This window comes from Heterocephalus glaber, unplaced genomic scaffold, assembly GCF_053883595.1.
Source record: "Heterocephalus glaber isolate CG9 unplaced genomic scaffold, H.glaber_assembly_v1.0 deba00001608, whole genome shotgun sequence".
NCBI lineage: Eukaryota > Metazoa > Chordata > Mammalia > Rodentia > Bathyergidae > Heterocephalus > Heterocephalus glaber.
This window is the reverse complement of record NW_028258379.1, coordinates 9,784,278-10,000,000: the sequence shown is the minus strand read 5'-3', so window position 1 is coordinate 10,000,000 and position 215,723 is coordinate 9,784,278. Positions and strand designations below refer to the sequence as shown.

General features: G+C 41.2%; 2 protein-coding genes and 1 long non-coding RNA gene across 9 annotated transcripts in view; 1 reads left to right on the top strand and 2 right to left on the bottom strand.

Moving 5' to 3' along the window:
* The window catches only part of Exd2 (exonuclease 3'-5' domain containing 2), a 47,231-nt gene extending 40,550 nt beyond the window's left edge, over positions 1 to 6,681 (bottom strand). For 3 of the 4 annotated variants that reach the window (XM_004837333.3, XM_087195311.1, XM_004837334.3), the window contains exon 1: positions 6,528 to 6,681. The gene's annotated coding sequence lies outside the window, so the exon portion shown is untranslated. Of the gene's footprint in view, positions 1 to 1,206; positions 1,230 to 6,527 lie in introns of those variants that run through there. The other variant, XM_087195310.1, reaches the window with a different exon arrangement.
* A 30,693-nt stretch (positions 6,682 to 37,374) lies between these two features.
* Positions 37,375 to 50,946, bottom strand: LOC101711222 (uncharacterized). 2 transcript variants are annotated; one of them, XR_002390430.2, is made up of 6 exons: positions 50,594 to 50,946; positions 50,467 to 50,506; positions 44,972 to 45,023; positions 43,369 to 43,562; positions 38,680 to 38,740; positions 37,375 to 37,645 (listed from the first exon to the last, which is right to left on the bottom strand). It is a non-coding gene; the product is annotated as an uncharacterized LOC101711222 (long non-coding RNA). The 2 variants fall into 2 exon arrangements; XR_204861.3 differs by lacking the exon at positions 50,467 to 50,506.
* Positions 50,947 to 51,026: 80 nt separating this feature from the next.
* Positions 51,027 to 160,777, top strand: Dcaf5 (DDB1 and CUL4 associated factor 5). 3 transcript variants are annotated; one of them, XM_087195309.1, is made up of 10 exons: positions 51,324 to 51,451; positions 92,371 to 92,578; positions 93,169 to 93,312; positions 95,472 to 95,508; positions 96,604 to 96,743; positions 100,055 to 100,184; positions 124,056 to 124,269; positions 139,814 to 139,880; positions 153,693 to 153,820; positions 158,904 to 160,777. In XM_087195309.1, the coding sequence occupies exons 3-10, from the start codon at positions 93,201 to 93,203 to the stop codon at positions 160,668 to 160,670; spliced, it is 2,595 nt and encodes an 864-aa protein (XP_087051435.1). In that variant the 5' UTR covers positions 51,324 to 51,451; positions 92,371 to 92,578; positions 93,169 to 93,200; the 3' UTR covers positions 160,671 to 160,777. The 3 variants fall into 3 exon arrangements, with proteins under 3 accessions (XP_004837392.1, XP_021102975.1, XP_087051435.1); XM_004837335.3 differs by lacking the exon at positions 92,371 to 92,578 and having other exon boundaries at positions 51,027 to 51,451; XM_021247316.2 differs by lacking the exons at positions 51,324 to 51,451; positions 92,371 to 92,578 and adding an exon at positions 51,152 to 51,272.
* The last annotated feature ends 54,946 nt before the right edge of the window (positions 160,778 to 215,723 follow it).

Genomic DNA, 215,723 nt, shown 5'->3' with positions numbered 1-215,723 from the left:
AGAAAAAGAAAAGAATGGCACTTAGATCCAAGATGCCCAGAGGAAGGTTTCAACTGAAATGTCCACAGGGCCAGGCAGGTTAACATTAATAAATGAAGCAAGCCACGAAACAGTCCCTTTTCTATTACATTACATGTGGCTTTCACCATGTATCTTTTGTTTTACCCACTTTTTGAGAGATAAATGAGTATACAGTACTATTTCAGTGCTATTTTTTTTTTCGGTACCAGGGATCAAACTCGGGTCCTTGTGCTTGCACAGCAGGCAGAGAAACCACTGAGCTAAATCCCTGACCACTCAGTGCTATTTTAAAAACTCAGTAATAATGTGATACTAAATGTAAGTGGCCTTTGCCTCAGTGGAGGACATGAGCAGCAACCATTTGGCACAAGCCGTGTGAGGAGCTGGCCTGTAGTTAGACACTGAGCTTATTCAGAAGAACTCAGGGATCTGAATTTCCCAGGAAATGCCATCACTTTTCAATGTTAGCAAAAAATGTATAGTTTCCTAAAGTTATGTCAGTCCAACAAAAACACTCTGGAAGCTAGGCTATCCATCTGTGGGCTCTGGTCTGAAATCTAAACTGCCGGAACACAGAACAGTCTGTGGCACCTGCCCGATGCCACACCTCTGTGTGAGTATGCACTGTTTTAATCTTGTTCTTAATGTTTCACATTACAACAACCCTGAATTATGCGATGTCTGCAGAGATATTTGGCTATTAGAAATGAAAATGGAATCACAATAATGACTACAATAAGAATAAAATATGCTAATAGCCATACTGTTTTTTAAAATTTACTTTACACACTGTGGTATTTCATGTGTATTTTCTCCTGTACTTTTATTGAAGATAAAATAGGCTTAATGAAATAAAGTAATGGGCCAGGGATTTAGCCCAGTGGTTCCAGCGCTTGTCTTGCAAGCGCAAGGTCCCAAGTTCAATCCCCAGTACCAAAAATAAATAAATAAATAAATAAAGTAATTTTTGTAAGAAGAGGAAAAGGGGTGGAGAAGGAAGAGGTGGGGGAGGAAGAGGCCAAGAAGGAAGAAGAAAGGCACCAGAAATGGAAGAGGGGGACCCACAGTAGGTGGGAGATGAAACTGGGCAGAGGGCAGAACTCTCAGCAGCCCCAGCACTGGGCTCTTTCACAAGATCTGGGGACAGGAGTCTAGGGCATATGCTCAGGACACACCGGGACCCACCAAAGTGCTGCCTTGTCCATGGACAGGGACCAGAAAGTGTTCACCTGCTGTCGTCCATGTAAGCCAGCTTCCCAGGATGGAAGTAAAACAGAGTCCCTCAGGACAGGACAGACCTCAAGTCTGCAGGTGGTGCCGGTACAGAGCCCACGTCCACATTATCCTTTCAAAAGGAAACTTCCAGTCAAGAAACTAAATTAAAACTGGATCAAAATTGGGGGACTCTGCTGGAACTGATCAGAGCCAAATGTAGAAGTGCCGTACACAGTACACATATTTCTAGCACATAGGAAACATGCAGGACTTCCACAGAACGCAAGTCCCTGGATGAGAGCTCATAAATGAATAAAAACCCAACAAACTCCAAACCCAATAAAAAGTTTGTAGAGCCAAACAATACTTTCCATACCTGATTTTAAAAGATATTAGGAAATATCTCTTAAGGAAGATACTCAGACATATTAAGGGAAATAATCACTAAAAAAAGAGCAGGAGGGGCTGGGGATTTAGCTCAGTGGTTTCGCCGCCTGCTGCGCAAGCGCAAGGACCCGAGTTCGATCCCCAGTACCAAAAAAAAAAAAAAAAGAGCAGAAAGCGAAAAAGAAATTCTAGGTATAAAAAGGTTTTTAAAAATCCTTTAAAAACTAAGTACTCAACAGAGAGGTTAAATAGTCGATCAGCTACATGAACAGCGAGTTACTGAACTGAAGATAAATCTGTGGCTGTTGTCACTTTTGTGTGGACCATTGTTCTTAACCACCATCATTTTTGTTGCCACTCCTGTATCATAAGTCTTCAATTTTGAACACCTGATTTAATGGAAACTTTATGAAGGCCAGCCTGCAAGTGGTCGTGACTTGGGTGAAGAATTCATGAGATAGGGCCGGGGATTTAGCTCAGTGTTTCCAGCGCCTACCCCACAAGCACAAGGTCCCAAGTTCGATCTCCCATACCAAAAAAAAAGAATTCATGAGATAAAATTGCTGATAGCTGTGATGTCAATGCACTACAAGCGGGCTACTTGGACAAGAAATGCTCATTCAAGGAGAGGTCTGTTGTTGGACATGAGATATTGGGGTCAATAGTTCTACAAGAAATGGAGTTGAAAGACATTCAGGCCAGAACTCAGGGCTTGAAGACTTACAACAATTTTCCAGAAGAAGAGGACATGACTATATTTGAATGAATGTAAATTTTGGTACATGAATAAATGCAGATCGTTATACACAAAAAATAAGACATTCCTTGAAAATAAGCCCTATTGCGACTTTTGGAGCAAAAATTAATGTAAGACCTGGTCTTATTTTGGGGGAAATACAATATTAGGGAACTACAAATCTTTTTTTTTAGGGGGGGGGCAAGAATTGAACTCAGGGCCTCATATTTGCCAGGCAGGCGCTGTGCCACTGCATTACATCCCTGGCCCAGGGAACTATAAATTAAAGCTACAATGAGACACCACTTCACAACCACTAGGATGGCACTCACAAAAATTTTAAAAAACCAAGAAACCCACAATAATTAGTGTTGGCAGAAATTAGAACATTCATACATTGTCAGTAGGAATATCAAATAGTCCAGCTGCTCTGGAAAAGTCTGGCAGGTCCTCAAAAGGTTAAACATAGATTTGCCATACAACCCTTCAAGCCCACTCTCAGCTACAAATTCAGGGGAAATGAAAATATGCCCAAACAGAAGTTCATACCAAGCTAAGCACCCACCTCTACTCTCAGCTACTTCAGGAGGCTGAGCTAGGAGGACTACAAGTTTAAGGCCAGCTTGGGTAACTTTCTGAGATCTTGTCTCAAAATTTTAAAAAAATTTTAAAAAGACATGATACAACTCAGTGGTAGAGCACCCCTGAGTGCAGTCCCCAGTACCAAAAGAATAAGTAAATCAATAGTTCACAGAGGCGTTACTTCTACAGTTCTATCCCCAAAGTGGAAACAAGCCAAATGTCCATTAGCTGATGAAAGGATACCTAAAATGTAGCGTATCTCCATGTTACGGGTTGAACTGTGTCCCTCAAAAAGATTATGTTGAAGCTCTAACCCCCAGTGCCTGTTAGGTGTAAATATGACCTTACTCATATTTGGAAAAAGTCTTTACAGGCACAATGATGATGAGGTCACACTAAAGTGATTTGGGCCATTAATCCAGTCTGACTGGTGTCCTACAGGAAGAGGAGAGGAGACACAGATAGAATGGTACATAAAGACATACAGGCAAGCAGCCATGTGAACACAGAGGCACAGAATGGGTTTATGCAACTGCAAACCAAGGAATGTCAAGGACTGCCAACAACAGCAGATCTAGGAAGAGCCAAGAAAAGACTCTTCCCCTGGAGCCCAGAGATAGCATAGCCCTGCAGACACCCTTACTGCAAGCTCTAGCTCCCAGAACTGTGAGAAAATAAAATTCCATTGTTTTAAGCAATCGGGCTTGTGTTATTTTGTTACTGAGGCTCTAGAAAACAAATACACCATAGGATAGAATTTTATTCTGCAATAAAATGGAATGATACAGTAGATGCTACAGAATGCATGAACTTGAAAACACTGTTAAGTCAAGGAAGCCAGTCACAAAACACCACATACTGTGTGATTCCATTTATATAAACATCCAGATCTACGAAGACAAGAGGGTGAGAGGTTGCCCAGGGAGATGGTACTAGGGAGTGACCACTAGTTTTGTTTTGTTTTGTTTGTTTTGTTTTGTTTTGTACTGGGGATTGAACTCAGGACCTTTTGTTTGCAAGGCAGGCATGGCGCCACTGAGCTGAATCCCTGGCCCTGAATTGTACATTATGAATAATGAATTGTATGACGTATGAATTACATCTGAATAAAGCCACAAAAAATATTCTGACAAGTTGATAAAAATAATCTGAGCCAGGTGTGGTGGACCACACCTGTAATCCCAGCACTCAGGAGGCTGAGGCAAGAGGATCACTGCAAATTCTCAGCCAGCCTGGACAACACAGTCAGTTCAAGGCCGGCTTGAACTACATAGTGAGATCCTGTCTCAAAAAATAAATAAATAAAATAAAATAAAAATATTCTGGGGCTGGGGATGCAGCTTAGTGGTAGAGCACTTGCCTTATTTGTGCAAGGCCCTAGGTTCAATCCCCAGAACAACAACAGCAAAATTTCTGGAAAAGAAACCAAGATTAGCTAAAAATACTGTTTTTAAAACAAGGGAGCATGGCCTCTCCTTCCTGTTTCAGTGCTTCAATAATTACTCCCAAGAGCTCTTCATTCAGGCATACAACACAGTCCTCATGTTGCCTTCTGCTGAAGTTTGTTTTCTTCCAGTTCCCTCTGTCTACTGCTGTGTGCCAATGTTACTCGTTAAATAAAGGGAACAACTATGATTTAATTAATTAATTAATTTAATTAAATAAGGGAGCATGGGAGGGGGATATACCTCAGTGGTGCAGCACCTGCCTGGCAAGCGTGAGGCCCTGAGTTTGATTCCTGGTACCAAAAAATAATAAATAATAAATAATAAATAAAATAAGGGAGCATGTAAGCTGAAAAAGCATATGAATTCCAACAAAATAATTATGTAAGCATATTTGTCCTACTAAATTGAAAGTATAAAATACTGTCTATATAGGATGTTTGGTGCTAGGGTTCAGCAAAATAAATAAGCTACAGAACAGAAGAAAGTTCAGAAACACAGCCATGTGTGTGAGAAGTTAGTAATAATAAATGTAGCTTTTCAAATTAATGTCTCAAGAGCCAGGTGTGGAAAAATAACAAAGATTGATACTGACTAAATGTTTAAAAGAGCCTAGGGTAAAATAAGCATTATTATACACTATTGGTAGGCAGTTCCATATCATTAAAAGTCTACATTCTCCATCCAACAATTCCACCTACAGGAACAATTCCACCCACAGGCATCTATCCTTGAAGAATGCTCACGTGAGCACAAAGGCATAAGTAAGGGTGTTCTCCACACATTCTGAGCAGCAGAATGCTGGGAACAATTATGGAATTCCGCATAGTATGAAATGTTAATGGACTATGGATCTTACAGAGCAAGTAAAATAGGTTGGTCTCTATATATTGACCAAGAAAATAGTTCAAGATCCTTTTTTAAGCATAAAATATCAAATTGTAGAATATGTACAATATGCCATATTTGTAAAACCATGCATTGTAAAAGATTAACATGAAATCTTAAATATACACCATATGTATACATTTGTCAGTAGATGTAAAGAAATAGAAAAATACACCTCAGACTAATATCAGTTCTTCTAAGACAAACATGGAAAAAATATGTACCAAAGAGGATCTCTCTTGTTTAAATATTTTACATGATTTTTTACAAGACAATAAGCAAGGACTACAACTATAACAGATATTTCTAAATACTTATTTAAAACACGCTCAATTTGGCCAAATGTAACCATTTCTTTCTCCAATCTACTAAATCTCTTTTCTCCCACACTTTCTAATTTAGATAATTAACAAAGCCTTTTAGGGCTAGCGAGGTAGCTCAGCAGTAGAGCCTCCAGTGGTGTGGAACCTATGGAACGCATGCCACAGCAGGTTGTTTGTATCACTGAAAGAGCTAAAAGGCTCGCCATCCCTGAAAGGATATCCATAGGCCCTGGGTTCAGTTCCTGCACTGCAAAAACAAAAAACTGAACACCCACAACCTTTAGTTGTAATTCTTTCTATAAAGTATACAAGTGGTTTTGTGTTTTCAATGAACAGGTATATAAAGGAGTTTGAGTATCAAGGCTTGAGTTTGCATTTCAATGAGCAGGTGTCACTTCTGTAATAAATAAGGTTCACGACTCATGTCTTGATGTATCCCACGAGTGTGAAAACCAGAATTGGCACGGAGCAAGGCCCTGAGCAGCACGTGTACTGAGTCGGGGTTGGTCCCCACGCTAGCGGGGTGGGAACCGCCGCTACGGATACGAGGAGCCCCGGTTGGGCGGACGGGCCCTGCTTTTCAGCTCACGGGGTCCAAGACGGCCCGAGGGCTTGGCAGATGCTCCTAAAGAGAGGGCAAGGGGGGCGAACAGGGCGGCCCGGGGAGGGAGTAGGGACCGAAGGGCGGGATGAAGACACTCTGCACACCTGGTAACTGAATAGCTCCTGGTCTGGCGTGAGGGGCACAAGGAGGCCGCGCTCGAGGGCGGGGACAAGGGTAGGACCAATTCGCTGGCGGACGACCAGATCCCAGCAATGGTCGCCCACGCACATTGTGGTACCACCAGCATCGGGACCCTTCTCAAGAAATCCCGTCTGCCTCGCGCATAATCCCAATGAAGGCTCCGCCGACCCCTAAGCTTCTCTTACCTGCAGCTTTGACCCGGGTCTGAACACCTGCGACACCTCACGCTGAAAAACTGGAACCTCCGCGACCGCCTCCGCGAACCCACCCGGATCTACTAGGGTAGTAACCACTTCCGGTCCGGCGGCATCTTAGGAGGACGTAGCCTCAACTGGGTGTGTGAATGGGAGAGGCCATCTTGTACGGAAGCTGCTTGGGCACCTGTTACCTCAGTTTCTCCACTGTTGAATAAAGGACCTGTTAAAATTGGAAGGTTTAACATCTTTTCAGAAAAATGGTGTTTTTGTTTCTGCGATGATATCTTTGTTTTTTCCCTTTGGTATTGGAGGGAGATGCCTATAGAACATTCCAAAATGCAATGTAGGACATCTAATTTTCATCCTTTATTACCTTGGGTAATGTTTCTCTACTACATTCATTTTCTTAACTATTAAATGATGACAGTGTGTTTAGATCATTTATTCTTCCTTAGCAGTGCACATTACCCTATAATCTTTAATATTTTATGCCATCTTTTGTTACAACAGCTATAATACCTTCTGTTTATACATTAAATCATTCAGTATTTATTAGCAGCTATTATTTGTGAGGCAGCTGTTGTGTGCTACATGCTGTTCCTTTGTCATGGATTGTGTACAACAAAAGGAGAAATGAGGTGTGCATAAACAATCAATATAAGGGCCAGGCTTGGTTGCACTTACCTGTAATCCTAGCACTTGGAAGGCTGAGGCAGAAGGATTGCCATGAGTTCCAGGCAAGCCTGAACTACATAGTGAGACCCTGTCTCAAAAGTAAAGCAATCAATATAAGGTATATGTGCTTGCTCTATTGCTAAGAACTTTTATTTATTTATTTTTAATTACCCACACTGGCCTCCAACTTGTGACCCTTCTGCCTCAGCCTCTCCAGTAACTAGGATTACAGGTATGTACACCTATCCCTGGCTTTCAGTGTCCTAGGAACTTTGTAAAGCATTTTAATTATTTAGTGGCAATTAATCCCCTAACAGCCCCATAAGGCTGTACTATTACTAGTACTACTGTATTTATCAAAAAAAGGAGGGGGAGTTAAATAACTTTCTCAAGATACCTCAGCAAGTAAACATTGCCACTAAGAATCAAATCTTAGTATAGCACACATTAGCTGCCTCATATATAATTGCAAAGCTTGTTGCCCTCATCCTCTATATTATATTGCCTCCAATACAGAGAAGAAGGTTCTAAGTCCCATTAGATAGGTAGCCATAATGGGAGAGGGGAATAGAAGATTAGCTTCCTGCATTTTTATCTGTTCCTGCTTGATATACAGTATCTGAAAAACAAACCATAGGCTGGGGAGTTAGCTCAGTGGTTCTGCCACCTGCCCCACAAGCACAAGGACCCAAGTTTGATCCCTGGTACCAAAACAAAAACAAAAACCATAAAAGGAAATACAAACTAAGGCCACAATAAGATAGCATTAGATAATCACCAGAGTGGCTAAAAAAGGAAAATATGGGAAAATCCCAAGTATTGGCAAGATTGAGAAGCAACCACAATGCTCACAAACTCCTGAAGGGAATGTGAATTTGACACACTCAAACTGTTCACACTGTCAACTAAAGCTGAATATATGAATAGCGTTTGTTCCAACAATTTCACTCCTAGTTATATACCCAACTGAAATGTCCACATATGTTCAAGAAGACATGTCCAAAAATCTCATGTCCACACTTTGTAACAGTCCCAAGCTAAAATTACCCAAATGTCCATGCTTTTAGAAGCCAAGGTGGTCAATCTGGAGGAGAAATAACTAGAGGGGAACATGAGGAAGCTTGTGAATTGCTGATTGTATCCTCTTTATTTCTTTCTTTCTGTGTGTGTGTGTGTGTGTGTGTGTGTGTGTGTGTGTGTGTGCGCGCGCGCGCGCGCCAGGGACCGAACTCAGGACCTTGTGTTTTCCAGGCAGGCTTGGAGCCACTGCGCTAAATCCCTGGCCCCTGTATCCTGTTTCTTAATCTATGCTGACTGACGTGTGTTCAGGTTACAAACTTATGGGCCCTCTTCTGGATGCATATTTGCCTCAATCAAAAGTTTGTGTTTTATTTATTTATTTTTGTGATACTGGGGATTGGACCAAGGACCTGTATATTGAACTAAATCTCCAGCCCTTTTCTGACTTTTTTTTGGAGACAGTCTCTCCCTAAATCACTAATTTCCCACAAGGTGCTCAAATTTATAATCCTCCTGCCTCAGCCTCCTACAGTACTGAGATTACAGTGAATGTCACCGTGCCTGGCCAAAAGTTTTAAAAATGGAAGCCAAGGGCCGGGGATTTAGCTCAGTGGTTCCACCGCCTGCCTCACAACCACAAGGACCCAAGTTCGATCCCTGGTACCAAAAAAAAAAAAAAGGGAAGCCAAGAGTAGTGGTACAACTAAGCTAGGGGCTGAGGTGTGAGGATCACTTGAGCCCAGGAGTTGGAGACCAGCCTGGGCAACATAACAAGACATTGTCTTAGAAAACAACAAACAAATGCTGGGCATGATGCCAAATCCCTGTAATGCCTGCACTATGGCAGGCTGCGGCAGGAGGATCACAAGTTTCAGCCCAGCCTGAGCAATTTAGCATCTGTAGTATCTTAAAATTAAAAAAAATTAAAAAGGGCTGAGAATTTAGCTCAGTGCAAAGGCCTCTGATTCAATCCCCAGTACAGAAAAAAAAAATTTTTTTTAATGAGAATAAAAGAGAAAAGTGGGGCCAGGGATTTAGCTGAGTGGTTTCGTCAGCTGCTGCGCAAGCGCAAGGACCCAAGTTCAATCCCTGGTGCCAAAAGAAAGAAACAGAGAAAAGTGACAAATTTTTTAACCCAAGGGAGGGGCAAGGAAAAGACATAATAACAGACCAAACTGTCAATAAAATAATAGAAGATAGAAATGAGATTAGAATCTCACTATGTACTAAACTAAAATCAAAATGGATTAAAGATCTAAATGTTAAAACAGACATAATCTGCTGGAAGATAAAATAGGTACAACTCTTTAGGACGTAGGCATAAACAAGGACCTTCTGAACAGAATCCCATTGGCACCAGAAAAAATACCAAGAATCACAAATGGGATCACATCAAATTAAACGACCTCTACATAGCAAAGAAAACAACCAACTCAGTGAAGAGATAATCTACAGAATGGGAAAAAATTTAGGCCACCTATTCCAGGGACAGAGAACTAACACCAAAAATATATAAAGAGGGCCGAGAATTTAGCTCAGTGGCTTTACCGCCTGCTGCGCAAGTGCAAGGACCTGAGTTCGATCCCCAATACCAAAAAAAAAGAAAAAAAGTATATCTATACACACACACACATATATATACACTTATATATATACTTTTATATATATATATATACACACATATATATATATATATATATACTTTTATATATATATATAAACTCAAAAAATTTAGGACCCCTGCCCAGTCAAAAAATGGGCAACTTGGGGCTGGAGATTTAGCTCAGTGGTTCCAGCACCTGCCTCGCAAGTGCAAGGTCCTGAGTTTGATCCCCAGTACCAAAAAAAAAAAAAAGAAAACAAAAAATGGGCAACTGAAGGCAGGTGTGGTGGCACATGCCTGTAATCTCAGTACTTGGGAGGTTGAGGCAGGAGGATTGTCATGAGTTCGAGGCCAGCCTGGGCTACATAGTGAGTTTAAGGCTAGTCTGAACTACATAGCAAGATCTTATCTCAACCTCCTCGCCAAAATGGGCAACTGAAGTGAATAGACACTTCTCAGAAGAAGAAATATAAATGGCCAATAAATACATGAAAAAATGCTCACCATCACTGGCCATCAGAGAAATGCAAATTAAAACTATACTGATACACAGTACCATTTGACCCTAGAAAGAATGGCTATCATCAAAAAATCTAAAAATAGCAAATGCTGACAAGAATATGGGGAAAAGGAAACTCTTCTACATTGTTGGTGGGGATGTAAACTAGTACGACCACTATGGAAATCAGTGTGGCGATTTCTCAAAAAATTAAAACTAGAAATTCCATTTGACCCAGCTATTTCCCTTCTAGATATCTTCCTAAGAGTTAAAAATCATCATATTGCAAGATAAATGTACACCCATGTTTATAGCAGCACAATTTATAAGAGTCACATCTTGGAAACAGCATGTATGTTCACTGATAGATGAATGGATAAGGAAAATGTGGTATTTATACATAATGGAGTACTACACTGCCATAAAGAAAGATAAATTTGAGGCATTCATAGGTAAATGGATGCAACTTGAGAACATAATGTTAAGTGAAATAACTGACACAAACTGAAATATCACATGGTTTCTCTTATATGAGAAACACAAAATGTATACACAAAGAGCAAAATAGATGAGAGGTAAAACAAAAAGTAAGGAGAAGTTCAAATACTTCCCCAAATTACATATTTTGTTCCTTCAAAAATATTTCAATATATATGTTGATTTGTTTCATCTATACTATGTGTTATTATCTGTTTGTTTTTTGTAAGAATCTCTTTGGTTTATATCTTGTACTCTGAGTAGCTAGTTTGAAGATAACAATACAGTGTATTAACTATTGCTATTCTCTTACTTTGCTATGAAATTTTGTTTTATTTTTCATAAAATAAAAAAGAAGATGCAAGTCAAAATTGAGAGGAACCACCTAATAGGTCTGTCTTAGTTACTTTTCTTGTTGATAGGACAAAATACCTGACACCCACAAGTTAAAGGAGGAAAGGTTTATTTCAGCTCACTGTAAAGGTTTCATAATTGGCTGACTCCAAGGCAGAGTGGCATGGCAGAGGCACATTACAGAGGAGAAACAGCACGTGACATGGCAGGCAAAAGACAGGGAGCTGCAAACAGTGAGCCTTTCTTTCCCTTTCAACCCATCCAGACTACAAGCCTTTTGGGTGGTGCCACCCACACCCAGGGTGGGCCTTCCCATCATCCACACCCAGAACTATGCTAAACCAATCAGTGGGCTAATTTCATACCACACACCCACAATCTCAGCATCACACATCCATAATCCAGCCCCACCCATGTGCTCCTGAGGCTTTGTGGGAACATCTAGATACAAGCCATAAGAAGACCATTTTTGAAAACCTTCCTTCCATGAAAATTCTATCCTTTTTAACCATCTTTCTTCTATAAACTTAATATTATTAGATCTATACAAATAGAGATAATTCATAGAATAGCTATTATCTATGTACTCAAGAGGCTTAGTAGGTAGTTGGAAACACAAGACTGTTACCCAGTGATAAAGCATGATCTTTTCTGATGGTTAAGAGAAATAGAGAACTTTTTTCTCCTAGAGAGCTGGAATGAGACCACCTCTTGGGAGAAAAATGCCTTCAGTAATTTAGAAGATCATGAAGTCCCCTTAGAATGAGGAACACACACAATGGGACAAGATCATTGAACAATGGGAGGAAGTATTGAAAGGCTAGTGAATCAGCATTCCTTTCATTCTGCTGAGAGGAGTGTATTTGGAGGCCAGCTGAATGGCTGATTGAGCTTTGTGGGGAAAGGAATAAGGAATCTCCAGTCTCAGGGGATCGGAGATAGAGTGAATGAGGCTCCATACTTCTGGGAGAAAGAAGATATCTACAGAAGTGAGATTTGGGGGGAGAAAGAAGGGTCGAAAGTGTTTGGGGGAGTTGAGTTTAAGTCCTTTGTTGTGGAGTGTGTGTTATATAACCTGATCTTCTGTCTGCCATAGGTAAGTTTCAAAAAAGTATCTGTCATCCTTTAACATTTTTGTTCCAATAGATTCTTTGGAGGAATCTGATTAGATACTGAATTCTGCATCCAACTTTGCAAAAAGGACAAGACAAAGGTTATTTGTGGGACTGCTGGAGCTGGAGGGTAAGAGTGGCCAGCTAACACCGCAGTCATAGAAGAAAGGGTACAAAGGAGACTTCCATTTGCACGTGGTGGACTGAACCACGGGCAACTGCACTTCCTCCTGAAATCCCCCTAAAACAATGGTAAAAGCACATTAAAATATAAAGCTTAAAAAAAAAAAAAAAGAAGAAGAAGAATTATGAGGGCTGGGGATTTAGCGCAGTGGTTTCGCCACCTGCTGCGCAAGTTCAAGGACCTGTGTTCGGCACCAAAAATATATATATATAACGCTTCAAGGTCAAAAAGATATAGAAAAACAATTGGAAAACAAAGGCCATTTATTCAGGTGTGGTATAGCAAGGGGTCAGCTACCATACTTCTATTAGGCAGGTTTGAAGGCAGGCAGGGGAGTGGGAACACTTTATAGTGAAAAAGGAAAGGGTCTAAATATACTCTGACTGGAGATCCTTTTCAAGGGAAAGCTGGAGCTGGGCTAACAAGACACTAGGCTTCTTATACAATTATTAGCTACTATAGTTGCTAATATTATAGTTGGTTTCCATTGATTGATTGCAAATTGGCACTGGGGCAAATATAGGGAAGCTGACTCACTGACCAAGTTCTTACCTGATGGCCGATTGCTACAGAGCTTGTGGGTCAGAGTTCTATTGTCATATATGGTCTGGGTATTTTCTGCTTAATACTTAGTCTCTCAGAGAACAGATCAAGTCACTAATATTTTGAAAGCTGGGAAGCAGAACAATACCGGAAACTGACTTAGAAAACTTGTTATCTATCAAAGGCACAGCCCAGAGCAAGGCCCTGGAGACCACCAAAGGCTCAAGAATTGGCAGCTCCGGGCCAGGGATTTAACTCAGTGGTTCTGCCACCTGCCTTGCAAGCGTAAGGTCCCAAGTTCGATCCCTGGTACCAAAAAAAAAACAAAAAAAAACAATTGGCAGCATCTGATACCTCAAGAAGCAGAGGGACTAAAGGTGGGACTAAAATCAGGATAACTGATTCTGTCAAAACAAAGTTATAACCAATTTCGGTATAGATTTTTTGACTTTTATTTGTGATTAATGAATTGGGGCAACCTCTGTTCTAGAGAACAGAGTAAGAACTCCCACTAGGCAATGGCAAAACAGTAGATTTTTGTAGGTGAGAACAAAGAAACAGAAAAATAGAAAAAACCTGACATCAAGTTACTTTGTTATGAGAGCTAAAGCAGAGGGAATTTTCTTATTATACTGTCTCAGATAGACTGAGAGCTCCTGTTTTCAGGAGAAACTGGTCTATTTTGGGAATCTATCTGCACCCTCAAAGTTTTAATGTGGTTATGTAGGATATAGCATAAGTGACTCTATTTTGATTTGGCATTGTCCTTGGGGGCCTTGTCAGAAGCTCAATCCAAAACAATGCCCACTAGTAATTTTTTTAATAGTTCAAAGTCTGTTCAGAAGCATTAGACCACCAGATTTTCTCTCCAACTTCCAAGTCACTATCTCTCCTGCCCCTGCAGGAGACTCGAGATCGCTGGGGATTTAGCTCAGTGGTTTTGCTGCCTGCTGGGCAAGCACAAGGATACAAGTTCAATCCCCGGTACAAAAACAAAAAAAGGAAGACTCAAGATTGATTACCTGGTTGTCGCCTGCCTCGCAAGTGTAAGGACCTGAGTTCGATCCCCGGTACCAAAAAAAAAATAAAAATAAAAAATAAAAAAAGATTGATTACCTGGAGAAGGCAGAGGATACCTTGTCTAGATGAGGATGGGGTGCCATATTGAAAATGAGGAGTCACTGAAAATCAGTTGGTTTTTTGTTGGTTTGTTTTGTGGGACTAAGGCAGGAGATTAGGCATGGGAGACCAGAGAAGTAGGTGTGACCTATAAATTACAAAATCCCAGGACACAGGAGCAGAGCAGTTCCCAAAGCCCTGGACATGGACTTCTCACAAGAATTTGAGCAGTTTTGGATAGGATGGCCTAGATCTGACTCACGCGGAGGAGTGGGAGATACAAAAAGGACAGTTGCTATTGAGCTCTGTGCTACTATGTTCTCTCAACAGTAGCCTGCTCTTGTCCTAAAGGTATAATTATTTTCTTACTTTTTTTTTGTACTGGGTATTGAACTCAGGACCTTGAACTTGCAAGGAAGGTGGTGGCACCACTGAGCTAAATCCCTGGCCCTCTTATTTTCTTACTTTTACTTGACCCAAATTCTCTTGCCAGAGCCTGCTTCTTTTCCTACCTTTAATAAATGTAAAATCTTGCTACTGTTTGCACTTATCTTGGCCAATTCTTTGCTCAGGATAGAAAGAATCTAAAAACTACCTCTAGAAAGAGATGCCTAAATGTTCTTTTTTAATTCTAACTTAACAATGACTTTTTAATTAATATAGTTTATTATAAAATATCCTTACCAGGGCCGGGGATGTAGCTCAGTGGCACAGCGCCCTGCCTGGCAAGCGCGAAGCCCTGAGTTTGATTCTTGGTACCAAAAAAAAAGAATATTCAGTAAAATTCACTCATTACACTTTTAATTGAAAGGTATTGGGTGACTGGTTTCTTAGAAGTCTTAATCTTATTATTAGTTTTTTTAGAAATTTGTGTATACAGATGTGGTGGCCCATGCCTGTAATGCCAGCATTCAGGAGACTTAGGTAGGAGGATCGCCATGAGTTCAAGGCTAGACTGGGCTACATAGTGAGACCCTGTCTCAACAACAACGATGAATACCACACAAACTATAGAAATTTGTACCTGTATTTTATCAGAAATTCTAATTTCTTCCCAGAAGAAAGCTCTTAATTACAGCATGCAAAAAGACTACTTCTCAATTTGGTTTTTTTGTTTCTTTTACAAGATGATTACTTCATAATCTCCAGTATAAAATTGTATTTCTAAATGCCTACTGTGCCAGTGCCACTCAAAATGCTAGGATGAAAAAGTTGTCCTATAAAAATATTGAGGGAACTAAACATAGTGCTTAGCGACATCATTGTTTTACATACAGTTAGGAGCGTTTACTACTTGAGGACTAATAAAAACAAATTTTACACAATGTGGTATAAACATAACAATTAAATATTATTCAGCCTTAAAAAGGAATACAATTCTGACATGCCACATGCTGTAATATGGATGAACTTTGAAGACATTACACTAAGTGAAATAAACCTGACACCATTATTATAGAATTATAATAGAAAACATTATATGAAAACATTAAATGATTAGAAAACATTATATGATTCTATTTATGTGAGGTATCCAGAATAGTAAAGTTCATAGACATTGAATGTAGAATAGTGGTTATGAGGGATGGAGTTGAGGGTAGAATGGGGAATTAGTGTTAAAGGTACAGAGTTTTAGGTTGATATAATGAAAAAATGCCCGAAATGGTGGTGATGAATGCTCAACATTGTGCATGTACTTAATGACCCTGAACAATATACTTAAAATTATTAAAATTAAAAATATTGTCTATTTTCTCACAATTTAAAACATGGTTAAAATAGAAATGTATATGTGTATTATATTGTGTATAGTTTGTACAGTTTGGAACTGAAATGTCCTCCAAAGACCCATGTACTAAAGGCTTGGCCAGCAGCTTAGTGCTGTTGGAAGGAAAGTAATGAAACCTTTAAGGGGTAGGGCCTATTGAAAGGAAGTTAGATCATAAAAGGTTGACCTCAAAGAGGAAATTGGAATCCTTCTCCCTTCCCTCTCCCACTGCCCATCCCCCCACCCCCGCCATGAGATGAATAAACTGCTTCTGCCCTGTGCTTCCTGCCATGATTTACTACCTCACCATAGGCAAGAGGATCAAATGATAAATGACCCTGAGTTGAAACCTCTAAAATCGTGAGCCAAAAATGAATCTTTCTACCTTTTATCTCAGGTATCAAAATACCTGAGATAACAGTGTCAGAAAGCTGACACACACACACAAACACACATACTTGTCTTTTTTTCCACATAAATATTTTTTACAATTTTTTTAAAATTTACAGTCTGGTCAGTCAGAATATTACACTCTGAACTGTATTGTGTTAGACTCCAGGCTTCTCAAACTAAATTTATCAACCCCAGCAGGTCTCTTCTCATGTTACAAACAAGTTCCTCCCTATTCTATATATATTGAACCTCTCTCAAATATTAATATAGTAACTAAAGCCAGAACCCAGTGAAATGTCCTAGATCATCTCTCCCTCATTTATTTATTTGTAATTTGAACGATTGTCTAACTATACTGGTTATGAAAAAAATGTTCCTAAGCCTCAAACGCACCCTTTTACAGTCTACTCTGTGGGGCTGAAACTGGATCCCTGCAATTCACATTTTTCCTCTGCTGGCCTGGCTCTCTGTTAGCTTCTGCCAACAGTGGGACATCAGAAGGCAAAATGAAAGGAGAAGGGACTTGCTTCTTCCTGTTTGCTTCCTGTTTCTTCTATTATCACCCAGGCAACAGCTCTTCATGCCAGCAGCAGCAGTTGGTTCCAGCTCTGGACTTCTCTGCATACTCTCAGAGCAAGCCTCATCGCATTCCTCAGAAGTATGAGCAACAGGAACTCTCCTCCAAGGTCTGGGTCACAACACTAAGAGATCTCTTCTGAGACACTGAGGTGCCAGTGAAAACCAGGTATCAGGTTCTCCTTAGGGCTAGGCTCCAAGGCTGCTCCTCAAGTGTTTGGTCCCAATAATCTCACTTTTAGCACTAATTTCCCCATCTACTTCTCTCAGTTACTACCTCTTTGTTCTACATTCCCTTTTTAGTTTTCTAGTACCTGTGACATCTCCAGCAACTCTTTATATTAATTTTTTCAGTTAAGATATCTGCTATGGTCTCAGTGATAGAACATTTGCCTAGTATGCACAAGGTCTTGGGTTCAATCCCCAGAACTTAAAGCAAACAAAAAAAGATCTCTTCTGTGGTATAACACTTTCTTAAACAGTTAAAAATAGAATTAGCATACTGATATATACCCAAAAGAATTAAAAGTATATGTTATATGCATTACAAAAATTTTTAAAAATAACTGAAAGCAGGGCTGGGGATTTAGCTCAGTGGTTTCGCCGCCTGCTGCGCAAGCACGAGGACCCAAGTTCGATCCCTGGTACCAAAAATAAAAAAATAAAAAACAAAAAAATAACTGAAAGCAGTGTCCCAAAGAGATATTTGTATGTCCCTAATTATAGGAGACTTCTTGACAATAGCAAAATCCTGGAAGTAGCCCAAGTATCTATAGACAGGTGAATCAATAACAAAAACATATATATATATATATATATATATATATATATATATATAAAATTATTCTGACATATGCTTATAACACAGATGAAACTTGAGGACATTATGCTAAGTGAAATAAGCCAATGACAAAAAGGCAAATACAGTAGCAATAAAAGTAGTCAAAATCATAGAGACAGAGAGTAGAATGGTGGTTTCCAGGGACTTGGGAGGGACAATAAGAAGTCATTGTTTAATGGGTATTGAATGTCTGTTTTACAAGATGAAAGTTATGAAGATGATAGCGATGATGGTTGCATATTATGAAAGTATTTAGTGTCACTGAATTATACACTTTAAAATGGGTAAAATGGTAAACAATGTTATGTGTACTTTACCACAATAAAATTTTCTTTATTTAAAAAGAAAACTACTGTGGCTTCTGTTTCTTTATTGAATCCTAATACAGAAAATGGTCCTAGGAGTGGTTCTAGGAAATAGAGACTTTCAGACTTCAAGTGGATTTAGTCATATCCTTAAATTCAAATACAGGGCTGGATATCTACTTTAGTGCTTCAGTGCTTGCCTACCATGTATAAAGCCCTAGGTTCAATTTTCAGCACTGTAAAAAGGAAAAAGAACTCAAATGCAGTTTTGAGCAATGTATCAGTGGGAAACAGGATGTAGTGGCATCAAAAAAATCAACTTATAATCATTAGGAAAAAAAACCTTCTAAACTTTACTCAATTATATTGAAGGATATACTAAAACAAATACTTTGGAGCCACACTTGACTATTTGAGAGTAGTAAGGTCTACAACACTTGTACGTTAGAGGTGTCTTCCTTTGAGAACACTAAAGAAACTTAAAGAAATGAAAAGTTTAGGTCATTAAACATTCAGTTCAAGTCACAGTCAGAGAGCAAAACCTTCCATGGCAACTCTAAAAGAATATGTCTTGTCCCTACAGGCTAATCTTTTTGAAAATCAAACATAAAGTTAAATTGTGCAGGCCCCAGAATTACAACATAAGTTGATTTTATAGCCTTGCTAATTCTCTCTAGTAAAAGATAGGGCATTGATTGAGAAAAGTATGACATTAAAACTTGGAATGGGGTTATTGAGTTAACTCAAAGAAAGTTAAGATTCTATAATGCCCAAATCTCTCTACACTTCCAGTGCCAGTGGAAGCAGCTCTCCTTCCATTGCTTAAAGGCACTGTAATGACATCATCTGAAAGATGTCAATTTTCCATAAAGTTTTGCTCTAACCAGCCACTGTTACCTGTTCATCAGGGTTTTTCAACATGTTGGTTTGAATAACTCTGTTGGGAGGGATATCCTGTGCATTGTAGGGTATTTAGCACTATTCTTGACCTGTACTCACAAGATCCAGCAGCACCTTCCCATTCAAGTTGCAACAACCAAAAATGTCTCCAGATATTCCAAAGAGACAAAATCACCCCATTTGAGATCCCACTCCTTTATACCCATAACCAGGGTTAGATCTCAACATGTTCCACAGTTGGACTGGAAAGAAATAATTTATTCTTGTAATATTTTGCTAATTTGCATTTGCAGAAATGTGGAGAATATATGAAAGAATGGATTTTTCAAGAAGGAAATAGAAGACAGAATGTAACATCAGACTCGGTTGAATGGTTGGCATAGGAGCTCTTACTACAAATTCTGAATTTAATGTGTTAGCTTGTGCCGCTGGAAGTGGCTCTAACAGTTACTTGGTTGGTTGACAAACTGTGTTTCAGTATTGGGCTTCTTTCGATGCCATTGAGATGCAAGAACTTTCTGACATACTTTCGAAGAGATCTAAAAGCTTAAGGAGATAGGAATATGGGAGCAGATCTATCATTTGTGAACTGCCACTGCCTCACTGTACCGCCTGAGAGATCCCAGAGTACACTTTCTTCTCTAAGGCATTGAGAAAGACATTAATGGGTGGGCACCAGTGTGCTTATAAACTCTGTGAGGTACGATGAAGATGGGATACGATGAAACTAGATGTTACAAGTGAGATGAGTTCCCTGATTTCAGTGGAGATGACTCTGCCAGAGTAGCAGAGGTCAACAACAGTATGGTTCAAGAACATATGTAGGGTGGGGGATTTAGTTCAGTGGTGCTACCGCCTGCCTCGCAAGCACAAGGTCCTGAGTTTTGTCCCTGGTACAAAAAAAAAAAAAATTCCTGGGTATGTAGCTCAATTCAAAGGCCCTGGGTTTAATTCCTAGGAACACACACACGTTGTCTGGGAAGCAATTACAAAATTACCTGATATACAAAGAAGACTATGTGTCTGGGCCGGGGATTTAGCTCAGTGGTTCTGGTGCCTGCCTCGCAAGCTCAATGTCCCGAGTTCAATCCCCGTACCAAAAAAAAAAAAAAAAGAAAAAAAGAAGACTATGTGTCACATTTTTTCAAAAAGAAAAGAGAAACAGAGACTGACACTAATATGACACAGACTTGGAATTAGCAAAATATAAAGCAGAAATTATAACTATTAAAAAATGTTCATAATGAGTAAAAAGGAAATCTCAGCAGGCACACTGAAATGATAGAAAAGCAGCAAATGGAAATTCCAGAAATTAAATATATGTATATAAACGTATTTTAAATATGCTAGATGATATTAACAGCAGAAGGTAGATGACAAAAGAATTAGAAATAATCCAACATGAAAAATAGAAATAATTGAAAAGAAAGCTTCAGAGATCAGAGACAATATCCGAAGATATAATGTATATCAAACTGAAGTCCCAGAAGGATAAGGGAGAGAGCAAGAGACAGAAAAATGTTTGAATACACGATGATAAAAACATTTTCCAATTTTAGCCTCATGTGGTAGCTCATGTCTATAATCCCAGCTATTTAGGAGGCTGAGGCAGGAAGATAAAAAGTTCAAGCCCAGCCTGAGCAATTTAGGGAGATGCCCTTTCAAAAAAGGGGAGGAGAGGTGGCTGGGATGTAGCTCAGTCCAAAGGCCCTTGGTTCAACCCCCAGCACTATTAAAAACAAAAATTAAATAGACATACATTTACATAAGAGATTTCAAAAATCCCAAACTGGATTAAAAAAAATGAAACCAAAACAAAACAAACAAAAAATATGGCTAACACAATATATTCAAACTGCTGGAAGCAGACAACACATATCTTGAAAACAGCAAGAGAAAAATGATTCCTTACACAAGAGAACAATGAACCAAAGTAACTAACAACTTTTCTTGTGAAACAAAGGAGGATAGAAGACTGGGCCATTATTTTTAAAGTGCTAAAAGAAGACACTGACAATCCAGAATTCTATAGGCAATGAAAACATCCTTAAGAATTAAGGCAAGCCTGGGGGTATAGCCCAGTGATAGAACACTTGCCTAACATGTGGGAGGCCCTGGGTCCTGAGCCCAAGTACCTTGAGGGGGAAAAAAAAGGAATTAAGTTAAAGAAGTTCCCACGAGCCCAGGAATTCAAGGCCAGCCTGGGCAATGTAGTCAACCTCTTTGTCTTATAAACAAACCAACAAACAATTGAGAAAACCAACCAATCTAATTCTTGTGTATCATGTCTGATTTACAGATGATTCTGTTCCAACTAGAAAACCCTGCTGCAGCAATATAATCCAAATCTGGAGTATAGTGTTTGAGAGTGTTTTCTTAAAGACAGGGTCTCACTTACATAGTGCAGCCAGGCCTTGAACTCACTATGTAGCCAGGGCTGGCCTCAAACTCGTGGTGATCCTCCTGCCTCAGTCTCTCAAATTCTGGGATTATAGGTGTGTGCCACCTGTCTGAACACTTGGAATGACCTTGAAAGACAGTGTAAAGCAAAATCCTTCCAATTGGCAGATCTCCAAGAAATGCATGTGTATGCCCACTTTCTCTGGACTGAGATATGATAAGAACAGATCTACATTCATCAATGAGCGGGTGCTAACAGTTTTATTGTAGGTATTCTTGGGAGTCAGAAAGAAAAACAGTATTAGAAGATCAGTTGAAAGGAGGTTGGGGGGAAAAGTATGAGAATGCACCTCTCAAATTGGCCAAATATAATGTTTGAGTCCCATAAAAATGCTTTCAAAGGGCAGCTTCTGCAAGAGCGGCTCTCAGTTCATCAGGTAGACGAGATGACATGCAGTATGAATCTCCAGCTTTCCTGGATATTTTTGATCTTTAGTACTTGGCTGAATGTGTGAATACAGACCCATGGAACCTCTGGATGCCAAGGGAAGCCTGTTCTACCAAGTGCCTAACTGCCAAGTGACTCCATAGAGCTCAGGCTGAAACCTCACTGGATCAATCCCTGAGGGAAGTAGCTGAGCAACTGCTAGCAAGAGGATTACACTGAACCTTTTACATCAAAAAGTGAACAACAGTTTGTCCTTACTGGGATACACGTATATTGTGGGTATGGGTTTGTCAGCCCCGCTCATATGGTGTTTCTGTCAGCACTACCATCTGTGGACTTCAACAGAACGCTTATTTATTGTAATGGTTTTTCCTATGGTGTTGTTTCTAATAGAAAAGTGTTGCGATAGACTCAGCTGTGGAATGCATTGATCTTTCTGTATATTTCATTACCCAGAGGCTGCTGGTCTGCTGAAATGATGCAAGGGCCTGCTAATGGTTTGGTACCAGCACCAGTGGGAAGATAGCATCTGGAAAGCCTGGGATTCTTTCTTACAACATTCAGACAGTTCTCCCATATATATGGCTATTTCTCCCACAACCAGAATACATGGGTTCAGGAATCTGGAGTTGAGAATGTAAATGGCTTTTCTCATTCTTACCCTAACAGCGCACTTCCAGGATCTCTACTTCTCATCTCTAAACACTGAGTTCTGCTGGTTTGGAGGTTTTGGTTTCAAGCAGAAAAATATTTCTGCCATGAAACACAATAGTAGTTCCATTGACTAGAAAGTTGAGATTCCACTCAGCCATTTTGGGCTTCTTATTTCACTGAAACAATACCCAAGAAGAAACTGTTTAACTGGCTAGGGTGGCTGATCCTAACTACTATGGAAACATCGGTTTTTGTTACACAGCGGGGAATGGCACCCAAGAATTTCACTGGAATTAAAGATTCTCTTGGATGCCTCTGAGCACACCTATGTTTGATAGCTGAGCTTAATAAAGAATTAAAGCAGCCTGAAAAGGCTAGAATGCTGGAGGGGATTGAGATCCTTCAGGAATGAAGATTTAGTTCACTCCACTAGGTAAACAACCTAAATCAGAAAAAGAGGTTTGAGTGGAGAGCAAAGGAAGTAACAAATGAGTAGTGGGAAGTAATAGTTATAAATACAACTATGACTTCATGACCTCTTATAAAAATGAGCACAGTAATAACAATGCATATTTTCTTCCAATATTTTCACTGTGTACAGAAAAAACAATTCCCCTTATTATTTCAGAGTAAAGATTATGATGATGGTTGACCTTATTATTCAAGTTTCAATATATTCAGATAAATCTTGATGGAACTTGAGAAGTAACTAGCACTGCTCATATATGAACACTGCATTATAGTTCAGTGGTAAGCATTCTCTTGCCTCAGGACACTTGCACTTGCTGTATCTTCTGCTTAGATTGCTCTTCCCCTAGGTATTTGCAAAGGCTCCTCCTTTATCTCCTTTAAATCTTTACTCAAATGTCCCACTTCTCAATGATACATTCCCTGCCCACCCTATTTAAGCTTCTTTTACTTGGTTACCTTACTTTCTGTTCCCCCAACTTTAGATAAGTTGTTATTTAATGGCAAGGAATATTATCCATCTTGTTCACTGTTATATTCTTAGGGCATGAAATGGTGTAGACACCCAAATATTTTCTTGGGGGAGTACTGGGGATCAAACTCGGGTCCTTGCACTTGTGAGGCAGATGGTGGACACTCAAATATTTATTGATTGTGTTATGGCTTGGATCTAAAATGTCCCCCCAAAGTCTCCTGTGTTCAGAGGTGAAGCTTTTGAAAGGTGATTGGATCATGAGGGCACTATGGGTAATTATCCTCTGATGAGTTTATAGCTGAATGTACTATTAGGAGATGGGGCCTGGTGTGAGGAAATGGGGCACAGAATGCCTGACCTGGAAGGGTGCATTCTTGTCCTGGGCTCCTCTCTCCCTTTCTGTCTCCCCCCTTCCTGGCTGCCATGATGTGGGCAACTTTCCTCCATGCCCTTCTGCCATGCCATTTCTGCTTGGAACCAACCAGCCATGGACTGAAGTCTCTGAAATATGAATCAAAATAAACCCCTCCTCCTTTTAGTTTCAGGTGTTGAGTATTTTGTCCCAGCGATGTGAAACTGACTTATACATTTTGGGACACTATGCTGTGCAGAAATTTAAAACAATGCAGTGGATCTATAAATATTAGCCCAAATTAACCAATTGTTTGTTAATCATGGTTTCTTCTTAGAGGGTAACTGGGATTAGGTGAAGGGGTAAATATGGTTTTGTTACAAAAGTTAAACATTTTTCAATGTTGGGAGAAATCTGAAGATCCTTATCATCTTAGGGAAAGAGGCAAGGAGCATTGGAGTGGATTAATACTTGGGAGACAGGGGATAACTGATGGAACAAGGCATAGGAAGAGATAAATGAGATGGTATTGGATAAGATGGTGTTTGGATGAGGAGAATGGGGGTGAAGAGGCTTCAACAGATGACCTCCATGATCCTTATGAACCTTTGGGGGAAGTCAGGGATAAAGGAAGGGTCTTGGGTAGCGTGCTCCATTTGGGAGGGTTTAGAACAGGTATACAAAAAGTGTTATGGTCAGATTAATAAAACTATTTTAACTGATACTCACTGTCCCATGAGGTGTTATCATCTCTACCGTATAACAATATTCCACTTTAAGATGTAGCCACACAGGCACAGTGGTTTTCTAATTTGCATAAGACCGCACAGCTGATGAATGCTGGAGCCATTTTTGGAAATTCTGGTCCTAGCCTCTTTTGAGCCCTCACGCTCCTCTGAAGTGAAGTGGAACAGTCCCGACCTACTCCATCCTCTATCACCTGGTCCCACTGGGGAAGGGGAACGGCACATCCAGGGTGTGTGTGATGATCCACTGGAAGCTAATGTTAGATTTCTATTCATATTTTTTCAACTCAAAAAAGAAAGAAATTCATCTTGGCTAATATTTAATATAAAAACAGATGCTAGCATCATCATTTTTGTCTGCATGCCAGCCGGTTATGAGTCATCTTGATGTTTCAAGAGAGGCAGGAGTTCCATGGCCCAGATGGAATTATGGCTGTGCTCCCCATAATTAATATACATAGTGTGTGTGTGTGTGTGTGTGTGTGTGTGTGTGTGTATGTGGCTAAGGAAGGATATCAAGGTGTTAATTTTTGTAGAAACAAGACTCTTCCATAGCAGAATCTTTATATTACAATTGTCTGTGATGAGATGGTGATTGATGATGAAGATATTTGGCTTCACTCAGAGGTTTGCTAGGTGTTTCTTTAAAGGATATTAAAATAGTTGTCAGAATCTATAAATAATTTGCACTTTTCTCACACAAAAAGACAAGGATCTGAACTTTGCTGATTTTTTCAATGATAATACAGTAGCTGTCAGCAGTATGCTACTTTACAGATACTAAGAAACAGTATTTTAAAATTCTGTTCTTTCAAGATAGGGCTGATATTTTGACAAGTGAGAAAACAACTGCTTTTTGAAAGCTATTCCAAAAGAATATTTTGAAAATGATATTTAGAAGTGTTTTCATTACAGTGTGATTTTTTTTGACAAAAGGTATATGTCACTTCTACAAATGTTGATACTTGGGCCTGGGGTTGAAGCTTAGTGATAGAACACCAGCTTAGGATGCTTAAGGCCCTAGTTTCAATTCCTAGTACACACACACACACACACACACACACACACACATGCATGCATAGGCATACTCTTATTTGCACTTATAAAACCCTGGAGTTTTCTACTGTATTTAAGAATCTCGCCCTCTGCCAGAAACAGAAGTGGTATAGTGTAGGGCTGGGGATTTAGCTCTGTGGTGCCACTGCCTGCCTCACAAGCACAAGGTCCTGAGCTCAAGTTTGATCCCCAGTACCAAAAAAAAAAAAAGAGTGGTATAGTGTAGATTTTTTTTTTTTTTTTTGGATAGTACTGGAGATTGGGTCTAGGCCCTCCACACTAAGCTACAGCTCCGTACCTTTTAAAATTTTTTATCTTGAGACAAGGTCTTGGGAGGTTTCCCAGGTGAAATTTGAACTTACAATCTTTCTGGCTCAGCCTCACAGAGTACAGAGATTATAGATGTGCACCACTGTGACCAGCTTACAATTTGGATTTGAAATTTCTTCCAAAATCTATGTATTAAAGGGTTGTTCCCCAGAGTAGCAATATTAGTTGGTTATGAAAACTTTAAGGGGCAGGGTCTAATAGGGCTTTTGGTCATTGGGGAGGTGCTCTTGAAGGGGTAGTGGGACCTCAAGTCCCTTCCTCTTCTTGTTTTCTCTTCCTATCCATAAGGGCTGCCATATGCTCCCTCTGAAACTGAGTCAAAATACGTATTTTCTCTTGTGTCTTAGTTACTTTTCTTGTTGCTGAGACAAAATACCCGACACCCAAAGTTAAAAGAGAAAAGGTGTATTTGGCTCCCAGTTTGTAGAGGTTTCAGTTCATAGTTGGGAAGCTCCATGCAAGAGGGGCATCAAAGAGGAGAAATGGTTCATAGTGGGCAGGAGGCAGGAAGGCAGCAAAGTGGCAAATAACAGCAACAACAAGCAATGACTATCTTTTTGTCCTTAAATTTCATCAAGGCTATTTGCCCTTAGGGCAGGTAACACTCACACCCAGGGTGGGGCATCCTTAATCCTACCCCAAACTATGCTAAACCAATAAGTGGGCTATTTTAATTATCACACACCCTTGGCCCCAGAATCACACACTCCAGATTCAGCCACCTCTGAAAAGCCTTACCTATTACCACATGAGGCTTTAGGGGGCCATTCAGACACAAACCGTAACACTTAGTAAGTTAATTATCTCAGATATGTTACAGCAATTGAAGCAATCACACACACACATACAAATACACAGAGTTGATGGAGTTTAACTATATTGTAAATAAATACAAAAATGTACTATACTGATTAATTGTAAATCCACCTGATTGATATCATGGAAGATAAAAAACCTAATTAGCTAAGTCTCAATAAAAACCTTCACAAAACTGGTGAATAGGACTGAAAAATTTTTCATTATTATGCCCAGCCAACTATTGTTACATTTAGGACAGTTATAGTTACATCAGGTTTACCTCCATTAAAGCCAAGTAACGAACAGATCATAGAAACAAACCTTTGAAATCATAAACTATTATTTTTAAAAATAAAGCATAAGAAAATTGCTCTTAAGAAAACATTAGAGACTTCCAGGAAGAAGGCAGAGTGGTGAACAGTAGAAAAACAGCCTAAGATTTGATGTCCAGATGCTGGAATACAGCAACACATGAGGAAGAGAAAAAGGAGGGAAGTGGTCCCTGGGACCCAGCAAGGATCTGAAGTGAGAATTCAAGGCGACAGAGAGAGCAAAGAGACTTCAGTGAAGAAGAAGGTGACAAGTGGTGCTTACTCCTTGAGCCCTGACTCACTGCATGGGAGGGGTGGATCAAACTTGCAGACACACAGTGACTACTGATGACCCTAGAGGCCACCATGGAGAAATGCACCCATGGAACAGAGCAGAGGAAACAGCAAACTGTAGTGGCTGGTGAGTTATTCAGGTTTAAATGTCCCCTGGAAAGGGTGATTGGCTGGTAGCCATCTTGGAGAGAGGCCAATTAAAGTCAGAACTCAGAGCAACTTTGAGCTGGCTCCATCTAGCAGCTTTCAGTGTTAGGGTAAGGCACAAATGAGTTCAAGTTGGGAGGAGGTCAACTTCAAGCCAGCAGGAGGAACATGCAGTATTGCAGGCTGAATAAATCAGGTTCCAGCCTCACAGCCAGAAACCAGCCTGAACTTTAGTAGAATTAAAGATGCAGGCTTGCTGGAATTCTTGACTACCATGCCAGAAATCTAGGGCTGACTTGCTGGGATTAATCAACACAGATCTGGGCTCTGTCTGTCCATTCTGTCTACCAGTGACAGCAGAGTCACACTTTGAAATGGACTTTTTTTCCTTATTTTTTCTTGTTTTTTTTTCTGTTGTTTTGTTTTTTGATCCTTTGTTCATGTTTTTATATGAGTGTGAATATTGTTTCTAGTTTTATTTTTGGTGTTCTGTGTTTCTTTTTATTTCCTCTATCTCTCTTTTCTTGTCTTCTTCACCAGTTTCCCAAAGTTCACATAATCATGCTTTGTTCTTCAGCCCTGCTTCTAATCTCTTCCTCTTCTTTTATTTCTCTACTTTTTCCCCTAACCCTTTTAAAATTTTCTCCCGAGGGTAAAATTGCCACACTGAGGGTGTAGAACTGTATATAATTTTCTGGTTTACTTTAGATTTCATTATATAACCACAAATCTAGTTCATATAGTTAAAGATAACAAATTAACACTAACTATAGTTTGTCATTTTGTAGGTTGTGCTTGATGTTACTGTTATCACTAATTGTACTACATTAGCCAAGGTGACACAATTGTTCTAATCAGTTGTTCTTCTTGGTATGCCAAGACTGAGATTGCCTAAGGATCATAAACAATACTATAGGCCAGTGCCAAAGAAACATGGGCTAGGCCAAATAGTCATCCCCAATAAAATTGGCATCCCCAACAAATTCTCAACCCCAATAAATTGAAAAGGTAGGATCTTGCAACAGACTCAAAATCCAGAAGCCAGCTACACCTGGAAGACTTCTTTGAAAAGTAGTCATTTCCTATGGGTTCTAAATACTACCAATAAAGGACATGCCATAAGTAATTTACCAGTATTAACCGGAATTAAACTAAAACAACAACAACAAAAAGAAAATGTGAAGACACTTTAGCAAGATGCAACCCCAGATTTCCAGCTCAACAAAGGAAAACCCAGGAGGAAATGAGGTGGAATAATTTGAAATCCACCCATCTGGACTCTCTGAAGTGCTAAAAGAGAAAGTAACAGAGCAGATAAATGATGCTCTAGAAAAAATCAAATTAGAAATAATCTCTCAGATAAATACAAAGATGGTGGCCATAAAGAAAGATATTGTTAATGACTCTAGAGCACATATAGATGAAAAAAAGAGAGAGAGAACCTTAGGAAAATGATGGAAACCATGAATGCCCAACATAAGAAAGGGAATCCATGAAACAGACTCAAACCAATATCCAGGAGATTAAAATTTTCACTGAAAGTAGAATGAGCCAATGTGAGGACACAATATCAGATATAGAAGATAGGATTTCAGTCAATGATTATGAAAAGAAGGACTTTTTTTTTGGTACCAGGGATCAAACTCAGGACCTTGTGCTTGCGAGGCAGGTGGCAGAACCACTGAGCTAAATGCCTGGCCCTAAAAAGACTTCTTAAAAATACCAAGGTACCATGAAAAATCAATCTAACAGCTGACAGATGATGCAAAGAAGAATAACATAAGATTGACTGGAGTCAATGAAAAAGCTGGAGGTAGCACAAAAGACATAAAAAGCCTGTTCAAAGAAGTAATAGCAGAAAACATCCCAAGGAGGGAAAAAGAATTTGATATACCAATAAATGAAGTGTAGAGAACTCCAATTAGCCATGATAAAAAAAAAAATCTACAAAAGCATATAAGAGTCAAGCTTTCAGAGATTAAACATGAGAACAGAATATTAGAAGCTGTTAGAGAAAACAAACAAATCACCTACAAAGGAAAACCCATCAGAATCACACAAGACTTCTCAACACAAAACCTCAAGTCAAGGAGAGCTTGAAGTACTTCAAGCCCTAAAAGAAAACAACTTCCAACCCAGACTGATGTAACCCACAAAAACTGTCTTTCAAAAGTGATGAAGAAATAAGATACTTCCATGACAAGAAATACCTGAAGAAATTCAGGACCACCAAACCACCACTCCAAAATTTTTTGAAGGACATTCTAGAAGGAGATAATGAGGACTACAACTCCACAAACCCCATCAGAATGAATCCACCAGGCAAGGCAAGCAATTAAACAGAAGGAGAAAAAAGGAAACCAACAACAGGAAAATAATATGACCAGGATAAGTCAATACATATCAGTTATAATCATTAGTGTAAATAGTCTCATTTCATCAATGAAAAGAAGCACACTGGCAAAATGGATCAAGAATCAAGATCCAAATTCATTCCTGGAAGCAAGTGTTACTTTGATTCCAAAACCAGGGAAAGACCCAACCAAAAAAGAGAACTACAGGCCAATCTCCCTAATGAACATCGATGCAAAAATCCTCAATAAGATACTGGGAAACAGAATACAGAGGATCATCAAGAAGATCAGACACCCTGACCAAGTCAGATTTATCCCAGGGATGCAAGGATGGTTCGACATACATGAATCACTTTTTTTTTTGGTACCGGGGATTGAACTCAGATCCTTGTGCTTGTGCAGCAGGCAGTGAAACCACTGAGCTAAATCCCCAGCCCTAACATACATAAATCAATAAATGTAATACACCATGTTAACAGAGTCAAGGACAAAAACCATATGATCATCTCAATAGACACAGAAAAAGCATTTGACAAAATTCAACACTCATTCATGATAAAAAAAAAACCCTGCAGAAACTAGAGACATTTATAGCTAAATGGATGCATACTGAGGCCATACTCTTAAGTGAAATAAATAGGACACACATGTGTAAATAATGAATAGTTTCTCTAGTGTGAGAAACTGAAAGTGTAAATAAGGATTAAAATGATTAAAATGAATAATTGATAATCTGAAATAGGAAAAGGTCCAAAGGTGTAGGGGTGGTGGGAAGGGAAGGGGAAAGGGAAGAAGGGAAAGGAAAAATTATGAGAAAAGAAAAAAAATGGAAATGAAATCTATGTAAATAGGGAAGGGTGGAGGGGGTGAAGGCACACAGGTAATGGGGGAAAAAAATAAGAACTAAGATACATCATTTACAGGTACAAGCACCCAATGACAAATGTAAACATATTATATACCTAAAATGTGCCAATAAAAGAATTTTTTTAAAAACCCTGCAGAAAACTGGAATAGATGATCTTTATCTCAACTTGAAAAAGGCTATCTATGAAAAACCAACAGGTAACATTATACTAAATGGTCAAAAACTGAAAACCTTCATGTTAAAATCAGGAACAAGACAAGGATGTCCACTATCACCACTCCTATTCACTATAGTTTTGGAAACATTAGCCACAGTAATTAGACAAGAGAAAGAAATAAAAGCAATAAAGATAGGAAAGGAAGAAGTTAAACTGTCATTATTTGCTGATATGATACTCTACACAGAAGACCCTAAATACTCCGCCAAAAGACTTCTAGACTTAATTGACAGATTCAGTAGAGTAGCTGGATACAAGGTCAACACTCAAAAAACAATAGCCTTCTCGTACACAAATAACAGACTCACTGAGAGAGAAATTGGGAAAACAATCCCTTTCACAATAGCACCCCAAAAACTGAAATATCTAGGAATCAATCTAATGAAGGAAGCAAAAGACCTCTACATTGAGAACTACAGCACTCTGAAAAAAGAGATCAAAGAGGATATAAGAAAATGGAGAGACATCTCCTGTTCCTGGGTAGTAAGAACTAATATAGTGAAAATGGCCATACTTCCAAAACTGCTATACAGATTGAAGGCAATCCCGATTGAAATCCCAACAGCATATTTCACAGAACTAAAGAAAACAATCCAAAAGTTCATCTGGAACCAGAAGAGACCTAGAATAACAAAAGCAATTCTAGGTCATGGCAGGGGGTATCACAATTCCCAACTTGAAACTGTACTACAAAGCCACTGTGATAAAAACAGCATACTACTGGCAAAGAAACTGACCTGAGGATCAGTGGAATAGATTAGAAGATGCAGAAACAACTCCAGACACACTCAGCTACCTCACCTTTGACAAAGGAGCCAACCAACATCACTGGAGGAAAGACAGTCTCTTTAATAAATGGTGTTGGAAAAACTGGATTTCAATTTGCCAAAGATTAAAACTAGACCCCTATCTTTCACCATGCACTAAACTAAAATCAAAGTGGATTAAAGATCTAAATATTAAAACAGAAACACTAAACTTGCTGGAAGATAAGGTAGGTAAAACCCTCGAAGACATTGACATAGGAAAGGACTTTATGAAGAAATCCTCAATAGCACGGGAACTAGCAGAAAGAATCAACAACTGGGATCTCATCTTATTAAAAAGCTTCTACACTGCAAGAAAAACTACCAACAGAGCTAAGAGACAACCTATAATGTGGGAAAAATTTTTTAGCAGTTGTACCTCGGACAAAGGTCTACTATCTAGAATATATAAAGAATTGAAAAAAATCAGACCCCCTCAAATTCAAAGACCCAATTCAAAAATGGTCATCTCAGATGAAAACAACACTGAGATTCTACCTCACCCCAGAAAGAACGGCTGCTAACAAGAAATCATCCAATAACAAATGGTGGTGGGGGTTGGGGAGAAAGGGACCCTTCTTTATTGTTGGTGGGAGTGCAGACTGGTGCAACCACTGTGGAAATCAATATGGAGATACCTCAAACAACTAGGATTGCAAGTCCTATTTGACTCAGCTATTCCTCTACTGGGTATTTCCCCCCCCCAAATTAAAAGAATCATACCACAGTGATACATGCCCACCCATGTTCATAGTGGCATAGTTTGTAATAGCCAAAATTTGGAAACAGCCCAATTGCCCATCAACTGGAGACTGGAAAAAGAAGATGTGGTTTTTTAATAAAATGGAGTACTACTCCACCATAAAGAATGAGAAACTGAAGACATTTGTAGCTAAGTGGATCCACATTGAGGCTATAATTTTTTTTTTTTTTTTTGGTACTGGGGATTGAACTCGGATCCTTCTGCTTGGGAGGCAGGGGGCGGAACTACTGAGCTAAACCCATGGCCCGAGGCCATACTCTTAAGTGAAATAAATAGGACACACAAGTGCAAATACCAAATAGTTTCTCTGGTGTGAAAAACTAAAAGTGTAAATAAGAATCAAAATGTATAATTGATATTGTGAAATAGGGAGAAAATGTCTAAAGGAGTAGGGGAAGTGGGAGGGGTAGAGAAAAGGAAAGAAAGGAAAAGAAAAAATATGAGAAAAGGAAAAAATGGAAATAAAGTCTTTGTAAATAGGGAAGGGTGGAGGGGGTGAAAGGAGGGTAGGAGGATGGTGAAAAAAATAATCAATATACATCATGTAAAGGTACAAGATTCCAATGATGAATGTAATTGTATTGTATACCTAAAATGTACCAATAAACTAAATGGAAAAAAAAAAAGAAGAAGCAAGATCCAACAATATGCTGCATACAAGAAACACATTTAATTCAAAAAAATTTATAGACAAAGTCAAAGGATGGAAAACAATATTCCATGTGACAGGAACCCAGGAAAAAAGCAAGGGTAGTTATTCTCTTTGCAGACAAAGTGGATTTCAAGCTAAGACTGATTAAGAGAAAAAAAGAAAGTCACTACATCCTTATAAAGGGAATGACCCAAGAAGAAGAGGTAACAATCACAAATATATATGCACCAAATTCCAATGCACCCAACTGTATAAAAAAAATTAATGGATGTGAAAAATTAAATAAGCACTAGTGCAATCATAGTGGGAGACCTCAAAACTCCACAGTCACAAATAGACAGGTCAACTTAGCCAAAAAATCACAAAGAAATAGCAGAACTGACCAAACTTTTGAACAAATGGACTTAGTAGTTGTCTACAGAGTGTTCCAACTCACAACATCAGAATACACATTCTTCTCAGCTTCACATGGGAATTCTCCAAAACAGACCACATACTAGCTCATAGAAAATGCTTAAGTAAATGCAAAGGAATTGAAGTTATTCCATGATATTACCAGACCACAGTGTAATGAAATTGGAAATCAATGAGACAAAACCCCACAAAAAATTCATAAACACATGGAAATTAAATAACACCTTCCTGAACAACCAATGGGTCACAGATGAAATTAAAGAAGAAATTAGACAGTTTCTGCAGTTAAAGGATAATGGCAATACAACATACTGAAACTTATGGGATGCAATGAAAGCAATTCTAAAAGGGAGATTTATAGCAGTGAATTCCCATATCAGAAAAACAGCAAGCTCAAGTAAACAACTTAATGTTGAAACTCAATGTTCTAGAAAAAGAAAAGCAAGTCAAGCACAAAGATTATACATGGGAGAAAATTATAGATTGGAGCAGAAATTAATTCAATGGAGACTAAGAAAATAATTCAAAGAAGCAATGAATCAAAGAGTTGGTTCTTTGAAATGTTACATAAAATTGACAAACCCTTAGCCAAATGTATCCAAAAAAAGGAAAGAAAAGACTCAAATCCATGTAATTAGGAATGAAAAGGATGAAATCACAACAGATCCTGCAGAAATCCAGAAGATCATCAATACCAACTTTGAGAACCTGTATTTTAATAAGATGAAAATCACAGAGAAAATAGGCAGATTCCTAGATACATATGAATTACCAAAGCTGAATCACAAAGATATAAAAATTCTAAATAAACCAACATTAGTCAATGAAATTGAAGGTGTAATTAAAAACCCACCAACAAAGAAAAGCCCAGGTCCTGATGGGTTCACTTCTGAATTCTACAAGAAATTTAGAGAAGATCTAATGCTGCTACTTCTCAAACTCTTTAATGAAATTGAAAGGGAAGCAATATTCTCAAAGTCATTCCTGGAAGAAAGCCTTACCCTGATAACAAAACCAGAGGATTCAACCAAAAAAAGAGAACTATAGGCCAAACTCCCTAATGAACATAGACACAAAAATCTTCAATAAGATACTGGCAAACAGAATGCAACAAATCATCAAGAAGGTTATATACCATGACCAAGTACAATTCATCCCAGGAATTCAGGGATGGTTCAACATAAGCAAATCAGTAAATGTAATACACCACATTAACAGAACCAAGGATAAAAACCATATGATCATCTCAATTGATGAAGAAAAAGTGTCTCACAAATTCCAACACCCATTCATGATAAAAATCCTACAGAAAATTAGAATAGATGGTCTTTTCTCAATCTGATAAAAGCCATCAATGACAAACCAATAGCCAACATCATACTAAATGGACAAAAACTGAAAGCTTTCACTCTAAAATCAGGAACAAGATAAGGATGTCCACTGTTACCACTCTTATTCAATATAGTTCTGGAAATATTAGCCAGAGCAATTAGGCAAGAGAGAGAAAAGGAATAAGCATAGGAAAGAAAGTTAAATTATCATTATTTGCAGATGAAATGATACTCTACATAGAAGACCCCCAAAACTCCACCAAAACACTTCTAGATTTAATTACCAAATTCAGTGGCGTAGCTTGATACAAAGTCAATACTCAAAAATCAATGGTATTCCTAAGGGCCAGGGATGTAGCTCAGTGGCACCCTGCCTCCCTGGCAAGCACAAGGTTCTGAGTTCAATTCCCTGTACCAGAAAAAAAAAAAGTATTCCTGAACTAAAATCACTAAGAGAAAAAATAGAGATACAATACCTTTCACAATAACATCCCCCCAAAAAATGAAATACCTAGGAATCAATTTAACAAAGGAAGTAAAAGACCTTTACGTGGAAAACTACAGTTGTTTGAAAAAGGAGATAGAAGAGGATATCAGAAAATGGAAAGATACCCCTTGTTCATGGGTAGGAAAAATCAATATAGTGAAAATGGTCATATTCCAAAATTGTTACATAGATTTAATACAATCCCAATCAAAATACCAATAGCATATCTCCATGATTTAGAAAAAACAATCCTAAAATTCATTTGGAACCAGAGGAGACCTAGAATAGCAAAAGCAATTCTGGGCAACAAACACAAGGCAGGGAGCATCACAATCCCTGACTTGATAATATACTACAAAGCTACTGTGATAAAACAGCATAGTACCTCGCAAGCGCAAGGACCCGAGTTTGATCCCCGGTACCCCCCAAAAAACAAAACAAAACAGCATAGTACTGGCAAAAAAAAAAAAGGACCTGAGGCTGAGGACAAATGGAACAGGTTAGAAGATGCACTCACCCACCTTATCTTTGACAAACGAGCCAAATACCTTCCCTGGAAGAAAGATAGCCTCTTTGATAAATGATGCTGGAAAAACTGGCTTTCCACATACCAAAGATTAAAACTAGACCCATATCTCTCACCATGCACCAAACTAAAATCAAAATGGATCAAAGATCTAAATATTAAAACAGAAATACTAAGCTGTTGGAAGATAGATTAGGTAGGAAGATAGATTGGTGTAGGCAAAGACTTATGAACAAAACCCTGATCACACAATAAATATCACAAAGAATCAACAACTGGGATCTCACATTATTAAAAAGCTTTTGCACAGCAAAAGAAACCAGCAACAGAGTAAAAAGACAACCCCCAGTGTGGGAATAAATTTTTGCCAGCTCTTCCTCAGACAAAGGACTAATATCTAGAATATATAAAGAACTCAAAAAAATGAGACTGCCCCCCAAATTTTAAAGACTCAATCCAAAAATGGGCACCTGAAATGAATAGACACTTCTCAGATGAAGAAGTAGAAATGGCAAATAAATATATAAAAATGCTCAACCTCACTGGTCATTTAAGACATGCAAATTAAAACAACACTGAGATTCTGTCTCACTCCACAAGAATTGCTATTATCAAGAAATCAACCGATAACAAATGCTGATGGAGCTGTGGGGGAAAAGGAACCCTTCTCCACTACTGGTGGGAGTGTAGACTGGTGCAATCACTGAGCAAATCAGTGTGGAGATTTCTTCAAAAACTAAAGCTAGAGGTTCTATTCAACCTAGCTATTTCCCTTCTTGCTATCTTCTCAAAATAATGAAAAGCATCATATCACAGCAATATCTGCACACCCACGTTTATAGGAGCACAGTTTGTAACAGCTAAATCTTGGTAACAGTCTGAATACACATCAACTGATGAATGGGTAAAGAAGATGTGGGGTTTTTTATATAATGGAGTAATACTCTGCCACAGAACAGGACAAGCTTGAGACATTTGTAGCTAAATGGATGTACCTTGAGACCATACTCTTAAATGAAATAAATTGGACACACATATTTAAATATCACATTGTTTTTCTGGTGTGAGAAACCAAAAGGGTAAATAAGGACCAAAGTTATAATAGATATTGCAAAATGGGAAAACATTTAAATGAGAAGGGGAACAAGGGAGGAGAGAGGGGGAAAGGAAGGGAAGGACAAAAAGAAAAGAGAGTAGAAGGAAAAAATGTAAACAAAGCTTTTGTAAATAAGGAGAGGAAGAAGCTTCAAGGGAGGGGAGTGGGAAAAAAAGAAGCTGCAAGGTATATCATGTACAGGTACAAATTCCCTATGATGAATGTTATCATTATTTGTATCTAAAATGTAACAATAAAAAAATAAATAAACATTTCCTCTTTTTTAAAAAAAGAAAAAATTAGTAGGGCCAGGCATAGTGGTCTATGACTATAATCCCTGCACTCAGGAGGGTGAGGGAAGAGGATTGCAGTGAGTTCAAGGCCAGCTTGGGCTACATAGTAAGACCTGTTTCAAAAAAAAAAAAACAAGTTAATGGGAGCAAAAAAAAGGGTATCTTTTTGTACAGATAATACAATTTGGAAATTTAACATATTGTATTTATTTCAACATCATATCATCCTTTAATTTTTAAACAGTTTGTGATTTATAAAATGAACATAAAATATTAGGACAACATTGCATTATATAACATATAAGTAACATGGGATGCATGTGGCTTGTGAAGATCATTGTTCAAGTGGAGTATTTCTCAGCCTGGGCACCATTTTCCCTGTACCCACCCAAGTGGTAGCTGGTTGTGCCATCAGGCTCCGCACACCTCAGGAATGAGAAGCTAAGGAAATCTGGAATAAGCAAAAAATATGACTGATATTTCCAGTGGAAAATCATAAATTCTTTAGAACATACCTTTCCACAGCATTCGATTCTAACCTTTTACTGCCTTTTACATATTTTACAACTCTATAAATGGTAGATAACTTATAGCAAAATAATTCTTGTCTACAGACATGCAAATAAATTCTGCCCAGTGGCCTCAACTGACTTGCCTCCCACTATGAGAAGAAACTAGTTTTACCAACATTTTCAAATTAATTTCAAATTTCTGATCTATAAAGTAGATTCACCGTTGGACTTCTTGCTGTTTTCCCACTAATAAGTTAACAAAAATCCCCATCACATTTCATTTTATATCTGAACAACAGATGTGATTTTATCCTAACAATTTTTTTTCCCTTTTGGAGCCAGGGGTGTGGCTCAGTGGTAGAACACTTGCCTAGCATGCACAAGGCCCAGGTTCCATGCCCCCTCCACCGCCACACACACAAAAGAAATCCTTTAACAGAGAGGGGTTGTTATTCTTTGGCTTCCCTCTGCCATTTCCAGATCATATTCTTTCCCCTATACTTAAGAGGAAAAAGAATAGCCAGGTTTTTGAGGTCCCTGCACCCAATTAATCTTTTCCTCATCCCATGGTCTTATCTACAGGCCTGCCTGTGGCTTCCTGCTCAGTCAGGCAAGATGTTGGCCCATTATTTCTCTCTACTACAAGCCCTGCCATTATTCTGGGTGACTTCAATGATCAAAAAGGTGATCTCTCACCTACGGCCCTGGCTGCCGCTCGTTGCTCTGATCCCAACATCCTCCTCTCTCCTCCCAGAGCAGCCCACTCCTCCCACTCTCCCTTGGGTGTGTCATCCTCTATAACAATTCCATTTCCAGAATCTAATTCAGGCATCTTTCAACACAAACTCCTCTCCTCCCAACGGGGCTGTGACTGGTTCAGGAACACTACCCCAAACTACAGTGCCTCAGCATACTGGACATTGTAAACTAAAGGAATCTGAAAAAATGGTAAAAACAGAAAGGTCACTCTCACCTTCCCCTGGTCCTTCTCCCCCAAGATGGATCATTAAAGTTCAAAAGGGACATCCTTATTTCTGAAGATGAAGAGATAGAGAGATCTGAATAAATAGGCCTTGCTAAATTCCCCCCTAGTTTATAACTATTGAATAATACCCCTATTTTTCCAATCATGTTTCTCCACTGCTGTCCACACTTCCTCAAGCTTAGTATAAAAAATACATAAATTTGAGCTGGGTGTGGTGGAGCACACCTATAATCTCAGCACTTGGGAGGTTGAAACAGGAGGATCACTGTGAGTGTGAGGCCAGCCTGGGCAACATAGTAAGTTCAAGGCCAGCCTAAACTATGTAGGGAGTAACTGTCTCAAAAAGCAAAACAACAAACAAAAACACAAAAACAAATTTAACTGTTTCTTCAATTAATCTGTCTCCAGTTTGAGAGCATCTATGATTTTTTCCTTCCTGTACCTATTAACCACCCCTACAACTTTTGTTGAACTCAACTTCACTGAACTTTCATTCATTGACCTCATCACCTTTTTTTCAATTCCTTTCCTATTTCTCCTATTGATCTAGTTTAGCTTCCCCCCCACCCCTTTTGGTACTGGGAATCAAACTCAGGTCCTTGCATTTGCCAGGCAGGCACTGTGCCACTGAGCTACATCCCTGGCCCTAGCTTAGATTTCATGGTCTATGACTGCACTATTTTGCCCAGTCCCCAAATTCCACTTTTTTCCATTTTTATTTCACTTTACCTACCAGAAAATCCCCAAACTCTAACAAACCTAGTCACCTACCTTCTACATAGCCCTGCTTATAGGTAGTTTGTGCCCTGCTCTAGAAAGTCACATAATAGGGCAGCTTGGTCCAGAGACGCTCAAAGGAACCCTGAACACCCCCAAGCTAGGTCATCATGCTCTCCCACTGTTTAATCAGACCTGTCCCTCTCACAAACTTTGGTTCCCCTCCTTGCCCCACACTCTCAGTGGATGGCCTTGCTTCAATTGACAAAAACCAGAAACCATCACCTGGTAGGCCCCACGACCTTACTACCAAACATAAAGCTTGTGTCACCTGTCTCCATCCTCTCCTCTTTCCCAGTTTAGCAGAGGAGCTGTCCTCCTTCTGACTAAAACTGTGCCACTGTGACCAAATCTAGCGTTTTAAAGTCATCTTATTACCTTCTGGCCACAATTGGCATAATGATCATTCTCATCTCAAAATACTCATTTGTCTCAGCCTCCATGACATAATGCTCCCCTTTTTTCCTCATACGGTATATCTGGCTATTCTTTCTGAGTCCTTGGTAAGTTAGATCCTTCTCTGCCCAAACAGCAACTCTAGGTATCCCCCAAAGCTTAGTCCTAAGCTTGCTTTTCTTTCTTCTCATTAGATACTTCCCCTGAATATTCTCATTTGTGCCCAGGACTTTACCAGTCACCACCCAAAATTCATGTGACCAAGGGAGCACTGAAATAAAAGGGTTTACCGATCCATTACAGATGCTGATTAAAAAAAAAAATAGGACTAGGTCCTAGGACAAATTCTGTGACTACCAGTAGTCACAGACTACAGATTAGACAGCAGGAGGAAATCTTTCCACTGGACTTAAAATCAATAATTTTTATCTTCCCCCTGACAGTACTAGTGATATAGAACACAGGGTGTGGCAAAGCTGGCTGGGGAAATAAGTGGGACCTGTTAATTACAAGATTCCAGGACAGGGCCAAATAATTCTCAGGATCTTGTATGTAGAACTTCTCGTGGGTTCCCATGAGATGTGGATGGCATAAAATAAGGGAGATGCCAGGAGGAGCCCACTATCCTGACTCCTCATAGTAGCATCTAGGAGCCACAGGGTGCACTTTTATTTTTGCTTTTATCCTTTCCTCTCTTTGTTTGCCCCAAGTTTTCTCTGCAGAGCTAGTTCTTTCCATACCCCTTCACCCTCACCTTTGAAATACACCTTTGGGATCGTTTTTGGGTTGTCTCATCCAATTCTTTGTTTGAGGCAAAAAGAATCTGGAATGCTTTCAATTGGTGAGTCATTTCTACAGGAACTACCGAGTAACACTAGAGATTGAAGTCAGGGGTGCTCTCTACCACTGAGCTACATCCCCAGTTCCTTTGAATTTTTGGATTTTTTTTAACTTTGAAACAGTCTTACTAAGTTGCCCATGCTGGCCTCACACTTGAGATCCTCCTGCCTTAGCCTTAGTCTCCTGAGTAACTGGGATTTTAGGCATGTGCCACTACAGCGGCCCAAAGAATATTTCTATAATGAAAATTTGGGGAAAGAAGGTATAACTTGTTACATCAAGCCTACATTGGCTATAGATCAGAGAGCTGGGATAATGTGAAGTGAGGAATGTTTTGGGATAAGACTGTAAGAAGTGTTTCTAGCCAAGCCCAAGCACGGTGGCGCATGCCTATAATCCCAACACTCAGGAGGCTGAGGCAGGAGGATGTATGTGAGTTCAAGTTCAGCCTGGTCTACAAGGTGAGACCCAGTCTCAAAAACACCAAAAGAAAAAAAATGTTTCTTATTTCTGGGTTGGTTAGAGTTAATAGCCTGGGAAGTTCATCTGCAAGTCAGATGCAGTGACAACTAGTGACCTACAGCCTGGAGTCATAAGTCAAGGTTGAAACATACATTCAGGAATGTGGAACAGTCTTTTTTTTTTTTTTTTGGTACTGGGGATGAACTCAGGCCCTTGTGCTTGCAAGGCAGGCGGCGGAACCACTGAGCTAAATCCTCGGCCCTGGAACAGTCTTTTGTTCATTGAGCCAACAGTGTTAATTGATTAATTTCCAGTACCTCTTCTCCTCTCCATCCTCGTACTCCTTTAATTAAATTTAAGAGATCTCAGAATTTTTCTTTTTATCAGTATCAATGACTCCAGCCGCAATCATAAATGTGAGTTTTTTTGAACCTGTCAAATCTTTTGGAAGTCACAGGGGCACCTCAAACTCACTGTACATATAGGTAACTATGTCAGTGAGTGCTTGTACAAGAATAGGCATTTCCCTAATGTCTTGCCCCTCATCCTCCACCCTCCTTAATCCACCACCAAATTCTACTTTTAAAAAATCTTAGAACCATCTACTGTTCAAAGCACTGCTACTAGCCTTATCTAAACTACCATCTTCTCTTCCCTATAACCCTGCAAAAGCTTCTTAATCATACTCAAATCTACTCTCAGTATGCTCCAAGCCCTTCTTCTCCAAGTAGCCAAAATGATCTTACAAAATGCATATCTGATCACGTAAACCCTCTTAAAATCCTTCAGTGACTTTAGGTGAAGACTAAAATGCTTAACATAGCCACAGCCTGTATGATTTAGCAGCTATTTAACTACATCCTCACCTGATATCATGCCCCATCCTGTGTGGCTCTCTCTCCCTCCATAGGACCTTTGCACTCACTGTTCCTTTTGCTTGAGGCACTCCACCTCACCACTCTTTTTGCCTTGTTCACACTTACACTTCTTTCAGATCATAGGTCTTCTGTTTGTTTGGTTTTTTTTTTTTTTTGGTACCGGGGATCAAACTTGGGTCCTTGTGCTCTCAAGGCAGGCAGCAGAAACACTGAGCTAAATCCAACACAGCTCTTCTTAATGTCTCTATTGGGATTTTCCTACTTTAACCCCTCAGCTCCACATTATCATCATTTTGTGAGTCAGTCATAATCCAAGGGCTCTGCCAATAAGAATCCATTTACTTATATAAACAATTCCATTTAATATATGTGGAAACAGATATCACACATTTTTAGGTACAACTGTTATTTTCCTGCAAAATGAGATTATACTATTTTTCCTATGGGTTTTCTTCAGAGTTAATTCACAGATAATAGCTATAAAGGATGTGAACAGGGCCAGCCACATAAAAATTAAATGTTAGCGATTATACCATTGTAATCTATTATCTACTTGTACGAGTCTCTGATTAAAAGTTGTCTCTGTTACTGATAAACATCATGAATGTTGGTTGGGGTCCCTTTTATGCTTTTATATCTCTCGTGTTTGTGGGAAGGGATGCAGCTCAGTGGTGCAGTATGTGCTTAGTGTGAGCAAGACTTTGGGTCCCATCCCCAGGACCATTAAAGAAGTAAATATAGGGCCGGGGATTTAGCTCAGTGGTTCCGCCACCTGCCTCACAAGCGCAAGGTCCTGAGTTCAATTCCCGGTACCAAAAAAAACCAAGAAGTAAATATACACTGTATGTTATACATATATCGCCTGTATGTTTAACTAGTGCAGTCACACAGGGTAGATGTCAATAAACATTCGTTGAATGAATAAACGATACTTCATGTCTGTGGTATAACAGGAAATATACTTGGTCTTCGTTCTTAGTACCTGTCATGGCAGTCCTAAAATTCTTAAAAATTCCTGAGTGCTAGGGGTGTCTTTTGTTTTTCATAATGAATCTTTTTTTTTCTGCCCTGGGGATTGAACCCAGGGTGTACATCCCCAGACCAATGAGTCCTTTTTAATCCCACCGGAGTTTATGCTGTTGAGAACAGCTTAGGACAGGGCAGGGCCAGTCACCAGTCACCAAAAAGACCATGAGAGAGGATGACAGGCTAGGACTGTGATGGCAAACTTTTTGGAGTTTTCAATAATACAAACAGCCCACTTCGGCACATGTGTCATAGGTGGGCACCAGTGGGCTAGGAACTCTCAGCCTTACCCACTTACTTCCAGCAAAGAGGATTAGGGGGTTGTGGAGATTAAGCTCAGTAAAAACTTGTGAACAACAGGTCTGCCATGCTCCCAGATTGTTGAATACATGGAGGTGCTCGAGGGTGGTGTGCACAGAGAGGGCGCAAAAGCTCCCCGCTGATCTCATACTTTGCCCTATGCATCTCTTCTTCTTGCTGTTCCTCTGGATCCTTTATAAGAAAACAATAAATGTAAATAAAGTGTTTCCTGAGTTCTGTGAGACATCCTAGCAAATCAGTGAACCAAAGGAGGGATGGCGTCGTGGTAAACTCAATTTACAGCCAGTTGATCAGAAGCACAGTCTGGTGGTCCTGAGCCCTTAACCCATGGGATCTGACACTCTTTCCTGGAGATAGCATCAGAGCTGAGGTGATCACAGCACACCTAGTTTGTATCTCTGGACAGTTGCTTGGTATGTGTGTAAAAAACACCTGAACAGTTGTTGATCATCATGTTCTGTGTGGAGCATGAGTACAGAGAGAAAAGTCTGTTTTTTCCATATAATGTCATATTATTGGGAATGGAAAACTAATGTGGTTTAGATTTGTTGGAGAAGGGGTTCATGGAAGTGGTAGAACTCAAGGGAAGTATAGGATTTTGGATGGATAAAAAGAAGGTACATTTGAAATGGGACAATGGAGTGAACAGAGGTAAGAAGGAAAGGATAGGCCACCATCCTTCTTGGAGAGTGAGTGCGATGAGGAGTGACAAGAAATCTAACTATAGGTGGAGTACAGACAAAGCCTGCAGGGACTTGATAGGCAGGTAAGGGAGTCTGGACCTGATACAACAGCCATAAGAAAGAGTCTTGGGCAGAGGCACTTCAGCAAGATCCATTCATCCAACAACTAGAGCCCCATAGTATGTGCCAGGAACTCTGCTTCATGCTAGAGATTCCAGTGGTGATCAAAACAGACCATGAAGCAGGGCATGGTCCCGCACGCTTGTAATCCCAGCACCCAGGAGGCTGAGGCAGGAGGATCATGAGGAATTCAAGGCCAGTTTGGGCTACTTAGTGAGTTCAAGGCCAGGCTGAAAAACACAGGGAGGTTTTATCTCAAAAAGCAAAAAAAAAAAAAAAAACAACAGCAAAAAAGACCAGACCATGAGTCGTGAAGGAGTTTGGCTAGGTGATTTCTGAGATTCCTGTGAGCTTTATCATTTTGCAGTATGAATAGTAACCACCCTCTACCAAACTCAAAGATAGCCAGTACACCACCAGCTCCAACTTATCGGGTATCTGTAGTCAAATATACTGATTCCATTTACTTTGTGAGTTCATGTAGTTTATTCAGAAGGAAGGGAGAACAGGTTTATAAATATGCACTGTGGTTGTTCATATTCCAGGAGACTGTTACTGATGATCATCAAGCCCATGAAGACAACACACATTTACCTCTGTAATGTAGACACTATGTCTTCTTGGTCATATTTTACTTTGGGGAGTGGCACTGCCTGATTCTGTTTTTCAAATGGTAATTATGACACCGAAGATGTTCAATAAACATTACAAATTTAGGACAATCTCCAGAAAAGGAATGTTGAATAAATCACTACATACCTGGTACAATAAACATACCTTGTTTTAACAGTTTCTTGTACCACTAACCATGGGTTACTCACATGGAATTCTGAAATTAAAAATGAAGAAAAACAGCTGAGATAATGATTTTGCCAAGAAAATTTCAAATACATAAAGCTCTGATAGCTACTATAGAATGATGTAGGTAAATATCACTGAATAAATATCAAATGAATAATCGTGGCCATTGAGAATTTTTGTCTACTTCTGCTGGGCGTGGTGGTGCACACCTGTTGTCCCAGCACTAGGGAGGCTGAGGCAGGAGGATCACCTTGAGTTTGAGGCCAGCCTGAGCTACAGAGTAAGTTCAAGGCCAGCCTAAACTACTACCACTGACTCAGCTTCCTGAGTGCTGGGATTACAGACATGTGCCGCCACACCTGGCAGAACATACCTTTAAGATGAATGAAAATAACCAGAAAATATATAAGGATTAAGCTAAAACAATGCTTAGAAAGAAATTAATGGCTGTAACCATCTATCTTAGAAAAGAAAATCTCAGATCAATACAAAAAGGTTAAATCCAAACCAATCAGAAGAAAGGAAATAAAAAGAGTAGAAATAAATGAAACTTTAAAAAGCAACAGAATCAAAACTGAAGGTTGGTTCTTTCAAAGTATTAGCAAAACCAATAAACTTAGCTAGATGATCAAGAAAAGAAAAAGGAGACTCCAATTACTAAAATCAGGAATGAAAGGGGTAACATCACTACCAGCATTATAGAAATAAAAAAGATTACAAGAATAACTATAAACATGCCAGCCAATTAGGTAACCTGGATGAAGTGGACAAATTCTTAGAAACATACAAACTACCAAAATTGGATCAAGGAGAAATTGAAAATCTGAAGAGAATTACTATATAACATGCAAAGGGTTTTAATCAGTAATTAAACACTTTCTCACAAGAAGCCCAGGCTAGATGCCTTCCCTGGTGAATTTTATCAGATAGAAAAGAACACTAATCCTTCAGAAACTCTTGCAAAAAATAGAGGAGGTTGGATTTCCCAACTCACTCTATGAACCCAGTATCACCCTGATTCCAAAATCAGACAGAGATATCACAAGAAAGAAAACTATAACTAGAGCCAGTGGTGTATGTAATCCAGCACTCAGGAGGCCGAGACAAGAAGTGTGCCAGTTTGAGGCCAGCCTGGGCAATATACTAATATAGGACTCTGTTTCAAAGAAAGAAAGAGAGAAAGAGAGGAGAGAAGGAGAGAAAGAAGGAGAGAAAGAGAGAGAGAGAAAGAAAGAAAAGAAAGAAAGAAAGAAATTAAGAGAGAAAGAAAGAAAAAGATGGGGAGGGGGAAAGAGAAAAGACTATATACTAAAATCCCATATGAATATATGGACACAATAATTCTTAACAGAATATTAGCAGTGTATCTAGTGACACACAAAATGGATTACAGGGCCAGGGATTTAGCTCAGTGGTTCTGCCACCTGCCTCACAAGAGCAAGGACCTGAGTTTGATCCCTGGTACCAAAAAGAAAAAAAAAGGTATGGACAAAATGGATTACATATCATGTAGGGTTTATCTCAGGAATATAAGGTTGGTTTAACATATGAAAGTCAATCAACATAATGTACATATTAATAAAAGAATAAAAACTGTATGATAATTTCAGTAGACAAAGAAAAAGCCCTTGACAAAATCCAACACCCTTTCAGGCTAAAAAAAAAAATTCTCTAACAAAGAATAGAAGGAAACTTCTGCAATCTGATTAAGGGAATAAACATAAAACTCATGACTGACATAATATCTGGTGAATAAAATACTAAAAACTTTCCCTCCAGTAGCAGGAATAAGACAAGATGTCTGTTCTTCTATTCAACATTGTAATAAGAGATTCTAGCCAAGGAAATTGGGGAAGACAAAGAAATAAAAGGCATCTAGATTGAATAGGAAAAAGTAAAATTATTTCTATTAGCAGCTGATATGATCTTGTATATAGAAAATTTAAGGAGTCTGTAAATCACTGTTAAGGTTAATAAATGAGTTAAGCTAGTTTGCAAGATACAAGGCCAATATACAAAAATCTGTTGTGTTTCTATAAACTAGCAATTTAATAGAAGGAAAACTTGTATTTTAAACAAACAGTGCTTGGACAACTGACAAGAAATCTACAAGCAAAAGAATGCAGCTGGACCCCTATAATATAGCATATACAAAAATTAAGTCAAAATGGATCACAGACTTAATGTAAGTGCTAAAACTATAAAACTGAAGAAACACAGGAGTAAATCTTTTGAGATCTTGGATTAGGCAATGGTTGCTGAGATATGACACCAAATCACAAGTGACAAAATAACCGTATGCAGGAGATAACTCGAGCTTACCAAAATTACAAACTTTAGTGCTACAAAGAATTCAATCAAGAAAGTAAAAAGACAATGGGAAAAATATATGCAAATCATAATACTAGTTACTTTTCTTCACTTATTATGAATAATGTCACTATCAACATTTTGTTGTTTTGAGACGAGGTTTTGCTATGTAGTTCAGGCTGACCTTGAACTCACTATTAGCCCAAGTAGCCCACAGGGTGGCTCGAATTTGCAGTGATCCTCCTGCCTCAGCCTCCTGAGTGCTGGGACAATAGGTATGCACTATTGTCCCCAGCATCACATAGTCAGTTTTGAAGTTTCCTTACTTTGTTTTATTTTTTTGGTACTGGGGATTGAACTCAGAACCTTGTGCTTGTGAGGTAGGCGCAGTGCCACTGAGCTAAATCCCCAGCCCTATTCCTTACTTTCTTCAGTGACACTGGAGCCAAAAAATATATATGCCAAAGAATAAATGAATTTCTGGGAACTCTACAGTTGACCAATATTCAATGAACCCACAGCAATGATGGAGCAATTAAGGGATCCAGTGTTTAGCAATTTCCATATCTTGGTTTTTCTAGAATGAATTTCCAAAACAGCATTTCAAGGTTTCTTGAGTATGAATATTAATGCACCTTAGTTTGTTGGCCTAGGTAAGAAAAATATGAATGAATTTCTTTTTATCCTCCTGGATACATTCTGCAGTGGAAAGATTACTCAGGAATCCAATTTCTTTTTTGGTACTGGGGATCGAACTCAGGACCTTGTGTTTGCGAGGCAGGTGCAGCGTCACTAAGCTAAATCCCCAGCCCCTCAATTTCATTTCTTATGTTAAAACTAAGTACAATGGCCTTTTCTCTATAAATGCATACATCAAAAAGGCAAAGTTCATATGGTCATTGAAATTGTTTTACATTATATACACTATTAATTTGCAATAAACAATATATGAGACTATGTTAAATTTATAAAGGCAATGGTGCTTGATTTTCTTAAATTGGTTATGTTATAGGTCGGGTTGCCAACTTTAGCAAATAAAAATACAGGATGTGTAATTCAGTTTGAATTTCAAATAAACAATGAATAACTATTTTAGTATGAGTATATTCTAAATATTATAGGGGGAACACATATTAAAACATAATTGTTATCTGTAATTCACACTGAACTGAATGGCCTGTATTTTATCTGGCAACACTAATTATAGATTTTATTCACTCTCCTTACTAACAGCTGCCCAGGGTAGCAATAGGAGATAGACAGACTGGGTGGTTCTATATTTCTGCCATCTGTGATCACTGACCAGTTAAAGAAGTTTCCAGCAAAGTCCTAGGATTGAGCTGGCATGTGATCCTGGGCTATTTTTACCCTGAGGTAAATGGGATGGTTTATCCAGAGATTGGGGAAAACAGCTATATTTAAAATTATGGAGGAGTATGTGGAGTATGTACTTATGTGGGAGAGGAGGGTGTGACTTACAGACTGTCATAGTAAAGGCCACTTTAAACATATCATGTGTCCATGTCCCCCAACCCTGGCATAATAAGGTAGATGATGGCCTATTAATTGGAAGGAGCCAGAGGGCTTGCTGGTTTTGGATGTGTGGGTTGAGTATGTCAAGCACAGGAACGGTGAAATGGGAAACTGGCCTTGCAACAAATGGGCTCGCTGGAATGAAGCACAGGAACCTCAAACTCAACACACCTGAAACTAGAATCATTATCTCCAAATTCCTACTTCCAAAGTTTATTTGTGTATTCAGCAAATTCTAAGTGGCCACTAAGTGCCAGCATGTGCTGGCTCTTGAGGAATACTGAGCTGAACATACACAGGGAGCTTGCAGCAGAGTGCAAGAGACTACCCTGTAAACACAAAAGTAAATGATCAATCACACATTATGTTGTTGTGAAAGAAATATATTTAGTGCTGTAAATCTTTAGTCAAGCTGGTGTACTACTGCTGGTCTTTAGATGGCAGATGTAATGAATAAACACTATCGATTGTTGTGAGAAACCCAAGAATAAAACTTTTAAAAAGAAAGCACTACACACTTTCCTATGTAGGGGAACAACATTTCATTAATACTGTAATTTCTGGTCAGGCATGGTGATATATGCCTGCAATTTCAGCTACTTGGGAGGCTGAGATGGGAGGATCACACATTTGAGCCCAGCCTGAGCAATTTAGTGATTTAGTGAGACTCTGTCTCAAAATAAATAATAAAAAGGGCTAGGAATGGAGCTCAGTGCAAAGACCCTAGGTTCAACCCCTACCACTAAACAAATAGGGCAGAGGATGTAGCTCAGTGGTGGACACCTCTGGGTTTCATCCCTAGTGCTACAAAAAGTAAAAACATAAAAACCACACACCTAGTGATCTTCTAATCTTTGGAATTTGCTGAATTTCTATTAAATTTTGCAATATTTGTTCAATTAAACTTTCAGATTAAGTATTTGTATATGTTACTAGATGATTAATCTTATTGTCATACAAAAAATAGAAGTAGGTAATTTTGCTTGACAGGTGAAGCTCATCTATGTTTAATCCATCTTTCTTTCTTTTTTTTTTTTTTAGCCCATCTTTCTTTCTTCTTCAAGTTTTCCTTCAGCGATTTTACTCAACTGCTTCTGTAACATCTCCAGTCCAGAGGATTTAATGTCTGCTAAATTGAAAGGGCAAAGTTGACACCTGCCTATTTCAGTTGCTTATTACCATTTAGCTTCCAGGAAAAGTACTACATTGAAAAGGGAACTTTTGTATCTGGTAAAATTCCAAAGCACTTAGCCAGTTTCCTCAATGGGGTCAACTCAGTGACTCCCAACCAAGTAGCTGGAGGGTAGCTACTTGCGGTCCAGACCACAGCTGTTAGCTAACAGCTGTACAACTTCTAGGTTCCAATAATGCTTCTTAGGTCTTGCAAATGTATCTGGAACCAATGAACAGAAGTACTTTCTACTTCACTGGACTGTCTCAATTTTCTTCTTCCTTTTCTTTCTCTCCCCACCCCCACTTCTTCCTCCTTCCGTCCCTCTTTTTAGCGAGGACAGCTAAGGCATCCAGCAAGTCAAGGCACCGATCGTGCTCCCTGACTAAGCGTCACCCCCAGCCCCTTCTCAATCCCTTTCTCCCTTTCTTTCCCATAATAACATTCTATTACCTACCCCACAGAACAATGCAGCCTTTTCCTTTTTTGCTGAAAAGCTGGAGGAAAAGAGAATTAGAGAACTGAACCGGGGAACGGAGGGTTAGTGTTAAAATTACGCTGAGGGCGAGGGCAGGTGCACTGACCAAATCTCCAGGCAACTTTCCCCCGACTGTCCGGTCCTAATCCCCTTCTTTTTGACTGTGTTAGAGGGGGATACAGGAGGCGGTGGATCGTGGTAGGAGGACCCGAGCTTTTGCCCGCGGTCCTACACCCTTGGCCGAATTTTCCCTGAACTCGGCCGGCGCTGGGCCTCTGGCGGCCGGGGCGGGAAGGTCGGGCGAGCCCGCAGCACGGTGGGCACTTTGTTCAGTGCATTCAACTTTCCACGGTGCTGGGAGGCCTCAGCTCGGCCGCCGCCCGCGGTCTCCAGGCCTCCAGGCCGCAGCCCGCGTTCTTCCGGCCGGCGTGCGGGGGAGGGGCGGCGGCGCCCGCGTGCGTCTAAGTCGGCGGCCGGCGGAAGGGCCGCGCGAAAAGCGCGGCCGGAGCTGAGGATCAGCTGCTGAGGGGCGGAGAAGCCGAGGGAGGAGTCTCGGGGGGAAGAGGAGCGGGAGGGCTCGTCTGGAAGCCGCGAACACCGCCGAGCGTCGGCACACCTCGCTGCTCTGCCATGGCTGGCTAGGGCACCATCCGGAGCGCTGCGCAGCGCGGGGGGAGGGCGGGCGGGAGCGGCGGCCGCGCGCGAGGCCGAGGGAGGGGCGGCGGCGCGAGCGGCGGCGGCGGTTCCAGCATGAAGAGGAGAGCTGGCCTGGGGGGCAGCATGAGGTCAGTGGTGGGCTTCTTGTCCCAGCGGGGCTTGCATGGGGACCCCCTGCTCACTCAGGACTTTCAGAGGAGACGCCTGCGGGGCTGCAGAAACCTCTACAAGAAGGACCTCCTCGGCCACTTCGGCTGTGTCAATGCCATTGAATTCTCCAACAATGGAGGCCAGTGGCTGGTCTCAGGTAAATCAACCTCCTTCCCTCCCCGCGCTTCCCCTGTCTCTCTCCCCGCTGCCCTCCGACCCCACCCCTCCCTTTTCTGCCCCTCTCCTGCGGTAGGAAGATTTGGTGTCAAATTAAAGCCATTGCAGGGGGAGGGAGGGAGGGAAGGAAGGAAAGGAAAGAGGGTGTTTTCTATTTTAAAAAACCCAAAATGGTTGACAGGTCCTTAATTCGCTTTATCCCAAGTGCAAAGTGGTCTCTCCTGATGACTGCCCCTCCTGGGTGGGTCGGGGACGGGGGCCAAGTTGCCGCCTGACAAAGTTTGACGGCAAACTCTTCCTCCGCGTACTTGAAAAGGTGCGGGGTGGGGGTGGGGGGGCATTTTTTGGGATTTGCAAGGGAGGAGGCCTAGGTGCGCCGGGGGCAGAGGGAGCGCGAGCCCCTGTCGCGGGTGTCATGGAGAAGGGACCTTCGGGCCGGGCGGTGACGGGGCGGACGCCGAGAGGCCGGGGACCGCGACCCGGGTTTGTGGGTCGGCGGAGGGGAGGTGACGGGCGGCGGGTCGCTGTCGGCCGCCCCCAGGCTCTCCGAGGGCCCCGCTGCATCACCATTGGTCCTGTGGCGACCTCTTCCGCGTCTTGTTTTTATTATGGTTTTGAGAGTAGTGGGGGCTCTGAAGCTGAGGGGCACCAGCCGGAACTTGAATGCGCAGCTCGCGAGGTGGGGGGTGGTTGGACGACCCCCGGGCGACTTGTTGGCGGGAGCCCGGCCCCCTCACCCCGCTTCCCCGAGGCCACCGTTGCAGGTGGTCTGCGCTTCTCCGCCCTCCCGCCCAGCGGGGCCTGGCTGCCCTCAGGCTCACCCTCTGGGGTGGGGAAAGTGCCGAAATCGAGGCCGGGGCTCCGGCCCGGCGGTGTAGGCCTCGCTCTCCCGGGGCTCCTAGCGACAGGCAGCTGAATCGATAGCCTATTGCTCCCGGGGAGGCCCCGACCCCGCGGCGGCCGCGAATCTGTCTCGGGGGAGGTGCGTCCGTCGCCGGTGGGGGCGCTCGCTGCCGCAGCCCCCTCCTCCCTGGGGTCGCGGCCGGAGGCGAGGGCGGTTAGGGAGGGGCGTCAGCGGGGGAGGGGGCGGCTCCCTGAAACCCTGCTTGGTGAAGGAGGGCGAGGTGGTCGGGCGTTCCCGCTCGCCTTCTGCCTTCCTTCGTTTCTTTTCCTGCATTGGGAGGCGGGAACCGGGAGCCCAGCGCAGGTCGTGGCGCTTAGCTTCACCCAGGTATCCCCAGTGGATTTCTAATTTGCATAAGCTGGCAGCTCGTCAGACACTTCTGGGATCACAGCAAAGCATCTGTCTTTGCAAGTAACGGTAGGAAGTGACAGGGTGCCTATAGTCCAGTTTGGAGGAGCAAGACCAGACTTGTGTGATCATTTCACGATAAACCTTCTGGGATTTCTCCCGAACTGACCTGACCCTTTCACACACACACCGCCCCCGCCCCCCTCATCATTTTCTCTTTGACTACATAGAGTTTGGCACTAGATCATCCCAGGAAGAAACCTGATATTCCACTTTAAGGCAGACCCCACACAAAAACTTCCTTCCCTCACACTGTCATAAATTTCAAAGCAAAAATGGAGAAAGATCTCTTTAAAGAGGGAACAGTATCCCCCCATTCCCCCTTCTGCTGCTTCTGTACATATTCCTGTCTTCTGAGACAGGTATTCCAATGGAGATATTCCCAGACAAACGTTAGCTTAGAGAGGGAATATTAGGGTACTCTTAGACATCTAAACTAATCCAGCTAATTAAATCACAACTACTCATTGCCCAGTTTAACACCCTTAAAACAGATTTATTTTTTGAGATATGTTACACGTATCATACAACTCTCCCATTTAAAGTTAGTACTTTTTAAAAAGTTACCTCCAGGGGCGGGGATTTAGCTCAGTTGTTCCACTGCCTGCCTCTCAAGGGAAAGGTCCCGAGTTCGATCCCCGATACCAAAAAAAAAAGTTCCCTTCATTCTTTCAGTTACTCCCCTTATCCTTTTGGGTGGTGTGTGTGTGTGTATATGTTTTGCTGGCAGTCAAACTATGGGCCTGGGTCCTAGTGCATACACACTCTACTCCCAGCCTTACTCCCCTTATCCTTGTGTAGGATCATCCTCAATACTGTATATTAATTCCATTTTTCCTAATCTTGGTCGGTTCATTTCCTTTGGCTTAATTTTAGCCTGTAGAAGATCGTCTTTTGCACAGGACAGGCCCTGGTTCTAGGCATTCACTTCCTTAACCTTTCTAGGCCTAGGTTACCCTCCTCCAGTACTTCCTGGGTTCCAGCCTTCTTTGTCCCTTGCTCTTCCTCCCACCCCCTACACTCCCTCTAGTTCAGTTCTTCCTGTTTCTTTTTTATCTGCTCCTGTCCTTGTACTTACTCCTTCCAGCAGCCTTTTCCACTGAACCCTCCAGTTTGGCTCAAATGGACCTGGCTTTTTTTATTGGTTCTCTGAACATGGAATTTTGGTTAAAAGCCTTTTTAGCTATTCACTTTCCATTATGAGTACAGCTTGTGCTGACACAAAGTTCTTCCTGCTTGCTTCAGATAAGGAAGCTCCCTTTGGGAGTCTTAATACACCTTAACTAGTTAAAGCCAATTGAATTTTTTTTCGGACAAGTCCTTCAGTAATCTTTCCTGGTTTAAATTATCTTAAGTGTTGTGTTTACAATTTTTCTTATCTATTATTGTCCCTTATTAACACTTATTACCTGAAAGGGAGCATATACTATTTTGAGTTAATGCTATCTATCCTTAATAAGTGACAAGAATATTCACAACATTTAGTTGTTCTTCTGTCTTGTCTGGATTAAAACCCTTATGAGTGATGATTAAAATGATAGATTTTTCATAGTTCATTGTTTTCACTTACTAATTAATTGTTTGGGCAGGCTCATGTTTCTGGCAGTTGCTATGTAGTATTTGATAGACTTTGCTTACATCCAGAGAAAATATTTGTGTAAGTCCTGTGGCTATAGAAAATACTATTAGTTAAGGCCACATCACTTATCTGTCCTAATGGCCTCTTCCAGGCACAGTGAGGTCAACAGATGGTAAGAGTAAAGAGAAAATTGGGACTGAGAAAAGATGCTCTGCTGAGAACTGAGATTATGACAGCAACAAGTGGGACAATGTTTGTTGGACACTTTAAAACACTAAAATATTTAAAACTAAACAGTATTTTTCTTTGGTGTTGTCCAGAGAGGGCATCACTATGGTGCCATGTAAAACAGTGTGGTATAGTTGACACATGGTTAAAATCATTGTTGTGTCATGTAACGTGTGATCTTAGTTAAATTACTAAGCCTCTGTGGGCCTGTTTGCTCTGAGGTATACACAACAGGAATACCAGCATCTACCTGAAGGGCTGTTGTGAAATCTGCATTAGGCGAGGTATAGATTGGATGCTGAACTGAATGCTAGTCTTTCAGAGCAAAAACTGAGTTTGTTTTTTTTCCCCTTTGAGATTGTAACACATGGCATCATTCATAGTTGACATTTTTTCCTACGGTATGGGTAATAGATCTGTGCAAATTGAGCAGCCAATATAGTTTTGTGACTTCTAGTTGTGAAATGGAGAGCACAATGTGGTATGGAAAACCTGCCTGGGATTTGGTGTCATGTGATTTGAGTTGGAGACTTTACCAGTAACAGATTGTCATTAGATAAATCATTTCACACCTCATCTGTAAAATGGGGTTAAAAGATTGCTGTTAACTACCCAATAGTATGGTAAAATTTATTTTATTTTATTTTATTTTTTTTGGTAGTGGGGATTGACACCAGGGCCTTTGCATTGGGCTATATCCCAGCCCCCTCCTTTTTTATTTTGAGGCTGGGTCTTGCCGAGTCACTAAATTGCCCAGTCTGGACTTGAATTTGCAGTGGTCCTGCCTCAGGCTCCCAGAGTGCTAGGATTATAGGTGTGTACCGCCATGCCCAGCTTCAATGAAATGTTACCTGTTTCAATATGTTATGTGTTTCCATGAAATGAAACTACTTGATTTGGAGTGAGCATTATCTTTTTATCAGTCCAGTTTATGCTTGATGATTATGTATATTTACTCATTTTAGAGGCAGAACAATACTGTATGTTGAAATGTTTCTTACAAGAAAATTTAACAGCATTAAGGAAGTTAGGGTCCAACATATCCAGAGTCTGCCCCCAAAAAATACATTAGGAAAAGAAAAACTTGTACAAGCATTTTAATACTAAATTTATTGAGATATCATGAAGTTAATACAAGTTACCTTTGGTCTCTACAAGAGGTGTTGGAAAGTGGTGGCCATTAGCTTCCAGACATTAATTAGTACAGCAAACTGCTGAAATGTGTATCCAGTTTTTTTGGTGGACTCTGTATTTTAGGTGATAATCCTGGATTTATCTTTCAGGTCTTTGGTTGTATCTCCTATGTATGTATGTATGTATTTATTTATTTATTTATGTATGTATGTATGTATTTAGCAGTGCTGGAGATTGAGCCTAGGCCTTTTGTCACTGAGCCACATCCCCAACTCCTGTTAGGTACTTTCAACTGCCTTCACCTCTTACGCTTTTTCTTTTTCCTATAGTGGAATACTTTATGTTTACTTTTTCTTTTTGAAGAAGATGAACATCTTTTTGGGAGTTGATTGGAAGTCAATCAGGAAATAGCTCTTTGTGCATATGACTTGGAATGTAACTCTGCCTTATATCTTATAAAGGGTTTTGTGCAATCATTCTAAGCATTAAACAAAAATAAAGATTTGGTTCTTTGAGGATAAGAGTTGCTATGTTATTATTTCCCTATCATTGAGTTTATCATTGGATACTGTAGAGCTAGCAAATTAATAGTGCATAAGGGTAAAGTTTTTGAATTATATTGAGAGATTATAATCTTTGTGTGTGTGTGTATGCTATGAGTAAATGTAGGAAAAGTACATCCAGAAGCTTTTCAAATGGTGTCTGTGCTGTTTCAGCACTAGAGTATAGACCTTGGAGTCAGACTGGCTGGCGTGAATACCAGCTCAACTACTAGCTAACTACAACACCTTTGACAAGTCACTTATCTTCCCTCTTGTCTATTTCTGGGTAAGGACAGTACTTCTCAAGATTGTAGTGAAGATCGAATGAAAGGGAGAGCTGGGCATGGTGTCACACACCTATAATCCCAGCACTCAGCAGCCTGAGGCAGGAGGATTGATTGCCTTGAGTTCAGGCCAGCCTGGGTTACACAGTTCAAGGTTAGCCTGAACTACTAGGGAGACCCTGTCTCAAAAAAAACAAACAAACAAAGATTGAATGGAATAACTGGAGGTGAGGCACTGGAGGTGGCTATACACTCCTGTAATCTCATCTACTCAGGAGGCCGAGGCAGGAGCATCACCTGGGCAATTTAGTGAAACTCTTGTCTAAAAATTTAAAAAAGGGCTGGGGATATGGCTCAATAGTAGAATGCCTGAGTTCGATCCCTAGTAAAACAACCAGTCAATCAATCAATAAAATAACACAAGGCCTGCAGTTGCTATGGGTGCTATTCTGGAACTGTTACTATTCTTTGTAAACTTTTTAAAATCTTTTTTGCCCGGGATTTAGCTCAGTGGTTTTGCCGTCTGCTGCACAAGCGCAAGGACCCGAGTTCGATCCCCGGTACCAAAAAAAAAAATTTTTTTTTAAAGCAAAACATTTATTAGTATATTGAGATATACATAACCATAACATTTATCATAGGGAATTTGTACCTGTACAAAATATATCGTTCTTTTTTTCCCATTCCTCTCCCCTCCCTTAGACACCTCTTCCCTTCCTTATTTTAGTATATGTGCTACTGAAGCAAGACCTCCCCTCCTTATTTATGAAATCTTTGTCTCCAATTTTTCTTTCTATTCTTTTTTTCTTGTCCCTTCTTTCCTTTCCCGGTTCTCCCTCCTTTGTTCCCCTTCACATTTGAACATTTTCTCCCCATTTCCCAATATCTATTATACATTTTGGTCATTATTTCCACTTTTGGTTTCTCACACCAGAGAAACAATATGATATTTAAACAGGTGTGTTTGATTTTTCTCACTTAAGAGTATGGTCTCAAGGTACATCCATTTAGCTGCAAATCTTTCAAGGTTATCCTACTTCATGGCAGAGTATTACTCCATTGTGTAAAAAAAAATCTTTATCCATTCATCAGTTGGTATTTGGGCTGTTTCCAAGATTTAGCTATTACAAACTGCTGCTATAAACATGGGTGTGCATATATCGCTGTGGTATGATACTTCTAATTTTTGTGGGAAGATGCCAACAAGGGGAATACCTGGGTCGAATGGAACCTCTAGTTTTAGTTTTTTGAGGAATCCCTACACTGATTTCCACAGTGGTTGCACCAGTCTACACTCCTACTAACAGTGGAGTAGGGTTCCTTTTTCCCTACAGCTCCACCAGCATTTGTTATTGTTGTTTTCTTTTTTGTTACCAGGTATCGAACTCAGGACCTTGTACTTGCAAGGCAGGCCGCGGCACCTCTGAGCTAAATCCCTGGCCCTTGATTTCTTGATAACAGCCATTCTTTCTGGAGTGAGATGGAATCTCAGCACTGTTTTAATTTGCATCTCTCAAATGATCAGTGATGTTGAACATATTTTCAGTATATTTATTTGCCATTTCTACTTCTTTATCTGAGAAGTGTCTATTCATTTCTGATGCCCATTTTTGGATTGGGTCTTTAAATTTGGGGGGGGGAATCCTGATTTTTTTTGAGTTCTTATATATTGTATATAAGAGGAACAGCTGGCAAAAATCTTTCCCATACTCTGTTGTGTGGTTGTCTCTTCACAGTATTGGTGGTTTCTCTTGCTGTGGAAAAGCTTTTTAATAAGATGAGATCCCAGTTGTTGATTCTTTGTGATAGTTGCTGTGTGATCAGGGTTTTGTTCATAAAGTCTTTGCCTATATCAGTGTCTTCAAGAGTTCTACCTAATCTATCTTCCAGCAAATTTAGTGTTTCTGTTTTAATATTTAGATCTTTGATCCATTTTGATTTTAGTTTAGTGCATGGTAAGAGATAGGTGTCTAGTTTTAATTTTTGGCATGTGGAAAACCAATTTTTCCAGCATCCTTTATTAAAGAGGCTGTCTTTCTTCCAGTGAAGCTGTTTGGTTCCTTTGTCAAAGATAAGTGGATGAATGTGTTAGGACTTGTTTCTGCATCTTCTAACGTGTTCCATTGATACTTAGGTCTGTTTTTTTTTTTTTTTTTTGCAAGTACCATGCTGTTTTATCACGGTAGCTTTGTAGTATAATATCAAGTCAGAATTGTGATGCCCCCTGCCTCCCCTTTGTTGCCCAGAATTGCTTTTGGTACTGTAGGTCTCTTCAGGTTCCAAATGAATTTTAGGATTGTTTTCTCTTTCTTTCTTCCTTTTTTTTTGGTACTAGGGATCGAACTCGGGTCCTTGTACTTGCGTAGCAGGTGGTGAAACCACTTAGCTAAATCCCCGGCCCTGTTTTCTCTAATTCTGTATGATATGCTGTTGGTATTTTGATTTGGATTGTATTAAATCTGTATAACAATTTTGAAAGTGTGGGCATTTTCAGTATATTGGTTCTTCCTATCCAACAACAAGGGATATCTTTCCTTCTGATATCTTCTTCGATCTCCTTTTTCAGACTACTGTAGTTTTCCATGTAAAGGTCTTTAACTTCCTTTGTTAGATTGATTCCTAGGTATTTCATTTTTGGGGGATGCTATTGTGAAAGGTGTTGTATCACTAATTTCTCTCTCAGTAAATTTGTTGTGTGCAGGAATACTATCATTTTTGAGTATTGACTTTGTATTAAGCTATGCTATTGAATTTGGTTATTAAATCTAGAAGCGTTTCAGTGGTGTTTTGGGGGGGTCTTCTAGTTAGAGTATCACGTCATCCACAAATAATGACAATTTAACTTCTTCCTTTCCTATCCTTATTCCTTTTATTTCTTTCTCTTGTCCAATTGCTCTGGCTAATGTTACAGAACTATATTGAATAAGAGTGGTGGTAGTGGATGTCCTTATATTGTTCCTGCTTTTAGAGTGAAAGCTTTCAGTTTTGGTCCATTTAGTATGATGTTGGCTGTTGGTTTGTCATAGATGGCTTTTATCAGATTGAGATAAAGACCATGTATTCCAGTTTTCTGTAGGGTTTTTATCATGAATGGGTGTTGGGCCTTGTCAAATGATTTTTCTTCATCTGTTGAGATGATCATATGCTTTTTGTTCTTGGCTCTGTTAATGTGTTGTATTAAGTGTATTGATTTGTGTATGTTGAACCATCCCTGCATTCCTGGGATGAGTCCTACTTGATTATGGTATATTTCTTGATGATTTGCTGCGTTCTGTTTGTCAGTATCTTACTGAGGATTTTTGCTTCTATATTCATTAGGGAGATTGGCCTATACTCTTTTGGTTGGATCCTTCTCTGGTATTGTTTCTAGGAATGAGTTTGGGAGTATTGCTTCCTTTTCATTTTCTTTTTTTTTAACGTCTTTTTTGTGCTCCTTTCAGACAACGATAAGCATTGTATTTATTTATTTATTATTTATTACTTTAATAAATTTTACTTTAGCCCATTCCCCCCTCAAGCCCCTTCCTATGTACAAAAGCTTTGTTTCCAGTTTTTCTATTTTCATTTTTCTATTTTTTTCTTGTCCCTTCCTTCCTTTGTCCCTCCCCCTTTCAATTTTATTTTATTTATTTTGGGGGGTTACCGGGGATTGGAATCAGGACCTTGCGCTTGCAAGGCAAGTGACAGAACCACTGAGCTAAATCCCTGGTCCTACCTGAGGTATTCTTTGTTGGTAGGTTTTTAATTACACCTTCAGTTTCATTGGCTGATAATGATTTATTTAGAGTTTTTGTATCTTCTTGATTTAGCTTTGGTAATTCATATGTATCTAGGAACTCTGTCTATATTTCTTTTGTGTTTTCCATCTTATTAAAATACAGTTTCTCAAAGTAGGTATTGATAATCATCTGGATTTCTGCAGGATCTGTTGTGATTTCACCCTTTTCATTCCTAATGGGTTGGATTTGAGTCTTCCCTTTTTTGGATAAGGTTGGCTAAGGGTTTGTCAATATTATTTAATCTTTCAAAGAACCATCCTTTTAATTCATTGATTCTTTGTATTATTTTCCATTGCATTAATTTCTGCTCTGATGTTTATAATTTCTTCCCTTGTATGAGCTTTGGGCTTGACTTGCTCTTCTTTTTCTAGAAGCTTAAGGTTCAACATTAGATTATTTATTTGAGCTCACTCTGTTTTTCTGTTATCCGAAGTCACTGCTATAAATTTCCCTTGTAGGATTGCCTTCATTACATCCCACAAGTTCTGGTATGTTGTACTGGCATTATCATTTAATTGTAGAAACTGTCTAATTTCTTCTTTAATTTTATCTGTGACCCATTGGTTGTTCGGGAGGGTGTTATTTAATTTCCATGTATTTATGAAGTTTTTGTGGTTTCTTTTGCCATTGACTTCCAATTTCATTTCATTACATTATGGTCTGGTAATATGGAATAATTTCAATTCCTTTGTATTTACCTAAGCATGTCCTATGAGCAAGTATGTGGTCTGATTTGGAGAATGTGCCACATACAACTGAGGAGAATGTGTATTCTGATGTTATGGAGTGTGATATTATTCTGTAGATATCTACTAAGTCCATTTGTTCAAAAATTTGGTTCAGTTCTGATATTTATTTGTTGATTTTTTTGTTTGTATTTTTTTGGTACCGGGAATTGAACTCAGGGCCTTGCACTTGCCAGGCAGACACTGCATCACTGAGGTATATCCCCAGCCTTCTTTGTTGATTTTTTTTTGTCTAGTTGATCTTTTCTTTTGTTTTTTTGGTACCGGGGAGCGAACTTGGGACCTTGTCCTTGTGAGGCAGGTGGCAGCACCACTGAGCCAAATCCCTGGCCCTGATCTGTCTATTTGTGACAGTGGAATATTGAGGTACTCCATTACAATTGCATTAGTACTTATTTAATTTTTCATGTCTGTTAATATTTGTTTTATACAATTGGGTACACTGGTATTTGGTGCTTATATTTTTATGATTGTTAGCTCTTCCTCCTGGATTGTTCCCTTTACAAGAATGTAGTGACCTTTTTTTTTTTTTTCTCTTAGTCTTAGCTTGAAATCTACTTTGTCTGCAAATAGAGTAGCTGCTCTGTTTTGGGGGGGGGGGGGTTTGTTGTTTTTTTTTTTGCAGATTTCTGTCACATGGAATATTGTTTTCCATCCTTTGACTTTCAGTCTGTGAATTTCCTTTTGAATTAAATGTGTCTCTTGTATGCAGCGTATTTTATCTTACTTCTTGATCCATTTTGCCAGTCTCTTTCTTTTGATTGGTGAATTAAGACCATTTATTTACATTGATGGTAATAAGTGATATATATTGAGTTATCTTTGTCATGTTAGTTTCCTGTTGTTGGTTTCCTTTCTTTCCCCTCTATTTAATTGCTTTCCTTGCCTTGTGGATTCATTCTGTTGGGGTTTGTGGAATTGTATTCTTCATTATCTCTTTCTATAATGTCCTTCAGACCATTTTGGAATGCTGATTTGGTGGTCATGAATTTCTTCAGGTGTTCTTTGTCATGGAAGTGTCTTATTTCTCAATCATTTTTTTCTTTGTATTTTTTTCCATTAAGTTTATTGGTACATTTTAGATATACAATACAGTTACATTCATCATTGGGATCTTGTACCTTTACATGATGTATCTTGGTTCTTATTTTTTCCCCATTCCTCTACCCTCCCTTCCCCCCTCCACCCTTCCCTATTTACAAAGACTTTGTTTCCATTTTTTTCTTTTCTCATATTTTTTTCTTTTCCCTTCTTTCCTTTCCCCTACCCTTCCATCTTCCCCTACTCCTTTATACCTTTTCTTCCTATTTCACAATATTTCAGTCATTTTTGAAAGAGAATTTGTGTGTTACATCAGTCTGGGTTGAAGGTTGGTTTTTTTTTTTTTATGGCTTGAAATACTTCACTCCAAGCTCTCCTTGCCTTGAGAGTTTGCGTTGAGAAGTCTGGTGTGATTCTGATGGGCTTCCCTTTCTAGGTGATTTGTTTCTTTTCTCTGACAGCTTCTAATATTCTGTTCTTATGATGAATTTCTTAAGGTCAGGCTAGTTTCTGGATGTGAGGCTGGAGCCTGTTTTGTTCAGCCTACAACACTGTGTTGCTTGTGCTGGCTTGAACTCAGTTCCTTTACTATGGTGACTTGAACTCCATTCCGCCTCATCCCATGGAGCCAGCACACAACTGCTCTGAGTTCCGAGCTCAGTTGGCCTTTCTCCAAAATGGCTACCACCCAATTTCCCTCTCCTGGGGGATGTCTGAACCCCAGTCACTGTAGTCCCCTGCATCTATTGCTGTTCCACTGGTGTGTTTCTCTGTGGAGGCCATTGAGGTCACTGTGAGTTTGAGTCGCCTTTCCCATTCAATGAGTCAGGGCTCAGGAACAGAGTGCCACTTGCCACTTCCTTCACTGAAGTCTCTCTTCACTCCCCGTGGGGTTGAGTTCTTGCTTCAGATCCTTGCTGGGTCCTGGGGATCCACTTCCATCCCTCTTATCATCGTCACATTGTTATATTCCAGCCTCTGGACATCAAATCTCAGAGAGGCTATTTCTCTGCTGTTCACCACTCTACCATTTTCCTGGAATTTTCAAGTTTTTGGTTTTTTGAGACAAAGTCTTGCTGTGTAGTTCAGGCTAGCCTTGAACTCACTGTGTAGGCTAGGCTGACCTCAAACTTTCGGCAATCCTCTTGCCCTGGCCTCCTGAATGCCGGAATATGTGTCACCAGGCCCAGTTTACAACTGTTATTATTTCAGTAGAACCTTACAGAAAACTTTTAGGAGATTGGCGCCAATGTCTAACGTTTATCGATCATGGCACATAGTACTCAGCATGACAAACTGAGAAAGATCTCCATCAGGTGAACTGTTTAAAATGCTTTGAATAAAGCTGCACTGTAGTATTATCATCAGAGTATTATTATTTTTTGTTTGTTTCTTTTCTTCCATTGCTAGTGATTGAAGCCAGGGAATGCTAGGCATGTGCTGTACCACTGAGCTACATCCCCAGCCTATCAAAGAGTATTTTTAACGATCAGGTAATAGCAGTGATTTCAACTGTATGCTTAATTTTACTTAATTAATGGTCATTGCCTCTTGCCCAGGCACTATATACATCACATTTTTGGGAGTTTTTCGTAAGTAAATTGAGACTAGAAGCACATTGTTTATAGCTAAAGTGTTTGGCTCTAGCCAGTTAAATTGACAATTATTAAAATAGCTCTTGTTCTTAATTAGAATGAATTTCTTATTTAGTTATCAGGAAAAATTTGGCCAGTGATGGGGCAGATTTCTGCCTTTGAAAAGTTGCCATAGCACACAAATGATGACAGGGTGATTGGGTAATTGATTCTTGAATTTTTTGTTGCCTTTTTCCCTTTTCTTTTGGTGGTACTGTGAATTGAACCCAGGGCCTTCAGACTGAGCTACATCCTAACTTTTTTGCCTAAGCTGGGCCTGAACTTGCCATAGTCCTATCCCAGCCTCCTAGAATGTAGGCTTTTTTACTTACTGATAATCCATTACTATGAAAGTGTTAAATTTTATTCTTTGGTACACTGTTAGTTCAACAAATAGTGGTTTTTTTGTTTTGTTTTGTTTTTTGGTACTGGGGATCAAACTCGGGACCTTGTGCTTGTGAGGCAGGTGGCGGAACCACTGAGCTAAATCCCCAGCCCAAAACAAATAGTTTTTGTTTTTTTTTTTTGGTACGGGAGATCGAACTCGGGACCTTGTGCTTTTGAGGCAGGCAACGGCACCGCTAAGCTAAATCCCCAGCCCAACAAATAGTTTTTGAGTACATACTATTAGTAAGACAGGAGTTTCAAGAACAGGGATGATGAATCAGATATAGATTACGTTCTCAAACTGACATTTTAGGAGTGTTTGGTTCTCATTTGTAATAGTGCGTGACTCTTCTTTTCTGCCTCATGATACTTTAGTATACATAACTTGGTTTATCTTGGTTTACCGTACTTCATATAGCAAAAATCCTCAGGCAGGGGGGATGGCCCTGAGGGGCTTTGCCATGATAAGTTAACAGGGCTCATGTCATAAGGATAAAGTAATATGAATAATCATAGGTATACATTATTTGCCTCACTTATTCCAAAATTGGCAAATTTAGAATTATATCTAGGCCTGTCACTTCAGTTTTAAGATGACCTAGTGAGATTTAACTGTCAACCATTAGTCTTAAGTATTATTAATACATTGAAAAGTTGTCTTTGTAAACTATAAATAAATAGCTATAAGCCCAGTTACTCAGGAGGCTGAAACAGGAGGATTGAAAGTTTGAGATCAGCGTGGACAATTCAGCAAGACCCTGACTCAAAATAACTGAAAAGGACTGGGGATATAGCTCAGTGGTAGGTAGAGTACTTGCCTAGCATATGCCAGGTCCTGGGTTCAATCCCTAGCCACATAATTTTTTTTTAAAAAAAGGTGTCTTTGTGTTCAGTATTGTTCAAAGTATCATTGTTGACTTGGGTTTCATTAATGTGCTTTTAATTGCTAAGTGTTCTAAGGAAAGCAGTAACTCAATTTTATATCCTGCCATCACATTGAATGCAGATGTCCGTCTAGTACACACTTTAGTACAAGTGTGTACTCATCCACTGATTACTATGATTATGGAGCTGGGGATGGAACCCAGGGCCTCTTGCATGCTAGGCATGCATTCTTTTTTTTTTTTTTGTACTGGGATAGAACCCGGGTCCTTGCGCTTGCAAGGCAGGTAGAGGAACCACTGAGCTAAATCCCTGGCCCTAGGCACGCATTCTTATCACTGAGTTAGACCTTCAACCACTTTTACTGTTTATTGATAAATTTGGTTGTAAAGTACTGTTGGAATCATTTAGACCAGGGAAACTATGAATTAGTAAAACATAATATACATGTGGATACTGCTATCTGAATTCCAAGAAGTGGGTGCATTTATTTTTCCATGCATTGGATGAACATGTTTGTTTATAAGAGCACTTACATGCTGATCAACACAGTGCTTAATTTTAATGTTTTGTTTTGTTTTGAAACACGGTTGGCTATATTGCCCAGGGTGGTCCCAAATTCCTGGGCTCAAGCCTGATTGAGGCTTCTGAGTGAAATGGGATGGGGGTGCGGGCAATCTTTTTTGTTTCATTTTTGTTTTCTTTTTTTTTTTTTTTTCCCAGTATCAGGAATTGAACTCAGGACCTTGTGCTTGCCAGGCAGGCGTGGCACCATGGAGCTACACATCCTGGCCCTTTTTAATTGTTTTTACTTTTTTCTTTTTGTGGTTTCAATAAAGAAGAAAGTAATTGCTTTTCTTATTATTTTAGTCTGAATTATATTTATTTAATTTTTTTCAGTCTGAACTTAGATATGCAAAGGTGGAGTTAAGGGGTTCTAAAATGAAGTAGGGCTCGGAAAGGGAGTAACTCTGTAGAGTGCATACTTAGCATGCATAACTAACATACACAAAGGCTTCCATTCTCAGGACCACCAAAAAAAAAATGGTGTTAAAATTATAGGAGGTTTTGTTTTGTTTGTTTTTTGTTTGTTTGTTTGTTTGTTTGTTGCCAGGATCAAACTCAGGTCCTGGCAGGTGAACTCAGGTCCTGGGGGTTGCAAGGCAGGGCATAACCACTGAGCTAAATCGCTGGCCAGAAGGGGTTAAAATTAAACGAAATAAGTATAATTCCAGCACTCCCCAGGCTGAGGCAGGAGGATCAAGTTTGAGGATTGCCTGCATAGAGAAATCCTACCTTAAAAAGAAACAAGCAGAGGGCCGGGGATTTAGTTCACTGGTGCCTCTGCCTGCCTTGCAAGCGCAAGGGCCTAAGTTTGAGTTCGATACCTGGTACCAAAAAAAAAAAAAAGAAACCATCAGCGCTGGGTATTTAGCTGAGTGGCGCTGCATCTGCCTTGCAAGCACAAGAGCCTCAGTTCGATCCCTGGTAACACCAAAAATAAATAAACACAAATTAGAGGAAATAAATTCCTAATTCAAATGAAGATTAAGAAGAAATCAGTTGTCTTCAATTTTTGGTACCCCACATTTTTAGAAAAAATGTTATTTCTTATAATGAAAATTAAACCTTAATTATTGAGAATATGAAATCCCATTTCTTTTCTACTCTATTCTTTGCTCTTTTTAAATTTTATAAACAAAAACAATTTCATAAATAAGAGAAAAATAATTATTACACTGTATCTTTATCTTCAAAGTAGTTACTCAGCACAAGATATAAATCAAAGATTCTTAGAAAAAAAGCAGTAACATCTTTTCAGTGCACTAAGATAAATTAGTACAAATGAAACCAATAAGAATATATATTGAAATATTTTTAAAACAATGGAATTTTGTAATTTGGGGAACTATTTGAACATCTCCCTATTTCTTATTTATCTCTCGTAATTTGATGTTTGTGTTTCTCATATAAGAGAAACCATGCAATATTTGAAGTTGTTTTTTAAAATTATTTTTTATTTTTTATCTTTTTGGTACCGGGGATCAAACTTGGGTCCTTGCGCTTGCGCAGCAGGCGGCAAAACTACTGAGCTAAATCCCCGGCCTGCAATATTTGAACTTGTGTGTCTGACTTTTTTCACTTGACATGCTCTCAAGCTGCATCCATTTACCTATGAATGCCTCAAGTTTATAGCAGCATAATACTCCATTATGTATAAATACCACATTTTCCTTATCCATTCATCTATCAGTGAACATACATGCTGTTTCCAAGATGTGACTATTATAAATTGTGCTGCTATAAACATGGGTGTACATTTATCTTGCAATATGATGATTTTAACTCTTAGGAAGATACCTAGAAAGGAAATAGCTGGGTCAAATGGAATTTCTAGTTTTAGTTTTTTGAGCAATCTCCACACTGATTTCCATACTGGTTGTACTAGTTTACATCCCCACTAATAATGTAGAGTTCCTTTTTTCCCACATTCTCATCAGCGTTTGTTGTTATTAGATTTTTTGATGATAGCCATTCTTTCTATGGTAAAATGGGATCTCAGTGTAGTTTTTCCTCTATCCTCTATGATTTTTTTGATTTATAGTGGCTAGGTTACTATTTTCCAAAGTTTGAGTATACAGTACAAGCTGAACTTAAGTGATTTATGAATGAATATTTACTTTTTTTTTTTTTTTTGTACCAGGGATGGAACTCAGGTCCTTGTGCTTGCGCAACAGGTGGCGGCACCACTGAGCTAAATCCCTGGCCTAGTACTTACATTTTAGTACTACATTTTTGTATACAGAAAAGAAATAAACCATTATTTTAATGGATTTGTTGCTTAAGTTGAGGTTAGAGTTTAAAAAGTCAGTGTAAAGAAAATAGTGCCATATGTGGTGATACATGTCTGTAATCCCAGCACTTGGGAGGCTGAGACAAGAGGATTACAGTGAGTTCGAGGGCCAGCCAGGGCTTCATAGCGAATTCGTAACCAGCCTGGACTATACAATGAGACTCTGTCAAAAAAACTAAAAAAGAAAAAAAAGTGGTGAAAGTATTACGGATTTGGCAAAACCCAAGGTGATCAAAATTGAAGCTTGGGCAATGCTGCATTAGGTAACCTCTTTATGGCTTTCTCCTCATGGAATCAGAAATGGAAGGATCTTTATTTTATAGCCATCTGGAATGTAGAGAAGTAACTTGCCCAGTGTGGCCTGCTTTGTTTTTGGCAGTCTGGACTTAGGTAGGGCATATTGCTTCCAGGCAGGTACTGACTCCTACTTTGTCTTTGTGTCTCTTTTATCTTTTTCATTTTGTGAGGCAGGGCACTTTTCTGGATTCCTTTAAAGAATCAAAAGCTGAATGTTAGCAGTTTCTGGAGGGCATGTGCAACTCTAGTTGCTTCTCAACTAAATCATATCTCTGATTTGCTTTAAATAAAGTTAACTGGTTCTACTTAAGTTTGTTTACTTATTCATAAAAATATTTATTGGCAGCTGGGCCTGATGGCACATGCCTATATAGTCCCGGCTACTTGGGAGGGTGAGGCTGGAAGATCCCTTCAGCCCAGTCTGAGCAACTCTGTAAGGCCCTGTTTTAAGACAAACAAAAATTTAAAAAATTTGGTTGAGGTGTAGCTTAGTGGTAGAGCATATGCTTAGCCTAAGTGAGGTCCTGAGTTGAATCTCTAAAACCTCCCCACTCAAAAAGAATAGTACCCATGATATGTGCCTCTTTGATCTTAATAACTATTAAAATTATTATTTAACATTTTATTTAGTGTATAATATGTGCCAGGCATTCTGCTAAGCTCTTTATGTCTTATTTGCCAAAAAATAGTTTATCTGTAGTCTGGAAAAGTGGAGAGATTTGAAGGTACTTGTTATGGCTTGTGTTTAGATGTCCCGGAAAAGCCTCATGCCATTATAGGTGGGACTGTTTCAGAGGTGTCTGGATCTAGAGTATGTGACTGAAATTGATTCATGGTGCAATGCTAGGCTCAAGGGCACTGGGATTAAGGGTGTGAGTGCTACCCACCCTAAGTAGTCTGGATAAGATAAAGGGGAAGAAAGATGCTATTAAGGTCCCTTGCTTGCTTGCTTTTGCTGTCTTCTGCTTGCTATGAACTGATTCTCCTCTGTGACGCCCCTCTGCCAAGCCACCCTACTTAGGAGCCAGCCAATTATGGACTGAAACCTCTACAAACTGAGCTAAATAAACCTTTCCTTCCTTAATTTGTGAGTATTGGGTATTTTGTCTCAGCAGTGAGAGAAAAGTAACTAAAACAATACTAGTGTGATCAAGAAACGACATTGATAAGTAACTGCTGAGAGTTCTGTAATGCAGAGGACAAGCAAAAGCATTAATGGAAAAATAGCTACAAGAATTCAATGTGTCTAAAATGAAGTGAGACAGTTTTGTGGATGACAAGATTTTATCTTACTCTTTGTAGAAAAATTGGTTATAATAATTCCCAAGTTTTTATTCTTTCTTAGCTTTAATACTTATTATTATTATTATTATTATTATTTTGGTACCAGGGATTGGACTTGGGACCTTGCACTTGCGAGGCAGGTGGTGGAACCACTGAGCTAAATCCCCAGCCCTTTTAGCTTTAATACGTAGTAGTCACCATTGCTATTATAAATTTCTCAAATTTAGCTCTCATTATCTCACATACCCTGTTAATCCTTCACAAATCTATGGCACTTCCCAGTGCCTACCAAATTAAGTAGGAATGCCTTACCTAATGATTAACTGAGACATTGGTGTTTACAATAATAAATGTATTAAACATTATGTTAATATTAAATTTAAGATAGCTAGTATTTGGGCTTGTCAATCACTTATCAAATTTTATTTGGGGGCATTTCATTGCTAGGCACATTTACATACAATATCACATTACTGCTTAAATGAATTCTTTTCGAAGATACAGCTAGTACTATTTTCCTTATATTACATATGATGAAAAAAATTAAGTAATTTATGAAAGCTTCTACAATTGTGGCGGAGTAGATTTCCAGGTTGAGTCTTTGTGTGCTCTGGGACACACTGCTAACTTCTCTGAATGTTTTATAATGTTATATACATTTTTTAAGAAGCTGTTCTTTTCCCTTCGTTCTCATCTCTTAGTGCTGTCACTTTGATACTTTGCAAACTGCCTTTTTCTCTCTTATGTGTAAGTGAAGGAAGGCAAGGAGATTAATGCTTAGGAGATAGAGCAGTGTTTATGAGACAGCACAGTTCTGGTCGCAGCCATAGTACTTAGGCCTCAAGTAGATCTCTCTTGTGCTGGAAATCACTTCATCAGAATTCTGGTCTTTGCAGTCATGTGAAGTCTCCTCCTTCCTCACACTTTGTGGCCATGTTTGCTTATATAAGCCATATAACACCCATTGGATTAAACTCACATAGTTTAATTAAGAGTAGTGAACTCTAATACCAAGTTGGTTCCTTTTAACTGTTAGCCCAACTAAAAGTGCAAACTGAGCCTATACTTGAGTTTGATAGCTACGGAAGGTGTGCTGGTTGAGTATATTTGGCTGAATTTCAGCCAACAGAAATAGATATATTTCCTCATATAGTTATACATAGGGAAAAATTGTGTCTGAGGCTTAGATGAATAATGTGTTGCAGAATAAAATGCTTTTTGGAAGAAGGTATAAACATGTAACATGGGCTCATTTGCACAGGGAGTGATGGTAAGTCACTTGGAAACACTAACAGACATATAAAGGAATGTGTAACTGTTAGACTAGATGATAAACCTATTTGATCCTTAATAAATTTAAGCATAGTGCTCTTGCAGGAAGTAAAATGTACCACCATCATCAGCAACTTCACTCTGATTCTGAAAAAGCATTTCATTTCCAGTGTCCTTCATTGATTGGGTGGCCAAGGAAGGTTGCTCAGGTTCTGGTCTTAAACTAGATTCTATCAGTTTTAAGTTAGGGATTCAAGATAACTTATTATGTATGTGTAAGTATTCTAAAATCTGAAAAAAATCTAACATCCTTAACACTTCTGGTCCCAAGCATTTTGCTTAAGGGGCACTCAACCTGTTGAAAGAAAGAAAGGAGCAGAGAGGTAAAATGATTTGCCCAGTAGCTCACTAGTATGTAACAGAATTAGGATTAAAATTGGGGCCTTCTGGGCCAGGGATTTAGCTCAGTGGTTTTGCTGCCTGCGGTGCAAGTGCAAGGACCCGAGTTCAATCCTCGGTACCAAAAAATAAATAAATAAATAAATAAGTAAAATAAAATTGGGGCCTTCTGACCTGTTCCTTTAATAGGGAAGTCATGAGATTCTTTCTATAAAGGACTTGCAGAAGTAAAGTGCTAAAGACTTTAAGTGACTTTGCCTGTATATTCTATTTGCAGTTTCATTGTCCCTAAACATAGTTGTTTCGATTACATTGGTAGTGCCTCATTATTTTACAGATGAGTAAGTAAAGATTTTTCAGGGTAGAGGCAGACTGTCATTCTGTTCATCTTGTTTTAATTCTTAGCCTCCTGAGCTATACTTCTTACTTTGGAGTCTTATTTCCTTGCAAGAATATTACTCAGGAGTAGGAATTTTTTGCAAATCCAGATGCCTGCAAAAATCTTGTTACAGGACTTCTCTTATTCTGAACTTTCATTCAAATCTTATATCTAAATTCTAATTGTATTCTTGGCTTACTACTTAAACCCAAGTGGCTAATTGGAACCGCTGAGGAGTATTATGTTTTGTTTTTTATGGATGTCTTGATCAAGTTTGATTGGTTGGTGGTGATACTTTATTATTTACTACCATAGGTGGCTGAAGCATGTGCTTTGCCTGGCAAGAAACAACTGAAATTTGGATGTTTGACAATTACTTCAAGCAGCCCTTGATTTAGTCTCAGAGTTGACATCTCTGTTTATCCTGCTATTGTGCCTTCTCAGGACTGTGAAAGCATTGAGTCCTGCATTGATTTGGTCCTAGAATTACTGAAGAAGAGAAAAGAAAGCTTTATTATATTAATTTTGCTTATACAAGGGATCTTGAAAAATCAGGCAGTGCACTTACACACAAAAACAAAAAAATCAGAAATTGTTCAGAATAAAGAGTATTTTGTAATATAATTAGGACATCTGCATATAGATCCTAAGCAGTTCTTTTTTTTTTTTTTTTTTTTTTTTGGCACGAGGGCTCGAACTCAGGTCCTTTCTCTTGCAAGGCAGGCAGCAAAACCACTAAGCTAAATCCCTGGCCCATTTGTGATATAATTAGGAAAGCCTATTTTCCAGATTAATTCTCAGAAGAGGTGAGACAGGAAATGAAGAGAACCTGTGGTCTGGGAATACTGTACTTGACAGTGTGTATCTACTATCTTTTCTGTTAGTGAAGCTTTGCGAACATGTTTTTAGTTAGTGTGTTCCTAACTTATTTGAGCTTCTGACATGTCACTAATTTCATACTTTATTGTTGAGAATGTACTATTAAAACACATAAGTCATCAGAACATGACACTTGTAAGATAGGCCTCCATTCTTTTCTTTTTTTTGCCTCCATTCTTAATTTTTAAAAATATATGTTAATGAGCTGGGCACAGTGACACATACTTGTAATCCTAGCATTTGGAGAAGCTGAAGCAAGAGAGTAAGTTCAAGTCTTGCATGGGGAATTTAGCAAGACCTTGTATCAAAATAAAAGATACAAAAGGCGGGGAATGTGTAGCTCAGTGTGAAGGCCCTGGGTTCAGTCCTCTGTACTCTGTTCCCTAGAGGCATCAAGGAGGGAAAATGTGATTTAAAGAACAGAAGAGGTAGTCTCACCCACCTAGGATGTCCATCATTAACATTGGCACATATTTTAGGTTTTTTTGGTATGTATATGTGCATATTTAAAAATTAAGATTGGATTCTTAGCCCATCTCTGCAGTTCTGCGATGTTTAAAAACATTATTTTCTTTTTTTTGTTTTGTTTTTTGGTACTGGGGATTGAACTCGGGTCCTTGCCCTTGCTAGGCAGGCGGCGGAACCACTGAGCTAAATCCCTGGCCCATTATTTTCTCTATATATCATTGAATATTCTAAAGCAGGGTTCTTCAGTTTCAACTTTATTGACATTTTGGGCTGGATAAGTCTTTACTAAGGTGAGCTGTCCTGTGCTTTATAGGATATTCAGCAGTATCCCTGGCCCTTACTCATGATATGCCAGTAGCATTTATTTGTTTGTAACAACCAAAAGTATCTCCAGATATGCCAGTGCTTCCTGGGGAGCAAAATCACCTGGTTAAAAGCCTCCCTACCTTTTTTTTTTTTTGAACCACTATTATAAAGTAATAGTTCTCAAAAAAGTAAAAAAAAGTAACAGTTCTCAAATTCTTTTGTCTCTAGACTTCTTTGTACTCTCAAAAATCATTGAAGATTTCAAAAAAAACAATTTATGTGAATGTGTTTTTTTATTGTACTAGAGTTTAAACTGAGAAAGTTTTAAAATTATTTATTTAAAACTAATAATAAATTTAAACATTTTAATGAAAAATGTATTTTCTGACTGGGTATGGTGATACATGCCTATAATCCTAGTACTCTGGAAGGTTGAGACAGGAGGCTCACAAATTTGAGCCCAGCCAGGGCAACTTAGCTACTTAGTAAGGGTGTCACAAAATTTTAAAAGGGCCTGGGAGTTTCTCAAAAAGTTAAACATAGGATTACTAAATGATCCAACAGTTTCACTTCTGTTTATGTATCAAAAAGAATGGAAAACAGGCTTAAATAGGTATTTGTACATCTGTGTTCATAGCAACAATTATTCACAATAACCAAAAGGTGGATGCAACTCAAAGTGTCCATCAATTGGTAAGCAAAATGTAATTTATACACACAGTGGAATATTATTTGGCCTTAAAAAGAAATGACATTCTGACACATGATTCATCATGGATGAACCTTGAAGATGCTGTGCTAAGTGAAATAAGCCAGGCACAAAAGGACAAATATGTATGAATGCATATATTTGATGTACTGAGAATAGTCAGAGACAGAAATGGTGTTTCTGGAGGAAGAATGGTGGTTGTTAGGGGTTTGGGAAGTGATTATTCAATGAGTACAGAGTTTCAGTTTGGAGTCAGGTGTGGTATGCACATGCCTGTACTTCCAGCACTCTGGGAGGCAAGGCAGGACGATTGCAAGTTCCACCTCAGCCTGGGCAACTTAGCAAGACCCTTTCTCAAAATAAAAAATAAGAAAGGGGCTGGGGATGTATGTAGCTCAGTGCAAGGGCCCAGGGTTCAATCTCCAGTATAAATCAATCAATCAATTAATTAATTTTAAATGTCAGTTTGGATAATGAAAAAGTTCAGGAGATGGTCGATAGTGATAGTTGCATGATTGTGAAAATGTGAATGCAGTCCATGCCACAGGACCCTACAGTTAAAAATGGTCATCAAAAAACAAAAAACAAATTTCTTTGGGATAAAATTGTAGACAAAATGGAACATGCTTTTCTTATGTAAAGCTACAGAACATCCTCATTTAGAATTCTAGGTAATACTCAGTCTTCTGCATGCTGATAAAATGGATCCATTTATTTAGTTCCTGAGATTCTTAGCAAATCATTTGCCTTTCTGATCCTTACCTAGAAAAAGATCTGTATTATCCCCATTTTAGAAGCAAGGATTAAATGAAATGAATATGTGAATGAACTCCTATTCAAAAGGCTGTTATTTTCAGCTTTGGAAAGATAACAAAACAGACTTATTCTTATTCAGACATGTAGCTTGGTTGTGTGGCATACAGACCCTGCCTCTGTATCATCCTGAAGCTTCTTGGAGCTCAGGGAGCTCAGGAGAGGTATGGCAGGCACTCAGGGGCTTAGCTTCACAAAGCACACTCCTGAAAAGAAGGCGTACATAAGCTCAGCAGAAAGCCTGGCTAAATGATTTTCCTTTAGTGTTTACAGCTTCAAAAGAAAGAAAAAAGAAAAAGCCTTAACAACATATAAGGATGTTAAGTAAAATTTGCTACACCAGGAGCTCTGATAACCATTTTGAATCTCACCTACCATGTATAAATTTCATATTTTTATTTTATTAAAGTATATTATTCATACTCCTATACAACCAAAAACAAGAGTTTGAAAAATGAGGATAAATTCCTACTTGATACTCCAATGAAACTAGGATTTAAAAATTTTTTTGTGGTACTGGGGATTGATCTAGGACCTTTGTACTGAGCCAAATCCCCAAATCTTTGTTAGTATTTTGAGACAAGTCTTGCTAAGTTGCTAGGTTGCCCAGGCTGGGCTGGAATTTGTGATCTCAGAGTGCTGGGATTACAGGAAAAACTAAGATGTTTTGAGTTTTGAGGGGGTTGTGTAAGTCATATATGTAACACTGGGTTAGGTGATTTTACACATACGATCACATTTCATGCAACAACCCTGGGAGATAGGTGGTATTTTCTTTATTTTACAATCAAAATTGAGGCCAGATGAGTAGGGCACTTTTACTCCTGTAACTTTGTATATAGCATTACTTTTGTCACTTGAAACCTAAAACCCTGAATCTAATCCCATGATGCCATTTGCTAAAAGAAAATAATTTTTTTTTTTCGGTACCGGGAATCGAATTCAGGACCTTGTGCTTGCTAGGCAGGCGGTGACACCACTGAGCTAAATCCCCGGCCCAAGAAAATAATGTTTTGAATACTGTAGTTAATACTTTAAATTAAGTTAATACCGATAAGTGCTTTATATTTTAGAGGTTACTCCAAATCAGTACAGCCAGAATTGCCTCAGGCTTTACTTATGTATTGCAAAGTACATATCTGAGCAAAAACTTACTTGCATTTTTAAATTGTGGAGATATGTAAAATTTGTGTATGATGGTCCTTGCCTTTAATCCCAGCCCACTGGGAGACTGACGCAGGAGGATTGCAAGTGTAAGCCCAGCCTGGGCAACTTAGTGATTTAGAGAGACCCTGTCTCATAAAATAAAACAAGGCTGGGGAGGGCCAGGGATTTAGCTCAGTGGTTTTGCTGCCTGCTGCGCAAGCACAAGGACCCGAGTTCGATCCCTGGTACCCCCCAAAAAAACAAGGCTGGGGATGTAGTTCAGGGAGAGAGCCGTAGGTTCATCCCTGGTACCAATAAATAAATAAGTAAATAGTAACTAAATCATAAAATTTATCTGAACCATTTAAAAGACATTTTAAGTGCACTTACTGTTCATTAAGTACCTTCACGTTGTCTAACCATCGCCACCATCCATCTTCAGAACTTCTTCATCTGGAAAAACTGAAATTCTGTCCCCATCAAACAATACTGTACTCCTTTTCCCCCTGTGCCTTGAAACCATCATTCTATTCTCTTTCTAATTAGTCTACTCTAGGTACATTATATATCTGAAATTCTAGAGTATTTATCCTTTCATACCTGGCTTACTTCCCTGAAAAATAACTTTTTTTTTTAATGGTACGGGAGATTGAACTCGGGTCCTTGTGCTTGCAAGGCAGGTGGCAAAACCACTGAGCTCAATCCTCGGCTTCCTGAATAATAATTTTAGCCAGGCTTTTGTTGTTGAACATTAAAATTATTAGTCTTTTGCTCTTCGAACAATGCTATACTACAAAGCATCTGATCCAGAGTCTGAGTGCTCCCTCATCCCTGTCTTGTGTTTGGCTCATTTTTTGAGGACAGTCAAAAAAAATCCTTTCTTTCTATGCCTTAGCCTTTCCAGGCTATAAAATAAGAATAATGCTAATTACTTTTGTTATAGTGTGACTTGCATAGTTTCTGCTTATACCTCCTGACCCTTTGAGAAAGAGTACTTTAAAAATATTAAAAATATATTTTCTTGCCGTGTGTGGTGGCACATGTCTGTAATCCCAGCACTTGGGAGGCTGAGGCAGGAGGATCACTGAGAGTTTGATGCCAGCCTAGGCTACACGGCAAGACCCTGTTTCCAAATATATATATATGTGTGTGTGTTATATTTATAAATATATATAATATATTTATATATATATTCTGTAACTATAAAGCTGCTGCCACAGTGTTATTATAGGTTTTTAAAAATGAATTAATGATTTAGGGCAAAATGAAACCAACCTGCAAATATCCAGAATCAGAGTAGCTGTCTTCTCCTAGGGTTGTCTGGTGAATTGAAGCTAAACAACTGTGAGGAAACTGGCTTAGAAAGCCAACCTGTGCTTGTCTCTTGCCTGGACCTGGCACCAGCCTGGAGCAGAAATGCCCAGCCTCCCTGAATGGTCCCTGTGCTCCACTTCAGGAGCCCTAGAGAGCCTTGGCCTCGGCTCCCTCTTTGCTGAGGCTGACTCCACAACCACCAAACTGCCAGGCTTACTCACCAGCTGCTTTAAATGATCATATTCTTTACTGGTACTCTTTGCAGGTCGCAATGTTTCTCTCCCTTTTTTTTTTTAAGGACTGAGATTGAACCTAAGACTTCACACATGCTAGGCAAGTGCTCTACCACTGAGTTACATCCCCAGCACTTTTCCATATTTTACATTGAGACAGTCTCACTTAAGTTGCCCAGGCTGACCTTGAACTTGCTATCCTTTTCCCCTAGCTTCCCAAGTAGCTTGGAGTATAGGCATGCCCCTCTGTGCTCAGCCACACCGCACACACACACACACACACACCCCTTTTGTGTTTGTGATACTGGAGATTGAACCCAGAGCTTTTGTCCCCAAACAGTTTTTAATTTTTTGAGACAGGCTCTCCTAAATCAGCAAGTTGTCCGGTTTGGGCTCAAATATGTGATTCTTCTTTCTCAGCTTCCCAGAGTGCTAGGATTGTTACAGTTGAGTGGGCCAAAAATAGTCTAGGTTCTTGTGTACAACAAGGAAAGAATTCCTAAGCATACACCTTACAGTATGTAGTAAGTAGCTACATTTATTACAGATCACGGGATGGCAGCAGGAATAGGGAGAAGGGTGAAGGGAAAGAGGGTGAAGGAAAAAGGGACTCGAGTGCGAAAGGGAAGAAAGGGGGCCTCGATAACTCAGGGCTTCCAGTATTTATAGGGTCTGACACCTCTGATCCAGGGTGCCTCCCACTGACTTTCTCTCTCTGATGTCAGCAATCTGCGCAACCTCCTGAGCTTAAGCCCGGATAATCATTAAGGTGGTGCGTTTACAGTTGAATGAAGGGAAGGGAGTGACTCACCTCCTTTGTTTCTAACTGTATGTACTATTCCCTGCTGAGAGCCCTGGTCCCTAAAAGTCTTTGAGGGGAGTTGAGGAAGTTTCATCTTCTGTAGCTGCTTCCAGCTGGATAGAGGTGCTGGCCCTACGGTATGCAGAGACTAGGGAACCCTCTCCTTGACTGTTCTAGGAGTTCAAGGGAGCTGAGCCCATCCTCTGAACATTTCCTGATGGACCATGGTTGTGGAAGCATGTTTTGATCTCGAATTATGGTCACTGCCAGTAATTTGACGGTATTGTAGACCTATTGACAAAGGAAATATATTCTTCTTTTAGGGACAAACCTAGCCCCATTGTTACTGTTAGGAGATCTTGTCCCCTCTGATGTTGTATGGCCACTGCTGCTCGTGAGTCTGTCTGGTCTTGAGGAAGGCAATACTCTTGGTAAGTTCATCTAGGCTGTCAAGTTCTTAGATGTTGTGGATTTCATCTATATCATCGTTTGGAATTTGGCAGTCTCTAGGTGAGAATGAACAAACTTTACTGTAAGATTAAGGCAAGTATGACCAAAGCATGAGCACTAGAATGGAAAGGCAGATTGGAGAAGGAGCCACGTCAGATGCAGTTCTCAAGGAATTAGAGTAGCACTTGTAACCAGCTGGCTCCAAGACCTGTCTACAGGTGTAACTAGAAACTGTCAGTGAGGGGCAGTGATTGGAGGCCCCTTTTATGTTTAGCATATATTGGGGGTTTTTTTATTTGTTTGTTTTGGTACCGGGGATCCAACTTGGGTCCTTGAGCTTGCGGGGCAGGCGTCGGAACCACTGAGCTAAATCCCCGGCCCTAGCATATATTGTTATTACTTTTATATGTCTTTGGTTATATTCCCCTACTAGGTGTTCCAAGATCAGGTTAAAAAGAGACCTGTGTCAACTGAGATTTACCCCTTGCTGTCTATCAGCATCAGTTAAGTCTCCTTAGGCATTACTTTTGAAACCATGTACAGAGCTTTCTTAGCTCTTCTATCAGTGTCAGCTGCCAGGATGAGTCACGTTCTTGCTTGACCATGTGGCTTCTTGTGACAGCATGGAAGACTTTCCTCTTTGGTGACCCTTCTTTTTGGCACACTGTGTATTGGTTGGCTCCTGTTCTCTGTGTTCCAACAATTCTCTTGTTCAGGACTTTGGGTGAACTCACCAAAGTTGTAGGATCTTATAGAGAGTTTTCCTCATGTCCTGGGTCTTTGATAACCGTGGAAGGCCAAGACCAGGGCCAAAATACTGGCTACCTTCTAAGTCCAGTTACCTTTTAACTTTGATGTCCAAGCCCAGAATGTCAGTTGCATCAGTATTGAATTGAGAGTAGTGAGTTTTAATTATGTTCTTATCTGTATGTCAAGTACTTTGAAATATAAAGTATAGCCAAAAGACTTATTTTTTATAAAATTGTTTTATTGGTACCTTTAGGTATACAATATGTTTACATTTATCATTGGGTGCTTGTACCTGTACATGATGTATCTTGGTTCTTATTTTTTTCACCATTACCTGTGCACCCTTCACCCTCTCCACCCTTCCCTATTTACATAGATTTTGTTTCCATTTTTTTTCTTTTCTCATAATTTTTCTTTTCCCCTTTCCCTCCCAACACCCCTACACCTTTGGACCCTTTCCTATTTCAAATTATCAATTATTCATTTTAATCCTTATTTACACTTTCAGTTTCTCACACTAGAGAAACTATTCATTATTTACACATGTGTGTCCTATTTATTTCACTTAAGAGTGTGGCCTCAATATGCATCCATTTAGCTATAAATGTCTCTAGTTTCTCATTCTTTATGGCTGAGTAGTACTCCATTTTATTTTTTAAAAACCCATATCTTCTTTATCCAGTTTCCAGTTGATGGGCACTTGGGCTGTTTCCAAGCTTTAGCTATTACAAACTGTGCCGCTATAAACATGCGTGCACATACATTGCTGTGGTATGATTCTTTTAATTCTTTTGGGAAGATACCTAGCAGGGGAATAGCTGGGTCAAATGGGATCTCCAGTCCTAGTTCTTTGAGGTATCTCCATACTGATTTCCACAGCAGTTGCACCAGTCTGCACTCCCACCAACAATGGAGAAGGGTTCCTTTCTCCCTACACCCACCGCCAGCATTTGTTATTGGTTGATTTCTTGATAGCTGCCGTTCTTTCTGGGGTGAGGTGGAATCTCAGTGTTGTTTTCATCTGCATCTCTTGAATGACCAGTGATGTTGAACATTTTTTCATATATTTATTTGCTGCTTTTACTTCTTCTTTTTTTTTTTTTGGTACCAAGGATCGAACTTGGGTCCTTGTGCTTGTGCAGCAGGTGGTGAAACCACTGAGCTAAATCCCCGGCCCATGCTTTTACTTCTTTGTCTGAGAAATGTTTGTTCATTTCAGCTGCCCATTTTTGAATTGGGTCTTTGAATTTGAGGGGTCTGATTTTTTTCAATTCTTTATATATTCTTGATAGTAGACCTTTTGTCTGAGGTATAACTGGTAAAAACATTTTCCCACATTATAGATTGTCTCTTAGCTCTGTTGGTGGTTTCTATTGCAGTGCAGAAGCTTTTTAACAAGATGAGATCCCAGTTGTTGATTCTTTGTGCTAGTTCCCATGCTACTGAGGTTTTGTGCTAGTTCCCATGCTACTGAGGTTTTGTTCATAAAGTCTTTTCCTATGCCAGTGCCTTCAAGAGTTCTATCTAACTTATCTTCCAGCAAGTTTAGTGTTTCTGTCATAATATTTAGATTTTTAATCCACTTCGATCTTAGTTCAGTGCATGGTGATAGGTATGGGTCTAGTTTTAATCTTTGGCAGGTTGAAATCCAGTTTTTCCAACACCATTTATTAAATAGGCTATCTTTCCTCCACTGAAGGTGGTTGGCTCCTTTGTCAAAGATGAGGTGGCTGAGTATGTCTGGAGTTGTTTCTGCATCTTCTAATCTATTCCACTGATCCTCGGGTCTGTTTCTTTGCCAGTATCATGCTGTTTTTATCACAGTAGCTTTGTAGTATAGTTTCAGGTTGGGGATTGTGATACCCCCTGCCATGTCTCTGTTACCTCGAATTGCTTTTGCTGTTCTGGGTCTCTTCTGGTTCCAAATGAATTTTTGGATTGTTTTCTCTAGTTCTGTGAAGTATATTGTTGGAATTTCAATTGGCATTGCATTGAATCTATATAGCAGTTTTGGAAGTATGGCTATTTTCACTGTATTGGTTCTTCCTACCCAGGAACAAGGGATGTCTTTCCATTTTCTTTTATCCTCCTTGATCTCCTTTTTTAGAGCGCTGTAGTTTTCAGTGTAAAGGTCTTTTGCTTCCTTTGTTAGGTTTATTCTTAGATATTTCATTTTTTTGGATGCTATTGTAAAAGAAATTGTTTCCTGAATTTCTCTCTCAGCGAGTCTGCTATTTTTGTATAAGAAGGCTATTGTTTTTTGAGTGTTGACCTTATATCCAGCTACTCTACTGAATCTCTCAATTAGGTCTAGAAGTCTTTTGGCCGAGTTTTTTGGGTCTTCTATGTAAAGTATCATATCATCAACAAATAATTACAGTTTAACTTCTTCCTTTCCTATCTTTATTCCTTCTATTTCTTTCTCTTTTCTAATGGCTGTGGCTAATGTTTCCAGAAGTATATTGAACAGGAGTGGTGATAGTGGGCATCTTTGTCTTGTTCCTGATTTTAGCGTGAAAGTTTTCAGTCAAAAGACTCATTTTTTATTAATCATCGTTGTTTTAGAATTTGAATCCTTACAGAATGTTAACAGAAAACAATTATAAAGTTTTACATAATTATCAAAGTCCTTGGAAGAGACAAGATTCCCAAGAGAATAAATTTGCTTTATTTTTTAAAAAATTATAGTTTTACACAGAAAACTTGAGATCAAGAGCCATCCATAGCATTTCAGCATGACAAACGTGTTGACATTAATATTTTTGAAACAGATGTAAATGTCCATCCTAGTATAGAATACCTTTTTAGTCAGTCATCTCTATCCAATTACAAGTCATTAAATAACACAAAAGAAACTCTCACCTAATTTGCTATCCTTCAATAGGATACCATTGAGGAAGAATTCACCTGTTTATAAATGTACCTTAGAAGGTTGTAATGTCTAGATTTTTAGTATGTGACGCTGTCTGGACTGCTCAGTGTCTGAGCATTTCTCATTGTAGAGACACATACATGTATCACCATAAACAGCCTTAATTTTACATCTTTGAAGACCTGTATACCCAGGAAGCATGAATACAATTAGTACACCATGACATCAGCAATGAGTGACACAGCTATATTGGGAACCTTTGCCCCTTAATTTAGTTTTGTACCAAGAGCATCTTTTAATAAGAACACTTCATTGTTTTACCCACAGAAACCTTAACCTTTTGATCATAACCAATGTAAACATATACTATAGTATGTTTAGGTATGTTTATTGAGGTGCATCTCCCATAAAGCTAAGGAAACTATTAGCTGTCTCGTTAGTGAATAAAGACTGGAATAAATGTTTCCAGGAAGTTGCTTTTTATTCACCAAGGGGAGTCTTGTCCAGCAGTTTTCTCAAGCCCAAGGAGTCCCTATTTAGTTATCTTGTTTTGGGGGGTTTTTGTTGTTGTTGTTGTTGTTGTTGTTTTTCCAGTACCAGCGATTGAACTCAGGACCTTGCCCTTGCCAGGCAGGTGTGGCACCACTGAGCTAAATCCCTGACCCCCTATTTAGTTGTCTTAACAGAATATTTTTGGTTTTTGATGACCTATGAGAACCAGATCATAACAATTAACACATTATTTTATATCAGTGAAAGACTTTCAAGTTATTGTACACAAACAACAATAAGCATTGCATTTGTAAAACTAGTCGACATCATTTTGATTGGCTAGCAACCTGGGTAGAAGCATGTTGTTAACTTTAATGATATTTATTTTACATATAAGCCAACTTAAGTTGTAGACATAAATATTTTAACCTGTATAAACTGTCTTCCATGGAAATCTCAAAAAAAGGCAACAAGAAGAAAAAAATTGTTGAACTCAAAACAGCTGTAGATGTTGTGATTATTTATGCTAATGAGCATAAATTGAACAGATGGACAAGCACACATAAGATAATTGTTTATAAACCAGAGCACACTCAAATGTATTTGGCCATGCTCCTTTTATAAATCAGGTACAACTATTATTTTAGTAAGTGTAGTCAACAAGGCAGTAGTGAGACTACTCACACAGTCTCCTTAGAATGGGACAATCCTCTCTATCCATCTGTTTTGCCATAGTGGTTGGTGTTTTCTCTCCGAGAAAGAAACTTGAGATTGACTATTAGTCCTCAGGTGTATGAAGTTCATAGTCCTTCCTTTTCTTCTGCTATCTCAGGTGGTTTGAGTTTTACCCTGGAGAAGTGACTCTAACCATCTACTTCCTGTATCTTCACTTGATCTTAGCCAAAAGGCCGAGAAGCGATTATTTCCTGTATCTTAATGATAAAAGAAGTGGTTATTAGGGTTGTAAGATTTTTGTATTGAAACAATGTAGGTGGGCCGGGGATTTAGCTCAGTGGTTTCGCTGCCTGCTGTGCAAGCACAAGGACCGGAGTTCCATCCCCGGTACCACACACACACACACAAAATTTAAGAAACAATGTAGGTAACATTTTCCTGATGGCTCTTCCACAGGCTGGGACTGAGGGTCCCTGAGGCTGAAATAAGGAATTTAACCAATCCCTTTAAAATAAGTAGTATGCAGGTTCTCTGCTGACTCTTGTCATGGAAAAAGAATTTTCAGGACATGTTAGTAAAAGAGGCAGGAGAAAGATTCATCAGAGGTAGACATAGGACCCACTCAAGAACAGAGTGCGAGTGTTCAAAGAAATGAGGCAGAATACAGTTGGGTACTTGGGATCTTTTACATGTTTTGAGAAGTGGAAATCTATGGAATTTCGTAAACTATAGTCTAGGTTTTAGTCTTAGTCTTAGTCTTTATCTTAGTGAGTGGGAGAGAATGGCCTACCCTTAATGAAATAATGGTCTAATTGTAGAGGAAATGCCAAACAGGAGGTCCCTTCATGGATGAAAGAGGACCATTTGCAAAGGGAATGGGAAGACCCATTTATAGCTAGAAGGGAGTTGTCCAGGTTTGTTGTTTTGGTAGAAGGAAAAAAGTAAATAAATTGGTCTTGATTCTGAGGCTGCAGTTTCTCTGTTTAGTACAATTTTTAAAATTTCAATTTCCTTTTCTCCTTTCCTTATATAGTTCTCATTTGTCCTCTACTTCATCCTGGTTATTGAACACCGAATAAGCTTCATCAACCAATTGGCTTATTTTGGTTTGTGGGCCCAGTTGGAGGTTTTTGGAGCTTTTTTCTAATATCTGGAGGTGACTGAGCTAATAAAATACTGCCTTAGAATAATCTGACCTTCTCTAGACTCAGAGTCTAAATTAGTGTATTTACAAAGGACTTCTTCACTCTGAAGCTGAAAAGCAACTATTCACTGGGGCCCTTACTAACACACCTGAGCTTATCGTAGTTCACAAGTTTTGGCATCCCTTGTCACATACTAACCAGGCATGGTGGTGCACACCTCTAATCCCAGCATTCTATGCCCTATTATAATTCCACTCAGGCCTTTTCGAGGTCCAAATAATGGTGCAGTCTAATGCTACAGTTAGCTGATTATCAGAGGGTGAAGCTGCAAAGGCTTTATCATTGGCCCACTTTGCAGCCTTTGTAATCCTTTTCCTTTGTTTAGTAAAAAATGAGGATGAATTGGACATCTCAGCAGGTCAGATCAAAAGCCTTCATTAGGGTTTGAAAACCATCAGCAAACTTTTCAGGATCCTCAGAGACTACCCAATTTCTCTGCACCGTTGAATACCAGTGACTGAAAAGGAAACTACCACATGGACTGTACCATTGGTGCCTGCCACTTCTCAAAGGGTTAGAGCAGTGGTTGGCTCAGATACAGGGTTCCCCATAGCAAGTAGACCCAGACCAAGTATGAGGAGGACTCAGGAAATGGCCTTTATCTCCTGAGGGTACTGACTGAATAGGGTGCTGAGGAGGTAGTCTGTGGGAAGGAGCAGCTGACATGACAGAAGGGAGTCCTCAACGTCAGCTCCTGAGAGATTATGCCTTAGGGCTCAGATCAGGCCTTTGGTAGAGGGCCATAAAGGCTTGACTATAAGGCACTTATAGTGCTTCTTACAGTAGAGATATAATTGAAATACGGCGTTATATTTCAGGCTGCCAAGGGGTGGCCATGTCTCTTTTTCCCCAAGTGGATACATAGGCCATTTGTTACTGCACAGTGATATAAGATGATCTTTTTGAAGGGTCTTAGTGTGGAACTCATTCCATTGGTTAAGGAGACATCTGAGTGGGGACTCAGGAGGAATAGATGAGGTTGTTCACATCTGTAGATAGGAGGAGCAAAGATTAGGATCTATGTTTAGCCTCCCAGGGGTTTAACCTGGCAGGACATTTCCTTCCAGGAGTTGAACCTGGTAGGGTTGAATTTCCTTTTAAGCCTTCTAGGGGTTTTATTACCTGGCTGGGCTGATCTCCTTAAAAGCCATCAGGAGTTTGACCTGATTAGGCTGAATTTCTTCTAACCCTAAATATAAATATAATTGTAAATTATAAATAACAGTGCTGCTTCCTTGAACCCATTGGATTGCTCCTATAAACACAACTCATCTTCTGGTTGAAGAGCCCATAAGTGAAATACCTTACTGGGTGAATGTCCCTTAGCCAATTAAACGGAAACAAGACCTATCCCTAGAGAAAACTGTACTCACTAGATTAAGCCATAAAACATAGCACATATGGTGACAGAATCTCAAAATAGAAGTCAGACAGCAGTATAAACTTAAAGCCCCAGTTATTGCAACGAAAGCAAAACTGGATAAAAAGGAGAGCAAATTCAGTATCAGCAAGGTACCCTAGGAAGCAACAGCTCTAGGCAGGGTTCTAGACCCAGTTTAGATGGGTGAACTGGAGCTGGCTCTGCCGCTCACTGGCTCACATGGAAGAAGTGGCAGAATGTTTAAATGGGTCAGTTCCTCTCTTCCCTTGCAGAAAGACATTGTGTCTCTTAACCCTGTTTTTGAGTTATCCAGAACCAGTAATTAAACAAATGGAACACTTTGATACCTGAGAGTCTGAGGGGGAGAGGGAGAATCAGAAGAGAAGGAAAATTACTAAAACCTATGGAAAGAAACCACTCCATGTGATGTATGACCCATTGCACTCATGAACTGTGGGAATCACAGACACCCTTGGTGCTAAACAGAGAGCTGTGCACATTCAGGGCAAGCTACCAAGTACTCCATAGAGAAAAGCAACAGTATGGATGGGCCAGGTTCGTCTTTCCTGGTGCCATGGTGTGGGGAGCTACACCAAAGCATTTGTCTACTGGCAGCCTTCTCTCCTGCTCAAGTGACCTTTTTCCTTGTTACATTCAGCTCATGCCCACATCTACTGAGACCTATCCCACAGCCTCTAAGATAGACTTTTCACATTGTGTGGATCAGCAACAGAATATAAGCCCAATGATCGGCAGGGCCTCTCCTGTCCCCCATAAGGACAGAAAACTTTTGTTCCACAATCTAGCCTTTTCCATGTGGCAGTTGATCTGCCTGTCCTGGCAATCCCATTTTTCGCCCAGAAAGGAGAAGAGAGTCTCCCAATGGAGTAGGGGTTATGTTTCTTGCTAACTGGGTTGTCTAGTTGTCCACTTCTGCTGAGATCTCTGAAGGTCCCTGAGCTGCTGATGCCTTCAAGTCTGGTGAGATTTCTGGGCCGCTGTGCTATAATAAAGTACTTTGGCTTGTGGTCCTGTGAGTTCTCGAGGTTTGGTAAAGTTCTCCTGGCTCAGCTCGTCAGATGTTACAGTTGAGTGGGGCAAAAATAGTCTAGGTTCTTTTGCACAACAAGGAAAGAATTGCCAAGCATACACCTTGTATGTAGTAAGTACTTTTATTGAAGATCACAGAATGGCAGCAGGAATAGGGAGAAGGGTGAAGGAAAAAGGGACTTGAGTGTGGAAGGGAAGAAAAGGGGCCTTGATAACTCAGGCTTCCAGTATTTATAGGGTCAGGCATAACTGATCCAAGGTGCCTCCCACTGACTTTCTCTGTCAGCAGTTTGCACCACTTCCTAAATTTAAGCCCAAATAATCATTAGGCCGGTGTGGTGTTTACAGTTAAACGAAGGGAAAGGAGTAACTCAGCTCCTTTGTTTCTTTCTTTTCTTTTTTTTTTCTTTTTGGTACCGGCGATTGATCTCGGGACCTTGCTTTTTTGAGGCAGGTGCCGGCACCACTGAGCTAAATACCCAGCCCCAGCTCCTTTGTTTCTAACTGTACTGGGATTATAGGCATGTGCCACAATGTCTGGTTTAATCTCTCCCCTCAATCCCCCTCCCCCCCTTTTTTTTTGGTACCAGGGATTGAACTCAGGACCTTGCACTTTCAAAGCAGGCCCAGTGCCACTGAGCTGAATCCCTGGCCCAATCTTTCCCCTTTTTAAATGACTAGGGAATTCATACAAACAGAACTTCAAGGCTTCTTTTGCTTTCTTTTCTTTCTTTTTTTTTGAGACGGTCTTGCTGTGCAGTTCAGACTGGCCATGGACTCACTCACTGTGTAGCCCAGGCTATCCTCAAACTCACGGCAATCCTCATGCCTCAGCCTCCTGAGTGCTGGGATTATAAGCATGTGCCACCATGCCTGGCTTCCCTTTGCTTTCTTAAGTGACTTGTTTCCCCAGCCTGCCATTGCTTTGTGGGGTGGCCACAACTGATCTCCATCTGCTGGCTTAAAAGCAGCCCAAAAAGTGCCAGGAATGTAGCTCAGTAGCACCGTAGCTGCCTGGCAAGCACAAGGTCCTGAGTTTGTTCCCCAGTACAGGAAAAAAAAAAAAAAAGCCCAAGAGTTTTAGTTTAGGCCTCAATATGCACCCGCCCAGGTGTTTTTTGTTGTTTTTGCTAACACTTGGTTAAAAACTGTTCTCTTCCCACAAGATTGTTAGTGCTTCAGCTAAGGAAATGGAAAGAGAGGGATGATGTGCTTTGTGTCTTGAGAGCAAAGTATAGAGACAGGCCCTGCCAGGGTGATCATTTTTGTCTCCAGTGATTTCTCCCATGGACTGCCATTGTCACGTTAAATACTAGGAACACATCATTTTAAGTGATCCCAGGGCACTCAACAAATAACCATACATTTTTTTTTTAATAACCATACATTTTGAATTACTAAGTACTTGGTAAGATTAAATCACACTATAAGCCGGATGTGGTTGTGCATGCCTATAATCCCAGCACTTGGGAGGCTGAGGCAGGAGGATCACTGAGAGTTTAGAGATCAGCGTGGGCTACATAGTTCAAGGCCACTCTGTGCTACAAAGCGAGACCCTGTCTCAAAAAAAAAAAAAAATTATACTGCCTAAAGTGAACATTAGACACTGCTGTCTGGGTTATGGGGGAGAACCTTAGGCCAAGACTTCAAGTGCAGGTCCAGGGATTTTAGCTCAGTGGTTCTACTGCCTGCCTCGCAAACGCAAGGTCCTGAGTTCAATCCCCAGTACCAAAAAAAAAAAAGACTTCAAGTGCAAAGAGATAGGTCTCTGTTTTTAACTGAATGTTTCTCTTTAAATTGCTCCCATTCAAAAGAGATTGTGCTGCCTGGCAGAGATCTTAGTAAATGAATATAAAGGTCCTCTCAGTTACTGTTTCTTTGCCATGAAATCCCAGTCCACTTTGCGGTCTTAATTTTTTTTTTCCTATCATGAACATTAAAACAATCCAAAATATTGTATTATGGCTATTTTCAAACATATGCAAAAGTAGAATTGAATAGTATACCTTGTCTATAGTAGTTTCCACATTTTAGTAAGCTCTGATCCCGCTATTTTTTGGGGGGTCCATTGTAAAGGAAATTATAGGGATATACCATATCAACCACCTCAGTATGCAACCCTAACTAAAAGGGACTTTTTTTTAACATAATGGCAGACCCATTATTATATCTAAGAAATACAACAGTAATTCCTTAATATGAAATATGTGTTTATGGGGCCAGGGATTTAGCTCAGTGGTTTCGTCGCCTGCTGAGCAAGCCCAAGGACCCAAGTTGAATCCTGGTACCAAAAAAAAAAATATGTGTTTAAAAAAGTCATAACCAATCAGATTTTGCAAATGTTGGTAATTTGTTAAATTTACTTTCAATCTATTTTTCGTTTTGTTTGAAGTCTATTTTTTAGAGAAGTTTTAGATTCACAGTAAAATTAAGAGAAAGATATAGAAATTTCCCATATGGCTATTACACTCCCACACATCTAGCTTCTCCTCATTGTCAACACCCTCCACTGAAATATTGAATTTGTTACAACAGATGGATGTCTATTGATACACCATAATCACCCAGAGTCTGTAGTTTACATTAGGGTTCATTCTTGGTGTTATATACTCTGTGGGTTTGGACAAATATGTAATATATGTATGCATCATTATAATACCCATACAGAGGATTTTCACCGCCTTAAAAATCCTGTGTTTAACTGTTCACACACACCCCTCCCCTCATCACTGATAATTGCTGATTTGTTTTGTTTTGGTGGTATTAGGAATTGAACTGAGGAAGAGCTGAGCTGTACCCCCACCTGTTTTTAACTTTTTATTTTGAGACAAGGTCTCACTAAGTTGCCCAACCTAGGCTCAAATTTGTAATCTTCCTGCCTCAGCCTCCCAAGTTGCTGGGATTATTGACTGGACCACCATGCCCTTCCTTATTCCCCTAATTAGTAGAGTTTGAGATCTTATGTAATATCTGTTTGCTACTTTTGTTTTTTTGTCAATGAATTGTCATTCTTTGCCTCTTTTCCTGCTGTACTTTAAAAATATGTAGGAATCCTTTATATATTCTAGATAATCCATTGGCAGTTTTGTACATTGATGGAATCCTTATCATTTTAGCAGTCCTATCTTTTGTATTTGATGAAACAGGTACAGGCAGATGAAATTAGAAACATGAAAAAATAGAAGAAATATGTGAACCAGTCTTTAATTTTTTACTTTTGATAGTAAAGATATGGATATAGGCAAGTGTTCTACCACTGAGCCACATCCCCGTTCATAATAACATTATTCACAATAGCCAAAAGATAGAAATAACCCAAGTGTACATCACTGGGCAAATGAATAAACTGAATAAGCAAAATATGCATTATATATATATATACACACACACACACACACATATATATATACATACATATATGTATATATACACACACACCATAGAATACTGTTTAGTCTTATAAGTGAATAAAACATGGATGAACCTTTAAAACATGGTAAATAAAAAATCATGCCAGATCTAAAAGGACAAGCATTGTATGATTCCACTTATATAAGGTGCCTAGAGTAGTCACATACATAGTGCAGAAAGTAGTATAGTGGTTATTAGAACTTGGGAGAAGTTAATTGCGTATACTAGAGTTTCATTTTGGGATGATGAAAAAATTCTGCAGGTGGATAATTGTAATGGTTGTACAACAGTGGAGTTGTTAGTGCCACTGAATTGTACACTTAAAAAGTTGAAATGGTAAATTTTCATGTTACATGTATTTTACTGTCGTTAAAAGGAAACTTGCCAGGCATAGTACCACATGCCTGTGTTCCCAGCACTTTAGGAGGCTGAGGCAGGAGGATCACAGGTTCTAGCCTAGCCCAGGTAACTTAGTAAGACTGTCTCAAAATAAAAAGTATGCATCACTGTGCATCACTGGAGGGGAAGGGCTGGAGCTCAAATGTGAAAGCCTGGGCTCAATCCTGGGTTCCACAAAAAAAGAAAAAAAATTGTTTATAGTACCCACATTTCACTGCTTGGCCAGAGACTTTTTTTTTTTAACTATACTGGGGATTGAGCCCAGGGATCACATATGCTAGGCAAGCAGTCTACCACTGATATACATCTCCAACTTTAAAAAAAAATTTTTTGTTTGTTTTTTTGGTACCAGGGATCAAACTCAGGACCTTGCACTTATGAGGCAGGTGGTGGCACTGAGCTAAATCCCCGGCCCTAAATTTTTTGTACTTTGAGACACGGCCTCACTAAGTTGCCTAGGCTGGGCTTGAATTTGTGATCCCTCTGCCCTAGCCTCTCAAGTAGCTGGGATTATAGGTATATGCCACCATGACCTCAGCTAACAACTTCTTTTATAACCATCTGGATATGACCGCAAATACAAGCATAGATAGGTAAGCTAAGCTTTTTTTTTTTTCTGTACCAGGGATCTAACTCAGGATCTTGAGCTTGTGAGGCAGGTGTGCTGCCACTGAGCTAAACCCCGGACCTAGGCAAGCATATTTATTCAGTTCTATTCTTTGGGTACATTCATTTACATGGTGGGGATTCCACAGTGAACAAAACTAAAAAAGATTCCTACTCTTGTGGAGCTTTTAAAATTTTTTGTATTACAAAAATGGATGTTGGTCCACATAGTTTTATACCTAATTTATCTCTTCTAAAAGATCATTAAACATATCTCCCCCTTAGCTCTTATACAGTAGATGTAATAACTTCATGCTTCATGGTGTCCCCTTGTAGCGATATGTTAAAAGGTTGTCTTTTTTTTTTTTTTTTTTTTTTTTGGTACCAGGGATTGAACTTGGGACCTTTTGCTTCAAGGCAGGCAGTGGATAGGTTGTCTTTGTTGTTGTTTTAATCTGGTGCTAGGGATAGAACCTAGCACCTTGTGTATTCTTTTTTTTTTCCTCTTTCTTTCTTTCTTTCTTTCTTTCTTCTTTTTTTCAACATTGTGTGTATTCTGTTTTTTTTTTTTGGTACCTGGGATCAAACTCGGGTCCTTGTGCTTGCACAGCAGGCGGCGAAACCACTGAGCTAAATCCCCAGTCCACCTTGTGTATTCTTTAGCACATACTCTACCATTGAGCTACATCCCAGCTCAGATGTTTTATTTTTAATTGAATAGAGGAGAAGCAGAGCTTGCTGGTATTTGTGCTACTATAATTTAAAATTTTCATTAAGAAAAGAATGTATTGTCTTATAAAAAATCGTAGTATTACAAAAACGACTTTTCTAATCATGTTCCTTAGAAGTAACAATTGTTAACAGTCTGTTCATTCTTCCAAACTTTTTTTTTGTTTTTGAGACAGGGTCTCTCTGTGTAGTTCGGGCTGGCCTTGGACTGACTGTGGAGCCCAGCCTGGCCTCAAACCAGCAATGATCTTCCTGCCTCAGCCTCCCAAATGGTGGAATTACAGGCGTGCACCACCACTCCCAGCCTCTTCCAAACATTTTTAGCACATCTGCAAATAAAAGTATAGAAGATCCATATTCTCATTCTCTGGAAGCTTATGCAGTGTAATATTATTTACTTCAGACTTCTGAGAGTTATGTAGAGATAAGAGCTCTGTGAGAACTGGGTTCTATTGCACTCCTACTGCAGCTAGGTACTTCCTTCACTCTCATTTATACACTGGCTCATAATCAGTGTGAGATCCTAAGAAGGAGATTGGTTTAAAAACTGTTGTGCTAAAACTGTTTCTTGAGGGTTCTTTGCTTGCAGGTAATATAAATCAACTCAAATTTGGTTAGAATTTTTAAGAATTTATGTAGAAAGATTCTAGGTAGCAGGTTAATAAACATTTGAGTCCCTAGAAAGATAGGAACAGGGTAGACTTAGAGGGCGGTCTCAATATAAGTGCTTATCCCTGTCAATTTCTGTATTACCTGTGAAAGATTTAATTCCTGGAAGAGAATGAGTGGCCTAGAGGTCATATATCCCAAGGTTTGGGAGAATGGAAGCAGTCCTAGGTTTATGTGCCCCATCAGAATCTTTTGGAATTGAGGGGGTGCAGTTTTGGAAAGGATGGGATTTGAGGCTGGCAAAATCAAGTGTCAGCTATGCACTATCAGCTTTTTTAACCCTAGATTCTTATCCCCTTCTCAAGGAGGAGACGACCGCCGGGTTTTGCTGTGGCACATGGAACAAGCCATCCATTCTAGGGTCAAGCCCATACAGCTGAAAGGAGAGCACCATTCCAACATTTTTTGCTTGGCTTTCAACAGTGGGAACACCAAAGTATTTTCTGGAGGTAAGAACAGGGAATTTTGCTGTGGTTGGAATTTTAGAAGTGCTAAATTTATTCCTTATTTTTCTTCCTGTGTCTTATTCAGCTATAGAATTGCTGGTTTCCCATAGGTTGTATTCTCTTTATTACAGCAGTTTAGACATGTGAGTTAGGATTCATTTCTGCCTCATCCTTTCTCCTATTCCCTCTCTCTACCTTCTTTCTCTTTGGCATAAAATTTTTCATGTTGAAACATAGTATTCACCCACCTTACCAACTTACCTTACTATATATGGCATACTTTTGATTCTGTTGTTTTTGATTGTATTTCGTTATCTTCTTCCTCTTCCTCCTTATCTTTTTTTTTTTGGACAGGTTCTTGCTACATAGTCTAGGAATCTCCCTCTGTTTCATTTTTACAGTTCTTGGATAAAACTGAATTTGATGTCATGACCCATACATAACTCCTGTTTGAAAAGGATTGTGTTAGGCTATTATTGGAATGGCTAGTGCCAATCTCTTGGTGATATTTTCCATCAACCACCCCCTTTCTGACCACCAAATTTCTAGACCTTACCTCCCTTGAGAGCTGTAGATTTCCCCACTGAATATCTACTTGTATTTCAACAGCCATTTAAATGCAGCTTATTGGGTTGGGAATGTAGCTCATTAGCAGTGTTTTCCTAGTATATATGAGGCCCAAGGTTCAGTCCCCAGCACCATAAAAAAAAAAAAACAACAGATCTAAAACTAAGATAGAATAAACTAACGTATAACCATTTTCAACTTATAAAACCAGCAATTTTACATGGTTTTTATTAATAGTGATCTTAAGTGTACACTGTGCTGTTATTTTATCCCTGTGCTTTATTTTGGTACTGGGGGGTTGAACCCAGGACTTTGCGCTTGCAAGGCAGGTGTGGTGCCACTGAGCTAAATCCCTGGCCCCCCTTGTGCTTTTTGTTTATGCTGTTCTGCACCTTAACTCTCTGGTACCCTTCCGTTGGTAAGCATTTTGAGTAATAGTGTCTCTTTAAATGTCTAATTCTCTCATTCACCTTCTTTCTGCACATGAAGGATATAATTGTCCCATAGCTAAACCATATCACTGTAAGACAATCCTCTTGCTGCTACTAGTTTGTGTGTTTAGACTGTTAGTTTCTGAAGGATAGGACAGAATCTTGTTCTCACATCCTCAGCCCCTAGCACTGTGCCTGATTCCTAGAGGGCATGAGTATGGGTTTATTAATTTCATTTGCATGCACCTATGGTAGAATTCATAGGAAGGGCTTTGAAATTTAAGATAACCTGAACCATATCTTTAGTGCTACTCTTGCTTTCTATTAAGTGACTACTGGGTGTACATTTAAGCATAGGGTGGGATATATCTTACTTTGTCTTTTCATATTCAGATTTTTGTTTTTTGGCTAAACAAACCATTTTGAAGTCATATCATGAATATATTTTTAGACCTCTTGATAGAATAAAGAGAATGAAAAAAGGGTTGTAGAGAAAAACTTTCCCACCATTTAGAATCACGCAGTTACCACATTTTAATGCTATAAAGGAAGATGAGGATGGGAATGGTAGCAAACATTTATTATAGACTATTGGTGGCGAACCTATGACACATGTGCCACAGTGGGCTGTTTGTATCATTGAACGCTCTAAAAGGTTCGCCATCACTGTATAGGCTTATCAGGTGCTCAGCCTATTCTGAATGCTTTTACAGACTCATATCCTTACAACAGCCCTATGAAATAGACCCAGTTACTATCTCTATGTTCAGATAAACAGCTAAGGTATAGAAATGCTAGAGATGTTATTCCAGTTTTAGCTAATGAGTGCTTTGCTGGAAGATGGGAGAAGCTAGCTTGGATGAGTAAATTATTTGATCATTCACTGTTTTCCTTAATGGCCAGAATTTTTTGCCTGATCCACTGGATAATATATCTTGAATGGTTATTATGTTATACCTTATGCTATTATGTTTTCTTAAAATTCTCTGTTAAGAATGTTCTGTCCTTAAATTGTTTTTATAAACCCTTTGTAAATTAACACTCCTAATTAGTACTAACAATGACTATGTTCATATTTTTCTGAAAGCTCAAAAATACTACATTGTAATGTGGTCAGGGACCAACTTGCAGAAATTATCAAATGTCTGCTTTTTTCCTCTACAGGAAATGATGAACAAGTTATCCTCCATGATGTTGAAAGGTAAATAGATTGTTGATGTGTGAAGGTGATCAACTTTTTTTTTTTTGGTACCAGGGATCGAACTTGGGTCCTTGCGCTTGCACAGCAGGCGGCGAAACCACTGAGCTAAATCTCCGGCCCTCAACTATTTTTTATATAAGACAGGCAAATGTTTTTAGACCACAGTTAGCTTTTGAAGAAAATAATGTGAAACTAATAGTCCTTTTCTAAAGAAAAAGTTTCCTGTGATACTTTTGAAATAAAGTTTTGAATTTTAAAAAAGAAAAAATTTTCAAAGTTATATGAAGTTACAGTTTTCAGTTTAAAATATAAGGGGAGCGATTAGAAGAGGAAGGGAAATAATAATAATACTTAATAGTACTCATAGATAGCTGGATTTGGCAACACATGCCTGTAATCCCAGCTACTTAGGAGACCAAGGCAGGAGGACTGTGAGTTCGAGGTCAGCCTGGGCAGCATAGCAAGAGCCAGTCAAAGAATCATCATCATAGCTAATATTTGTTGAGTTCTTACTATCATGTGCCAGAAACCATTCTAAGTGTTTTGTATATATTACTGTTACTGATTTAACCATCATGATCGTGTGGTCTCCATTCCAGAAGAGGGAAAGAAATCAGAGATGTTAGATAGTCAGATGATGCCAGGATCTGATTTTAGGCTGTCTAGCTCAGAGTTCTGCTCTTAAACACCATGCCAGGCTGCTGAGAGATTTTCCATCTCTACTGTGATCAGATCTGGCTGCTTTAAAGCTTCCCTTGTTTTTTGGAAATGAAGTACCACCCTCAAATCTGGATACAAGTAAATATATTCTGTAATAAATGAAAACAAAAATCAACTGTTGAGTCACTTTTGAATATTCTTAGTGTGAAAATTATTATGAAATTTGTGGAAATAGTACCTTTAAGTAGTACCCCCACACACACTTGTCAGTTGAATATTCATCTTTTAGGAAATACAGTATCCTTTATGTTCAGCTAGGTTTACTTTCTCATAGGAACAAAGAGACTACACAATCTAGGTGCCAGAGGGCTGGGACTACACTATGTTTGTGGGCATGTGTGTGCCTTTGTGCCTCTCTCTTGCTCTGTTTCTTAGCAGCGAGACCTTGGATGTGTTTGCTCATGAAGATGCAGTATATGGCTTGTCAGTGAGCCCAGTAAATGACAACATTTTTGCCAGCTCTTCAGATGATGGTCGAGTTCTCATTTGGGACATCCGGGAGTCTCCTCATGGAGGTAGGATCACTGTACAGAAGACTGTTGTCTTGAACAATTTATGACAGGGTCACTGAAGAGTCAGTTTATGATTCGAGTATCTAGTTACATAGCAAGCATGTATGTGTGTCTTTGGAAGTCCCATCCTTCTCTTAGTAGTTAGAAGTTAGGCACCTTTGCCAACTCTTCTCCAGATACCTATGAATTTGCTCAAACTCTTGGGCTTTGGCCCTTAGTGGACTCAAGGAGCAGATGTGGCACCTCATTTAGGAGGACCAACTCTGTGTGATGCTTACATACACATATTCTTGGTTGTTTATAAAGAATGGGAATGCTGTGCACCTCCTTATAACCCTAGTTTCAAGTCTGGCTCTTTTGTTAGGACAAAAACAACAACCACAGAATCTGACCTTAGCTGTGTAGAGGATCACAAAATGGTGGCAGATATGTTCTATGTACAGGGAATTGTCTGTGAGGTGTCCTCCAAATATACTCTTTTTAGTCTCTGGCATGTGAAATGAAGAACTTGTTTTGTTAACTTTCTCTGACATTCTTCAGGAAATGCATCTCCCCAGCTCATTTCCTGCAGAGGGATTTCTCTCTGCATCTGTCTTCAAATACCCCTTTCTCCAGTGCCACCTCTGTGCCACCGTCATGCCCCCCTCCATCCTTAATTTGGTTTCATGATCACCTCTGTCTACATAGAGTTGCTGTCCTACCTGCTTTGGCAGGGTTTGAGTCATATGTGTGTTAGGGGGGGTTGTGTGCTTGGACTCAAACCCTTGGCCGTGTCACACACTAGGCAAGTACTCTAGCCCTGAGCTGCATCCTAGCCTTTACTTTTCTCTATTTCAAGCATTGAACAGGCTGAGCTGTGCTTGTTATGGAGGTTCAGGCTATCAGAGAACCTTGTCCTTATGGTCAGGGAAGCCAAGTCACAGGCAGCAGTGGCTATGGCTGAGTCTCTTTGTGCTTGGGAGAGGAGGTTTTTCTCTGTCTTGACTGCCTGATAGATGACCAAGCACCTCACTTTTCTAGAGGCTTGTGCAGTGCTGTATGTGGCTATCAGAATCGGAAAAGGACTTTCTGTCTTTGACTATAACAACTTCCACAGGAATGTGTCCTTTTAGGTAGCAAAATGATTCTTGATAATTTTTTTTTTGCCTTATTTTTTTTTAATTCTTAAATTTTATTTTATTGGTTTATTTTAGGTATACAATATAATGACATTCATCATTGGAAATTTGCAGCTTTACATAATCTCTCTTGGTTCTTATTTTTCCCCCTTCCCCTGCCCTCCCTTCAACCCCTCCATCCCTCCTTATTTACAAACACTTTGTTTCCATTTTTTCATTTTCTCATATTAATTCCATTCCCTTCTTTCCTTTCCCCTACCCCTCCCACTCCCCCTTCCTCTTTGCCCCTTTTCTTCCTATTTCACATTATCTATTATACCTTTTAGTCCTTATTTACACTTTGTTTCTCACATTAGAGAAACTATTCGGTATTTACACATGTGTGTCCTGTTTATTTCACATAAGAGTATCACCTCGATGTGCATCCATTTTGCTATAAATGTCTCTAATTTCTCATTTTTATGGCTGAGTAGTACTCCATTTTAAATTTAAAAAACACATTTTCTTTAGTCTCCAGTTGATGGACATTTGGGCTGCTTCCAAGTTTTAACTATTACAAACTGTGCTGCTATGAACGTTGGTGCACATATATCACTGTGGTATGATTCTTTTAATTCTTTGGGGAAGATACCCAGCAGGGGAATAGTTGGGTCAAATGGGACTTCCAGTCCTAGTTCTTTGAGGTATCTCCATACTGATTTCCACAGTGGTTGCACCAGTCGACACTCCCACCAGCAGTGGAGCAGGGTTCCTCTTTCCCCACAGCCCCGCCAGCATTTGTTATTGGTTGATTTCATGATAGCAGCCATTCTTTCTGGAGTGAGGTGGAATCTCAGCATTGTTTTCATTTGCATCTCTCGAATGACCAGTGATGTTGAACATTTTTTCATATGTTTATTTGCTATTTCTACTTCTTTGTCTGAGAAATGTCTTCATTTCAGGTGCCCATTTTCAGATTCAGTCTTTAAATTTGGGAGGTCTGATTTTTTTAAGTTCTTTATATATTTGAGATAGTAGACCTTTGTCTGAGGAACAGCAGGTGAAGATTTTTTTCCCACGTTGTGGGTTGTCTCTTCACACTGTTGGTGGTTTCTCTTGCTGTGCAGATGCTTTTTAGTAAGAAAAGATTCCACTTGTTGATTGCTTGTGCTAGTTCATGGGCAACTGAGGTTTTGTTCATAAAATCTTTTCCTACACCATTGTCTTCAAGAGTTCTACCTAACCTCTGTTCCAGGCGATTCAACATTTCTATTTTAATATTTAGATCCTAAATCCATTTCAGTTTTAGCTTAGTGCATGGTGAGATAATTTATTGATAATTTATGCAAGGGGATGTAAGGGTTCTAGTGAATTTGACTAAAAACCGGCTGGATGCAAGAGAAGTTCAAGCATTAGGCATTTTTAAAAAGTAAAAATAATACAGGCGATCAAATCATAAAAATCTACACTAAGCCACTTAGCATTATAAACTAGGAGAACTGTGCTGTTGTTTTGCCTTATGTTAATTTTTTCACTGTCATGCTTTATCTTTATTAAATGTGTTTGGAATTTAAGAACTTTTAGTTTTTAGTGTATGTGCTGCCAAAGCGAGCACAAGAACTTTTAGGTTTTTTGGGGGGTTTTTTGGTACTGGAGTTTGAACTTGGGTCCTTGCTCATGCGCAGCAGGTGGCGAAACCACTGAGCTAAATCCCCGGCCCTTAAAAACTAAAAGTTCTTGGGCCAGGGATTTAGCTCAGTGGTTTCGCCACCTGCTGCGCAAGGGCAAGGACCTGAATTCGATCCCTGGTACCAAAAAAAAAAAGAACTTTTAGTTTTTAAAACTAATAAATTTGGATTAAAAATATAATCCTACCATAAATTGATCACAAATTTTTTTCACGCTCATGTGGAATTCAGTTTTACTAACTGTAAAAGATTTTATCTTTCCCCCTTTAAGGTGTTGCATAGATTTCTGAGTATTATGACTTAAAATTTGATTAAACATGTTTAAGTAGCTGTTCTGTTGCATGCAGAAAATGTGTGCAAGCTCGGAGGGACCTTCAGGAAGGGTACGCATTGGGGCCTGTACTGTGTTGACCCCAACACGCCCTTTGGGGTGGTTATTGCTTTCTACTCACATTCATACTTGTACTCATCTACCTGCCACTGACCCAGTATGCCTGGAATGAGCTGATTGCAGTTTGTTTTTTCACAGAGCCTTTCTGCCTGGCAAACTATCCTTCAGCCTTTCACAGTGTCATGTTTAACCCTGTGGAGCCCCGGTTATTGGCCACAGCCAATTCAAAGGAAGGAGTGGGACTTTGGGATATTCGAAAACCTCAGAGGTGAGTCCCTCTTGATTCATAAATTTTTCAAACTTTTCCCTCCCTCATTTCTCAGGTAAAGTGATCAGCCAACAAGTGTTGGGAAAACTTGTTTGGCCATTTTGCTCAATTGGGCATCTCTTAACCTGTACTTGTGTCTCTGAACCAAGGAGAGCCTATTCCTGAGCCGCAGGCAGAATGAGAAATCTGTACTCCCTGCTGAGGAGGAGTTCTAGATTGTATTCTGGACTCTAGACAAGTCAGTTCCAGGCAATTTTATGAAAGAGTGAGCCTCCTTTCAGTACTGCCTTTTCTCTTGAGGCCCAGCACTGTGTAGAAACACAGGTACTTTTGGTGGGTGGGGGCTGGGGATATGGAGATTTGCCAAACTGATGGCTGCTGAGCCAGAAGTTCATAACCCCAGGCTGAAGGGGGTCCTTTGATGGGCTTCAGGAAAACTGTGAACCCGAAAAATTATATTTTATATTCATATAAGTGTCTTTCTGAGAATGAAGTTTGTTGGGTTTTTTTCCAGCTTCTTAAAAGGACTAGTGAGCACAACAACAAAAGATTGAGCCAGTTTACTGTGGTGTTAAAAATATAATGAGTTTCTCCTAATTTCATTATTAAACTAGTACACTTAGAATTATCTTGACCCAATAGTATGAATCACTAATGGGGGAGTTTCAAGCATTGAAGGGTGTGGGGATAGGGGCAAATAGAAGGCCTGTCCATGTTCCATAAATCCTATGAGGGAGGGATGACCTTTTATGGCACCTGTATATAAAGCCAGCCTTGCTTCATAAAAGACAGCTCCTCTGGAAATCCAGTGTGGAGGCAATTTCCCACTTTGGAAAGCAATATTGCAAAAGAATGTCATAGAAAGCACACAAGGTTGTAATTTATTTTATGAACCTCAGATGAAAAGGACAGTACGTATAGAGGATTATCTTCGAATTTTAGTTCTAGCTGATTCTCTCCATGGGGTAGTCAGAGGAGTTAGAACTATTACAGCAGATCTGTGTGGCTCAGAGGGGTTCCCTCATGTTGAACAGGGTTCCCTGAGGCTGCATAGGGCAGCAGTGATTTCTCCCGCTCTTTGTGTTACACACAGACCTGGCTCTTGCTTTTCTAGTGCATGTAGTGGCTGGCCCCTAATGTGCCTTTGCCTGTGAGGAAGACAGTCTCCTGCATTCAGCAATAGTGTTCTCTGCCACTTCATGCTCTTCCAGGAACAGATGTTCTGCCTCATTCGTATTACAGAAGGCAGGATTGGGAGTAACTGCTACCCCTTTCCCAACCTACTACTCCCCGACAGAGCAGCAGTGAATAGCTTGCAACTGGAGCAGGCACTGAGCTAATCATCTCCAGTGGAAAGCTTGACTAATTCATGATGTCAGCAGTATCTTAAGAGAAGAAGGGGTATGAGTGTGTTTTAATTCTCCTCTTGATTTTCCTCCAGTCTCTTCCACTAGTTTCTTGCTGTGCATCATATGGGTCCTCTTCCCCTTTCCACTTGTTTCTTCGTTAAACATGGTTTCTTTTCTTTAAAAAAAATTTTCTAAGTTAGCCAGGCATGGTTGCATATTCCTATAATCCCAACAATCTGGGAAGCTGGGGCATGTGGATTGAAATTTCAAGCACAACCTGGGTGACTTAGCAAGACCCTGTCTTCAGATTTTAAAAATGAGGGCCAGGGATTTAGCTCAGTGGTTCTGCCATCTGTCTTGGCAAGCGCAAGGACCTGAATTCAATCTCCAGTACCAAAAACAAAAAAAAAATCACAGATTTTAAAAATGAGGCTGAGGGCCTGGGGATTTACCTCAGTGGTTTCACTGCCTGCTGTGTAAGCACAAAGACCCGAGGCTGAGGATATAACTCAATGCAAAAGGCCTGAGTTCAGTCCCCGGACAAGCCCCTACCAATCTGAGTGATCATCACTGTTTTATTTTTATAGTAACATTTATTGAATTTATTTATTGAATTTATTTCTTTTACTTGTGTGCTTTTTGAATGTTTGTACATCAATATGGTTCTTTTACTTCCTGGCCTCTAGTCACTCTCTCCAAAGGTAACTATAGTGAACAATTTCAGTTTCTTATAAATCTTTTTAGAACATAGTTTGATGCAGTTACCAGCATGTATATGTATCCTTTAAAGAATTCATACTGAAGGAACTATATAATAATACCCAATGTTCCCAATTTCTTATTTCAGTCAATATGTCTGGACATCTTTTTATATCAGCACTTACAGTTCTGGCTCATACCTTTAATGGCTATGTGACATTTCATTATTATGATATACCTGTAAACCAGGACTTCTTGTTTCCTGTTTTTAGCTATTATGAACAAAGCTGCATTGAACCTAGGTATACATTTCCCTTGGCTTACTTTTATAAAATATCTTTAAAGACTTGTTCCATCAAAGGAGGCATATTTTGAAATTTTTGATAAAAGTTGTCTAAACAATACCCCACACCGAAGGCTGCATTGACTTGTAAGCCTTCCAACTATATTTGAGACTACATGTTGCTCTAGACCCTAACCAGCACTTAAACTGTTGGTAGCCTTCTGGGGGAGAATGATACCTTCTTGTTTTGCTTTCTTCTTCAATTATGGCTGAAATTATGTGGTATCTTTGGTAACCTATAGTTTTCAAAGCCCACATGGGAGAAATGTCACCTAATAAAGCTAATTGGCAATCTTACCTGATTCCTTTTTTGGCATAAGTGGATGAACACAGTGCCATAGGAACTAGGATGTTTTTGCCTGTTTATTTCTGCTCTTCTAATGTTCCTTGGGGGTTGGGTGTCAGGAAGAAAAAGAGTATAAAATATTCATTAATACTTCTTAATTTTATATCCACTGGAGTTTAGGGATTGAATTACAAATCTTTTCTGTTTGAATTCCCTCAGAACAAGGTGATGTGGTGGAAGAGAGCACTTTCTTTTCCACATAGGATTAATTATGCTAGGTTGCAGTAGATGATTTGTCTCCTAAGCACATCTGCTTAGAAACCCCAACCCAGATCTGGGACAATTCTGGGTCCCTTGGGTGTACAAGCCTGGAATAGGATGGATCTGTCTTAGAGATACTTAAAATGTAGGGAGAGATTTTAGGGAATTTGTAAACCTCTTACAGTTGTAGGCAAAATTGTGTGTGTTCATCTGAGTGAACATATGTGGCATTTTTTTCCTGGGACAAGAGAAAAAGCTTTTACGAGATCTTCACAGAGACCCTTACCTGAAAAAGGGTAAGAATTTCTTAGTGTTCTGAGATTTAGAGTCTACCATGGTTCCTAACCAGCCTTATAAGTGACTTCCAGCCTATAATAGCATGGGCATGTAGGTGAATCCAGGGACTACTCAGAAAGACTGTGGCCTCTAAGAAACAAATATAATCTCATTGGAGCAATGAAAAGGCCCACACACTGAACATCTTTTCCTTCCTGGCTTACCTTATAGCTTATTCAGTTCTTGAGTGGATTCTCTGGCTTACTCTCAGCCTAAGCTATTGCTTTACTTTAACTTGATAGCCTGTAGGTGTAGAAGTAGTGTCACTTTTGTCCCACTACTGCCCTAAGATAAGCTGATTAGAGGGCTGGCTGGCAAAATAAAATATCAGCTCTAAAAAGGACTTTAGTTATCATCTGGTCTGACTTCCTCATTGTACAGATTAAGAAACTAGCCCAGCAAAATAAGAGGAGGCAGAACACTTTATGGCTTAGAGCCCTGATCGAAAACCTTTTAGAGCTTTCAGTGATACAAACAGCCTGCTACAGTGCCATAGGTTTGCCACCACTAGCTTAGAGAATAAAATCTGAAGCCAGATCCAGGTGTAGTAATACCCATGTAATCTTAAATTACTTCACCTCTCAGTGCCTAGTAATAATAAATAATAGCTAACATTTACTAAACATATATGACAAGAGTAATGACAATTTTTTGAATGATTATCCTATTTAACCTTATAATAGCCCTATGAAATAAGTTCTGTAATTATTTTAATGATAAGAAAATTAAGGCATAAAGAGGTGGAATAACTTGTGTGTGTTTGTGTGTGTATAAAATCATATTCTCTTCTTTTTTTCTAAGTCAAAAAAGGTCCACATTTTAGTTTTCTTTCACCCGTGCCTCCTCTCAGTAGAACTTTTTCAGAATTCCTGTTAGATTTTTTTCCAATACAAACTTTATACAGCTGTGCAATGTGAGTTTTTTAGACTACTCTTGAAAGTTACCCCTTTAAAAATTCCTCCTTCCCTTCCACAAGTGCTCTCCCACTGAGCCCAACCCTAGCACAAAAGCTAACCCCTTTACATTGTCTCATGGCTCAACCTCTGTCTGCATTCTAGCTTTCTAAGTTTCTTGCTTTTCTAAGTCTGGAAACCTCCATGTGCTGTTTATTTTTCTCTGAATCTTTAGAACAGAAGTTGGAAACTAGCTGTCTATAATTCAGATTCAACCCACAGAGATAACTTGATATACATGATATAATAGAGTTTGGAAAACTACACGGAAAAATTACATTTTAAACATCTCTTGAAAAAGTGAAAAGAGCTGGTATCATCAGACCTTTCTCTTATATGGTAACATCAGACAAAACTGACTCACAGGTTCTCCTTTAAACCTTATGTGATGTAGGTCTCACTACTTCTTGATGTCTTAATACAGGTATAGCCCCTCATTTATATGACTTGCTAGCCCTGCAGATATTGAAGTTGGAAAAGTCAGCTTTAGAGATTTTAGTGTGGACAATGGGCTAGAAAAACTGGAATTTGAGTATAATTGACTAAAAGAATAATCTTCATGTTTACAAGGATACATTGCATATCAGAACAAGGTTTCATTTATTTCGTTTAGATTGTTTCTGCTGTCTTTTCACAACCATTCTCCTTTGTCTTTGTCTTTGCCAACCTCCCATTTATGTCATACTTGGACTGTTGTAGTAGCAGAACAGTTTCCAGAACTGTGATCCACTAGTGTCTAGAGGAGTCAAGAAAAGCAGAGTTGCCCCTGCTGTCATTCTGCTTGTCTTATCCTTTTTATTGCCTTTTTAAATTCTCTTTTTAAACCACCTCTTCCCCTTCTAATCTTTTCATGTTCTGTCAAGAATTGTTAGTTCTGCGATAGGTAATAGTGTCTTGTTTTGACAAGGATAATATAGAGAGTGGTTCTTTCCCACTCAACAGTAAAACTAGAGCAAGCCACTAATCCCTATAAAGACTTACCTTGTAAGATGGTGCTCTTAGGGGTTGCATAAATGACACATTAGAAATTGGTAGTGAGCAAGTGCAAGGACCCGAGTTCGATCCCTGGTACCAAAAAAAAAAAAAAGAAAGAAAGAAATTGGTAATGAGTACATATATCTACTGCCAGAAGAAGGTGCTCTTTGGATCTCATGTGGTGTTGGGAATCTCTAGGTTAAACATCTGTTGTGTGGAACCTGTGCCTTTCCTGCTCTGTAAAGATCAAATTAAAGGTAACTGTTTACCTTCTGAACAAGCTGGACAATCTCTGCTATATTGCATTTGATGGTTTCTCATCCTATTATGGGAAAATAGAGCCCAGGAGTTTAATATCAGAGGCTGGAAAAGAAAGGTACCTCATACTTTGGTGTTTGTTTCAACTTTAAAAAATGAGAGCTGGGCATGGAGGTACATGCCTATAATCCCAGAACTCTGGGAGGCTAAGGCAGAAAGAGTCCAAATTTGAGCCCAGCTTGAGCAATTTATCAACTCAGCAAGACCTTGTCTCAAAATTTTTAAAGAGGGATAGGGATGTAGCTCAGTCCAAAGGCCCTGGGTTCAAGCCCCAGTACTGCAAAAAAAAAAAAAAAAAAAAAAAGGATGAGGCTGTCTTGACCTTGGCCACCTTTCTTTCATAATGCAAGGCCATCAATAGACAAAGATTTCTTAAATTTATTAAAGAAGACTCAATACTATACATGAAAAAGTTATAATTAAGAACTTGTTTATCAAAGACACCGTTAGAGGAAAAAATGAGCCAAAGACAAGTAATATATTCGTATATATGGAACAAGAATTCATACACAGAGGATCTGAAAAACTATAAATCAATAAAAGATAAAATTCAAGTTTGGGGGGGGTACTGGAGATTGAACTCAGGACCTTGTACTTGCGAAGCAGGCACAGCACCACTGAGCTAAATCCCCAACCTTTAAAATTCAAATTTTAAAACAAGTAAACTGTTGAATAGGTTCTTCACCAAACAAGATCTCCAAATATGCATTTGAAAGGCACTCACTCAACTTCATTACTCATGAATTAATTGTAATTGAAAATTAAAACCACAGTGAGTTGTCACTGAATACTCAGAGTGGTTAAAATGAAAAAGACAGGGCCTAATGTACCCACCAGGCAAGGGCCCACCTCCTCCCGCCTGGACTGCTCTCAGGCCCTAGAACAAAACTACCACCTGTCCCAGCGACTCCATTCTCCACCAACAGAACCCAGAGCAACTTGGTGGTGGCCAAGGCCAAGAACCTGTCCCTGATGGTGCATGGAACCGGCAGCCTTCGCTTGGAGAACTACCCCATCCCTGAACCTGGCCCAAATGAGGTGCTGCTGAGGATGCACTCTGTCACAATCTGCAACTCTGATGTCCACTGTTGGCAACATGGTTGGATTGGGCTTTTTATCTTGAAGAAGTCAGTGGTGCAGAGGCACGAAGCTTTGGGGGCGGTCATGAAAGTAGGATCGTCAATAAAGCACCCAAAACCAGGTCAGCTGATCTCTGAAGCTAACTGGCATATGTGCTCATTCACATCAATACTCGTGTGTGTGCTTTTTAGATGAGGCCTCTGCTAAGCAGCAGTGAACAAGAGCATCAGTCCCTGCACACGAGGACAGATGGTGGAACAGAATGCGGGGGTTGTGGCCAACAGCCACACCTAGACCTCTGGCTCCCTGGAGAGAGGGACAATCCATCAGTACCTGAAGGTGAGGGAGAATGAATTAGGTAAAGGGACAGAGGAAATATTTGGGCACAGAGCAACAAACTATGTCCCAATGCTAAGAACCAAGCCCTTAGATGCAGTCTTTGATTTTTATTGGATGGCTAGGAAGCCACCTATATTTTTCCCAGATTTGCTGAATTCATTCTCCCAAAGGAAATTCTCAGTGGTGGCAGACTGGTGTTCCCTGGCACAGTGAATTAAATCCAGGCTGTCTTGGATTAGCCAGCTGTTGGCTCTGCAAACAAGGCCACTGATGGCCTGCAGTGATGTCAGATTGTTTGGAGGAAGGTGTGGGTTGGCAGGAGGTGCCATCTTATGTTAGTTATAAGGCTGTCAGATCCCAGCCACATGGAGAGAGTGTTGGTAATCTCAGAAGTTAACATGTCTCAGCATGGATTCTTAACCCAGGACTAGCCAGGCGTGGTGGTGGTGCACACCTATAATCCCAGTATTCTGGGAGGCTGAGGCAGGAGGATCACAAGTTTGAGCCCATTCTGTGCAACTTGGTGTGAGATCTATCTCAAAATAAAAGATTTTTTTTAAAGTCTGGAGATGTAGCTCAGTGAAAAGGTCTTGGGTTCAATCCCCAGTACTCCATACACACACAAACACAAACATGCACACACACGCACACGCATGCACGCACAAATCATGGCCTCCATTCATCATTCGTGGAAGTTAGAAGGCTCCGTGAGACTCCAGGGCTCTCCCAAAGCCGAAAGTTCAGAGCTTTCAGTAACCACTGACAACTGGTTCTCACTTGGGGGACCTGTTTTCTAGATATAAATTATAACAGAGTGAGGTTCTTTAAATGTTAAGTCCTAACAAGCATGTAGTCATCCCTGTGCACAGTGTTTTTGAGAGCTATAAAAACTGGATACTGTGACCCCTGGATGCTGAGATCTGGGTGGAGACACCAGATATTGGGACCTACATCAAGCTAACCAGCAGAGAACAAGACTTATCCAGGCAAGCTCTCCAAGGTCAAAGAAAGGACCCTGGCTGTGAAGAGAGGAGGTTAAAGAAGGTTGGCAGAGGAGACAGTTGTTGGAACTGGGCATGTGACAAGAAGATGAAGAAGGCTATTGATTGCTTTGCTATTCGTTTCCAGGTTAAACACATCCATGTATAGTTATAATTTCATTGTTGAAGTGACTCTATGAGACAGGCATTGTTATCCTCATTACTGGATGAAGGATTTGGAGCTTGGTTTTGCCCAGGGACACACACTGGTTAGGGTCACAGCTTGAAGGCCAGCCCTGTTCTTGACAACTCTAGTTAATGGAGAGGTCAGAAGCTAATATTCTGGGTTGGAGAAGCAGAACAGTGAGATCACGGAGGTTAGAAGAATGGATTTGGGTTGTTTATCTGTTGGTGCTTCTCAGAGCAGACATTTTATGTTGGGCATTAGTGGAGGTGACAAAAATGCATAGTCTCTATCAAAGTGTCTTTTAAAAACCCTGTGCAACTGTGAATTGTTATGTTATTATAATGTAACAATTTTAAAATAAAGCTGAATAATACAGAACTCCACTAGATTACTACAGAAGAACACAAAGTCCAGTTGAAGGTCTCATCCTTATTGGGAAAGGCATGATTGGCAGGAAGCTCATCAGGCAGCAGGGAAAGTAGAGAGGTCAGAGGAGACAAGGAAGAGACATTCAGGTGAGGAACATGTTAGAGTGGTCATAGGGGTTTCTGTGGGGATTTTTTTTTTTTTAATAAAGCTTTTGTTTAAAGAGTCTCATAGGCTAACTTTGATTTAAAGCTACAATGAACTAATCCAGAAAGAGGAAAACTACTCATTGAGTCTGTCTCTTTCTTCCTTTCATTTATTCATTTGTGTTTTTACTTGTTTTTCCCCCCTTTACGTTAGTATATGTTTGTGACATATAATGAATACATTCATTGTGGGAAATTCATATATATACATGTTGTATCTTGGCCCTTTTTACTTCCTTGTCCCCTCTCCCCTTCTCCCCCACCCCCAAATCCCTTCACCATCTCCTTTGGTCTATGTATTTCTTCATACTTGTTTATATAATGTAAACCAGTAAATCTAAGTCATGGAGGTATTCCTAATTTATATACAAACCTGCTATCTTTAAAAAAAAGAAAGAAGGGCTGGGGATTTAGCTCAGTGGTTCTGCCACCTGCTTCGCAAGCGCAAAGACCCGAGTTCGATCCCCGGTACCAAAAAGAAAAACAAAAAGACTGGGCCGGGGATTTAGCTCAGTGGTTTCACCACCTGCTACGCAAGCACAAAGACCCGAGTTCGATCCCCGGTACCAAAAAAAAAAAAAAAAAGACTGATAGCATAGACGGGGGGTGTGGAGCAAATGAAACTCCCATTAGGGAAAACTATTTGTCAGTATCTACTAAAACTAAATATATGACTCAACAATCTCACTCTTAGGTAAATCTAAGGGAAATTAGTACATGTTTCCACCAAAGACGTGTACAAGAATATTCCCAGTTGCCTTATTCATAATGGCCCATAGCTGGAAACAAGCTAAATGTCTGCATGAGGAAAATAGGTAAATCAACCATGGAATAGCCACGCAATAAAATATTATAAAACATGAAAGAATAAACTATAGAAACACACATTGACTTAGATGAGTCTTACAGTCTAAATGTTGAATGAAAGAAGCCAGGTTCAAAAGAGTCTGTACTGTATGTTTCCATCTGTATGATGTTCAAGAATGGGAAGGTTATAGAAGTCAGAATAGTGTTTACCCCTGGAGTGGGTGTTGACTGAGGAAATCATACCTTGATCTGGGTAGTAGTTTCATCAGTGTATGCTTAAAAATTTATGGAGCTATATAAACAGAAATAGTACACTTTACTGTATTATGTTATATATTAAAGTAAGTTTTTAAAAAAGAATCCAAAGCTACTATTAGCTTCAAGTAAATATTTACCTTCTTTATGATTTCAGTGGTTGTAGCAACACCATCAGCTTTTTAAATTTTTCTTTTAATTTTTAGTACACATTTGTAGTACATAGTGATTGTATTCATCATGGAGAGTTTGTACCTGTACACAACACATCTTAATTCTTTTTTGCCCCCTCCACACTACCCCCTCTTCCCTTCCCATCAGGTCTTTAAGGAGTTAGCTTAAAGGAACAACAGGGAGAGAGAAGAAAGTTAGGAGGACCCAACATTTAGATGTTATTTAGAAAACTACATCAGAAAACCTGGGCCTCATAGGCTGAGCCAGGAGGATCGCCGCAAGGTCGAGGCCAGCCTGGGCTACATAGGTGAGTTAAGGCCAGCCTGAACTATATAGTGAGACCCTGTCTCAAAAAAACCAAAAAGAAAAAGAAAATCAGGAAACTTGGGCCTCGTTGGAGTTTAGTTGTCAGGTACTAGCTGAAGAAACTAGTTAGCTGTTCTTTTCTGCTTTTCTGTCTCTCTTCTCCCATCCAGTCATCTTTACCATACATACCCACATAGTACTCATGAAAGTGATCCACTGAACCCCTTTTTAAGCTTTTGTTTTAAGACTTTAGTAAAGTCTTTGTTTTTAGTAATGTTTTCATTACTCCTGTAATCATACTGGCCGAATGCTCAAGAGTCCTGTGCACTCTTTGGCCTCCCTCCCTCTGCTCATTGTTAGTGTTGGTGGCCCCTCTTTCCTATTTATTAAGCACCTACCCCATTCCACTCTTTCCATAATGTGCTGGCTTCACTGGCTCCTCAGCTCACCTGTTCCTTATGGCACATATCGTTAAACATCTATAATGTTAGATGCTCTAAGAAAAAACCCAAAATATGGGAAAGAATATATGACCTATTTATTGGACATAATTAAAATTCCTTAAACAAACAATTTGCCCTTTCCCTCTGCCAGTCTCCCTTCTCTCCTTGCCACTACTCCCTCACATACAAATACACATCAAGGAGAATTTCTCCTTTATTGATTTGTTTTAACCCACTCAATTTCTAATTACCAAAATCAAATGGTAACCCATCAAGGAGATGGTAGGCCTCTCCAATACATACTCTTAAAGCTTCCTTTACTCACTGTGTGCCAAGCACCCAGCACAATTTTGGCACAGAGTATATATCTAATGCATAAATTTACCCTTACTACTAAGGGGAATCTCTGCAAAGTACTTTTGGTTTGTGGCATTTATGTTGCATGTATCAGTTGCCTCTTTTGCTGTATTATTAAATGAGTACGTTTTATTTCTAGCTGAACGAGTTTGTTTATGTCTTTGATATTCTTCCCAGCACTTGGGAATTGCTTCTCAGAAAGGAGGCCTATGTACTAATCTGTACTATTACCTGTGAATTTTTAAAGGCAGGACCAGATTTTATTAATCTTTAATCTCTAGTGCCTAGCACAATGCTTGCAATATTGTGGAAATTTAGAAAATATTGAGTGAATGCATACTGTTATACTCATCCCAAAATAATCTGCATTTTTAAAGGTACTTTCTATGTTTCTGAACCTGTAGTCCCTGAGTGTAATGGCATGGATCAAAATGGTGTGTCTAGGGAATAAATCCTTAGTGTAAGGGTTATTGTTAGGCTTTAACAGCCTGTCAATTAATTATGTGGAAGAAAGCCAGGTACTGTATTCTGCTTATCTTTTAGGCCACAAGATGGAGCTATAAAATCAATTTTACTCAACGAGGGTTGGGAAGTGTAGCCTAACCTAGTAATTCTCAAACTTAAAAGGACACCAAGGGCTGGGGATTTAGCTCAGTGGTTCTGTGCCTGCCCCGCAAGCGCAAGGACCCGAGTTTGATCCCCGGTACCAAAAAAAAAAAAGACATCAAAATCACCTGGAGGGCTTGCTTTTTGTTGTTTGGTTTTTTTGGTACCAGGGATCAAACTCTGGTCCTTGCACCTGCGGAGCAGGCGGCAAAACCACTGAGCTAAATCCCTGACCCTAGAGGGCTTGCTAAAGTTTCTTCTTCCTGAAGCCCTTACTTAGAATTGGTTGGTCTGGAGTGGGACCTGTGAATCTCTCATTTTAAAACAAAAGCTTCAGATTATTTACCAACTGTGCTTATTTTGAATGGTGGAAACTGGTTATTCCTAGAGGTGCCTGTTCAATTGGGTACCGAGTTCACTTAGATCCACAGTCTTTGGGCTTTACACCAGAGCTTCCCTTCCATTCCTTGGCTCCAAACACAAATGTTCCATAAGAGCCATGGCTTCAGACCACAGCATCCGGGAAATGTCTAGTGAGTGGGTGGGAGATCTGGAAGTATGTACCATTTCATGTCTATCCTGTAATACTCCCCATCCTGTAATACTCCCCGTATCTACTTATTCATGAGGAGAGGATACCAAAAACCCTGAATCAAATGGACTTTCTTATTTTAAATTAAATGTTGACTTTTCCTTTTTTAAAAATTATATGGTAAAAAATTGCAAATATATATAAAAGTAGAATAGTAAATGAATTCCTGTTCCTATTACCCTGCTTCAATAATTGTCAATATTGATAGTATTGTTTCATTTATTCATCTGTAACACCACCTTCCCACTATTTTGAATCAACTTTCATGTGGAATTATATAATTTCTTCTATAAATACTTTAATATATACCCAAAAGATTATTATTTTTTAAAATTAAAGGCTGAGTATGGTGGCACATGCCTGTGATCCCAGTACTTGGGAGGGTGTGGCAGGAGGATTGCTGCAAGTTCAAGACCAGCCTAGGCTACATGATGAGTTCAGTGCCAGCCTGAACTGGATAGTGAGATCCTGTCTCAAAAAAACAAATAAATAAATAGATGGAGTTCATATAATATGAAATTACTTTTTTTTTTGGTACTGGGCTTTTACACTGAACTACATCCTCAACCTCTTTTTTACTTTTTTATTCTGAAATAAGGTCTTCTTGCTAAGTTGCTCAGGTTGGGCTTGAATTTATGATTCTCCTGCCTCAGCCTCGCAGAGTACTGGGATTACAGGTGTGTACCACCATGCCTGCCCTCCTTGCTATTTATTTATTGAAGAAATTGGGTTATTTATCTTGTAGAATTTCTTATATTCTTGTTTATGCTGTTCACATTTCTGACATACAGAATGTTCCTTTGACTTTGGCTTTCCCCATCAATCGATATTAGACCTAGGGGTCTTGAATTTAGGTTTGTTTTGAGGCAAGTGGGTCGTGAGGGGGTGGTACTGGGGCTTGAACCCAGGACCTTCACACTGCACTATATTTCCAGGCCTTTTTTATTTTTTCATTTTGAGACAGGGTCCCATTAAACTATTGAGTTACCTAGATTTGGCTTGAATTTGTAATCCTTCCTGCCTCGCATTCTCCCAGAGTGCCAGGATTACAGCCATGCATCACCATACCTGACATGATTTATTTTTTAGTGGATACAAGGATATTTTCTAGCTGATACTGTAAACATTTATAAGGAAGCTGAAAATTTCTATCTTTTTGTTTTAAAATACTGTGACAGTTTTTTGTTTTTGTTTTTTTGTTTTCGGGGCTGAGGAGTGAGTACTGCCTCTAGCATTCTAGGCAAGCATTCTACCACTGAGCTAATCCCTAGCCCCAGCCCTTTAAATTTTTTTATTTTGAGACAGGGTTTCACTAAGTTGCCTGTGCAGGCCTTGAAAGTACCATCATGCTGCTTCAGCCTCCCTACCAAAGCTAGGATGAAATGTCTATGCCGCCACACCCAGCTGACAGATTTTTTTAGTTTGTTGTTTTATAGTACTGGACCAGTAATGCTGGCGAAGATGCAGAGAAGTTGAATCACTGGTATGTTGCTAGTGAGAAAGTGTAATGGTATAGCCTTTCTGGAAAACTGAGTGTTCCTTTATAAAAAAAGATGAACTATCTTATGACCTTGCAATTGGCATTCTTAGTCATTTATCTAAGAAAAATGAACATTTGTTTTTCTACAGAAACTTGTACAGGATTGTTTGTAGCAGATTTACTCTCCTTCAAAGGATGAAAAGTTAAACTTTGGTACATTCATACCATAAGATATACTACTCAGTGTATAAAAAAGGAACTATTGATATATGCAGTAACTTGTATAAACTCTAATTGAATAAGAAAAGCTAGTTTCAAAAGGAAGCATGCTGCTTGATTCCATTAATGGAATATTCATGTAATAATATAAAGAACCGAACAAGCAGGCCATAGTGGTATACACCTGTAATCCCAACAGTTAGGAGGTTGAGGCAGGAGGATGGTGAGTTTGAGGCCAGCCTGGCCTACATAGTGAGTTCAAGAATGGCCTGGATTATATAGCAAGACTCTGTCTCAAAACAAAACAAAAAGATGAGAACAAATGTGTGGTTTCCAGGAGCTAGGGATGAAAGTTGAAGAAAGGTAGCATAAGGGAATGGTGTGGTGGTACAGGTAAGCATCTTAATTGTGATAGCTACATGAAACCACACATCTGATACAATTGTGTACACACAGACACACAACACACAAGTGCATATATAACTAATTAAATCTAAATAAGCTTTCTGGATTATAGCAAAGTATATTTCCTGGTTCGACATTATACTGTAGTTAGGCAAGATGGTAACATTAGGAGAATCTGGATGAAGGGTGCAAAGGACCTTATTACATATTTTTTACATTTTCCTCTGAATCTAATTATTTCAAAATAAAATGTTTAAAAAATACAAGTAATATATAATAACAGTTTCCTTTTAAAATCAATTAAGCGAAAGTCCTTTTGACTACTTCTTCCAGTCCTATTCTTTTGACCCTTCCCCTGAGGGTAACAGGTATATAATATATGTTGCTAGAACTTTTTATTTATTTGTTTATTTATTTATTTATTTTGGTACTGGGGATCGAACTCCTCAGGTCCTTGCCGGGCAGGTGGCAGAACCACTGGCATAAATCCCCCACCCTCTAGAACTTTTTTTTTTTTTTTTTGGCTTTTATATGCTTATTCATGTACCCATAAAAAATTCATGATTTTTTTTTTCTATATGTGTTACACACAAAAGATATACTATGATACAATCATTTACAATTTATTCATTGGTGTGTGTTGGAATTAATCTGTATATTAATATAACCAGATTTATTTATTTTGCTAGTTAAGAGTTTGAGCTGGGTGTGGTGGTGCGTGCTTGTAAGCTGAGCACTCAGGAGTCTGAGGCCGGAGGATCACTGTGAATTCAAGACCAGGCTAGGCCACATAGTGAGTTCAAGGCTAGCCTGAACTATATGGTGATACTCTGTCTTAAAAAAACCAAACAAAACAAAAAAGACTCTGAGCAGGACTCAGTGGTGCACACCTGTAATCCCAACTACGTAGACTAAGGGAGGAGGACTGCAAGTTCAAGGTCAACCTGGGCAACTTATTAGCAAGACCTGTTTAAAAAAAATAAAAAGATTTTTTTGAGTCAACTGTTTGACTCAAGATTCATCTTAGGTTGTTCTTCCAGGAAGTCTTTCATGACTATTCCCACTCCATGGAAGGTACTAATTCTTCCTACATCCTCTCATAGCTTGTCTCCCCCTTCCACTGTTAATGTTATGGTAGTATAACATTACATTGTCTTTCACTAGTCACTGAAGGTGTTTTATTCATCTTATTTCATCTTTGAATCAATTTGCCTGGCACAGTGCCTAGAATAGTTAGTACTTATTCGATAAATGTTCTAATAAATCTGTACTTGAACCAGTGACTGACTTAATTTTATGGAAGGATGTAAAGTAAATGACTTAGATGAATCCTTTTGGCCTGATGTGTTACAATCTGATGCTGTTCTCTTTGCTTGGTGCTGTAATACATCCAGTATGTCCCCACAATGTATTCTGTGAAATCTTACTAAATCAAGAAGCAGGAAAAAAATTGCTTATCCTATTTCCAGTGCTTTTTGATTGTCTGTTCAGTAACATAATCACCCAGGACCTTGGTCTCCATCGTGAAAGAAAGATGCTGTTAGCGCCACACATATACATGTCATCTAATTTATAGGAGCATCATAAGAATTACATGCTACAATGTGCATGAAAACTTTTTTTTTTTTTTGGTACCAGGGATCGAACTCTTGTCCTTGCGCTTGCGCAGCAGGCGGCGAAACTACTGAGCTAAATCCCTGGCCCTACATGAAAACATTTTAGAAATTAAATTTCATGAAGCACTTATTGCTTCTTCAAGCCTATCTTGATAAAATTACTTTGGTAATTCCTTTATAGTTTAAGTTTTGTTTTTGTGATCCCAGGTTTAACCACTTAACATTTTATCTATTATAAGTTAAATGTTTTAAGATAGGATTTTTTTCATATGCTCTCAATAATAACCATGGCTTCATTTACCCAAAATTCATTCATGTATATAAAACTTTCTGAGAACATTGCTAATGATTTTTAGTTCTGCATAAAATACATTATGTTTTTAATCTCTTGTCTATTTTGATCATGTAATTTTGCCAGTTATTTATAATTGGATTTACAGAAAAATATCTGTTATTTCAGACCTAGCCTGATGACTGTTGAATGCTACTGAAAGGAGGCCTGTTTAGCATTTAGAAACCTATTAAAGGAGGAATGTGATTTTATCGCATTGAGAAGGACATGAGAGACAGTAAAATTTTTGGCCCTGTGAGAATATTTGTTGTTATATGGATTTGAAATAACTTAATTTCAGAAATAGTATTTGTACCAGAATCCTGTTGGGCAGTTTATTATATGAGGTTTCCCTTAAAAAACTATTTAGATTTTCTGTTCTCATACTTTTCTCAAAGTTATCTTTCATCCCCAAAGCCTCATGTACTCATCAGTGAGGCTTTTGGGAGTGATTGGATCATGGGTGTGTGATAATGGATCATAGGTGTGTGGTATTGGATTAGCCCACTGATTAGTTTTGAGTGTGTATGATGAATTTACTCAAGAGAAGACTCACCCTGGATGTGGGTGGCATCAACCAATTGGTGTGTAACCTGGATGGAATAAAAAGGGAAAGAAAAAGGAAGGCTCAGTGTTTCCTACCTGCCATGCCCTTCTGCCATGCTAGTGTGCTTTGGAGCTAGCTATAGACTGAGACCTCTATAAACTGTAAGTTAAAATAAACCTTTCCTCCTTTATTTTGTGGGTATCAGGTATTTTGTCTCAGCAACAAGAAAGTAAGAGAAATAGCTTTTTAAAGAGGGGGTAATGAATAAAAAGGTATTTTGAAATAAATTTATTTTAGAAATTCATGTTTATTGTAGAAAAACTTGGGAAATAAAATGAAATCTGTGAGAAAAATAACCTAAATTCTCTTTTTTTGGCAGTACCAGGGATTGAACTCAGGACCTTGCACTTGCCAAGCAGGCACGGTGCCACTGAGCTACATCCCTGGCCCAAAATAACTAAATTTTATAGTTAATATATCTTATTCTCACTCAGTACATCCATCAATCTATATGTTGGGTTTTTTGGTTTTGGGGGCGTTTTTTTTGAGACAGATTGTCACTGTGTAGTCCAAGCTGGCCTTGAGCTCATTGTGTAGCCCAGGCTAGCCTTGAACACACTGCAATCCTCCTCTCTCAGTCTTCTGAGTTTGGAATTATAGGTGTGTTCCACCATTCCCAGCTTTTTGTTGTTTTAAATTTTTGTTTTTGTTGGGTTTTTTTGGGGGGTGGGTACCGGGGATTGAACTCAGGTCCTTGCACTTGCACAGCAGGTGGTGAAACCACTGAGCTAAATCCCGGGCCTGAGTTTTTGTTTTTTGAGACAGGATCTTACTGTATAGTCTAGGCTAGCCTCCCAACTCTTGGCAATCCTCCTGCCTCAGCCTCCTGAGTGCTGGGATTATAGGCATGTGCCACCATGTCTGGCTTCTTCACTGTTGTTAAATATTTTGGGTAGGACATCTATTCAGTACCTGCAGAATTCATTGGTCATTGTTTGAAACCAGATAGATGACTATTTTTTTAAAATTTGTAATTGGCTTCTTAAAAACTATTAATTTTCCTTTTGAACTTCTCTGCAAATATTAGAAACTTGCCTTAAGGTCCATGATGTAATTAAAACACCTGTTGATCTATTAAAAGCTTTCTTTTTGTTGGCTACTTATTATGATTAGCAAATGGATGGATTTAACTCTCTTGAAGGATGTATGGTAGTGTCACATGAAAAGTAGACCTGGATGGTCATGGGCAGATCACTTTCATAGGTCATGGTTCTGTGCCTATGAGAAGAGGACTCCCGGGCATAGTGCCACACGCCTGTATTCACAGCACTCTGGGAGGCTGAAGCAGAAGGGTAGTGAGTTTGAGCCTAGCCTGGAAAAATTAGCCACTTAGCTACACCTTTTCTCAAAATAAAAGGCCTGGGGATATAGCTCAGTGTGAAGGCCCTGAGTTCAACCTGCAGCACTGTTTTAAAAAAATTATGCTGCTCTGCTACTTGTCTCTAGATTGGGTTTTATGAGCAGACAAATGTGAGAGCCATGTGAACTTTAGTGGAGTCTTTTTCTTTCTTTTTCTAGTGTTCTAAGAGTTTTTCAAAACTTACTCATTATCTATTAGATCATTCGTTCAACAGCTATTTATTAAATCCCTATTATGTACTTGGCACTGTTTAAGCACTTGGAATACTCAAAGAAAAGATATAAAAGCTAATAGTGGGAAAAGACAATTATGTAAAAAGACAAGGTATGTAGGTTGGTGATTGATGCAGTAAAAGACAGTGAAGTGGCAAGGAACACAGGGAGCATTGGGAAAGTCACATTTCTGCCTGGGATGTTGGGAAAGGCCTGCTGGAGGGTATTTGAATAAAGAGAAAAGTAAATGAGACATGCTCATATTTGGGGAGGAACCATTGAAGCTGCAGAATCTACAAGCTGGAATACCCTCCAGCAGAAGCATGCCCGGTATGTTTAAGGAACAGTAAATGGGGCACCATGCAGTTGAAATAGAGTAATATAAGAAGAGAGTGCTAGAATAGAAAGTGGAGTTAGAAACATGAGAGTAGGAGGGATTGTCTAGAGTCTTTTTGGTATTTTAAGGAATTTAGTTGAATGGGAAGCCACTGGAGGTATTCAGTAAAGGATTGTTATAATCAGATTCATGGTTCATTATCTCTCTGGCTACTTTGCTCAAGATAAACTGAGGACCAGGGATTTAGCTCGGTTTCACCACCTGCTGTGCAAATGCAAGGACCTGAGTTCGATCCCCGGTACAAAAAAAAAGATAAACTGAGGCATTGGGTCAAGAATAGAAACAAAGGGCCGGGGATTTAGCTCAGTGGTTACACCACCTGCCTTGCAACAGCTTGAACCGAGTTCAATCCCAGGTACCAAAAAAAAAAGAAACAAGGATGGCCCAGGGGCTTAGCTCAGTGGGACCATACCTGCCTCAAAAGTGCAAGGTCCTGAGTTTAATCCCTGGTACCAAAAAAAAAAAATAGAAACAAGGCCAGACATGGGGGCGCACACACCTATAATCCCAGCACTGGGGAGACTGAGACAGGTGGATCTCTATGAGTTCAACCCCAGCCTAAACCATATAAGCAAGACCCTCTCTCAAAAGAATAGAAGCAAAAAAAGTAGGCAGCAACCTTTTTCCAAAATCTAGTGAGTCATGAAATGAATTTTAGATGGTCATGAATATTTAATAAATACAAAAAAATAGAAAATCAGAGCATTGCAAATAATAGGTGGTGAGCAATATTAAATGAGTTTATGCTAAATAAATGTGATATACTGGGATGCAGTATAAAATTATTACAAAGGATAACTATAAAAACATTTGAGAGCCATAGTTCTGAGGCACTCCTATTACTGCCAACCAGAGGAGACTAGTTTTCAGATGCATTCTCAGTGAATAGTTCTTGTATGAAACAAGCTGTCTTGTATTATCCTGTCTCATCAGTCAGCAGTTTCAGGAAAGAGTTCTCTACTTGACCTTCCTCCCGTCTCGTTTTCAACTTTTTGAGTAAGAGTTCTTAGCAAGTACCAAATTATGATTTTTGTTTTCCAGTCCTCTTATGCATAGGATATTTTCCCCCAGCCTTTCTTTCCTCTAGATTTGTGGCCTTGTTATCTAACACTCAGTGAACCCACCCCACTTTCTTCTCCTGCCACAGGGACTGCCTATTTACCTGCATATCTTCCCACCCACACTCTGTGCTATTACTGTTGCTGTAGGTTGCTGTAGCAACTGCCATCTCAATCTCCCTCCTTCCCCTTGCTTTTTTCTTCTGCCAACCATTGTTCACTGAACTCTTCCTCCCCAGTTTTGTACACTGTGAGGTCAGGGCTGATCCTGTGTGAGATGAAGGTTAAATGGCTGCTTACCAAACTCCTGCCTGAGTCCCAAAGCTCATGGTAAAGAGAGTTGTAAATAAGCCAGGCAGTCTGAGAATTGAGCTGATTTAATCCTGTGGAAAAGTATTGAGTGTCCTAGAAATCTATTATAGCGCCGAGATCTGGGTTGATTCTGTGTGACTTGTGGGATCTCTGGATCAAAAGCAGAGATGTTTTAGCTCTGGGCATGTTCCTCTGTGATGAAGATGAGAAACTCTATTGTACCTGCTGTCCATGTTTGCTTCGTGGATGGGCCACATATGCCCTTTGATTATGTGATGATATCTTTATCGGAAATTTAGTCAAGCCCTTTTGCCAACCTCAGTCAGACTTAAATGCCTGAATGTTCAACAAGTGTACTGAACTCATAATTAATTTTCAAGCCAGAAAAGCTTAGTGGTGAATTGTGTTCAGGGAACAATAAACTTTTTTAGTCACACTGTATTTTTCTTTTGTGTGTGTGTTTTATTGAGACAGGGTTTTGCTAGGTAGCAAAACCTTGAACTCTGTGTAGCCCAGACCAGCCCCAAACTCACAGCAATCCTCCTGCTTCGGCCTCCGAAGTGCTGGGATTACAGTAGGCGTGTGCCACCACGTCCAGCCACATTGTGTTTTTCTTGGGCCCAACATTCAGTAGTTCTGGTTTCCTTTAGATAAACTTCAAATTTGGAAACTGGGGGTTATATAGTCTTAGAAAAACAAACGGTAGGCATGGTGGCACATCCCTGAACCCCCAGCTACTCAGAAGGCTGAAGCAGGAGGATTGCTTAAGCCTAGGGGTTTGAGGTCAGCCTAGGCAACATCATAAGACTATCTCAGAAACAAAACAATAATAACAAATCAAAGAAAAAAGAAAGCTCAGGTTCTTTAACTGCCTTCCCCCTTTCCAACTCATATAAAAGAAATGGGATTATTGGGACTGTAAACACACTTGAATGGGACCAGGTGAACTATGACTCCTTGAATTTGCTCACTTTTTACCTATTTCTAGTATCTTCTAGGATTTTTGTTACAGGAAGTACGAAATGTCCCATGTTCCTTATAAGTCATCCTGTCCTAAAGCAGAAACTGATGAGAGCTTTTCCCCCTAGCCAAAGGACCTCACTTTCTCCTCTCAGAGTAAGATTCCTGTGACTCTCTTTGTGTGAGAGGTCTAAAAGTATAAGGAAGAGACAATTTAGTGACTGTCTTGGATCCCACAAATAGAGCCCTCCCTGAATTGTGGCCATATTACAAATGGTGAGTCAAGGAGCTTGAGTGGGGATAAGATGGGCCTGCATGCTTGTCCTGGGCATACTCCTCTATGGCCTGACAAGAGTGGGCCAGGGAAGTTTCTGTTAACAGATGGAAAGGGTGTTTGCCAGAGGCTCAGTTTCCTGTCTGGGTGCTTGAGCTGATGGAGGCCCTTCTGGATGGCTGATAGGGCCAGCCAAATTTCTTTCTGTTGAGTCTTGTTTCTACCTCCCACCCCTTCTCAGTTTTACAGTTGCTGGTTTATTTGCACACTCCATGCTGATCTTGGATTCAAAGCCTCTCATTGTTTGTGAGCTCAGTATTTAGATAACACCACATGCCTGTGGTGACCGGGCACTCTGTAAAGGAAATGCCTGGACTCTAACGGCCTTATTGTTCATTCTCTGTATATGAGTGAATGTGCCTGTGTTTAGTACCATTATAAGAGTGTTTCTCTGCAGGGATTATTAGTTGGGCACTGCAGGGGTACCAGACCTCTCCTCGATATCTGGAGGTCTAGAGTTGGTTTTCTGTCTCTTCTCTTTTCCCTTTCATTCTACTTATAAGAGGATTACAGGCTGTTTTCCCGAAGCCTGTCTCTACCACATAGCTGCAGCACCAGAGCATTCCTCCCCTTGGTGAGAAGACTGCTCTGGAAGCATGAGGGACACAGGACTGACTATGGTTGGTGTTGGTGCGGTGGACTATAGTTGGCGTTTTTATGGCCATACCAGATTGGCAGTTGCTTTTGCACTGTAGTTTCAGGGTTCCTCTTCCCATAGGATACCTCCTTTCTTCCTCTCTTAATCTGCCAGAAAAAAAGAAAATGGATTTTCTCTTCTGGTAGTATATAGCTGAGTTTTCATTTGATGAAATGGCTATTAAAACTTCTTCCTTAAAAATGTTTCAAAAAGAATCTTGTCCTGAGAACATTTCTGGGTCTGTAATTTCTAGTATTTATAAACTTTTTCTCTAAAATTGCTGGGATCACATCCTTTCCATAACAACAGTGTCTCTGTGAGTTATTAACTCTAACATGGCATTCCTTTTTCCAGTACCCTGATGCACAAACTTAAATTCACTTTGCTACCGGCAATTCAGTGCTCCAAGAATTGAACTTGAAATACAAAAAGAGAACTTGGTTATGGGATAGGCAGCAAGCAGTCTTTCCTCTATAATACAGTGATTATGTAATCAGGAATTTTAACTGCTGCACCCAAGCCTGTAATCCCAGCACTTGGGAGGGAGGCTAACACAGGAGGATTGTGGTGAGTTCGAGGCCAGCCTGGGCAACACAAGACCCCGTCCCCCTGCCTCCAAAAAAAAATAATTTTTACTTCCAGAAAGGTAAAACACAGAGAGACACCCTTTAAAGTGAGTATTGTATAATTGTTCATGTTTGTGGCCATCCTGTAGTATTGGAACTATCTTCTGAGACATCAAGAGAAATTATTTAGAACCATACTGTGTGACTTTTTAAAAGATGTTGGAAACTGCAGAATGTTAGGTGAATCAGGACATATCACTCTCTAGTAAAGTCAGATAAATGAAATTACAGTATATGTGTTAACCAAAGTATATTTCAAAGTAAATATAAACTTGGGAATTGTAAAGGAAAATAAAGCATCTTCCCTTTTCATTTGCTAGTACTACTTGCTCTGCATTTAAATTATAAAATTTCCTTTAAATATTTGTCCCGTGGTTGTGATGAAGCAGAGGAAAAGTTCAAAAGTAAATGTTTATTGTGCTTATGTAATGATTATTGAAAAATACCCAGAAAAAGCAATACGAAGTATTCATTGTTCTTCCTAATGGTTTTTCCGTCTTTAATACGTGAATAAATATTTGCTTAAATACTATCCATGATTAGCCAGTTGGAATAGACATTGATTTCCTTCACTAGGGTCTTGGTGAGTATCTTTTTAGAGTGCACTTCCTTGGGTAAACAAAAATAACATGATTTTAATGTGTCTCTTTTTTCAAGATGTTTTATTAGCCTTGTAAATTTATGTGGAATTTTTTAGAGATTGAAAGGAAGTCCTCACATTTTAAGTAATTTGCTTTAATGTAACCAAGGAGTCATTTTGGTTTGTTTGTTGGTTGGTTGGTTGGTTTGTTTGTTTGTTTTTGAGACAAGGTCTCACTATGTAGTCCAGCCTGGCCTTGAACTCACCATGTAGACCAGGCTGGCCTCAGACATGGGGCAGACCTCCTATATGCTGGGATTACAGGCATGCGCCATAATGCCTGACATTCTGATCATTATTACCTTCTAACTACTGCATAGAAATAAACTTTTGCTGAAATTTTGATAACATGAGCCTGACAGGAAACCCTGAGTACACATGAAGAAGTAAATTTAGTGTGTTTTGCAGACCCTTACCCAGCCTATCTCATGCCTGACCCCTGTACTTTTTGTCTTCTAGTTCTCTCCTGCGCTACGGTGGCAATCTATCCCTCCAAAGTGCCATGAGTGTTCGATTCAACAGCAATGGGACCCAACTCTTGGCCCTGAGGCGTCGCCTGCCTCCTGTGCTGTATGATATCCACTCCCGCCTGCCTGTGTTCCAGTTTGACAATCAGGGTTACTTTAATTCATGCACCATGAAAAGCTGCTGCTTCGCAGGAGATCGTGACCAGGTGAATGCCTTCTGCCTCCTGCTTCCCCATGTCTGTGAACTGGTCTCAATTTCTCTTTAGCACTATGTCAGGTAGAAACAATTGAGGGGAGGCCAGGGATTTAGCTCAGTGGCACTGTGCCTGCCTGGCAAGCGCAAGGTCCTGAGTTCAATCCCTGGTACCAAAAAAAAAAAAAATTGAGAGGAAACAGTGAGAAGCTTGAAGTACTCTGGATTCATAGTGGATTTCTTCAACCAGGCTGCTAGAAGGTGCATTTGAGACACATACCCTTAACCTGCCAGTGAGAGACAGGATTTTTTTGTGTGTGTATAAATAAAACACAATGATGAATGAAACACCGTAAGTACCATCCAAGAGACATATATCTTGGAGAGTCTCTTGGGATGACATCTTTTTCTTGATGAAATGGGTTGGGCAGCTTTGTTTGAGGAGCCTGATGTTGAGTTTTCTTTTTACTGCCAGCATCACAACTGGGACTGAAGAACCCAAGCTGAGTTTCCAGCCTTTTCTCAGTTTCATTAAATATGGAGATACTGATGTTGATTAAAGCTGGCAGTTAAAAAAATATACTTGGCTTTTTTTTTTTTTTTTTGGCATGAGCCTTCATTCTTTTTTTTTATTTTAATACTTGACATTCTTGCATCTGTCTGTCTTGGCCTTAGCAGTTCTGAAGTGTCAGTGAGCACCTAGATAGGTCTGAGTAATTGTGCTGAGTCTAGACAAATGTAGAGAAAATTGGTATTCAGATAAACAAATAGTTTTTTTCTTCATTCTCAAGGATGAGGAATCTGGGCTGGGGATTTAGCTCAGTGGTTTCGCTGCCTGCTGTGCAAGTGTACGGACCCGAGTTCAATCCCGGGTACCAAAAAAAAAAAGAGGCAAAGGATGAGGAATCTTCCTGCTATTTTATATCCAGATTAGAAAAAGAGAAACTCTTGTCTCTTGCTAATCTTCAGTGTCCTCATCTTTGGGCCTACCGACTGAGTTATGTTTTGACATATAATTCCTACCTCTTTAGTTACTTTTGGGCAAGAAACATTAAAAAAAATTCTTTGAGAATCTTCCAAGACCTTGCTTTTTAAAGACAGAAGCTAAATTTTTCTCCCTAAGCTGCAGTTACTAGAAGCTAATGTTGTAGTTTGAGGCCTAGTATATGTGGTAGGAGCAAAATAAACACTTGTTGAATTGTGTTGGATATAGATAGATGAAACTCTTCTTTTGTTTTCCAAGATAAAAACCCACTCTTTTTTCCTTTTCTTCCTTCCCCACACCTCCACACTCCTCTCACCTCCCCTCCGTATTTCTAGTAGCTGGTATTATATGTGTGTGCTGCCATGTCCTTCCTACTTCAACTTCCTTTTTTTTGTACCGGGGAGTGAACTCAGGACCTTGTGCTTGTGAGGCAGGTGCAGTGCCACTGAGCTAAATCCTCAGCCCTCAACTTCCTTTTTTATAGATAAGAGAGTATATATAAGATAATACAGATATATACTCAGGTTGAAAGTCCTGGGGCCTACTTAGCTGAAAACCACACAAGAGACCACTAGATGGCCTCAGATACATGAGCATGCCTCCTTGGGGAGGCTACAGTGTGTGAAAAAGACCTAGTTGCCTTTGTCCTATTACAGGAAATTTGTTTCTTTGGTGGAAAGAATCACCGTCTAGAGATGAGATCAGATTTACAATAGAATAAATAATTGTCTGCTATGCAGAATGGTTAATTTAACTTCATATAGCTGTGAAATGACAACCAGTCTCCCTCTTCTTTCCTTTTTTCTTGTTCACTTTTGTTGATTTTTCCACTTAATGTCAATCTATTATCATATGTCTTATTTCATTGAAAAATAAAGACCATGGGCACCGGGGATTTAGCTCAGTTGCAGCACGCCTGCTTTGTAAGCGCAAGATCCTGAGTTTGATCCCTGGCATTGAATGAATGAATAAATAAATAAATAAATAGCGAGCATGCAGTAAATGTAATACTTTATTACCATGAACCCGGACTGCGGGAAAGAAAAAAGAGGTGAAGGAAATTGAATGTTGTGGCTTTTTCAGCCGGTATGTTAGCCACCGAAACTTGTGATGAAAGGGCCAGGCATGGTGGCACTTGCCTGTAATTCCAACAGTCAGGAGCCTGAGGCAGGAGGATCACCACAGATTTTAGGCCAGCCTGGGCTACATAGTGAGTTCAAGACCAGCCTGAACTACATTAGCAAGACCCTCTCTTTTTCTTTTTTGGTACCGGGGATCAAACTCGGGTTCTTGTGCTTGTGCAGCAGGCAGCGAAACCACTGAGCTAAATCTCCAGCCCCAAGACCCTGTCTTAAAACAACAAAAACCAAAAATTCCAAATCAAAGGCCTCTGGCCAAAATTTGGAGCACCTTGACCACAGCTTCTCAATCTTAGCACTCTGATATTTTGGTTGGATAACCCCTTGTTGTATAGGGGATGTCCTGTGCATTGTAGATTGGAAAACAACAACCCTGACCTTTCCCCACTAGATGCCAGTAATATCATCCTTGGTTGTCTTTTCCCTAGTCTTGATTATAATTGCCCATTTTGCCCCGCAGCACTGGGGGTATTGGCACTGGGGGTATTGGCAGAGGCAGAGTTCTGGAGGGTATTTTGTGATGGGGATATACATTGAAGATACAGTTGGTTTTGCCTTCAAGTTTATACGTATTGATAAAAACATTGAGTGCTTTTGATTTTCTCAGTTTAGATTTGATTAATTATTTGTGACTTTTGTCCTAAGGGAAGAGTTTATGGATATTATATTATCTCTAGTAAACTGCACTAAAAGTGGTTTTTCTTGGATGAAGGAGGATACAAAGGCACTGACTCTGACTTTGGACCAATCAGAGCTACTGTTAACTCTGTTCATATCCCCCTGTATAATATCAGAACAGGAAATAGAGCACAATAAATATTTGTTGAAGTAAATCTTGAGTGCTTTGGTTAATGTGTGGTATTTAGCTTTCTAAGGCCTTAAGGCTTCTCTTAACTGTGAATCAGGATTGATAAATAGCATTTTTTTTTCTATTCAACTCCCAGGGGCTTTTAGAAGGCTGAATTAAATAATGGATTTACAGTAAAACTACTCACCTGAGCTTGCAGGTTTTAAATGCTGCAAAAGAGACCCAACTTACTATCCTAGCCCTGAAACATCTCTCTCGAAGGTGATTTATAAGCTCTGACTTTCAGCACTCAGGGCTAAAGCAGCAGTTGCCGTGGTTCAGTATGATCACTACAAGTTACATTTATTTTTTGACTAGTCCTGACAGGATCTTTTTTGCTGCTTTCAAATTCCAAAGCCTACACTTTCCTTATGTTGGTCTTTACCTGTCTTTCTCTGCCTGCCTGTCTCTCTGTCTCTATCTCTATCTCTTTCTCTTTCTCTCCTTCTCTCTGTGTCAGCCTGTCTCTCTGTCTCATGGGATCTTGCTGGGTTGTCCAGGCTAGCCTCAAATTCACAATCCCCCTGCTTCAGCTCCCAAGTACTATACCTTGGGGTGCAAGCACGTGCCATCACACTCATTATGTTCGACCTCATCTGTGTATGCACTGAGAATGTCTGCAGCCTGAGACTCTGTGCTCTGCAACTCATTTAGTCATAGGCTAGATAACCATCCCAGAGAGGAATCTAAGAATTTCCATAATAGGCATGAATATGGACATCAAAAACAGTAAGTGATCCCATCTATCTGAAATAGTCTTCTGGCTTTTAATTACAAAAAGACTAGTCAGACCACACAAATGGATCCAGATATTGTGCCAGAGGACGTATACTCCTTTTTAGACTATCCCAAGCTCACTAGATAATTCATTAGCCTAAAACTGAAATTAACATTTCAAGAAAATGGACTCAGGAATAAAGCATGAAATATGTTGAGCCTACTTTGTTCTACACGTTCATTGCCACCATTGTAAATGCATTCTAATCGTAGAGCTATTAGTGATCATTTTGTGCAGTTTTCCTTTTACTGATGAGAAACCTGAGGCTCAGAAAAATTAAGTACATAAATCACCACATATACAAGATTGTAGCTGAACCAGGACTAGAATCCAGATTTTGGGGGGTCTCGAGAGACCGCATTCACTGTATAGTGGTTATAACTTGATGCCATTAGGAGCAAGGCAGACTACACAGTGAGTGAGTTGGGCTGGGAATACACAGTGAGTGTTGAAAACTGGCAAACTGGAGAGCCTGCATCCCATCTCAGTAAGACAGCTGCTACTTCACTTCAGCCCATTGTTGCCGTGTGAGCCTCCAAGTTGTCAGGACTCTGGTTTTCTTCAAGGGAAGGTGGATCTTTATGGGCAGACATCTTATTTTGAATGATTGCAGCAAATTCCTCTTTCACTGTATGGATAAAACAGACTGTTACTATACCTATTCTGCTCTAGAGCCACCAGTTTGAAACCTCTGTGCTTCATTCACCACATTGGGTTTTTGTTTTTTGCTTTTTGGTTTTTTTTCTTTTCATGTTTAGTTCCATGGTCTGTTACTAATTCATAGATGAGTGGAAACAAATTGTTTTTTCCTGGCCCCTGCTGAATCCTTCCTGGCATCACTCCCCCCAACTTTGAAACAGGGTCTCACTATGTAGTTCAGGCTGAACTTAATAAGCTCATGGCAATCCTCCTGCCTCAGCTTCTTGAGTGCTAGGTTTATAGGTCTGCACCACCACATCTGGCTGTCCTGCCTTTTATTTACCCTCCATCCTTTAAAATAAGAAAGCAGGTGTTTACTGAGCATTTATTGTGCTCCAGATGCTGTGGTAGACATATTCACATGACTTTGCCAGACATATCCTGTGAGATTTTCAAAGTCCTACATACCGTCTGTGTTATCTCCTTTTGGCTACAGATACATGGTTTCCTTATTCCTAGTATAATATCTTAATTATTTAAATTTAATAACTTACAGCATCAAATTAGGTGACAGAAGTGACATCAGGCTGGGTAGGTATCAAACAACCACAACTAAATTTGAGCTGTTTTTTTCCTTCTTGAGACAGCGTCTCTCACTATGTCTCTCAGACTGTCCCCTGGCTCTACAGGGAGTATAGATAGATGTACCACCATGCCCACTTCCTTCAACATTTTTTTTTAATTTTTAAAAATTATTAGGCTGGGAATTTAGCTCAGTGGTTCCACTGCCTGCCTTGCAAGCTCAAGGTCCCAAGTTCGATCCCTGGTACCAAAAAAAAAAATTTTATATTTTACTTTTATTAGTACATGTTTGCGGTACATAATGATTACATTGACTTTAAAGGATTGATACATGTACATAACACATTTTAATTCCCTTTTATTTTCCAGCATTAGATTCTTTTTTTTTTTTTTTTTTTGGTGCCGGGAATTGAACTCGGGTCCTTGCGCTTGTGCAGCAGGCGGCAAAACCACTGAGCTAAATCCCCAGCCCCAGATTCACTTATTTATATGACCTTATAAGTTAATTATCATATATACACATTGAAAATCAGACTAATAGGCCAAAGAACATATAAAACATGTAAGTCAGTTGTACTAAGTCAAGGTACACTTTTAGATACACTATCCACACTAGATTACAGTACCCCTTTTTTCTTTTACTTTTTTTCCCTTTTGTCTGTCTTTTATTTCATACATTATTTATATATATAAAATACGTTTTTCATATAAGAGAAACCATGCAATATTTAAACTTGGGTGTTTGAGTTACGACACGTAATGTTACGATCTCAAGGTGCATCCTTCAACTTTTTTTTAATCCAGTTCACCTTCTGTCCTTAGGATGTAGTGAGGAATTCTGCAATAAGACACCATTCCTTCCTCTGGAGGCTGTCTGAACCCAGAGTTTCTCCTTTTTGCTTTCACATTGCAGTATACTTCAATTTTGTTTTGTTTTCTCCCTGAAGCCTGAGTACATTCTGTCTTCTAAGCTTTACACTCCCCTCTGTACCCACAGTGAGCCAATCTTTTAACTGGGTTAAAAAAAAGAGTACTGTATCAGTATTCCACCTGCTAGCCTTTCTGGCATGCATTTGTAAGACAGCACTTGGCTTTTGTTCCCTTTCTTTCACAATTCCTTAAATGGCTCTTGTCCTAGATTGTGAGTCCAGCAGAGCAGCTCAGGCTGCTGGGAAGTTAGTCTTTCAGGCTAGAGGCATGTTAGCCTGGAAGTGGACAATCTGGTCATTTAAAAATTGTTTTTACTTTAGTCCCATCTAAGACTAAGCCTGATAGTCCCTATATCTTGCTGAAAGAGGGATGGAGACGGAATCAACTTTTCTTGAAAGGATTGAGCACTGGAGTATTTGGGTTCTCATACAGACCTTTCTTTTGAACTTGACAGATAGCAGAGCCCCCAAAATCATGGTAATAAAATCATCCTGCCATGTCCCACCAAGAGCTGACTTGTACCCTGTAAATCCAGCAAAATGGGCTTGAATACACAGCCTGGCCTCAGACAGTGTCAGCACTCACCCTTTGCATTGATGCTGTAGTGCAGAGGTGCAGGGATGCATCAGTAAGTCTCTCCAAGTAAAGTCAGACCTTTGCTCTTTTTGCAACTCCATATGGCCCTGATGGTGCCCATTTGGGGGCTGGAATGTTGTGTGTGCTCCCTTCTCTGAAGTAAAAGTATACTTTTAACAGGGAAAAATTCTACTCTTGAGTTCCATTATTAGATTTGTTTTGTGACATTAGGCTAATATTTTTTCAATCTCCTTCCCTTTCTTTTCCACTATTATTATATTTGAATTCACGTAGTGACTTTTGGGTGTATTGGACAGGCTTCATCCCGATCTGACACTGAGGCCCAGAGTAATTTGAAATGGCTGATCTAATCAGTAGCAGGCCTAAACGAAGACTAAACTCAGTCTCTTGCTTCTGATTGTGCCCTCTCACTCATAGGCGTGTTGCCACTTGTGTCACTGAGATCAAACAGTGAAATGGTCTCCTGCAAGCTGTTAGGGAAGAGCAGAGTACAGAATGTTGTGGCAGAGGAATTCCTTGTATGTATTGATTAGGAGGTGAATATTTTAGGAGATTTTTTTTGTTGTATAAAGAAAAGTAGAATGAAAATACCTTTATTAAATCAGGACCTTGCGCTTGCAAGGCACGCAGCAGAACCACTGAGCTAAATCCCTAGCCCCTAAATCAGTTATCTTTTTTTTTTTTAATCAGTTATCTTTAACTCTTTGAACCCTGGATCTGTTTGAAAGTCTGAATGCATATATACACATAGTTTTGCATATATTAGTAAGGGGTTTATGGCACTCCTGGAGCATAGAGGCTCAGGTATTGTCAGTCATGGATTAAGATTTTTCCTTTGTATAAGATCATCTTTTAGCACATTTACTGGCTAGTTTTAGAACTTAGAGAGTATAAACAGTGTTGGAGTATGGTGAGGCCTGCTAGAGATGGACTAGTTTATAATTGTTCAACTGAAAAGGAATACTAAGTGAATTGGATTTCTTCTTAGGAACAGGTAAAATGGATGTGATCTGGTGACATTATATGACAGTTTAATGCATAGCTCCTGGCTAAAACTGTGGGCCCCTCTGGGAAACGCTGGTAGATGTTAATGAAGTGGGACAGGTAGAATCTCTTCTGTCCTACCTGCCCAACCTCCTTAGAAATATGACTTCCAGCAGGTTTGTCTTCTCTTTTGGATGTTATCAGAGTTTGTAAGAAAAGGGGGAAAAAAATGTACAAAAAAAGAAAATGTTTCTTTGGAATTCATAGACTTTGATTAAAAGAAGAGTATACTCGCAGAGGAACTGAAGTGAATGATGCCATCTCCCCATTCCTAGTTTCCACATACCAAAACTGAGGTCCACAGAGAGGAGGCTGGGTACTGAAACCCATTTGATTGATGTCCCCTCCACTTAAACATCCAGGTTTCCAAACCAGTCTTGCCAAATACTCACCTTTAAATAAGGCAGGCTACTTTGTTGCAGCAGCAGTTAGTGATTTAAAACATTTTAACAATTTTCTTCCCTACCGATTATTTGTTATTGGTTGATGTTATGGAATATTTCTTTACTAGTAGAATTTTTCCTATTCAGAGTCCATAAAGGTTGGTTATTTTAGTAAACCAAACAATTCCAGGAGTCTAATGGAGCTGAACTGGCAAGTAATCCAAAGAAACGAGAGTAATGTAACTTCACATACAAAAATAGTGTAATCTTATGGGTATGCATATTTGTATGTTTTTATTGGGAGCCAGTGGAGTTTTATTTCTCTTACTACAAATAAATCTATGGCTTTGCCTATTTCCAAAGAAAATTTGCTTAAATTGCTTTGGGTGAAATTTATGGTAGACCCTGGCTATAAATGATACGATCAAAGGTATATTTTGTACCAATTAGCAAACCTTTTTCTAGAAATGGCTTTTTAGACAGCACATCACAAAGTTGTTCCATTACATTTTTTCCCCTTCTGAGAAAAGGTCAAGGAAAATAAGAGCTGTGTTTGATTTAAATGTTAAATAGCAGTCTCTCTTCTGTTACTGACTCAGGCTACAGAGCCATCTGGTTTCTCTATCCTGGTCAATGTATTAATTAGATAGACATGCCATCTCCAGGAGAATAATTAATCAGTTACTCTGGAAGAACCCTTTGGAGAGAACTATGAGTTGATCAGTACTCAGAGAACAGTAACTGATTGAAATATTTCCCTCTCCTTCAGCAGATATTTTCGAGTATCATACGTTGTACAGACATGAACACCATGCACACATGCGCATGCATGCAAGTCTGTCCATCTATCTGTCGAGAACAGCCGAGAGATTTTTCTCTTACCAAAGGGCCTGATGAGGGCCAGGGATTTAGCTCAGTGGCACCTCCCCTGCCTCATAAACACAAGGTCATGAGTTCAATCCCTAGTACCCAAAAAAAGGCTGTTGAGACATATTCTGATTTATTCCGAGAGCATGTGAGATGAATGGGTTGTCCCTTTTGTTTATAGCCATATTTCTAAGCCCTACAAAATTTATAAATAGTAGGCAATTATCTGTATTCCAAATTAGTCCTTTCTTTGGTTTGTTGTTTTTTTTTTTTTTTTAGAGAACATACATAATTTGAGAGATGAAGAAAGGGGCAGGAGTTTTTGCACGGGGTGCTGAGCATTACAACAGTACAAAAAGTAGAGTAGTAGTTGAACAGCTGTTTTTCTATAAAGATTAATGGATTGACAGGATAGATATTTGGACAAGTCAGAAAGTGACAGTGACAATGCAGTGATTTTTTTTTTTCAGTGTTATAGATGGTGGTCATGGAGAGGCCTTCTTAAAATCTATTGAGAAGGAGCCTTTGTTGAACTTGCTTGAGCAAGTTCTTATCTTCATACTGACACTGGATGAAATAAAAACCCAGCATGCTTTGGCTTCAGGTTAATTCTACTTAAAATATCTAGAATGCACTCAGGTCAGTAAACAGGTTGCCATTTTGAACCACAGAATGAACAGTGCAGTGGGTCAGAGTGTGGCTGGCAGTTTTCTGTGGCCAGCTGGGAGGGACTGTGGGTAATGTGGATCCACGCAACAATCCATGCCCATTTTTGCATTGATATCACCCATCTTGCCCACAAAGCCAAATTAAAATTAAGTATGTATACTCTCTGATCTGAAGTAATCTTTGTGTCTTCTCCCTCAATTCAGAGCATTTTGGTAAATTAGGTACTCAGTTGCCTAGATAACAGAGTATTTAAAACATTCTTTCTGCCATTTTTAGAGCCCTTCCTGCTTTTCTCAGTTAAGATACATTGGGAAGACTTATATGAAGTGAGTTTTTAATTTGTGGTTTACCCCTCCCAATTTAGAATAAAATAAACTTGAAAATCTAAAAAAGGTAAATGAATTATTCATATTGATATCCCTTCATATTCATTTGGCCACAATTTTATATCACCTCACATATTTAGTTTTTAGTTTGTTAGCCTTTTCTAAATCTGAATAGTAATCTGTAGGTTTTTTCACAGGGACATTTTAAATGTGAAATTTGATTGTAGAAGTCCTACTTCTCAAAAGGGAATGAAAATGTTAAACAGGAATGTTGGATAACCATTTTTTCTAATGTTTCTATAGCTTGGCTATTTAGAGAGGGCTATCTGGGGCCAAACCTTTCTGTTATCTACACCAGAAGCCTGTTGCTGTACTTTAGGTCACCTTTAGACTCAAAACATCAGATTCCCTAGGTAGGAACGTGCAGATACTGTTTAAAGTCAGATATCATCTTAAAAAGGAAAAAAGAGGAGAGAAATCATACTTCTGTTTCTACCACTGGAGGTGAAGTTTAATTTTATGGTTAATGCCACATGAGTGCCTTGGGGCAAGTGAAGCAGGTGGTAAGAAGAATTTACCAACAGGAAAAGACTATAGGAAAGACAAGAATTTATTTAGATGGTTATACTGCTAAGGGGCACAGTGAGTTTCCAAGAGAAGAATCAGGCAGTCAGGGTGAAAGATAGGGGGTTTGGTAAGGGTTTGGGGATATGGAAGAAGCATCAGTTAGCACCTTGGAGCACCTGTATTGTGTTTAAAATTATGTTGCAGTTTTGACAAGATCCTTTTCTTTGGCTTACCAGAGGCCTTCAGCTTTAGATAAGAAGGTGAAAAGGAAAAGAGGTCTGTCTTTTAGAGAGTGAGTCAGTACTCATTGGAAGGAATGAATGGACCTTACCTCAAAAGATTTGTTGCTGTCTTATGACTCCTTCTACCTGGAGCAGGAACTGGAAGTCTTTAGGGTGTATCTTTAACTGGAGTTTTTTTGTTAAGAGTTTTAACCCTTTATGGCCGGGGATTTAACTCAGTGGTTTCACCGCCTGCTGGCCTGCTGCGCAAGCACAAGGACCCGAGTTCGATCCCTGGTACCAAAAAAAAGAGTTTTAACCCTTTTGTTCCTAATGGGCAGTCACTATAGTTAATTCAAATAATTGTGTTTTTACAGTTTTTATATGATTATTTTGGGTTTCTTTTGGTAGTGAGTGACGTTGGAACTATTTTATCTCTATTTTCTTACTCATTTTCCATTGCATCCTACAGCAGATATTTGTGAGATAGCCCAACAAGACTTGAAGTACTCTGTTGGTCCTTTTGAGCACTAACCATTAGCAGGCCTCAGTCTGAGACTCCAACCAGCCCAAGTCCAGGAGGCAGTGACAGTGCCTAGAAGACGAATCTTTCCACCAACTCCAAATGATGCAAATGTATCTCTGCACCTAGCCCCCTTTGAATAATCTACTTCTCCATAGCTTGGGGGTGGGGGTCTCTTAGTGGCTACTTTATATCTTAAAATAGCCTGAAACTCTGTGCTGTCTCCAGAAATACTCTTCTTCCAGATATCCACATAACTTGCTTCCTCATTTCCTTCAGGGCTCTGCTCAAAATGCCATTTTATCAGAGAGGCCTTCTGTGACCACCCTAAATAAAACAGAAAATAACCAGTCCTACCACTCCCAACATCCCCTAACCTGCTGTTTAACCTTTACTGCTTAGTACCATCACACATGTATATATACACATACACATATTAAATTTATTTTTGAACTAATTTTCTCTTGCCCACATTATTGTGTATATAGTATTTTTTCTTCTGTCCAGTAGGATGTATGTAATAGCATGAGGGCAGGAATGGGATCTCTTTTGGTCCGTTCTATATTCCTTTCCCTGGAACAGTGCCCAACCCATAGGAAATATTTAGTAAATATTACTTAATGAATAAAGGAACAAACTCAATTTTAATCTGTCACAGTCAGCAGTATCCCAGGCAGCAAACTTTTAATGCTGGCAGGGATCCAGTAGATAACCACAAAATGTCATAAATTAATTCCTCAGAACATTTTGCTATTTCAATGTGTATAAATACTTAAACAGTCTGACTACGTGTCTGCAGGTCAAGACTCATCCTTGCGGAATGAGCTTGGCTCCCTTGTGATAGATGGAAGAGTTAGTTTTAAAAGGTAGAGCACGCAAGGACCCGAGTTGGATCCCTGTACCAAAAAAAAAAAAAAAAAAAGGTAGAGCAATCAACAGCTTTCCTTATCACTAAGAGGAAGCCTATACATTCTATGTATTTTCTAAGTGTTTTAGGAGCTGTCATATAAAAATCTAACAGGCCTTAACTGCAGGAAAGTTTTCTTTCTTCCTTTTAAGGCAGTCTTCTGAGTCATCATTCTGTCTGGGAGTCTCCTTTACCTTTTCAGGACTCTGTCATAGTGAACGGTTGAACAAATAGGAAAGTGCTGACCCCTCACAGTGAACTAGTAAAACCTCTGATAACCCTAGCCTGGACTTACTCTTTTTATGTTTTATTTGCTTAGTTTGTGGAGGTTTCTGTAGAGAGGAACAGAGGAATTCTGTATGAAGTTTATAGCCTCTTTTAAACAGAGCATGAAATAAGATGTTGAGTAATAAATGTTACATAATCATAGTACATATAATTAGTGGGCAATTCTTTTGTGTTTTTTACTCCCCATCCCTTTGTTTTAATTTGGGTTTAAGTTTCAGGTGCAACTAGTTTATTTGAAAGCACTGTAAACAATGGCAGAAGAGTAGAGATGTTAGACAGGGAGATGAACAAAGATTTAGTGAGCCAGCTACTGTGGACAGCTGGAGATTGACCCTGAGGTATAGAACACAAACATCTTAGTTTTATCTAGGAACAAGGAGGTTGGGCTATTGATATACCAACCTCTGCCCATCATTAGTTGAGGTTGTGCTCCTAATGATGTTCATTCCTAGAGAATTCAGCTGACTTAACTCTCAGGCGGACATAGGATGTTAGCAGTTGGAGATCAGCCAAAGTATACAAAGCAGTAAGGCCTAAAGGATAGGATCAAGATATCAAGGAGAAAGCTAAGCCATGCTTCCTGTTCCTGTTAAAAAAGTAGACTACAGAGAGCCATTGCTTTATCTTTGCCCCTTCCATTCTTTTGCCTTTTAAACCATACCTTGCTCTGAAGCTGGCTCAGTGGTAAAATCTCTCTTTTCTTGAATCTTCACTTCAGTGAATCACCAGGCCTCTTATTCTTGTAATTGTACTCAGTGACTTCTACATATGGAATAGTTGTTGCTGACCTGCATATTTTGTATTTTCTACTTGATGTAAGATCTTAGAAATCCAGGTTATTGCTCTTCATATCTTTGTAAGCATCAGAGTGCTTCACAGAGCATTGAGTCCAGTTCTCTCACTTTGCAGGTGAGAAAATAGCCCACTGCTTTTTTCTACTGTGCCCTGGACCAATCACTGAGCCTTTTGAACAGGGACCGTACTGAGATTGAACCCTTTATACTGAGCTATATCCCTAACCCCTTTTTTGTTTTTTATTTTGAGACAGGATCTAGCTAAGTCACTATATCGCTCAGGCTGCCTCAACCTCCCAGAGTAGATAGGTGTGTGCTACCATGCCTGGCTTTCCCTAACCCTTATACATAGCCTTTGCTTTATCTTTAAACATACCTACCTGTAACTCATTGCTGTGTTCCCTTATGTGTTTTGAAGGCTAGTAAATTGACTTTTAAATGATTGCAGCGCCAGGCATGGTGGTGCCTGTAATCCCAGCACTTGGCAAGTTGAGGCAGGAGAATCACTACAAGCTTGAGACTAGCCTGGACTGCAGAGTGAATTCAAGGCCAGTCTGAATTACAAACCAAGACTTTGTCTCAAAAAAAACAAGATTGGGCTGGGGATTTAGCTCAGTGGTTCTGCTGCCTGCCTCGAAAGCGCAAGGTCCTGAGTTCGATCCCCGGTACCAAAAAAAAAAAGATTGCAAAGTACTTTGTACTAAATTTAATACTTGCGTGTTATGTGGTAAAGCATGAGCTTACATGTATATTGGATTTATACTGTCTTTGAAATTATTCACAATACCCTTTCAGGTAAGAAGTTTTCTTTAGAAAACAATAAGCCTTTTTTTTTCCTAGGGAAATAAGCAGATGGGGCCAAAAAGCAGGAAGTAATCATGATTTCAACTTAAAGTAAAAGCTTTGTTAATATTTAGAAATAAATGAGCTCCTAAAACTGCTTACTTGCTGCTGTTAAACAATGTTAGACAGTGCTTTTATGAGTCTAAATTAGACTAGATCTGGCATAGTATCCTTTCTGAGATCAAATGAACTGCCACATAAAAAGGGATTGGTTAGGCCCTGTGGACACTAACTTTTGACTGAGTTGGCAGTGGCTTCCTGCTTAAAGATGTCAGTTGGCAGCAGGTAAGTTCAGGATGCTTGGCCTTACATTAAAAAAAAAATTTTTTTCTGGGAAGCCCCTACTTTGTATTTTTCACATTGATTTTTTTTTTCAAATTGTAGTAAAATGTTCATAACATGAAATTTACTGTTTTGAATATTTAAAAATGTACAATTCAGGGCCAGGGATTTAGCTCAGGGGTTCCGCCGCCTGCCTTGCAACCACAAGGACCCGAGTTTGACCCCTGGTACCAAAAATTAAAAAAAAAAATGTACAGTTCAGAGGCTGGGAATGTAGTATGTGCAAGACCCTGGGGTCAATCCCGAGCATCAAAAAAAAGAATTTTAAAAATTAATAATAAAAATGTACAGTTTAGTGCATTAAGTACAGTCTCATTGTTCCATAGCTATTGCCACTATCCCTCTCCGGAATTTTTTAATATCCCAAACCAAAACTCTGTTCCCATTAAACACCAACTTCCTATTCTCCTCTCCCCCTAACTTTTGGCAATCACATCCTCCTTACTGTTTCTATGAAATCTCACTGCTCTAAATACCTCATGTAAGTGAAATTGCTTAATACAGTGTTTATTTCTTGTGTCTGCCTTGTTTATATTGTGTACTTTCTCAAGGCTTACTTGTGTTGTAGCATGTATTAGACTCTCCTCCCTTTTAAGGGCTGAATAATATTCCACTGAATGTATTACCACATTTTGTTTATCCATTTATGTCAATGGACAATTGGGTTGTTTTCACTTTTTGGCTATTGTAAATAATACTGTTATGAACATAGCTATATAACATACTATATAGCTATATAACATAGCTATATAACATATATAACATTTGTTAAAGTTCTTTCAATTATTGGATTTGCATCTAGGATTACAATTGCTGGGTTGTATGATATTTCTATAATTAACCTTTTGAGAAATTTTCTTACTGTTTTCTTCAGTAGCTGTACCATTTTACATTCCAATTAGCAATACTAGTAACAGGGTTCCACTTTGTCTTGCCAGTACTTGTGCCTGGCCTGGTCAGTACTTATGATGGTCTCTGTTTTTAGTAATAGCCATCCTAATAGTATTCAGTGATGTCTCATTGTGGTTTTGATTTGCATTTCCCTAATTATTAGTGATGTTGAACATCTTTCCCTATACTTTTTGGCCATTTGTATCATCTTTGGAGAAATGTCTGTTCAAATCGTTCACACATTTTTAGAGTTTAAGTCTCTCATAGTACACATAAAAAGATATATAGATATATGTCAATTTATTTTTATTATTGTATATTTATTGTTATTTACTATAACTGGATAGTAATATATCCAATTATAAAATAAAATATAAATTTTTTTGTCCCAACAGTACATCCTTTCAGGCTCTGATGACTTCAACCTGTACATGTGGAGAATCCCTGCAGACCCAGAAGCAGGTATGTCTTCAGTATATTAACCCACTGCTGTGGTTGGCTGTGTTGACTTTTGTCATGCAGTTCCCTGAGAGTACAGATCTGTCACATGGAGAAGATATGTCTCTTCCAACATAATAAAAGTTTATTAGAAAAATGACCAAAGGAAAGCTTAAAATAAAAATGATGCTTAGATTTTTTTCTCCAAAGAACTTTGATTTCAGACCTTATAGATCTTCCTATTTCCTGTCTCCCCATATTTCACACTTGGAATACTTTTATCTTGCTTTTACATGATTTTCCTTCATTACCCATCTCTGCATTTCTGCTTATAACTTTATAAACAGTTGTTAAGGCTCTTCCTTTCCTTTGGTCTTCCTGGCAATGTTAACTAAAGGGAGCTTTCTCTGTTGACAGACAGGTGCATTTCCTGAGGTTTTGAAAACCCCAGACATCAAAGAAATATTTCCACATTTGCTGTAGATATATTCTGAGAAAAACCTAAAACTTTTCATAAATTTAGATATAAGCCTCCTGAGCTTTCAAATAACTGAATCATCCATCTTTATTTTTGATAATAGTGTCCTCTGGTATTTTCTTACCTACTGGTAGAAAAATATCTTTAAATACTTAGGATATCTCAGTAGAAGAGATACCATCTGCTCTAGGTGGTACATGGCGTCAAGCTGGAAAATGGCCATTAGAAAAATACTTGAGGTCTAGGCCAAGTGTATGACACATTTGTCTATTGCTTAAAGTTGAAGGAAGGTTTTGACTTTGCCTGTTCTTGAATTGACAACATTGTTACCAAACATCTGCCTTTCAAAACCTGTTGGGGGCTACTTTTGGCACTAAACTATCCAGTTGCAGTGATTTCTTCTTACTAAAGAAGTTACAGCGGGGCATTTCCCCTGCTAGAATTTGGAAAGTATGAATGAAGCAGCACAATCAGATGGAACAGCAGCTGTCTGCCTGAACAAAGTGATTCTCTAGCACTAGAGGTTGTCCTGGATTGTCTACTACCCCTGCAAATACTAGACTGATTAGTTGAGAAATGGTTGTAATTGTGTATTTTAGCTGATCTTAAAAAGCTTTTAAGTAGTAAGTAGATGGTGACTCCTAACATAAAGAGTGAGTAATCCCCCCTCCTTTCCAGGACTGTTTTCTGGAATGTTTCACTTTTCTATAAAGAAAGAATAGGAAAAAATTAGTATTGTGGGTTTTTTCCTCTCCCTCGTCATTTCTGTAGTGCCTTAGAGTTTGGACCAGTGTTACAATAACAGCACAACAGACATTTATTTTCTTGCAGTTCTGGAGAATGTAAGTCTAAAATCAAGGTGCCAGCAGTTTGGTTTCTCCTGAGGCACTGCTCATTGGCCCACGGGTGCCCACTTTCTTGCTGTGTCCTCACTTTTTCCTCAGTGGATGTGTATCCCTGGTATTCCTTCCTCTTCTTATAAGGCAGGTGTCCTCTTCCAGATGTTCTTCAGAGATAAGACCCTCAAGTTTATTTAGTAGTTCCTCAAAGAAAAGATGTTGGTTCTTTTGCTGTACTGATTTCTCTGCATTCACTCTACGTCTGTATAAAGATTAATTTAAACTCTCTGGCTCATTGATTCTAAAGTGTGTTACATGGTACTTCAGAAAGTACACCCAGTATCACATAAGCTGTTTTGGAGGCCACAGAACCCATGAACTACTTAAATTAGAGTTGCCTAGAAACCCATTCTTTCCACACAGGTTGTGGCTCGTCCTGGGTGCTGGGGTTTCTGTGTACATAGGACAGGACCTTATGATTATCTTTGTTGGATTCACTAAGTAGTTGTTGAGTTTGTTTTTTCTGTCTTTCTCTTCAGCATTACATCATAAATCACAGAAAGTCTGTTCCTTTGATCATCATCTTACTCTGCTTATAACTAAAGCACCCTTTAAGACTATTTTTAGCAAGTCTCTGCTCATTTGGGGGTTCAGTCTTCCTGCCACTATTCTGACAGAACCCAGCCACATTCTCTTCTTTTTTCTTATTCATGAATCTTTCTGCTTTCTATGCTTTCTTGTTCTTTTTTCTCTACTTGTGTATTCATAATCAAGTACTTCTTTTTATTAAAGTAATACTGCTATATGATTTTTTAAATCAAATAATATTATAAAGTGCATTTTAGAAAACACAGCAGTCTAGCTCTCCCTGTAACACATTCATAATGTTTTTGAATTTTGGACATTCTCTATTGAATTCCTGCTGTTAAAATTAGTTTCCAAAAAGAGGAATCTTATCTCCTACATGGAGGGTATTTGCCTGGCAGTTAAAACTGTGGTTCTAAGAGCCTAATAAGGGAATGAAGCTGTGGGTCTTATAGATTTATATACACATTTTTGTCTAATTCTACCCTGAGCTATGATGCATGTCCCTATTTTAAAGAGTCATTAGGTCAACTTAATTTAGTAACCTTCAGGCCTCTACAGTGGACCCTTGACTTGTGAACTCAATTTATTCACTACAAGGGCTGGTTGTAACTCAAGTTGGTTGTAAGTCAAGACTATTTGTCTCATAAGAAACCATGGAAATACCCATAACTTGTTCTGAACCTCCCAAAGAACCCTTTAACCTGTTCATAATATAATAAAAGGATTGTATAATGTACATAATTTACCAGAAACACCAATAATTTTCTTAGTATATTCACCCAAAAGTTATAAAACATGCCTAGTTTACCAGAAACAATTTCATACTGTACTCACCATTCAAGTTGACAGCTTTGGCTTGCAGGAAGGGAGGATGAAATGGAAGGTGGTTATGGTTTGGAAGGAGAATCCCCTTCCATAAGAACATCAGGAATCTGGCTCTCTGGTATCCTTTCTCTCCTTGGGAATATCTGTAGCCTACTAGGACCTGCTTCTGGCTCACTAGGTCTCAACTTTTTCAGAAATGAAAACTGGCCTAAAGTTGTCTGTTTCTATCTTTTCTTTAACACTGTTCTATAGTGCAACATGACATTGTCATTAAGCGAGTGAATGCAATGATTGGCTTTTTCTCTGTCTGGGTGGGTCTTCTCTACAGATGTTTGTAGCTCTGTCCATTTTCTCAGGATTTCCTTTAATTCAGAAGAAGAACTTTGCTGCACTGATTGTTGATACTCCCCCTTTTCTTCAGAAAGGTCCTCAGCTGGCTAACCAGAGGTTAGCCAGAAGTTGCCAAAGTTCTTCTGAGTTCCACCAGTTCCTCAACATCACCACTGTCTACCTGCAAGGCTATGGGCTGTGCTATAGTGACAGTGTCATCAACCACAGGGACAATTGAAGGCTCAGGTTCCTCTACACAGCCTACAAAGTCTCTCTTCTATATAATTTTAGGGCATACTTTTTTCCAAGCAGATCTCAGTGTCCTTAGACATTAGCCCAGTATTTTTCAATTAACACCACACAGGAAATGATGTTGTAATGTTCCTTCCAGAACCCCTTAAGGGTTAAATCTGTATCTGAGACCATCTGGAAGCACTTTAGGAACAGTTCTTTGGTGTATAGATTTTTTTCGGTTGGGGGGGGGTATACCGGTAATCAAATTGAGGACCTTGCACTTGCGAGGCAGGCACAGGGCCACTGAGCTAAATCCCTGGCCCTGTAGGTTCTTGAAGTTAGCTATAACCTGCTGGTCCATAGGCTGCCATAGAGGAGTTGTATTAGGTGGGAGGAACTCAACAGAGCCATGGGAATTCTTCAGCCAATTCTTTCAAACCTTGTGGGTGAGCAGGAACATTGTCCATGATGAGCGCCTTGAGTGATAAACCTTTGTCCTCTAGATATTTCTTAACAGTGAGACAGAAAGCTTCCCTGATCCACTCAAGAAAAAGTACTCTTGTTACCCAGGCTTTTTCATTAGATCTCCACATGCACCCTAACCTGTTCTTCATGGCTTTATGTTTTCTGAACAATCTAGGGGTCTCAGAGTGATAAACCAAGAGAGGCTTTATCTTGAGGTCACCACTCGCATTGGCACATAGCATTAAGGTTAGCCTATCCCTTATAGGCTTGTCACCTGACATTTTCTTCTCTTCCTGGGTCATGTATATTCTCCTGGGCATTTTCTTCCAGGAAAGACTAGTTTCATCAGAGTTGAAAACTTGATGAGAGCAAAAGCCATTTCTCTACATCATCATTTCAAAGTTGTGTATGTAATTTTCAGCAGCCCTTTTCTCAGCACTGGCTGCCTCCTCATGTGCCTAGTTACACTAGGAACCCCAGTCCTCGCTTTAAAATTGTGAAATCACCCCTTACTGGCATAAAATGTTTCACCATTATCACTTGTCGATGGATTTTCCTTCATGAGACCTGCATTTGTAGTTCTAGCTTTTTCACAAATTATAGACTCAGGCTATAACCTGCCATCTGCCTTTAGTTTATCCATAATAATAGCCTTTCTACCTCATCTAACCGTGTTGATTGTGACTTAGTAATTTGAGTAATACCTTTAGCAACAGTAGCTTCCTTATACAAATCTTTTTTCTGTTAAGATTGTTAAAATGGCAGTTTTCAACCTGCTGTACATATTATTGAGATTGGTCACATGAACACCACTCCCATATTTCTCCATATTTTCCTTCTTTCTTTGTAGAAAGACTGCTTTCTTTACCTTCCCTTCCTTTAGCCTCTTTTCTAGCTTTTTGGAGGCCATTTTGATAGCAGTAATCATAGCGATTGTATAAAGCACTGACCAAAATCATGTTCACAAACACGCGCATCTGTGCTCAGACTGAAGCTTACATACACTTACGTATACTTTTCTGGCATTGCAAATCTTTGTCTACACAGCTGGCATTCAGGTTGTAACTCTAGACTTTGGTCATAAGTTAAAACTAAAATTCCAGTTGTAACCCAAATTGTGTGTGAGGCTGGTCATAACTTGAGGGTCCACTGCACTTGTGTTAGGTGAGCATTTTCCTGGGCAGGTGGGCTCCAGCAAGGAGTGTGATGGCATCACTGCTCTTTGTACATGTTTTCAACTTATCTTGTTTTCAGCTTCTCTCTTCAACCCAGCTTCAGTAATACTTGGCACTTCCCATTTTATGTGTCATATCTTTATTTCTAAATGTTGGCAATTCATAGCTTTGAAAAGTATTCAGCAAGCTAAACAAAGCATTTGAGGGCTACCTGCAGCCCTGGAATTCTTGCTTTGAAGGCTTTGATGAAGAAAGTCCTGTCAGGAAATTCCTAATCCAGGCTACTGCCTCTTTGACTTAAGACAATTAATGGACCGAGGACAAACGTGTGCATGATTCCCCTGTGTACCTGTTGAATATAATATAATGAGGCAAGCTAATAGGGGGAAGCTGGCTTGCTGTTATATATTTAATGGTGTAATTGTACATACTTAATTCTAGATGACAAGCAGTCTGTGTTTATTGGATGCCTGTGCTGTGTTTCACAGCATGTGCCAAATCTCAAGAAAGGCCTGAGTATGAAACAGAGGCAAGGGCATCTTTTTGTTATCTACTCTCTTGCTTAGACTGTCTCTCAGTCTCTCTTTTTCTTGGTACTGAGGATCAAACTTGGGTCCTTGTGCTTGCAAGGCAGGCAACAGAACCACTGAGCCCCCGGCCCCTAAAATTTTTTTTTTTTTTTTTTTAATCTGGAGATCAAATTCTGGTCCTTGGGCTTGCAGGGCAGGCAGCAGCATCACTGAGCTAAATCCCTGCCTTCTCAGTCTCTTTTTAATGCTACACAAACTCCACAGAGAAATGACATTATATAAACAATTCTGACTTAATGAGCTAAGTATTTCACATATAGAGCTTCATAGTGGGCTGAGGAGATCACTTGTAGATGTTAAGACCCATACCCATTGTAACACTTGCTGCCTGGCAGGATTGAGTCACATTTTTTAGTTCATGTCAAATAATTAGTTATTCCTAGAAAACCTTTTAAAATTAGAGGAATAAATAAGAGTGAGGAATTTTAGTATGGGGAAGAAAAGGCCCACCAGAATGTTTGTTTTGTAATTCTGAAAGAGGTAAGAAGGGCATCTGTTTTTGTTTTATTTTTTTTTCTAGAAGGCTGAATGCATGAGAAACCTGGATTGTTCTCATCCTCCTTGCTTTCTTTAATACAATTCTATAATTTTTTTATTCATTAAGCTTATTGGTACATTTAGGTACAATACATTTTAAGTATGGTACATTTTAAGTATGATAACATTCATCATTGGGAATTTGTACCTTTACATGATATATCTTGGTTCTTATTTTTTTCTCCCATTCCTCTGCCCTCCCTTCAATCCTTCCACCCCTCCCTACTTACAAAGATTTTGTTTCTGTTTTTTCCTTTTCTCATATTTATACCTCTCCCTTCTTTTCTTTGACCTACCCTTTCTACTTCCCCTTCCCCTTTGGACCTTTCCTTCCTATTTTACATTATCTATTATACATTTTTTGGGGGGGGTGGGTTCTCTTTTTTTTGGTACTGAGGATTGAACTTGGGACCTTGTGCTTGCAAGACAGACGCTGGAACCACTGAGCTAAACCCCCGGCCCTCTATTATACATTTTGGTCCTTATTTACACTGTCAGTTTCTCACACCAGAGAAACTATTTGGTATTGACATATGTGTGTCCTATTTATTTCACTTAAGAGTATGGCCTCAGTGTGCATCTGTTTAGCTATAAATGCCTCTAGTTTCTCATTCTTTATGTTTGAGTACTCCCCTTTTATTGAAATATCACATTTTCTTTATCACATCTTCAGCTGATGGGCAATTGGGCTGTTTCCAAGATTTAGCTATTACAAACTGTGCCACTATAAACATGGGTGCACATATATTTCTGTGATAAGATTCTTTTAATTCTTTTGGGAAGATACCCAGTAGGGGAATAGCTGGATCAAATGGGACCTCTAATCCTAGTTTTTTGAGGTATCTCCATACAGATTTCCACAGTGATTGCACCAGTCTACACTCCTACCAGCAGTGGAGAAAGGTTCCTTTTTCCCCACAACCCTGCCAGCATGTTATTGGTTGATTTCTTGATAGCAACCATTATGGAGTGAGGTGGAGTCTCAGCATTGTTTTCATTTGCATCTCTAGAATGACCAGTGGTGCTGAACATTTTTTCATATGTTTATTATCTCTTTCTACTTCTTTGAGAATTGTCTGTTCATTTCAGATGCCCATTTTTGGATTGGGTCTTTAAATTTGGGAGGTCTGACTTTTTTAAGTTCTTTATATATTTGAGATAGTAGACCTTTGTCTGAGGAACACCTGGTAAAAATTTTTTTCCACATTGTGGGTTTATTTTTGAGGCAGTCTCACTGTGTAGTTTAGGCTGGTCTTGAGCTCACTCCTCGAATTTACAGGGATCCTCCTGCCTCAGCCTCCTGAGTACTGGGATTACAGGTATGCACCGCCATGCGTGGCTAAAAGGGCATCTTTTTATGCAGTAATTCTGAAGATAAATAGACCAGAAGTTACATATGCAACCAATGAAGTATATTAGAAGTAGCATTAGGGTTAAAATCACCCCTGGATTTAAATCTAATGCCACAGTAACTGGATTAGCAATTCTAGGCAGGTTATCTAACAGTAGTTGTCTGTTTCATTTTCTTCTGTAAAATACAAGATGCCCCACACTTACTTTATAGTATTATGTATTGATTCAGTAGTCTGATGTTCTAAACATAAGTTGCATTCAAATATAAGACAATGTAATTGCTAGAAATAGTAAGATCAATGTAGACCTACAATTTCCAAAACATTTTTTAAAACATTTTCTCCTTAGTAACCTAGGGATAGAAGTAATAGATTTGGCAAATGTAGGGAACTATTTCTATTTCCCTTCCCTTTCCCCTACTTTTTGTTAGAAAGGGCTTTAAGGTTTTCACAGTTTTTCCCCCTGAGATGTCTCTTAAGGCCTTCCTATTTATGGAAAGAAGTATAATGTAATACCCTAGTCTTAATTCCTGATCCATTCATCTTCTAGTTGGAGGCCTTGAAAAAGTTGTTTAATCTTGTCAGATTTGTATTTCTTCATCTGTTAAAAAAAAAGCGTAATAACGTTATCAATAAAAATATCTACTCTCAATTATTGTGAGAGTACTTAGTAGCTACTCAGTGATTGTTATTCTTCATTAAGAAAGCTTCTATTGGGAAATGGGAAGAAAATGTTCAAATGAGAAGGGGAACAAGGGAGGGTGAAAGAAAGGAAGTGACAAGAAGGAAAAAGAGAAAATAGAAGGAGAAAATGAAAACAAAGTTTTATAAATAAGGGGGGACGAGGGGTTGAAGGGAAGGGTGAGGAATGGGAAAAAAAAGAAGCAGCAAGCTGTGTCATGTAGGGGTACAAATTACCTATGATAAATGTGATCATTGTGCATATCTAAAATGTACCAATAAAAAATAAATTAGAAAAAAACAAAGCTTTCTCAACTGGGCATCATGACACACCCCTGTAATCTCAGCATTCAAGGTGGCTGAGGCAGGAGGATTAAAAGTTCAAGGCCAGCCGGGGATTTAGCTCAGTGGTTTCACTGCCTGCTTCGCAAGTGCAAGGACCGAGTACCAAAAAAAAAAAAAATTCAATGCCAGCCTAGAACACCATAGCAAAACCAGGTCCAAAAAAACCAAAGTACAGGAGGTGCTTCTCCTTCTGAACCCACGGCCTTCCCACAGAGCTACATTCCTACCCCTTTTTTATTTTAAGACAGTGTCTCACTAAGTTGCCCAGGCTGGGTTTGAACTTGGAATCCTCCTGCCAGCTTTCCAGGGTACTGGGATTATAGGCATGTGCTATCGTCAACCTTTTTTTAATATTCCTTTAAAAAACTCCTTAGAAATCAAGACATTGTCCTTTGGTGCCTTCCTGGTTGTGTTGTTCTTACATGAAGACTGCTCTTGACTCATCAGTAGTTTAAAAGGGTTCCCTTTTTTGACAAGTTTTTCCTTGAATTGCAGGAAGCAACATGATTTTCACTGCCGAGTTACTGCACCCACTCTACTGGCAGTAGCCTGAGGAAGTAGGCTGTAAATGGGTAGTGGGCCTGCATGTGTGTTTGCTCTCTGCTTTCCTTTTTCTAGACATGCGTCCACTCAATGAGTTAGACCTAGGCACCTGGTTTTTCTTCCCATGTAATTGGAAAAACTACTTTTTAATTGGTCACAAGTAGTTGGTTGCAAACACATATGATGTACGTATGGTAAAAGAACTCAATATAATTGACTGTGTACAGTTAAGCATCACTGCCTATGGAGCTTTACTGACAGCACTGTCTGTCTCTGTCCTGGCTTCTCTCATCTCCTAAGTGGTTCCATGGTCCCCGGGAGGCAGCCACTGCTCTCTGAATTATCAGTATCCTCAATTATATTTCTCTTTATGGCTTATGTTTTGAAACTTGAAAACCCTACAACTGTTCACTCAGGTCTTCTGGAAATGCTAAGAGGGGCTGGGGATTTAGCTCAGTGGTTCTGCTGCCAGCCTCGCAAGCACAAGGTCCTGAGTTCGATCCCCAGTACCAAAAAAACCAAACCAAAACAAACAGGGTCTGGAAATGCTAAGAGGTTTCTTGAGTGTCTCTTATTTAAAAGGAAGAGAAGTAATCTTTTGCCTCTCACAACAGTAAACTCTTAATTCTACCAGTAGAGTCAGGAATGAAATAGATTATCTTAACAGCTACCTACCAAATCTCATTTTAGCAGGTAATACCTTTAGCCTTCTTTGAGCTTCATTTCAGAGAAAACAAGGGGATTTACTTCAGTTTGTTCATTTACAGAGTCTCCCTAGATAAGACATTATGCAAAGCTCTACAGGCCATCCAAAAGACACTTTCTTGAATTCAAAGAATTTCCAGTATAACAGGAATGAGAAAAGGATGTACACATATGTGCATGCATGCTCACCCAAAACACACTCAGATTAAAAGTGGAATCCGAGGTCCATTTAAGGAGCGCTTGAAGAGATTTCAGCAGATTAGTATAGTTTTCATGTAATTAACATTGTAAAGTACCCTGAAGGATAAGTAGGATTTCAACTGCTTTTTTTCCTCTGCTCTTACCACAGTAAAATGCAATAAAACAAATATCCAAAATTGGCAGCAGGAAATTAGAGGCATAGAAACACTTGAAAGGGGGCTGGGGATTTAGCTCAATGGTTCCACCACCTGCCTCTCAAGCACAAGGACCCGAGTTCGATCCTCAGTACCAAAAAACAAAAACAGTGGGGCCAGGGGTTTAGCTCAGTGGTTCTGCCACCTGCCTTGCAAGCAGAAGGATCTGAGTTCGATCCCCGGTACCGAAAAAAAAAACAAACAAAAAACAAGAAACACTTGAGAATAATCAACATTTTGGGCAATAGACCCCACAGATGAATACTTTTCCCCCTGAATTCTGTGGCTTTTTTTCTTCTCTTTTTTCCTTTTCCTTTTTCCGGTACTGGGGATCAAACTCAGGACCTTGCACTTGCAAGGCAGACACAATGCCGCTGAGCCACATCCCTGGCCCTTCCCCCTGCATTCTGTATTCCATACTGTAATACACTCAGATCTTTTCATTCACTCATTAAATATTTACTGAAAACTTACTATGTGTTAGGCACTGTTCTACAGGCTTGGGATACAGCAGAGACAAAAGAACCCTGCCATCACGGAGTTTACATTCTAGCAAGGGAAACAGACAATGAACAGTAGACACAATCAGATTGTATGTTTGTTTAAAGCTTTTAGGCATGCTATTTAAGAAGTAGAGCAGAGTAAGAAGTCTAGGAAATGATATAGCAGGAAGTGGTTATGGGAATGCAGTTTTAGATAGGATGTTCAGTATAGGCCTCATTGAGAAGGTCACATTTGAGCCAAAACCTCAAAGTGCTGAGAAAGGTATGCAGCAGTCTGGGGGAAGAGCATTTTAGGGAGAACCTGCACAAAAGTCCTAAAGAGTGTGCCTGGTGTGTTTGATAAACCACACAGAAATTATTGGGCACTGTGATGGTGGGGTGAATGGTAGGAGATGAAGGTGGGGCATGAGCGATGTCCATGCTAAGCCACATAAGCTGTTATTGAGGAAATGAGCCATTAAACAATGTTGAGCAGAAGAGCAAATATGTTCTGACCTATTTTAAAAGGATTGCTCTGGCTGCTGAGTTTAAGATAGACAGTAGAATTTGGGCTGCCAAAGAAATGAGACCTGCTAGAAGTCTCATAGGTGAGTAGTAGCACTTAAACCAAGGTAGTAGGGAATGGATTCCAGATGTATTTTGAAGGTAAAGCCATCAGAATTTCCTAAAAGATGGTCAAGGGGAGTGAGTGGATTAGGTAGTTTGAGATGACAAACACCAGGTAGAGATGTTAAATAATTTGGAAGTCTGAAGTTCAAAAAAGATCTGGATTAGAAATAGAAAATAAATAGTTTTGGTAGCACAGAGTTAGTAATTAAAGCCATAACAATAGACAAAATCACCAGTCAAGTGAGTGTAGCTGGTAAAAAGGACTGAATCCTAAGACAGTCCAAAGTTAAGAAGTCAAAAAGAGGAGCCAAAAGGAGATCAAGAAAGACTGACTGATGAGGTGTAGTAGGAAAACCATGGCAGAGGCAATTATGTTGAATCTTACATAGGTCAAATAAGAAGAGTTAGGATGAAGATGGAATTAACCATTGGATTCTTTGTGAATATCCCATGCTATCATATGATGAATTCTCTGAAGCCCAAGAAAGTAATTTTAAAGATGTGATATCCATTATATCATTCAAATAACTACTGTTACCAAGGTTGATCACTTTTCTATGTATTTCCTCACACTTATGCCTTATCAGTATGTTTTGTAACATTGTGTTTGATAACTCAATGTAGATCTGCCAGATAAGGTTGTTACATGAAATGCTGAAAATATTTGCAGTATCTTTTTTAACCTGAGTATGAGTTCAATCAACCTGATCTAGAAAAGAAATAGAACCAGCAGAGCTCCTTTGGGTTCCTGTGATCCCTGTATTTGGATAACTATTTTAGGTTCCTTAGATTCCCATGGATCTCTTTTCACTAGTTCTCCCATTTAGTTTTACTTTAATTAGGCCCAAGTCACCTCCTTCCCCATATCATCCTAGGAACAGTACACTCAGACTGTTAAGGGTCCCCCACCCGACACCATGGTAGCCTAGCTCAGTGCTTAACCTTTCCTGATGCCTTTTCTCCATTAAAAAGCTTCTACTCCTGGGCCGGGGATTTAGCTCAGGCGCGCCTTGCCTGTCTCGCCTGCCTCGCAAGTGCAAGGTCCTGAGTTTGATCTCTGGTACCAAAAAAAACCCCTCCACTCCTATGTCCTAGTCTTTTTTCCTAGTCTTTTTTGTGGTTTATTAGCAAACTTGATGCTATTGTACTGAGATATCAATAGCTTTAAATGTATAATCATCCTGGATAATTCAAGTATTAATAAAATTAAATACTGGAAAGCTGAGCATGGTGGTATGTGCCTGTAATCCCAGCCTGGGGCAGGAGGACGGCCACAAGTTTGAGGTTAGTCCAGGCTACATATTATGTTCAAGACCATATGTACATCGTGAGACCCTATCTGAAAAAAGAAAAGAAAAAACATTACATCTGGGAAAACATTTGGGTAAAGGACACCAGTGTAGTCTGAAACCTTTTGCCGTCAAATCTTTTGCTTTTTTTTTTTTTTTTTTTAATATGTCCATGGTAATAGAGGGGGATCTCTTGGATGAGGCAGAAGAGGACTTGTGTCAGGAGACCAAAACCAGAAGACAGCGCTAGAACAAGATTATTTAAGGGGAAGAGATATTCTGGTCATTTTTCCTTTAGACACAGACATCAAGAAAAGTTTGGAATGAATGTTTGAAAAAAGTGGAGTGGGAGTGGGCTGGATGCATGTGGAGCAGAAACTACCCAGTGATAGTTTGTGCACTCATGGTGCCATGCTTCTGGTAACAACTGAGAAGCTATTCATTGATTACATAAATGAACACTCATTTGTTTTTGTCTGGATGCATCACATTTTCTGTTGGCCAAGGGCATAGTTGGCTTTATATGTACTCAGCTGTTGATGGCTACCTGGAAGCAACCTGGTTCAGAACTTGGATGTATGGGTTATGGATGGATGTGACACCATTACTAATGGAGTTAAAGCTCAGAGTTTATCCCAAGCCCATAAGTGATGACATCTTTGGTCTGTGTTACAAGTTCCAGGCCTCTGGTACTTTTTATCATTCACTGAAACAGAAAGGCTACAGGATGGTCCTTAAAATACAGCTTTCTATCAGTGGCCTGTTGACTTTTAGTTCATACATGGTGTTTTTAAGGCTCTCTAATTTACATTCTTAATATTTAGGCCCTGCTTAATATAGAAGTGATTTAAATCTCCTTTCTTTACCTTTAGTTTTCCCTGCTATCAAGGGAGAAAAGGGATTCTCTTCATTATTTTCCCAGTGGGTTGTTTTTTATTTGGTGGGTTTTGTTTGTTAGTTTGTTTTCCTGTCTTCATCATAGAATTTGGGGCAAGTGGATCAAAGATGTCTTATGTGCATTTATATCATTGTTTCTCAGTCAACCTTTTCTAAGGTAATAATTGAATTCTAACTCGAAGATCAAAAACTTGAGAAACATTTGAAGTGGCTTTGGTTTCATGGACAATGGAATTGCAGTGGGTGGGTGTGAGCAGAGCTAATAGACTAAATAAAGGCTCTTAGGAAGCCATATGCTGAGGCATTTCATCTCTCTTTCCATAGCAACTTTATCTGTAAAATTAAGCATTCTGCTGTTGGTATAGTTAATAAAAAATGTCAGCTCCTGTTCAGAGCTGTGTATCTGCCATTATCTGTTTACTTTCATCTGATTTTTGTGTCCTTCTGTCTTCCCAGGTGGCATTGGAAGGGTGGTCAATGGAGCCTTCATGGTGCTGAAAGGGCATCGATCTATTGTTAACCAGGTCCGATTTAATCCCCACACCTACATGATCTGCTCTTCTGGTGTAGAAAAGATTATCAAGGTGAGGCACCTTCCTTTTCTGTCCTTTAGAGAAATTATTACAGTTCATAATCAGAAGAAACTGGAACAATGTATATAGGACATCATATCTAAACACACTTAGGTCTATTAAAATTTTTAATGATTTTGACATATCAAAAAATATTGAGAAGTTGATATTAGAAAGTGATTTAAACTTCAGAACTATTCTTTGGTACCGGGGATCAAACTCGGGACCTTGTGCTTGGAAGACAGACGGCGGAACCACTGAGCTAAATCCCCAGCCCAGAACTATTTTTAATACATTTATTAAGAAGTTTTTTTGGGTTTTTTTGGTTTTTTTTTTTTTGGTACCGGGGATCGAACTCGGGACCTTGTGCTTGCAAGGCAAGCAGTGAAACCACTGAGCTAGATCCCCAGTCCAAGAAATTTTTTAAAAAAAAGAAGTTTATGGGCTGGGGATTTAGCTCAGTGGTGCTCATGTATCTATTTTTTCATTAGAAATACTGTTTGTACCACAATTGCACAGAAAAGGGTAGATGGCTTTTCCTTCACTTGTGAATAAAACTACATATATACATGAATACATTTCTATATCTTACATTTATATGCTTACAGTTATGTATATGCTTATATATATTCTTTACCCCTTTGATTGTGCATATAGGTAACTATCAAGCATGGCTTTTTTTTTTTTTTGGTCCTGGGGTAGAACTCAGGACCTTGCACTTGCAAGGCAGGCAGCAGAACCACTGAGCTAAATTCCCAGCCCCTACCATGGTTATTTTTATGATAGAGGCTATATATACAGGTCTCAGCTGAAGACCTTTAAGATATCTTTGAATCTCCTGGGCCTGCTGGTCTAAAGTCTCATTGCTTCCCTATACCCTTGGCCTATAACTCTAGAATCACTTAAAAACTAATTACTTCAGAAAACAAAGAAAAAACAAAAATCACTAGACTTTGAAACGGATGGTGGATTCTAGATAGTACTTTGTATGCTGTTAAATTTTCAGTGGCCTTTCATCTTCAGTATGATGAATTCTGCTTTCTAAACCTTACCTGGAGGTATCCCTTTAGTATACACTGTCCCTCCATATACACTTTGCACTAATTGTTGTCCTAATATGGTATAGGTATAACAAGTGATTTTTCAGAACCATAGCTAAATTGTGTCAGGATATTTAAAAAAAAACAAAAAACTATTACATGTAGATGTGATTGAGACTACTTGGATGTGAATACTAAACACACCAATTGCATATCAGGTGAATAAACTTACCTCAGGCAAGGAATATTTTTATAGCTGCAGCAGAGGGGCACCCTACCTGTATCCACACAAAGATAGTCCGTGGCCCATCACTCATATTCCAGTTGCTCATAATCCTTTTTCCACATCTGAGGAACTTGGTACAGGAAAAATGATGAATTTGTAAGGACCCTGTGATAACTTAACTTTTAAGTAAGGATAAAATGATATCCCCCCCCCCAAAAAAAGTTAATTTCTCAATTTTTTTTCTTAAAATGAAAGAAGATTCAGAAGGAAAATAACCTGAGATAAGTTTCAGAGAAAAAGTAAAAACTGTTTGTGATTACTTAGCAATTATTCTTTTGTTTTTAACTATTAAAAGTTAAATGAAGTTATATTTGATGACAAGAAATAGCTGTCAGGAATAAATTATTGAAGCTGGGCATGGTGGCCTATAACTGTAATTCCAGCTTTTTGGAAGGCTGAGGAAGGACAGCAAGTCTGAGGTAACTTAGTGAGACCCTGTCCCAAAATAATAAGGACTGGGGATATAGCTCAGTGGCAGAGCATCCCTGGGTTCAATCCCCAACACCACACAAAAAATGAAGGAAATAAAATATCGATGCCAGGGTCAGTAGTGCACACCTATAACCTCAGCCACTCAGGCTTGAGTCTAAGGGGAACACAGTAAGGATCCCCCCGTCCCCCCTCCCACCACTTAACAAATGGAGGGGATATAACATTAGTCCGTGGGTAAATATTTTTGCCTTTGGTCCAACTTTCTCTGTTTAAGCTTTGTTAGATAGAATCAGGACTAACTTTGATGGCTGCACTTTTTTCCCTAGAGGGACAGAATGGGACTTCAGGAATATTTTTATCAACTTTTCTTTTTATAGGTGATAAAATTTAAATTATAAATTATGTTTGAAGTGACACAGTTAGTTAAGGGTAAAGCTAAGATAGAACTCTGTCCTTTGTGACACCGCATTCACCATGCTAGCGCAAGAGCAGTGAGCAGCCTGCTTTGATCATCCCTGTGGTCCTTTGCTTGGATGAGAGGGCCCCGTTCCTTACATTGCTTTCTCCTCTCCTCTGGCCTGTGACTAATGGGTTGGCACTGTAACATATCCTCTCTAGGCCTGCTGACGTCGTTCTTTTTCTCAGAGAGCTCTTTGCTTGGGCATCTCCTTTAGAAGAGAAATTCCTTTTTGGCTGTGCCTTCTGGGATGCTTCTGTGCTGAGTCTCTACAATTACTGTTTAGTCAACTGAAGTCCTTACCCTAAAGGTCATAGGTTGGAAACTAGCCAAGTTCTTAAGAAAGAGAAGAAAATATTTTCTCTGTGAGGTTATCCAGACAGCTTTCTGGAGCATACTGCTCCAGGTTCCCGTAGGAACCAGCAGGCATGTTTAGCCATTTGAAACCTAAGTCTGCACAGATCACCATAGTGACCATATTTCCCTGGACCTATTTTTATATTTTTTTGAGACAGGGTCTCCCTAAATTGCCCAGACAAAACTCAAACTTGCAATCCTCCTGCCTCAGCCTCTCTCTGAGCTGGGGTTATAGGCATGTGCCACTGCCCCTGGCTAGGAAATTGGGGTTTTCTGTTGTCATTGTTCTTCCCATTCCTTTGCTTCTTGGTTGATGACATTTGGAGTAAAGAAATAAACAATTTCACAGATGCTTGAAACTGATGTTTTAAAAATGATGACCAAGATACTAGGGACTAGTACAAGATAATACTGACTAGTACTTTTTGATGTTCAGGTCTCTCTGAGAATGGATATAAAGCTCTCTGGTTACTGAATTCATTTGCCAAAAGAAAAAGAAAGTACTGTGTCTGTTGGTGCTTACTAAGTGGTGTCATTTCATAGTTGTCATTTTTGTGGATGAGAAGCAGACTTTCAAGGGTGAAGTCATTTGCTCAGGACCATAGGACATGGTGAGGCCAAGCTCCTTCTGCAGCTCTGTACTGCCACTTCCTTGAGGCAGACCCTAGCTGCCTGGGAGTGCACTGGATTTCAGGAATGGATGAGATGCATCAAATTCCCTGTGAGAGGAGGGAGCTGAGGCCCATTCAGGGTAGAGAAATAGCACGTGACATGGTCCTAAGCCTCTAATCTCGCACCCATAATCTCAGCTCCTTCAGAGGCTTAGGCAGCAGAATCATAAATTGGAGGCCAAACTAGGCCACATTTCAAGACCTTACTTAAAATCTAAAATTTTTGTAAAGGCTTGGAGTTGTGGCCTAGCAGGAGTGAGGCCCTGGGTTTAATCCTCAGTACTCCCCCACTCCCCAAAAAAAGCATAGTCCTGGTACTTATCTGTGACTTTCCCAGAGTCTCTTAAGAGTAAGGATTTGGAGTCAACATTGTAGTTATTCTTCTGGTGATTCTTGAGCACTCCAGAGTTTGAGAAACATTGTTTTAAGACTCCTGGGTAAGATTATGAAGCTAGAGAGGAGAAAACACCCAAGGAGTTGCAGACAGGAAACAAAACTGAAGGAAGAATGAATCTGAGTTGGGAACTGGTGGGGAGAAGCAACTCTGGAAGGTTTCTTCAGCCCCCTTTGAACATGGAGTCTTCCAAAGAGATGGTCTCCCAGAAATTGCCAAGTAAATGATAGCAGGAATGAGCCTCAGGAAAGTTCCCACAAGGAGGTGAATTTGTCCTCAGATATCGCCACTGTTCTCTGGGTTGGATGCCATCTAAAGATAGACACCAGCCTGTCAGGCAAGAAAATCGCCTGGAATTTCATTGAGTTGCCATGGCTACATGTTGAGGTAACTGAGCTTCTCTGTGGACCAGTCTGGCAGTCAGGTGGAACTAATCATTCTCCTTTGCAGTGACAGCTTAATTACCGTGAATTTGATTTTTGCATAACTTACCCAATCTATAAAGTTGGGCCTTTGAATCAGATAGACCTGAGTTGGAATCTTAGTTTTGCCACCTTTTCACTACAAACCAGGTCCCTGACCAGGGAGTACGGGAGTGTTAAAGGATGAGACTGCAGTCATTCCTCTAGGAGTGTGTCTTACCTGTTCCTGCAGCTAGGAGAAGAGTTGGGGAGCGAGCCAGCAGCTCCCTGGTTAAAAGAACCCAGTTTCCTGGGTAACTGGTGTCTGCATGTCCAAGAGGGAACTGCAGTGTAGGCAGTTGGCTATTCTTATCAAGTGCTCCAGTAAGCAATTCCCATTAGTTAAAAACAGACACGTAGCAGTTGGAGAGAAGTGGAGCTAGGTATAGGCTGAACTACTGTCATGAGAGGACTCCCTACTGGCTGTTTTTACTTAGGAGAAGTGGGACCTCTCTGGGCACAGCTTCCACCTTCTGAAAGTTTTTGACACATTGGCAACCTTCATAAGGGCATCCTCCGTCCTCTGAGACTAAGATTATAATTTGCGAGCTACTAACAGAGGAACCTGAAGGGAGGAGATTGTGGGAAAGACAAGGTGTAATTATCCTGGACCTAGAGACATGACCTAGGTCTCTTGACATGAGATTACTCCATTGTTCTAGACCAGGCTTTTTCCCCACATCTTACTCTGGAAACCTATTTTCATATGCAACTGCAACTCACCTGATCAAGTCTGGTAAAGTTTTTTGTTTATGGTTTTGTTTTTTTCCGAGACAGAGTCTTGCTATGCAGCCCAGACTAAGTTGGAATTTGTGATGCTCCTGCCTCAGGCTGAGTACTGGCATTACAGGACTACTGCCATCACTGTCAGCTAGAAAATATAGAGTTGGTTAAGATGGGGAGGGCCTGTGGAAACCCTGCCTTGGTGTTCTTTATCACCACCAGCTATAGCATCCTTTCCAGTCAGTTCTGATTGCTTTTCTCTTCATCTATGCAGATATGGAGCCCGTACAAACAGCCAGGATGTACCGGAGACCTTGATGGCCGCATTGAAGATGATTCCCGCTGCCTCTACACCCATGAAGAGTACATCAGCCTGGTGCTGAACAGTGGGAGTGGCCTGTCCCATGACTACGCCAATCAGTCTGTCCAGGAGGACCCCCGGATGATGGCATTCTTTGACTCCCTGGTCCGCCGAGAGATCGAGGGCTGGAGCTCGGACTCGGACAGTGACCTCAGTGAGAGCACCATCCTCCAGCTGCACGCAGGGGTCAGTGAGCGCTCCGGCTACACTGACTCGGAATCCTCGGCCTCGCTGCCCCGCTCTCCACCCCCCACCGTGGATGAAGCCGACAGTGCCTTCCACCTGGGGCCCCTGCGTGTCACCGCCACACCTGCAGCAGCGTCCACCCCACCAGCCCCTTCCTGTGAGGACTCTGCCTCTCGCCAACAGCGCCTCTCAGCTCTGCGGCGTTACCAGGACAAACGCCTTCTAGCCCTGTCCAATGAGTCAGATTCAGAGGAGAACGCCTGTGAGGTCGAGCTGGACACAGACCTCTTCCCCCGGCCCCGCTCACCCAGCCCTGAGGATGAGTCCAGCAGCTCCAGCAGCTCCAGCAGCTCCGAGGATGAGGAGGAGCTGAATGAGCGCCGCACCTCCACTAGGCAGCGGAACGCTGCACGGAGGAGGCAGAAGACGCTTCGGGAGGAGAGGCCTGGTGTGCCCACCAAACCCACCAGCACCTACATTGGCGAGGACAATTGCGACTACCCTCAGATCAAAGTAGATGACCTCTCTTCCTCCCCAGCCTCCTCCCCTGAGCGAAGCACTTCCGCCCTTGAGATTCAGCCGAGCCGGGGGTCACCAACCTCAGACATAGAATCAGTTGAGCGAAAGATTTTTAAAGCTTACAAGTGGCTCCGTTACTCCTACATCTCCTACTCAAATAACAAAGACGGAGAGGCCTCCCTAATAGCAGGGGACGCAGATGAAGGGAGAGCAGGAACCAGCCACAAGGAAAACCCTGCCCCTTCTTCTAGTAAGGAAGCCTCTCTGAACACAGCCTTGGCCCAGAGGAATCAGGACCTGTCCCCAGAAGGCTGCAGCAAAGATGCAAGTAAAGAAGGGACGTCCATTAGAAATCTCAGTAGTGGCCCAGGCCATGAGCACAGCAGCCAGCCTCGGGCAGAGGCACCAGAGGGCACCTCTCAGGACACCAGCAATGGTAGCTCTGTAGAACACTCTTTTGAAACAAAGAAGCTCAATGGAAAGGCCCTGAGCAAGGTCCTGAGCAGCCGGGCTGAAGAGCCACCCTCTCCCCCTGTCCCCAAGGCATCTGGCTCCACTCTCAGCAGTGGATCTGGCAACTGTTCTAGGACCCAGTCTGATGACAGTGAGGAGCGGAACCTAGAAACCATCTGTGCCAACCACAACAATGGACGCTTACACCCCCGGCCCCCTCATCCCCACAACAATGGGCAGAACTTCGGGGAGCTGGAGGTAGTAGCCTGCTCTTCCCCAGGACACTCAGACACTGACCATGATAACTCACCCCTGACAGGGACTCTCTTACACAAAGATTGTTGTGGGTCTGAAATGGCCTGTGAAACCCCCAATGCTGGAACAAGAGAGGACCCCACTGACACACCAGCCACAGACAGCAGCAGGGCTGTTCATGGCCACAGTGGCCTCAAAAGGTACCGAGTTGAGTTGGAAGACACAGATTCAGAGAATTGCTCCTCAGAGAAGAAACTAAAAACATGATAAATGCAAAGGGAAAACAAAAAGCTACAAAAAGTAGCCTTCAGAAAATATTCTTGTTTAGTGAACACAGCAGAAAGGAAAAAAGTATTAAAGGCACATAAAACCAGGGCCTGAAATTTTGTGTCTGCTGCTGCTCCCTTCTATTCAATATTCAACCGTGGGTCTGAATGTCTAGCTGACTATTGGCCTGTGTTGTGTTAGGAATGGGGAGAGGTCCAAGTAACTCTTTTCTAGTGAGACAAGAGCATTGTGCCCCTGTGCAAGGATCTCTGAAAGTCATTGTTGAGACATTTGACCTGTTCTCCTCTGTGTGTGCACACTGGCACTGTGAGCTCACTGTCTTATGAGACTTTTCTTCTAGTTGACCATCAGCAAGGACCTGTGGGTTTGTAGTTTTTGCCATCTCACCCTGTTCACATGTCATAGGTGTTCAGGTCTTAAGGAGGAGTGCCTGATAGATCAGATTGTGCACCCATTAAGTTGTAGGTTTATACCTGCAGAATATAAACAAGGCTTCAGCCATTGGCTCAGCTGGAGAGGAAATCATGGTTCCTTTCTTAAACCTTCCATGTTTTCTCTAACACTTCTTCAATGAGCATATAATATGGAGATACTAAAAGTGAAGCATTTTCATTTCTAACAAGAGGTTAGAACTTCAGATTCAAGAACATATAGCTCCCTGATGAATTTCATTGTTTGCGAATATGTCATAAATTATTGACTAGTCACGGATAATGCGCTTTAACCAGTTAGGTGCTAGTTCCGAAGAGACACTCAAAAGGCCAGGTGCTTCCTTGGCTCCGACTGATGGTGACCAGGCATACTAAAGAAGAGGGAAAGACAACTCTCCAGAGCTTTGTGTCCAGATGACTAAAGTGGGTGTTAGAGGTGTGTTAATGAAGTGTAGTAAAGACCAGAATATGGTATTCTTTTAATTCAACCCAAAACCATTGGTCAGAATTGATGGGACTGGCGTCTTCCCTTGGGCTTGCAGTTGACCGAGGCTGTAGTATTCTGATTGAACTTTGCAGAGCAGTAGACATCTCTTAAAGTGACAGATTCTTAGTAAGAGGCAGAGGGTGTGGGAAGAGGAGTCTTTGCTTTAACTCCTGGCTCCCAAAAGAAATTCAGTTCTGTTGAAGTAGGTAATGTTTGGGGGGGGGGGAAAGGACAAGAGATTTTCAGCATTGTAATGGTGGTGGTTACAGTCACTCAGTTATCAGTGAAGGGTTGTGCAAGACAGCAAGACCTAATAAGAATGGTCAGATGTCTTATTGGCACAGACATCAAGAAAGGCAGAATACTGGCAAGGAAGAGAGAGAACAATATACTTTTCTTGAGCGCAAAGGTACTAGGCAACTAGGAGCTTTATAAAAGGACAGGAGTTGGTGTAAGCCAAGAGGAGCTGCCATCTTGCTAAGCTTTGTGGAAAGGAGGACGTGCCTAGTATATGTGTGATGGGGCTGCGTGTGAGAGCACTGTTTTTGAGGGCATGCAAGAGTGTGAGTAGAGTGGGATGTACAGTTCACCTGGACTCTTACTGGGGGAGTGGAACGGTGGTTCTGTAACCAACATTAGTTACTTTGGATTTGTAATTAAAATGGTTCTATGATTTGTCTTTAACTATTCACAGATAATTGTAAATTCTGGTTTTATAAGCCCAAGTTATTTTACATTTGCTTTTCCAAAATGTATTAAATTGGAATTTTGTAATCCTTTATATACAAAAAAGATACAACCACTCAGTGTGTTTCTCTTCCCCTTCTTAGCATACCCAGTCCTTATGTTATATTTTATTTTATGTTCATCTAATCAGCAGGTAGCCTCTTCTGACTTCTCTAAAGACAATCTACATATCTTCCTGAAGAGTAAAGAAGTAGCATTCCCTTGGGAACTTGCTAGTGATAGTTACAGTTCCAGATGGAGAACTTAGTCTCATGTTAAAAGCGTTTATCTTATTTGAGTACTCAAAAGAGAAGTCAGAGTTCATTTTGATTAACATTAGAAGCCAAAAAAGATCACTTTTAAAAGGATGCCTCCCATCCCTGGGGAGAGACTTTTCCCAACACACAGGTTCAGCTCACCAGGAGATAGGCCTTGTGGAATACTCCCCAAGGTAGGCTGGGAAATGGATGTTTCTGCAGCCACTCTGTCCTCACTTCAAATATCTGTGTGTGTGCGTGTGTGTGTGTGTGTGTGTGTGTGTGTGTGTGTGTGTGTGTGTGTGTGTGTGTGTGTTTTCCTGGAAACCTGACCTATTCCAGGATCCCTTTGCCTAAACTACTGTAGAATTGAGGCCCCAACTTTGGAGGTTCATTTAATCCCCAAATTCTTCCATAGTAGGTATTTTTACTAGCAAGGTAAATGGCACTGGTTAGATTAAAAACAACTTGGAAGTGCCTCTTGTGTTTTCTTCTGCATCCTGTACATAAAGTTTTAAGTGGCAGGTCCAGGTAAGTAAAACTTACTTTCTGCTTTATTTCCCACCTGGTTTTGTAAATGTTTCCTGGGGATAATAGATAAATGAGTTAAATGAGTTGTTGGCTTGGGCCAAATGAAGTTTGCAGCTGTGCTTGATTTAATAAGCTGAGAGTCTCTTGTTGTCTGTCAAGGTGCCTTCCTCTACTGAAGCCTTACGGCCTCACGGCCCGGCCTCTTCTCACCCAGCAACGTTAACTCTTCTCGTATATATACAAATAAACCTGTTATTCACTTCTCCCGTCTTCCTCTTCTCTTCCAGGGAAGACTTGGCTGCTTAGACACCCTTCTACCTGTCTTTGTTTCTTGTTTTAATTCTTGCCGGGTTGGAAACTTGATTCAAAGCCATGCTGAAGACTAGAAAACAAACTCTACATCCATGACAATGGTCTTTGACACTTCTAGGTATTGGGACAAAGGTCACATCTGACAACAAAATGTAGGCTAGGGAAATGGTGTCTATTTGGTGTCCTTTCCCAGGTTTACAGGGACCCAGGAGAGTGAGACCCTGGAACTGATACCTTTTAAAGGGTATAATTTAGGGAGCATTGCAGTAAAGTAACAAAACAAATAGCTCCCACAGAATGTTTTCTGATGTGTCCAAATTCCTTTTCCTGACCTGCCTCAGGCATACCTTGCACTTTTATTCTTTAGAGAGAAAACAAAATTCATATATCCTGCCTGTAAAGCTGCCTACTACAGTTACCATAGTGTTTTTACCAACTAAGACTCTTGTCAAGAAAACAGATACTTCCAAAGGAAGACAGTCCTTCTCCAATGGCCTGAGTCAGCCATGTGCCAGGGTGAGCCCTGGACTTGTTCTCGGGAGCAGGATAATGGCTTTGACAGCTGCTTCGTTCTCTCAGGTGGGATATTTCAGGCAGACTGCTCATTGGTCCTCGAATACCCATAGTGGAATTAAGTGACATGAATTCAAATCAGTTTATGATTTTTACTGGGCCGGGGGTTTAGCTCAGTGGTTCCACTGCCTGCCTGGCAAGCACAAGGTCCCAAGTTTGACCCCCGGTACCAAAACAGATTTTTACTTTTCTAAAAGAACTAGTGTTCTTCCTTTTTTTTTTTTTTTTTTTTTTTTTTTTGGTACCAGGGATCAAACTTGGGCCCTTGTGCTTGTGCAGCAGGCGGTGAAACCACTGAGCTAAATCCCCGGCCCAAGAACTAATGTTCTTAATATGAGAGTATAAATGAGAAGAAAATCTTACCATCTGTACCCTAATGGCTGTCATTATTAGTACAAAATTAGATGTTTCTGAGGATGGAGACTTACAAAAATAACCTTCAGGACATCCTGCGCTAATAACAGGGACCAACAGGAGTTATTCCATTCAGTTCACAATGGAGTTTACTTGGGTGCAGAAGGATCCTGCCAAGGTTATTGTACGGAAATGGTATGTCCAGTCTCAAATTACGTTGAGAAATAACTCCTGTGAACCCAAAGCCATGGACTCATGGACTATGCAAATGGAAGTACAGACTGCTGAGTTCAAATCTTAATCTACTTCTTAGTGTCCCATCAAAGGGAAAGACAGTAAAATGCTTTGAGGTACCTAGGTACCCACAGAGAGTCAGGCATAAAATAAGTTCTTGTGGTCTAGGGAAGTTGAGAGCAAGGATATTGAGGGTAAGAGAATTAGGAAGACTGCAATGGAAGAAATGAAGTGGCAGCTTCCTGGATCCATATAACTAGTGAGCATACTTGGCCTCTAAAACACTTGGTCACTCAGGATTCTCCAACCAGAATCACCAAGTACAATTCCCAATTTATAATAGAAGTCAGTACAGGGCTGGGGATTTAGCTCAGAGGCACTGCACCTGCCTTGAAAGCAAAAGGTCCTGAGTTTGACCCCTGGTACCGGAAAAAAAAAAAAAAATGCAGGACTGGTTTAGAGAAAGTACTTGCAAACCTCTAAAATGCATACATAAATACCGTGAGGGTGGGGAGTTGTGTAACAACCTGAAGCCAGCATACTTAAATGTGCACCAAAGACAGGTGAGTGTGCACACTTGTAATCCCACCACTCAGAAGCTGAGGCAGGAGGATTGGAAAGTTCAAGCAACTTTGTGATTTAGCAAGAACCTGTTTCAAATTTTTAAAAAGGGCTGGGGATATATCTCACTGCAAAGGCCCTGGGCTCAATCCCCATTACCACAAAAAATAACAAAATGATTAGTGTGTTTGTTGATGATCGGCATAGGCTTTTATGAAGTGATACAACATTCCCCTGCTCGACTATTCCTAGGCTGGTTATTGACAATATTTGGGGCCTGCCCTGCCTCTTTTCTCTTCATGTCTGAGCCAGTGTCTTCTAACATTTAGTTTCTCCAAGACCCCAACTTAAAGGGTTAAGGCTAAGTTCTTCCTAAGAGAGAAATGTGGTTGAAATGGTACTGAATTAGCAAGATAAGGCTGATTGAGTGCAATGAGTAGATGTGTGAGCCTTGGGCAAGTCACCTATGCTTTTGCCAACAGAAACCTCTCTCAATGGTTCCTGGCTGCCAGAGGGCTCTCTAGATCTCACACATGATTCTTGAGATGCCTCTGTAGTACCCACCACAACAAGTTGAGGACCCAAAAGCTTTGGCAGGTCTACAACTGCTCAGAGCCTCAAACTCTGTAAAATAGGGAAAGAGTACCTGTCTCAGCACAGGTAAGAGAATTGAATGAGCATACATACACTGTAAACTATATATAAAAGCAAAATAGCCAGGCGTGGGATCCCAGCCGTTGGGAGGCTGAGACAGGAAGATGGCTTGAGACTAGGAGTTTGAGGCTAGCCTGGCAACACAGTGAAACCTTGTCTCCAAAAAAATGTGTGTGTGTGTGTGTGTGTGTGTGTGTGTGTGTTCATTGCTTGCAGATACCATGTGGAAGGCTTTTTTGGGTGGGGTGTCTGCCAAGAAATATAAAGTAAGTTCAGAGAAAGAATGTCCTGCATATTACCAAGTCTTAACCTGAAACCACAGGGAAAGAGTAAATTATCCCCATTATAGAGGACCTGACAAAGCTGAGTTTGGGGCCTTTGGCTCCACCTCTGACTTGGGGAGCCAACTCAGAGCTAGGAGTTTAAAAGAAGGCTGGCTGACAGCTCATAGATCTTGCTTATAACAGCAAGTCTGCAGGGATTGGAGTGAGGAGTGGCAGACTTTACTAAGCTAGCCTTAATATGGTGGTGCTGGAGATGACCCAGACCTCAGGAGCTGGAACAGCAAAGACATTTTCTGGCCTCCAGAGCTGAAATTCTTTGACCTGGCATTGGGCCAACCCTAAGAGAACCAGAAAAGGGGCAAGCCATGGAAAAGCTCCATGCATGCCGAAGGAGAGCGCTGATTAGAGTTTTCCATGTGGGATTGGGGGTGTGCAGTATAATACCCTGATACATGATTCAAGAAGAAGCTAAGCCATAAAAAACCAACAGAGGAAGTCTGAGGAGGCAAAGGGGAAGAGGATCAGAGGTCACTGCCGGCTCTCTTAAGTGCTCAGGACAGCACTGGAGATCAGGAGCACATGTGTGGTCCTTCGAGAGGGTTTTGCCTGCCTGGTGGAAAAGAGGCAATGGAATTACACTTAGGAGGAAAGCTTTTCAAATAAAGCTCATCTGCCAGCAGAGAAGCCAGAGCACAGCAGAGGAGACCAGGAGGCCACAGAAGAGTCAATGCTTAAAAGAAGCATTTTTAAGCTAACTCTAAAGGAGAGAGGGGGTGGGTAGCTGCAGCATCTGGTTCTGCTTCATTTTGGGGATGGAGAGGCCAAGGGCAGTTAGTGGTGCTGCTCTCCTCACATCTTGCTGATTCCTGGATGTAGTTCTTGGTAGAAGGGATATTTACCTGACCTACCTGTATGACTCCAGCTGGGATTTTGATTACAACATGCAGCAGTAGTAAGGGATTGAAAATGGCCTGTAGGGCCGGGGATTTAGCTCAGTGGTGCCACCACCTGCCTCACAAGTGCAAGATCTCGAGTTCGATCCCTGTACCAAAAAAATAAAAAAGAAATTTAAAAAAGAAGAAAAGAAAATGCCCTGTAAAGAGGCAGATTGAACTGGGTAGAGCCTTTGGCAAAAAAAAAAAAAAAAAAAAAAAAAAAAAAAAAGAATCAAGTGAGCTGGGGATTAGACCACCCTGGCCCCAGAAAATCAACACAATGGCCTTACACTCAGGGCTGCAGCTCTTACCAGCTAGCTCTCACCACTCCTGGGCTTCTGAGTGCTGTCCTCCTGTTTCAGCATCTGGGAGATGTAAATAAACCCTTTGGATGACTTTCAGAGGAAAGCAATAAACATACTGGGGACTGGAAGAAAGGATAAAAGCGACCAGAGGTTGGGAGTTGAATTCTTTAGATTTTAGATATGCAGGGGCTTAAGGATGGGGGTCTTTCAAGTTGCAAGAAAGGGCCAGAAAAGGAAAGGATGAGTTTTAAATGGAATCTGCCCCCAGCTGCCCCAAAGAAGACTGGTTCAAATCACTGTTCTCTTCCTGACTTCTGGTGCTATCTTTTCCTCAAACTAGCTGTGATAAGCTCATATTCCTTTGTCTTCACTGCAGTTTAAAACATCCATGTTCGAAGGGTCCCCTGGCACTTTGTTCCTGAAGCAGCTGTCTGGTTGGGCCCCAGGAGCAGAAGCTGCCAAAGTGAGCTTTGGCAGGGATGTGGTCTGCACCGATAGGTGGGTAGCTGGCCTAGCCCTGCCTCACTCTGCATCTGGCTGGCTGGGGAGGTGGTGGTGAGAGTTGGCACAAAGGCCAATGTCCAAGTCCTGCCCCTGGCTTATGCTGTGAGAGACCCTCAGAGATATCCAGCCATGGCTCATGCTGACTATATCCCACAGGAGGCTGGCTGAGTCTAGAGCCAGCAGCTACATTTAGTCTACTGATTCTCCCTGCTCCACTGACATTGGGTCTAGTAGGTGGATAAGACCTTTCCTAAGGGATCACTACCTAAGTCCGGAAGATAAGTTATCCTTGAAGGGTGAGGGTTTGGACCCACAGCCTGCTCAACAGTACATTTATACCTCTTCATCCTCCAGGTTAATAATATACCTGAAATGAACAATTCTGGAAAAGGTGAATTCTTGGATTCCACTCAAAAGGAAGGCCAGGAGAGGGGGAGGATGGTAGGGAGTGCAGGGAGGGAAGAAGGAAAGGGTTGGCCAGCTGATCCTGATATGAGTACACTGGACAACTGGGGAAGGGGAGCTGGCTGGAGGGATAGGACCTCTGGGGAGCATGCCTCTGGGGTCTCATTCAGACAAGAAGCCAAATTACAGGTACACTGGAATTTCTAGGGCAGCAGGCATAAGAAGCTATATTCTCATTTAAGACAATTGGCTCATCTGTGTCAAGCGAGATGACTTAGACTTTTCTGTGGTTTGGGGTGGTTTTTTTGGTTTTTTTTTTTTTTTGGTACCAGGGATCAAACTCCGGACCTTGCTCTTTCGAGGCAGGCGGTGGCACCACTGAGCTAAAGCCCCAGCCCAAGACTTTTCTGTTCTGATTGGAATTTACTCTTGGGATTGTTAGCCCAGGGATAGATCGAGAACGCTGTTCTGGATACCTACAGGCCAAGAAGAAAGCCTTGAAAGGCAGGAAGATCTCAGGCCAGACACTTACCTTGAGGGGCAGCCTGTCCCATTCCTGAAATTCCTGTCTTCAGCTGCAGAATTCCCATCTTCCAAATCCAGACAGCCAGGCACACACTTTAATCCCAGCACTCAGGAGGCTGAGGCAGGAGGATCACTGTGAGTTCAAGGCCAGCCTGGGCTACATAGTGAGTTCGAGACCATATTAACAAGACCCTCTCTCAAACAAACAAAAACTCTAGAGTAGCAGGAAGCCTGTAAGATGATCTGCAGTCTGCATGGCACTTAACCCTGCAGGCACACTCAAGCTGTGGGAGGCACAACCCGCTCAGCTGCTGCCTTGGTCCTGCAATCTGCATCGTGGTAAGCTAGTCCAGAAAAGAGATGAAGTCGTGCACTTGTCTTTCACCTCTGTCCCCCGTGCCCATGCTGCAGGCATAACCAGCCACCTCAGGAGCCCAAGTTGTTGCAAGTGGGAGTGGACGGAAAACCTGAACCTTGAGCACTTCACTGGATATTTGCTGAGCCCACAGTTCCAGGCCTTTCTTCCTTCCTCTCAGCCCTCTGGAACTTCAGGGTTCAGGAAGGGTTTCACTGCTCAGGTTCTCAGACTACTTCCTGCTGTTCAAACCCTACCCACACCCCCAGGACATCCTATGGCCCCACCCTGTGAGGGGCAGCAGGATGGGAGAAGTAGCACCATGCCTGGGCCTTGTGCCCCAGACCTTCCTGTCCCCTGCCTGCCTGTTTCTGGGCATTGATCAGCTACTGTTCCCACTCCATCCCACAGAGAGCTTATCCCAGCTCCATAAACTGTCTCTCTTAGCCCCGAGCCTCTTTCTAATACAAAGAAACCTTTCCTTGTGGTCAGAGTTCAGTCACCTTAGAAGAGGAGAAATAGAGAACAGGACATTAAAATCATAGAAAGGTAGGGGAGTGTCCTAGATAGCATGGGGTGATAGGAAGAACGTGGGACTGGGGTGTAGCTCAGTGGTAGGGTGCATACATAGCATGTGCAAGGCCCGGGGTTCAATCCATAGCACCAACAAAATAAAAATAGAAAGACTTAAGTAAACTCTGCTATGTGACGTGGCCCAAGTCACTTTACTCCTCTGAATCTGGATTTCTTCATACAAAGTTGAATGTTATTGTATAGATTTATAAAAACATGTAATGCACCTCACACAAATGTCCAGCAAGCAGTAGGCACTGGATAAGAGCTATTATTATTGTCATCATGTCTCTTTTCAGGTCTGAAGATCTGTTGATCTTTCCATCTCCAGTCCATAATGCTGCTATTAAGCAAAAGGCTGGGGACAGTTGGAGGTAGGGAAGGGTTTAGGTGACTTCTCCAAAGGCATCTTCTCCTGATCTACTCCCTCTGGGCATTTATGAGAACACGCATGGAAATACAGCTCAGTGTTGGGAAATTCAGGGTTCCCTTTTTGTCCTAAATACTTGGAGCACAGGTGGCCACAGAAGTGGCTCTACAGAGCTCGAGTTTGAAAACTGGAAGCTGGTAAGGGGCACAGAGTGGCAGCAGCTCCCAGTGTCTGCTGAGACCATCCAAACACTGCCTGTTGGGTCACTCTCAGCTGTGGGCTGTGGCCCAGGCTATGCTTGCACTTTAAGAAAAGTCTATTGTGAGAAATCCAAACTCAGAAAACCAAAATTAGGATGAAGTGGTTCACATTACAGACAAGTAGATTCTTTGCAGGAGACTTCTGATGGCGCCCATCTGTCGTGTAAGAGGCACCCTGGTGTAGGGATGCAGAGTAGCTCTGGGTGAGTCTTTTAAAAAGAAACCACTCCTCTAGGACCCCAGTGATGTGAGAACCCAGAATTTGCTGAGATGGTTGACTGTTCCAAAATACAGAAACCTTCCCCTTGAAGAGATGTCTCAGGCTCTTCCACCCAGGAGGATTTTAATCTCTCTGGGAAGCCCCCAGCATCAGAGGTGAAAATTCCCAGTGAATCATTTGAATTCTCCCTTTCCTTCTCTTCCTTGGTACTGGGGAGGGTTTGGGGAACTAGTCCATTCCTATCACTTCTCCCAGTTACAAAACACAAGAGTGGGCACTATAGGTCAAAAGTTCTTACAGGCCCAAAACAAAAGAATGTTCTTGGGACAATAGTTTCCCTTCAAAATTTTGATCCATGAGCAATAAAGAGCAACCTCACTTACTAAGATCAGAATGTTTAAAAGGAATGGGTGTTCTAGACACTTGGCAAAGTGACACAAGACATGAATACTGAGATGGGTATGCAGGTGAACCTCAGCGCTGAGCTCCTCAAGTTTTACAGACCTGCATGGTGAGTGTTTTAGCTATTGTTTGTGTGTGATGAAAATGGACAAAAACAACTGTTCTGTCTCTTCCTCGTGTCCCCCGTCTTTTTCCCCACTGGCAGGGGAAAGACTATTCACCTTCCAGAGTCGCTCAAAGGAGGTGTCCACATATTCGATGAGCGTCACCCCTCTCCTGACCATGTGGTTTAGTCCCACCAGGGTCCTGAAGCAGATGAGTTCTGGGCTGTCCAATGTGGATTTGGATGGTACTGTGTTCATCCTCAAGAGAATGGACATGTAGTTCGTCCCTGGGGGCCACAGAGCTGTTGGAAGAAATGATCAGACATATACATGGCAACATGGACACATCTTAAGAACAGAGAGCTAAGTAAAGGGAGTAGAACAGAATAAGAACTAAAGACAGTACCTGTACATAAATGGAAAATGCATGTGTGAGAGAAATAATCATTGTTTCATAAACACATAAAAGATCCATATTACTCCATATACTAGAGCTGTTACCTATGTGAGGGCCAGGAAGAATACATAAATCAAGAGAAGACCACACAAAAAATCTTGTATATGTATATCCATAGCAGAATTATTCATAACACCAAGAAAGTGGACAACACCACAAAGGTCTATCATCTGATGAACAGATAAGTAAAATATGGCATATCCATACAACAGGGTGTTATTCAGCCATAAAAAGAAATGGAGTACTGATTCATGCTACAGTGTAGATAACTTTGGAAAACATGGTAAGTGAAAGAAACCAGTCACTAAAGACTACATTGTGTGTTGAGTGACTCCATCTCTATAAAATGACCAGAATAGGCAAATCTATAGAAACAGAAAGTAGACTAGATTTGCCTAAGGGAGGAAGGGAGGTTTTTGGGAAGAGGAATTCAAGGGGATGGGGGGTTTGTTGGGGGTAATGAAAATATTCTAAACTTAGATTGCAGCAATGGTTGTACAACTCAGTGAATATACTAAAATCATCAAATAGTGTACTTTAGATGGGTTAATTTCATAGTATAGAAATTATATCTCAATAAAGATGTTTAAAAGAAAAACTGAAAAGAAAGGGAGAGAATGCTCATGCGGGTTGCCCTTGGGTGCTTCCTCTTTATGCTTCTGGTTTCATACAGGAACTGGGTGAGGTTCACCCACCTTGACCCTGCCACAGGCCATTGCCCTCAAGTGGCTGCTTGCCTCTTGCCCCTCAGGGTTAGATACCCAGTGCTGGCCAAGAGGCCCCTGGAGCTGACACAAAACTGCCTCCCAGGAGGACTGGTGGGTTACCCCCACTACCGCCAGACCACATCCTCCACTGCCTGAAGGTGCTCGCTGCCAGCCTGTGGCTGAGGTTTCCTCACAGTGGAAGTTGGAAGGGAGATTCAGGACCTCTGGGATCGTGTTGCCTGACCAGAAGCTTATTATCAACAGCGTGACTGGAAAGAGACGTATACAGGGCTGGCAATGTGACTCAGAGGTGCAATGTTTGCCTGGCATGCTTGAGGCCCTGATTCAATCCCCAGTACCAGAAAGAGACATGTTTCCTGCCTAAATTTGCCAGTAGTAGCCATGTGGCTTTTACATAACCTCTCTGAGTCTCAGTTTCTCTCTAGGAAGTGGGCAAAAAGATGAATAAAATGGTCCTGTGAGCCTGCTCTTGTGCCTGCGGGCCCTGATGCTCCCTGGTAGTCTAGTGGTTAGGATTCGGTGCTCTCTTGGGTGTAGGTGATAAAAGTCCACCTGAAGCTGCAGCAGCCAACAAGCAAATACAGTAGCTCACTAGTCGAGTTGAGTTGTTGACATTTTCACATTATTTTCTGTGCATAGGCTCCTGCTGCACAGCCAGGAAATCGCCATCCTGCTTGGCTCACTGACATGGGTGGGAAATGAAAGGACTCACCAAACAGATTCCGTCTCCCTTCCTGTGGAAACAGAGTGGGTACATCCCATGGCAGCTCCTACAGGATGTGACTGCAGTCACTGGGTGGAAGTGACAGAAGCCATTTTTCCATCAAGGAATCCAAGCATTCTGATGCCTGAAAGAAGTCTTGCCTCATAAGGAATGGGTGGTAGAAGTGACACACAGTGCATCCCAAACTGCATGAAAAGATGGTGATCTATTGGCCGCCAACAGAAGTGAAAAGTTCCATGACATAGTGGCCTTAAGATTTATCAGGGCAGGGCTCTATCTTTCTATGCAGGTGTCTTGGTTCTTCCATCCATGTGCGTCTACTTTGTTTCAGGCTAGTTTCCTCTCGTACCTTGCTTATGTAGCCATCACCGTCAGCCAGGACAGCACATTGCCTTGTTTGCATCTGGGGACAAGGGAGGAAAAGCTTCCTGCAGTCCCTAGAGGACAGTTTGAAGGGTAGCTCTGTCTGGACCATTATGGCCAGGATAAAGCCTACAACTCCTGAGGCCATTAGGGCATAAGGCCTGGGGCTGTGCCAGTGACCCAGCTTTGGTTAATCAGAACCCACCTGGAAGATGAAGGCTCATCTCACAATGGGCAAGAATGGATGGATGCTGAGGACAGGAACTCAGGGCCTACCACAGTGTCATAAATATCATCAGCAAATCAAAGACCAGCCATCAACAGTCTTGGCTAAGTGCAGTCAGCTACCTTAGAGTCAATAATGGCATGAAGGCCTTGACAGGTAACCAGCACCACATCACTAGGGAGACTGAAGCCAGGGTGATGGTATCACAGCTATAAAAGGAATGCCAATGTGATCCAAAGGAGGGCTGAGGGCCCTGTAATTGTTGCTCAAACACCATTTAAAATGGGCCACTAAGCCCAGCATGGTCCCCACAGCAAGGCAGGGGTGGGCTTGTCCTGTCCACTTTCCTGGATTTGTCATTTCCCAAGAGGTGCTGTGGCTTCCCCTCTGCTCTCTCCGCTCCTGCCCAGTTCCCAGGCTGAGATGCACAAGCTGGGGCTGATAATTGTGTTAATTCAGTTTTCTCCCTGGCCCTGCCCTCCCAATAATCTGATTTCCAAGGGAGGAGGGATGGCAGGGTCCAGGCGCAGGAAGAAATCCATTCCCTTGTGTCTGTTGGGCCTGTTAATTTGATAGAACTGCTGGTTGATCTTCCACAGACCCCCATTAGGAACAGATCTCATCTGGTTCCCACAGCCCTGATCTTGGAGAACTCTCCTGGTCTCAGCCTAGAAGGAAATTCAGCTTCCAATTCAATTTCTGCATAAGCAAGTTAAGTTTTCACTCTAACAGTAGCAACCAGAGATTGAGTCCGTACTATGTGTGGACAAGGTGCTAGGTACTTAAACATCTGATGACTTGTTACCCTTAGTTGGTCTTTGTGCCACATTCTCCTCTTTCTGAATGGATGTGCAGTTGGGCAGGAGGACCTTGGCCAGCTCTTGTGTGATCCTCAAGAGTCCCCATGTTCCCAGGACCCTATTCGGCCCAAGTGTGAAGCAGCACTGGATTCAAGTGTCCTCTCCTACCCCAGGACTCCCAGTGTCAACAGCCTCTCGATAGTCACTGGAGCTCTCCTTCACCATCCCACCTCATTGCCATAACAGCTACAATCAAATCTAAGCTCAGACTGCCGGGCATCCGGGAGGGTACAGGGCAGAAAGAAAACACAGAGTCCTAGAGAAAAGCAGCTGGGTGCCCTATTAGTTATGTGACCTTGGGCAAGTTACCTAAACCCTGAGCTGGGGCTTCCTCCCCTAGAAAATGGGATAGCATAATCTACCCTGCAAGGGTAGCTGTGAGAATTAAATGAAGGACTCAGAACTGAGTCTCCAGTCTCACTGCTGTCGGTGAGAATCCTGAATCACCCCCTGCCCAAGTGTTTTCCCAGAGCCTAAACCACCTCTGAGCCTGGTTATTACCCACCCACCCCGCACCCCCGACTTCCCTCACAGGAATCCCAGGTCTCAGTGCTGGGGGAGGAAGGGGCTCACCAGCTAGATTGTCACGTGCAAACTGGAGCCACCTGGTTGCTCCTCAAGGGTCCCTGTCACCAAGACACTCATGTTCTCAGCACACGGACAAGCAAATCAGTGACTGGATATATGAAGGACCATGTAAGTGACACACACCTTGTCTCAGTAGCCGTGAGGGAAGCGACTGGATACCTAGATAAGCACTGTTGTTATTGCCACCCCAGGAATGCCAAGAGTGATTCCCAGATACCACTCTGGCAGGCAGTAGACACAGCTTTCCTGGGCAGCCCACCTGCTTGCTGGAGTCAGCAGGGTGCTGAGGTTGCATCGCGCCCAACCCCGGTGGAGCCGATCTCTCGGGCTGCATCTGAGGGGCAGGCCTGGGCTCATGCCCTGCTCCTGCTGAGCCCAGGCCTAGCCAGCCCCAGGCACTGGAACCAAAAGGACACCAATGTGACCTCTCCAAGAGCTCCCAGCTCAGTTCCCCAGCTGCTGCCCTGCTTCGTTCAAAGCTGTTCACATATTGTCCCCCTAGGGGACTTCCCTCCCCATGGGACTGGTTTGGTGAGCCCACCTCAAGCCCACGCCACTTTTCCCACCCCGACAGCCCTCTCCCTCTCCCTTAGCCTGCATGGTCTGTGGAGCACATTTCACCACATGATGTTTTACAGGGTCACTCGTTTATTTCTGTCCATCTGTATCATGAAAATTGGAGTTCCCTGAGGATAGGACCTGTATATTTTCACTTCTCACAGTCCCAGGCACATCGTGAGCTTTCAGTACAGAAATGCTGAATGAATGAATGAATGAATGGATAAATGAATGCATTCTTTTGTGTTGTTTTCTACTTAATTTTTTATTTTAGTTTGATTTCTATCCAAGGGTCAAGTATGTTCATTAACTTCTTTATACAGTTGACCCTCTGTATCTGTGGGTTCTGCATTCTTGGATTCAAGAAATCAAGGATTGAAATATTTGAAAAACATTGGGTCTGTACTAAACGCATACGAACTTCTTTATCATTATGACCTAAAAATACAATATAGCAACTATGTACATAGCATTTATGTTGTAAGTAATTTAAAAGTGATTTAAAGGGCCGGGGATTTAGCTCAGTGGTTTCGCTGCCTGCTGCACAAGCGCAAGGACCCAAGTACAATCCCTGGTACAAAAAAAAAAAAGAATTAAAGGTGATTTAAAGTCCACAAGAAGACATCCCTAAGCTATATGCAAATTCTACATTTACATAAGGAACTTGATCATCTGCAGATTTCGGTATCTGTGAAGGATCCTGGAATAAATCTGCTGCGAATACCAAGGGATGGCTGCAATTTGAATTTTGAGAATCATTTTCATGTCATTTTATTAGATCATGTCAGAGAACATGCCTCATTAAATCTCTACTTTTAATTTTTGTTTTGTTTTGTCTTACTCAGACAGGCTCTTGTGACATAGTTCAGGCTGGCCTTGAACTCAGTATGTAGCCCAGGCTGGACTCAAATTCATGGCAATCCTCCTGCCTCAGCCTCCCAAGTGCTGGAATTACAGGTGTGCGCCACCATACCCACCTTTACTTTTGTACACATTTGAACTTTTCCAGTACAAAATGCTTTAAAATGATTAAACATGCTTAGGTCTACAGAAAACCTTTATAAAAATTTAAAAGTAGAAAGCTGGGCATGGTGGTACATGACTGTAACCCTAGCACTAGGCAGGTTGAAGCAGGAGGATTGCTGTAAGTTTGAGGTCGCTGCAAAGCGAGACCCTGTCTCAATCCCCACCCCCCAATGCACAAAGTAGAGAACATATTACATGAAATCCATATCCCTATCACCCAGCTTGCACAATGATCAGCTTAGGGTCAATATTGTTTCAATAATAATTGTTTTGAAACAAATAGGAAACAGGATTGATTTTTTGAAAATGTCTCAGGATCACAGAGAAAAATATATTCTATTCAATAGATGAAAAATTATATGTGTGTGTGTAAATGAGTGTTTTAATTGTATTAGTAAATCCATTATGATTCTTTTTTTCATGACTACTACTGGCTAATTATGAAAGAGGAATACTGAAACATCCCACTTTAATTTTTATAACTTCCTCTTGCATTTTAATAGTTTTTGTCATCTATAATTAGCCTGTGTTTATTTGGTGCACAGGTTTATGGCTGCTTGTAGGCTAATATTTATTGAGCACTTAGGTTAAAAATAGTCCAGAGAGAGAGGAGAGACCCATTCCATTCTCAGGGCAGCTGATGAAAGGCCCCCTCCCACTTCCATCGAGATGAGAACAATATAACACGAATGAAACGGTCTCAGGAAAAGACCAGCCTTTGAAAATGAGGGTGGAGAATGGAAATGCTATGTCAGCCCTCCCAGGAGAGAATTAAATCCCAAAGCGCTTCATCCGGGTCCTATCACGGAGGACCATTAATGGAAGCTACAGTCACCTGGGGAGGTTCCCGCAGCTTTCAGGACCTGCAGAGCTGCCCCTGCACATGTGGTTCTCGGGACACTGTGGGATGGGAGAGAGGGGGAGACTTGGGTGGAAGAGGGCGCTAGGCCCACTGGCTCTGGGCCTCTTACTCAAATGCTTATCCCTAGTGGTGTTAGGTAACTACTTGAGGATTAAGGGATTAAGGGAGATGCTTTTTGGAAAAGTTTCTCTCTCTCTCTCTCTCTCTCTCTCTCTCTCTCTCTCTCTCTCACTCTCTAACTTCCTTTAAAACTTCCTTTTTTCTCTTTGAATTTGGAAGAATTTTTAAAAATTGAGGTATGACCAGGCACAGCACACATCTGTAATCACAGCTACTCAGGAGGCTGAGGCAGAAAGATTGTAAATTCAAGGCAGTGTAAACTACATAGTGAAATCCTGTCTCAAAATAAAATTTTAAAGGGGCTGGGGATATAACTGAGTGGTAGAATGCTCCTGAGTTTGATTTCTTGTACTGAAAACAGAAACAGAAACAAAAACAAAATTGAGGAATAACTGGTGTACAAGCACACTAATCTTCAGTGATGTATTTCTGTGACAATTACGATTTCAATTTATGATTTCACATCTTCACTCACCTGTGTAAATCGAACCCAAATCGAGACACAGAGCATTCCTGCACCCAGGGCACTCCTGTGTCCTTTTCTGTCCTACCCTCTACCTCCAGGCCACCAGGAACTTCTGCTTCCTTCTGTTCAGACTTACTTCGCCTGTTGCCTAACTTTATATAGGTATGGAAAGCCTCCTGGGGTCTCGGCTGACTTTCCTCATCTCTACACTGGGCAACCCAGGAGGACAGCTGTGCAGACAGCTGGCTTGATAAAGACACTGTGAGCTGGGACTCTCCGTTAGGACGGTGGGAGGGTGCTGTGGCCACTGATGAATCGCACCAAGCCCTGCCCTTGAGCCTGGGCCACTAGGCCTCCCTCCTGCACCTGCCGACCACCACACACAGAGGCTCAGGAGGAGAGCGAGGGGACTGCAGGACAGCCCTTGGCTGCCGGGAAGTCCAAGTCTGTGGAACGGAAGTCCAGGACCCTGGGTTTCAGTCCTTCTCCACTAGTTGTGATACCTCCCTTCACACCTTTGGTTTCTTCATCTATAGAATGGCATTGTAACAATGCCTTCCTCACAAGATAGTGCATACAAAAGTGCTTTATAAGACAGAAAGCACCACAAAAGCAGGAGTCATTGCCATTGGTATCATAGTTCCCCACATGCCATAAAGGATGTGAGCCCCAGGGACTGCCAGCCAGCCTAAGAGGTTACAGGGGTCTTTCTGGGTACAAATCCTATGGCCCCCTGCTTCCTTTACAAGGCAGGAAACTGGAGTCTGATAACCCTGGAAGGCTTTGATCTAGCCTCTTCACCAGTTTCATTACAAATATTATTTATTTGGGGTTTATTGTGTGCCTAGTAAAGTGCTAAGAATTGTCTGTGCATGCTCCCATTTATTTCTCTTAGCAAAACTTTGCATCATTGCTGTTATTGTTCATTTGTACAGATGAGAAAACTGAGGCTCCAGGGGTTTTAGGTAATGCACCCAAAGTTATACAGCAAGTAAGAGAGGTGGAATTGGAACCGAGGCTTGAGACTGTAGAATGTACACTTTTAACTTGCCTGAGAGCCCTTGAACCTTTGGGACCCTTGGATTCTCATCATGAAGGAAAGGTAACATATGAGAAAGGTTTGGCATATACTTGGTACATGGCCCATAAATGTTAATTTCCTTCCACTTTATATGTACATTGAGTAAATTTGTAGGGATATGTATTTACCTTACCACTAAGGGGCTGTGTTGTTTTACATGACCAAACCTTTACCTCCTTGCCAACACGTGTTAATTTTAGCCATTCTAGTGGATGGATGTGGTGTCTCCTTGTGGTTATAATTTCCATTTCCCTGGTGGCTAATGATACTGAGTATCTTTTTTTTTTTTAGACAGGGTCTTGCTATGTAGTTTATGCTGGCCTTGAACTCACTATGTAGTCCAGGTTGGCCTCTAATTTGTGGCGATACTCCTGCCTCAGTCTCCCAAATGCTGGCATTACAGGTGTACACCATCATGCCAGGCCAAGTCTTTCAAGTTTTTTTTCCCCCTGTACCAGGGATCAAACTCAGGACTTTCAGATTGCCAGGCAGGCGCAGCGACACTGAGCCACATCCCCGGCATGAGCATTTTTTTATGTGCTTATTCTGCATGGATCTTCTCAGTGATACATCTGTTCAAACCTTTATCCATTTAAAAAGGTCAAATTCTTTGCCTTATTATTATTTTTTTTTTTCTGGTACCGGGAATCAAACTTAGGACCTTGTGCTTGCCAGGCAGACATGGTGCTGCTGAGCTACATCCCCAGTCTTGCCTTATTTTTAAACTATAGGAGTACTTTATATGGGCCAGGGATTTAGTTCAGTGGTGCTGCGGCCTGTCTTGCTACCTGGTACCAAAAAAAAAAAAAAACCCAAAAAGAATACTTTATATCTTTTGAGTGTAAATTCTTTTTTCAGATGTATGCATTACAAATATTTTCACCCAGTCTGTGGCCTACCTTTTTTTTTTTTTCTTTTGAGACAGGGTCTTGCTATGTAGTTCAGGCTGGCCTTGAACTCATGTGTAGCCCAGGCTGGTCTCGAACTCACAGCGATCCTCCTGCCTCAGCTTGCTGAGTGCTGGGATTACAGGCATGTACCTTACCTTTTCATTTTCTTAAGTCTGTTTCAAAAAATAAAATATTTATATTTCGATGAAGTGTACTTTATCAATTTTTTCCATTTATAATCTACACTTTTTGTGTCCTAAGACATCTACCAAACAACCATTTTCTCCATTGTTTTATTCCAGAAGCTTTAGAATTTCAGATTTTTACCTTTAGGACTGTAATTAATTTTGAGTTAATTTCTATAAAAGATGCAAGGTAAAAGTTGAAGTTTCTTCCCCCGCCCCGCCCAATATGAATACCGAGTTGCTCCAGCACCATGTCTGGAAAACATTGTTTCTGCATTAAATGACATTGGCTTTTGTTAAGAAGTTGACTGTGTATATATTGGTCTATGTCTGGACTCTCTATTATATCCTGGGATCTGTCTTTACGCCATCACCCTTGTCTTACTTATATAGCTTTGTAAGAGGTCTTGAGATCAGATCATGTAAGTTCTCCAACTTTGTTCTTCTTTTACGAAATTGCTTTGTTTATTCTAGATCATTTCTAGTTCCCATATATTTTGGGTCAGATTGTCAACTTCTATAAAATAATTTTTTTCAAAGCCAATTGGCATTTTTATTGGGATTTCCTTTTACAAATACCTTAATTTAAGATGAATTGACATGTTAACAATACTGAGTCTTTCAATTCATAAGCATGGTATATTTCTCCACTTAATTCTTAAAATTTCCATAGCAACATGTACTTTCTCACTTGATCTTAGCCAAATGGCTAAGAAGCAGTAACATGTACTTTCTCTGTACAAGAGTTCCTCACATATATTTTGTTAAGTTTATCCCTAAGAAATAAAACTTCTTGACTTTATTATAAATGGTATGTTTGTATTTTTATCAAATTATTCATTGCTAGTATACTGAAAAGCAGTGGATTTTTAAAAATTTATTATTATTATTTTTTTTGGTACCGGGGATCGAACGAGGACCTTGAACTTGCCAGGTAGGCATGGTGCCACTGAGGTACATTCCCAGCCCAGCAATTGATTTTTGTATATTCACTACATACCCTGTGATCTTGCTGAACTCACCTATTAGTATTGACCGCTTTTTGTAGATCCCTTACAACTTCCAGATTAGGTGACCATGTTATTTCTGAGTAAATAGTTTCCTCTCTAATCTGCATGCCTTTTTCCTTTTTCTTTCTTTCTTTCTTTTTTGGGGGGAGTTACCGGGGCCTGAACCCAGGGCCTTTGAACTGAGTTGGGTTCAGTCTTGCAATCCTTCTGCTCAGCTTCCAAGAGTGCTGTGATTACAGGTGCACGCCCAGCTTGCATGTCTTTCACTTCCATTACATGCATTTTGTACTGTCTAGGACATCCAGTAAAATGCTGAAGAGAGGTGGTAGAGGAAGACGTTCTTCCCTATTCCCAACTTGGAGGGAAGGTGTTAAATATTATATTATAGATACCTTTTATTAAGCTAAAAGTTTCCTTTCTATTTCTAGTTTGCTGAATGTCTTTTGAATTTTGTCAAATTTTTTTATAACTAATGAGAAGTTGTATAGCTTTTAAAACATTGAATTAGTATGGTGAATTACATTGATTGATTTTCTAATGGTAAACAAACCTTATATTCCTGAGATAAACTTGATTTGGTCATGCCTCATTTCCCTGTCTCCCTATTGCTATATTTGATTTGCTAAAATTTTGTTAAGTATCTATGTGTCTATGTTCATTAGGGATTAATTTCTTTTCTTGTAATCTTATAATCAAATCTTTTGTCTGATTTGGGTATCTGTGTAATGCTGGCCTCAAAAATGAGGGGAGAAGTGTCACTTTTTCTTTCATTTTCTGGAGGAGTTTGTGTGGAATTGCTTCTATTTCTTGCTAAAATTTAGGTGGAATTCACTACTGAAGCCATCTGGTCCTCAAGATTCCCTTATGGGAAGATTTTCTTAAAAATCCAATTTACTTTAAGCATTTTAAAATAGAGATAAATTTCACACAACTGAAAATTCACCATTTTAACCATTTTAAAGTTTATAATTCAGAGGTTTTCTGCTATACTCACAATGTTCTGCCATGCTCACCATTCTCTAATTCCAGAACATTTCCACTACTCACTTCAGAAAGACACTTCATGCCTCCTAACCTCCCTTTCCCCCCAATTCTGTTAATCACTAATCTACTTTCCAACTATATGGACTAGCCTATCCTGGACATTTCTTATAATTAAATTCATACAATCTGTGGTCTTTTGTGTCTGGTTTCTCTCACTTAACATAATTTTTTCAAGGTTCAGCCATGTGTGTAGTTTATCAGTACTTCATTCCTTTCATTGCTAATATTCCATTGTGTGAAAATAATACTATAGTTGTTTATCTACTCACCAGCTGATGAAAACTTGGGCTGTTTCTATTCTGGCTATTATAAATAATGCTGCTGTGCACCTTCATGTACAAGTTTCATGTGAACATGTATTTTCAATTCTTTTGGGTATATATCTAGGAGTGGAATTACTAGGTCATGTGTTAATCCTGTTTAACTCCCCAAGGAACTGCCAAACTGTTTCTCAAAGTGGCTGTACCATCTTATTTATTTATATTTATTTAGTTAGTCGTCTTGGGGTTTTTTTTGGTACCGGAGATCGAACTCAGGACCTTGCGCTTGCAAGGCAGGTGCGGTGCCACTGAGCTAAATCCCTGACCCCTTATTGTGGTTTTTTGAAACAGGATCTCACTATATAGTTCAGGCTGGCCTTGAACTCACTATGTAGCCCAGGCTGGCCTTGAATATGAGGCAATGCTCCTGCCTCAGCGTCCTGAGTGCTGGGATTACTTGCGTGTACCACCACACCCAGCTTGCTATACTATTTTAAATTCCTACCAGCAATGCATAAGGGTTCTAATTTCTCCATATCTTAGCTGTCTCTTATTTTCCATTTTATCTCTTTCTTTTAAAAATATTAATATAGTCATTCTACTGGATGTGAAGTGGTATCTCATTGTAGTTTTTAATTGCTTTTTTCTAATGGTTAATGTCATTGAACATACTTTCAGTGTTTATTGGACCATTTTTACATCATCTTTCTAGAAACATCTATTCAAATCCTTTGTTTTTGCTTTTTTTTTAGTACTGGAGATTGAACTCAGAGCCTTGTATATGCTAGGCAAGTGCTCTACCTCTGACCCATATCTCAGCCCATTTATTTTGAGGCAAGGTCTCACTAAGTTCCCCAACCTGGGCTCAAATAGAGTTCCTCCTGCCTCAGCCTCCCAAATAGCTGGGATTACAAGCATGCACCATCATGCCCAGCTCATTCACTCAATTGTAATTGGGTTGTTTGTCTTTTATTGTTGAGTTTTAAGAGCTCCTTACATATTCTGGATTCTAGCACCTTATCAGATATATGATTTGTAAATACTTTATCCCATTATGTAACTTGTCATTTCACATTTTTTATAATGTTCTTTGTTTCTGTTTTGTTTTATTTTGTTTTTTGAGACAGGGTCTTGCTTTGTAGTGCAGGCTGGCCTTGAACTCACTATGGAACCCAGACTGACCTCAAACTTGTGGCAATTCTCCTGCCTCAGCCTCGGGAGTGCTGGTATTATAGGTGTGTGCCACCACACCCAGCAATAATGTCCTCTGATGCACAGTAATCCATAATTTATTTATTTTTTTCTTTAGTTGCTTGACTATTGTTACCTAGTCCAAGGTCACAAATATACGTATTTTTCTTTTGCTAAGAGTTTGCAATTTTAGCTCTTACATTTAGATCTTTGAACTATTTAGGATTGATTTTTGCATGTGATTAAAAGACAAAGTCCAGCGTCATTCATTTGCATGTGGATAGTCAGTTGTCCTGGTAACGTTTGTTGTGATGTCTGTTCTTTCCACTGTTACAGTTCAGATATAAAATGCCCTCCTTGCTGGGGATGTGGCTCAGTGGTAAAGCACTGGTCTAGTATGCACAAGGCCTTGAGTTCAATCCCCAGTGCCACAATAAATAAATAAATTAAATTAAATGCTCTCCAAAAGTCTCACGTTTAGAAGCAGGGCCTGGTCAGAAAGGGTGGGTCACTGAGGGTATGACTTGGAAGGGTGTATTCTCACCCTCCACTCCTCCCTTCTCTCTGCTTCCTGACCAGCATGACTTGAGGAGCTTTCCTCTGTCAGGCCCTTCAACCATGCCATTTGTGTCACTGAGCTGGTTGACCATGGACTGAACGCAATAATACTGTGAGCCAAAATGAACATCTTCTCCTTTAATTTGTGGTGTTGAATATTTAGTCTCGGTGATAAGAAAGCTGACTAATATAAAAAATTGATAACAGGAGTGGGGCCATTGCTGTGTCTGTACCTGACCATGTGGCTCAGAAGCTTTTAGAATTGGTTTGCAAGAGGAGCTTGGAAAGGTATGGAGATGTTGGCTACAGAAGCCTTAGAATGTTGATATGTGATATTGGTTAGAGCTCAGAAGACCAGAATGCTGATAGAAATGTGGATAGGGTCAGGCATGGTATTGCACTTCTCTAATCCCAGCATTCAAGAGACTGAAGCAGGAGCATCACCATTAGTTCAAGGCTAGTTTGGGCTACATAGTGAGTTCAAGGTCAGCCTGAACTACATAGTGAGACCAAAAAGAAAGAAAGAAATGAAAAGAAAGAAAGGAAGGAAGGAAGGAAGGAAGAAAGAAAGAAAGAAAGAAAGAAAGAAAGAAAGAAAGAAAGAAAGAAAGAAAGAAAGAGAAAAAGAAAAAGAAATGTGGCCAGTAAAGGCCAGACTCATAAGGTTTCAGTTGGGAACAAGGGCTTCTTGACAGTTGGACAAGAAGCCATGTGTTACACTATGGCAGAAAATCTGTTTACATTTTGCCCATATTCTAAGAGTTTGCAAGGGCCTGAGATTAAGGGCAGCAGACTAATTAATCTTACAAAAGAAATTTCAAGGCAGCCCAATGTTCAGACTGTGCCACAGGGACTGGTGGCTACTTTTGGCCAGATTTATAATGAAAATTGGGAGCAAAAAGCAGAGCCATATGATGTGAAGTTTGGCCAGAAAAGAATCACCTATAAAATTGGGGCAAAGGAAAGTATGGTTGCTGAAAATATTATTATTAACAAGAAGCCAAGTAGTTTGCACCAAGACAATAGGAAAGATGTTTTGAAGGCATCTCAGTAGTTAGCAAGACCCCACCCATCACAGCTCAAGGGTATAAAACTAAATCTTTCACTTGAGAAGAGGGTCCCTGGGATGCCTGCTCATTCAGGGGTGCCTAGGGAAGTATAACCCCAAGTTTAGCCATCCAGGCCCTCAAAGGCCACTTACAGCCACTGTCCAAGAGGACCTGGCTACTGCTCAAATGACAAATGACAAATGACCTTGCATCCTCACATAGTGCTAGTTTTTCATGCAAGTATATGGGGTGTGGAGGCTTCCACCCAGATTTAACCAGAATACCTGAGAGGCCAGGCAAAAATGTGTGACATGGTCACAATCCCTGCCAGGGATCCATGAGAGGACAGTGTGTGAAGTTGTGAGAGTGAAGCCAATGGTGCAGTGGAGACCCCAGAAAGAGATGACAGAAATATGGAACAGCTGCTGAGGAAAGCTGCAGACGGTGAGCAGAACAAACTCGAGAGAAAGGTCGTGTTATTTGCAAGCAGCAAAGACATAGGGCCAGGGCTACCCAAGCCCTTTGGAGCACACATCTCACCACGACCTGCCCAGGTTGCTAAACATGCAGCTACAAGACTTGTTTGGCCCTGCTACATTTTGGTCTTGCTTTGATCAGATTTCTGTTTATCCCCCTATTCCTCCCTTTTGGAGTGGGACTGTCTACCCTGTGCTGTTGTATGTCAGCAGTGTTTAACTTTCTTTTTGATTTTTACAGAGTTTGCTTTGAATCTCAGAGAAGGCTTTGGACTTGGACTCAATTTACAGTAATGGTAGAACTCTTAGGACTCTGGTAACTCCTAGAAATGGACTAAATATGCAGGAGCCTGTTGGAGGCCAAGGGTGGAATTTTATGATTTAGATCTAAAACATTCCCCAAAGTCTCCAATTTGGAGGTGGGGCCTAGTTGGAAGGGGCAGGACACTGGGGTGTGACTTGGAAGGGTGGGTGTATTTTTGTTGTTGTTGTTGTGGGTTGTTTTGTTTTTTTATGAGACAGGGCCTTGCTATGTAGTTCAAGCTGGTCTTGAGCTCATTATGTAGCCAAAGCTGACCTTGAACTTGTGGTGATCCTCCTCCCTCAGCCTCCTGCTGGGATTGCAGGCATGTGCCACCATGGCCAGCTTGGAAGGATGTATTCTTGTCCCCTATTCCTCTCCTCTCTTTGCTTCCTACCTGTCATGATGTGAGCAGCTTTCCTCTTCCATGGCCTTCAACCATGCCATTTCTGGATTGGAGCCAGCTGATCATGGACTGAATCCACTGAAACTGTGAGCCGCATAAACCTCTCCTCCTTTAAGTGTGGATGTTAAGCATTTAGTCTCAGCAACAGGAAAGGTGAACCATACACTCCCTTGAATGTACTTGACAATCTTACCAAAAATCAATTGACTACACATGCATGTGGACTCTCATTTCTATCCCATTTATCCATATATGAGGCTGATGTTAGTACTACACTATTTTGACAACAGTAGCTTTGTGTCCCACAAATCTTTTTTTGTTCTTGTTTTTTTGACACAGGGTCCCACTATGTAGCCCAAGCTGGCCTCCAACTTGTGGCATTACTCCAGCCGAAGCCTCCCAAGTGCTAGGATTATAGGCATGTGCCACCATGCCCAGCTGTTTTAATTTTTATTAGGTTCAAAATATTTTCTAATGTTTCTGGGGTTTTTTATTTGTTTGTTTTTTTAGTACCAGGATCGAACTTGGGACCCTGAGCTTTTGAGGCAGGTGTCGGCACCACTGAGCTAAATCCCTGGCCCTAATCTTTCTGTTTTGAATCATGCGTTATCTAGAGGTGTGTTGTTAATTTCCAAACACATGAAGATTTTCCCAGAAATCTTCCTGATAATGGTTTCACTTTAAGTCTGTGTGAGCCAGTTATGGCGGCACATGTCTATTGCCTATAATCCCAGCACTTGGGATGCGGAGGCAGGAGGACTGCTATAAGTTCAAGGCCAGTGTGAGCTACATAGTGAGTTAAAGGCCAGGCTGAGATACATACCAAGACCCTTTCTCAAAAAAAAAAAAGGCTAAAGCTAAAACAAGCAGTTTAATTCTGTTGTGGTAAGAGAATGTACTCTGGTTGAGGCTATTTTATTGAGGCTGTTTTATGATCCAGAATATGATCTATTTCAGCATTTCATGTACACTTGAAAAGAATATGTATTATGCTGTTGTTAAGAGGAGTGTATTAAAAATATCAGTTATGTCAAGTTGTTCTGTATTACTATTGACATTTTTTTTACTTTATTAGTGAGAGGAATGTTGGAATCTCTATAGATATTAATATTTCTATTATCCTCATTATGCCTTTCAGTTTTCTTCTGTATGGGGATTAAACCCAGGGCCTACAGATAGTGCACAGCTGTAATCCCAGCACTCAGAAGGCTGAGGCAGGAGAATTGCCAGGTGTTCAAGGCCAGCCTGGGCTACACAGCAAGATCCTGTCTCAAAAACAAAGAAAAGCCAACAAAAGAGTAATGTACTCTTTTTGGCAGCCGGTTAAATCATATGTAGATCTTTCCAAGGTTTGTTTTTAAGTTCTTTCAGGGATGAACTAGAGTAGCTTTTTTTCCATGTCTAAATTAGTTCCACTTTAAAGGTGCAGCTATTACTGCGCTCAGTGACACACACCTGTAATCCCAGCACTCCGGAGGCTGAGGCTGTGAGTTTGAGGCCAGCCTGGGCTACATAGAGAGTTCAAGGCCACCCTCAACTATGTAGTGAGACCTTGTCTCAAAAACAAAAAACAAAAAACAGAGAAACAAAGATGCAGCTATTCTGGGGTCTCCACTGGGTTCCCATGTGTGTAACAAAGTTCCCCCACTGTGGATCAGAAGTGAGTTTAGCCTTGCAGGCTTTGAATGAGCTCTAGGAATTGTTTGATTTGTAGTTTTTCGATAACAGTGGGGAAATAGCCTCACAAGCTTAGGGTGGCAAACAATTCCTAAGCAAGGCACAGAAAGCAATAAGCGTGAAAGAATTAACTTGCCTCTCTTAGGCAGGTGCTGGGTCTTCCTTCTGTCCTCCTGCCCCTCAAGGTGCCAACACTTCCCACCCACCGTGCTCATGCAGGGCCCAGCTCCCCTCTCATCACAGGCTTCCAACAGAAAGCCTGCAAGAGTCACTCCCATGACTTATTGTGATTCACAGTTCCTCCTGTTTCTAGCTTTGTCCTCCTTGCTTGAGCCATGTCCAAAACAATCATTGCTGTTAATTCCTAGTTTGATAGGTTTGTCATTTTCCTCTATTTTGTGTTAAAATAAATCTCTACTAAATTTTTTAGACAGATGTGGAAGCTTAATCTCAACTACTCAGGAGGCTGAGACAGGAGGCTCTGAAGTTTGAGGCCAACCTGGGCAGCTTAGCGAAACTCTGTCTCAAAATAAAATATGAAAGGCTGAGCATGGTTATGCATTCCTGTAGTCCTAGTACCTGGGAGGCTGAAGCAGGAGGATTGCAAGTACAGGCACAGCCTGGACACCTTAACAACTTAGCAAGAACCTGCTTCAAAATTAAAAAGGGCTCAGGGCCAGGGATTTAGCTCAGTGGTTCCACTGCCTTCCTCGAAAGTGCAAGGTCCCAAGTCCGATCCCCGGTACCAAAAAAATAAATAAATAAAAATAAAAAGGGCTGGGGATGTAGCTCAGTGCAGTAGCCCTGGGTTCAACCCCCAGTACATACATACATTGGTACATTCGTACATACTAAAAGGTCTGGGCCTGAGATCAGTGGTAGAACGCACTTGCCTAGCATGTCCCAGGCCCTGGATTCAATCTCCCATACTATAAAATAATAATGAGAAAGAGAAAAGGAGAAGGAGAAGGAGGGGGGGGAGGGGAAGAGGAAGAAGAAGAGGAAGAGGAAGAAGAAGAAGAAATAAAGACAGGCAGGGCAGTGAGCTGAGCTTGCAGGAACCAGGCAGGGCTGAGAAGAGCCTCTGCCTCCCACTGCTTGGCCCAGGCCCTGAGACCAGAAGTCTCTCCTTAGGTACTGGAGCACCTAGTTACATACAGCCCAGCATCCTGGTAACCATCGCCAGGGCCTGGGAGTACTTCTGGGAACAGCAGGATCCGGCTCAGGGGCAGAGCCTTTGCTGCTGTATTTACAGGTCTGGATTTAGCACAGGACATTGAGAAGAAGGACTGAACTCCCACATTTTCAATACCTTCATCCCCCAGGCAACCTTGTGCAAGGGAGATTTTATGGGAGTTCAGAGAAGCTAAGGAAGTGTCTCAAGGTCATACAACTATGACATTCTCAGCCAGAGCAGGACCCAGGTTCTCTGGTCCTAAAGTCAAGTGCTTTTCTGATACAGCCAGAGCAGCACAGCAACCCCAAAAACCCTGTGCCAGCTACTCCCTGGACATGACAGCAGGCAGGAGTGACAAGTGCCACCTACATTTGTATGCTGTTCCCACGAGCCTGCCCTGTGATCTCAGGACAGTGGATTCTATGCCCACTCCCATGCCAAACCCTGCAGGCAGGAAGCGGCTGCTCTCATCCACATGGGTAATGTCCACACAGCAACCAGTACCCAAGGACACTGACCAGACAGGATTGACTTCAGCTTTAGGCATGGGGCGGGGTCCTGGAGTTGGGGAGCCCTGGGGAGGGGCAGGAGGAGTCAGAGCACTGGGGCACTCAGTATGTATGTGGCATCAGGACTGTGGCTCTTGATCACTTGGAAGCCTGTCAATATTTAGATCCTTCTGGCCTGGCGTGATGGCACGCCCCTGTGGTCCCAGAACTTGAGAGACTGAGGCAGGAGGATCACTGCAAGTTCGAGGCCAGCCTGAGCTACATAGTGAGTTCAAGTTCAGCCTGAACTAGAAAGTGAGACCCTGTCTCAAAAAAAACCTTCTGGCAATTCTGGCCACATGTCACCCTGCCAGAAGGCCCCTGTGCTCTCTTTCCTCAGAGGCAAATGAGGAACCTCCTCTCCTGATTCTGCTCCTTCCCTCCCTCCCTTGCATCAGCTGCTGGGCCCTGCAGAGCCTGCACAGTGATAGAGATTGAAGGTAGAGGGTAATAAACCTCCTCCTGCAGGTGCTCCTGGGCCTGCCTTCCTAGGCCCTCTCTGGACTCGGCCCTGCACAGGGCCCGATGAGTCTGGGCAGTGTCTCCAGTCCAGGACAGACCCATTGGCACACAGAGAGCTCAGCCTGGCTCTGAACGCACCTCACTGTCTCTGAGTTTCAGTCTCACACCCACAGAGAGGTCTGTGAACTGTCATGGCCAAAAAGCTTCATGTTAAAGAGTGGGATCCACCCTACAGCAAACAGGACCATCCCCAGCTCTGACTGCAGGGTTGCCTGGAAGGCCCAGACTTCAGCTGCAAGACCTACCTTCCTCTTGCTTAGTGATTCTCAAACTTCAGTGAACAGAATCACTCTAGGATTTTTTTTTTTTTTTGATCTAGCTTAAGGTGGAATGGGAACTGTCATAGTTCATTTGGTCTTTGAGTCCTGGAGGAAGGAACTAGAAAGACAAACCCACCAAGATAGGAAGAGGGAGAGGGAGAGGAAGGGGAAGGGGAAGGGAGACCCTCTAAAATTGAAATCTGGCTAAGCAAAGTGAGGCACACCTGTAATCAAGCGGGAGGATCACAAGTTCAAACCCAGCCTAGGCAATTTAGTGACCTAGGGAGACCCTGCCTCAAAATAAAAACATTTTTAAAAGGGCTGGGGATGTAGTTCAGTGTAGTACTGGGTTCAATCCCCAGTACTAAAGGAGGGAAAAGCTGAAATCTGAGCACTGGTTTCTAAAGAAGGGCAGAACATATGCCAGATTCACAAGTACCAACAAATATGCCAGCGGGCTTAGGAGGGGACTGGGTAGTACTGGGCCACAGCACCAACTCCAGGGCCAAGGAGGCCTGGAGTAAGACCCAGCCCTGGCGTGCCCGGCTCTGGAGATCCGGGCATCCCACCCTCAAATCTACAAATCCCAGACTTCCACTTGCTCCTAGGAGAAAAAGTCCCAGATTCTTTCAAGGTTCAGCATAATCTCTCCCCAGACTCAGGGCCTGGACCTGAGCCATTCTTTCTGTCTACAAAGCGCTCTCTCTCTCTCTCTCTCTCCCTCTCTCTCTCTCTCTGTCCTATCTCATCTCTTCTGTGTAGTTAACACCTCCTCAACCCTCAGTGCTCATTCATGGCCTCACCTGCCAGAGAGAGAGAGAGAGAGAGAGAGATTTTGATGTTAAGAAATTGATTTTTGGGCTGGGGATTTAGCTCAGTGGTTTCGCTGCCTGCTGCGCAAGCACAAGGACCCGAGTTCGATCCCCAGTACCAAAAAAAAAAGAAATTGATTTTAGGGCCGGGGATTTAGCTCAGTGGTTCTGGTGCCTGCCTTGAAAGCGTAAGGTTCTGAGTTTGATCCCTGGTACCAAAAAAAAAAAAAAAAGAAGAAGAAATTGATTTTAAGGAACTGGTTGTGGGGCTGGCAGTCCAAATCCAGGGCAGGACAGCAGACTGGAAATTGAGATAAGAGTTGAAGTTTCTTTTCTTTATGGCAGTGCTAGGGATGGAACCCAGGCCCTTATACATGCTAGGCAAGTGCTCTACCACTGGGCTGCATGCCCAGCCTCCAGAGTTTCAGTCTTGAGTTCAAACTCCACAGGGCGGCATTCTGGAAACTCAGGTGAAGTTGTATGCTATAGACTCAAGGCCAAGTATCTTCTTTGAAGGACAATCTGCTTTACTTAAAGTCTACTGACTGTAAATGCTAATCACATGTTAAAAAATATGTTCACAGCAGCATCTAGACCAGTGTTTTGCCAAGCAAATGGGTACTATAGCTGAGCCAAGGTGTCACAGAAAATTAATTGTCACCCTAGGGGAGATCAACTCCCATCCTCACCTACACATTGTTCTGGGCCTACGTATTTCTCTTTCATGAGGCTTTGTAATATTTGTCTGCTTATCTTTGCTGTTCTCCAGATTTTCTACTGAGTTCCTGTTAAAATAATTACCCATGAGGAGATCAGACTACAGGGATAGCTTGGGTTCTTATGCACACAAACCAGAACCGAACTCAGAATTGAAAAGAAAACGGAACTTAAGCTCAGCCATCACAGAGGGCCAACTGGGCCTTCCTGACCTTGTTGTGAAGGTTCCCAGGACAGTCACAGAATCACACAGCACCTTTGCTCTGGCTCCTAGTTCACCCTGGAAACACCTTCCCCATAGGCTGTTTTGATGGAGCTCCAGCTTCTATTTCAAAGCTGCCCAGGTCAAGAGTTGCTGTGTGTGCAAATAAACTCTTTAACACCTCAATGTGCTTCATTCTGTCCTTTTTGTCCCCCCCAGTACTGGGAATTGAACTCAGGACCTTGTGCTTGCCAGGCAGGTACAGCACCACTGAGCTACATCCTTGACCCTACTTTGTCTTTTAATATGCCTCAAGTATAAATTTTTGTTATTTATTCTTAGATCTCATGTACTCATCCAAGCTGAAGGTTAAATATTCCTTCAGTTTTGATCAATTCCTAGTTATTCCTTCTTTAAATATTGCTCGTCTCCTATCTCTGGAGATGCTAGCTACACTGGATTAGATCTTCTCATGTTTTCGTCTAGGTCTCTCAGCTATGATTTCTTCCCTATTTTTCCCTATTTTTTTCCCCTTTCCTTAGCATGCTGCGGGCTTCTTTCAGTCTGCTAAATGTCTCCTTTCCATTTTGTTCTGCTGTCTACTTCATTAATTTTGATAGTTTAACATTTGATGTTTCACTTCTAGAACTTCTGATTGGCTTGTTTTAGATAAATTTCTTCTTCCTATTATCTTGTTCTTTACTATTTTTTCTTAACAAAAAAGTAAGAAAGAAAGAAAGAAAGAAAGAAAGAAAGAAAGAAAGAAAGAAAGAAAACTATTTAGAAGCCATGCATGCTGCCACATGCCTATAATCCATCCCAACACTGAAGGAGCTGAGGTAGGAAAATCACAAGTTCGAAGCCAGCCTGGGCAACATAGCAAGATCGAGGCTAGCTTGGAGGATGTAGGGAGACCATGTTTCAAAAAATAAATAAATAAACAAAAAGTCTTTATAATCATCAAAAAAGTTTACTTTATACTTTCAGGTTTTTCTCCTTCCACTCCTTTGAGGATGAATTCATCTGAGCTTAGTTGTTTTGTTCTTATTTTTACTGATGACCCTTTATATAGTGGTTTATTTCTTAGTGTGGTTTGTAATTTGGGGTTAGAAACTCATTTTCAGTGGGGAGGCATTTTGCTGTGGGCTGCCTGAGAGGCCTGGGTTGTGAAAATGTCATTCTTGAGTACTTTAGGGTTTGCTTCTGTCAGGGGCCTTGGGTCCTGAACTAATTTTGTTGTTAACTTTCGGGCACAAGAGACAAGAGGCTGGTGACCTGCCAAAGACAGGAATGAGCAGGAAGGGCCACCACTTGGTGCAGGTGGGCCTGGCCCTCTGTCTCTCCTCCTCACAGGCTGGCACTCCTGCAGCCTTCCTGTGCCTGACAGGGGCACTCTTCAGGGCTCCGAGCTCTATTCAGGGGGATCAGTTCAAGAGGTCCCACTTCACAGCTGAGGGTGCCTTGGCAACCTTAGCCTTTATCTCAGTAAAACCCCAAATTCTCAGCCAAACTTCTCATCCTAGCTGTGGTGCTTGCACTAGTTCTGGAATCTGGGGCTTTCTTTTCTTTTTTCTCAGCTCAGCTGTGCATCCTCAAGTGTGTTTTTCTTGGATTTTCTACAGCGTTTCTCTACGGCAGGGAAAGGCGGGGCTGTCAAGAACAGTTGAGCGGCCAGGGATTTAGCTCAGTGGTTCCGGTGCCTGCCTCGCAAGTGCAAGGACCCGAGTTTGATCCCCAGTACCAAAAAAAAAAAAAAAGAAAGAACAGCTGAGCCTGGCATGTGGCTGAAGGTGCTGTGGTACACTGAACTGTGATTATCCAAGTAAAGTTAGCGCCTCCTCTAGACTGTAAACTCCACGGGGCAGGGACTGGGTTGGCTTTGCTGAATGCCCAACTCCCAAATGGGACTGAGCACCTGGGCATGGTGGTGCAGGCCTGTAATCCTGGCATTCTGGGAGGCTGAGACAACAGGATTTTAAGTTCAAGCCCAGCCTGATCAATTTGGCAACTTAGCGAGACCCTGCCTCAAGAAATATTTTTTTAAAAGGTCAGGAGTCCCCGAGTTCGATCCCTAGTACCAAAAAAAAAAAAAAAAAAAGAGCAGGAGATGTAGCTTAGTGTGAAGGACCTGGGTTCAAACTCTAGTAACGTGTGTGCATACATGCGCTTCCGCACGCATGCACCCACGCGCGCACACACACACGCACAGGACTGACCACACAGTGAGGCCTCAATAAGTAGTTTTGAATGATTAAATAATGAAGATCCTCTCTCTGGGGACATTAATACTTATTGCTGAGGGCTGTTGGGAGAATTTAGCAAGAGAATATACAACACGCTTTGTACGTGTAGGGAAAACTCAGAGAAGACAGCTATTATCTCCTTGTCTATGAAGGCAGAGGGTGAATGCGATGGCTTCCTTGGGATTCAGCTCCACCCGCCTTCTTACAGCAGTCCTGGCCTAGGATGGAGGCAGGGCCTCCAGACACCTCCCCAAAGTACAAGGTCAGCCCCTGCCACCAGAAAGCCACAGCATCTTTGTTTTAACCTGAGCCCCGGCATCTGGAGATGAACTGGCTAAAGGGGGCCCACTGCTCCCTGACCAATCCCATCCTGCTTGCGCCCCTGAGTGCACCACTAGCACAATCCTTTGTACTGCCAGGATTTTTTTCTAGAAACCTCACACTTGAGAAATATGCTGAGGAAAACAAGTGCATTTAATAAGTAATAATTGATTTATTTTTGCATTTTAATTAATCAACTGCATTGGGCTGCCAGAGCTTCCAATCAACATGAGGTAAAATAACCCCCAAGCAAATAAACAACATTTTAGTCAGGTTGTGCAGCTTCTGCTGGGTGAATGATTGGGGGCCTCCTTCCCCGGATTCCGCCTGCCCTGCAGAATATTCCAGAAAAGCAGCATCTTGCAGATGGGCTCCAATGGTGACCTAAAAGGGGAACCATCCTACTCATTTTCCTGTGACTGGGACACAATACCCTAAACCCACACTCCAAGGAGGAAGGGTTTATTCTGGCTCGTGGTTTCAGTCCATGGTTGGCAGACTCAAATGCACAGTGTGGTGGAAGGGGCTGCCATGGAGAGCTGCTCAGTGACGACAGTCAGGAAGCAGAGGAACAGCAGGGCATGGGGGTGCACGCCTGTAACCCCAGCACTAAGGAGCAGGAGGATTGCTGCAAGTTGGAGGCCAGTCTGGGCTACACAGTGAGTTCCAGACCAGCCTGAACTGCATAGTGAGACCCTGTCTCAGAAACAAAAACCAAACAAACAAAAAAAGAAGTAGAGTAACAAGGAATAGCTGGAGGGAGAAATAGACCCTTCTGGGCCACGCCCCAGCCACCTCCCACACTTTTAGCTCTGAACTTACCCTTGGATTAATCCACCGATGAGTACAGCGCCCCATGATCCAATCACCTTCTAAACACATTAGACTTTTGCGGACATCCCACATCTAAACCGTAACAGAGTTCTAAGGGGGTACTCAGGGCAATCTCACAAATATTACAATCCTCCAGGGCCTGGTACATGCTAGACAAGTGCTCTGCCACTGAGCTATAGTCCCAGCCCTTTTTACTTTTTAATTTTGAGACAGGACCTAAGTTGCCCCAGCTGGCCTCAAATGTGTGATCAATCCTGCCTCAGCCTCCAGAATAGCAGTCATTACAGGTGTGTGCCACTGCACCTGGATGACAAGACTTATAATAATGGGATCTAGGTAACCTTAGGAAACAAACAGTATTTAAAATGCATGTGTGTTGTGTGCATGCGTATGTGTGTTATAACATCTCCTTGAACATACTGTGAAGGACTCTGAGCTATAGACTATAAAAATATAAAATAAGTGCCTTCTCTATCAGCCACCCCATTTAATTTAATGATATTCTTCAAAACTTAAAGATGGGTACCACCCCACCTTACAAATGGGGAAACTGAGTCTGGCCACCCTTAAGAAATTAGCCCAAAATCATGCATCTGGTAGATCAGGAGCCAAATGCTGACTCCCCAGTGCAGTCTCCAGCCAAGAGAAAGGATGGCCTCTCCTCAGCAGGAGATAGCTTACAGCACTTGATGGAATCTAGGGGGTCAAGGGGGTTAAAAACACCACAGCCCAGATCCTACTTTCAGTTCCAACTAGGGGTATCAGAATTGTTAAAAGCTCCCAAATGATTTTAACAAGAAGCCAAGGCTGAGCACGACTGGCTTAGTGGGTACCAAACCCCAAGTCTACCAAGGTCATTTGCTGTGCATGTCACCCAGTCTGGCCATCCCTAGGACTGAGGGAAAGGCTGAAGAAGCCCAGAGGTTAGCCCAACCTCAGTTTCCAAGATCTGTAGCTGGCTGGGGCTGGCCAGACACTGGGAAACGGGCAACAATAATAACAACATAATAGCCAGGCGGGGTGGCCCACACCTGTAATCCTAGCACTCAGAAGGCTTAGGGAGGAGGATTCCTGCAAGTTTGAGGCCAGCCTGGGCTGCATAGTGAATTTAAGGCCAGCCTGAACCACACAGTAAGACCTTGTCTCAAAAACAAAAAGCAAAACCCCGCAACAGAGTAATAATGGTTAGAACAGTAACTCACTTGTCAGTTATTGTGATGTAGCTGGGCCTCTCCCTTCTCCTCGCAGCAGTGTTCCTGGATCACAGTGAATTTCTCCATTGCGTAGATGAGGCCACTGCAGCACAGATGTATTAAGAGGCTGGGCAGCCTACCCTCTGGACGACTGACTTCTCCAATGCCACTTCTCCCATCCCAGGATGCCTCCAACTTTGCAGCCTTTAGGACCCCAGCCCTCTGCTTCATGGTTTGCTGAGGGCCTGCTCTGTCTAGAGAAGTGGGCATGGGCTGAGCCATGGGCAAGGGGGGATCCTGCCCACCTCAGATCTCACAGTCTGGTCTGATGGAGGGAGATCAGGCCTGAGCAGGTGGAATGAGACAGAGGCCTGAGTGGTGGCCCCTGGCCAGCAGGCTCCCAAGGGTCCCACAATCCCAGCAGCCAAAGCGGGACCTGGACGCTGGAGCCCTCTGTCCACAATGCACTGGCCTGGAGGGAGGGCCTTGTGGACGGACATCAGACAAGCTGGGTGCAAGGCCAGTCACCTCAGCTCCACAGGTCCCACTTTCTTGCCCATGACACCCTCTCCTTGCAGGTTTGCTGGGAAGATCCACGCAGCCCAGCCCCAGCCAACACCAGAGCTGGCCTAGCGTGGTGTAGATGCCCACTGGGCGCAGAACTTCCCTCCCCTCCTCTGGCCTTCATCACGGCCCCAGCCCGGCTGCCACAGGGAATGGAAACTCTGAGAGAGACCATGTCTCTTCACATTTCCCTGGCAACCAGCAGAGGCTTGGCCCGGGTGCCTAGGAAAAAGCCAGCCAGACTGAATTGTTCACAGCTGGCAGGGCAGAGGACAGACTCACCCCTCTGGGGAAGATGCCGTGTCAAGCCAGAGCCTCAGGTCCTCGCTTATTCCTGAGCACCTGGTAAGTGGGTGGCTCTTACCCCTGGACACACAGCCGGATCAGGGTGAGAGAAGGGGTAGGGAGGGAGGGCAGGCTTTGAAGTCCCGATGCCCAGGTCCCCCAGGCCAGAGAAGTCAGGGTTTCTGGGGCAAGCCTGGGCATCAGCTTTTACCACAGCCTCTTTCAGGGTGTCCTCTGTTGGTCTTTGTGTGAGACCAGAGTGTTTGCTTCAAGTGCAGGCTCCAGGTCCAAACGGGATGCACCTGGCAGGCAGTTCAGATGGGTCCTGCACCTTCACCTCCTTCCCTGCAGTAAGCTCCAGGAAACTGCTCCTGGTGGGGAGGGGATTCCCGTGAGGGGAACACACAGGCCTGGCTGGGAGAGGAGCAGCTGTGGAGGGCCTGGAGGGCAGAGGGTGGAGAGGCACCTGAGTTGAGGGTGGGTTGTCCAGAGGTGGGCCTCGGAGGCTTGGGGAGGAGATGGAGCTGCATTCCTCTCATTCCTTAATGGTGCATTTCTATGGGAGGGTTTCCAGGGGGCTACAGAGAAAGAGCAGGTGGAGCACTCATTTCTTATTTCCCTAAGTATGCTGCTGCTGCAGTCCATCTGTTCCGGGAGGGTTGAAGCCGCTGAGGTGGGTGTGACTATCTGCCCAGGCAGCCAGAACTAGGCTGGGTCTTTAGTTTTTTCCATAGCCGGGTCTTTAAACAGCAGACATTACTTCTCTTCGTTGGGAGCCTGGAGGTCTAAGATCTAGATGCTGGCAAGGTCACTACCATCGTAAGGCCTCTTCCCTTCGCATGTAGGCAGCCTCCATCCTGCTGTGCGCCCACATGGCCTCTTCTGTGGGAGAGGGGAGAGGAGAAGGAGGGAGACAGAATGAGGATTCCACACCTGCCCTCCCTGCTGTCTCCCACTGATCCAGCCCGGTCAGGCAGTAACCTACAGCCTTATTTAACCCTTGTGACCTCTTTAGAGGAGGGTAAGGACTTGAGGGATGTGCTGTCAGCATTGGGCTTTGGAGGACACGATTCAGACCATAGCACTGGGCTTCAGGTCCAAGAGGCCCATGGGCTGCCAAGGGGCTCCCTGGGTGCCAGACACAGGGCAGCAACCATGCTCAAGTGACCATGGAACCATCCCTAGTTCATCGTCCAGCACCCCAAAAGCAGCTTTGAGGGGCATGGGGGGCCTCCCAGGTATTAGCCTGGGTGCAGAGCTGTCCTGCATCTCGAGTGGCTGGGGCCACTGGTGTTTCTGACAGGTCATCCCATACTCGCTTGTGCCTGCTGTGCAGGCTGCTGTGGGAGGCAGACAAGGCCCTGCTCTCAGGGGTTTTCATCGGAGCTGGGCAGCAGGCAAGGAAACTACAAACGGCCCAATGTGTAACTCAGTCAAAGCTGTGGTCAGTTGGGAAAAGTGTGAAGGGAATCAGGGGCGTGGGAAGGACTGGGGGAAGGAAGGAGATGAGCTATGGTCGGGGGGGCAGTTCAGGAAAGTCCTCTGAAGAGAAGACACTGAGCAGAGAGCAGCCTAAATGAGCAAGGAAGTGGGATACACACTGATAGGTCTCCCACCACCTCAGCAGCTATTATGTATCGTAGCTGCCCTCTTCCTATGGTACCTTGCCCCCTCCCCTGTGTGACGTCATGCCAAGATGGCTGCTCCCACCAAAGAATAAACCCTTCTTCCCAGCATGCCTCTGTTCCCGCCTAGAAAGTAACCTAATACTCGCTCACCTCCTACTACCTAGTGACATCACAGGCTCCTCCATTCCCTAGTCACTACCTCACTCAACCCCACCTCAGCCCCTACAAACCCCACCCCAGTCTCTATAAAAGACTCTCCCTGCCCCAGCCATATTGCTTTTGTCTCTCCTTTGTTCAGAGACAGCCCAGCAGATCTATTCCCCTAATAAAGGCTTGCTGTGGCCTGGTCTGGTCTTGGTCTTCGGCCCTTTTACCTGACACACACATGAGAGGGAAAGGCATTTCAGGCAGGAGGAACAGCAACCATGATGATTTCTTTTTTTTTTTTTGGTACTGGGGATCGAACTTGGGTCCTTGGGCTTGCAAGACAGGCGGGGAAACCACTGAGCTAAATCCCCAGCTCAGCATAATGATTTCTTTAAAAATGGCACCAGGGCTTGAACCCAGGGCCTTCACACTGAAATATATCTCCAGCCCTTTTTTATTTTTTAATTTTTGTATTTTAAAACAGGGTCTTACTAACTTGCTAAACTGCCCAGGCTGGGCTTGAAGTTGGGATCCTCCTGCCTCAGCCTCCCAGAGTGCTGGGATTACATGTGCATGCCCCCATGCCTAGCTGCTACTGTAGTTTGGGAGTTGACAAAGGGCTTGAGGATGGAGTGCAGTGAGGTGTGAGCAAAGAGGAGTCTGAGCAACTCACAGGTTTTTGACTTGAGATTCTGAGTACCAAAAAAAAAAAAAAAAAAAAGAAAGTAGAAATTTGGATTTGAAGGTAAATTTTATCTGCTTTTTTTTTTTTTTTTGGTACTGGAGATCGAACTCAGGACCTTGCACTTTCAAGGCAGGCGCGGCACCACTGAGCTAAGTCCCCAGTCTTTGAGTGTAAATTTTGTGTGCTGTCCCTAGCTCAGTGTTACAACACTTAGTACACATATAGGTGAGGAAACCAAAAAATAAGGTAGTGAGCAACATTTATTAATGCTCATCAAACAAATATGCTGCTGAGTGTGGTGGTGGACAACTATAGTTCTACCATTTGGGAGGCTGAGGCAGGAGGATCACCTCGAGTTCAAGACCAGCCTTTCAGAAACAACTCCAGGCATACTCAGCCATCTCATCTTTTTTTGTTGTTTTTTTTTTGGTATCGGGGATCGAACTCGGGTCCTTGAGCTTACACAGCAGGCTGCGAAACCACTGAGCTAAATCCCCGGCCCAAGCCATCTCATCTTTGACAAAGGAGCCAATCATCTCATTGGAGGAAAGATAGACTATTTAATAAACATTTTTGGAAAAACTGGACTTCAACCTGCTAAAGATTAAAACTAGACCCATATCAGGCTGGGGATTTAGCTTAGTGGTTCTGCTGCCTGCCTCTCAAGTGCAAGGTCCCAGTACCAAAACAAACAAAAAAACTAGACCCAGGGCCGGGGACTTAGCTCAGTGGTTTCACCGCCTGCTGCACAAGTGCAAAGACCTGAGTTCGATCTCTGGTACCAAAAAAAACACAAAAAACTAGACCCATATCTATCACCATACACTAAACTAAAATTGAAGTGGATTAAAGATCTAAATATTAAAACAGAATTCATGACCATCCTGGGCTACGTAGAGAAACTCTGTCTCAATTATCCCCCACACCAAAAAAAAGAATTAATAAATATGTTGTCCAAAGCAGTTTCACAGAAAAACCATTTAGCCCAGAGATTCTGCTTCCGGAAATTAGTCCTCATGAAATGATCGTGTATGCTTCTCAGAAATCATCATTGCTGGGGTGTTCCTAACAACTGGAAACAATTTAATGTCCAAGGACAGGGAATTGGTTGGATGTCATAGTCATACAACAGAAAGCTACACAGCCATAAAATTAGCAGTATTGAGTAGTGTTTAATGACAGGAGAAAACATTCAGAATCTATTACTAGGTGAAAAAAATCATTGCATAGGGCACTCACAGTATCATCATATTTTTATTGTTTAAGGTATATTTATGATAAGGAAAAAATATACTTTAAGGAGACGCTACAGCTGGGCTTGGTGGTACACATGTAATCTTAGCACTTGGGAGGGTGAGGCAGGAGGATCTCTGTGAGTTGGAAGCCAGCCTGGACTATATAACAAGATCCTATCTCCCCCCCCCCCCAAAAAAGGAGACTACAGAAATAATGCCCATGGGCGTGGTGGCACACGCCTGCAATCCCAGAGCTTGGGGAACTGAGACAGGAGGATCATCATGAGTTCCAGGCCAGCCTGGACTACATAATGAGACCCTGTCTCAAAAATACCCCCCAAAAAGAAAGAATGCCTTCCTGGATAAGACTATGTAAGATTTTTATTTTATTTTTTGCAGTACTGGGAATGGAAACCAGGGCCTCTTGCATTTGAGACATACACTGTAGCCCTGAACTACGCCTGGGACTGCCATTTCTTTTGGCTCATCTGTGGTAATAGGTTTCATTTTGTTAGGAAGAGTCGGGGAAAGTCAGTCAGCCCAACCACTTCTCCTGTGTTGGCGCAGCTCCCATCCAGGCCCAGGCTCCCCTTTCTCCCACTGTCGCCCTACCCTCAGGCTAAACTAGCAGCTTTTCTCTTCTCTGAGTGTTAGCAGAGGCTTCTGGAGCCCAGCCCTTTTGACCAAGTTTCTGTTTCAGTGGAAACTCTTAATGTTTCCATTGTCTGACTTGAGAGTCTTCAAATTACTCTTCTTAATTACCTCTGGCCTAGATGTTATTTTGACAGAGCCTTAGGCCCAGGAGGTTTTGTTCACCTCTCTTGTTTTAGAAGCCAAGACTGCATGATGGCAAACCCTTTAGAGCTTTCAATGATACAACCGGCCAGTTGCGGCATACATACTACAGGTTTGCCACCACTGGAATTTTAGGGGAAGGACAGACCATGGGCCTTGAAGGGGCCACCTCTGAAAGGCAGTCATTGTGGCGGAAGGAGTGACAAGGTGGCCCAGAAGTGCCCCAACTTCCTGCACCAAGCTTCCTTGGTGTCACAAGGACACTCTGTTGCAGTCGTGCCTGGGTTGCAAGGTGAGTTGTGTAACATCTCTAATCTAAGTACCAGCTGGTGGCTTCACAAACAGACATTTATCCTCTCCAGTAAGTTGTGCATTCTCCTGGCATGTCAGGTGCTGGGGACGCAGCATCCGACACGGCAGGCAACTGAGGCTCCCTTTTGAGGGACTCCTCATGGAGGGTAAAAGACAGAGCAAATTAGTGATCCAACCGTTAAGCAAGGTGGGACCAGAGAATGGTGGGCTCAAGGGGGAAAACAATTTGGGGTAAGATGAAAGGCAGTGGTGTTGGGGGAGGAAATTGGTACAGACAGGTGAACATGGCTGGCCTCTGGAGGTGATGACCTTGGACTGAGAGCTGACTGGACATCTGTCAGTGGTCCCACGTGGTGTGAGCATCGCTGAGCGTCTAGTTGGAGGGTTGGTCTGCAGGGTGGTAGCAGCGGCAGTGTTGGACCCTTCAGGGGTGGGGCCGAGTGGGAGGTCCCGGCCCCTCTGTCTCTTCCTCCTGGTTTGAGATGTGACCACTTGCTTCTAGACATGCTCCCTTGATGCCACCCACTGCCCTGATCAGAGGCTGAACACGGGCGTCGCCTGATCTTAAACTTGAAACCTCAAAAACTGCGAGCTAAATAAACCTCGTTTCTTCATAAGTAGCCTGCCTCTGGTATTTCACTATCATGACAAAAAACTGACAACAACCAATTGTGAGCAACTCCGCCAAGTATAGTGACTGGTGGGGAACAACTGGGGCAAGAATTGTGTGGGATAAGCTTGGCTACTTCCAGGCAAAGAGGGAAGACTGGAAGGCCTTCTGAGAAGGATAAATTCCCAGGGTGGGATATAGGGTCAAGAGTTATAGCCATATTTAGGACTCTCAATATACATTGCTGGATTGCTTTCTGAAGTGAGTATGTATCTTGTGACCAATAGTTAATAGCCATTATCCCTGGGGAGATGCAGGGGTCAACAGGAGGCAGGAAGGTTCTTTAAGGTTTCCATCTTCTATATGATTTTGATTTTTTTGTTTGTTTGTTTGTTTGAGACAGGGTCTTTGTAGGTAGTTCAGGATGGGCTCAAACTCACAGTGATAACTCCTGCCCCACCCTCCCCAGGGCTGGGACTACAGGTGTGCACCACCATGCCCAGCTATTTTTATAATTTAAGGAGACCTAGTGTTGTGTAGCATTGTTAATAAGCAAGAGTTCTAGACAGAGCTTTACTATTCTATATACCACATATACATTATATAAATTCTCTTATATATGAAATAGTTTATAATAAAACCCTTATTAAGTAAAGTATAGTAATTCATATATCACCAGGTAGATGTGGCAGTCTTGCTGCATACTCATAAGGATTGGTGATTATTGCTCCTGGAACACTTTTGCTTCTTTTTTTTTGGTACCAGAGCTCGAACTCAGGACTTTGCACTTTCGAGGCAGGCAGCAGCACGACTGAGCTAAATCCCCAGCCCCATTTTTGCTTCTTAATTCCAGTTCAGTCATTGCTTTGCTCTGAGAAGTCATGTTAGCCTCTGCAGCTTTCCTTTTTTGGAAACTGAAGGTTGGAAGAGAGATCAGTCCATCCTCGTCAGGTCCCTAACAGAACTGTTCAGGGAATGAAATAAAATATTAAATGGTTTTGAACGCAGTAGAAGAGAACAGACAAGGAGAATCGGGAAGGCGCTTCACCCGGAATGCTTGTATTCGAAGCTGCCCTGACCCTCGTCTGCCCGAACCCCGATGTCCACCTGCAGCAGCATGTGGCACTGTCACTGTTTGCCGTGTGGGAGGACGACCGCCCATGACTCATTCCCTTCGGAGGTGGGTGCAGCGATACCCTGGTCTCAGTGGTGGAATTTGAGGCCTTAGTGAGCAGGTCCAGGAGATCATTTGGTGGAAAGCTGGTCTTTCCCAATTCCAAAGTTACAGGGAACTGGATTTGTTGGGAAGAGCTTCAGGTCGAGCTTGTGAAGAACGAGTCCAGTGTGGGGATTTCAGTTCCTACCTTTGAATGCCTCAAGACTTGCAACCTTCCTGATTTCAGTTTCTTGAGCTTTAAAGTGGGGCTATGCACAAATGCCTGGCCCACTTCTTTATGATGTCTGGGAGAGTCAGTGAACCCCAGTGAACTTTAAAAAGCATTGAGAGTGGTGAGGTTTTGAGTCATGCAGGGTCCAGTGCTGCTCCTTAACGGCTTCACTGTCCCCACCACTTGAGCTGGCAGGGCTGGAGCGGGGACCCCTCTCACTGGCCTGCATGTCCTAGGCAGAGCGTGAGCTTTGGCTGTAGGCAGGACTTGGTTCACAATCTCCAGTCCTAGAGACTGGTCACCTCAGCCCCTGGCTGCGGATGGGCCCTAGGACTAGTGCTGGCTGTTGCAATGACGGAGGAAGCTCACTTCTAGGCCAAGTGCAAAGCACTCTGAAGTCTTCCTCTTCCTCGCCACAGCAGTTACATGAGTGGCCCTGTGTTGACATGGGGGTGCCAGGAAAAGGTCAAGGCAAACCAGGTCTCATGGTGCACACCTGTAATCCCAACAGTCAGGAGGCTGAGGCAGGAAGATCGCCATGAGTTCCAGGCCAGCGTGGACTATATACCAAGACCCTGTCTCAGAAAAAGAAGAAAAAGAAAAAGTCAAGGTGAGCAGGATCATAGACTCCCAGCTTGGAAGACAGCTGTACAAAGGGAAATAAATATTAGTTTTATAAAAACCACAGGAGTTTCTTGGGACTATTTGTTACTGCAGCACAACCTGGCCTGGGCAGGCTAGTATCATCTGAGTCTCAATCTGGAATAATAACACCTGTTTCACATGGTTTGTGGTAAATATTTGAGGAGAAGCAGGATATGGTTGCACACACCTGTAATCCCAGCACTCTGGGAGGCTGAAGCAGGAGGATTGCAAGCTTAAGCCCAGGCCGGGAAAATTAGTGAGAGCTTGTCTCAAAATGAAAAATAAAGGCCAGTGGGTGTAGCTTAGTTCCGAAGAGCTTAGGTTAAAGCCCCAGTACCAGGGAGGGAGAGAAAAAGGGAGAGGTTGCGATTGAAGACGAGAATGTGTGTTAAGGCCATCGTGCCATGTTGACTCACAGAGAAAGCTCACTGAATGTCGGAATCGTGTAAGATTGTGACTTCTTGGCAAAGGCAGAGAAGCTCACCTGATCCTACCTTCCCACAGGCCTGTGGGACCCAGCAGTGAGGGCAGGAGTTCCTCATGGAATCAGTACACAGTTCCTATTATGCAGCAGCAGAGATTATAGTTCTGTCTCTCCACACCTCCTGTTTCATTTCCTGTAAATCCTGGGGCATAACGTGGGGCTGTTGAGCGATACACACTGCCAGCCCCTGACTCCCACAGCGAGCTGTGGTGGTTCCAGTGCCCGCCCCTCATGGGCCTCCTTCCCACTGAGGAGGGGCTTCGGGGTGGGCTGGGGAGGGGGACTTCCTGCCTCTCACAGGAACTCATGTCAAGAAGCAGGAGAGAAACGTTGGGAATACCAGCCTGAGGGCTTCTGAGTGTCACCTGGCCTTGACTCTAATATAAACAAACACAAATTAATAAAAAGAAATAAAATCCCTGAGCCATAGGTGCCTTCATGTTATTTCGTAAGTAAAGTTGGGTGAGGTGGTGGAGGTGCTAGGAGAAAACCATCAACAGGAGCCCAGTCGAGAAAAGGGAGAAACCCTACGGAACACCTGTCCTTGCTCCTACGGCCAGGGTGTGTGTGAGCTGGTGTTCCCTTTGGAGTGTTTGCAATCAGGCTGATCCTGTTAGCTGCAGTAGGAAAGTGATTTCTTGAACCCCACAAAAAGGGAGAACAGTTAAAGAGCCCTTAGCAGCATTCAGGGCAGGGCTGTAGTCCCAGCTCTCAGAAGGCTGAGGTGGGAGGATCACTTGAGCCCAAAGATTTGGGGCCAGCCTGGGCAACATAGCAAAACTCTGACTCAACAGGAAAACAAAAAAGTGTCTCTAGACAGTTAAATCAGGGCGACAGAAGTGTTTTCAGAGGTAGCAATAACTGCTGCCCACTTGGACGGCTTCCTCACCCACAGACACTCTCCCTCCAGTTATGGGAGAGAGCATGAGAGCGACCTGAAAGGGTTCCAGCCTGTCCCTGAAGACTGGGGAGACCCTGTCCAGCTTGGAAGTGTGGACCTGGCTGTGACGGGCCTGATCCTGACCGGAGGGAGCTGCTGTTAGACCAGTGACGAGCTCTCCCAGACGGATGGGGAGAGCGGGTTCCATTCCTGCTGAGAAACACATGACTCCTTGCCCTGAGATGGCAAATGCCTCCAGAAATCCATCTCTGTTCTGTCCTCATTCCAAAGCAAACTCTCCCTTGGCTTCTATTCCCACGCCTAGATGAGCCAGTCTGCAGGAGTGGGGCTCCCAGTGTGCAGAACTCGGATGAGCAGGGACTGCAGAGTTGGGGGCCCTACTGATGCTCCAGATGTGCACATGCAGACCACTGTTCCCCCCAAACAATCACCTAGATGGGCCAGGCAGTGAGTCAAGGGGTAACGACAAGGGTATCATCATTTACAGAGCATTTTCTATATGCCAGGCTCTGTACCAAGAGCCTCATGGGAGCATCTCAGTGACTCCCCCTGCCTCAGGAACAGCCAAGGTAACTGAGGTTCAAAGAGTCACATCACCTCTGAGTGATGAAGCAGGAGTCCAACTAGGCTGACTTCAAAAGCTTCCACACAGCTGGGTGTGGTGGTGCATGCCTATAATCCCAGCACTCAGGAGGCTGAGGCAAGAGGGTCACCACAAATTTGAGAGCAGCCTGGGCTACAGTTCAAGGCCAACTCAAACTACATAGTGAGACTCTGTTTCAGAAAAAAAAAATGTAAAAAAAGTAAAAAGGGGCTGGGGGTGTAGCTTAGGGTGAAGGCCCTGGGTTCAATCTCCAGGACTAAAAAAAAAAAAAAAAGCTCCATATTAGTTGAATGACTTTCAGACCCAGGAATGAGCACTGTCCTTTCAGGTTCTCACTGTAGGTAGGAGGGTCCAACTTTGGTCAGGTTCAGCTCTCAAATTCCTTGTTAGTGACTGACCTGTCTGCATGGAAGGCATGTGGGTGGTTGTCACAGCCTTCTCAGGGTGGAAGCTGAGGAGACCCAGGCTGGTGAAGGAACTGGACAAGGAGCAGCCCTGTGATGGCACCTGAGAATGAATGTGAGTTTGGAAACAGCCCGAAGCAACTTGGAGCACAGTCTACTAATTGTTCATCTCAGGGGTTCACTGGCGGGTTCCCCGGATGGTGAGGAAGTTCCCTCTGTCTGAACCAAAATCTGCTTCCTTGTGATTTGACCCTGTGGCTCCAATTCAAATCTCTAGAGGCAGAGAACTGGCCTCTTCACTCCCATCCCCACCCTAACTTCATGTGGTTACCAACTGAGCAGATTAAGAAAGATTGAGGAGGGCTGGGGATTTAGCTCAGTGGTTCCACCACCTGCCTTGAAGGCACAAGGTCCTGAGTTCGATCCCCAGTACCAAAAAAAAAAAAAAAGAAAGAAAAAAGAAAAGACAGAGGTCTTATTAGAATCACAGGGTTGGGGGTGGAGAGGGAGTTTCTAGCCTCTCAGTGCCCAGATTCCACCCACAGGAAGCAAGTTCACCAGACCCTGGGCCACATAGCAAGCACTCGGCCCAGGCTTATCAAGGAATGAGCGACAAGCTCGAGGGATAAGTGTTGGGTGAGAAGGTCCCTTACTTCCTCTCTCCTCCACCCAGGAGGTGGCCTAAATTCAGAGATCCAGAAGGAGAAACAGGGACGCCTGCTGTCTCGGCCACCCGCCCAGGTCTGACAGACTCATCCTACAGCTCTTGCGCCTTGCCAGCCTCCGTTACTCCATGAGCTGATTCCTTATAATGTATCATACACACACACACACACACACACACACACACACACACACACACACACACACACACACACACACTTCTGGTTCTCTGGAGAATCCCGACTACCAAATACACCATGCCTCATAGGCATCACTAATACCCCACTTCATGTAGGAAACATTTCAGAGTAGAAGACACCACATATGTGGCCAGCCTTGAAAAAGTTTCCCAGCTTGTTGAAGGTTAGGGTTGGTGTTCTTGGTGGAGCCTTGTTGTCTCCTCTGGGGACACCTGCAACTGCTGCCTTTCCCAAGCAGAGGATGCTCCGTGAGTCCCCAACCTCAGGGGGCTACTCCTGGGCTTAGGTCAGCTGTGCCCAGCTCCTGAGGGACCCTAGGAAACTGTGCTTTTCTTCTGGGTTGGGCCTTTCCGAGCTCTGCCCTGGGTTACAGTTTGTTCTCCTAGTGATGGGCCAGAGACACCCTCTCAGGGGCACTGACTGATCTTGCTCACACCTCTCTCCTTCCCACTCTCCCTCCCTTCTCCGGTGTCCCAGGCATTCTGCAGCTCACCTGGCCTGGAGGAAACAAGAAATGTCTCCAGGCCTCTTCCCAGCAGGGCTGCTTCCGGATGACTCTTTCCTAGGGGTGGGTGGACCAATGTTCACAGATGAGTTAAACACAGACACTGGCTGTCCGTGGTCCTGCTGCCACTTTCTTTTTACACAATTGAAAATATCCAAGACCCACATTATTCCATTTTGTTGTCAATTGAAGCCACACCACCAAGAAGGTGCAACTGTATTTCCTTGTCTCTTTGTACTTTCCTTCGTCACTCCAGATGATCTCCTCCTGCCTGCAGGTTTATTTCCAAAACAAGTTAGGAAAAAGGTGGTTGGCTCACACATTTTGATCTACTGTGGTTCCCAAAATGTTTTGGAGCTTCTTTGCGGGAGGAGGTAGGTTAGCTTCTTCTTGGCCAGAAATTGGGTTGTCCTTGTGTGATAGCAAAGTTTTAGATGTGCTGAGTTTTAGATGTGCTGAGTTTTAGATGGTGGAAAGAAAGAAGGAAAGAGAAGAAAGCAAGGAAATCATGAAATAAACCATTGGCAACATACAATTAATGTGTGTACATTGATGGTAAAAATTGTGTAGGAACAGCTTGTATTTGCCGATAACCTAACAACTTGGCTCCTGGCCCACCACGAATAGGGGGCAACAAATGCAGCAAGCCATGTACCAGCCACAAGATTCTAAGGACTTTTTTTTTTTTGGTACCAGGGATCAAACTCAGGACCTTGAGCTTTCGAGGAGGTTAACTGAGCTAAATCCTGGGCACAATATTCTACGTATTCATATTTCTCCATACTTAGTATTTGAAAACACTTTAATACACTCACTGTTAACAATTCTCCTTCTTGCCTCAAGCATGTGGAGAAATAGGTCAGTGATGGATGGGCTGCTCAGAAGGGTGGGCCACTGGATTGAGAGGACAGGAGGACCCTTGAGACCTGGACACCTCCTCCAGGAGGCTGCTTCTCGAGATAGCCCCCAGCTAGGACCTTCGACATGGTCTGCAGCTGTGCAGATGGAGTTACTGGAAACGCGGAGGAGAGGCCTGAAGAAAAGGCACGTGGGAGGGTATGTCAGGCGGCCTGTGAGGTAACGTTCCGCTGGTTAAAGGACCGTTTATCCTGGAGTTATTGTCTGGGCCAGTGTTTGTATCTGCAATGACAACTGTGACAATGCACCCTGCAAAGGCCAACCCTGGGGCTCCTGTTGCCTCATGCATTTGGTCGGGCTGGAGGCAGAAAGGAGTAGATGAGGTTTGTTGCTGATCCAAACACGTTTCAGCTGGCAGTGGGAAGGGGGTGCTGTGAGAAACCCCAGATGGAATCAGCCTTCTCCTGGCCCCAGGCAAGGATGACAGGTAAAGTCTAAGGTGAACACACAGAGGCAAGGTGGGGGGGGGCTCATCTCAGCATCTTCGCTGAGACGCAAGATGCAGGGTGTAGCCCTGAGATTCCAGGGCCAGCCCCAGCAAGTAGGCACTCGCTCCTTCCAGGCAGAGGTCCCCCTTAGAACCCAGAGTAAGCAGTGTGTGATGGAAAGGGGCCCTGGGCTCTGACCTCCTAGACCACACTGGGCACCTCAGAGGTCAGGGTGCCCTTTCCTGTCTGGAGCTGTCTCCAATCCCACCTGGCATTGCTCAGCGGGATCACAGTGATTCCACCTGTTCTTGCGTGGGGTGGGGAGAAACCTGCCCAGGACACCCAATTAGATGGACACTGAGCCCAGAGCAGAAGCCAGACTCTTGGCTTCCAGTTGGAGCATCTCCACTCCACCTTGTCCGCAGCATCCCCTCCAACCTGAGGGAGGCAGATGCAGCCTCACAGCCCCTTGCTGTGAGGGATGAGAAGTCTGAGGACCACCCAGTGCTCTTGTAGTCATTCATTCCCATTATGTCTTTCAGAACACCATTTTTGAGCACTGAAGTACATATCGTGTGTTTTTATGCACGGAGGATGAGAACGTGAGGTTTGGAGTCAGACCTAGGTGACCTAATCCCTCTGAGCCTTGATTTCCTCATTTGGAAAATGAGTACCATTAATCCTGTGCCTAACACACATAGTAAGTGCTCCAGGAAAGGTGGCAGGAGAGGGTGCGGGCCAGCAGAGGGAGGCATGACTCACTCTAGCGTGGGCCAATGTGTGCCCTGCCCCTCGCCAGCTGGGTGACAATAAGCAAGTCCCTCAGACTCTCTGGAGGAGCAGAGCTTTCTTCTTTGTAAAGCTGGAAAATGTAAGTAGCACATAAATATAGGGATATAAGTTTAGGAATAGGAGATAATAAATGCAAAGCGACAGTAAGTAACATCGATAAAGTCGTATCATTTTTGTGTGAAGTCAAAGGAATCACAAAAAGGGTGAAGTTTGAGTTGAGTTTTTAGAGACAAGCTGAGCTTTGGAGGGAGACAACAAACAGCAGGACATAGCCCCGGTGATGTGGAAAGATGGTGGGTTCAGAGAAATAGCAGTGTGGATTCTGGAGCAAGGCTGTGTAGGCGAGGAGAGAGGAAACTGAGACCAGGCTGTGACAGACCTGTCCCCAGTGGAAGGAACTTTAAGCTTCCAGACAATAGGGCCATCTGAGCATAGGGCCATTTTTGAGAATTCATAGGACGGGAGCAAATTAGCATTTGTAGCTAAGTATTTGTTCTCTGTTGCACTTTCTTGGCTGTTGGTTTTGTTTCTTTGTTTTACCAAGAACAATAGTGACAAGTTCCTAAGTACCAGAACCCTGTCAGTTAAAGGGACAGGAAAACCAACACATTAGGCCTGGTGGTTTTAAAATATGTCCACAAATTCTTTAATATTCCTCCCCTCAAGAGGTGAAGCCTGAGTCCCCTCCCTCGATGGTGGGCTGGACTTAGTCACTGCTGACCAATGGGTGGAGGTGACAAGGTTCGATTTCAGAGCCCAGCTTCTAGCCACATGGGAGGACCATCACCATGGCACATCCTCAGGCCCCGCAGGCCTTTGGGGTCCTTGCTAAAGTCCTGCCTGCAATCCTATGAGAGACCCCAGGCTAGAACCATTTGGGTCAGGGTGTCCCCAAATCCATGCCCTATAGTCACTGAAAATGTTTGTTCTTTCCTCCTGCTAAGTTTTGCAGTAGTTTATTATGAGGCAGCAACTAATACACCAGCTTCTGCAGAAGGGAAATGAATTGGTGCACAGAACTGAGAGGTCTAGCCATAGGCACACTTAGATTTGAGGGATCAAGGATGTGCCAGGGAATTAGGTTCTCTTCTGCTCCAAGATTGGTTTTCCTCTGATCTAGCTTCTTCTCAGCCTCCTCAAATCTCCAGCACATCCTTACTGCTGGGGTCTCCAGGGGAGAAGGCTACACCTCTCCCAGGAGTGCCAGCAAGAGTCTTATTTACCCTTACTTTTGATTGGTTCCATGCCCACTCATAAACCAATGTGTGCTCTGATTGGCCAGGCCTGTCACTAAGGCCCAGCCCTGGCAGTGAAGCACCTGGTGGTGAAGGATCCTTCCCAGAGGAACAGCAAGGCGCAGTTGCCAGGAGGGGAATGGTTGCTGGGCAAAGAAGCAATAGGTGGCTATTATACCCACATTCGTACTGTGCTTTTCAGCGTGTGCCTTGTGAGCCTTATTCCATGGTAGCTACTGTGACTTCCTGGCTGTTCCTGGGATGCTCTCGCTTCCTCATCTCATATAGGTCTTAGATGTCACCCACTCAAGACCTTTCCTGAACACTTCACTTGAACCATTTACCAGTCCAATTATTTAAACACAAAATGGCCAAAAATTGCACATTTTTTCACTAATTTTTATAAGATAATATAACAGGAAATACAAAAATGACAATTTTATCTAATGTATTCAATAATTTTTCTGTGAATGGTATAGCTTAAAACATTCAATTCACAATGCAGTGTTAGAATCTGGCCAATAGTATCTAGTCTCTTTCCAAATTCTTTCTGCATTATTGCCTTCCTTTGAACAACGCACTTTACATTGTTGTGTTGGCCTTTCCTTTTTTTCTGTGGGAGATATAATTTCAGTAAAATGTCTGTCCACTAAGTGTAATGATGAAGACGTTGATGATGGATGTCATGGTTGGCGTTTTGGTCTATTAGACCTAACCTAAATTGTAAATGACTTTTTGAACTCCCTTGTTTTGAATAAATAACAAATGAGTTTCATACCGTTTGGCCAGAAGGTGCTAAATATTTTATAATTTTTCTGTGCTTTTTGATTACATGATAACTTGTTAGATGTCAACGCCAGCCATAGAATTTTATAGTCATTGACCACTAGTGGAATTTTTTAGGTTTTTTTTCTTGTACCAGAAATCAAATTCAGGACCTTGCCCTTGCCACCAGGCACAGTGCCACTGAGCTACTTCTCCAGCTCCAATTTTTTTAGTTTTGTTTCTTCTTTCAAGTTCTATCATTTCTGTATTATAAAAAGTTGACAATAGGATGTCTTTTTTGTCTTTCAATTTCAGAACACAGACTTTTCTGATATGCTGACATTTCTTCCTTTTTCTGTTTTTTCTTTTGCAGATCTTTTCGCACTTCCTTCCTATTCAGTCTGTGTCTCAAATGTGTCTTTTTTGTATTGTACCTATTTTTTTTTTGGTACTGGGGATTGAACTCAGGACCTTGTGCTTGCCAGGCAGGCAGCGGAACCACTGAGCTAAATCACTGGCCCATCTTTTTTGTATTGTAAAAGAATAGCACTGAGTTCTGGAGAAGGATAAAAATATACCTAATGTGCTTGTGATAAGAGTTTTTATAGATTGCAGCAAAAAATTATAGGTTATTTTTCATAAATAAAATAAACAAGAATTAGTAAAAGAAAATAACCAGAACTTATTATTAGATTTTACTAGAAACAAACATCAAAGGTGAATACAATGTTCTAAGTAAAATAGTATGCAAAAATAATCAATATAAAAAATAATCAGATGTATGAGTGTATCTCATCCAAACAGGAATTGGCTGGAATGACACTCACCTGAGGAATGCTCTGGATAGTCAGTATATAAGTAAGTGTGCTGCCAAGTGACCCTTGGGGTAAACTGTTAAGTGGTTAAAAATGTAACCTCCTTGCTGGGCATGGTGGTGCACACTTGTAATCCCAACACCCAGGAGGCTGAGGCAGGAGCATTGCCGAGTTTTTTTTTTGTTTTTTTTTGGTACTGGGGATTGAACTCGGGTCCTTGTGCTAGTGCAGCAGGCGGTGGAAACCACTGAGCTAAATTCCTGGCCCTAAGAGTTTGAGGCCAGCTTGGGCTACATAGTGAGTTCAAGGCCAGCCTAAACTGAATAGCAAGACCTTGTCTGAAAAACAAACAAAACCAAAAATATGTATCTTCCTTCTAGTTGGGTGGGGGATGGTGATGCATGTCTGTAATTCCAGCACTCTAGGAGGCTGAGGCAGGAGGATTGGAAGTGTGAGCCCAGCCTGAATAAATTGGCATCCTAGTGAGAGCTTGGGGAGGAGGGGATGTAGCTCAGTGTGAAGGCCTTAGGTTCAATACCCAGTACCAGTAAATAAATTAATAAAAAATTTAAAAAGTAACCTAATTCTCTCCATATTCTTTATTTCCCCTCCTTGCTTTATTTTTTCCTTAGCGCTTAACACTATTATATTATTTTACTTATTTATTCTCTTATCAGTTTCTTCCACTGAAAGTAAGCTCCTAGGGGAGGGACTTCTGTCCATTCTGGCCTCTGCTACATCCTTGTACTTAGAACTGTGCTTGGCACATAATAAGTGCTCAATAAATAATAGCTGAATGAATGAATCACAGCATAGCCATCCTGTGAAGGAAGTGAGATGAAGGCAATTCTGCCCCCGTTAAAGGTCAGGACACTGAAACTCGAGAGAAAAATCCTGTAGGCACAAAGATTTAAAAAAACCAAAAACCAAAAAACAACCTAATTGTTGAGTGTTAATGAGAAAACAGCAGAGAGGAACGTCATGCATTACAGTGTGTTTCCACCAAGTGAAGGTTAAATGACACCCGGTGCAGTAGCTCAAATAGGGAGAAGTGGTAGGAGACATGAGCCATCCCCTGGGATGGGTAATACAGGCATCCAGGGTGTGAAGGAGCCACCTGCTCAGTCATAGTCAGAGCTACATCACGCTAAGAGCAGCTATTGACTTTCAGCAAATGGCAACAGTCACATTTCTTTTTTTTTTTTTTTAATAATTTTTATTGTTTTTTTCTTTTGTTTGCATTCATTTTATTTATTTCTTTATTTTGGTACCGGGGATTGAACTTGGGACCTTGCACTTGTGAGGCAGGTGGCGGAACCACTGATCTAAATCCCTGGCCCAAGTCACATTTCAATTAATGCGGCTAATTTGAATCTTACTGGCTTCACAGTTTCTTTTAAATAGAATCTGTAAGCATGTTTGGATTTTATTGTTGATGGTAAGCCTAGAACCTTAAGAAGTTTGTACCTTGTTTTATGTTTGAATACATCTAAAGAACATTAAAACAAAAACTAAGTAAGGCCGGTAATTTAGCTCAGTGGTTTCGCCAGCTGCTGCGCAAGCGCAAGGACCAGAGTTCGATCTCTGGTACCAAACAAAAACCAAAAAACAACTAAGTAACTCTGTGAGGATTTGTATCCTTTGTAAAGAAACTTGCTTAGTATTCTAGATGAGGGAACAGTTTTGTAAAGGTCAAACCCTCTTGTTACTGGAGATACAGAGGAGTC

Coding starts and splice junctions, on each gene's coding strand:
- Dcaf5 (XM_004837335.3), top strand. CDS start 51,238: ATGAAGAGGAGAGCTGGCCTGGGGGGCAGCATGAGGTCAGTGGTGGGC. Junction 100,185..124,055: donor GATATTCGAAAACCTCAGAG/GTGAGTCCCTCT, acceptor TTTGTCTTCTAG/TTCTCTCCTGCGCTACGGTG. Junction 124,270..139,813: donor TCGCAGGAGATCGTGACCAG/GTGAATGCCTTC, acceptor TTGTCCCAACAG/TACATCCTTTCAGGCTCTGA.